The following is a 258026-nucleotide window of genomic DNA, read 5'->3' on the forward strand; positions in this document are numbered from 1 at the left end:
AGTGGTAACTCTTTGTGACCAAAATACTCATTTCCTTTTGAAAAATGATGTTGAGCATCTTTCTTTTCATATGCTTATTTGCCACCCATGTATCTTTGCTGAAGTGCCTATTCAGATCTGTTGTCCATATTTTAAAAATTGGGTTTTATTGCTGAGTTTTAAGAGTTACATATGTTATTCTCCTTTGTCAGATACATGTTTTGCAAATGTTTTCTCCCAGTCTGACTTGTCTTTTCATTCTAATAGTGTCTCTTAAAGAACAAAAAATGTTTAATTTTGACGGAATATACTTTATTTTTTTTAATGGGTTGTACTTTTAATGCTATTACCTGAAGAACTCATCACAAACCCAAGGTCATGTAGATTTTTTCCTGTTTTCTTCTGAAAGTTTTATAGTTTTATGTGTAGGTCTTGGACACATGTTGAGCTAATTTTAATATATGGGGTGAGATGTTTTTCAAGGCTTGTTCTTGCATATAGACATCCAGTTGATAGAGCACATTTCTTGAGAAGAGTCTCCTTTCCTCATTGAATTGTCATTGCACCTTTATCAAAAATCAGTTGATAAATATGTAGAGAGAAGGTAGATTGGTGGTTACATGAAGTGGAAATGAGGAGTGAGTGCAAATGGACATACATCTTTTTGGAGTACTAGAAATGTTACCAAAAGATAATTGCATTGTACACTTAAAACAAGTGAATTTTATGTGTAAGTTATAGTTCAATAAAGCTGTTTTTAAAAAAATCAGTTAACATTTGTGCGCGTGTATTTCTGGGCTCCCTCTTCTGTTCACTTGATCAATGTGTCTGTCCTTTGAATACCACACTGAAAGTGAATAGTAAGAGTCCTCCTGACTTTTTTTTTTTTTTTAATCGATGGATTGATTTTGGCTCTTTCAGTTCCTTTGTCTTTCTTTTTTTTTTTCCTCTTTCTATATAAATTTTAGAATCAGTATGTCAGTATCTACACACAAGCTTTGCAGGAATTTTAATCAGTTATTTTGAATCAGTAAATCAAACTGAGGAGAATTCACACTCTAACCAATATCTCTCCCATTTATTTATATATAACTTGGGGGGGAGGGTGAGTGCTGTATTGTAGGTTTCAGCATACATAAACTACAAATTTTGTTAGATCTTTTGATAAACACTTCACTTTTTAAGCTTTCAAGTTGAAATTATTCATTGCATATATATAGGAATATGACTCACTTTTGGATATTTTGGTTTTACTAAGTTCCCTTAGTGAAATTTTTAGTAGATTCTTGGAGATTTTTAACATAGATGATTATGTTGTCTCTGAATAAAGATACTTTATTTTTAATCCTATGCCTTTTACTTCTTTTACTTGCATTATTTCACTGGCTAAAACTACCAGTATAACATTGAAGAAGAGTTATGAGAACAGACATCTTTGCCTTGTTCCCCCATTTTAGGGGGAAAGTATTCAGTATCTAGCTATTAAGAATGATATTCACTATAGATTTTTAAATGAATGACAATTAGGTTAAAGAAATTCCCTTCGAGTTCTACTTACTGAGAAAGTTTTTTTGTTGTTGTTTTGTTCTTGTTTTTATCATGAATGGCTGTTGGATTTTGTCTTTGTATTCAATGAAATGATCATATGGTTTATTTTCATTTAGGCTCTTAATATGGTGAATTACAGATTACTTTTTGAATCTTTAATCAGCTTTGTATTCTTGTTATGATTTCAACTTGATCACAATGGCTTATCCTATCGCTGGATTTGATTAGCTAATATTGAGTATTTTTATGTCCATATTCCTGAAAGATATTGATTTGTGGTTTTGTCATATCTTGGTCTGATTTTGGTAGAATGTGCTAGTAAAACTTTCTAGGCCTAAAGTTTTCTTTTTTGGACCATTTTGAACTACAAGTTAACTTTCTTTAATCTATTTAGGTTAGCTATTTTTTTCTTGAGTGAGTTTTGGAAGTTTGCATCTTCTGGTAATTCAGTATTTCAAACTTTTCCAATTATTACTATATTTGTGATGGTGATCTTTGATCAGTGGTTACAACTCACAGCTCACTTGATGGTTAGCATTTTTTAGCAACAAAGCATTTTTAAATTAAGGTATGTACCTTATTTTAGACAGTGCTATTGGACACTTACTTATGTCCAGTGTAATTTAAACATAACTTATATATAGGAAACCTAAACTTTAATTGACATTACTGCATTCACTTTATTGCAATGGTCTGTCACTGAACCCACAGTGTCTCTAAGGTGTGCCTGTTCCCTTATTGTCCTTTCAGTCAGTGGGTTCAGAATAAGAAAAAAAGATGAAGTGAGGTAAATTCCAAAGAGAAAATGTTTGAGAATTGCCCAGAACAGATGAAATGTAGGAATCCAGAGGTACAGGAATCCAGTGCATATCAATAATGAATTTAGGAAATAATCACATCACAAAAGTACTTAGAGAAAATATTAGCTTACATTGTGAATCCAGCAAAACTGTCTTTCAGCCACAAAGGTGAAAAAGATATTTTCAAATACAAGTTACTAAGTTTATCATTAGACTCACCTAAAAAAAAAAAAAAAAATCAAATAAAAGTGAATTACTCCAGAAGAAATCTCTGCAAGATGAGGAATGCTGCACAAAGATGTTGATTAAAGTGTTGATTAATTTTTTTCTGAATAAAAATAAAAATGTTTAATTTGGGAGAGTAAATAACCAGGACTAAAATCCTAAAAGATAATGGCATGTGAGTCAGGAGGTGTTTTACACACAGTTAAAGCACTCTGTTTTTTAGAGAGTAAGTAATATTCTTTGATTTGCACCCCTAACACTTACTGTACATTTACTACATGGCAAATGTGGTACTAGTTTTTAGGGATGGATCAGTGAATTAAAAATTCTGGACGTCATAGAGTTTACATTCTAGTTGGTGGGGACAGTAAACAAAATAGTAAAACACTAGAGGGTGGTGATTCTATAGAAAAAAGGTCATGGTGAGAAGGGTGGGAAACACTAAGGTTTGGGATTGCAATTCAGTAACTGGTCAGAGAAGACCTCAGTGAGAGGGAGACATTTTTTTTTTTTGAGAGGGAGACTTTTAAACAAAGACCTAATGAGAATGTGAGCCATGTAGACATCTAGGGAAGAGTGTTGAAGGAGAGGAAACCACCATTCAAAGGCTCTCAGAAGCATCCATGGCACGTCCAAGGAACTTCAAGAAATGAGATGAGACTGGTTAAAAGGAGCTAGGGGGATTGCTGGGTAGATTTGGTAGCAGGGGAAGACAGAATGTTTGGTATCTTATTGGCCATTGTAAGCACTTGGACTCAGGTGTGAAATCACTAGGTTTTGAGCAGAAAACCATCCAGTGTGACATTTGGTCGCTGAGTAGGACGTTGAGAATAAATGAGGGACAAGCATGGAATTTGAGTATGTGCAACAATCTATGTGTCAAGTATTAATTGCTTTGGTAGAGATGGTTCATGGAAGTATTCCATAGAAGATGGTTCATGGAAGTAGCTAGAAATGATTTGGATTATGCATATAAAGTATGAGTAACACTAAAGGAATAGAGTTTATAACTTTGAAACCAGAAGAAGGGAAAAATGGAATTGAGAAGAAAAAAGGAGGGGGGAGAGAAGAAAAAGCAGGCCAAATAAAAAGCAAAAATATGGTGAAACAGCCCAAATTCATAGAATCATGGTACACATAAATTGACTAAATTTACAAACTTAAAAAAAAAAAAAAAAGGAACAACCAAATTGTTAGGTTGACATCTATCCTGTTTCCCTCAACCCTGTCAACTTGATGTTTACGGGAGCCACCCTAAAAACCTAGAGATGTGAAAGGGTTAAAAATGCAATAATGGAAAAGAGATACGGAAACAGGTGCCAAAGAAATCTGATATTTACATAAGACAAAGTACACCTTAAGACAAAAAGGACTACTGATACCGAAGTGTGTCAGGGTTCCAAATGGAAGCAGATAGCACATTAAAATTAGGACCATTTAAGGAGCATTCTTTTACAAAATATAAACTGATATTAATGAGTTAGAAAACAAAAATACAAACAGAAGGTCCATTGCCAAAAAACAAGTGAGATTAATCCTAAAAAATGAAAACAGCATTAGGAATTAAGGGGTCATCAACATAGATCCAGTAGAGTTTTAAAAGATAGAAGAATATATGATGGGGCACCTGGGGGGGCTCGGTTGGTTGAATGTTGGACTCTTGATTTTGGATCGGATAATGGCCTCAGGTGTGTGTTGAGGGTGAGGGTCTGCACTCAGCTGGGGAGTTAGCTTGAGGATTCTTTTCCTCTGCCCCTCCCCCCAACTCACATGCATGCACGTGCTTTCTCTATCTAAAATAAATATATCTTTAAAAAATATATACGACAATTTATGCTGGTGTAGATTTGAAAGCATCGACAAAATTTTTAAAAGTATAACTTAGGGCAGCCCCAGTGGCCCAGTGGTTTAGCGCCGCCTTCAGCCTGGGGTGTGGTCCTGAAGACCCGGGATCGAGTCCCTTGTTGGGCTCCCTGCATGGAGCCTGCTTCTCCCTCTGCCTGTGTCTCTGCCTCTCTCTGTGTGTCTGTCATGAATATAAAATAAAATATTTTTAAAAAAGTATAACTTAGTAAAATTGTGATTTAGGAAGAACCCAAAAGCCTGAATAGTCCTATAATTGTTAAATCAGTGATTTAAAATCTTAGGAAGAAAACATCTACTCTAGATAATTTTATAGGTACGTTCTACCAAACTTTTAAAGAACAGATCATTTCAACTTAATGCAAGTTTTTCTAGTAAATAAGGAGGGAATACTCTCAACTCTCAAGGCTAGTATAACCTTGAACACAAAGCCACAGAAGAATGGACCAAGAATGGCCACCTGCAATCTCATCTCACCCATAAATATAGTTGTGAAAGTGGAAAATATTCAAAAGATCGCAAGTTGAGTTTATTCCAGGAAAGCAAGGCTATTAATCTATTAATACAATACATCTCACCAAAATTTAAATATTGTATATGATCATTTCAATAGATGCAGAAACTGATTTTGATAAAATGCAACACCCAATTAAAGACAAAAAGGGACACCTGAGTGGCTCAGTTGGTTGAGTCTGGCTTTGGCTCAGGTCATGATTTCAGGGGTCTTGGGTTGGAGCCTGGGCATTGGACTCCCTGCTATGTGGGGGGTCTGCTTCTCCCTCTACTCTGCTTGTGCTTGCTCACCCTTGATCAAATGAACAAAATCTTAAAAAAGAAAAAAGGGCAATGATGTTTTTAGTGAGTTGAGAGTAGAAAGGAATTTTCTCAACCTGATAAGATCTACCTACCAAAAACCTACAACAAACATCATTTTAGCGGTAAAGTGTTAGAAGCATTCCCTTTGAATTCAGCAACTAGATTAGGATACTCATAATTCCTACTTTCATTAAGTCATGTGGGAGGTTCTAACAGTGCAGTAAAAAAGAAAAAAGATTTGGAAAGAATGAAAGAAATAGCCATTATCCACAGGTGAAATAACTTTATATAGAAAAACGAATTAACCTAGTAGATAATTAGAAATAAGCGCAACGTGGATAGATGTATTATCACAGCTAAAAATCAGATGCCTCCCTATTCCCTGGGAATAAACAAAAATATTTTTAAAGGTATTCAATGGCAAAACATAGTTCCTAGCGATGAGGCTGTAAGAATTCATGCAGCACTGTGATGAAAACCTTCTTTTGTCTATCAGGGTTTATGTAGAAAACAAACCACATTAGTTATTTTAACAGAGGTAAGTAAAATGGAGTCACTAAAACAGTTTTTTGGGGAAAAAGGGAAACTGAGAAGATAGCAGAGGTAGTAACTGCAGGAACTCTACACCCCCAGGTCTGGAGTAAGCCTGGAATGAGCTTGGCGTTGCCAGAACCTAGAAGCACGAAGGAGGAGCCCTCCAGAGTCGAGAAGCTGACCGCTAAGGAGCCCGTACCACCGAGCTGTGGCCAGTGCCCCAGGAGCCGGGAGGAGGGCCTGTGTGTTGCTGGGACTCGGATTCCGAGGTTGGAGCACTGCCTGGCTGAGGGATGCTGCCCATGGTGTGGTAGCAATTCAGTTTCCCCTCAGCAACCAGGGTTACCTGACCAGTTCAGTGACCCCCCGATTATTCTTTCAGTGACCTGAGAAGTCCAAGGGGGCCAGGTGGGCATCTCAACTGCTGGTCCAAAAGAAGCTTTGCTGTGCTCCCTGGAGGAAGCATTCATTCCTCCCTGGGAGCCTAAAATCTCCAGATGGAAAGCAAAAATGCTGTAAATGCTTTATTCATGTAGTAGTAAAGGGAGCCATGCCCATTCCCCCTTCTTGACTCCCAGGCCTTCATATTCTGAATATGGGAGAGATGATGTGCTCTTGGAGAAGAGCTTTTTGGTGGGAGCTCTTGTGTACTGCTGGTGGGGTAAAAACTGGCACAAGCTTTTTTGGAAAATAATTTGATACAATCTTGCAAAGTTGCGTATTTACGTATCCCGAAATCCAGCAATTTTAGCTCTAAAAAAATCTTAGAAGACAAGTAGCATTGTTTATATTATTTTTAATAGAAAAAAAAGGGGAGGAGGTTAAACAGTCCAAAAGTCAATGGAAGAATCAACCAATGATGTATTACATTCCCATGTTGACCTATTATATAGAAGTGGAAATGATGGAGCTGGAACTATTAGTGCCCCTTTTAAATGATAACATCCATTTTATAGATGGATACAATATGTTCTAGTATCCTCAAGAGGATGTTACTTCTAGTTTTGATATTTTCTTCTGCCCTCTACGTTGTCTCTTTTTCTCTGAGTTCCTTTTTTTCTGTTTCTGCTTCTGGAGGTTTTCCTGTAAAGACTGCGATCATGTATGCAAGGGTGGCCATCGCCCAGAAGGTTACTGGGACAGTGCATGCACAGGTGGGGCTTGTTGGCTGGTGGGACTCACTGAAGGAGGGAGCCACTTGTCACTAGGTCGCTTCCAGCTGTCTGGATCTGGAGGTGTCTGCTCTGGGTCTGAACTGTGCGGTCAGTGAGAACGGTGTGGTAGGGATACTTGTGCTGTCTCTGGTTTAAGGAGAGGTTCCAGAGGAGACTTCAAGCTCCTGCCCAGATGTTAACAAACACGGCTACCAAGCTCTGGGAGCTGGGAAGGGAGGTGGAGTCAAGGTTTAAAAAAAATTTTTTTAAAGATTTTATTTATTCATAAGAGACACAGAGAGAGGCAGAGACACAGGCAGAGGGAAAAGCAGGCTCCCTGTGGGGAGCCTGATGCGAGACTTGATCCCAGGACCCCGGGATTCCACCCTGAGCCAAAGGCAGATGCCCAACCGCTGGACCACCCAGGCATCCCAGGGTCAAGGTTTTATTAACCATTTTCTTCCATCTTGTGCCGTTCTCTTCCTGAGCCCTTCTGATTCAATTTCTCCTTCCATCCTAGCTAGATGAAGATGTGTGATTTGGGGGAGTCAGTGCTGTTTCAAATGAACTCTGTTTTCCCCTGGATTCCCCTTCGTCTGCTCTGAAACGTCGTCTGCCCATCCCAACTCTGCTCTTGTGCTGTGTGGTTTGGTTACAGACCTCTCTTCTTTTTATCGGCGATCATCTCTGTTTCTCATCCTCCTGTGGTTTTAGTGGGTGGTTGCCCAAAGAAGGGCAGAATGTTCTTTAACTTCTTAAAATCAGAAAGTCTCCTGGCCTGATTGATTGTATTTTGTTTATTCCCTTAAGGGACAAGGAACTCCACCCTCAGAGGAAGCCTGTGGTGGTGCGGGTAGTGGATGGAGGTTCTGTCGATTGAAAGGGACATGTGGGCATGTCCCTGTCCCTCCATTTGGCTAGAGTGGCCATCTCGCTCTTTCTCTCTCTGTTGGATGTTCTTTTTTCTTGCCCAGTCACTGGCTGTGGGCTGCCCTGAGAAAACTGTGGCCCAGGCTGGAAAGCTGAGGCTGACCCTGAAGGAATCAACAGCCTGGGGGCTACCACATAACCACCCTGTTTGCAGCCCCACAGCTTGAAGGGTGGGGGTCAGAGGGCTGCATCTCCTTGCCTGCTACCTTTACAATACAAAAACCCCTTCTGAGAAGAAAAGGCAAGCTAGGGTAGAACAATGGGCAAAACGTATGAATAGGCAGTTTGTAGAAAAATATAATAGCTAACAAAAATGAAAACAAATTAATTCATAATTAAACACAAATTAAAACTACTATGTGGTAGCATTTCCCACCCAACACACTGGCAAAAATGAAAAAAGTGGTAATCCAGAGTGTCTGTGAAAGTCTAGGGCAGGGTGGGTAGTATTAGTGGGAAGGTAAATTCTTGTTAACTTTCTTTGGAGGGAAACTTGAAAATATGTGTTAGGATTTAAAATACACTATACTTTTTGATACATTATGACCCTAGGAATGTTATTTTTAAACCTACTTGGACATATGCATAGGAGGAAATTCATTGTAGCTTTGTTTATAATAGCAAAAAAAAAAAAAAAGCTAAAAAATGTTAATTTGTTCACTAGAATATTGGGTAGAACAAAGGTATTTTCTACCCATTTCCAAGAAATAAGTAAAGGCAGGAAAAGATTTTAATAATATATTGTTAAGTGAAACAAGAGGTTCCAGGACAGCATTTGAGCCCATTTGAGGAGAACAAACAGGGTTATAAACTTGTTATAGGTGCGGATCCAGTAGGCAGGAGAAGATTCCAAAGAAACTAGAAGAGTTCTCTCTGGAGACAGTGTTTGATTTATCTGGGAGGGCTCTAATTTTTATCGTGTCCCCTTCTACTCCATTTGGAATTTTCTTTTTTACAGTAATAAAATGTAATTTTTAGAAGCTCATTGGAAATGCAGCTGTTGCAGTTGTCAGATCTGGTCAGCAATGATTCCCAGTGGCTGCCCTTGCTGGCTCAGTGGGATAACAGGGGGCCATCCTTGTGTGGTTGGATGGAGCCATTTGACTTGTCTGGCCAGTGAGTAGAGGTGAATGGATTGTGTTAGTTCTGGGCAGAAGATGTCATTGTCAAGACAAGATCCTCTGGAATTCTCCTTTCCTCATGGTGAGGTGACTGGTAACATTTAAGATGGTGAGAGCTTGCTCAGCCTGGATCCCCTGTGACTACAATGAATAGAACATTTGTTTTTTTCTCTACCCATCCCTGTGTGACCAACCTGCAATGTGCAGTGAACCCACAGCAGTGTAGTAAAAAAGGCAATATCCACCATTATCTGAAAAGGCTATTAAATTACTTCCTCTCTGGGCAACTGGGTGGCTCAGTTGGTTAAGCATCCAACTCTTGATTTTGGCTCAAGTCATGTCTCAGGATCCTGAGGTGGATCCCTGGTGTCAGGCTCTGCGCTCAGTGGGGAGTCTGCTTGAGATTCTTTCCCTCTGCCCTTACCCCCACACTTGCTCATTTTCGCTCTATAAATAATAAATCTATCTATCTATCTATCTATCTATCTATCTATCTATCTTTAAATTACTTCCTCTCTTTTCCAAACATATATTTGTTGTGAGGCCAAATATTCTTCATGTACTTCAATCAGAGTAACAGATGGAATGCCGAAGCATATGAGAATCCAGCTGCCTTTAGTAAGCCGGACATTAAAAGGATTTGCAAGGACATACAACAATGCTCTTTTTCTCATCGGAGTACTTTTTCTTTGGAAAATATATGGAGCACCTGGGTGGCTCAGCTGGTTAAGCATCTACCTTCAGCTCAAGTCATGATCCCAGGGTCCTGGGATCAAGCCCCATGTCAAACTCCCCGCTCAGCAGGGAATCTGCTTCTCTCTCTCCCTCTGCCCCTCCCCTGGCTTGTGTTCTCTCTCTCAAATAAATAAGTAAAATCTTACAAAAAGAAAAGATATTTTTCTTTTTTTTAAAGATTTTATTCATTCATTCATTCATTCATTCATTCATTCATTCATGAGAGACACAGAGAGAGAGAGGCAGAGTCACAGGTAGAGGGAGAAGCAGGCTCCATGTCGGGATCCCAACGTGGGACTCGATCCCGGGACTCCAGGATCGTGCCCTGGGCCAAAGGCAGGCGCTAATCCGCTGAGCCACCCAGGGATCCCCAGGTAGTTATTTTTCATTAAATACGTTGTTTATGCTAACATGTCATGGGTTTATTATTGTACTTTGAAATAATGAATGCTCAACACTTTTTACAGTTTTAATTTCTACTAAATGTCAACAGATATACTAAATTTCTAATTTCTACTAAATGTCAACTGAATCCACAAAAGCTCTTTGGAGGCCTCAATAATTTTTAATATTTTAAAGGAGCCCTGAGACCAAAATGTCTGAGAGCTGCTGACCTAGACTATTCCAACTGTGACAGCAATTAGGGATTGGCACGCATTTTAAAATCACCAACAGCCATGGCCCATATAATTGTTTACAAATCTTACATTATTTTTAGAAAGCTTTAGTTTTTTAAAGATTTTATTTATTTGTAAGAGACACAGAGGGAGAGACAGAGACATAGGCAGAGGGAGAAGCAGGGTCCCTGCAGGGAGCCCGATTCAGGACTCGATCCCAGGACCCCAGGATCACGACCTGAGCCAAAGGCTGACGCTCAACCACTGAGTCACCCAGGTCTCCCTTAGCTTTTTAAGTCACAGTTTTTTTCTGATAAGGACACAATTCACTTTCGCTATGACAGATTGGAAAATGCAGACAAAAATGAGGATGACAATGTCAAACCATAATTTCACTACCCAGAGATAAACACTGGGAAGTTTTTGGTATGATTCTTAGCAGCACATTCTTCTCACTTACTCAACAACATAGAAACACATACACAGCCATAGGTAAATGCCTGGAACAATCCAGAGCCACCCTCTACAGGAAGCTTAGTCTCTTGCCTTTTGCATTTCACATTACTTAGTTAGAATTTTTTTCATCTATCAAATGTTCTCTGAAAATGTATACTTTCCATGCCAGAACTTCCTCATCAATACGCAGCATCGTTAGTTAAGTAAATTGTCTTTAAAAATCGTGAGGATCAAAAACTCAGGTGGTTCCTTATGGCCAACTGAATAAAATGAAAGTTACACTTATTTCAAATAAAGTCCACGAACAGCTAGCCCATTTTTTTCAATCCAAAAATCTCCCGATGAAAGCACAGTGAACATCAGTCCTGAGTATATCCTAAGAGGCCACTTCTTAGGCCCAAATTATGCAGAGTGTGATTTTCCTCTCCATGCACGAGGGGAAGGACAGAGCTTTGGAAAATGCTGAGTCTGCTCTAAATTGTCTTGTTGCTTTTGTCTGTTTCTCCCGTGAGAGAAAACACTGAGCACTTGCCACTCTTCCAAGCAGACACCCACCCAATGCCAGGCAGGATTGTCCACTAGAAATTTGTCTTATTTAGACCATTCCCGCTGTCATTTGAACAACACCGTTGTAACTCCAGAGTGCTCCAAGGGCACCATTGCCCGACTAAACTTTTCTTTGAACCTGATCTCTCGATGATGTTCTTGCTGCTGTTTGGAAAGTCACTGTCCACGCCCCTGGAGTGCTGGCCTTCCTGCTCCGGCAAAGCAGTGACAGTCCTGTTTATTTTTATTTTTTAATATTTTATTTAAATTCAACTTGCCAACATATAGTGTGACACCCAGTGCCCATCTCATCACCTGCCCTCCTTAATGCCCGTCACCCAGTTAGGCCATCCTCCCACCCACCTCCCCTTCTGCAACCCTCTGTTGGCCTCCCAGGGTTAGGATGGTCCTGTTCAAAGCCCAGTCTGGCGGCTGGAGTCACCTCTGCAGGCTTTTCCCCTCCAGAGGGTGGCAGTGTTTCACTTTGCAATCCTCCTTGCTCGGCTCAAATTCTCCACTAGCCGGAGGACAGCACAGATTTTCCTTTCCGCAGAATAAGCAGGATCTGGTGGTAGTCCATCCTCACCCACCTCCCCAGTCCTGCTGACTGTCGTTGGCTTGGAGAACTACTCTGAGAACATCAGGACTGACTCCTATAGGGTGATACGAATAGAATTCCGAGGGAAGGCATCTCGTGCTGGGACTGAGTGTGGGATGACACGGAAACATTGTTGAAAAGCCACCTGAATGTATTTGGGTGGCAATGGTTGAGGTGGGTGCCCACGACCCCTTCTTCCTGACTTTGTTCTAGCGATCACTTCTCCCCACCACGGCCAAGCAGGAGCATCTGGTCCTGCCCAGGATCACAGAGGGGCACAGAAGGGGACTTGGGGGTTCAGAGACAATAATGTAATAGTCAACCTGGTGGCCATGGCAGGGGTATGTTACTGAGTCTGAAAAGCTGACACTTGGGTCAATTTTTGCGTTGAATAAAACGTTCCATGTGTGTTGGGTTTCTATTGCTGCATAATAAATTACTACACATTTAGTGGCGTAAAATGACATCCAGTTTCTGTGGGTCTGAAGTCCGTGCACGGCATAGCTGGGTTCTCTTCTCAGAGTCCCATAAGGCTAGAATCAAGGTTTCTAGAAGGCTGCTTCTCCTCCAGAGCTCATGGGGTTGTGGCAGAAATCAGAATTCAAAATTGAGAGCCTTGCAGTCCTGGTTTCCTTGTTGACTGTCTTGCTGGGAGCTCTTTTCGCTCCTAAAGGCTGCTGCATTCCCTGACACATGTCCCCCTCTATCTCCAAAGCCATGGGGAACCTTCCTCGTGTTGCGTCCTCACACTGTGACTCTCCCTGACTTCTCTGTATCTGATCTCTAGACTCAGATTTAAGGTCTCATGTGTTTAGGTCAGGCCCACCCGCATATTCTCCTTACTTTACCTTAAGTACATCTACAAAACCCTTTCACAGCAGCACCTAAATAAGGGTTTGATCAAAGAATTAAGAGAATATATGTGACACCAGGGACAGGGGGTCTTTCTTGGAGACCATGAATTCCGTCACCAAGCCAGATAATAAAACACGCAAGCTCCCTTCTCTGACGCTGTTTCCATTCTTAACCAGGAGGTTGGGCTGGGGACATACAATAAAAGAAGAAAGGAAACAACAGGACACCTTGGCTGGTTGAGTGCTCATGAAGAATGTTAACGGGGCGGTATTAGAGTGGCAGGTGGCTGGAACACCTCACATGGGCTCTTTAGCCAAGACCTCTCTGGAGAGTTGACATGGAGCTGAGATACGAAAGGATGGATTGGACCAACGATGCAAAAGGCTAGAGGAAAAGCCTTCCAGGTGGACAGAATGGTAAGTGCAAAGATGGGATCTTGAGGAATAGAAAGGGAGACCGAGGTGGCGTGTGTGTCACATTTTCTCAGTCGCTCTGTACGCTGGGCAATGCAGCCTCCTCAGGCTGACCCAGGTGGGCCTGGTCTGCACACAATCAATGGCTGGTTCCGTACATGAGGCCAGTTGGTTTTGTGGAGGAGGAAGCAGAGGGTTTCTCGAAGGCCCTCAAGGCTAGTAAGATCCTCTGTTCCACTGGACCAGAGATCCTCTGCTGGGGGGGGGGGCTGAGAGCCATGACAGTGTGCTTGCCCAGAAAGCAATAAATGGTGCACATTATGCTCGCTGCTTGGACAGTTCCTAGTACTGCTTTCCCCCCAAAGAGAGCCTTAGAGGAGTTTAAAGGGATTTGAGCAGGTCATGAACAATGTTTGAAAATGCTGGAGAAAAGAGACTTGAACCTGCACTCCACACCCCTGTAACCCCAGGTTCACTCCCACAGGCTCTCCCAGTGGTGCCCAGTGGCCCCGGGGCTCAGCATTGAGGGCTGCCCTTCCTTTTGTATTTGAACTTGTATATTTGTGTGAAGTGAAGTAGTAGAGACATCTCTGATGTCTTGTTTTTTTGGGGGGGGGGCACAAATTAAAGGTATGTTTTGAGAGTTACATCAGAATGAGACAGATTTTGGTGCAAATAGCTTATATGAGAGCTATTTCATACCCTGGAATCACATTGAGGGTGGGGGCAAGGAAGGGATCAAAGCCATTAAGGGGTTGGCCAATGAGAGGGTTAAGGCTGTGGACCATCAGGGCTCCATTCTGAAGGGGACCCTTTGGGAGACTGAGTAACATCCCCTGTGGGTGAGGGACACTGGGGATTGCTTCTCTGACCCCGTCCCTCACTGGCTGGGGGTTGCTTCCATGGCTGTTAACTCCCTGGCACCTTTGACCTGCCCTACCGGGGGCCTGAGCATACTCCCCAGGTTAGAGAGACACTTTGAGGCAGAGAGACACCTATACATGGGGCAGGAAGGCAGCAACATGCACAGGAGCTGAAGCCAGGAGCTGAGGCCACAGATGACCCTCCCTGTGGGCTGAGGGGATATCGGTGGGACTCACGACACCAGGTCCGTTGCTGGGGACAGTGAGCTGTGATTTTTGTTTGGCCCTTGCATGGAGACCCCTTGGCCGAGAGCCGCCTGAGAGGAGCGTGTACGAGGCTGTGTTGCAAGCTGGCTCTCGTCTTGGCAGCCCCTGTGCTCTCTCTGTGATACCCGGTCAACCGTTCCCCTACACCGTGGCCTCAGACAAACTCTGCCCCTTGTCTGAACCCGGGCTTCCTTATCCTCTTCCTCACCATGATGCATTCATTAAAGATTTAAAGAGTGTGAATGGAAAGGTCCACATGAAGATGCCTTGGAGAGAGAGAGAGAGAGAGAGAGAGAGAGGCAGAGACACAGGCAGAGGGAGAAGCAGGCTCCATGCAGGGAGCCCGATGTGGGACTCGACCCCAGGACTCCAGGATCACGCCCTGGGCCAAAGGTAGGTGCTAAGCCACTGAGCCACCCAGGGATCCCCAAAGCCATACTTTCTAAAAACAAAGCAGGACATTGGCTTCAAGAATACTGGCCAAGTGACCTTGGACAGGCTGCACAATCATTCTGAACTCCACTTTCCTTATCACGACAATGAGGACGGCTAAGACTTACCTCACAGACTGACACAAGCATTAAATGAGGTGAAGTGAGAGCTCCTGATGCATGGGGGGTAAGCAGACTGTCACCGCCCGTGAGTCCTGCCAAAGAGGCTCGGCTCAGCATCCTGTTCGTATCACCCTGCAGCGGCAGTCACCTGCCAAAATATTCCCTTTTAGGAACAAAAAAGATCCAAGAAGTTTCAGCCTTTCTGTCATGCATCATTTCTCTCCAGTGACTGAGGAGTCATCAGATTTGCAGACCTCGTGTCCCTGCAGGGCCATGAATCACTCACAGCGCCATCAGAGCCCCCAGCAGGCTGCCAGCATGATTCTCTGGTTTGAATACAAGCAGGATAACCCGTGGGACTCTCGGAAGAGACTGGGGTCTGCGGAACTGGGGAGCCTGGGCAGGTAGCTACACTTGTGCCACTTAGTCCCTCTCAAAGGTTGAGTAAATTGGTGAAATTAATTAAGTTTCTCTTGGGATCAAAATAAAAAGTGTTTCTCATGAGAAGTTACAGGGAAGACAGACTAGAAGGATCCAGGCTGGTCACTCAGTCTCTGTTGTCCGCCCTTACATCTCTGTTCCTGCGGGGCTGTGTTTATGGAACTGCCTCTCAAGCCTTCCCTCTATCTGACCTTGTCATGAAATTGGAGGACTCAGATGCAGTGTGTGTGTGTGTGTGTGTGTGTGTGTGTGTGTGCGCGCACATGCACTTACAGATACCTGAAAGGAACATTTCCAGCACCCCAGGAAACTCTCTTGTGCTCCTTCCTAACTCATGCCCCTCCAGATGTTAACTACTACGCTGACCTCTATCACCTTACTTTTGAACTTCATAGATATGGAAGCATACAGTTGGCACTGTTTTGCGTCTCGGCTTCTTTTGCTCATTGATGTATCTGTTAGACTGATTTATATATTGTTGCTTGGGACAGGAAGCAAAAGTTTTGCTAGTGGCCAATCATGAGGGGTGCCACTCTCATTTCTGTCCCTTGGTGCCTGTACCCATGGATCTTCGCTAAGGCGGAAACAGCAGCATATGTTGGATGCTGATTCAGACCATACACGGCCCCTGCAGAACTTCCCTCCAGGTCTGCAAGGGGTTGACAACTAGCTAACACGGTGACTTAATCTTCCCCTGTCCTGTAGAGCCAGGAGCTTGAGGATGGTGATAAGAGCAGTGAATCCCATGACTGTGGTCCCACTGCCTGCACTTCATTTGCTGTGTTAGTGAGGGCAGTGCTAGCTGCTGTGACACAGCTGATCCACCCTGGGATCTCAGTGGCAAACACGCCAGGTGCTTCTTTCTTGCTGACTTACAGTTCAGTCACCAGTGGAGTGAGGTTGGGTCCCAGCGTGATGGGCACTGAGCCACCTTCAACCTGCTGCCAGATGAGGGAAGAGAAAGCAGAGGAACAAGAGTGAATGGTGCAAGCACAGGTGCTGGCGTCGATCACTTCTCTTCGTGTACTTCGCCTACGATTCAGTTACATGCTCACAAGCAACTGCAAGGGAGGATGGGAAATACAACCAAACCAGTGCACCTCCAGGGAATGAGGGAGATAGGCCGAGAAACAGCTGACCCATCTCTGCCACGGGAGATTTCCACAATAGACCTTCAGAGCTCGCAGGAGAATGCTAGCTCTGGAAGGGATCATAGAGGTCATGTAGCCTTGTTTTCAACCAGGGCTGTGCCACCCTTTTAAGGGACCACCCAACTGGAAATGTGTGGTGCTGTCTTAATGGTGACAATCAGTGGCAGTCACTACTGGTGGTGACTAGGGGCTGGGAATGTGGTCCTGGGCAGAAAACAACTAGCTCAACCTGTTCATTTTACAGGGGAGGTAAAGCCTAAGGTGGAAAGATGCCTGTCTGTGGTCACAGTGTGACCTGCGACAGCAATTCAGGTCCTCACTCTGGATCCAGCATCTGCACTCCTCCGACACAAGATGTGATGGTTAAAACTGCACGCTCTGGAGCTGGACGTCCTGAGTTCAGACCCCGACTCCCGTATGTTCTATCTGGGTGACGCTGGGCAGATGACTTACTAAGCTTCATTTTCTTCATCTGCAAAATGGGGACAACCTTAGTACTTGCCTCATAGACTAGTTTTTTGGGGAATAAAAATGAGTTAATTTTTAACTGAGCAAAGAGCTCAGGGGACTGCTTCTGAATGTTGGGTGTTAATATTTCCCACAATATCTGCATGTAGTGGTTCTCATGAAGATTAATGGTATTTCCCTTCTGAAAAATTGTTTTAATGAGGTATAATGTATTCTTAGAAAACTTGACATATTGTAAGTGTGCGGGTGAATGAAATTATACCAACTGGACCGACCCTCATAATCCGCATCCAGATCAGTATCTGAAACATCAACAGAACCCCCCAAACCCCCTCTTGTTCCTACCAGTCACATTCCCCCCTAAAAGGGTAAATACTCTAAATTCTAACAGCATAGATTCTTTAATGCCAACTTTTGTGCTCTCTATATATGGAAACATACAGGATGCACTTTTTGTGTGTCTGGCTTGTTTCCCTCAACATATTTGTGAGTTCTGTATGTACCTCCTCTTTCCTCCCCTCTCCCTCTCTCCTTGTTTATTGGGAGGGAATAAAGTGCTGGTACAAAGGGAAAATATATGGATGGTGACTTAATAAGAATTCTTAAAAGGAAAACATACTATTTGGATTGATTAAGAGGATTTGGTGAGCTTTCCTGCCTTATTTAAAATCCTGACACTTAAGAATCCCAAGTATGGTAAGAAGTTTTGATTTAGTGATTTGAGTTTTGTGGAAGGAATCAAAGAATGAGAGTAATGAAAATGAAAAAAAAATTCTTAGCATCTTTTCTAGGCTGTTGATATATGAGATGCTGGTTCAATAGAGCTATTTCATCTCCCTCTACCATTTTTTCCTGATAATTTTATTTGTCATCACCAAAGTTTCATTTCTTTATATAATAAAATATACTCTAGGTACAGAATATTTTTCACTCCCAGAAAAATGATCTCTGCTGCCTGTACATTTTGTGAGGTGACCTTAAGTGACCCCATTGCTTCTTTCCCCTAGCATACCTCCCTGTAGGCCTGTTGGTGTGTTTGTATGAACAATAAATAAAAGTCTGGTGACTTGAATTTGACATTCATCTTTATATTCCAGGAGGAGTCAATGTCTGCTTAATTTCAGGACATTGGTGACATAATTTCTCTTTCACCCTAGCTGCAAAACCAATTCTGAGCAAATGCTTCAACAAGGCAGGAAGTCACCAAGAGTTGCCAGACATTTCAAGAGAAGCATAATATAAAGAGTAGAGCTCCACAGAGAGATTCATAAAAAGTTCAAATTCAGCCATGGAGGGAGAGTGGTGAGTTGTAACTTGCAGCTACAACTGCATCCAGTTTGTGACTAAATTTGGGATTGCTGACAGATGAGATGGAATGATTGTTTAAGGTGATTAAGATAGAGCGCCGGGGTAGGTGGGGGCACCTCGGTGGCTCAGCGGTTGAGCATCTGCCCTTGGCTCAGGTCGTGATCCCAGGGCCCAGGGATCAAACCCCACATCAGGCTCCTCACAGGGAGCCTGCCTCCCCCTCTGCCTATGTCTCTGCCTCCCTCATGAATAAATAAATAAAATCTAAAAAAAAAAAAAAACTCATGGGCAGGAACATTTTCCCCAAAGAAATATTGAAGGAAGTTGCTGTTGGATAAGGAAATGAAGTGGATACAGTCTGAGGGTAGAAAAGACAAAGAAAAAAAAAAAAAAAAAAAAGAAAAGACAAAGAATTGGACTAATTTCTTTTCATCTTTGCAAGAATTAACTTTTTACTTTCACATGTCATTATATAGTTGGACATTTTGAGAATTCTTAATAACTGCCCATATATGATCTCCCTGTCTCCTTATACACCCCCATGGTTTCCACCATTATCTTGCACAGGTGACTTCCAAATCTGTATCTTGAACACATCCCATCTCCTGTGCTCTGAATCTATAGATCCAAATGCTGGCTGGCCATCTCCATCTGGATATCCTGTCATCATCTCCACAGGTAACATGCCCGAAGGTAGGGTCAGCATTTGTACCCCTTTCCTGTCAGATCCATTTCATACTGTGTTAATGTGATTTGGTAAATGGCACTACCCATTTGCTCAAGCTCGAGATTCAGATCTGGAAGTCAACTTACTCTCCTCTCTCTATTTCTTCTCACATATCCCATATATTACCAAATCTTGCCAATTCTACCTTCTAAATACCACTTAAGTCCAGCTCTTCATTCTTTCAATTCTCATACCATTAGGGAATTTGATTTCTTTCTATTTCTTAACCAAATTATTCCAGTAGTTTTCCAAGTAATCATCTGGTCTCTAGCCTGACCAGATGGATCTTGTCAGTCTGTCTTGAACACTGATGCCATGATGATCATTATCCATATCGATCATATCTGCTTCTAACAATGTATACAAAAAACTAAATAACAACCACCAAACAGCATTTAGTCCACATATGCAAAACTGGCTCACGAATCCAACATCAATGTAACCTACCACATCAAGAGGCTAAAAGAAGAAAAATCATATGATCATATCAAACTGATGCAGAAAACTTGATGAATTTGACAAAATTCAACATCTGCTCATGACAAGAACTAAGAGAACATCTACAAAACCCTACGCCTAAAATCATAGTGATGAGACTAGATGTTCCCTCGAAGATTGGCAGTGATGCAAGGAATGTCCTCTCTCCCCATTCTTATTCAACATCCTAGTGGAACTCATAGCTAGTGGAATACAAGGAAAAGAAATAAACATATACAGTTTGGATAACTTTACTTCATGTAATATGCAAAACTTCTAGAAGAAAATATAGAAGAAAATCTATATGACTTTGCCTTTGGTGGTAAGCTTTTGGGCACAACAAAAGTGTGATCTGTGAAAGAAAAATTGATAGGTTGAACTTGAGTAAAGTTAAAAACTTCTGGGAGGGATCCCTGGGTGGCGCAGCGGTTTGGCGCCTGCCTTTGGCCCAGGGCGCGATCCTGGAGACCCGGGATCGAATCCCACGTCAGGCTCCTGGTGCATGGAGCCTGCTTCTCCCTCTGCCTGTGTCTCTGCCTCTCTCTCTCTCTCTATGTGACTATCATAAATAAATAAAAATTAAAAAAAATAAAAAATAAAAAAATAAAAACTTCTAGGAAAAACATTGTTAAGAGAATAAAAATACAAGCCATGGACTGCGAAAAATATTTGTGGAACACATACCCGATAAAAGCCTTGCATTCAAATTATACAAAGAACTTTTAAAACTCTAGGCAGCCCGGGTAGCCCAGCGGTTTAGTGCTGCCTTCGGCCCAGAGCGTGATCCTGGGGACCCAGGATCAGGTCCCGCATGGGGCTCCCTGCATGGAGCCTGTTTCTCCCTCTGCCTGTGTCTCTGCCTCTCTCTGTGTGTCTCTCGTGAGTAAATAAATAAAATCTTAAAAAAAAAAAACCTCAACAATTAGAAAACAAACAACCCAATTTAAAAAATAGGCAAAACGTCTGCACAGACCCTCACTGAAGGAGATACATAGATGGCAGGCAAGCAAAAGAAAAGATGCTCAAAGTCATTTTTCATTAGTGAAATGCAAAGTAAAACAAAAATGAGATTCCAGTAGGTACCTATTAGAACGGCTAAAATCTGAAAAACTGACAAAACCAATTGCTGAGAAAGATGTGGAGCAGTAGGAACTCTCATTCATTACTGGTGGGAATGCAAGATGGTACGGTCATTTTGGGAGACAGTTTGGCAATTTCTCACAAAACTAAATATCATCGACATAGGTCATCTAGCAATCATGCTTCTAGGTATTTACTCAACAGATTTGAAAACGGATGTGCACACAAAGACCAGCACCTGAATGTTTATAGAAGTTTTACTAAGTTATCAAAAACTTTAAGTATTCAACGTGTCCTTAAATAGGTGAATGGATAAAGTGTACTACATCCAAATAATATTATTCAGCAATAGCAAAAGATGAGCTATTAAGCCATGCAAAGACATGGATACACCTCAAATAACATTTTTCTAAGTAAAATAATAATAATAATAATAATAATAATAATACACACTATTATTCCATTGATGTGACAATCTGGACAAAGCAAAACCTTAGAGGTAATAAACCATTCAGGGCTGCAAGGGCTTTGAGTGGGGTAGCATTAACTAGATGAGACAGGGATCCCTGGGTGGCGCAGCGGTTTGGCGCCTGCCTTTGGCCCAGGGCGCGATCCTGGAGATCCGGGATCGAATCCCACGTCGGGCTCTCGGTGCATGGAGCCTGCTTCTCCCTCTGCCTATGTCTCTGCCTCTCTCTCTCTCTCTCTCTGTGTGTGACTATCATAAATAAAAAAATTAAAAAAAAAACTAGATGAGACATAGGAATTATTTTAGAGTGGTGAAACTATTGTGTATAGTACTTCAACGATGAATACATGATAGTGCATATTTGTCAAAACCCATAAAAATTCATAGCAGAAAGAGTGGACCTTAATATATGCAAGTATTAAACAATTATTTAAGAGTTGGAGGATCCCAGGATGGAATGCGGAACTTGACAAAATAATCCAACTGTAGTAAAATGTATGGCTCCACCTCACTGAAGGGGTCGGGGTAAAGGGGCTGGCCTAAGCGACTTTGGAAATGAGTAGAGTCTGTAAGACTGAAGGCAAAAGCAGCTACATGCGCAGTGTACTTTCATGGATAATGTCGTTCCTCACAGGGTATGCATTGGTGGTTTTAAAACCACTATACATGCATATGAGAATTAAGCAATTAAGGATGTCAAATGTCAAACTAGATGAAGTGTAGAGCCATAGGAGATGAGAGTCCCAGGGAGGAAGAAAGATATGGGTGTCTCGGTTTGCCAGAAGTGGCCAATAGAGCCAGGGAGATGGACACAACAGATCTTGACCATCTTCAAGACAGTTAATAGTTCTAAGGTTATATGTGTTAAAGGAGGAAAAGGGGAGGGATTTTTTTCTCAGGATTACACAAAGCCCTCAAGTCATGTCTTCATTGCCCCTGAAAATGGCATGAGAGCTAGGCAATAGGAGCTCTTCTCAGGATGTTGTGGATCTTTGCTAGACAAACGGGGAAATGAGTTCTATGCAAAGAGAACATTGTGTCCAACAACGTGCAAGTGTGAACAGGTACAGCCCACATGGGGAGCCCCATGAAGGTAGATATGGCTGGTGCATGGGATTTACATGGGGACTACTGAGAGACAAGAGATGTTGAGGTACATACAGAGCAATCTTATCGGAAGGCACCTTTTACACCATGTAAGGAATTCATCCTACCCAGCAGGTATGGAGAGGCACCGAAGGATACCAAGCAGGGAAATGACCCTATCATTTATGCTTTGTGAAATGGAATATTTTTTTTAGTTTTTAAACTTTTAAATTGTAGAATAGTTTTAGATTTAAAGAAAACTTGCAAAGATAGTACAGAGTTCCTATAATTCCCATATCCAAAATCTCTAATTAGCATCTTACTATAGTATGTTACACTTGTCACAATCAGTGAACTAATATTGATAATCATTCTCCAGAGAAGTCCATACTTTATTCAGATTTCCTTAGGTTTTTGCTAGTGTCTTTCTTCCTTCTCAGGATCCCATCCAGGATACCACATTACATTTAGTTGTCATGGCTCCTTAATCTCCTCTTGGCTGTGCTAGTTGCTCATGTGGTAATGGATTAGAGCTGGAATCAGAATGAACTCAGGTTTAGCTTAATGTAGACACAGATGGATCCATACAGAAATATTTTAAAATATGTGTATGCATGGGTTGGTATCCATAATATATTCTGTCAGCAAGAAGGATTTGTTAGAAACAATAACACCCCAATAGGAACAAGCACATCTCTTCCAAAAAGGGGAGCCGGGGATCTTTGGGCAGATGGCAGATACCAGGACTGGTGCAGAAAGGGTATAAGATTAATCTGGAACGCTCTGTAGTGCCAGGAAGTTAGGAGGTGCTCCGAAAGAAAAACATACTCACAATATTGAATGGTATGTCAATAGGAAAAAGGGTCTAAGTGGGACAGTTTCCAACGACCAAAGTTTACTCCAAAAGTGAGAAAATAGCTCCTACCACCAACCATCCATTTCCTTAATTGCTAACTTCTCATATGCATGTATAGTGGTTTTATTTTTTTATTCATTTATTTAAGATTTTATTTATTTATTCATGAGAGACACAGAGACAGAGAGAGAGGCAGAGACACAGGCAGAGGGAGAAGCAGGCTGCATGCAGGGAGCCCGATGTGGGACTCGATTCCGGGACCCCAGGATCATGCCCTGGGCCCAAGGCCAACGCTCAACCACTGAGCCCCCCAGGGATCCCCTGTATAGTGGTTTTAAAACCACCAATGCAGGGGGGGAGGAGCAAGATGGCGGAAGAGTAGGGTCCCCAAATCACCTGTCTCCACCAAACTACCTAGAAAACCTTCAAATTATCCTGAAAATCTATGAATTCGGCCTGAGAATTAAAGAGAGACCAGCTGGAACGCTACAGTGAGAAGAGTTCGCGCTTCTATCAAGGTAGGAAGACGGGGAAAAAGAAATAAAGGAACAAAGGCCTCCAAGGGGGAGGGGCCCGCGAGGAGCCAGGCTGAGGCCGGGGCGAGTGTCCCCAGGACAGGAGAGCCCCGTCCCGGAGGAGCAGGAGCTGCACCGACCTTCCCGGGCGGAAAGAGGCTCCAGGGAGGTGGAGCAGGACCCGGGAGGGCGAGGATGCCCTCGGGCTCCCAGGGACAGTAACAGCAACTGCGCGCCCAGGAGAGTGTGCCGAGCTCCTTAAGGGCTGCAGCGCGCACGGCGGGACCCGGCGGGACTGGCGGGACCCGGAGCAGCTCGGGGGGCTCGGGCGGCGGCTCCGCGGAGGGGGCTGCGCGGCCCCGGGAGCAGCTCGGAGGGGCTCGGGCAGAGGAAGAGGCTCCGTGCGGAGGGGGCTGCGCGGTTCCAGGAGCAGCTCGGAGGGGCTCGGGGGCGGCTCCGCGGAGGGGGCTGCGGGGCGGGAGCGCGAATCCACCAGCGCAGGCTCCGGAGCACAGGGCGCCGGGACACAGCCCAGGATCCCGCCTCCCCCGGGACAGGCAGAGGCCGGGAGGGCCCAGGACAGCGAGGACGCTCCTGCCCCAGCTGAGCACATCAGCAGCCCCGCCCCGGAGCCTCCAGGCCCTGCAGACGGAGTTCTTGCCGGAGCTGAATCCAGGTTTCCAGAGCTGCCCCGCCACTGGGGCTGTTCCTCCTGCGGCCTCAGGGGGTAAACAACCCCCACTGAGCCCTGCACCAGGCAGGGGCACAGCAGCTCCCCAACTGCTAACACCTGAGAATCAGCACAACAGGCCCCTCCCCCAGAACACCAGCTAGACGGACAAGTTCCAGGGGAAGCCAAGGGACTTAAAGTACACAGAATCAGAAGATACTCCCCGGTGGTTCTTTTTTTGTTTGTTTTTGTTTTTGTTTTGGTTTGCTTTTTGATTTGTTTCCTTCCCCCACCCCCTTTTTTTCTTTCTTTTTCTTCTTTTTTTTTTTTTTTCTTTTTCGTTTTTTTTTTCTTTTTCTTCCCTTTTTTTTTTTCTCTTTCTCTTTTCTTTCCTTCTTTCTCTCCTCTCTTTTTCTCTTTTTCCCAATACAACTTGCTTTTGGCCACTCTGCACTGAGCAAAATGACTAGAAGGAAAACCTCACCTCAAAAGAAAGAATCAGAAACAGTCCTCTCTCCCACAGAGTTACAAAATCTGGATTACAATTCAATGTCAGAAAGCCAATTCAGAAGCACTATTATACAGCTACTGGTGGCTCTAGAAAAAAGTATAAAGGACTCAAGAGACTTCATGACTGCAGAATTTAGAGCTAATCAGGCAGAAATTAAAAATCAATTGAATGAGATGCAATCCAAACTAGAAGTCCTAACGACGAGGGTTAACGAGGTGGAAGAACGAGTGAGTGACCTAGAAGACAAGTTGATAGCAAAGAGGGAAACTGAGGAAAAAAGAGACAAACAATTAAAAGACCATGAAGATAGATTAAGGGAAATAAACGACAGCCTGAGGAAGAAAAACCTACGTTTAATTGGGGTTCCCGAGGGCGCCGAAAGGGCCAGAGGGCCAGAATATGTATTTGAACAAATTCTAGCTGAAAACTTTCCTAATCTGGGAAGGGAAACAGGCATTCAGATCCAGGAAATAGAGAGATCCCCCCCTAAAATCAATAAAAACCGTTCAACACCTCGACATTTAATTGTGAAGCTTGCAAATTCCAAAGATAAAGAGAAGATCCTTAAAGCAGCAAGAGACAAGAAATCCCTGACTTTTATGGGGAGGAGTATTAGGGTAACAGCAGACCTCTCCACAGAGACCTGGCAGGCCAGAAAGGGCTGGCAGGATATATTCAGGGTCCTAAATGAGAAGAACATGCAACCAAGAATCCTTTATCCAGCAAGGCTCTCATTCAAAATGGAAGGAGAGATAAAGAGCTTCCAAGACAGGCAGCAACTAAAAGAATATGTGACCTCCAAACCAGCTCTGCAAGAAATTTTAAGGGGGCCTCTTAAAATTCCCCTTTAAGAAGAAGTTCAGTGGAACAGTCCACAAAAACAAGGACTGAATAGATATCATGATGACACTAAACTCATATCTCTCAATAGTAACTCTGAATGTGAACGGGCTTAATGACCCCATCAAAAGGCGCAGGGTTTCAGACTGGATAAAAAAGCAGGACCCATCTATTTGCTGTCTACAAGAGACTCATTTTAGACAGAAGGACACCTACAGCCTGAAAATAAAAGGTTGGAGAACCATTTACCATTCGAATGGTCCTCAAAAGAAAGCAGGGGTAGCCATCCTTATATCAGATAAACTAAAATTTACCCCAAAGACTGTAGTGAGAGATGAAGAGGGACACTATATCATACTTAAAGGATCTATTCAACAAGAGGACTTAACAATCCTCAATATATATGCTCCGAATGTGGGAGCTGCCAAATATATAAATCAATTATTAACCAAAGTGAAGAAATACTTAGATAATAATACACTTATACTTGGTGACTTCAATCTAGCTCTTTCTATACTCGATAGGTCTTCTAAGCAAAACATCTCCAAAGAAACGAGAGCTTTAAATGATACACTGGACCAGATGGATTTCACAGATATCTACAGAACTTTACATCCAAACTCAACTGAATACACATTCTTCTCAAGCGCACATGGAACTTTCTCCAGAATAGACCACATATTGGGTCACAAATCGGGTCTGAACCGATACCAAAAGATTGGGATTGTCCCCTGCATATTCTCGGACCATAATGCCTTGAAATTAGAACTAAATCACAACAAGAAGTTTGGAAGGACCTCAAACACATGGAGGTTAAGGACCATCCTGCTAAAAGATAAAAGGGTCAACCAGGAAATTAAGGAAGAATTAAAAAGATTCATGGAAACTAATGAGAATGAAGATACAACCGTTCAAAATCTTTGGGATGCAGCAAAAGCAGTCCTAAGGGGGAAATACATCGCAATACAAGCATCCATTCAAAAACTGGAAAGAACTCAAATACAAAAGCTAACCTTACACATAAAGGAGCTAGAGAAAAAACAGCAAATAGATCCTACACCCAAGAGAAGAAGGGAGTTAATAAAGATTCGAGCAGAACTCAACGAAATCGAGACCAGAAGAACTGTGGAACAGATCAACAGAACCAGGAGTTGGTTCTTTGAAAGAATTAATAAGATAGATAAACCATTAGCCAGCCTTATTAAAAAGAAGAGAGAGAAGACTCAAATTAATAAAATCATGAATGAGAAAGGAGAGATCACTACCAACACCAAGGAAATACAAATGATTTTAAAAACATATTATGAACAGCTATACGCCAATAAATTAGGCAATCTAGAAGAAATGGACGCATTCCTGGAAAGCCACAAACTACCAAAACTGGAACAGGAAGAAATAGAAAACCTGAACAGGCCAATAACCAGGGAGGAAATTGAAGCAGTCATCAAAAACCTCCCAAGACACAAGAGTCCAGGGCCAGATGGCTTCCCAGGAGAATTTTATCAAACGTTTAAAGAAGAAATCATACCTATTCTCCTAAAGCTGTTTGGAAAGATAGAAAGAGATGGAGTACTTCCAAATTCGTTCTATGAAGCCAGCATCACCTTAATTCCAAAGCCAGACAAAGACCCCGCCAAAAAGGAGAATTACAGACCAATATCCCTGATGAACATGGATGCAAAAATTCTCAACAAGATACTGGCCAATAGGATCCAACAGCACATTAAGAAAATTATTCACCATGACCAAGTAGGATTTATCCCTGGGACACAAGGCTGGTTCAACACCCGTAAAACAATCAATGTGATTCATCATATCAGCAAGAGAAAAACCAAGAACCATATGATCCTCTCATTGGATGCAGAGAAAGCATTTGACAAAATACAGCATCCATTCCTGATCAAAACTCTTCAGAGTGTAGGGATAGAGGGAACATTCCTCGACATCTTAAAAGCCATCTATGAAAAGCCCACAGCAAATATCATTCTCAATGGGGAAGCACTGGGAGCCTTTCCCCTAAGATCAGGAACAAGACAGGGATGTCCACTCTCACCACTGCTAGTTCAACATAGTACTGGAAGTCCTAGCCTCAGCAATCAGACAACAAAAAGACATTAAAGGCATTCAAATTGGCAAAGAAGAAGTCAAACTCTCCCTCTTCGCCGATGACATGATACTCTACATAGAAAACCCAAAAGTCTCCACCCCAAGATTGCTAGAACTCATACAGCAATTCGGTAGCGTGGACAGGATACAAAATCAATGCCCAGAAGTCAGTGGCATTTCTATACACTAACAATGAGACTGAAGAAAGAGAAATTAAGGAGTCAATCCCATTTACAATTGCACCCAAAAGCATAAGATACCTAGGAATAAACCTCACCAAAGATGTAAAGGATCTATACCCTCAAAACTATAGAACACTTCTGAAAGAAATTGAGGAAGACACAAAGAGATGGAAAAAGATTCCATGCTCATGGATTGGCAGAATTAATATTGTGAAAATGTCAATGTTACCCAGGGCAATATACACGTTTAATGCAATCCCTATCAAAATACCATGGACTTTCTTCAGAGAGTTAGAACAAATTATTTTAAGATTTGTGTGGAATCAGAAAAGACCCCGAATAGCCAGGGGAATTTTAAAAAAGAAAACCATATCTGGGGGCATCACAATGCCAGATTTCAGGTTGTACTACAAAGCTGTGGTCATCAAGACAGTGTGGTACTGGCACAAAAACAGACACATAGATCAGTGGAACAGAATAGAGAATCCAGAAGTGGACCCTGAACTTTATGGTCAACTAATATTCGATAAAGGAGGAAAGACTATCCATTGGAAGAAAGACAGTCTCTTCAATAAATGGTGCTGGGAAAATTGGACATCCACATGCAGAAGAATGAAACTAGACCACTCTCTTTCACCATACACAAAGATAAACTCAAAATGGATGAAAGATCTAAATGTGAGACAAGATTCCATCAAAATCCTAGAGAAGAACACAGGCAACACCCTTTTTGAACTCGGCCATAGTAACTTCTTGCAAGATACATCCACGAAGGCAAAAGAAACAAAAGCAAAAATGAACTATTGGGACTTCATCAAGATAAGAAGCTTTTGCACAGCAAAGGATACAGTCAACAAAACTCAAAGACAACCTACAGAATGGGAGAAGATATTTGCAAATGACATATCAGATAAAGGGCTAGTTTCCAAGATCTATAAAGAACTTATTAAACTCAACACCAAAGAAACAAACAATCCAATCATGAAATGGGCAAAAGACATGAAGAGAAATCTCACAGAGGAAGACATAGACATGGCCAACATGCATATGAGAAAATGTTCTGCATCACTTGCCATCAGGGAAATACAAATCAAAACTACAATGAGATACCACCTCACACCAGTGAGAATGGGGAAAATTAACAAGGCAGGAAACAACAAATGTTGGAGAGGATGCGGAGAAAAGGGAACCCTCTTACACTGTTGGTGGGAATGTGAACTGGTGCAGCCACTCTGGAAAACTGTGTGGAGGCTCCTCAAACAGTTAAAAATAGACCTGCCCTACGACCCAGCAATTGCACTGTTGGGGATTTACCCCAAAGATACAAATGCAATGAAACGCCGGGACACCTGCACCCCGATGTTTCTAGCAGCAATGGCCACGATAGCCAAACTGTGGAAGGAGCCTCGGTGTCCAACGAAAGATGAATGGATAAAGAAGATGTGGTTTATGTATACAATGGAATATTACTCAGCTATTAGAAATGACAAATACCCACCATTTGCTTCAACGTGGATGGAACTGGAGGGTATTATGCTGAGTGAAGTAAGTCAGTCGGAGAAGGACAAACATTATATGTTCTCATTCATTTGGGGAATATAAATAATAGTGAAAGGGAAAATAAGGGAAGGTAGAAGAAATGTGTGGGAAATATCAGAAAGGGAGACAGAACGTAAAGACTGCTAACTCTGGGAAACGAACTAGGGGTGGTAGAAGGGGAGGAGGGCGGGGGGTGGGAGTGAATGGGTGACGGGCACTGGGTGTTATTCTGTATGTTAGTAAATTGAACACCAATTAAAAAAAAATAAAAATAAAAAAAAAAAAAGAAAAAAAAAAAAAAAAGAAAAAAAGGAAAAAAAAAAAAATAAAAAAAAAAAAGAGTGGGAGGCTTATCCAACTGAGACACCCAGGTGCCCCATAAGGCAGTAATATAATTAACTGAAAGAACAAAACAAAATTGAAAAGAAAAATAGTGAAAGATGTTACTAAATATCTAGAGAAAATTAAATTTGCATTATATCTAGGTTCTGTGATTAATTCTTAAATGTTAACCTTTTAAAAGTACATTTTTAAAAAACTGTTCAAATATAGTGAAATTATAAACTAAAATACTCTTTGTTCAAAACCAAAGTTCCAGTTAATATATCATATGTAACATTAGCACAATAAATAGCTAAAATAATACAAGTACAAAATCACATTTAAAAAAAAAAAAAAAAAAAAAAAACCACCAATGCATACCCTGTGAGGAACGACATCATCCATGAAAGTACACTGTGCATGTAGCTGCTTTTGCCTTCAGTCTTACAGACTCTATTCATTTCCAAAGTCACTTAGGCCAGCACCTTTACCCCGACCCCTTCAGTGAGGTGGAGCCATACATTTTACTACAGTTGGATTATTTTGTCATGTTCTGCATTCCATCCTGGGATCCTCCAACTCAAATGATTATTTAATACTTGCATATATTAAGGTCCACTCTCTCTGCTATGAATGACAGCGACAAATTTTTATTACTCTTAGTATCTTCCATAGCACTGGGCTTTGAAATGCGATATTCTCCTTCCTTCTCACCAATGTTCTATACCACTGTTTCTCTCTCCTTCCTGAAATCTTCCAGCTTGAACCTTATGTCATCAGATTTGAAGTACCTGCTAGCAATCTTTGTTGATATAATTTGCAATCCACCCCCTTAACTCCGGGACATCGGTCTTCATTCTTGAAGAGTTAGATCCTGGCTCACCACCATTCTCTCCAACCCCGCTCCTCCTAATTCCTGCTGATTCCCATGTCTGCATGGACGGCTCTGCAGCATCCTGAGCTCTCAGCCTCTCACCTTTATCTCATCCAGTGACCTTGCCCTCTGCTCTATGTCAGCTTCCCATTCCCAAGGCCATACCTTGAACTCATCAACATCTGTACTTGCGTCCCCTGTGTCTCATTCCATTCGGACCACCATCTCTGATCTTTATACTTTTGTCCTCAAATGCCCTGAATTATTCAAGCCACTGGGACCTACAATGCCTTGGCCTGATTGTCTTTTTCACTCTTCCTCTTGCCCCTCATATTATCACTTTCCTTTCTATCAGTTTCAGTTCTGTAGAGACCATCTTATAATTGCTACCTTGCACACACCCTTGGTTCTTTTACTCTTACTTCCTTTCATTGCATTTACCTGGCCAAGTTCCAGCCATGGTTACTGGTGACTTTCCATCTTTCTTGCATATCATATCCAATCTATGAGCATACCCTGCAGGCTCTTCCTTCCAGATATATCCGGAAGCTAACCATCCATGTTCACCACCTCTGTCATTACCATACTGGCCTAAGCCACCCTTGTCTTTTGTCTATATTAATGGATTTCATGGCTGTCCTTATGCTTTCTCCTCTACAGTCTATTCTCCATTCAGAATCTAGAGTGATCTCTGAAAAATGTAGGTCAAATCACATCACTCTGCTCAAAGCCCTCTGGTGGCTCTATTTCACTCAGAGTAAAGACCAAAATCTGTTCAGTGGTCTACAAGGCCCTCCTCAGTCTAGGCCTCATCAGCTTTCTGGCTCCGTGTCATGCTACCCTTACCACCCTCTCAACATTTTAGCTACATTCCCCCCTTGCTGTTTATTGAACATACCAAGTAAGTGCCTACCTACCTCAGGGCCTTTGCGCTTGCTGATTCCTCTGCCTGGAATATCTTTGTCCCTATTTCCTAGATAGCTATATGGCTTGTTTCTTTCCTTCCTCAAGTTTATTCAAATGTCATTCTTTCAGAGAGCCTTTCCTTAAGGACCTTATAGAAAATAACGACCGCTTCTACACTGTCACTCCATCACTCTCTAGTCCCTTTACTCTGCTTATCAGCATCTGGCATATGATATAGGTATGTGTTTTTGATATCTTTCCCCAAACTAGAATATAAGCTCCATGAGGGCAGGGATTTTATTTTATTTTTTTCACTAATATAGCTTTAGGATCTAGAAGAGTCTCTGTTAATATTTGCATAGACAAAATTTGTGGGTATCCTTCAAGTCTCAGATTATATGTCACTTCCTAAGGAAAGTCTTACCAGACTCCATGTCCTTTAGGCCTCCAAGATGAACTGGCTGTTCCCTCCTCTGTGTTCCCCAGCTCCCCACACATAAAGCTTTATAGTTGCTTGTGGGTCTCTCTGTCCCAGCCCTCACCCCACGCTGGTCTGTAAGACTTTCTTAGATGTGGACCAGGTCTTCCTTCTCCTCCTCAGAGCCCTGGTGCCAACCACAACACTTGGCATATAGAAATGGTTACTGATAGTCTGGCTCAGTCGGTGGAACATGTGACTCTCGATCTCAGGGTTGCAAGTTTGAGCCCCATGTTGGGTGGTTACTGATAGGACAAAATTATATAATTTAAAAGCACTTGACAACATCCACCTGAGTCATTCTTTTATTTTTTAATCACTTATTTTTTAATATTTTATTGGACTTGTCTAGAACTGCTAGCCTTCTTTTTGTTCAGAGCCATGGTTTTATCCAACCCTTGTCTATTTAGCATATTTTTTTCACATCCCATTTCCTGTCTGTTCCCAAAATAGCAGTACAATTTTCTCTGATTGATGCTGTTTCTCTGCACAAAATAGCAGAGGTTCTGGGCTCACACACCTGAGTTCTCTGGGCTCAGGTGGAGTTCAGAAGGACACTTGGGAGCTCAGCTACCAGCAGATGAATGTGCTTGGCATCAAATGAAGTGTGGGGAAATGGCAAAGCACTTTAGAATGGCAGGCATGATGAGGGCCGTTGCCATTCTGCTGCTCTGATAGGCAGTTTCTGGACCTGTTCTGTGAGTAGCCTCACTGGCAGCCTCATTTTGTTTGAACTTAGCATCTCTCAGGATTTGAATTAGCATTTTCATAAGATTTCTCCAATGACAGGAAACTCCTTCACATATTATGCAAATAATCCCCTAGAATACACATGTGAAATAAGCTTCCTTTGATTTGTTTTCTCTACTTGCCCCTGCAAAGAAAATGAAATTATTATCTCCAATGAGACTGATTCTTTCTTAACAAAGCTTTTACATTATGAAAAAGGATTACCAGATATAGTAGAAGTTGACAAATTATTTTGGTTCTTTGCTTAAGCAGATTCATCTAGGCAGAGACATTGTTTTTCCTCTTTTTTTTTTTTTTTTTTGGTTGTGTCTTATATTCTAGTTGGGGTCGGGGAGTCCAATAGAAGACAAGAGAAAGTAAGAGAGAGAGAGCTCTACAGAAATCTTTTTGTATCATGAAGAATTTAAAGCTCGAGTTGTTTTATGTATTTTATTGTTATCATTTTTAATAAAATGGAGGGAGTCCTTTAAGAAATCAGGCTTAAAATTGTTGAGCCATCTTGTTCACTCTCCCAGGGAGAGCAAGTCCTGGAGAGAATTAAAAACAGCTGGGGGCGTGGGGGCACAGCCACATGGTCTGTTCCAGCACAGGAAAGGGAAGAGGCAGCAAGAGCACTGAGAATTACATTAGGGAACTTAGGGGACTCACTGGAAGCATTTTGTCCCCAAATGTGCCTTTTAACCCTTTAATGGCCCTGCAGAAGCTAGAATTCATAACATCAAAGTCATATGGAGAGGCCTGGATCTGTTTTCAGATGTGAGAAAGTTAAATGGAGGGCAGTGATGGAGATCTGGATCTCATCACGATAACCCAAGCCTTGACCCAGCACCTCACAGCACCTCAGACAGCCACTGTCCCACCCCACCCCCAACTCCCCGCTCTGGGAGTGCTGGCCACAGGCCCTCCAGCCACTAGCTCTGGGACCTTGTGTAAGGTTCATCATCCATCAGGCTCATCCCTAGGATAGATGAGTTAATGTTTGTGAAGAATTCAGAATAGTACTTGGCACATGGTGAGAACTATGTGTACATTAAATAATATGCCTATTTTTTGCCTTGTCCAAGAACCATTTTTTTCTATTCATTTCGTATAAACTTTTTCATTTCACTTTATGTATCTTAGAAGGAAGCTTTATGCCATTCTTGAAAATGAAGAACCACGTTATAAAAAGAAGGTACCTAAAAATAAAAACAAAAAATATTATTAAATTGTAGCTATATTCTGTGCCCTGAGTCAAGCTCTGAGCCTGAAGCCTCCTTTTCTTTGTTAGAAAACGAGATTAGCTAATGCTTGGACATTAAAGATACAGTAGCATCAAAACGAAACTTTCCCTTTGGTGTAATCACAAGGATCATGGGAGACAGAGTTATGATAATTTTATTATAAATTTTAATAACATTTAATCCCACCTAAAATAATCTCAGGACCATCAATATCTTGTGGGCATATGTCCCCTGCTATGGGAAACACTCAAACACACACACACACACACACACACACACACACACACACACCCCTCTTGGTGCTCAGAAAGAGAAAATGGAACACACACAGAACTCTGTTTCTTTGCACTGATCTGTTTAAAGATTTATTTACTTTAGAGAGAGAGCATGTAAGTGTGAGTGGGAGCAGGGGGTGGGAGAGTGGGGAAGCAGGTAGGGGGAGGGAGATAAAGTCTCAAGCAGACTCCAAGCTGAGCCCCAAGCCTGACTCAAGGCTCCATCTCATGCCCCTGAGATCATGACTTGAGCTGAAACCAAGAGATTCTTAATCAACTGTGCCAGGTGCCCTACACTGATTTGTTTAAAAGCAGGTGATGGTTTTGCCCTTGCCATTGAAATAGGAACCCCAGATTTCCTGCCTGACAAATCTGATGATTAATTATGAAACAGTTCTGGGCTTTGTCCACACATAAGAGGACCAATCAATGGGTTAAAATTCCCCTTCAGCTCCTCCTCCATGCATGGAAGCTGGGCTTCATTGCCTGTCATCTGCAGTTTGATCACAAAACCCTTCCCATAGGTCAACTTCCAACACCGAGGCAAGAGCTTGTGTAAGTGATCACATCTATGAAGCAGTTAGCAAGGCTTGAGATGGGGGAGTGTTCACCTTGGGAGTCATTTTAGAGAATTACCTTTTGCTTATTTTATTAGACTCTAATTCTAAGAAATACAAATAATATCTTTCTTCCCCATTAGAATATTCATGTTTTCTCACAAAATACATTAAAACTAAAAAGAAAGATGTGAATAAGAGAAAGAAGACAATAAAAGACCCTACCACCTGCAGAGTTTTTCTCTCTGCCACTGTCTCCCTGCTGAATCTGTGACAATGGGGAGAAGATGGGGAAGGAGGTTGAGGGTAGCTGGGAAGGGGGAGGTTGATGGGAAGATGGGAGAAGGCCAGGGAGTCAGGGATAAAAGGTAGGAATGCAGAATTAGCCTGATTCACTTAGGGCCCAAACTGGGAACGTGTTCTCTGTATTTTGATGTTACAAATCAGCTACTTTGTTTTTCTTTAAGGATTCTTTTTTTTTTTTTTTACTTTTTTTTTTTTTTTTTAATTTTTTTTCTTTTTAAATTTATTTATTCATGATAGTCACACAGAGAGAAAGAGAGAGGCAGAGACACAGGCAGAGGGAGAAGCAGGCTCCAAGCACCGGGAGCCCGATGTGGGATTCGATCCCAGGTCTCCAGGATCGCGCCCTGGGCCAAAGGCAGGCGCCAAACCGCTGCGCCACCCAGGGATCCCTCTTTAAGGATTCTGAGTATAGATTTACATGATGTCATCTGTGTAAAGAGTAAGTTCCTATTTTCAAAGATGGAAATGAGAGAAGATTCTCTCTAAAGATTGGGTCTTTTCTCCCAAAAAAAGGCTTGACAGGGATGCCTAAAAGGAAAGTGAGCTTTATTGACACCTCCCAGCCACCCCCCAGCCACGAGGGTCACGAGTAAAGGGCTATAGCTCTCAACATCCCGGACACATTGTGACTCTCCTTGATGGTGGGCCTTGACCCAGCAGTGTGAGGGTCCCTGAGGAGCTGGCTCAGCCTCATTCTGGGGAAAAGGTACAATTCATCCTACAGGATTCAGGCTGACTTGCCAGCAATGACGTGGACTGTGTCACTACCTCAACTGTATCAGAAAAAGAGTCATCGTGGGTCCTCTACTTTGTGGGGGCCTGTTGAACATATTGATGGGTCTTATCTGCAGCTGCCAGGCACTTAGGGGCTGGCCGCTCCAGTGTCACTAACCCACTATTCCCTTCACATCATGTGCTAAAAGCCAATCATGTTTCATATCTTTTCAATCATTGCTTTTCTACCAAAATTCAAACGACTACATTATAACCCAATGACATCATCCTTCTTTTAATTTAAGGCCTATAGATTTCAACCAATTTAGGCAATCATTTGGGGATCAAATTAAGAAAATCTCATGTGAACATGATATTTACTTAAAAGTTCCTAATGGGATTGTCTTAAGACGGGCCTAATATAACCACACACTGCATTATTTTTTTCAAAGCCTCCAATGACCAAGAGTCACTAAGGTGTGTTTTTTTTTTTTTTTAACTTTATTTTTGACAGCAGTTTCAGGTTTACAGAAACATTGAGCAGAATGTACAGAGAGTTCCCATATAACTCCAGCCCACGCACATGCACAGCTCTCCCATTATCAGTATCCCCCACACTAGAGGTACATTTATTATGATCGATGAACCTACAGAGACACATCATTATGACCCAAAGTGCATAGCTTCCATTAGGGTTCACCTTTGGTGTTATACATTCAATTGGTTTAGACAAATAAGTAATGACATGAATCTTGCATTATAGTGTCATATAGTGTCATACAGAATAATTTCACTGCCCTAAAAATCCTCTCTGCTTTGCCAAGAGTGTTTTGGAATAGATTCTAGTAGATTTTTTTATTCCAGTTTTGAGCAAGGAATGAGGCAAGAGACCCCATCTTCATGAGACCCCTCAGCTGCCTGCCTCCCCAGTAGCTGCCTTGGAAGCCCTTGAGAGGACACATGCGGATGGTTAGTGAAGAAAATAGTTAGAGCGGGGACCAAGTGAAGACGTGCTTACGTGCCTGGGTGTAGAGGTTCTGATCTCTCCTTGAGAACAGGGTCCATGTCCAGTTGATTCATCCATTCATTCATTCACACCACAAATGTTTATGGGGCACTGACTATATGCTAGGTGAACATAGTCATTAAACAAGATAGACAAAGTGTCTTCCCAGAGCCTATGACGTTGGAGTTGTGAGGGAACCAAACAATAAATACATATATAAGAAAATTTCTGACGATGCTAGGTGCTACAAAGATGACAAAAATGACAGGGAGGAAGAAGAGGGCTATTATAGTTAAGGTGATCAAAGAAAGCCTCTCTGAAAAGATATTTAACCTGAGATGGGAACAAAGAGGGGTGAGCCTGGGTCAGAAGACGGGGAAAGTGCTTCCCTGGCAAAGGATTTGCAAGCCCAAGAGCAAGGCGGTGGGTGCCACCAGTGACAGTTGCATTCCTGGGGTCCAGCTCAGGACTGACTCTCAGGAGGTGCTCTGTGAATGTTGAACTACAGACGCTCCCTCTGAGGAAGGAAACAGGGTAAACGAGCATTGTCATGCAGGTGTGACAGGACTTCAGGTGTTCTAGCATCAGTTGGTGACCAAGGAATCGGCTGCAGCAAGGGTGACTTTTTTTTTTTTTTAAGATTTTATTTATTTATTCATGAGAGACACAGAGAGAGAGAGGGAGACAGAGATACAGGCAGAGGGAAAAGCAGTCTCCATGCAGGGAGCCTGATGTGGGACTCGATCCTGGGTCTCCAGAATCATGTCCTGGACTGAAGGCGGTGCTAAACCGCTGAGCCACCGGGGCTGCCCCAAGGGTGACTTTTAAGTGGTTTCTGAGGCATGTAGGCGTGAGACATATAAATACTCGATGGTATTTGTTGAATAAAGGAAAGCCAGATGGACATTTAGGACCCTTGGTGGCACAAAATGATGGTGATTCAGATTCAAGTTGATGTCTTTTTTGGGCCCTTTTACCCATTAAGTCATGTTTTGAGCACATTTATTGAGTTCCTATGGGATACCTGCCATGGGCAAGCCCAGTGCATGCCCTTGGAGCACACGGAGAAGCCCCAGTAAGAGCTGTGTGACTTATCTGAGCAAATCAGGACAGTGCTTTCTCGGTGCTACAATGCCCCACCTGGGTGCTCTGGGTGTCCTTCACAAAGAACATGTGTGGCTGCTGGAGGTAAGCAGTGCTGTGTCCCTGGGGGAGTGTCTCAGGGGAGGCAAGACATATTATCCCTTTAAAGGGTCCTCCAGTCTTGGGATGAAAGTATGATTATCCACACTGCAGATTAGGAAGTTGAGGTGGTGAAAAACTCGCTCCTGACCATGAAGGCAGGCAGGGACACATCAGGACCCACACGCAGGCCCCAAGGCCAGAGCTCTTCCCTGGGCCACACTGCTGGGCTGCGGTGGCGGCCGGGGGAGGCCAAAGACGATCTGCTGTGATCCACAGCCAGCTGTTCCGGCTCTCCTGGGGGTTCCAGAATTCCTCTGCAGCAGTTTGCTGCAGTTTTTCTTGACCAGAGGATCCCTGATGTTGTAACTACTCATGTGTGTGTCAGTCAGGGCTCCAGGAGGAATAGATGGCATGCTCAGAATGAAGAGAAATTTAGTAGAGGGACTATTTATAAAGATGCAGGCAGGCTGTAGGGAAACCCCAAGAGTTAGCTCACACCCTCTAGCATGACTGAGGGCTCTGGAAGGTTCCGAGGAGGGAGCCATAACCACTTAGAGACAGAGAGGAGCTCCTGACAGGAGCTGTGGCCCTTGGGACGAGGACAGGACAGCCTCTGCTGACCTCACAGGGAGACAGATGGGGACACACATGCCCTGGCCTGGCCTTTCCGTCCTCCCCTGCGCCTTCTGCTCTTCTGTCCAAACTGCTGGGCCCACTTTCCCAGAATCTGAAGTTTGGACAGTGCAGTGGATTGAATAGCATCCTCCAAAAAGTCGTGTCCTCCTGGAAGCTCAGGATATGATCTTATTTGCAACTAGAGTCTTTGCAGATGTAATGAGGGAGGGTCAGGGCAGACCCTAGGCCCTCTGAGAATCCCCTTCTAGGAGACAGAAAAGAACAGAGAGAGCCAGAGGAGAAGGCCAGATGCAGATGGAGCAGAGACTAGAGCGATGCATCTCGAAGCCAAGGACGCTAAGGACTGTCAGAACCACCAGAAGCTCAGAAGAGGCCAGGAAGGATTCTGTCCAGGAGCCCTCTGGAGAGGGCAGGCCCTGCGGACACCTTGATTTTAGGCATCTGACCTCCAGAGCCACGAGAACATATTTCTGTTGTTTCAAGCCATACAGTTTGCTATCAGCTGATACGGCAGCTCCAGGAAATAAACACAGGCAGTGCCGTTTTTTTCCTTTTTGCTCTCTTGCTCCTCTCTTTCTTCCCTAATAATAGGCAACACTGGGGCTCTGGGTGGCTCTGTTGGTTAAGCATCTGCCTTCAGCTCAGGTCATGATCCAAGGGTCCTGGGGTTGAGCCCCACGTCGGGCTCCCTGCTCAGCGGGGTGTCTGCTTTTCCCTCTCCCTCTGTCTGCTGCTTCCCCTGCTTGTGCTCTCTCTCTCTGTCAAATAATAAAATCCTTTAAAAAAAAGTAGGCAACATTTTTATAGTCTGGATCTAGTGATAGACACTGTTACAAGTACTCCATATGTGGATTAACTCATTGTTATTCCCCCAACCACGCTATGAGGTCAATCCTACTATTATAGCCATTTACTGGCCAAGGGACTAAGGCACAGAGTGGTTAAGGAACTTGTCCAAGGTCACACAGCAAGTAGGAGGCAATAATGGGACAAATCAAAATTGTAGGCAACCTGATAAGATAAAATGAGATGACAATGTCACTTCTATGATATTTTGGCCAAAGACGTGTGACCCAAATTGAATCAGAGGAAAGGTCAGACAAACCAAAACTGAGGAACATTCTACAGCACAAGTGACCTATAATCTTTTTTGAAAATGTGTTAAAACCCTGACATTCAATGACAGACCAAGGAACTGTCCTGATTGAAGGAGAACTGAGAGACTTGACAAGAAAATGCTGAATGTGACTCTGGCCCGCATCCTCTGGCTGCCAAGGACAGCAGTGGTACTGTTGGTGAGACTTGAATGAGGTCTAAGGATTAAGTGATGGGGATTCCCTTTCTGTACGTCTTATACATATTAACTCATTTACTCTTCACACCCATCCCGTGAAGTATTGACTTACAGATGAGACATCTGAGGCCCAGAGAGGTTAAGTAACTTGCCCAAGATCACACAGCTAGGGGTAGTAGAGCTGGGATTGCCCAGACAGAGTGTGGATCTAGTCACTGCACTAAACTGCCTCTCAATACAGGAACAAACAATAAGCACACAAGTAAGCTAAATATATTGTGAAGCAGAGGGTGACTGTTGCTAATGGAGAAGACTAAAGCAGGGAGTGCTGGGCCCTGGCTTTCAATTGAAACAAAGGGTCAGGGACGACCTCACTGAGAGAGGGAGGGTTAAAACAGAGACCTGAAGGGGCTGAAATACCATTTATCTGCTCATCAATTCAATCTTAGAAAAATTACAGGATGCATTAGCTCTGATGGATGAGCCCATTGCTGAGCTCAATGTAATAAGATACACAGAGTCAAGTTACAAAGAACATATTGATGCTTGGTGCTGGGAAATAGAAATGAGAAGATCAGGACAAACAGGATAAAGAATAAGGGAAGCTTCCTAGCCTTTTTTTCCCCCCCAACTAACATCTTTATTTAAATTCAATTAACAGGGATCCCTGGGTGGCGCAGAGGTTTGGCGCCTGCCTTTGGCCCAGGGCGCGATCCTGGAGACCCGGGATTGAATCCTACGTCAGGCTCCCGGTGCATGGAGCCTGCTTCTCCCTCTGCCTGTGTCTCTGCCTCTCTCTCTCTCTCTCTCTCTCTGTGACTATCATAAATAAATTAAAAAATTAAAAAAAAAATAAATTCAATTAACAAAAAAAAATAAAAAATAAAAAAAATAAATTCAATTAGCAATAAAATCTTAAAAAAAAAAGGGGGGGGGGATACCTGGGTGGCTCAGTGGTTGAGCATCTGCCTTTGGCTCAGGACATGATCCCCAGGTCACCAGATCAAGTCCATATCAGGCTCCCCATGGGAAGCCTGTTTCTCCCTCTGCCTATGTCTCTGCCTCTCTCTCTGCATGTCTCATGAATAAAATATATAAATAAAATCTTAAAAAATAAAAAAGAAGGCTCAATCTAGAGGCAGTAGCTCTAGGAAGAACAAGTGCTGTCCTGGGAGGAGGAGGCAAGGGAGGCCCAAGGGCGGTGGCAGCCAGTGAAGCCAAGCAGAGGTATGACAAAGAGCCTTGGGGGCTTTCACATTCCAGGGCTAACAAACACGCTCATCTTTAAGAGCTATTCATTCAGAGTAGAGCTGTAAATCCTTCCTCGATGAAGGACACTTATGTGTCATATTTGCAACTCGCTTATACATCTAAGAAAGCCCGGCTTCTTCCTTGCTTCTGATGGGCAGCAGAGTAAAATCAGGCCAAACACGTGGCATTTGTTTTCATGGTGGTGTTTCATTATGTGGTGTTAGGAGAAACCTGAAACTGTCCCGATTTGGCTGTTTTGCAAGGACTCTGCCTTTCTGCTTTGAATGTGGAAAGATTTTTGGAAGGATGTGTCTTGGCAGTGATTTGTTTCTTTTTTTCTTTTCTTTTTGCCTGAAAAGTCATTAGTCTCTCATTTTTTTTTCTTTCATCTTGATGTTCCCTCCACTGCTCCAATTTTGCTTTTGAGTATTTGTTGGTTCTTCCTTCTTAAAGACTCACAAATGATGTTCGTGCTTCTCACTGTGTAAAAAGTGTCCGTACTAGGTAGAAAACAATGGTTTTAAACACGTGCTGTATGCTGAGGACCCAACTGCAGCCTCTCCCTGAACTCCGTGTTCACATATCCATGTGGCTGGTTGACCAAGGGCTTCTCCATCTTGGAGACTGGCATCTCCATTCAGTCCATTACTCAGATGCAAAATCCACCTCAGCATCGACTGGACTGTCTCACACATCTCACAGGCGATCCATTAACAAACTCCCACCCCTCCCACCACTTCACTGCTGCTACTTGGTCCAGGTGCCTTTCTTCTCTTACTTGGGACAGCACAATCCCTCCTAGTCCTTTGTTCTCCCCTTATCCTCTTCAAATACCAACTAGAACATTCCTTTCAAAATGAGAGTTCAATCACACTCCCAATATTTCTTCTCTGTTCAGACTGTTGGAGTTTCCCCATCTGTAAAATGGGGCCAATCTCGTTTGTCTCATGAGTCTGTTCATGAAATGAGGCACTATAGAAAGTGCCAGACCTGCCAGTAGCATATGTGGGGGCTGGGATCAGTTGGCAAGTAGACACCTGCATCCCACATGTCTCAAGATTTAAAAGTTATAAATCAAGCCATCAACTGTTTAGTGAAACATTAAATCTTTATATCTTGACATATTTACCTTCATCATGATCATGGCAAAATATATGGATGAAGTGATTGTTTTTATAGGACTACAATTGGCTCAATATCAAGGATGGCTGAATTTAGTGATGATTTTACATGTCCAGGTGTACTGTGGACAGGCCAGCCATGTTAGAGGGAGTAATCTATGTAAGAATGTATAACTCATAGCAAGCTATTTATTTATTCAATAACAGCTGGTTTTCTTGACTGTGTCAGCAAACTCCCTAGCTTTATTGTTATTATCAAGATTTTCACATAATTTGTGTTCTATTGGCAGGAAAGCAGGAATTGGTAAACTTTCTATAAAGGATCAGACAATAAATATTTTAGGTTATATGGGTCATTTGTTTCTGTCTCAACTACTCAACTCTGCTGTTGGAGCAAGAAAGGACCATGAACAAAATATAAATGAATAATTGGATTCTGTTCTAGTGAAACTTTATTTATACAAATAGGCAAGGGGCTGGATTTGACCTGCAGGTTGTAAGGTGTGGATCCCTGACCTAAAAGATTAAAAAAATAAAGTGCAGTAGTATTCAAAATACACAAATTTCAATATATGTTTTAATCAAAATGTGGTTTAGAGCACTGGATGTTATACTATATGTTGGCAAATTGAATTTAAATAAAAATAAATAAATAAATAAAACAAAACCCAAAAAATGTGGTTTAAAGTAAGTGTTAGAATTTAAAAGCCTATGTTTTCTGTTTTAATAGTAATTCTCTTATAAAATATCCATTACTATCAAAATTACAAAGAAGAATACAAGTATAATTAATGGCGATCCAAATTTTAAGTCAAAACTATTTAAAGCTGAAAATTTTAGATTTTTTTTTCAGACTATAATTATGTCTTATTATTAAATGTTTGTATAAAAAGGGAACTGTTGGCAATTTTAACATTCAGTGCCCATTTGGTTGCCAATGTAAAGAATTAGCATAATACATCAGGTATATTGAGTCTACACTTAGATATATACACATTTAAGGGCATTTGGGTTGTTTCATGTTGTGTTCTCATTAGCAACAGGAGCCACGTGCTGCTTTTGGTAATATTGTGCTAATCAGCAAGTACTTCTGGGCTGGCGAATTATAGCACAGAGAGAAACAAGACAAGGGATGCTGGGCACCGCTGGGAAAAGATACTTATTGATGCAAGAATCTCATGTTCTCTGGGAGCAGGGATTTGACAACTTAATTAACTCACCTTTTCTCTTACTTAAGCACTTCTGCCACTCAAATGCTCTCCTCACTCCAAAGTAGTGGATACAGTCACCTTTGGTTTCAAGAATGTAGGGAGTAGATGTGTAGAAGTGTTGCCCTGAGGCCTGAAATGATATGAGTGACACAAGAAAAGATATGGCACTTGAGGACATGAGTCTTGCTGCGCCAGCACTGGGTGCTGGTCTTGAATGACAGAGGCGTTCATATAATCTTTAATAAACCCTGTGGGTGTGTGTTTGGGCCATGTGGAGCTAAGCACACATCCTTTTTTGCTTGAGTCTGTAAGTGAGGTTGGAAAACAGCACCTGTGAAATGTGATCAGCTCCCAGTAGATCCAGCCTACATAGCATGCCCAACTCCCACCCCTGAAGCCCCTTCCACTGTGGTACAGGAGAGTGGATCTGGGGCAAGCGGACAAGAGCCATATTCAGCAGGAGGTGTGAATCAAGCACTCCTAGGTTGAGAGAGAAAGCCTACCTCTAAAATGTGGAGTGCAGCAGCTGCTGCACAAAACTAAGGCTATTACTGCTGGAGCAATTGTGTTTGTTTCAACATACAACCAGGAACCTTGGAAGGTGGTGAGTTCCCAGACACTACAGTGTTGAGCAGAAGATGGATACAAAGGTAGGGATGGCCTGGAGGGGTCTTTTGTGGGTGTGTGGTGAGTCTAAACATCCTCTGAGAAGCCAGAAGTGGACCCTCAACTTTATGGTCAACTAATATTCGACAAAGCAGGAAAGACTATACACTGGAAAAAAGACAGTCTCTTCAATAAATGTGCTGGGAAAATTGGACATCCACATGCAGAAGAATGAAACTAGACCATTCTCTTGCACCATACACAAAGATAAACTCAAAATGGATGAAAGATCTAAATGTGAGACAAGATTCCATCAAAATCCTAGAGGAGAACACAGGCTACACCCTTTTTGAACTCGGCCATAGTAACTTCTTGCAAGATACATCCATGAAGGCAAGAGAAACAAAAGCAAAAATGAACTAGTGGGACTTCATCAAGATAAAAAGCTCCTGCACAGCAAAAGAAATATTCAACAAAACTAGAAAACAACCTACAGAATGGGAGAAGATATTTGCAAATGACCTATCAGCTAAAGGGCTAGTATCCAAGATCTATAAAGAACTTATTAAATTCAACAGCATAGAGACAAACAATCCAATCATGAAATGGGCAAAAGACATGAACAGAAATCTCACAGAGGAAGACATAGACATGGCCAACATGCACATGAGAAAATGCTCCGCATCACTGGCCATCAGGGAAATACAAATCAAAACCACAGTGTGATACCACCTCACGCCAGTGAGAATGGGGAAAATTAACAAGGCAGGAAACAACAAATGTTGGAGAGGATGCGGAGAAAAGGGAACCCTCTTGCACTGTTGGTGGGAATGTGAACTGGTGCAGCCACTCTGGAAAACTGTGTGGAGGCTCCTCAGAGTTAAAAATAGACCTGCCCTACGACCCAGCAATTGCACTGCTGGGGATTTACCCCAAAGATACAGATGCAATGAAACGCTGGGACACCTGCACCCCAATGTTTATAGCAGCAATGTCCACAAAAGCCAAACTGTGGGAGGAGCCTCGGTGTCCATTGAAAGATGAATGGATAAAGAAGATGTGGTCTATGTATACGATGGAATATTCCTCAGCCATTAGAAACGACAAATACCCACCATTTGCTTCAACGTGGATGGAACTGGAGGGTATTATGCTGAGTGAAATAAGTCAATCGGAGAAGGACAAACATTATATGGTCTCATTCATTTGGGGACTATAAAAAATAGTGAAAGGGAATAAAGGGGAAAGGAGAAAAAATGAGTGGGAAATATTAGAAAGGGAGACAGAACATGAGAGACTCCTAACTCTGGGAAACGAACAAGGAGTGGTGGAAAGGGAGGTTGGCGGGGGGTGGAGGTGACTGGGTGATGGGCACTGAGGGAGGCACTTGATGGGATGAGCACTGGGTGTTATGCTATATGTTGGCAAATTGAACTCCAATAAAAAAATATATATAAATATTTTTTAAAAAACATCCTCTGAGATCTCATCCCACTGTGAGATTCCAAGAGTATAAGATAAAGTATTTGGGGTAGCAAACAACAAACAGAAAGAAACACAGGACATAGGTATACTGGTGTGCTGGAGCCAGCTCCTCCTGGCTTGCAAGTGTCAACAGTTAAATATTCTAGAAATTTGAGAAGAGATGGTTAAACCATTGGTAGCTTGCAATCAGCCATGGTGGGAGTATGTACACCATGGAAATGGGCAGACACTATAAATCAGGGCTTTCTTTTTCTCTGGAGAGCTAGTTAACTGGCACACCCCTGGTCTGGCCATTAAATTTCATTTTAGCTAAACTAAGTCAACATCACTTCTTCTAGCAGAATACAGGAGCCTAGAAGAACATTCGAGTGGCTAGGCCCCCTGACTTTGTGCACAAACAAACCTAGTATTAACCAGCTGCATGGCTTTGGACAAATTACTTGGCCTCTCTAAGCGTTGGTTTCTTCATCTATAAAATGGGGATAATAATAGTATTTACTAGGATTGTTGTGACAATTACATGTGATAATTCACGAACAATGCTTAACCTGGTTCCTATCACATGATAATCTCAACAAATTAGTAAGTAGCAGTTATGATCATTTTTCTAAGGTATACATTGTATGTTTTAAAAGCTGCAGAGTTGGGTTTAAACAGCAGAAAGGATTCCTAAAACTATTCCTGTTTATATGAAGGAATAGGGTTGATTGAGAGGATATTGCATGGCATGGCTGGTGGAAATACAAAAGAATCAGGGTCAGATAATAAGCAGGAACCAAGAGAAGTAAGGAGGTTGGAAATTCTTCCTGCTTCTCCCAAGCCCAACTGTTGGAAAGTATTATCTGTCCCTGTTTCTTTGTAGTCTAAGTATTGGATTCACAGCCATGGGCAGATATGACCAATTGGCCAATCCCTGTCAGGTAACTGCATCTTAATTTCCAGAGGTGTTGAGTAAAAGCAAACATCTGATGTTTTCAGGATCTGTTCTAGAGGATGGGCTGGACCTCCCACCAAAACCCACGTTGTGGATTATTTCCAAACATAGGAAAAATCTGGGCAAATGACCCATGTCCAGTATGGTGTATTCACTTAGGTGTCCTACATTCTCTCCTCCCATATTTAGTGTTCAAAAATAACAATAAACCAAAAACAAATATAAAACATGTTTCCATTTAATGTAATAAGACAATTCCTGGCACATCTGAGAACACTTTAACTCCCGCTTCAAAGAGAGACCAATCAGTCTTCTGAGTTAATATCTGACTCCAAGTTTTAGAGCTCTGATTCAGGCTATTTCTTCCTTTAGCTTTTGGGGATCCCAACCAATACCCTATAGTCTGTGCACTAGACCAGGAGTTAGCAAACTCTTCTGAAAAGGATCATATAATACATATTTTTGGCTTTGCAATTGTGATACTGTGATTTTTAAGAAATATGTATTTCATCTTTAGTCCCTGTTCTGGGCACAGAGCCTCTAAAATTTCTGGAATTTCCTAAGTGATGAGGGAGATGAAGCTATTTTTCATAAAATAGGATTGGGGGGGGTTGTCAGGGAGGATGAGGGGTGGAGGGATGGGGGAGGTGGGGTTGCTGGTTGCCAGGGGAACCAACAGTATGATTTCAATCACCTATAGCCTATGACTTAATCAATCATGCCTGTGTAATGAAACCTCCATAAAAGCCCCAAAGGAGTGGATTCAGAGAGCCTCCAGATTGGTGAACAAATGGAGATTCAGGGAGAGTGGCATGCCTGGAGAAGGCATGGCAGCTCTGTGCCCCTTTCCCATACCTTACCCTGTGGATGTCTTCTACCTGGATATTCATCTGTATCCTTTATCATATCCTTGTAAAATAACCTGGTAAACAGTAACTAAACTTTTTCTGAGTTCTGTGAGAAATGCTCTAATAAATTAATTGAATCCAAGGAGAGGGTCATGGGAACCTCTGATTTATATCCAGTCTGTCAGAAGCACAGAGAAAAACTTGGACTTGCAACTGGCATCTGAAGTAGGGGGCAGGGTTCAGTCTTAGAGGACTAAGCCCTTAACCTGTGGGATATAATGCCATTTCCAAGCAGATAGTGTCAGAATTGAGTTGAATTATGGGACATCTAGCTGGTGTTGGAAATTTGCTTGGTGGTGTAGAAAAAACAGACACGTGGGAACTGGTGTCAAAATTGTCAAAAACAGGGCACCTGGGTGGCTCAGTTGGTTTAGCGTGTGCCTTCAGCTCAGGTCATGATCCTAAGGCTCTGGTATGGAGCCTCGAGTCAGGCTCCCTGCTCGAGGGGAGTGTGCTTCTCCCTCTGCCCTTCCCCCAACTTGTTCTCTCTCTCCCCCCTCCTTCTCTCAAATAAATAAATAAATAAATAAATAAATAAATAAATAAATAAATCTTTTAAAAAATGTCAAAAGCACACAATCCACAGTGTCTAGGTTATTCTTCTCTGCCACTATAGCAAGAAGCAATCATTGTGGATATGTAAATGAGTGGGTGTGGCTGTGTTCCAATAAAACTTTATTCATAAAAACCTGCAGTGAGCTGGATTTGGCCTGCAGCTGCAGTTTACCAGCCCCTGGATTAGACTATAAAGTTTGCTATTGCCAGTACATTCTATATATAATAATCAGGCAACATAAAAGGGCAGGGGGCTGTTATGTATACACATACACACACATAATGCATAACGCAGGAAAGAAGGAAGTTGAGGCACAGGGAAGGGCTATGGGCCTCACTTTATCAAGAGACCACAAGGTCAAAGCTGGTATCTTTTCCCTCTTTTACGGCCCATGCCGTAAGTCAGCAGCTCAACTGGTTGTGGCTCATTATCTTACGGGGTGGCCCAAGTCTGTGTTGGGTATGAACTTTTGGTAATTTTATCTGTGTGGGGTTGGAGTGGCCATACAATGACTTTCTCACAGGGCATGATTGTGTGAGAGGCAGCCAGAGGAGGTCCGAGTCTCAGCCATGCTCTTCCTACTGTGTCTGGGAAGTGGCAGCCCCTATTTCTCCTTGATACTCAAAAGCTTAGGAGAAGTTCAGGTTGTTGCCAGGTGAACTGGGGAGACCTTGGGCCCTGGGACCTCCGCCCAGCCAGACCCAGAGGAATCACCAAAGGTTCTTGGTATTGTCACAAGAATGAATTCAAGGACAGACACGCAGCACAGCAGATGAGTGACACAAGTGGGAAACTTTATTAAAGTGGAAAGTATACTCTCAAGGAATGGGGTGGGGGGAAGCAGGAGGGTGTGAGCTCCACATCCTGGGGGGTTGGATTTCTATCTTCTATTGACAGTTGTTAACTAGAGGGTAGAATATTTATTACTTTTTTTTTAAAAGAGAGATTATATTTATGTATTTGAGACAGACAGAAAGTGAGAGTGGGGGAAGAGGAGAGGGAGAGGGAGAGAGAGAACCCAAGTGGACTCCTTGCTGAACGCAGAGCCCATCAGGCGGCTCCATCTCACTGTGAGATCACAACCTGAGCTGAAATCAAGAGTAGGAAGCTCAGTCTACTTTGCCACGCAGGGACCCCCATTGGAATATTTGTTACTAAGGTGGGAATCAGGTTTCCTGTTTTTTCTTCCTAATTGGGTCAGGGGTTTCCTGTCAAAGCATCCGCCATCTTGGGCCTGTCTGGTTAGACCTGGTTTCTTGTGGAGGGCTGCCAGGACAGGCCTCTGACCTTCCTGATAGCTGGCCATGAGCTCCTCATTACCTGCTGACCTCCAGGTATCCTGTTAGAACCTAACTGCCTCCTCTAACAATATCGTGGGCTGAGAAGTAGGTTATAAATGCTCACTACATAAGCTGGGTGTCACAGTGGCGGTACACACACAAAGACTGCACCACACACATGTCATACACAACAAATGTGGTGGTGAGGATCTGCTCTATTTATGTGTGGTGTTTGACAAAATGTCCCTGAATGGTTTGTTTGTTTCCCCCATTGGACTGTAAGCCTCCCAGGAGCTGAGAACAAAACATCCTTGTTTCTAGAACAGGGTGTATCTGTCTTACCCAGAACCAAGCACAGTGCCTGATAAACTGTTATATGCTTAGAAAATGAATGTTGAGTGAAAGGATAATGTTATTTCAAAAGTCAACATCTGAAAATATGAGGAAGTAGCTCATAAAAACGTAAGTTGCATGAAATAAGAGGACAATAGGTTGTCACGGGCAAATGTATGTAAGAAATGTATAGACTATTTGAGGAAACTGAAGTTTGTGGGTTTTTTGTTTTGTTTTTTAAGATTTGTTTTTAAGTAATCTCTACACCCCATGTGGGGCTCGAACTCACAACCCTGAGATCAAGTGTCACATGCTCACCTGGGGCGGAGATTGGGTATTTCTCTCTTTCGTCTTTTGTGAAGACTTTACAAAATACTCTGCGGTGGGGAGTAGTACTGGATCAGGGCCAAAGCAAATATCCTGCTCTTGCTTTTCCTTGGAAGGTAACTTATTTAAGAGCTTAAACTTTTAAATCAATAGAACTTTGAAAAATAGTTTGTTTCCTCAGTAGATAAGACCTGAGGAAAGAAGTAGGTGCTATTGGCACTAATAAAAGCTTAAGTCTAGATGAGTGATGGGAAAATATGATCACAGAAGTGCTGATTTCTACTGGAAAATTTAAATGCCAATTGAACGAAATTAAAGTTCAAGTCAACAGATATATTTTGAACATCTATAAAGAGTAAGATATAGTATTATGCAGTGTGCGGGTATATGATAAATAAGAAATAGTTTTCGTCCTCAAATCCGTCATAATCTACTGAAGTTCTTTAGGTGCTAGAGACATCAATTAACATGTTTAAGGAGGAAGGGATTAATTCCCATTCAGGGAATCAATATAAACTTCATGGAAGAATTATTTGAGAGATGACTCATATTTTGATAGAAGTGTATGGGGAAGAACATTTCTGTAGTGAGCACAGAAAGCAGAGGTTGCAAACTCAAATACCTAAGGGATCAAGCACATCACAATCACGTGAGTGTGAAACAACAAGGATTGTGGCCAATTGCAGAGGGTGTGCCCCCATTTGAAGGGATTAACCACTTCTTAGGTTCAGTTGACTGTTACCTCGATCCATTACTTTTACAAGAGAAGCTGGAAATTTTCGTAATGTTGCTAATGGATAGATAAAACAACCACCACTATAACATCATGTGATCCAAATCCATCTAAATCCAGTGGATATACAGTGATTTATGTAAAAGATGCAGAGGGAGAAATTTGCAAGCCATGCTTGGGAGCTAGCATGGCTGCATGTGTGTGAATATGAGTGGTCATGAGCAGGGGTTGTAAGATAAAGAGGTGGAAAAGCTGGACCTCCCAAGACACTGAATTTGCTTTGAAGGAATTCAGATTTTATTCTGTGGGCAGCAGGGAGCCTGTTATCTCGGAGGTGGTGTGTTGAAAACTCTGATTTAGAAGGGCTTCTCTGGCTGCCTTTGGAGGAATGAATTGAAAGGGTTGTTGATGAGGGCAGGGAGATGGGTTAAGAGGATGCTGCAAGAATCTAGCATGAGAATGGAGGAGTGTCTGAATCTAGGCCAAAGGAGACCGGTAAGAGACAGTAACTGTCAAAAACTATTCATGACTAGCTAAAAATAAAGGTTGCTTTCTATCTCTTTAGAGGTTAATTTAGGAAACAGGTCTAAATCCCAGACAAACCACTAACTAGTTTTGTGGCCTAAGGTCAATAATTTCTCTTAAACTTTAGGTTTTCTTCCATTAAATGGTGACAATAATAACTGTCCTGTCAACTCAGGATGCTATAGCAACCAAGAGAAGCAGAGTGTGTGAAAGAGAAGCCACCACTATAAAAGACGGTATCCATGGAAGTGATTTTTATTGGTGTTATTATAGTCAGCTCTGGGATTCCGCATCAGTAAGGAATTTGTAAACATATGGAGGCATGAAAAGTTATCCAAAAGTGACAATTTGTTTTAAGATTTATATAAGACGAGAGCATCTAGAGAGGAAAAATTTTACTCTGTTGATATTAGCAGTGAAAATCATGGTACATGCTGTGGCTTACATCCCCTTCTAAGTAAAAAGGATTCACCCACTACCTTAGCTGAGGGCCCAACCCCAGGCAGCCAGGTTTGATACCCCAAGCTATGCCTAACTCAGGGGCAGTAGATTCATCTGCTGAAATGCGCCCTTGTGTCAAAAAGACTTCCAAATGGGAATAATGGTAATTAGTTGAGCCAAGAATGTAATTACTGTAGGGAATTTCAGTGCAGAACTAAAGAGTAAGGCATCCAGTCCATGGTGTGAGTACAATGGGACAGACGAATAATAGGACAGATCCCTCCATGGTAAGATGGCCAATGATCGATGGAAGATGGTAAGATGGAAGACCACTAGAGAGAAGAACCAGTGCCCTTTACATACAACACTGTTCAGGTTTTCTTAGGTCAAGAACTACCCTTTAGTCCCAGCCTCCATGAAGCCATGCCAGCTTTTATTATTTTGTTCAATAAAATTCTATTCAATGGGGATCCTTAAAATAATCTTCACCTTTCACTTGAGTTAGTTCTTTACTGCAACCAAAAGACTCCTTTAAAACACTGTTACTATTCACCAAAAATAAGAATAACCTTTTCTGAGGTATTTGAATTTAAGAACAGAAGTCATCTAAAATTTGTTTTGTGTCGTCCAGGGGGAAAAAAGTGGTTAAATTAGATGCCACATGACTGCGTAGATTCAGGAGTTAGTGTCAAACACTTAAGAATGCTGTACTTCAAATTCTACATTATACAGAAGGACAGATACTTCTGTATAAAAGGAAGACATTCTATAACAAGGCAATGACTGGGGAAAAAAGTTGAATTAATTCATAAAGTCAGTGGAGTGGAATAATCATTGGCTTCAGAGTTAGAAACCATATCCGGAAGTCCAAGCTTTGTGACTTCCTGGTTGGGTGTGCATTGAGATCTCAGGTAAGTTGCTCAGCCCTATAGGATCCCAGTTGTTGATGGATGGAGATGTCATGGTCATGGTGGTGGTGGTGATGATGATGGTGGGGCAGGAATCCATGAGACAATGCATATGAAATTCCTCCTGAACTAAGCTGTATGGTTTGTTATTATTAAGGAACTAACATTAATGGGTTGGAAATGAAAAGGGTTAAGGTAACAACCTTGAAAAGCAAGAGCAGTTATACATCAGAGAGGAACTGACTAATTTCAGACAAATTACTAGTGAAGAGCTGATATTCCTACAGACTCCTTAAGATTGTTGTGCAGTAAGATGTTTTTGGGCCTTTGCCTTTTAAAAGAAAGGTAATATTAATAATGATGATTACTGGGATAATGATGCTAATTATAATCACAGCAGCCACTACTTCCTGAACATTTCCAGTGGCTCAGTACTTGACTTTCACTATCTTTAACGCTCCAACAGCCAGGATATTATCCTCATTCTATCCATTAGAAAACCAGGGCCCAGAGAGATTAACTAGCTTGATCAGAGTCAACCAACTAGGGATTTGAACCTGGTCTTTCTGGCTCTGCATTTTGTGCCCATCTTGCTGTTGGCCTAATTAGCTCATCTTAGAACTACACTGTAGTTCCCCTCACTGTAGAGGGGGCTACAGTGATCCTTGGAGAATGCCTAGTGTAGGCTCTTCTTTTGAAAGAACAGGAAAGAGGTCCAGAGCAGCAAAATGGCCTGGCAAGGGACACATGGTTAGTTATTGGTGATATCAAATTCTCAAACTCAGGGCTTCTGACTCTCAGGTCAGTAGCCTGATGTCTACACTAGGCTGCCCCTCTCGTGTGCAGCTAGTTTGAATATCTGTGCACTCTTGCAAACAGGTTGTTGGTTTTATACCAAAGAATTACAGGTCAAATGCTCCCTTCCTGAAGGAACAGCTGGCATGTGTACTGTGGTGTCTGTTATTGCAACACACCCTAGATTTATGGTAGGCTTGCTTCTAGCTTCTATTGGCAGTGGGGAAGCTCTGTCATGGAGTGAGCAAATAAGGGAGTTCACTGAAAAATCTATCCCTAGGTTCTTGTTTATTAGCCACCTCTAGCATATATGTTACATGGTGCCTTACTTAAGTGGTAGCGGGGATGACACATTAATATACTGAAAAGAGCCAGCCTTTATGAGTGTTCATTACCTCCCAAGGTCCTTTAATTCTTGCAATTAAGCTACAAGTTAATGGATCAAACTCCTTTAACAGATGAGAAAATTGAAACCCAGAAATATCAAGAAACTTGTCAATGTTAAAAAACAACAACAACAACAACAACACAAAAGACAAGTAAGTCCTGGAGCCAGGTTAGAGCCCTCATCCCCAGGTATGTTTGGTGCCAAAGCTAACATTCGTGACCAACACACACACCTGCACTGCACCTATGGGGCTTTGCATCTATGGAGGTGGGGGTGGCTGGGAAACATAGGTGAAGTCTTTGCCTTCACAAAGTTTATAGTCTAACATGGGACACAGCATTATTAATTATAATATTTTGTCTCAGAGACAGCATTGACTTTTTTCCCACCAGGCATCTTCTACGAGATTTATAAAAATCATCTTTAATTTCTCAGCTTAGCTATGCAATGAATTTTAAGTCCCATTTTACAGATAAGAAAACTTAGACTAGGAAAGACACCACAAATTGCTAAGCATTCTGTAGTTAATAAGTATTAGAGCCTTGATTCAGTCCAGGGTCATAGTCATTGTTGTCAAGTTCAAAATACATAAGTAAATAAAATGCTAATGGGACTCCAAAGGGAGAAGCCTGTAAAGTGGAAAGCTAATTACACTAAATCCTTAGAACTGACTTCAGTAGATTTTCCTGCCAGCCCCAATGATGTAGAACAGTCAGTGTGTGAAATTGGAGGCAGCATGGTGCAATTAAAATAGAGAATGAGAGTCAGAGAGCCGGGGTAACATATTTCTCTTCTTTGCTGTGAACTTGGTGGTCACTGTAACTGAAGAGAACACCTTGGTTCTTTCTTCTGCGTCGTGCCTGCTGTTACTGAAAGGGGCTCTCAAATGTGATTTATTTTTAAGAGGTCATTTTTGTTTTATTGCTTGTCTCAGAAAGGATGTCCATAGATGCGAACGAAGACTGAGGAAGCTATAAAATATTCTGAAAAATCTCAAAGCTCTTGAATTTCACTGAAATAACAAGAACTAAAACAAACAAACAAACAAACAAAAAACAAAGAACTAAAAAAAAAAAAAGAAATAACAAGAGCTAGTTCATTTCCCTCACATCTTCTTCATAGGAATATTTATGTAATTATTCATCAGTGAATTTATTTTTAATATTGCAAAAGTCTGCTCCTTCTAGTTCAAAGTTCCCAAGAGAAAGAAAAGCCGAGAGGTATTTTCAGTTTAGCCAGCTCTGTCTCCCTTGTGAGTCTCCAGCTCAGCTTTTTTTCTTTGAGCTTGTGGCCAAGTGAAAAAGAGCATTGATCTGGCTGTCAGGCTGACTGTTTCTTAGCTATGTGATTTGGACAGATCTTCTCCTTTCTTGGGCTCTGTTTCTCTCTCTCTCTCTCTCTCTCTCTCTCTCTCTTAAACCAGGGAGTTGAACTAAGGCTTTGGTTTACACATCAAGCTGTGCACTCCAGGGAAAGGCAGCCAGGGGCTGTGAGTTATGGGAGAGGATCTAAGGACCACATGTTGGACAAGTCTGAGGGCTGGATAAAATCATACCTCACATATATCTGTTACATGTGTATATGAGGATGCTGTTGTAAGTAATAAAGAGGAATTTAAAGTGTTGTTGAATTTTTACTAATTTTGGTCATTATGCTTTTCTTAATTAAAATGCAATTAAAACGGTTATTGAATCACTAAGTTTGATCATCAAGATTTCCTTAATTAAAATGTAATTTAAAATGTTAGTGAAATTTTGCTAATTTTGTCCATTATGATGTTCCTAATCAACAGATACTAAATGTTAATATGGGGAAGGTCTGAATATATCATTGATATTAAGAATGGGTCTTACAGTTGTAAAGGTTGAGAATTACAGGTCCAGTTGATTTCTTGGGTTCTTTCTAGGTCTGACATTTTGGAATTCTAAACTAAAGTGTCCAAGACAATAGCCATTAGTCACTTGTGGTTAAAAAAAATCCATTCAGGTAAGCTAGCCACATTTCAAATGTTCAGGAGTAGTCAGATGGGTTAGGCTACCATATTGATCAGTAGAGATGATGGAACATTTCATCATCACAGAAAGTTCTATTAGACAGCCAGATGAACAAAATGATTTTATTAATGTGTTTTCCTTGAGATGAGATAGTCTTACCATATAATTCTCGGAAAAAATATAAGTTTGAAGCTGAAGGCATTTAGCCTTTAGTCCTGTCACTGAAGAGAGTGGGAGGGTGATTGGCTAAGAAGCCTAACATACTGATCCACTCTTCTTGCGACAGTTTGCCTTTGCACCTTTGATTATAGTAGGTAACATGATGCTCAGAACAGCCATGCACACCAATGAGTGTTGATTCAGCCACACCCCCAAATAGTTTCACCCACTAGATTACTGTGAAACTCAGAAACTTGTGTCCAGGATCTGGATACAGCCAGACACCAGGATTTTGCTGGTTCCTAGGCCAGAGGAGCCGCTAAGAAGAGGAAGAATGGAGAAGCCGTCCAAAGCCAAGTAACATATTTCCTTCTCCTAACAGGAAGGCTTCTCTGGGTGTGGCTGGAGCCAAAGGGCTGGGAGCTGGGGGTAAGGGTCTCCCTTCAAAAATCCCCAAGGGTTGTTAACTGAGACTTAAGGTTTAAGTAGGCAAAGGTCATGAGCCAGGAAGAAGGATATGCTTAAGAGATGCACTTTTCCCTCCTGATGAGAAAATATGTACTACTCAATGTTGAAATTTTAGACAATACAGGAGCTATGGAGATTTAAAGAATCCCTCATAATACAACTGGAAATAACCCTTATTAACATTTAAGACAATTTCCTTAATTCCTTGAGCTGGACTATAAACAGTTAATGTTAAATGCTTTTATTTTCTGAAGCCAGAGCCTGTCCTTACTTAATTACACTGGCCATTAAGCCAACTGAAGTCTGGTTTCATTTCTCTCTCTGGCCATCTCCTTCTGCTCCAGACTCTCTTCTCTCTGTTTGTAAATAACAGGCGAGGTCTTTTTAGTCATTTTGCAAGAATGATGTCCACTGGCCTCATTTGTAGACTTGCTGAGGGAGCGCCTCTGGGATTCAAACTGTATCCTGGTGACCATGGTGGCCTTGGGGGTTAGTTGTGTGGTTCAGAGCAGGCCTTGGCCCTTCATTTTGTTTGGGGTTAGATAAAAAGGGTCTGGGCACATTTGTATTTTTCATCTGCAAAGTGATTTGGTATAATGACATGAGCTCATTGGCTCAGACTGGGGACAGGTTTGGGGTTCTGGTATAGGACTGCTGCTGAATCATTTTAAAAATTCAATCATTTGATAAATATATCTGTTTTGAGAATAGTGCTTTCCTAGGCATAGGCTCACAAAAATGCATCTAAACAGATCATTCTCTCAGAGTGCTTACAGATAAGTATATTGAACAATAACAACGTAGGTGATTGTGACTGAGGTGTTATAGGTATTAGGGTAGGGGTCTGCTCAGGGTCCTGTGGGGGCCCAGGTAGGGAAAAATATATCATCCATTTGAGGAGATAAAGGAAGGCATCTTAGAAAAAGTACATCTAAGCTGAAAAATGAAGGATGAATAGGAAAGAACATGCCTGAATGTGGAAGTAGAAGTGAAGGTGAAGGAGAATCTTCCAGATAGAAGGAACAGCTCGAGTAAAGGTTGGGACATGAGAAAGCATGACGCATTTGGAAATGACACCGGTCAGTAAAGTGTCTACAATGTCCATGTTGTATATTTTGCTGGCAAATGTCTTGGACAATAGTGTTTCCTTCAAGACTGGTCTGTGTTGATCTCTAATGGCACATTTCCCTTCCTCCCCAAGTGCAAATGCCACTGGTATTCTGAAGACCAAGGTCAAGGCCACTTTCCTCAGGAAAACTTCTTGGATTTCCTCTGTTGTTAAAAAACTCTCACTCCTCTGAGGGAGAAATTCCACAGAATTCTTATCCTCTCTGAACTTCACACTTTATACCTTACTGATGCTTCTCCTTCTGCCTTGACTATGAACAGATTGAGATCAGGGACAGTCTTCTTGCCTTCCAGAACCTTACCTGGTGCGGAGAGCAAAAATGTACTTAAACAACATGTGTGTCTTCTGAGAATTCTGGGTTCCTGACTAGAATTGGTCTTTTGTGTTGTGTCTCATGCATTGTTTTTGAGATTTTAGCGCATTTTCTCCCTCATTGCAATTATTTTATTTTGCTCCAAGCACCTACCCTGATACCCTACCGTGGTTAGGCTCAGGATAATTTTCAAAAGAAAATAGTGGCATTTGATTTTGTTTATTCATGCAGATTGGATTCATTAGGATGAAGGTTTTAAGTGGCATTACAAATAGTGCCTGGAGGGCTCTCCTATGAGTGGACAGAGAAGAGAATTTCTCACGTGAGTAGCAAGACTTCTAGTGTTGTAGAGGGGTTGTAGCAAGGCTTATAACCAACCATTATGCCCTTGTAAGGCTGCATTTGTTGTCAAATAATGAAATGGTTCCATATCAGTAGTTGAGTAGCTCTTACCTTGAGTCCACTGAGTGCCCTTCTGCCACCCAGGACCCACTCACATCCAGCAATTAATGGGTTACTGCTTGGCATAGTGGGTGGTCTCCAGGATCCTGTACTAAGTGCCATGATTGGTGATGTTTTGATAGGTCAATTCCCAAGCAGCTGATATTTTGACTATAACTCCCGATGATCATCGAGTATATGTCTCAGTGATTTTGAAGTATTTCCTCCTGAAGAAAACAGATTTTGGGGGGTATTTTGGACAAAAGAGAGCTGATTAGGAAACCATATAGGGTAATGATTCCAAACACTGACTTCATCATTTATTCACTATATCACATTGGCACGTTACTTCACCTCTGCTTCTCTATTTTCTTGTCTATAAAAAAGGAAAAGAGGGGATCCCTGGGTAGCGCAGCGGTTTAGCGCCTGCCTTTGGCCCAGGGCGCGATCCTGGAGACCCGAGATCGAATCCCACGTTGGGCTCCCGGTGCATGGAGCCTGCTTCTCCCTCTGCCTATGTCTCTGCCTCTCTCTCTCTCTCATAATAAATAAATAATAAATAATAATAATAATAATAATAATAATAAATAAATAAAAATTAAAAAAAAAGATTTAAAAAAAAAAAGGAAAAGAATACATTTTATTGGGATGCCTGGGTGCTCAGTGGTTTAGAGCTTGCCTTTGGCCCAGGGCATGATCCTGGAGTCCTGGGATCGGGTCCCACATCGGGCTCCCTGCATGGAGCCTGCTTCTCCCTCTGCCTGTGTCTCTGCCTCTCTCTGTGTGTGTCTGTCATGAATAAATAAATAAAAAATCTTAAAAAATAATACATTTTATCCATCCACCCATCCATCCAACCATCCACTCATTTATTCATCCAACAAACAACTGTGCCAACCCTAACCTGGAAATGTTGCCTAATGGTGACCAGAGAGACACTTAGGGACTTCTGTCTGGGGGACTAGTCACACAACTAGTTTTGAAGGTCAGATGAGACATTGAAAGAGAAAGCCTTTTAAACTGTACAGGAAAAAAAACTGTACAGAACTTCATTAATGTGTGTTGTCACGTCAATAGCAGTATCAGTTCCTTGGTGCATACTCAGAGAATGGGCTAGGGCATGTGTGTGCAATATAACATTTGTAAGGCCCTTTGGTTCTTCACTTTATTCATGGCATTTGTAAAAATCCTGCAAAGTTCTAAAAGGACTGTGCACCAATTTCCATTTACTGGTATTTGATGAGAGACCCCTTGTTCCACATGCTAGTTTTCTCCAAAACAAAAAGAGCTTTGCAGTTTTGGCTGAATGAAAAATAATATACAACCTTTATATAAAGGAAAGACAATATAGGAAAGGCTATAACAAAAGTAAAATGAATGCTAAATCCTACCTGACAATCTTTTTGATGAAAAATCCCTTCAGGGATCTTTCTATGCATTTTTTTACATAAACTGTATCATATTATACATCCTGTTCTGTAGCCTACTTCACTCTGAACATCATCAGTATACACTGAGAGCTGTCTTATCAGGTGGGTGACTGAAAAGTGTTTAGCATTAAAAAGTGCTGTGACCCCTGTGGTTCGTTCCATCACAGAATTCTAGAATCCTGTGGGTTGAATCCTTTTCTTGCATTTTTCTCCCTGAACTACTAGAGCTTATGTTTAGGTCTCATCTGGTGGTATTTTCTCAGTTCAACAAATAAATACTTGTGCTGTCATTGTTGATGAGCACAAGAGATCTCATAGTATGTACAAAGTTTGTTTAGTCCACAGTTGATGGGTTTTTGAATTATTTCCCATTTTTGACTAAAGTAGTAATTTCGTAATAAATATCCTTCTATACTCAACTGTGCCCATTTGCAAATTTTTGCAATCCCACCTTCAGGATAAATTCCTATAAATGAGAAGGCTGGGGTCAAATCTAAGTTCTAATTCATATTTGTATTGGGGTCTATTAAGGAACAAGAGGAGTGTACGTTGTGGACGCTGGAGGTTCAGCTGGGGTGGTGTGAACGCTCACGACATAACCTGAGGACAGACTATAAAAAGTGTTTAGCAGAGAGTTGAAGAGTGAATGCTGTTGAGTGAAGGGGTCACTGACCATTGAAAGCAGTTTCTGAGAAAGTGAAGGGACCTTGCTTTGGAGTCCCTGAAAATACACAATGAGTGTATCCCTAAGAGAGAGCCCTGCCTAAAAGCAGAGAGGGGGACTAGCTTCTTTTCAGCTCAACAAATATTTCAAGAGCGCCCCTTCAGTGCCGGGCATGGGATAAGGCCTGGGCATCAAGGGGCTCTCATTCAGGGCAGGACACATGGTGAGTAACAGGAGTGGCAGTTCAGAGTGGATGTGTTCCAGTGGGATCCTGCTCAAGAGTCAGTGCGATGACCCTGGGTGGACAGAGGGGGCATACAGATGGAAAGAACACTTCTCATTAGAGCTGGGGGTTGAAGGATGAGCAGGGACTCCTCAGGCAACCAGGGAGGGCCCCCAAAACTCTCAGCTGTGTAGATGCTGGAGACTGGGAGAGTGTGTGGGGCACTGTGGTACACTCCGGCAGGAGCACAAAGCACAGAAAGGAAGGTTGGTCCTTAGAGGCTATTTTCCACACCTGGAACCACCTATCTTATCTTATCCTCTGGACTCACTTCCTTCCTTTATCCCGCCAGGCTGGGCTTCCTTGTGGGGAGGATTTCTTTTGCATCTATTCTTTATGTAAAGTAATAGTGTCCAAGCAGCATATGGTAACTGTCAATTGTAGAACCTGGCTCTGTTTCAAGAGCAGTCAAGCACTTGCCATTTGAATAGGTCAAATACAATTGAATACAAACAACTTCATATTCTTCAGCTTAATACCAAGGTTCCCCAAGGTCTGGGAAAAGAGTGCAGAAAAGATGAATTATGATTATGAGAAGCCTAATCCACTATTTTATATTCTTTTTAAAATCAGATATCTCAGCATAATAATGATGATGGTGGTGAGGATGATGGTGGTGATAATGATGGTGATAGTGGTGGTGGTGAGGGTATTGATGATCATGGTGACAATGAGAGCTGCTAACTCTTGTGGAACACTTAACACATGCTAGGTACTATGCTAAGCACTGCCCATGCATTGCTGCATTTAATCCTCCCAACTATAAGGTATGAAGTAGTATCATCCCCATTTTACAGATGAGGAAACTTAAATTTGAGATTAAGAAAGTGAAAGCATTCAGTTAATCAGAATGTTCAATTGATCAAGACATGCAACCAGACAACCATGAGAGAATGAAGTCCTGGTGCTCAGAGGCAGCCATCATGTATAAAGCATTTTTTCTGCTATGCATCTACCATGGTACTAGTTATATATCATCCCCGTGAGAATTGAAAACATCACACATCACACAAATAATTTTTTGTATCTCATGGATTTGGTGATGAACACTGAACAAGAAAGACAGCTAGATAGTGCAGGTACCTACCTGTTCTTTCCTCAGTTCTCTGTCCCATTCTAACTGTTCTCTCACTATGAAGAACTGTCAAAATTGGATGAATTGTGTGATATGGTGCTTTTTAGGTTGTTTCTTTCTTTCTTTCTTTCTTTCTTTTCTTTCTTTTCTTTCTTCTTTTTCTTCTTCTTCTTCTTCTTCTTCTTCTTCTTCTTCTTCTTTCTTCTTCTTCTTCTTTCTTCTTCATGCCTATTTGTATAAGATAAACTTTTGACTCCGATTTAAAATTCAGTGAGATGTCTAAAATTCAGTTCTCTCAAAGTAAAATCCTTAGGTCCATTACTGTTACTTGTTATTAATAAATTCTATTCCTGTTTTAAGGTATTAATATATTATTTAGGATATTGGTTTGGCTGTGTGTAATAGACACTAAGAATGGTGGCTAATATAGATAGAAATGGACTTCTCTTACATGGAATAGTCAGGGGGGAGGCAGTCCAGGACTAAGATGGCAGCTCTGCTCCATGAGGGTTCCCAGGGACCCTGTTTTTGTCTCCCTTGTAGTTCTGACATCCTGACAGTGTTTCACTCATCTGCAGGGTCTGCTGAATAATTCATGTTCTAAGTAGCAGAATGCAGGAAAAGACAGGGCATAGCGTGACCCCTGTCTTTAAGGATGGGGCCGGGTTACAACATCACATTCATGACCCTCCTATTGGCTAAAGTTATTACATAGCCGTATTCAGCTTTAAGGCAACAGGTTGCAAGGGATGCTGGGAAATATAATTTTGTAACTTCTATGGCTATAACCCTACCTAAAAATCAATTCTATTACTATGAAATAGAAGAAAAGAATAGCAGGAGACAGTATTCAAAAATAGAGCTGAACAATGATGAGAAAAAATATATATAAATAGAAGTTTTATTATTTTTTTTTCTGCACTGCAATGGATGGTTTTGCCCAAACCCTGGAGTGTATTTCCTCTTCCTTGGAAACCATTGTCCTATGGGATTGTCTGATTTTCCAACACATTGGAATGCCCTCTCTGAAGATAATAGAATGCTGTTCTTAGGATCACAAACTCCAGGACCAGGTACATTATTTGTGGGGTATAATGCAAAAGAAAATATAGGATCTCTTGTTCAAAAATGATTAAGAATTTCAAGATGGCAAAACCGGAGCAATAAAGTTAGCATGGGGATCGTCTGAGAGTATGGCACTTAGTACAATTACACAGGTCACATATTCATGATAAAGCTGGCCCTGCCCAGCTCTAATGGGGGAGGTGGTGGCAGAAAAGGTGTTAAAGTTCCAACTGACTTCTTGCCATTGCCACATAAGTTCTGGCCGTCAGGAGTTACAACACAACATGGTGTAAATCAACACTCAGAGTAGGACTTCAACAGCTAAGTGTTAGAGTTTGCTAGACTGGTGGGGTGACCACTGGTGGAAGCTTTGGGAATGTTGTCAGGTTTGGGATGCCAGTCATACATTTCTGTAATTTAGAGAGAATGTCTTGTGACTTCATTAAATGTTCTTTGCGTGACTTCCACCTGAAGGTGGGTTAGTACTATGTTTAGTAATCTAGATGACCTACTTTCCTCCGGGTTCTGGGACAAAGACTCTGTCCATATGCCTTGGGAATTGTTGGCCCATTCATTTTACCTGCTTCTGGGCCTGGTGACCAGAATGTACACTGCAGGAGTGTTGAATTGGGGCCAGCTCTGGGAAGTCATCACAAGGAGGGCTAGACTGGTGGGATGTAAGTTCAGGTTATGGCCAGGGAGGGAAGTCTTGCCAACTATTAGGTCAAGGCTGTAAAAGGCAATACAGGGATAGATCAGAAACCCAAGAGATCTGGAAGACTTTAGGCAGTGGAACAGATATGGAATAAGGCAAACGGTACAGAATAGAAAGTGTAAATAGTTACAACCTGGCTCACAGTACTGTATTCACATCCCTAAATCCATACAGTTCTGAAATCTGACAGTTTTATCTAGGTTTGGCTCAGAGTCTTTTGTTGTAGAACTTGACATGAGGCTATTGCTTATTGTCTTTATCCCAGTTAATATGAATGGCCACATATTTTACTATAGAAATTTTAATAAATTTGATTATGGAATGCTGGCCCAGACTCTAATGGGAAATTATTTAATACTCTCTTTCTTTCTAAAATCAGAAACATTTTGAATTTATGAGGGATAAAGACCCCCCCACACACACTGCGATCTCAAGATTTGGGGCTTATAATATATAACATTTGTTGAACATATGTTATGATATATAACATTTGTTGAATATATATTGTGCCAGACACTGTTCTGAGCACTTTATATGTCTTAATTTCTTTAATACTCATGGTGCTCTATGAGATAGATAACCAATATTTTCTCCATTTGACTGGAAAGAAATCTGGAGCCCAAATAAGTTTTGTAATCTGCCTATAGTCATTGATAATTGGTAAATGGTAAGCAGTGAGAAAGGTGAGTGTCTGGGGGCCCTAGTTTTATATCATGGAGGTGAGTCAACCATCTCATCTGGGGGCAAGATGGCTTGGCTGAATGATTGGGCAAATCAGTCCCAATAGTGAATCTATTTGTTGGGTGACTTATGAAGCTTAATGAAAAAGTGTTCTTTCTATTATTTCAGCAGCAGTCAGACCTGTACTAGTCCTTTGGGAAAATCAAGTGACCTTTGAATGGGTAAGACTTCATTGATAGAAGTCATACTTCTTTATTTAAATATCCAAAGGGCAACCCAAGTTTTATTTGTTAAACTGGATTTTTGGCTTTGATTGTAATAGATATACTGTGTTTAAAAAATCTTTGCATTGGCTTTTGTGAAAGCACTATTTGTGTTAGTAGAAATCTTACTTTAATCCTTTTCTCAAAAATTGTACTTCTGGTTAAGAGCTGGGTGGGCTGACTGATAGCATCTTACTTTACTGAGGCCCACATTATTCAAGGCAGAATCCCAAACCCTGACAAAATAAAAATAGATGACATTTATTGTTTCTTCTAGATGTTTCACATTTGTCTTAGTAAGAGAGCTGAATTAGATTAGTTTGACAGGATTTGTTCTTTAGGAACCTTTACGGACTGCTCTTTTATACCTCTATACATCATCATGTTTCTACCCAAAGTTTTTGTCTGATAATTTCTTTTCACTTTTTTTTCTTTCTAGAAATGGATGCAATGTGTGTATCATAAATAGTGATAGTGGATGGCTTTATTATATAATTGTTACAAATGATGATAGAAGTTAGACAGGAGTATTAATTCTTCCATCAGTACTTGAATATGAATCAAGGATTTTGTTGATAAGTAAATTACCTTTTTTTAAAAAAAAGATTTTATTTATTTATTCATGAGAGACACAGAGAGAGGCAGAGACACAGGTAGAGGGAGAAGCAGGCTCCATTCAGGGAGCCCGACGTGGGACTCGATCCCAGGTCTTCAGGATCATGCCCTGGGCTAAAGGTGGCGCGAAACCACTGAGCCACCAGGGCTGCCCAAGTAAATTACCTTTTAATGAAATCTGAAGAAAATTTCTTATCATAGTTTCTCGACAGATTCTTAACAAATCCTTACTTTTGCTTACAAAAGCACTAATATTCCAAGATGTTTAATGTTTTGGAACAAAAACGACTCTTGGATTAACTGATATCACAGTAGCCTGGTAATGATTAATCGGAATTACTTTTTAATGCTGATAGAATGGGACTTTTACTTTTTTGATTGCATCTGCATCTTTAAACTTCCTTTCTCGTTTGTAAATTCTTCCCAAGTAAAAACCATAAATTTGCCTTCCCAGTTTCTCTTGGCAGCTAGGATGCAAGCATGTGACCAGGCTGCACCAGTCAGGTGCTTGCATTTGAGGTTTTGAACTGAACGTTAGTGATATGAATAAACAGGTGTGGCATAGAACCATTTTGGTGTGGAAAAGGGCAAATGGGTCTGTTTACTCAGAGAGGGCAATACTGGCAGTGCCCTCTTGTTTCCAGTGTGACAGATGAGTTGAAGTATCTGGGTCCAGACGTGGGGTCTCCTAGGGGCCGTCTGTGGTGTGAGATGGGCATAGTTCCTTGCTTTTTTGTCTTCAAATCTTGTTCCCTGAAAATCTGGAAAGTGTCATTCCATTCCTATTTAATCTAGTGGGTGAAGGGGGTTCTATAATTTGCAACTAAGAAATGTAATTGATATAGCTGTGATATGAGGATAATGACAAGGAAATGGGATTCTTTTATGTGTATCTCCTTTCAGCTGTTAAACAAGACAATTTGGCAGGCCATTCTTACTGCAGTCATCATTCATTTGAACTCATTCACTGTTAAGAACAGCAAGCTGGAGAGAGTGATGCATATGCAGGCAAATTGTTTCTGAGGAAAATGGAGGATGACTTAATGCCAGTGCAATGATTGTCTATGAATCTGGAATTTACCTTTGGCCTTGGGAAAAAGAGTTAAAAGATGAGCCATGAAGAGGTCCTGGATAGAGATCTTCTGGAATGTTCCAGGGTCTTGGCTTCAGATGCATTAAGAGCTGGTTAGAACAAAGAATACATTTCACTAGAGGCCCATGATTTGATTTTTCCATTTGCTTATTCAACACGAATTTAATAAGCACTCTGCACATACAAAGTATTGGGAAGACAGTGGTGAATTAGGCAGAGCCAGACACATCTTTGTTTGGTAGGTACTCTGGGAGTTTCAAGTGCCCTCATACAGACATGAGGAAGGATAACAGGCTTTATTACTATTTGTAACCCAAGACACTGGACACTGGAGAGCTTAAGTGATTTATCCACAACCACACACAGTAAGTAGTGGAACTAAGAACTGAGTTTGAGATCCTGTATTTTTTCTAGGATGCCAGCTACTTCTCACCTACCAGAGTTCATATCAACTCTGTGAGATAGGTATCAAAATATGACTACTTCTTTCCACTTCTAGGAAGGAAGCCAGAGTCAAAGAGGGCTTAAACTGGCTAATAAAAAGGTGGATCTCCACTTTCTAGGGCTTGTAGTCCCTTTACCATCCCTCATTTTTACTAACTCAGGCTGTCCTGTCATTTATATGTGGATTGGGAACATGTATCGAGAACTGTTCTTGTTGGATGATATGCAGGAAAGGGAAAATATCAATAGTACATCAGACATCTTGAGATGAGGGTCGAGTACCATAGAATATAATCAAATGTGGGAAGTGGGGAGTGGGTGGTAGAAGAAAGGAAACTCTACATACTTGGCCATTTTTTCCCTGATGGCTGTGGTATTATAAAAGACACAGTCCCCACCCCTACTTGATACCACAATCTAGTGGGCAAGATAAGTATGTACACAGCTGAGTCATCCCTATCATTAGACCTGTGCCTCTTGTATTACATTTATCCTACTAGATGGCATGAGTTTCTTTCTTGTTTAACTGAATATTTTATTGAGATGATTCTAGGTGATAGAGAAATGTAGAGAACACACAGGTGTAAAAAATAATACAGAGATCTCCTGTACCTTTTACCCAGTTTCTTCAATGGTAACATTTTGCAGAACAATAGTACAATATCACAACCAGGGTATGGACATTGATAACATCCACTGATCTTATTCAGATTTCCCAAATTTTACTTGTCCTCATTGCACTTGTGTGTATGTGCATATGCATGTGTGTATATTTAGTTCTACAAAGTCTTATCACCAGTGTTGGTTTGCAAACCCAATACCATAGCCAAGGTACATACAGAACACAAGGATCCCATGTATTGCCCTTTAAAAAAAAAAGGTTTTATTTATTTATTTATTCATGAGAGACACACAAAGAGAGAGAGAGAGAGAGAGAGAGGCTGAGACACAGGCAGAGGAAGAAGCAGGCTCCATGCAGGGAGCCCGATGTGGGACTCGGTCCCGGGTCTCCATGATCACGCCCTGGGCTGAAGGCAGGCGCCAAACCACTGAGACACCCAGGGATCCCCTACCCTTTTATATTTTTATGACCACACTTCCATCCCTCCCTAGTTTTATTTATTTTGTCTCATGTGTCCTTGGTATCTATAAAGTTACTTAATTTGTATCATATGAATAAAGCAACTAACAGTACCATAAGAGATTAACATACATAAATAACATCCACTGGAGGGGAGGGGAAAGAGCTATTCATTTGACCTGGACCTTATAGACAGAGAAGGAGGAGAAGCAGAGTGTAACAGTGAGTGTGCTGGCAGCACTGTGGTTAATTTTGAGAGGGAGTACCTGGGTTGGAATTTCCCTTCTACCACATAATGTCCCACCTAGACCTCTTCAGTTTTCTTACCTTTTTTTTTTTTTTAAAGAGGGAGGTGGGGGAGGGGCAGAGGGAGAGAGAGAGAATCTTACGGAATCTTACGCAGGCTCTACACCCAGTGCGGAGCCCAACTCGGAACTTGATCTCCCACCTGAGATCATGACATGAGCTGAAATCAAGAGTTGGACACTTAACTGACTGAGCTACCCAGGGATCCGAATTTTCTTATCTTTAAAATAGGGATGACACTAGTGGCCACCTCAAGGGTTGCTTTGGGATGAAGGCAATAGCAGGTGTACCATCTTTGCCAGGGCCTGGCATATAGTGAGACTTACCTCAATAAACAGATGCTGCTCTGGATAGTCTTGGTTCTAGTTGTTTGAGAGGAGTCTTCACTGACCTTGAGTGGAGGTCTTATCTCATTCTGCCGTGAGGACACATGGACTGAAATCTTCTCCTCGAGGCTGCTATGGGAGAAGGGTCACTCAGCTAGTGGCCAAGCATAGCTGATACCCAGCCACGACCCCACTGTGGTTCTGTCATCCTTGCCCCTGTGGTCATTCCTACTGAGGCTCCAGAGACACTACTTGCACTTTTCACATATTTTATTATGTTTTATGGGTGAAATAATATATCAACCAGCAGTTGTGAATCTGTGGATTAGTGAAGGTTCTGGGAAGGACAGTGTTCTCCTGAATAATCAAAATCTGGAGTACCAAAAGCCCTACCAAAACTTTGCACAATCAGTGGATGAGCTTTATCCCAGTCTGAGCTGTTCCTAAGAGATGTATAGGAAATCATTTATAAGAATCAGCTTCCCTTTCCTTCAACTTCCTCTTTGTGAGATTGAGGGAGGGTATTTACTGTGGGTCAGATCTGCAGGTGTTTGGACCTCTCTTGGGTCCACTGTAACTCCCTCACTGTTCACACACCTGTTATGAAAAAATAAATCCCTGTAGGTTACAAGGATGAAGGCAGTTAGAGCAAGATCCAAGTTAAGAAACCTTCACAAATCCCCCTGACAACTATCAAACCCCCTGCAACAGGCCACTGCAGCAAAGGCCTGTCCGGAGGGCTGCAGAGACTATATGGTTTTTTCTTTTTCAAGACTGAGGTTGAACAGAGCCTGACAAAGTTCCTTCCATCCACAAATTTCTTTTCAAGTGGTGCCATCATCAAAATGTATTGTGTGGTATCAAATATTACTATCTCCATCTTTATTTGGAGATTTTAAAAAGATTTTTATTTATTTATTCATGAGAGACACAGAGAGAGAGAAGCACAGACAGAGGCAGAGGGAGAAGCAGGCTCCATGCAGGGAGCCTGACGTGGGATTCGATCCTGGGTCTCCAGGATCATGTCCTAGGCTGAAGGTGGCAGTAAACTGCTGAGCCACTCGGGCTGCCCTATTTGGAGCTTTTTATAATCTCAACAGGCCAGGGATTTAACACGTTACATATGAGCAGTGCAGGGTGGGGTGTATAGTGAACTCTTTCCTAATTAACAAACGTAGGCCTTACACTGCTGTTCCCATAGGCAATGGTTTTACAGGGCAGGGGACACGACACTAAATAATATTGGGTCATGAAGAAAGCTATTCTCTTTAAAATTATCTTCCATTTCCACTTTTGTCAAAGAAAATGTCCTTAACAGCTCCCTGAAAATTGCCAATTCTTTTTTAAAATGAGAACAAGTCTTATACTCAGAATTAGTTACAACTATGATTTAGCAATAGTGTTTCTCTCACAAAATTTATTTTATTTATTTTTTAAATGAACATATACTGTATTATTAATTTCAGAGATAGAATTTAGTGATTCATCAGTTGCATATAGCTCTCAGTGCTCATTATATCAAGTGCCCTCCTTATTGCCTGTTTCCCAGTAACCCCATCTCCTACCCATCTTCCCTCTAGCAACCCTCAGTTTGTTGCCTATAGTTGAGTCTCTTATGGTTTGCCTTCCTCTCTGTTTTTGTCTTATTTTATTGTTCCTTCCCTTTCCCTATGTTCATCTGTAAAACTTATCACACTCAACACCCAAAAAACCCCCAAAAAATCCAGTGAAGAAATGGGCAGAAGATATGAACAGACGTTTCCAAAGAAGACATACAAATGGCCAACAGATACATGAAGAAATGCTCAGCGTCACTTAGCATCAGGGAAATACAGATCAAAACCACAATGAGATACCACCTCACACTGGTCAGAGAGGCTAAAATTAACAAGATAGGAAACAACAGATGCTGGTGAGGATGCAGAGAAAAGTGAACCCTCTTACACTGTTGGTGGGAATGCAAACTTCTGCAGCCACTTGGGAAAATAGTATGAAGATTCCTCAAAAAGTTAAAAATAGAGCTACCCTGTGACCCAACAATTACACTACTAGGTATTTATCCAAAGGATACAAACATAGTGATTCGAAGGGACACATGCACCCCAGTGTTTATATCAGCAATGTCCACAATAGCCAAACTATGGAAAGAGCCCATCCAGTTTATTTTTGAAGTTACTTTGTGTGAAGGCATCTGTTACTAGCTTACCACTTAAAATAAAACATAGAGTTTTATTTTATTATAAATTTATTTGACTAACAAATGGCAAGTTAATTTTAAAAACTCAGTTAATGATAAAGGAGAGATGTGGTTTTGGCATTTTCTGAATGTGGTGTTCCAATAGCTGAAAGTGGGAAAACATTAGTGGTAGGACTCCTGAGAGGAGAACTGATTTTAGAATTAGGTCCTTCAGGGTATAATAGGACCTTGGGCAACTGACAGTTTTGCTAGGCTTCCATTCCTTTATCTTTATCAGTTAGATAAAATGGGTTAGAGTCTCTGAAACATATTATCAAACACTTGTTGTCTGCAAAATGTTGTGCTTATGAGTGTGAAGCTACTATGATGAAAATAGGATGAATCTTGCCCTGGAGGAGTTTACAGACCAAAAGAAAACACAGCATAAGTTAATGTATTAGTGGAGGAGGCAAATAGCCAACTATCAAGGAAAGTGGGATATGGCTGAGTTCTGGCCCTGGATCTGTCACTTATGACCTGATTTCCACCCATCATTCAACTTCTCTGAGCCCCAGGTTCTTTGTGATTAAACCAAAGGCCGTCCTACACCTGCTCTGGCAGAGGTTTACTTTTTTGTAAGGAAGAGGAGCATCTCCCAGCAAAGGGTGTAGGTCTGGCTGCCCCAGCCTGTTGACTTGGAGGTCTCTGGACAACTCTGAAGCCCATCACCAAAGGTTGTCCCCAGAGCCAATAATGGATCCTGTAAACACAGTATCCCAAACCAGAGCACAAAGTACTTTCTCCTCTTGTCAAAGTCTTTCAGTCCTTCAAAACAACATGAATTTCCATGGCTTTGGAGAAGCCTACTTTCTCCTCTGTGTTCTATTCTGATTGCTTGATCACTCTATCATGACATGTCATGTTGTATTATATCACATCATATCATATCTGTGTGTGTGAGCTTCGCACTGGCCTATGAACTGCCAGTGCGAGGGACCAGATTTTCACTCCTTCTGTCTCTGTAGCACATAACTCAGTGTCTGGCACATAGTAGGCAATACTCAGCTCTTATGTGAATATGTGCACCTGTGCATGTGTGTGTGTGTGTGTGTGTGTATGAATGTACTGGTGGTAAAAAGAGAGTCATAAAGTTTGGAAGATAGTTGAATAAAGATGTTTTTTTAAAATCAACTTCTTATAGAACAACATGAGGAAGAGTACACAAAGCAAAAATAACAACTCAATAAATGATCACTCAGTCTGTAAATAACACTCAGATCTAGAGCTAGAACATTGTGTGCTCTGCCCGCCTCCTTTCCTCTCAATCTTATCCAAATGCAATTGCTTTCTTCACTTCTTTTTTCAGTTTTTTTCCTGTAAATTTTTATTTCAAAAAATTTCAAGCCTACAGAAGAGTTTTAAGAACAATGTAATAAACACAGACACTTTACTTTGATAGGGTACTTAACATTTTGCCACCTGTTTTCTTTTTTCAGTTGTAGTTTCTGCCTTTTTTCCTCTTGGAACTATTTGGGAGTTAGTCGTAGACATCATGACGCATAACCATGAAATAATTTATCATTCAACATTTCCTAAGGGAAAAGGTACTCTTTTACTCAACCACAATACAACCACTACACTCAGGAAATTGATACAGCACTACTGACACTATTGATATAATACTATTGTCCAATATGCTACAAGTTCAGATTTCTGCAGTTGTCCCAACAATGCCCTTTATATCTATTAGAGGCCTTTTGGTGGTGGTGGGGTGGGAGTAGAATGTAGACAAGGAGTCTCACACATTGCACTTAGTCATGAAGTGTCAGTCTAAGTTTAGCATAGGGTGGTTTCCTGACCTTTTTTATTTTGTCTTTATGAAACTGACATTCATAAAGACCAATTATTCTGCATATTTTTCTCAATTTATACTTGTCTGATTACTTCTTCATGATTAGATGCAGGCTGAACTTTCTTTTCTCAGAGGAGTACACAGATGATGTGTTCTCAGTGTATCACTGGGGAAGGCACGTTGTGATATCCATTGGCTCATTATTTTTGGTAAGTGCAGTCGGTTTAGTGATGTCCACCAGATTCCTCCTAAAAAGCCTTTCATCCAATGGTTTTATCCTCCATGGATGATTCTCAGCTAATTAAGGATCACTATAGGGATTGCAAAATGGTGATTAATGATCTTTTTTTTCTAATATTACCTCTGTATAAAGAGAGATTTCCCTCTTCCTCTCTTCTCTTCTAAACCCCTCCCCCTCTTTAGCATCAGTATGGGTTTATGGATTACTTATTTAATGTGCTATGATACATCCTTGGGTTATTTATTTTGATACTCAAATTTTCCCATATTTTGCCAGAGGGAGTTCCTTCTGGTCAGCTCCTGTGTCTTTTTGACATGTTCCCATCAGCTTTTGAGCACTTTCTTCCTTTCTGGCATAGTAAGATTGTCCAGGTTCACTATAAGAGAGGAATTGGACTGCCTATCTAACTTCTTATAATTAAGATGTTAGAAAAAACAGAAAGGTGAAAATCAATGTTCAACTTCAACACTTGCAAATATAGCCTTGAACTTTGACAAAAACCAATAGGTTCTAGACTGGTCTTACTGATCACTGAAGTTCCAGAAATGGGTTATGGGAAAGGCAGTTGTCTGTGAGAAGCTACGGGGTATAGACCCTGTTGGTGATGGGTAGGCCCATGGGCTCATCCAAGTACAGTTTCATGAACGCCTAGTCAGCACAGTTCCTTGAGTGTATCCATGGTAATTGGAGATAGGAACCATATGGTGATTAAAATGACAAGTAATTTTAACTCTTGCTTCATGAACAATATGAGAGCAGCAAACCAATTATGAAATTATCTATTTGCTTTGCATCAATTTTAAGTTCACTTGCCCTCTCATCTATAGAGATGAGGATGCTCAGCAAAAGGGGCCAATACAAGAAAAATGGAGGTGATGAGGTTAAAGATCCTCCAAACTGGCTGATGCAAAAAACAAACAAACAAACAAACAAACAAACAAACAAACAAAACACCAGATGTGAAAATGATCCACCAAAACAGAGACACTTAGGGTCAGGGACTTCTAGATGGCTTGCATTTCACTTGGCAGGTATCCCTTAAACAACTGTGCAATGCCAGATGAGTATGTGAAAAGAATTAAATATACCTATGTATTAGAAGGGGAAAAAAAATAACCTCTTGGTTAGAGGTGGTCATTGGCCACATCGCCAGGATCCTGATATCACAATAGGATAAATACCACTAGGGATGTCCCCAGTGAACTATCCACATGCTTTAAGGTTGTTCTGCATCCACCCAGTTATTTTAAGTACAGAACTCCAGAAGAGAGCCTACACTCCTTATGGGGCAAGTTCAATGAGAAGACCACATCCTGGAGATGATTTGAGGAGCAGCTGATTTCTATCCCACAGTGTGTTGCCCTACTTTTTCACCATAGATTTTCCAGGTCCTTCAGTATTATTTACTGAGTTAATTAAGATGTTGCCCTCTGAGTTTGGAAAGTGCATTGATATTTTTAGATAAAAGATGGTTGCAGGCTGACCTTTTAAATAAACAGCGCTGAATTTTCTAAGGCAAAATAAGAGTACTGTGATATCTCATCCACTTGCACCCAACCACCCAGCATTTTCTGGTCTTCTGCTTGTTAAGAGAAGAGGGTGGTTATTAAAACAGAGGTGTAGTAGTCAAACTTTAAAAAGTGAACTTCCAGGGAATATTCAGGCACTGAGTCAGTGAATGCACATACCACTGTTCTCTACCCATTGCAGACGTAGATAATGTACTCCAGCTTCAAAAACTTCTGAATCACTTGTCTAGGGAGCCACTGGCAATTGATGAGAGCTTAAATTTAATGTAACCAGACCAGAGATGAGCTCCAAAGTATTCCCTTACCCTTTCTTATACCTGCTCATTGTTGGTTGAAATGATGGCCCTGGTACAAGATTCGTATCTGTCATAGGACATTTGTTAATGTTCACTCTATCCTAATTGACTGAACCAAGAAATAGTCTAATCCAAATAACAATTTTTAAAAAACACTCTTCCATTCAAGAAAAAAGACCATATGATCAAGTAGAAGCAGTGCTAGATTGACAGGCAAGGGTCTTGGGGTCCACTCCAAGTCTGATCCAAGTTTGATCTGTGTGACTGGGGCTGACCTGGCCCTCAGCTTTTCCTGCAGAGGGAAGGCGTTGGACTGAATTGCTAAGCTTTCTCCAGTGTACATTCTGCATTTTAAAAAATTTTCAGTGCATGCTGTATATTATTAATTGGATACTTACACTGGATGGGATGATGGGGGCAAGAAAAATTAACTGTATCTTGTCTGTCTCCAGGAACTTTCTGGGTGCTTGGGAAGACATTGAGGGTGATGGTGATGGTAATCCTTTCAGATGTGCCCTCAGTCTATCAGAATATTATAGGCACTTGGGATTGAAATCATCTACTTTTTGCTGTGCAGCAATAGTTGCATGAGGGTGTCCTGTTTCTCTGGATCTTTCACAAAATGACAGTACTTTCCAAAAAGAAACTTGTCCTGCAGCCAGTTTTTGTGATGATTCTCCTGTGTGGTTCAGTGTTAGTGTGATTTGGGTTCTTTGAGATTGCACAGACCAAAATAACATGCAGGTTAGCCCCCCCAGTAAGGGAATTTTATTCTATGGATACACTAAATATGGGAGAATGAAACAAGGAAGTGTGGAAGTTAAGAGCAAAGGTATGGGGGGCACATCTTGGCTCCATCACCTGTAGGGTGGTTGATTCCAGATAAATCACTTAACTTCTCTGTATCTGTTTCCTTGTCTGTAAAACAGGGATAATAGTAGCTACCTTACAGAGTTGTTTTGAGGATGAAATAAAATAAGAATATAAAAATGTCACGGTTCCTGGCATCTCATTAATGTTCAAATTAATAATTACCATTCTGATTATGATTATTGTTACATGTGGAATGGATTCCAGCAGGTAGCCTTGTAGGTGAGCAGAAACCTTAGTATAGCTCCACTCTTGGGATGGGAACATTGTTTAGGAACTGGTATACTGTTCTGAATTCAACTGGTATACTACTCAAGAGGTCCGATTATCCCAGAATCCCCCTGAGTACCAGGCATCCTTTCATTCTTTCTTGCTTGGTCATATGTAGACTCAGCCCCTTTGTCTCTTCTTTGACTACTGCTACCACTACCAATTAATTTCTTTCTACTCCTTTACTAAATTGTGACTTCTATTGATTCATAGCTTTTGAAGCCCTATTGCTATTCCCTCCTTGTGGCCTCAGCAGGCTGTCTTTCCCTGTGTGAGTTTGGCCTTCTGCCCCTGCTACGAGCATCTCAACTCTGACTTGAATTTAAATCCTTTCATCCATCACTTTTATGACAAGTCACCTTCCAGATTGCTGAGCGACTAAGGGTTGAGGTCACATGGTTCTGGAATGTCCTGACCCCTGAGAGAAGGCCTATGAGGGTCACAGGCAAGCTCAGCCCAGGCTTTCCAACTCTGTGGGCACAAAGATGAGCAGATACTACCAAAGCTATAGCGCCCTTGCCACCCAAGTTGGGAAATAGATAGGAAGCAGTGTTATATGTGTTAATACATGTATTCATATAAATGTTAATAGATGTTAATGATGTTTTAATCATTAACATTTATAATACTGTAATTGTATATATATAATATAGCTTTATTAATGCTTTTCATTTTTCCTTCTAGAATATTAGCAACTTTAGGAAAGGCATTTAATTCTTTCTGGTTCTTTTGTGTCTGCTTATGGCCCAATCTGGATAACTGATCAGTAATACAAGACTAATATAACTGCCCTTTCAACAAATATTTAGTAATAATGAATTTGCCTTACTTTTCCTGTTTTAGAAAATTTTTTCTACTATCAAATTATTTTAAAGGTCTTGTTGAAAAGTTACAGAGGGGAACTTTTGGAAACTTCTTATGGGAAAGAAGAAAAGAACTAAGAGATGACAGAAACATAATTCTAAGAGATGTTAAGAAATGTCACTTGCAATGCCTATGATCTTGAGCTTACCTTCCCTGGGCCTCTGTTTCTTCATCTAAAAAGAAATTGGTAATAGTCCTACTTACCTCCAAGATTAGGAGGGTTAAATGACACATTCATAAGGTGCCTGCTATGGTATTTGTCTATTACCTAGTGGGTGACAAAAAAAAGCAATTGGTTCCCCCCACTGCATCTTACCAAGAACATGTTTTCATTACTGTACATCTCAAAGAGGGAGAAGAAGGAAAACCTGTGAAGTTAAAGATTGAATCTCATATAGACTCATTTTTAGGTCTCTTGCCCCTGAAGTGACCTCAGTTTACTCTTTCAAGTGACTCTCATCTAGCTGTTTACACAAGGAACACCTCCTTGGTACACAGAAATGCATTTTTCCACTAAGCTTCAAACATGCTGAGCTTTCCCAGTACCAGGAATTTTATAGAAAAGCTGTAGAAAAATTTGTATCATTGGATTGTTCCCTTTTCATACAAGTATTGAATCACAAAAGTCCAACCACTGATTTTTGACATTGAGTGGAATCCTTTTCATGTGAATTCACTAAGAAATGCCTGCAGTAATAATAGGTCCAATATTAAAACCTGTAGACAATTAGTATCCATTGCTTATGTTTCAAAGCTTTTCATTTTACCCATCTCTTGAAGTTAAACCTATTTTCAATCATTAAAATCAGGATGCCTGGGTGGCTCAGTGGTTGAGCTTCTTTCTGCCTTTGGCTCAGATAGTGATCCTGGGGACCTAGGATCGAGTCCCACAATAGGCTCCTTGTGGAGAGCCTGTTTCTCTCTCTGCTTGTGTCTCATGAATAAATAAAATAAAAAATATAAAATTATATAATTAATTAAAATCAGACCATTTCTAAAAACAGGAATAGAGCTTTAATGTAGAGGATAATTAATTTCCTATTCTTCCAAGGAAGATTACATCATTTGAGGGTTGCCTGGGTGGCTTTTTCGGCCTATTTTTTACAGTATTATTGCACATATATTTGAGAGTAGCAAAAGAAAAGAGATCAAACCACCATTTTGAGGCTTTTTAGCAATGCCAAGGAAAGAAGGTATTTATTTGTTGGAGAATGGGGCTTAACAGCATTTCCCAAATTGTGGTCTGTGGAAAACCAACATTCTAGTCTCTAATTTGGGAGAACTGGATAAAAATTCTTGTCAAATCAATTTGAGAGTCACTAGATTCTGTGGTACTTTGTACTTTTGAGGAGTCAAATACACACTAGTATTTTGTTGAATCTAGGAAGTTGGGTAAAACTGGGTTTACTCCCGTACTTTCCAAATGTATTTTATTCTTTTTTTTTTAAAGATTTTATTTATTTATTCATTAGAGATAGAGAGAGAGAGAGAGAGAGAGAGAGAGAGAAAGAGGCAGAGACACAGGCAGAGGGAGAAGCAGGCTCCATGAAGCCTGACATGGGACTCAATCCCGGGTCTCCAGGATCACACCCTGGGCTGAAGGCGGTGCTAAACTGCTGAGCCACCCGAGCTGCCCTCCAAATGTATTTTAAAATGAAATCTTTATCGGTGGAGGTCCATTTGTGAATAACAAGGTCTGGATTCAAGTTCTGGTAGGCTGGGTCCTCCAGAAAGCAGATTCCAAGATAGCATTGGCCTGCTCAAGATTTATTTGAAGAAATACACGGGAAGGATCAAGAGGTAGGAGTAGGAGGAAGCAAGGTCTTTGGACCACGATACAGGTGTGACATCTGTGACAGCAGAAAGGAAGGGAAATTGGAGGGAGAATCTTCTTGTGGCCCAAGTCATCCACTGGAAGAGTTCTGAGTCCTGCAGAAAGGGCCTGAATTAGTTTTCTCATTGTGATTAGTCATTAGCTGGGAGTAGTCCATAGGCAGTGTGGCCTCAGTGTGGCACAACTGGTGCTGTCAGTTAACATCACCTCCTACTGCTGGAGCTCTGAGTGGCACTTTTTCACGACTGCCACGATTTCTAGTTGTGCTCCTTGTTAGCCAAGCAACCTTGAGTGAATCAGTCAAGGCCTCTGGAACCTAATGGGTTAATCTACTAAATGAGGCGGGGGATGACAGATCTGTCCTTCTGCCTCAAAGAGCTGCTGTCACACATAGCCACATATGAAAGCTGTTTCCATTCTATGAAGTATTCTAGAAATAGAGAAGATATTTATTATTATTATTTATTATGGCTAATAAATATTAATATATTTATTAGCTGTAAGCTTTTCAAGTATATTAGTTGCTAGATTGTCATTGTCTTGCCATCACTGATCTGAAATTCCCACAAGCCTACTACCATGCTGGGCATCCTCAATAGATACTGAGTAAATGTTTGTTGAATCACGATAACGAGTGTTGTGAGTTCTCCAAGGAAACAGTCCATGACTCTGACTGTACGTGGGATAATGATTGCAGACACGGCAATGTATTTCCTCTGGCAACAGACCACATGGCAGAAGGCAGAGCATGCGGGAGGGTGGGGGATGATTCCTGTTGATCTGATCTGTGCTTATATCTGGAACCAATAATAGCAGCTTCATGATCAGGGTTCTATTCTTCCCAGAGTGGAGAGGGCTGGAAGAGAGTTGCTCAACCTTCTTGCTTGGCAACATATTCTCTCTTTTGCATTTCTAAAATAACTCTGAAGCTAATTGAATTGTGAAGATAATTCCCCGACTTCATTCTAGATAATTGTACAGCATCACTCCCCTGAAGTTCATTTCCCAGGACTGTTTACCAGTGACATTAGTGACTGCTTTGAGTTTGGCCAACTCATCCTGTGGCAAAGTACTGGTCAGGCCTAAATGGTTAAGAAGCAAGCACAGGAAAGAGGGTAAGTGAGGTAGCAAAGGTGATTTCTTACTGGGTAATTTCTTAGAGTCGACCGTAGCTCATCTGTTTGACTCCCCTCTCCTAGGGCTGCTGGTGGTTTTCTCTATTCCTTCTTTGCACATTTCCTTTCACTGGCTCAGCATTTTGCTCATTAAATGTTTATGGAGTGAAGCAATGAACGAATTACATGTGTGTACTGTATGCAAGGTGCTGGGGAGAACATGGTGAAGCAGCTAGACAGAGTTCCAACCCTAATGGGACCTTTTATCTAATGACAGTGATAAACACTAATGAAAACGAATCACATAAAAGTAAAATTAGAAACAAGGATACGTTATGAAAAGAAAAAGCACTAAGAACCCGGGGATCTGCTGAACCTGGGGAAAGGCCTCTGACAAAGTGACATTGTGACCCTGGAGGAGGGGACAATGTGAAACCAACAGAGGTGAGTGAAGGCATGTGGATGACAGATATGAGAGGAGCAGGTGCAAAGATCCAGAGGGAGAGGCGTGGTCCCATCAAGTCACTGAGGGAAGATGGTGTGGCTGGGGCAGACAGCAAGCAGCCGGAGATGCAGCGGAGAAATGAGGCTGCGAGCATGGGTGTTGACTTGGCATCTCCCTGCAATGAGCAACCAGCCTACCTTTGCTGCGGAGAGTCTCCTGTGCAGCCAGATGGTGTCTGCTGTCACGATGTGCTCTGCTATCCGAGTGAGACACAAGCGCCTCAGGGGGAGGGTATCACTCTGTAAACAAGGAGAGATAAGTGTAAATTTTAGGAGAAGGGATGTGAACTTCAGCTGGAGCATGCTTTGGGCTCAGGGCTGCTTAGCTCTGCTGAGAGCTGCCGCAGGATCTTTGTGAGAGGGGATCAGATGAGAGGAGGAGGTTTGGTCCCTTTGGAAGGATTAGGGGTCTAGAGACAGGTTCCAGTTCTTTTTTAAAGATTTATTTATTTATTTATTTATTTATTTATTTATTTATTTATGATAGACATAGAGAGAGAGAGAGAGAGAGAGAGAGAGAGGCAGAGACACAGGCAGAGGGAGAAGCAGGCTCCATGCCAGGAACCCGATGTGGGACTCGATCCCAGGACTCCAGGATTGCACCCTGGGCCAAAGACAGGCGCTAAATCGCTGAGCCACCCAGGGATCTCCCAGGTCCAGTTCTGACAGGGCCATGACTAGCGGTGCCACCTCAGACGACTTCAGCTTTGTGGCCTTGGCTTTCCCCATCTGTGGCGTGTGAGGCTGGGACTCACTGCCTTCTGATGACCGACCTTTGCTTCTGATTGGGATCAGATCTCCCATGATCCAAAATGGATGGGAGAGCTGCTCTCTGTGAGTCCCCAAGCCAAGGCTCATTTCTTTGGGGACAATGAGCCCTCAGTTGCACATTTTGAATGATGCTGCCTTGTGAGCTCCTATTTAACCTGCTTAACCCTCACCCCCTGCCCCATATTAGGGATGGCCTTCTTCCCTCGGTGTCCACACCTTAAAGGCTCTTACACCACTGGATCGCCCACAGGCCCTAACGTCCCAGCCCTCGCCATTACGTGCTCGGTGGAGTGAGCCAACATCCCTTCCTTTCCCCTGGTGCTGATATGCAAAAGAGGAAGTGACAAAGAGTAGGGTGCCGGTTTCCTAGGGCTGCCATAACAAATGGCCACACACTTGGAGGCTGAAAACTATAGAAATCTATCTTCTCACAGGTCTGGAGGCCAGAGGTCTAAAATCAAGGTGTTGATGGGACCGTGCTCCCTCTGAAGGCTCCAGGGAAGGATCCTTCCTTGCCTCTCTCTACTTCCTGTGGCGCCAAGTTCCTTGTCTTTTGTCCACATCATTCCCATCTCTGTCTCTGTTTCCACATGGCCTTCTCCGTGTGTCTTTTCTGCTTCTTGTGAGGAAAGTTTTCTTACTGAATTTAGGCACCACTCAGATAACCCAAAATGGCCTCCTCTCAAGATCTTTAACTTAATTTACATCTGCAAAGATTCTTTTTTGCAAATAAGGGCATATTCACATTTTCTACAATGTGGGTATGTCTTTTGGGGCGCCAACATTCAACCCACTAAAGGCAAAGGTTCCAAGGCATTTGACACCAAAATTTCTTCTTTTTTAATTTTATTCATTTTTCTCCTTTATAAACTTGACCTCTCTGAAATAGCATCGGGACACAAGTCCCAGTGAAATGCCACAGAGGCAGCAAGCCAGTAGGCCTGAGAGCACAGGCTCTGAGTCAGGGTGGCTTCAGTTCAAATCCTGGGAACTACTGACCACTCCGTGGCTCAGTTTTGCCATCCACACATTGGACACAATAACAGTTTCTACCTGAGGGCTGTTGTGGGTCTTAAATAGGTTAATATTTGTAAAGGCATCTAGAACTAGCCCTAAGTAAAGTATTTAATAAATGTTAACTATTATTCTTATATTAAGTGAACAACGGATGTATTATAAGTGAGCAGGGGGTAGTGTGAAAGATTAAAAGGCCAGGCTGGTTGGCTGGATGGTGGCTGGAAGGGACTCAGGGCTTTGGCACCGTCTGGAGCTGGAGTTCTTCTGAGTCCTGTTCCATCTGGGCTACCTGACTTGGAACAAAACACGTCAATGGCCCCTCCTCTCAGGACCTGCTTTGAGCTGCTGTGTTTGCTGATCAGAGTCTTGGGCTCTGGCAGCCAAGCCTTAAGGAGGGCCTGAAGTTCAAACAGAGATAGGGAGCTGCTGGTGGACACACGTGGAAAGACATTTCCCAGGAGGCACCTGCCCCTCACAATGGGGCAGCCTTGTGCCTACTTGCCTTGGTCGCTGCATTCTAGAGAGAAGCTTCCGTCTTCCCAAGACTAGTGCTGGACACTGTGCCTCGTGCCCCACTGAACTGCCTCGGTTCCAAGAAGTTAGTGAGTACGAGTGCTTCTGGGCACTATTAGGAGCCCTCGCTGGTCAAGGTGAGGCTTGGGTTCTTATTGCTGAGCTTCACTACACCCTCTGCTGGATTCGAGCCTCTGGAAGCCCACAGGGATGCCACTGTTGTTGCTCCTCTGCTTGTTCTTAGAGAGTTGAGCCGCCAGAGGGGAGGCCCCAAACTGAGAGGGGAGAGCTCAGAGCATGAGCTTTGGTGACAAGACTGCTATGTGGCTGTAGGCAAGTTACCAAACCTCTCTGAGCTGTGATGTTCGGCATCTGGGAGGTGAGGATTGCACAATATTTACCTCTTATTCAGTGCTTGAAAAACTGTGGCTCTGACTGATATTTGGGAGGTAGCATAGAGTGGAGGTCGGCCAGGCCAGAATTCAATTGCAGCTTATGGCTGTGGGATCTAAGGGATACTTAACCTTTAGATTGCTTAACCTTTTAGACTTCAATTTCTGCATCCCAAAGGGAGATTGAATCCTTCTATCAGATGGTTGTTGGGAAGACTAAATTTAAAAAACTGTATATAGAACCTTAACCCAATGCCTGGCTTATTCTACATACCTAAGGGACAATAGCTATTCTGACTGTTCCAGAACACTTGGAATAATGATAATAAAATGGATGAGTACACTGAATAAATTATACCTTATACAATGGGTAACCAAATATTGGCTCAATCTCGTTGTGGTCTAGAAAGAAAAGCATTCAGCTAGCCATGAAGAGATAGTCTTAGAATAGCCTTAGCTCCTTTCTGTCCAATATGATACATCTTTGAAGACAGCCTAAGAACCTCCAGTGAATTTTTAGGGAGCTTTCTGTATCTATGCTCTGTCTGTCCGTCTGTCCATCCATGTGTCCAAGGGTCATCAAGCCCTACTCTGTACCAGGCATTATGCTGATCACTGAAGGTACAGACATAAACTAGACATGGTTACTGGCTTCGGAATCTCAGCACGTAATGAGAGAGAATGATCTTTTTCAAGTAACTATTATGACCCATGTGATAAAGGCAATAATAAGGATAAAAACAAAGTGCTGGAAATCCAGAGGACTGAGTGACTTGTTCCTCCTTGCGAAACTGGAGAACCCATTATATAAAAGTAGGTCGCTAAGCTGGGCCTGAAAGATATGGTGTTGGTAGGTAGGTAGGTGAGAGAAGTCATCTGCAATGGGTGGCCTGAATGTAAGAAAGTTTCATGGGCAAGAGTGTGATGAATTCAGAAAGTCATTTGGGCTAATGGACAGAGTTTGGGGGTGTCAAGTGCTGAATTGGCGGGCTGAGCCTGTATTGTGGAGAGCTATGGGATATTCATAGAATGTAGATCTTGTTTTTTAATTTAATTAGCATGTGCAAGTCATAGCACCTCAGGCAGAATGTTGCATTTTTTATATTATTTGATCATGACAGCCCTGTAAGAAGAGTGTAACTTATTTTATTTACAAGAGGCATCTTACAGATGAAGAAACTGAGGTGCAGAACAATTAAGGATTTGCTCGAGGTCACATGTAATTAGTAAGTGGCTGAGTTGATTCCCAAAGCGAGGATTTTGGGTCCTTCCTTGAATCAATGCTTTTTAAAAGTTAAACATTTTGTTGGAACATGACATATACACAAAAACACAAGTGAATCATAAATGTCTAACTCAAAAAATTTCACAAAGTGGAAATAATAAATAAACATCTCCAAATCAAGTTGGGGAAGTTTGACATCTTTCCAGTATTGCATTTTCTAGTCCATGAGTATGGAATATCCTTCAATTTATCTTTTTTTTTTTTTTTTTTTTTTTTGTAATTTCCAGTGTAGGGGTCAATTTTTAATGTTTATTTAATTAAAAAAATGTTTTAATTTTACTTAAAATTTTTTTAACAAACACTCTTTTATTAGTTTCAGGTGTACAATATAGTGATTCAACAATTCCACACAGAGGTCAATTTTTTAAAAAAGATTTTATTTATTTGTGAGAGAGAACAGAAGAGAGAAAGAGAGCACAAGTGGTGGGGAGTGGGAGAGGGAGAAGGAGAAGTAGACTCCCCACTGAGTAGGATCCCAGGATTCCCTAGATCATGACCTGAGCTGAAGGCAGATGGCTTAACTGACTGAACCACCCAGGTTCCCCCACAGGTCAATTTTTTTTGTTTTGTTTTTTGTTTTCTGTTTTTTTTTTTTTTTAAATTTTGTCTTTAATCATATATTTCAAACACTATCAAGGGAAAGGGATTTGGAGTCTTTTAGGTGGTGAACCCCCAGAGGTCAATTTTTTTAGAATGATTCCTAAGTTTTAAATTTTTGATACTGTTATAATACTTTTTATTTACAGTTTTAGTTTATAATTCTTTGTTTTTGGTGCAGAGAGGTACACTTGACTTTTTTTTTTTTATTTACCTTGTTTCTAGATACTCTGCTAAATTCGCTTAGTAATTCAGAGTCAAACTTTATTGACCTAGTAAAGGCCTCCAGCACAACATTGAATAGAAAGGGTGTTAGTGAACATCCTTGTCTCATTTTTTTCTTTAAATCTTAGGGAGAAGTCTGTCAATATTTGCTATTGATAGGACATGAACTCTAGGGGGTTTTGGAGGTTTTCTTTATCATGTTAAGAAAGCTCTCTGCTCTTCTGTTTTGCAAAGGTGGCTATAGAATGGAGACTAGTTTGCAGGAAGGAGAGAGAATAGAAACAGGAAGACTGGTTAGCTGCTGCTCTACAACAGGAAACATATGAATGGATGCAGAGAAGGGATGTGCTGGGCTCTCCTGTTTCCTCAGTGGTTCTTACTTAACCACTGCTCACCTCATAAGAGTTTCAAAAGAGAAGAGAGCACCAAAGATTGCCAAGGCTCTCTTTCTTTAGGTGTTGCACAGAGTATTCTTTAAGATGTTATTAGGTGTTTTGTGATAAGGGTGTGGTCAAGTCAATTTAGGAAAATCTTAATGCTGTGCCATCTCCTTGGAGAGTCACAATGAACATCAGTATTATTAAAGGCTCCGAGACCCTACAGCAAAGGCAGCTATTTAATATAGCACCCATCCTTCTGTCTTCAATGTCTGTGACACCAAAAAATGAGGTTCAGAAGGAATTTCTTAGGTCGTTTCTTTACCCATCATGGAATTAATGACTCTCATTTGTGACAATATCGTTAAACGTTACTGTATTGGCATCCCTGAGGTTATAACCAAGCCCTTCTCTTTCCCTGTTATATTCAAAACCCATTGAGACATAGGCTTACACATCAAATAGGGATCAGAATATTACACCTATTGCTGGTAAAGCTAGATTGAAGGAAGCTGTATGGACTGGAGTCCAGATAGGTTTCCAGATCTTTGACTGAAAATCAAATGAAGTCACTGTCTAGCTGCAGGGAGGAGAAGCCCTGCATCAGTGACTTCTTCCACTTGACATTAGGGGCAGAAAGTAGAATAAAATATTCTGTGACAAGGTAAACCCAAGACCACATGGGAATAGGAATTCTGGACCTTAACCCAACCCAAGAGAGGAAACTCAAAGAATAGATGCCATACTCTGACCATTCTGCCCAAAGGTAATCAAGTAATATATGGAAAGAGGAAGGTTCTGGAAATAAAGATAAAGAGAAAGCCTGGGAAGAGTAAGCGTTCGAAGACTCCTTAATGCTGAGACACAGGGAAAGAGAGAGAGAGCTGCTTGTTCCAAATGTTGGGAAGCTGCAAGTAGTCTATTTTTGGATTAGAAGTTGATTCTTTTATCTTTAGGAGAACTGAGATCAGGGCTCTAATTAGCCTGGATATAAAGAGGATGGAATAAGACAAATGAACATTTTCATTTTCATAGGGGCCCAGGCAAGAGAAAGTTTGGGGCTGGGAAGAATTCTGCAGCTCTAACTGTACCACCTGCCAATATTTATTTCTGTGCTTCCCTGGCACTCTAACCAGGCTGGTCATGCTGATCTCAGCTATAGAGGAGGAGGAGGAGAGGTTGGAGGCCAGTGGCCACAGATTGAAAAAGGTGTCAGTATTGGGCCCTGTTGGCATGTTGCAATCGAGATGCATTTGAGGGAAAAGTCCCCTTTTCCTGGGGGCAGTCCTACCATCTTTCTACCACCTTGCCCTTAAACATTTGGCAAAGCTGTCTGAAGGGCTGTCAGAGGCTGGCTGAACCAGTTCAGCTCTACAGGATGTGGCTCCTAATTATCCCTGAGTCATCCTTGGTCCAGAGAAACCACAGGAGGAGGGATTCATTAGCATCTTTGGAGGTGCATTTCCTAGACTCAGCTGATTCTTGCAGGTGCAATATTGAGGTTCTCAGGGACTGACTGTGGAGTCAGTAATATTTGAATCTCCTTATGATGGCCACTGAGGCTGGAATGTACAAAGCAGGGCTTAACAGAGAAACATTCATTTACTGCTGCAACGAGGTGAAAGATTGCAAATCGCAGTAGGCCAGAGCAAACTGGTTCCTGTGAGATTGAGAGCTAGGCTCAATCTATTGAGGCCATTGTCTGGGACACTTTGGACCCCAATAGAGAACTGATCCTATGCATAATAGAGAAGGCTACCAATTTGGTGGGCTAATTGCCAGGTTGAATGGAAGAGGAGCTGGGGTAGGATGATAAAGTCCAACCTACCAAATATATTCACCAAGTGCTCTGGTGAATTTCCTAAGCTTCACCACTCTCCTTTGGGTAAAAACTTGTCTTTGAACTTCCTTTGAAAACCATACACCTTCTCTTTGGGAGGAGAGCTCTTTGGCACTAATTACTTAAGCAGAGGGATTTGCAACACTGCTGCACACTAGAATGACCTTGAGAGTCTGAAAATTACCAAGCACTGGCCTCACTGCTGACCAGGGAAATCAGACTCTCTGGGTGTAGGATCTAGACCACAGTGTGGGAGACAGTTTTAGAAAGTGCCCCATGTGAGTCTGATGTACGAGCCAAAGTTGAGCATCATTGCCTAAAGAAATAGGGGGTAAGTACATCCTAAAGATATAGGGCAGGTAAATTGTGATTGAAAGTTAATGGGGAGAGAGGAAGAACCATTTCAGTCTTGGCAAGTCAGGAGGCCACATGGGTTTATATTTTAACAATCTTTAGTCAAAACCCACATTAAGGCTATTTTTATATTTGATTGTTTGCCTTTACTGAGTATACCTGAGTCTTAAAAGTAAGATGAGAACAAAGATCAGATAGTCCTTAGTGGGCAGCTGGAATTTATCCAAGGCTCTCTGATGAATAACCTCAGAATGATGGTAAAGCTTGTTTTTACTTTATCTTTGAGGTAGTCCCGATTATATACAAATCCATACTTTTAAGAAGAAATTTTCAAGTTTTAAGAGTTTACCATCTAAATAAATTCACAAATTGAATTTTTTTTTGTTTTTTGTTTTTTGTTTTTCCCCACACTGGATGTCATGATTCTAGGTTTAGAGGTTCAAGTGTACGGATGACCTGCATTCCGTGTCCTTTTAGGTGGGAGGAGAATTGCAGAGGCTAGTCCTGGTCACACCCATCAACTCAGTTAACTTAGTGTTTAGCTGCTTGGCCTGAGCTGCTTCTATTCCACACTGAAGGTAGAAAAAGTGATTCTAGAAGGGGAATTTTGTGAGGCGACTGGAAAACCATGTGGAGACCCTAATTGTGAGTCATTTCTTAATCCTAGCTCCAGTGAGCCATGGGCATGAGATGAAATTAGTTATTTGTAGAACTCCTAACAGTTCGGCATGAGCACTCAGTGAGGTCATATATATAACATCCCATGAGAAAAGCAGAGTTAACTTTATTGCCACTTTCTGCAGAAGAGGAGCCCAAAGCTCCGAGAAGTCCCATGGCCAGCCCCACTGGCATAGTTAGAGATGGCAGAGATGACACCCAAACTCTAGTTGTCGAGCCCTTCTTTCTATGTGCCCGGCTGGCTGCCTCCTGTGGGGCTTCCTGGAGTGACGTCACCTGGAACAGATGTGCTAAAGCGAGCCTAACACATGCACTGTTTAACACTCTCATTGTTTGGATACAGATATCGGAGTCATGGTAGCTTTCACCCTGAGGAAACCAGGTTGGTATGGGGGTTTCTGTGTGTCTTGACTTATCTTGGGGTGGCCCTGGGAGGATATTCAAGTGATCTGAAACCAGAGAGCCCCATTCTTTTTATGAAGTGAGAGGGGTTCCCATGCTGGAATCCTCAGAGCACTGAGTAGGGGAAAGGGGTTTGATGGCCTCTGCCCTGGAAACTTCCTTCCTAATTTATTGGCTGATCCCAATATACTGGCTAGAAACCCCTTGACAACCTCTCATTTGTAAAAATGGGAAATAACAGCGTCTGCATGATGGTATGTTATGAGAATCCTGGGAGGTAGCATGTGTCAAGTGGTGCTCCTGGCACATAGAGAGTTAATACAGTTTTAAAAAATATTAAACTAAAAAAAGTATTAAACTTAGGGGAATATTGTAGCACATTTCCTTATCATCAATGTTGTAATACAGCAGCTTGTAGCATGTTTTATACTTCCCAAGCCTTGTTTCCTGCTTTGATGCTTCCCTCTGAATTGGGTAAGAAATGCCCTCGTATCACATGGTAATGAAACATGCTCATCTGGGTTAAGTATCCGGTCCTAAATTCGAGACCTAGCAAGTGGTACAAGCAGGCCTGTGAGCTATCTTCTCTCGTCAGCTCACTCTCTGCTGCCCAATCTGCCAGTGGCACGGTTATTCTGGGCTAGTGAGCCATGCCTTCTCTCTACTGCAGATGTCACGGGGCTGAGGAGGAAAAATCAATTTTCATCAAGAGGCTTTTCATGCTGGGAATCATGCTGGGAGTGCCCTTGATGACTGACTCAGGGTTTCAGGCAAACAACCTTGTGTGTTTGTGGAACAAATATCAACCCATCCAGGAGAGCTGAGCTGGTGGTAAATCCATTGGGCATTACTGGAAGGCTCTCTGGCTTCCTTGATAGCTGAGTCTGAGCTGTGCCTACGGCAGGGATTCTCAGCACTGGTTCTTCTCCAAAGCAATTACAAATCTCTGAAAATGGTTCCAGACACCGGCATCTTTTAAACTCCCTGAGTGCCCCTAATGGTCAGCAGGACAGAGGTCCCGGTTCCAGAGAGGCAAGGGTACCCAGTTTTCTCTCTGCCTCTGCCCTCACCAGTAACCTGTTACTGGCTGTTCAATGGGAGACTCAGAATGCTGAGGCCATCCCACAAAATGATCATGGCATGGAGCCTTTGGACACTACAATGGCAAGTCAGGGTTTGGAAGGTTCTGGACTTGGCCTTCTGTTTGGTAACGGTCTTTTCAAAAAAGGAAAGTTACTGGAAGCTGCCTTTAAGAAATTTCAGAAGAGGGAAATCCTCCTTGTGTATGTTCTCCTGAGATTCTTGGGAAACTTAGAATGATTTGCATCACAGATGATGGCAAATCAGAGGGGGAAATGGTACCTCCAGAAAGGACACATTCCAGCACTTTCTATATATTAGGAACTGCCTTCAGGGCTTTGCTTACTTCACCTCATTTTATCCTCATAATTCTGTAAACTAGGTACCTTATTATTTATTTCCATAGATTTATACCCATGGGGAAACTAAGGCTCAAGGAGTACTGTGCTTTGCCTAATCCATCCATGTCTGGGGGCTTCCAGAGCCCATTATTTCCATTCTACAGTATCTTGGAGTTTTAAAAGATTTCCAAGATCTCATAAGCCAGTCCCCATCTTCTGATGTTTGTTTTCTCTACAACATCCTTTTCCCAGTGGTCCCCAAGCCTTGCTTGTACACCTCCAGGAACAGAGAGCTCACTCCCACTCAATGCAATCCATTTCACTGTTCAGACAATACCAATGTGGAGGGCTCCTTAATTCCTCAGTTGAATTAAGGCAGGACATAAAAAGAATAAGTCAACAGATAAGGAAAGAAAGAAATGGAGTGAACTTCTGTCACCTAGTAGCTTCCACTCATTGGTCCTAATCTTACCCTTTACAATACTAACAAGAATAACTAACATTTATTGAGCAACCAGTGTGTTCCAGCTACTGTGCTAAATGCTTTACATTTCTTATCTCATCTTATGTGTGAAGACCCTAACATGCAGAAGGTTAAGTCTGCATAGTTAGTACTGGGACCAGAGCCCAGATAGACTGCTATGGAGTCCCCTGGTCTTAGCCCTTCATGAGTCGTATATCTGTAGACACCCTGGATAAGTTCGATGGCCTTCCACACTTCCCTCACATTGTTCCGGGACTGCAGAAAGTTCCTGCGGAGGGTTTGCTGCCCTCCCCTCTGCTCTGTCCTTGTTCTTCCTTCTCCATTCTCCAAGGGCCAGCTCACCAGCTGCCTGACTCAAGGCCAGGACTTTCTTCTGTACTGGGTCCATCCATCCTTCCATCCAATGTTCAGTCCCTCAACTCCAGAAAAGGATTCTCTCAGGAGGAGTGTCCAGAATGCTTCTGTTGTCTGTCAAGACAGAGGAGCAAGGCCCTTTCCTGGGGTAGAAGGAGGCCCCAAGTAGCTTTAATGACAATAATAGTAGTAGTTGATATTCTGGGCACATACCATGTGTCAGCTGAGCAGTGCACTGGTGGGTCCTCAGTAAGTCCCAGGGTCTCTTGACCTTAGGAAGTGGTCTGAGAGCCTGGCTCTAGAGAGGGTGTTCACTCCGCTCACAGGAACCTACTCAGGGCGTCCAGTGATTAGAGCCTAGGTTCCTGTGGTAGTTAGTTCTGATATTCAGAGCTGTGGGACCTCAGAAACACTACCTACCCTCTCTGGGTCTTGCCTTTTTATCTATATGATGGGTAAAAGAGGGTTGTTGTGCTAATTAAGTGATGTCATTAATTTTGAGTACCTGGTACAGGTAAGTGAGAAGAAAGAGCAAAATTCTAGCTGGAGCTATTTGTATTCATATTCTGGCCCATTTAAGTTCTAGGTGGGCCCCATGATTTCTGGTGGGGCTTTATGGTTTCTGCCAATGCAGAGCTATCTAAAGAGTTTGTTGGGTCATCCTGACTCTTGTCTTTTGATCCCCATCCAGGGTGGAAGAGGAGGCTGGTCAGCTTCCAGGAGAACTCAGAGAGAGAGAGAGAGAGAGAGAGATGTGATGTGTGTGTGTGTGTGTGTGTGTGTGTTTATTTTCTCCTTCTATCTCTGAATGACTCAAAGTTACTATTACAGTGTTGTTTAGTTTTCTTCTTCTTTTCAGAAAAGGGATGTTTGGGCTCAAGCTGAAGAAGAGGAAGAAGAAAGCAGAGAAGGGGTTAATCCTAGCCAATAAGGCTGCCCAAGGTGAGGCTTTGGGGGTGGGGATAATCACTACCCTGGGGCCTACAGGTCTCACAGAGCTAACCCCTCTTTGGCTGAGAATGGAGCTGTCCCTCTGTGGGAGTGAAGTGGGAAGTGTGCTGCCTGCTGGGTCTTCAGGGCCTGATGGTCACAGGTACAGCACCCGCCCCAGTGCAGCTGGTCACCTGGTCACTGGACCCAATAGGAGTGGGGTGGATACCTGGTGGGCCATGGAAGAGGACCTCAAGGGAAGGCAGTGGCAAGGTTCAAGCTCCCGTTTCTGTCCTAATTTGCTTGGGGTCCAGGATAGTCACAACACAGTTGTGATTCTCAGCTTCTCCCTCTGTCAAGTGGGCATGATGGGAGTTTCTGGGCTAACCTCAACCTGCCACAGAGAGGATCCAGTGAGATTTTAAAAGATAAGAGTGAGGACAGCAGCTGCTACAGGAGAGGCTTTACATTTATTGTCTCATTTGATCCCACCATCATCCTACCAGTGGGTGTTTTTGCAAGTGAGTTTGCTGAGATACAGAAAGAGTAAGTAAAGGGTGGGAAGGACAGCTGCCAAATTAGCAGGGCACAGTGAAAAATGAAAATGCAAAGCCATTGTTATGAAATTATTAAATTTCTGGATGGCAATAGCAGAGTATTGAGCCAAGTGCAGTGAAGTCCTTTAGATCGCAGGACCCTGTATGGCTACATGGACCCAGAATCCCCCCCCAACACTGGGAGCACAGAGCCAGAGGCAGTGGCATTGGGATGTGAGCCCTGGATGTCTGACTTTTTGCCCTCAGAATGGGCTACTTGCTTCTTCAAAAGAGCAAATGAATCCCCAAGTTACAGTGTGAACTGTGTCAGTGGGGCTAGGCCTGGCATCAGGTAGACACACCTGTTTGTTGAGTCAAATAAGATTAACCACTCCCGATGGGCAGTTTTGTAGTGGTCTTCTAGAGGCTTCTGCTGAGTGGCTCTGACAACAACCAGTTCAAGGCCAGCTTTCTGAACCACTTCTAAACCAAAATGGTACAGTGGGTTTGCTTTATCTTCACCCTTCTTGTCTTCTTGCCTCCTCCACTTTTCACTGCTGTCACTATGGGTGTCTTGTAGTTACATGTCTATCTCCCCCAACTCCACTTCCTGCCCTCACAAATAACCTAGTATTACAACAAAAACCTGTGGAAACTTAGTCATACTAAAGTGTTGGTAATAACGATGAAGACATCCTTGGATGGGCTGAGAGAGGCATTTTAAGTGAGGACAAGGCTTAAAGCTTAATAGAAGTACTTGTCTGTTCAGTCAGATTGAAGGTATCAGGGAGTAATTGGGAAAGGCTTTTTAGGTCTTTTCTGGCATCCTTGAAATTAGGGGGATCCCTGGGTGGCGCAGTTGTTTGGCGCCTGCCTTTGGCCCAGGGCGCGATCCTGGAGACCCGGGATCGAATCCCACATCGGGCTCCTGGTGCATGGAGCCTGCTTCTCCCTCTGACTGTGTCTCTGCCTCTCTCTCTCTCTCTCTCTGTGACTATCATAAATAAATAAAAATTAAAAAAAAAAAAGAAATTAGGCCACTGGAGTAGATCCTGGGCACAAGTTTGAATAAGATAGTCCTTTACTTTCAGGATGTCATGAAAAATGATGTTTATGACACACTTAATAAGTCCCTGCTACTTTTTAGTTGACATGCATCACTCATGACTCTGAAATGTAGGATCCTTTGCCCCTGTTTTACAGTAGAGGTGCAGAGAGGTTGAGTGCTTGCCCAAAGTCACGTAGCTAGTAAGTGGAGAAAGTGGCTCCTGAGCAGAAGTCAATCTTACACAAGAGCCTGAGTTTTCCTACTCCATGGGTCAGCCTCCAGTTAGGAGCCTCTAGTGACCACACAGAGGAGGAGAGTACAAGCTGGTGGAAATTTAGATCAGTCAACCTGAGGCATTTCAGAAAAGCTGGTTCCCATGGCTCATTCTGATTAGTCTTTAGCCCACAAGGCAAACAGGGCAGAGGGGAATCAGGCCCCTCCTAGAAAGTAAATAGCATTCATCCTGCTGGCCAGGGATTTCCACTGTAAGAGACTGACAAAACAAAGTCAATAGAACTGAGTACACTTTGGTCTCTCCTTTTTGGCCTGGCTTGGGAAGTTAAGGCTTTGCTGGACGAAGCATTTGGAGACTCTCAAAGTGGCTCTCATATCCACGTATCTGAGGCATAGTGGCTATGTCTTAATTTCATAAAATCCCAATGGTCCTAACCCATCCATTAATTAGTTACCTAACAAAGTTATTGGGTATCTCCCAAGATCAGCCATTCATTCATTTACTCAACAAATGCTGATGGACTGTCCACTGAGTACTGGGTCCTGTGCTAGATTCTGGTATATAATGAACTCAGGTAGTTTAGAGGGAGGATAGCCCTGTGTAGAACTCTTCCGTTTGCCTTTCCAAATCAATTCTCCACTCTTTTCCACCTGTTCTTGGTCCCAGGAGGCTGACCTGTATTGACACAAAACCCAAGTCCTTTCCCCAGGGAGGACCCCCCAGCAGGAAGTATGAGGGAGGGAGGAGTGTGAGGTCAGGTCCAGTGGTTGGATATGTCCTTCCACTGAAGGGTGGTTGCTGCTCTTCGTAAGGAAACCAAATGAACCTGACTTCCTCTCTTCCCAGGTTCTGGTAACTGCTTTCTCACCTCATTTTGGAGGCCTCCAAACAGAAACAGCTTGGCTGCTGTGAGCCCTGGAAAGCTAGCTACACAACCCTTTGTGATTTTCTGGCATCCACACCTTTTTAAAAAGTCCTCAGGGGCACTTGGGTGGTGTAGTCGGTTAAGCCTCTGACTCTTGATTTTTGTTCAGGTCATGATCTCAGGGTCAGGGGGTTGAGTCCTGCATCAGGCTCTGTACTCAGCAGGGAGCCTGCTTGAGAGATTCTCTCTCCCTCTCTCTTTGCCTCTCCCCACTTTCTTTTAATCAAAAAAAAAAAAAAAAAAAAAAGGCTTCAAATCATCCTGTTCTGGCAGGAGCATCTTTTATCTCTGCATTACAGGTTGAGAAAAGTGCCATAAAGAAAATAGGCAATAGAAAGATAACACCTCTGTGAGGTAGGTGACATTGGCTTTGCCTGGCTTTATTGATGAGGACAACAAGGCTGAGAAGTTAAGTAACTTGCCCCAAGCCATAAAGTGGCAGAACTGGGATTCCCCCCTAACTTTTGGAGTCAGAGTTTTGAGCTGTACCATGCAGTCTCTTAGGTCATAAGAGTATTCCACTCCCTCTTTGGTTTTTGGCAAAAACCTGACCGAGAAATGCTTCTTAGGCCTTGCTACACATTAGAATCACCTGGGGAATTTAAAAAAAAACTGACATCCAGGTGAAATCCCAGATCAATTAAATCAGGATCCCTCAGTAGAGGAAGAGGAGGTCTAAAGAATATGTTTACTATCCATTCATTTAAATTTTCTAGACACTAGTGCATTCATTTCCTGTGGCTGCCATAATAAATGGCTACAAAATAACCCACATTAATTTTCTCAGTAATGGAGACCGGAAATTCATAATCAGTATCACCGGGCCAAAATCAAAATATCAGCAGGGCTCCAGCCTTCAAGAGTATCTGATTCCTGCCTCTTCCATCTTCTGATGGCTGTGGTGGCATCTGTCCCATCTCCGTCTTGTGATCACATTGCATTCTTCTGTTCTCTGCCTCCCTCTTCTAATGATACATATGATTGCAACTAGGACCCACCTATATAATCCAGGATAATCTCCTCATTGTAAATCCTTAATTTAATTACATCTGCAAAGACCCTTTTCCAAAGTAACATTTACAGGTTCTAGGGACTAGGACCCAAGGTCTTTGGCGAATATAATTCAACCTAGGTGTCCTAGGTTTTACTCAAAATTGGCCCTCAAACAATCAGGAACAGACCTACATGGGACATTGCTATTAGAAATGCAGATTCTTTGAGCTTCACCCCAGACCTACTGAATCAGAATCTGCATTTCAACAACTTCCCAGGTGATTCTTTTTTTCTTAATATTTTATTTATTTATTCATGAGAGACAGAGAGAGAGAGAGAGAGAGAGAGAGGCAAAGACACAAGCAGAGGGAGAAGGCAGGCTCCATGCAGGGAGCCCGATGTGGGACTCGATCCTGAGTCTCCAGGATCACGCCCTGAGCTGAAGGTCAATGCTCAACCACTGAGCCACCCAGGTGTCCCTTCCCAGGTGATTCTTATGCCCATTAAATTTTACCGATGAGGTTCAGAGGTAATAAATGACTTATCTCAAGGTCCACTGTGGCAAGGTCATAACTTGAAAGCCTGTCTTTAAACTCCTAATCCAGTTTTCTTTCCACTATACTATGCATATAAGTCTACTTTTCTTTGGAAGCAGAAGATGATTTTTTTTAAAGAAAAATTAAAGTATGTGCCTGTCTTTTCTGCCAGTGAGATATTAAGTTTCATGCTGGCAGGATCATGGCATAGTGCTGGACAGTTGAGGCCCAGATCATCACTGTATATCATAATTGACAGAGTTTTCTTCCTGTGTTTGCTTCTCTAGATGGCGAAGGTGAAGCAGAGACACCACAGGAGGGGCCTTCTCACCAGGAAGGAGGAGATTTTATTTGTGATCATGAATCTGCCACTTCTATCCCTTCAGCTCCTCCAAAGAGAAGGTACAGTGTTGCTGCATGCAGCCAGCACACATTACTGAGCACCTCCCTTGTGAAGATACCCTGTGGGATCTGAGGAATAGAGAGTAAAACCTGGTCATTGTCTGCAAGGAGCCAAAGATGGGAAGACAGAAGTCTGTGTTTACTCAGTTTCCTCTATGGCAGTGCTGGCCCCTAGATACTGGTCAGCCTCCAGCAGGCCAGGGGCCCAGCTCTACCAGCTTCTGGTCTTAAATATCCTGAGTTAAGGTCCTCTTGTGCCTCATAATTCAAGAATGACAGCAACACCAGGAGACAGACTCAACACCTGTCCCTCACCTGCTCTTTCATTCATCAAGGTGCCGGATATCTCAGCTTTGTGTTTGTCCAAAATGTTGATACTACCCAACAAAAAGTTGGAATAGACTGGCCTTATGCATGTGATTTGCTGTTATTTACCAGTGCTTGATGTGTAACAAGCCCAAAATCAGAGGCTTAATACAAGAATGTATTATTACTTATGAATCTATGAGTTAGTTGGTTAGTTTTATTGGTTCCAGGCAGTTATAGACCCATCACTCATGTGTGTGTCTGGTCATTTGGTAACTATACTGATTTTAGTTTGAGGGTTGGCTGGTGGTAGGCTGGTCTAGGATTGCTCCAGTTGGAACCACTGCACTCTCCTCCATATGACATCAGATCCTCTAGCAGGCTAGTCCAAGCTTATTCCAATGGCAGTGATGGCAGAGTTCCAAGAGAAGGAAGAAGGAGTGGAAGTATACAAAGTCTCTTGAGCCTATGCTTGGAACTAGCAAAAGTCATTTCTGCTGCATTCTATTGGCCATTGCAAGTCACAAGTCCAGCCCATGCCAGAATGAGAGACTACAAGTTACAAGGCAAAGAGCATGGATCCAAGGAAGCTAATAGTTGTGGCTAGCAATGCCTCCAGTCTACCATATTTGTTTATGTCAATTTCTTACTCACGGTAATTCCTCATTCACTCCCTTCTATTTCCACTCAGAAATCTTACTATCAATAAAGCAAATTAGTGCTTCCCTGTGTGGCAGACCCTGAATTGTTATAACTGGGCTGCGACAGGATGGTACATAGTAGATATGTGTAAGGGGCAGAGGGCTTGAGAAAGACCTGGAAATCAGAGATCATGATAGCTGAGAGGTTGCCTCTTAAAAGGAGACATGAATTTGTATGCATATACTCACTGCAGTATCCCTTCCCCCTATACTGCACCATGACAATCATGGCCCCCGAAGTCCCCTGAATCAGGATTTCAATTATTTTTAAATATCCTTAAAAGGATCCCTTGTGATTATCTCACCAGAATAACAGCACTGAATGGAGGAAGGCAGGAGAAAAAAGAGTAGACTTTTTATTTTTCATTCTGCATCAGTTGAAATTCTACCCACCAACTAATGCTCATGACATCCGATCATTCATAACATCCAATCTCTGCAGTAAAGTCTGTTGCTTACCTGGATCTCAGGAATGTTTCTCTTCTTTGAACCTGTATCACATTTTTTTCTACAACACATTTTACATTTTCTAGTTCTTTCTTGATATGCTTTGGTCCTCTCTCTTTGGGTTGGGTCCTCTCTCTTTGGGTTGCTAGGTTTATAAGGGCCAGGTTCCTGGCCATTCATCTGTACTTCCTCTGAGAACACAGGGCTTTCTCTGTGTAAAATGGTCAGTATGAATTTGCCATTTTATTAATGGATATATATACCTTTTGAAATCTACACTTCCCTAGAAGCATTATCTCCTTTAATCCTTAGAGCAACCCTATATGGTAGGAATTGTTATTTCCACTTTCAGATGAAGAAATTAAGGGTAATATCATGAAATTGGGAAAAAATATTTTAATTTTTAATATTAAAATATTTTAATTTTATTTTAATTCAGTCTGACTCCAAAGCTTTGAGATTTTTTTACTAGCTTACTCTGTTCTCCACTAGACTCAATTATAATCAGAAATGGAATGAAGTCAAATTGCAAGATGGTATTGTCAGAAGGCAAGAGAATAAAATTCAATAGGAATGCAAGCTCATTTATTTCCCACCCATTGCTGCCTTGATGATGACAGAAATTCTTTACCTCTTTTTACTACTACCCAGTTTTTAAATACCCAGGTGTTGCACATCTGTTTCCAATTACTTATGATAGTTCAGATAAATGAAATCCCCTGGAATGTGAAATCTCACCGAGATGGTATCTTGGTCATTCTTTCCAATTTTCTCTTTTACTAATTTTTTTCATAAGCAATCACAAAACTCAGGGTTATTATATCTACTAGAAATGGCAAAGGAGGGCAGCCCGGGTGGCTCAGCGGTTTAGCGCCGCCTTCAGCCCAGGGCATGATCCTGGAGTCCCGGGATCGAGTCCCATGTCGGGCTCCCTGCATGGATCCCGCTTCTCCCTCTGCCTGTGTCTCTGCCTCTTTCTCTCTCTCTATGTCTCTCATGAATAAATAAACAAAATCTTTAAAAAAAAAAAAAAAAGAAATGGCAAAGGAGTCTTGCGAATAGGATGAGACAAGACATAAGGGAGATCTTTATATAGACCTAGCTCTGCCACTGACTTTCTGAGGCATCTCAGTTTCTCATTCTGTAAAATAAAAAATAAATGATACTGATAATCATACTCACCATACGACTTGACGTTTATTCTTGCTAAGCAGTGGGTTAAAACTTTACATGCATTATATCATTCAATTGTACCAATTACCTCATGTGGTAAATGCTATTATTAGCTCCATTTTGAGGATTGAAAAACTGAGTCATAGAGAGGTTAAGTCACTTGCTCATTTACATTTATTTCCTCTAGAGATGGAGAGAGAATATATGATACAGTATAAATAAAAGCACTTAGATGTGGGATGCCTGGGATGTGGTTCAGTGGTTGAGCGTCTGCCTTTGGCTCAGGGCATGATCCCAGGTCCGGGGATGGAGTCCCACATCTGGCTCCCTGTGAGGAGCCTGGTTCTCTCTCTGCCTATGTCTCTGCCTCTGTCTCTCTGTCATGAATAAATAAATAAATAACTCTTAAAAAAAAAAAAAAGCACTTAGATATACCCGGGAAAATATTATCATGGCTTATTGGATCTAAAACATGTTCTTACTTAATGAAACAAATATGTTAAATTTTCTTTTAATAGATCAAAACTGTTGACTAAGATCCATGATGGGGAAGTCAGATCCCAAAACTATCAAGTAAGTGAATGATTCCTCCTGCCCAACCTCCCCAGTTCTTGTGTGAATGAGCAGCAAAGTCCATAGTGCACACATGCTGCTTTGTGTTGCAGATTGCCATTACCATCACTGAGGCTCGACAGCTGGTGGGTGAGAACATTGATCCAGTTGTGATCATTGAGGTCGGGGATGAAAAGAAGCAAAGCACAGTGAAAGAAGGAACCAACAGCCCATTTTACAATGAAGTAAGTTGTAGAGGCCACTAAAATCCTCTGAACCAACACTCTCTCCTGTGGTATTCTTCAGCCAAATAGAAAAGCTGTGGGGCTCCTCACTGCTTCCCAACTCTCATCTAAGCCTGGGCAAACTCTCTGAGCCTCCTTACAAACAACTCCACAGAGTTTCACAAAAAGATAAAGAAAAGTAGAGGTGATGAATTCCTACTGATTTTGAATTCATTGCTGTGTTTTCAATATACTCATTTTCCTAATTCTCGTATGCTCATCTTCATCCATTATAAGCTCTGTTTTTATATTCAATAAATGTATTCAGTGTTGGTTATGAAGAAGATAAACATCTTTTTCATGAAAGAGACACTAGAAATTTCATCATTAATTTTAAAATAGGCATGTTGCATTGGAAAGTAAAGCCGGTGTATTTTTTTAAGCAGTAAAGAAGTTGTGAACATCAAAGAGAGGAAAACATCAGACAGGAAGCTTTTAAATGTTATACACACGAAGTTCTCTTTTTAAATAAAAAATTACAGAGTAAAAAATAGTAAAAGATACAAAGAATATAAAATGATATATGATGAAAATTATGTGTCCCTCTGATCTTTGATCCCTAAGCCCTCACCGCCCCCTAACCAGTTCTCACTAGGCATTTGTATATCCTTCCAGAGATATCCTAGGTATGTACAAGAGTACAAATAAATATTATAACCAAATAGTAGCATTCTGTCCATACTGTCTTAGATCTTGATCTTTTCACAAAACAATGTATCTTAGAGATTAGTCTGTGTCAAGATATATAGTTCAATCTCATTTCCCCCTCATTGGTGTAGTTTCCCATTGCATTAATACACCATAATTTACTAAACCAGTCAATATCTCATTGATGGATATTAATTTTTCATCTTTTGGCTACTGTTTATAGTAATATGGAATAACTGGGGCAAAGAGTATGTGGACTAAAAATTTTGATATCACAAAATTGTCCTCTAAAGAGGTAACAATTTGTACTCCAAATAGTAGTGTATAAGAATGCTTGTTTCCCCACAGGCACTTTGACACCATGAATTATCAAGAAATGCAGCAAACTCTTAATTATTTTTCTAATGGGAGTAGTAATTGAAAAGGGAGACCACATAATGAAATCAACAGAAAATAACAAAATCCCATTTGAACTGTAAACTCCTTTCCTCATTATCCATCACTTCTGCCTCTGAACCTTTTACCATGAGTTTTTTCCTTCCTGTCCTACCCTTACCTCCATAACAACTTTTAGCATGGATGCAATATGAAATATTGTGATGAAATGCTTTAAAACTGCAAAGATCTACAGATTTGTTAAGTGCTGTAATTAGTATTTTCTTTATGCAAACAAGTCCTGGATCTAAATGACATGACACTGGGCCCATGTGTCATCAGTAGGCACTCAAGAAAAAAAAAAAAACATAGAAGTTGAACTGAAAACCTTTATTACAGCTTTTGATTTTAATTTTCAAGCTCTGGGACAGTCAGGTGTTGAAGGAACCAGTTAATAGGGGCTGGGGAATATTTTCCAGCTACAAAAATGTTTTGGGCTCAAAGGTCTAGGGAGTGTGAGGCAATTGAGTTTGAAATCTGAAACTCAGCAGAAAGCAGTAGACCTTGCAACTAATTTATTGGTCCAAGGAACCCACAGCATCTCATGTATCAGGATAAGGAATTTTATGTGAGTTTTCCACATAAAAGAAATTCTGAACAACAAAACTCTTTAAAAGTTTGAACATATACATGAAAAACTTCCTGAAATGTCATGCCAATTTTCTCATTTTCTTAAACAGAAGACAATGAATGTAAAGTGGCTTCTCATTGATACCTAGGGATTGACATTTTGAAGGTTTCTTTATTATGATGTATAATGGCATCTTTTAATTTCCACATTTTGGTTTTTCAGTTTTGCCCTCTAAAAGCAGGATGTGAGCAGTCAGTTCTCCCTTTCCTACTGCTGTCCTGTCATCTCTAAGGTCCCTTTGTTGTTCCTCCACCTGAAGCTCAAAAACAAATCCAGGAAGCAACTTCCTGATCCTGCCTCCCCCATCCCCACCAGTCCTCCCCAAGACACAACCCACAACAAAACACCACTCCAGTGTTTTACATCTTAGGAAAATATAACTTCACATTTGTAGAATATAGAGACTGGTCTAGAGAATATCTTCAAGTCTAAAATTCAATTCAATTTTGATTTTCTCAAAAATCCTGAGAAAACTAGATTTTAATCGAGTTCACCCTGAATTAAAACGCTGAGATATGATTTTCACCCATCAATATTAATAGCGAAAAAAATTAAAGAAATTGACAATATCAAGGGTTGGCAGGGATATAGAGAAATGTCTTTCTAGTGTGCTGCCAGTGAGGATGTAAAATGGCTTAGCCTCTTTGGAAAGAAATTTTGCTGTACCTACTAGAAATTTACATGCACATAAGCCATAACCCAATAATTCCACGTTTTATATTCATTTTAGAGGAAAATTCACATATATCTTGTGCAAAGATGGAGATAACAGCATTTTTTTTTTTTGCATTTGAAAAAATTGGAAAGAACTTAGGTGACCCTAAATAGGGGATGGCCAATTGATTGATGGTATATCAATGCCACCGAGGACCATGCAGCATTTGGTTAAAATGATAGAAATCTACAACTAGTCCAGTAATAAGGTTCTTAGATGGAAGCCTGTAATTTACGGTCAGAATGAATTTTATGTTTTTTAGTACTTTGTCTTTGACTTCATTGGACCCCAACTACATCTTTTTGACAAGATCATCAAAATCTCAGTAAGTATATCATTGATGATGGGAGTGGGAAGTGATGGGAGAGATTCTAGGTATTGGGAACTCCCTAAAACAACTCAGCCTGCTGAGGGGTGAATAGGTTGGGAGGGTGAGTGTCAGATGGTGAGTTTAAAACCAACAGGTTGGAACATGAAATAACTAGTGCAGAGGAATTTGGGAAAGGAAACCTCCTCAAAGAAATCTGTGCTTCCTGGAAACAAATCATAAGCTACTCTCAAGCCATCATGAATTGAATCATGGAGTTTACTAATGTGGGAATGTGCAACATGTGCTTCAAATGCCATCTTGACAGATTGCCATTTTGAGTTGATTTATTTATTTTTATGAGATGAAATGTGTTTCTCTTTTGGGATGATATCCACACTAATGATAATTAATTACATGGCTCACTCCTTCTAGTTGGTAATAAATAGAGAAGTAGAAAAAGGCACCAGGAGGAACCAAATATATCAGTAATGCTGTATCAGAGAATGTGATTCGGAGCAAGTGGTTGCCATTTGGTCTCTTTATCGCTGCCTCTGAGTGCAGCCTTTGGACCTGCTCATGGGGGGTTGTGTCTGCTGCATAAACCCTTCCTCAGTCCTGCAGGTGAATTCTTGTCTCTACAGATCATGTCTGAATAGTAGAGACAGAGAAGCTTCTTGGTCTAGACAGGTTGTCTTATCTGGGTTGCCCACCATGTAGAGGATAGGAACAAGGAGGGGAAATGCCCATACTGAAGCTGTACTAGCCCAAAGAGAGAGGATGGGGGCCAGACAGGAGTGATATCAAACTTACATCACTCAGTAAAAGCACAGAGAGACCAGTGAGTGACAGACTGCGTTTATTTCACCAATCTGGGAACTCACTCTTTCTCCCATGAAGAGGGTAGCGTGGCTATGCATGCCTGAGAGAGGTGGAGTGGGTGGTGGAGGGTAAGTGTTCTTCTCTTAATTGTTCTAAAAAGACAGACTCCGTACTTCATGTGCCAATATAAGACATGTGGAGAATGAGAAAATGTTTTCCTCAGCAGTGACACTAACTCTAATTAGAATTTTGAATATGGAAAAATTTGTCTTGGAGACTTCCTTACCTGCTCTTATCACCCACCCATTTCTGTTATATTAATTATATATCTTATATTACATATGTACATAGTAATATATATTATATATAATATATAGATCCTGCATTAAGTCCTAGGCAATAGTGTAATTTTTATATTCTCTTTCTCAAGGTCATTTGAAGAATGTGACTCTTGAAGAATGAGAAGTTATCAAGAGTCAAACATTCTTTAAAAAAAAAAGAGCCATTCTTCCTTTCTTTTCTTTTCTTTTCTTTTCTTTTCTTTTCTTTTCTTTTCTTTTCTTTCTTTTTTTTTTCTTTCTTCCTTCCTTCCTTCCTTCCTTCCTTCCTTCCTTCCTTCTTCCTTCCTTCCTTCCTTCCTTCCTTCTTCCTTCCTTCCTTCCTTCCTTCCTTCCTTCCTTCCTTCCTTCCTTCCTTTCAAAAGAGAATCTTAAGCAGACTCCATACTCAGCATGGAGCCCATTGCAGGGCTTAATCTCACAACCTGAGATCATGACCTGAGATCAAGAGTCGGATGCTTAACTGACTGAGCCACCCAGGCGCCCTGAGCCAAACATTCTTAATTTGAATTTCAGGCATGATGACAAGTGGTACAGAAGGTATTTTGGGACCTGGGGCATCGTCTAGGACTTTGTTACATTGCATAGCTCTGGCAACCATCTGTTTATGAGATGGGCAGTGTAGTTGAGTCCTAAGGAACTGTCTAGATTTCAGACAAACAGTTAATAGCTAGATTTTTACACTGTAGCATAGACAAATGTCATGATTCTCTGGACAGTGGATTTTTAAACTGAGGACCAGAGCTGGTATTGCCTATCTTTCTTCCTCTAACTTGTAAAAAGAGAACAGTTTGGGCTTTCCAAATGACCCTTAGGGGCAGAGACCAAAGATTTTAAAGGGAAAATTCCCTTTGGAGGGAAATGTTTATTTATTTTTTTAAGATTTTATTTATTTATTTATGAGCGACAGAGAGAGAGAAAGAGAGGGGCAGAGACACAGGCAGAGGGAGAAGCAGGCTCCATGCAGGGAGCCTGATGCGGGACTCAATCCTGGGTCTCTAGGATCATGCCCTGGGCTGCAGGTGGCGCTAAACTGCTGCACCACTGGGGCTGCACTGGAGAGAAGTGTTTAATACAAGTTTTCTGATGGTCCATGAACTAAAAGTCAATGTGCCCCAAATAAATTCAACATGGGATAAGAAGGGGGGAATACAGCAAGCAGATGCTATTAGGATAGCAAGGCTGTAGCAGAGTTTGGTGGTGCCAATGATGGTGGTACTATCTCCCCTTGACAGTGGCCACAGGCATGCAGGGCCCCTAGCTCTCTGAGTGTCATCTCCCTGAAGTTCCTATGATCAAATGCTTGCCCACACCAGAGTTACCTGGCTCTCAGACTGTGTGGATGGATGATTTGAGGAGGCCTCTTGTTTTATTTAAAGCTCAAATGGGCTCTTACCCCATCATGCCCACAGGGATCCAGATGCCTTTGACCTGAGAAGAGAGCCTGAGTCAGGCTTGTGTTCTTGCTGGGGCCTTTGGGAAGCCACCTTAGCAGCCACAAGCATGAGGAGGTTTGGAGTGAGCTTTGTATGCATGGCCTTAAATAACTCCTCACCTCAAGGCAAGCTGTCCTTACTTGCCCTCAGTTCTCTTAACTCCCTTGCAAAATTTGGGCAAGGGAGTAAGGGTAGATAGGGAAATGCAAAGGGCTGTCATTTCTTCATTTCCTAAAGTCAATTGAATTTATTTTTACTGATTGCCCCCGCCAAAAAAAGCTATTTATAAACCACAAAAGCCTCCCCTTCATCCATCATTCAATCAACCAATCATTCATTAATTCACTGAATGTCTATTGAATACCTATTCTGAACAAGGCCATGCATGTGGTGGGTAGAAGAAAGTAGGAAACTGTCTTTGATTCAAGGAACTCATATAACGTCATAGAAGGAAGCCCAGAGACCCTCTAGTCTAACTTCCAGCTGGTGCTGGAATCCCTGTCACCACCTTCATGACATGGAGTTTTGGTGCACTGCTTGGTTATATCCAGTGATGGAAGGTTACTATCTCTAGAAAAGTCTATTCTTTGCTGGGAAGTTCTGTTATAAAACCTGTCCTTATAGTAAGTCTCTCTTCCTGTGACTTGGATCCATACAGGGAACTTACTCCTTCTTGTACATGGCAGTGTTTCCAAGATTGGAAAACACTTAAGTTACCATTATCCCTCCTCCACACACCTAGTGTTCTCCTTTCTGAGTTAAGGGTTAAATCACTCCTGCTCCTTCAGCAATCTCATACAGTGCACCTTCTGGACCCAGTGCCAGCTCTGATGCTTTCCTTTAGAACTTCCTCGATAGCATTGCATTAAAGTGTGTTGCTATCACCAGCCAGGCACTTTGCTGAAGACTTCTAATCACACAAAATATTGGGGATGACCACCTCCCTTGTTGTGACTATTGTACATTCCCGAACTGCTCAAAGCCATATGTGATGAGTCCTCTGGGTAACTTGTGAGCAGAGTGTTGTGGAAGTTTAGGAAAGAAAGGGGACTTTCAGCTGCAGGGGGCTCAGGAAAGGCTGCTTGGAGGAAGTAACATTTGCTTTAGACATTGACGGATAGGTAGAGTTTCAATAAGTAAAGATGAGTGTTGAAGGGTGGTCTGTCCTAGAGCTCACTTTGGCTTAAAAAGGTAGTTTTTCAGACAGTGAAATATGTTAGATGTCCTTCAATAGCTGAAAACCTGCTAGGAGGAAGAGACACAGGTGAGATACTTCTGGTTGCCCTTTCACTTGATGACTAAATGTCATTGTGCTCTAGACAAGAGTGAAGGGCAGACAAGCATCAAGGTTTAGAATCCTTGCTGAGGTGTCATGAACCCATTTCACAGATTTATCCTCAAAGAGAAATCTAGTGCAGCCAGATTCACTGTTCCATCTCTCCTCAGGTTTTTCACCACAAGCTGATAGGCAGCATACTGATTGGCTCCTTCAAAGTAGACCTGGGGACTGTATATAACCAGCCTGGTAAGAAATCATCACTTCCCAATCTCCCTTACTGATCCCTAGTTTGCCACACCTGGAGGTCACCTCATTCATTTACCCATCCACTTACCCACTCATTCAATAATATGAGCATCAACTACACAATTGGAGCAACACCTGGCTCGTTTCCTCAAAATTTACAATCTAATGACAAAGTTATCTTCTATGTCCATAATTCTGAGCAGTTTTTTTTCTCCCAACAAATTCTGTCTATAATTTAGTGCTGTGACGCTGTGAGACACAGGCAAGAAAGGTTGCCTAGCAGTTGCACATATGGATTCCAGAGCCAGCTTGCCTGGCTTCAAATTCCACCCTGCTCTTTCCTGTTATACAATCTTGGGCAAATCATTTGACTTCTCTGCGCCTCAGTTTCTTCATCCGAAAAAAATGAGATAAAATAGTATCTCCTTTCCATGGTTGTTGGAAGATTAAGTTGATAATTATATATATAAAGTGCTTCATATAGAACCTAGCACAGAGTAATGACTGTGGCATGCCATCTTAGGGTTTGCTGTGATAATTCTTATTATCCCTGATATATAGGAAAGTGAAACTCAGAGAAGGCAGGTAATTTGTCCAAGGTCAGGAGCTGATAAGGAAGAGGGCCATCAACAAATATAGGTCTCCTCAGGAAAAGCTCCTTCTCTTCTAAGCAATTCTAACTTGCATGAGTCCAGGGGACCAGGCCATGGGCATAACTGAGCACTGTGGGTGGGGTTGATACACTGAGTGGTGCTGCAGGCTGTGGGGAACAGAAGAGCTCATAACCCACATGAAAGGAGCAGTGGCTACTCAGCTCCTTTGCTACTTGCTGATGGGTGGAAATGTGCATCCTGTATTGGCAGATCTAATAATTTTTTGGGGGGGTAAGCCAGAGGTCTAGATTTTCTAAGACCTTTTAAAGTTTGGACTGATTCACTTGACGGGTTGAGCACTGGGTGTTATGCTATAAGTTGGCAAATTGAACTCCAATTAAAAAAGGAAATAAAGTTTGGACTGACAGAAAGATCCATGAGCCCCACTTGACAGCCTGTGAAATAGTATGTGACATCTCTACTCCATTAATGTCCTTCCAAGCTGCCAAAGCTAAGAACCTGTCTAGGTGATTAGAACTGGGTTGAAGGCTTTCCAAACACCTGTGGCAGTTTGGAGAAGACTGAGAAGAGGGTGGAAATGAAAGCAGAGGAGGGAAAGAGGGGAGGAGCTGCCGCCTCCTAGGGAGCAGAGCACAGGAAGCCTGGGGTGTGGGACAGAACTGGGTGCACCTGCTAGATCCAGCTGTGCAGGGGATCTGAGCTGTCAGGACACTTTTACAGGTCATCAGTTCTGTGACAAGTGGGCCCTGCTCACAGACCCTGGCGACATCAGGACTGGCGCGAAGGGGTATCTGAAATGTGACATCAGCGTGATTGGGAAAGGCGACGTCTTGAAGTCCAGCCCCAAAACTCCTGATGCTGAGGAGCAAATAGAAAAGTGAGACAGGCCCATCCAGGGTCATGCAAGAGAAATGATATCTCCCAGGTTCTATGTCTCTTTCCTCTCTCTCCTCTTTCTTCCTCCCTTTCCTGTGGGTACATGAGAACTGCCAAATTCATGACTTGTCTACCTGGGACTCTGCTCTATCAGAGGCACCAAGATGTGTCTTATCCAAGGTGTCACGAGCCTTTGGGAGGTCAGCTCCTAGGACAAGGACAGCCTGTCTCCCTATAACAACACAAAATAGATAAGCTGTTCTTGAGCTTATCCTATTTATCTGAACTTGGCTGATTTTTCTTTGAAGGAATTATAATTTCAACCACTGGTTTGTGAAATGAGAAGACTTAATGCACTTCTTTTAAGGTGCAGAGTGGGAGACAGTGTTTATTCTATAATTCAAGGACTTGAATGAATTTGCATTCAGTGTTATTCATACCCCTCACTGCCATTTACACCACAAAGAAAACTCATTTTAGCAATGAATCCTAATCTTTTCAGCCTTTTCCTCCTATATTAGGATCCTCTTTCTGTCTCCAAACTGCTTCTACCTTTTCTTTCTTCTTTCAAATGAGAGAGCTTTTTTATTTTTTATTTCTTGTTCCCTCTCAAGGAACCTTTTGATCCCTCAAGGGTTTCCATCAGAGAGACCCTGGGCCAGATTCTATGTGAGACTCTACAAAGCAGAGGGGTTGCCCAAAATGAACTCCAGCATCATGGCAAATGTCACGAAAGCATTTGTGGGTGACAGTAAGGACCTCGTGGACCCCTTCGTGGAGGTGTCTTTTGCTGGGCAGATGGTAAGGAATGTCATCACTACCAATAATGGGCCAGAATGCTGCTCTTTACCAGGGACATTTCTAATCAAATGATATCAAGCTAAAATAAAAATTAGGAAGTACCTGAGAGAGAAAGCTTTTCAGAAAAGCTGTTGAGTCACAAGCAGGAAAGTGGGGGTGATGGTGTCCCACTCACTCTCCTTTTGAGATCATGGAGAAGAGCTATGGGGTATTGGGATTTAGGACTCAGGCAGACGGCCTCCTTCCTCACCTCTGGCTACTTCTCTGAGCTGTTACCTAGTTCTTAGGCTCTGTAGCATTGCCACCTGCCTCCTGACCTGCTCCCCAGGCTCCCCACTTGACCCTTGTCCTGTGTACCTTGGACATCTCTGTTCCCTGGTCAAGAGCCATTGGAAGTACCAGGGCCTGGGCACATGGTCACAGCTTAATCCTGATTGGATGGACTTGGAAGCTTCAGCTAACGCATATTGTCTCTGCCCTTACAATGTATATGCTACTCTAACTCCTCCTCTTGGCAGAGGGAACACTGGAGTATTTTTTACTTGGACTCCTTGAGTCAGATAGAACATCAACTCCATTTTATCCTATTTATCTGAACTTGGCTGATTTTACTTTGAAGGAATTATAATTTCAACCACTGGTTTGTGAAATGAGAAGAACTTAATGCACTTCTTTTAAGGTGCAGAGTGGGAGACCGTGTTTATTCTATAATTCAAGGACTTGAATGAATTTGCATTTGGTGTTATTCATACCCCTCACTTCCATTTACACCACAAAGAAAACTCATTTTAGCAATGAATTCTGATCTTTTCAGTTTTTTCCTCCTATAGTAGAATCCTCTTTCTGTCTCCAAATTGCTTCTACCTTCTGCTTCTACCCCATGAAGCTGGGGTCCAGACGACGGAAGTGATTTGCCTAAGGCCCTACTTTTATAAGACACAAACTCAAGGTCTAACTATATCTGCTGTATTCCTGGAGATGCATGAAACAACTCATGTCCACAACATGCATGTTGTGTGATTATGAGAACTTCCTGAGGGCAGGACTCATCAGTTACTCACCTTGTCCCTGTTGCCTGGCATGGTGTCTGGTGCAGAGCAGGATGTTAGTATAGTATTCCTCCCTTATTTGTTGTTTTGCTATGGTTTCAGTTATTCATGATCTACTATGGCCTGAAATTATTAAATGGGAAATTCTAGAAATAAACAATCAATGACTTTTAAATTACACATTGTTCCAACTAGCAGGATGAAATCTCACACTATCTTGCTTCATTCTACCTACATGTGAATCATCCCTTTGTCCAGCATATGGGTACGGCCAGTGGTTAGTCACTTAGTAGTTGCCTGGGTTATCAGGTGCGCTGTGGTGCTATGGCAGTCCTTGTGTTCAAGTGACCCTTAATTTACTTGATAATGTCCTCTAGATGCAGGAGCAGTGGTCCTGGCAATTTGGGTACACCAAAGAGAAGCTATAAAATGCTTCCTTTAAGTAAAAAGGTGAAAGTTCTCAATGAGAAAGGGAAAAAAAAAATATACACTGAGGTTGCTAAGATCCATGGTACTTTTATTACAGTATATTGTTTTAATTATTCTATTTTATCATTAGTTATTGTTGGTAATCTCTTACTGTGCCTTATTTATAAATCAAACTTTATCATAGGTAAGTATGTGTAGGAAAAAACAGAGTATATGTAAGGTTATTACTATCTGTGGGCTCAGGCATCCACTGGTATCTTGGGATACATTCCCTGCAAATAAAGGGGGGCGGTTACTGTAATGTTCTTGGGTGCAACAGATTTCTATTTGTATTGGGTGGAAATAGGTTCATTACTTCTGGCAATTTACTTTCTATTTCCAGCTGGTTTGAAGAATTATCTTTAGTCAGGTCAAGGCACCTCTTCTTTCTTTCAACAGCTCACGTCTTGCTGGCTTTGTTTTTAGGGGCGAACCGCAGTGCAGAAAAACTGTGCTGATCCTGTATGGAATGAACAGGTGGTCTTCAAGGAAATGTTCCCTCCTTTGTGTCGGAGAGTGAAAATCCAGGTGTGGGACGAAGGCAGCGTGAATGATGTAGCACTGGCCACCCACTTCATCGACCTAAAGAAAATCTCCAATGAACAGGATGGAGATAAAGGTAAAGCTTCATGTGTCTGACTTGGAGATGGGGTCACAAAATGACTGATTTGAAGCCCTCATTTTTTAGAATGAGAAGATGGAGCAATGTGTTGCTCCACACATTTCCATGCTCTGTGTGGTTTGTGGTTTGGGTTGGTTCAGGGCAGTGGGTGGAGCCGGCCCCTGAGAGCTGGGAGGCTTTGTTCTGGTCCCAGGTCTTCCATGAACATTGCTGGGTTCTTGAGGTAGTCACTATCCCTTTCTGGGCCTTAGGTTTTTAAATGAAAAACAAAGAGTTTAGATTATATCAGACATTGATAGGCTATGGTCCATGGGCCACATCCAGCTGGCCAAATATGTTTGTATGGCTCATAAGCCAAGAATGGTTTTTACATGTTTAAATGGTCCAGAAAATATTGTGCCCCAACTCATTGTGAGGAGCACGTGGTCCTGAGTATTGCACGATGTGCTGCTGACTGTGCATTCAGAGAGCCAGGGAGGGAATGAGGAGTCCCAGCTAATCCACCAGTCAGGGGAAAGAGCTTTTATTCTTTCTTTATTTGAAAAACCTAAATTACCAGGTGATAACTTTCTAAATATTCCAACAAACCCTCCTTCTTTAAAAATCCCAACACAATTTTTCTCTGCACTACAAATTGGTGTTAATTGATAAATATATTTATGAATGTATGTGTGTGTATGTACATATACTGAAGGCTTAGCTTAAGCAGAAGACAAGATTTACATATTTTTATGCCTCTCACAGTCTGACACCACAGAAAGATCTCAATAAACACTTATTGTTTAAGTCTTTATATAAATTGTGGAAGGGTTTGCCACAGGATTGCCTTATACAGAACACACACTCCATTCACCCTCAGAATTTCTCAACTTGATGTAAGCATGTTTTACCCCAACTTTTCAGGAACATTTTGATGGTGTTCAAAGAAATGTAGAAACGAGTTTTAAAAGTTAGATGTCATGGGGCATAAAATCTTTTTATCTCCTTTAACATAATATCCCTGCTTCTTAAAATTGATGCTCCTTTGGGACAAACTCTCTCTCTGCCTGACTCCTCTCCATGCCTCCTCAACTTGTTTTTTTTTTTTTTTTTTTTTCTGCAGCATAAGGCAAATCTCCTGCGTAGCACTTAAAATGTAAATATTTACTTGTTTAATGTTTGCTTCTGCTTCATTCGCCACTGGGCTCCATGTTTAATGTCTAGAGCAATACTAGAAGCATTAGATGTCAATAAACATTAGACGAACAGACAAGGATGCACGTCGGCATTCATAGTATCATCACAGCTGTGAACAAGTGTAAATGTGTGCATGCAAGAAGGACTGGAAGGAAACACAGCAAATATAGCAAAATGGCAATTCTGGCTCTTTTGGGGATGGACTATTTTGTAAATATTTTTTCTTGTCTTTTCTGTATATTTTACATTTTAAATGAATGTGAGCAATTTTCATAAAGCTAGAAATAATCAACTTGGAAATGTTACTGGGCAACTAAAACTTGGGGCTTTTGCAGGCTTTCTACCAACCTTTGGACCTGCCTGGATTAACCTGTATGGCTCACCCAGGAACCACAGTCTGATGGATGACTACCAGGAACTGAATGAAGGCTTTGGAGAAGGTGTGTCATTCAGGGGAAGAATCTTGGTGGAAATTGCTGTGGAGATCCTTTCAGGAGGGGCACAGGAATCTAAATTTTCCAAGGCACTCAAGGAACTCAAGTTGTCTTCGAAAGACAAAGACTCCAAATCTTCCAAAGCCTCCAGTAAAGACAAGGGTGACAAAACTGATGATGGAAGATCCCAGCAGGCTTCAGACAAGACCAACTCAACGGAGGTTGAAGTGGAACGCTTCGATGTGCCCCCTGAGGTAGGTCTGAGCACTGTTCCACAGCCCCTGCCAGGCAAGCCCAGAGTGGAGGCAGCACCTGCCAGCCCAGCTCCCACAGGCTCCCACAGGTATGCAAAGGTCTTATTCCCCCTGCAAAATGTGTGTTGGCCCAGCCCTGTATTCTGGGCTGACCTGCTGCCTCTTCCTGACATCACAGCCATCTGTTCATGATAAATCCCTCCAGTGTCACCCCAAAACACAAAGTCCCATGAGAACCAAAGTAAAAGGAAAATAAAAGTGTTCCAGGGGAGCTAGTGGAAGTGAGTGGTGGGGGATAGACTGAGCTCTGTGTCCTAATTTTGTTTAGCTTTATTAGCTTAGTGTATGTTCTGGATGTAAGGTAATGTGGGATGAGGAATAAAGAGGGGCAAGAGAAGGTGACACACTGAGATGAAAGAATGTGAGAAACATTCCCCTGTCCAAGCCTGAGGGGAAATCACAATTCAAAGGAATGCCTATCACTCAACATAAAACATGTTAGCATTTTTCTAGCCCAGTTCTTCTGTGTGATGGAAAAGAAATCCAGGTCTCCGAGATGGATACAAGCTGTGAATATCCCCTCAACTGTTTGTTTGAGAGAGAGAGAGAGAGAGAGAGAGAACATGAACGTGACTGGGGGAGGGGCAGAGAGCAAGTGAGAGAATCCTAAGCAGGTTCCACACTCAGTGCCCAATGCGGGACTCAATCTCAGACCCTGAGATCATGACCTGAGCCAAAATCAAGAGTCAGAACTCAACTAACTAAGCCACCCAAGCGCCCCCCACATCCCAACTGTTTAGATTAGCAAGACTGCTTTGTAGTTAAGCAAATGAAGGAACCTGTGTTTTGTTAGTAACAGAAGTGAGTGGATTCTGGCTCTTAACTTAGATGATTCTGCCTCTGGGAGTGTGTTTCCTCAGGTCAACCAGACAATCATTTGGGGTGGGAGGTGATGGCTGGTCTGGGTCACCTTATAGTCTTGGTAGAGCCACTTATTTTTACTGATTAAGAAACAGTGTGGGGGAGAGGTGGGAGCTCTGTTTCCAAGGGCTGGAAATCTTGAGGGTTGATTCTATTCATGGCTCTGATACTAATACCTCTCCATGTTTTAGTTTACTCATCAACAGAATGGGGGTAGTAATAGTCTCTTTGTCATAGGCATCTCCTGGGGGAAAATGAGGGAATGCCTATTAAATAGGCATTCTTTGCACATTCATGGTAGTTAGGCAGTACATTTGCTGTTGCTATGACTGGCTGTTGCTATAATTTATTCGGAATTTTCCACTCTATGTTTTGGACCTACTTTGGATATTTTGTGGACCTCCTCAGCTCTCCTCTATGAACTTGTATATTGGGAAATATTCTCTGGAAATGTGTACTGCCAATTTGTTATGGTTAGAATTGACATTGCTTTGATGTGATTGTATTTATGTGTATTTTTTCAGAATATATGCTAACTTTGGAAACATTTTTTGGACTTTGCCAGGTACCTTAAGTAGCCACCTATGCTAATAGCTGACTGTATCTGATTCTATAGCAATCTTTCCTACTGTCAAAACAATCCAATCTTTTCTAGACAGGAATTAGCCAAGTAGAAAGGGCCTAATAGAAGATTTTATTAACTCATGTTAATATCTTCAAGATATTTTGCTGAGGCCCCTTGAAAAAAAAATTCTAGCAGAAAGCAAGGGTAGTTGGGAATATATGTAGAGTGTACATTTCTTTTTCTTTCTTTCTTTCTTTTTTTTTTTTTTTTTTTTAGAGTGTACATTTCTTACAAGACCAAGGGCCCATCTTGGCTCTTGGATAGAAGGTGGTAGGAGAGGAAAAATGCATGTCTCATTCAAACCTTTATTTCTCCTTCTTTGTCTCTTCGTCTTGGATTCTTGTTTGTGGTCAGTTTCTTGCTGAGCTTATTAGTTATCTATTGCTCTATAACAATTACCCCCAAATTTAGCAACTTAAAATTACAACTGATTATTTTTTCTGTGGTTGAGGAATTTGGGAATACCTAGCTTGGTGGTTCTGGCTCAGAATTTTCCATGGTATTTTTTTTTTAAGATTTTATTTATTTATTCATGAGAGAGACACACACAGAGAGAGAGAGAGAGAGAGAGAGAGAGGCAGAGACACAGGCAGAGGGAGAAGCAGGCTGCATGCAGGGAGCCCGATGTGGGACTCTATCCCGGGACTCCAGGATCACACCCTGGACTGAAGGCAGGCACTAAACTGCTGAGCCACCCAGGCATCCCATCCATACGGTTTAATTAAGATGTTGGTAGAGGCTGTAGTCATCTGACAACTTGACTGGAACTCTGGGATCTACTTCCAAGATGGTGCACTGTTATGGCTATTGCCAGGAGGACTTGGTTCCTCACCACACGGACCTTTGCTTAGTATCTTCATGGCAGTTGGCTTCTCCCTGAATGGAGTGGGTGATCCAAGAGAGAATAAGGCAGAAACTTCAATGTCTTTTACGACCAAACCCTTAGTAGTCACATACTGATATTTATGCCACATTCTAATTGTTAGAAGTGAGTGACTAAGCCCAGTCCACATTGAAAGGGAGGAGTATTAGGCTTCATCTTTTGAGGGAGGTTTTTCCAAGGATTTGTGGACATATTTTAAAACCACCACCCTGGACTTCTACCTTCTTCAGTGCCTCAACAGCTCAGACCTCACCCTTACCAATATGGTAATGGTAATATCTATCCTTGCAGCATCTTCTTTTTTAGCTCTTCGGGGTCCTGAGCTCCTATCTCCCTTGCTGCAGCCATGTTTAATTGCATCCCTAGACAAGTGAGATCCCATGACATTGGCTTTTCCAACTCACACCATCACCACTGTCAAAGCTTATCTTGCTATGCCGAGCTTTCACAGAGCATAGCCAATCTAGTAGATGTGTTCATTTTCAGATTCTGTGAACATGTACTGACCAGCTTCTTTTTTAAACATCATCCTCAATATTGGTAGGAATACAAATAGAGTCTGACTCCATGGAAATTATGATATAGAAAGGGAGGTAAGTCATACAAAATAAATGTGCAGGAAGTAAAAAGTGGTATGTACAATAAGGAGCTACAGATAAAGACTAATATTTCCTGGAGTGGGTGAAATATTATGATTAAAATGTTCTCAAGTAAGACAGCTGGATTTTAGATGTGGCAGTGGTTACTGCCCAGCCTATAGAGAGACATTGCCTCTGGGTCTTAGGGCAAGTGACATAAGCTCCTTACACTTATTTCCAATAATAATCTCTGCTTCATAGGCTCACAGTGAGAATTTAATTAATTAACATACACAAAGTGCTAAGAACGGAGCCTGGCACATATTAGGCTTATTTAGTAACTTTGGACAGATGTTTTAAATTTTCACAATTTGCATTGTCCTCATCTTTTAAAAGGTAGAATAAAAGCATCTCCCTTCTAGGGTAGTTTTGAGAATTACATGAGATAAAGTAGGTAAAGGTCTTAATACCACATCTGACGCATAATAAGGGCTCAGGAGACATTATCATCATAATTTCTCCAACTCAGGAAGTCAAAGTATGCTTCCAAAAGAAAAGGCCATTTGAGTTAGACTGCAAAGGATGGGTAGAATTAAGAGATTAATTTTATCCATTGAAATACTTGCCACAACTACCATTCTTGTGACATTTGTATGTGTAGGCTTTATATGAGGTGCTCCACGTGGATGGTCTCATTATTCCCCCCTGTAGGCCCTGCAACAATGTTTATTTCACAGACAGGGAAAGTGACACCCAGAGAGTGGACATGATTTTCCTTAAATCAACCAGCTTGGAAGTAGCAGCACTAGGGGTTTGAAGAAAGGTTTATCTGGCTAGGAAATCTGACATCTCTCTTCCTATTTACATTGACCATATTCCCACCAGGTCTCCAAATACTTTTTGACCTCCTCCCAGAGAGTAAACTTGGCCCCAAGAAGGCAAGATAAGTGGCTTTACAGCCAGTGGATACCGTGGCAGCAGGTGGGAAGGGTGTGTGCTCTGTGACTAAGAGCTAGCCCTGGGGCCCCACCCTGTCGAATATCTTCTGATCAATAGAAACATTTCCTGCTGCTGTCAAAGGCAAGGAGGCTACTGTGTGAAGGAAACGTCACCTTTTTGAGATCTGTTGGCTCTCTGAGGGATAGGATTCAGAGCTCTTGATTGAATGGGGCCCTTAGCTCTAAAGCCACAACTACTTATTTTCCTTAAACCAACCTTATTGCTTCTCCATGGAATTTAATAAATCCAACTGGGAAACCAGGAAGCATAGACTATATGTAGCTCATTAAGCCTCTTTGCTCAGAAATGTGATGCTGTGTCAGTGTGTCAGCTACATTTCAGCTATATCTGCTCCCTGGACTATCATCAACCTGTTTCACGTCAATAGGAGTCACCTACAAATAGTAGTCCTGTCTTCCACAATGTAAGCTACTTGAGAGGGCAGCCAAGCCTCAAATCTTGGCTGATTTCAACATGCTTTGTGACCTGGGGAAGCCCCTTAGTCTCCCTGAGCTTTAGTTTATTCAGATAGAAGGAAGTTGAAGCAGAGGAACTCCAAGACCCTTTTCAGTGTAAAAACAGATGTGATCCTGAGACCCTACATACTTATAGCTCATCCTGGATGCACTGGATTGGCTGATGTTCATGCAAGTGCCTAGCCCTCCTGTCTCTTTTATCCAGGCTTGCATTGTTTCAGGAAGCAAGATCTGTCTTTGAGCAGCAGCAAGGTGTTGGGTTATGACATAGGAGCCCAAAGAGCACCGGCGTGTAGTCAGAATATTTAGGAAAGTTACTAAACTCAACCTTAAGTTTAGTTTCCTTAGCTCCCTTCCCTGTAAAATGGGAATGGTCCAGATTTGACCTCTTAAGGTTTTTGAGGAACAGATATAATGGATGTGACCATCCTGTATAATCCATAAAATAATGCTCCAATATAAGGATTTGATCCTGTGACTGTGTTTTCTAAATGCCTGCTCACCTGAAGGCCATTCCAGACCTGTGTTTTGCTGGTAGTACCATAGAAGCATACACATGCCAACCTTTGTCTTTAAAATAAATTAAAAAAAAAAAAAAGATTTTAATTGCAAGGTAGAAACTCGGAAGATTGAGATTACATCATTCTAGATAAATGGCTGAATCTAGATTTGTAATTTGTAGGTCCTGGTTCCTGCCTGCCTGATTGATTAATGGGGAAATGATGTGCCATTCTAGGCTGACACCAAAACTCCAGTGCCCATAAATCATCCTGCACCAGTTAACATCACTAATTCAGCTTCCTGGTAATAAATTAAAAAAAAAAATAGAGCCAGGCTTGTCTAATATTTTCTTTCTTCTATAGATTATACCAGAAAAATATGAGGAATTTTTACTCTTTGGAACATTTTTTGAAGCTACCATGATTGACCGGAAGATTGGAGATAAACCCTATTAGCTTTGAAGTTTCTATTGGTAAGTGCAAACAAGCACAGTACTTGGCATATGGCATTGGCTTTACACCTGTTTCTTGAATGAATAAGTTAGTGTCTTCCATAGAAGTGATAGCATTCTGGCAGAGAGTTGCACCTCAGAAAGAAATGAACAATTCTTTGTTCACTTTAGTGTTAATATATGAAGGATAGATTTATTTTCATACTTCATGAAAATAGTGGTAACTCCTCATAGAGTTATTGCAAGAATGTAATGAGTTAATGCATGTGAGGTCTTGTGCATATTATAAATGCTGTTATTATAACTCCCAAAAATCTTCCTGAGCTGTTGTATGACTGGGAAAACCTTTCCAAGAAATAGCATTCCATTAGAGAAGATCTTGATTCACATCAGGAGAGTGCCTAAGGAGCAAAGGAAGTAGAGATGGAATCCAGTTAATTTGTGACTTAAATAGTTTTTACATAAGAGAACATAAGAGGTATGTAGATGATGGCTCACCATCATTGTCAATCTTATTACTTTGGTTTGATGATCACATTTCCCATCTTCATACTGAGGTCTTACTTTCTCTGCCCTGGGAGGATATGACCTTGGATCCCTACTGCCAAATAGCCAGATTCTGCTTGTTGACACCTACCTGGCCTCTCTCCCCTTGCTGTGATCTCTATAGGTAATTTTGGGAACCTGCTTGATGGAGGTTCCCATCATGGAAGTAAGAAGAAGTCAGCTGAATCAGCTGAAGAAGACAATCTCCCACTCCTGCAGGAAGGAGAAGGGGATACAGCCCACAGTGTTGCCATCCCTATGCTCTCCACCACTCACCCAAAGAAACCACTCGTGACAGAAGGGAACAGGTAGGAGACACAGGAGGGGAGAACAGCCAGGGTTTTGACAGTGAGAGTCTGATCTGTTTCTGGGACTGTTTGATTCAGATCTTCCCTAAAACAAAAAACATCATTTTTTAATCTCAGTTATGGGAGCAAGGCATGAACAGGGGCAACATGGTCAGTGACACTCTACTGAATCCTAAGTGACAAGTTGACAACTCTCCAAATGTCACATCCGGTTATTCATCTAAGGGCAGACCAATGATGATGGCTATTATTACCATATCTATAACTTTGAACATAACAAGGTAGGAAGGTCAGAATTTAACATTTCAATCCAAGCCCTATTAACAGTTGCTATATTCATCTGAGCTCTGTGCTGTTATGTAAATGGGATTATTGGATACATCATTTCTTATCTTGTTTTTGCTGCAAACTAAAGAACTCAAAAAACAACTGTCAGCCAGCGGAAAAGACCATTTTGGGAAAAATCTGGGGTACCTCCATGCACACTCACTTATCCTTAACCTACATGAACTTTCAACATCCAAAGAAAAGTAAAATTCTAGACCTCTGTTGTAAGAAATTGATATTGAGCATCAACCACGTGATTTACAAGAAGAAGGCAAAGCCACACACAGGGAGAGTTTTCTGTAATCTGAGCTTTGTGCTATGAGAAAAACCTTTATCTTCTCATTAGGTTCTCATAAGAGAACATAGTTCTCCCCCTTTGTATGTGAGGAGATTGGAACTACACTGCTGGTGCTCTTCACTCTCTCCACTCTTCCTGACCTAGACACTCTCTCTGGGCACAGGCCCATAGCTTACTGAGCACTGTCAGGATAATAAGGACTCCCAAACACGTTTCCCCAGAAAGCCCTCTTCTCTGAGCAGCAGATGCAAACACCCCTATTGGATGTCCCAAGGTTGTAGCAGGTTCATCGTCTCCATAGACAACTTTGCTCCTCTTTCTATCTTTCCCATCTCATGGACTGGCCCTACCATTCTCTGTGTCCTCTGAACCACATACCAGAAAGCTGGCAGCTGCCCTCTTTTCCCTTCCTTCCCACATCCAGTCAACAATGAAGTCTGGTCAATTTTGGTTCTCAACTATTTCTCATATTGATTGCCATTTCTTTATTTCTGGCCATTGGCATCTTTGAACTGGATTATTCTAAAAACTTCCTATCTGACTCAGATCTTCTTCAAGAAATTCACCAAACTATCTATCAGAGCCAGTTACTCTGAAATCATTCATTGGCTGCCTGTGGCTTTCAGGATTATTTTTAAAGGCCACACCTTGTTGTCTCCATCCCCATTTACTTCTCTACCGTCGTCTCCAGTCACTCCCCACACTCCGCCATCCCTTCAGACACTCAATGTCTCTAGTGGTTCTCCAAATGTGTCCTGCTATTTGCTGCTTCTGGGCCTTTGACTATGCTCTTCCCTCTGCCAGTCAACAAGCCTCCTTGTCAGAACTTCTGGTTCCCATCACCCTTCAAGGTTAAGCTTACATTCTTTTCCTTGAATCCCAAGTCTGATTGGACTTCTGGACTCCCCTCCACCAAGTACCAATCACACTGCATTAGGATGTTTTTATTTGTCTGTCTCCTATGAGACTCTGAGCACTCTGAGTACAGGGACTGTGTCTTATTAACCTGTGTATCTGTTCTTCTCTAAGCCTGGAATGTAATAGGTCCTCATAGATGTTTTTGAATGAGTTAAGGAATTACCATAACTGGATTTGGAACAGGGTACTATAGGGACGGAGAGAGGAGGCGAGTAACTTACTTTCCCTGGGGAGGAGGTGAGGAATTGAGAAAGGTTACGGAAAAAGTAATATCCTAAAGGATGGGAAGGGGTTTAAGCAGTGGAAAGAGAGTGTTTGGGACAAAGTATGAAGGAGTGAGTAAAAATAATCTTAGCTGTTTATTAGCTCATTTTTGAGTGTGTCCTATATTTTCTAAATCCTGTCCCTCCCATAGACCACCTTCCTTGAGATGTTTTTTTGCTCCCTGGAAGGCATATTGTTGTCCATTCTTGTTTCCACACCCAACAAGGAAACCAAACTTCCAAGTCTTTTGATGGTTTCTTTGTCTATTCTCAAAACTGAGTTGATCAATGAGTCAACTTATTACAGATCAATAAGTTGATCTTATCACTGGATGTGAAAACTCAGGGATACTTTTCTGAGACAACTCAGAGATACTGTTCATCCTTTTATTGGGACCAGGCAGGGAAAACCTCCCCTCCCTTGTTGGACTAGCCCATTTTTGATGATGGTTGAAAATGTCAGATCTAGTGTGGGAATGTTTTGGGGAGGAAATCAGAAATATCAAAGCACTCCTGGATGGACCTCATATTAGTGTTGGCCAGCTGGCTCAAGGAGACCAAGATTAATCATGCTGTTTCTTGGACTTTCTGTCTCTCAGGAATATTTCTCAGTCACTATATTGAGGTTCTGTTGACATAGTGGCAAACCAGAGTGGCAGGAGCTGCATTGGAAGATCCTATGTCTATGATAGACACATGTGTGCATGGATACATGGACACACAGAAGCATGCACATTCATGCACACACACATTCACGCATATAATTGAGTTGTGTGTTGCCTTCATTAAAATGCTTCCTTGAGTTTGTTCTAGGCTTTACAGTTTTACAAAGCACATGCATTCACATATGATTTATGTGTTGGGCTGGAGTTCAGAATGAGATGAAGCACAGAACACTCATAGCAGTTCATCATTTCATTCTCAGGACTCTAGGGCTACCCTTGCCCAAAGTCACAAGGCTGGTCTTGTGTCAGGGCAGCCATTCAAACTGGCAGCCTTCTTTTCCCACTGGCAGCACAGTGCCCTCATGGTGTACTCCCATCTGCTGTGCTCCATCTGTAGTGAGTTTGCCTGAGACCCACAGCATCCCAGTCCCAGATCCAGTATGACTAGGAGAACTCTGGGAATCCAAAAGACAGAGTCCCTGAACATCATTAGCACAAAATAATCTGAACCATAGAAACCTTAGAACAAAAGACAATTTTGGGCCAAAATGTATCTTGTTGGGTTCTCAGTACAATAATTTTAAAAGAAATGGAAGCACAGTTTGATTTCTAACTTACTTATTTATTTATTTATTTATTTATTTATTTATTTATTTATTTATTTATTGTTTCCTGCTATAATAACAACCTCAGGTTCTGCCAAGAATTTATTTGGCTTCTCTTCTAAATGGATGCTTCCTGATTTATTTTTTGCAGAATAGACTATAGGACACCTTTGCTAACTTTATGGTCCCCAGAAGAAATTTGGGTTGGAGAGCTAAAAAGAACAACCACCCATTCTTTCAGGCTGAACTTCTCCTTAGTTTTCTGGAATGAAAACAAAGCTTTCTCTCCCTCTGCCTCTCCTTTCTCTGCCTCTACATATATGTGACTCCAAACACCATCCACATTAATAGAGCCACACATCTCACAGTGCCCATTCAAAGAACTTTGCCTTGGCTTTCCTTCCCTGTTTCTCTTCTCAGTCCCAGCTGTTTGTAGGAAAATTACAGGAGGCTTGAGGAAAACCTAGTCAAGGATATAGCTGTCATTTGACAGAGAACTTCAACTTTTTGCCACACTTCTCCCACTTTACTGTCTCACCCCATTCCCTTTTTCCTGGGGGAGCAAAACTGATGAATTAATTCCTTCTTTTGTGTCTTTAATCTCACCATGTTGACTATCTTTTTCTCATCAGCTTTTAAGCATATCCAACCGTCATCCTCAAATGTTTCTTTTGGCTCCAAATCTCCCCTTTAGCTATGTTGCCATCCCTTTTGTCTCTTCTTAGCCAAGTGTGTCACCTGCATTATCAGCCCCAAAGCCTGGCAGCGGTAAATTTTGGATACATGCATGAATGGATGGATGGATAGATGGATGAATGGATGGACGGATAGATGCATGGATGGACAGAGGACAAATAGATGAGTGATGGATGGAGGGATGCATGGATGCATGGATGCATGCATGCCTAGATGGCAGCATGGTTGCTCCAGTTTAGATTGCGGAACATGCTTCATCATCATTAATAATATGTGACGCTCTTAAAGTTCATTCACATGTTATCTCAATTGATTTTCACACAGTGTGTATCTTGTAGACATTAAAGGGAAAATGTTAGTTTTTCTCCTTCTCTTCTCTTTTCAACCGGAAAGAAAAGTTCCTCCTTGCAGAAGGTTTGCCTGATAAACCCTGCCCCCTGGTGCTCAGCTCTAGGCTTTGCCTTGGGTCTGATGACTGTAGCTGTTAGTATCTCACCATTATCACTACATATCTATTCATTGTTTATTGTTCGTAGGTCCCCAGTTAGAAAGGAGTTAATAGTTTGATTGTTTTGCCACCGCCTCCTTCATCCCATTCAGAATGTAAAAAACATGAACATGTGGCTGGAATTGCCTGAAAAATACCAGTTGCCAACTAATGTCCAGACCAAACTTGTTTTCACAGGAATTACAACTATTTGCCTTTTGAAGCCAAGAAGCCCTGTGTCTATTTCATCAGTTCTTGGGGAGACCAGACCTTTAGGCTGCACTGGTCCAACATGCTGGAGAAAATGGCAGACCTACTGGTAGGTGACTCTCAAAGGTGATGGATTTGAACACTGGGTGGATGGAGGCAAGGAGAGGGTGCCTCCTTTTCACTTAGGAGAGGGCTTTGACCTCAATTTAAATACAAATAAATTGCAGCTGCTGCATTGGAAGGCACAGAGTTCCTACCCTGTGGATGTAGGGGAATGAGAATACATTTTTACTTTAAATAGAAATATCTGGATTAGAATCCCTGCTCTACTTCTTAACGTTATAGGACCTAGGGATAGGCTGTTTTCCTTATCTTCAAAAGGCAGGAGATTGACAACTTTCTCACAAAATTGTTAGATCAAGGCTTCAACTCATAAAAAATTCTAAGTCCTTAACATGGAGAATCGCCTACACGGTGAAGTCCCGCCACCTCTCCAGTCCTGCCTCTCACATACTCTCTCTTTTGTCCCAAGCACGTTGGACTTTTAGTTTCTTGAAGAACGAAGTTTCTGCATGCCTGATTTCCACCTCCATGCTGTTCCCTCATCTTGAGCTACTTTTCCCCTCCACGCTTCTCCCATATCACCCATCCACCTCCACAGCTCAGTTTCAACTACTTCCTCAGAAAAGACTTCTGGCTTCTCCCCCTTTTCCTCTCTTGCAATACTCTGCGCTTTACCTTCAGAGCTCTCTGTACTTTACAATTGATTTGTGTGTTTATTTGTTCAATAACCATTTCCCACTCTTCTTTGGCAACTGGCATAAGACCTGACACCTGAAAAGGGCCGAGAGTTATTTGAGGGATTGAATGTTTGGGAGTATTTATGACAGAGCCAATATGCAGTGACTGCTGGCTTGTTCTACTCAACCCTGGGGAGGAAGGCACTCCTGGGAACTCTGCTTCTTTGGGCTCTTGAGCCTGCCTTTTGCGGCTCTGCCTCTCTCACATTTCTCTTAGTGCATACACAGCTCCAAGGAGCGCCCTCTACTTTCTGTCCCGCCATGCCTCACCAGGTGACCCTCTCATTCCATGACAACCTATTCTAAGGAAAGAACAAATTTCTCTCTCTCATTTGCTTTGTCATTCTGTCTTTAGTTGTGTGAAACAGAGAATCGCTGCTGGCCTTGGGGAATCCAGGCATCATGGAGGTAGAGCCTAAAGGGGGTAGAGGACCTCCACATTATGTGGAGGTGTAGACTCGCTTTGTAAGGCTGATTTTGCTTCTCCTTCAGGCAAAAGAGAGAGTTTATTTCTAAAAGTCCTGACAAAACAAAGCAGAATATTTCCCTAGAGACCACAACTGCCTTTTCATTCATTTCTAATTCCTTTCTCAGTGCCAGGATCCCTGCCACACTTGGCATATCGTGGCTAACGTGATTGAATGTTTACTAAGCACTAAGTAGTGTTTGAAGAAGTCCACACCTCTCTATGGTGCTATAGGTAGCCGCTATTATTATCTGATTTTATGGGAAACTGGGCATAAGGGGGTTAGTTCACTTGTAAGAATAGAGCCTGGATTTGAACAGAGGTAGTTTGACCTACACATAAATTTTTAACCACTCTGCATTTTGCCTTGGGGAAAAAGGGAAATGTGTGTCTCCAGACATCAAACTTTGATGTGTAGTAGATAATGTGGTTTTTGTAAATTTTAGAAAAGCATTGATAACATACATATTTCCTTTTAAGTGTCCTATCCCTCCAAGCCACTAAATGGAATACAGCCTTTAGGCCTAAAAAAGAAAAGTATGATTATTAAATACACAAGCATATAGCAATTATCATATGCAACCTGTCCTCCTCCTCTATAACACTTCACCCCCTGCTCAAACCCCTATAATCAGAAGAATTGATAACCCTTGAAATTCAGGATTATTCAGTATTACTATATTCCTATATAACCAATCAACTTAAACACTGCTTTTGAAGTTTTTTTTTTTTTAAATAATTGTATCTAATTTACTCTATTTTGTTAGGTATTTCCTGACATGAGGTTTCCCCACAGGATAGACTAAGTAAATGGTTCCCCATTAGGAAATGATCTGGATAGACATTATGAATTTGAACAACACAGGAGATGACTTGTATTTGGAACGATTCCAGTTAAGAAAAACAAGGTTCAAAGTTAGAATGCAGTAGCATTTCCCAGATAGGGCATAAGAAAATGAGGAAACTCTTCATTCATTTCTAAAACACAAAATCAGCAGAATAGTATGTCTGAGATAGTACAATCAGTGTCTCTGCTAGAGTGTCTCCTTCTGCCTCTCATCCCTCCACCTCTATGATTTGTTTTCAGGAAGAGAGTATAGAAGAAGCAAGAGAATTGATCAAGATTTCAGAGACAGCATCAGAAGAGAAAATGAAGACAGTGCTTAGTGACTTCATCAGTCAAAGCAGGTACTGGGAGAAACAGCTGGCATATGAGTTGCTGAGCTTATATGGAATCAGCTTTTAATTACCTTAGAAAAGAGTTGATTTTCTATGCATTCAGATGGCCATTTTATAGAGCTCTATCCATCTTTACTTTGTTCAGTAATTTAGTGGCACTTCTGGCTTCACTGTTGCTTCCTGACATTTAACTAAAGCATAAAGCAAAGGGGGAAAAAAAAAGAGAGAGAAGAAAAGAAAGACTCACTGCAGAGACTTTTAAATGAAACAAGAAAAATGCTAGGAGTGTTATGCCCAGCATGCTTCCTAACATTTGGTAGCTACTCAGCAGCTATTTGACAATTAGATGGATAAGTTATATCAAATACCATTTTTTAAAAGATTTATTTATTTATTTATTTATTTATTTATTTATTTATTTATGAGATATACACAGAGAGAGGCAGAGACATAGGCAGAGGGAGAAGCAGGCTCCCTGCAGGGAGCCCTATGTGGGACTCCATCCCAGGACCCCGGGATCATGCCCTGAGCTGAAGGCAGACACTGAACCACTGAGCCACCCAGAAGTCCCTCAAATGCCATTTAATAGAATTTTTTATATAGCACAATAAGCACCACATAAGGACTCTGATTCCAGGTGGCAAACAATATAACAGAAGATTTAAAAATAGAGTATATTAAATGCTTTTTAGAAAGTAACAAATAATTCCCAATTTTAGTGGCTTAACATAGTATTGATCTGAGTTTGTGTGAGTCAGGAGTCCAGGTGTGGCTTAGCTGGGTCACTTGCTGAGACCCTCTCAGAAACTCCTACAGTCAAGGCATTGACTGAGGGAGGCTGCAGTTACCTTGAGGCTCCAGTGGGCAGGATTCACTGCCAAGACCACTCATATGGTTATTTGCAGAATTCAGTTCTTCACGGGCTGTTGGGTTGAGGACTTTCAGTTCCCTGCTGGCTATTGGTTGGAAGTTAGCCTCAATTCTTTACCATGTGGGCTACCTCTCATGACATGGCAGCTGACTTCATCAGAGTGAGCAAACTGAAAGAGTCAGAGAGAACATGTCAGCAAGATGGAAATCATGGTCTTGTATAACCTAATCTTGGAAGTGACATCTCATCACTCTTACATACTCTACTATGAGCAAGTCACTAGGTCCAGTGCACATTCAAAGAGAGGGAACTGCCCAATGGCATGAAGAGCAGAAGAAGGAGGTCACTGGGGGCCATTGTAGGAGCTGCCTATCACATAAAGAAATGACCTAGACTAACACTTGAAATTAATTAGCTCAAGACTTAAGCAAAAATGAGAATTTGTCATAATGGCAGCAATGAAGTGGCAGAGATTTATTTGATGGAAGGCAAAAACTAGTAGATAAGGGGTAGCTAAGTAGATAAATGCTAGTGTTCTGCTTTATAAGTTCTATCCTTCCTAATTTCTCAATTACCTGTCATTTTTTGCTTTAAAAAGGATAAAAACCAAATAAATATATATATTTTCTTTCTATCAATCTTACTTTTTCATTTCTCATTATAGAAGCAATGTGTATCGGTGCTATTCCTGCTGTGAGCTAAATGCCACCTGCAATTCTCTTTAAGCATCTTTGAAAAGCTTCATGATCTCATATTTTTAGAAACCATTTGTGGGCAAATTATAGCTCAATAATTTCTATATTAGGGGGTTATTTAGGATGATAATCATTGCCCCTTTTTTTTCAAGTTTACAAGCAACTGTCAACATATTTATGAGGGTCACACAGAGCTCAAAATGTTAGTTTTATATTTGGTAAACTTGGATTTGAGAAAGCATCTTGGATCTGAGGTCAAGGTGGTCTTCCTGTTCCCTCCCCACATTTGTGGTTAACCACATTTGTGGTTGAGCAGCTGGACTTCTGAGTCCCTCCACCCTCGCCACTGCCTCAGAGGAGACAGGCCACTTGCCACATGAAGGTGAAGAGGCTGTCCACAGGCCACAGCAGGCTGAAAGATGAAGAATGAACAGAAACAGGTGTCATGGTCATTTACTCTGATTCTGATGAGGAAATCAATGATTTCTCCCCCTGTGAGAAAGGGAGAGAAATCAGAAATCAGAAGTGCCTACCTTGTCTCCCTTGAGCTGGTCCATCCTGGGAGTGGAATGGGATTTCTTGCAGCTCTCAGAAAGGTAGACATGTGGCAACAAGATGCCTGCCTCAAAATAGAATCCATTTTATTCTTTTTAAAAATTAAGAGAAAATATAACTTGACCAGTATGTCCACAGAGGATTTCAGGTAAGGTTTCTAATTGCTCTGACATAGGACCCCTCACTGTGAGGTCTGGCATCTTAGACTTCCCCTTTTGTTTCCTTGTTTGCTTTCATTTCTCTTTGATTTTCCTCATCACAGTATTAAATGTTCATCTTACAAAAAAAAAAGTAAGAATATATAAAGAAAAAGTATTCTCAATTCTCTCTCTAATCCCACTCTCCAGAGACAAGTGATTTGTCATCCTGGATTTTTTTCCTGTGCATTTGCAAACCCACACATTCCTAAAAACACTACATTTTTTCACAAATATTACACACTTTGTTCAGCAAGTTGCTTTCCCACTATACAGCCTATCACTGGCATATTCCTACAGTAGTCATGATAGTGCTCAGTATTTAATTGTGTGATATGTATGACATATTTAACTGGTCCCTGATATATTAGTTACTTCTATTTATTTTCCTACTATAAACAATGCTACAATAAACATTACTATATGAACATCTTCTTGCAAAATTTTTCAATTGTTTTTGAAGGACAGAATTCTAGTTTAATTTATGGATCAAATTATTTTGATAATAATTCATCTTTAAGGGCTGCCCAGGTGGCTCAGCGGTTTAGCACCTGCCTTCAGCCCAGGGCATGATCCTGGAGTCTCGGGATCAAGTCCCACGTCAGGCTCCCTGCATAGAGCCTGCTTCTCCCTCTGCCTGTGTCTCTGCCTCTCTCTGTCTCTCTCTCTCAAGAATAAATAAATAAAATCTTAAAAAAAATAATAGTTCACTTTTAAGACATTTAAATTTTGGCAAGTACTATCAAATTGTCTCTTGAACATTGTAACAATGATTGGAGGAGAGTGACTATTTCCCCCACCAGCCTTGAATATTATCCCGTTTTTAATAAGTGAAAATGGTATTGATTTTAATTTGCATTTAAGTTATCACTAATGAAGGCAATATATTATTTTCCCAAGTTCTAAAGCCATTATATTTCTTCTTCAATTGCATTTATAACTTTTATCATTTTCTTATTGAGCACATTTTAAACATCATCCCTCAAAATGTTACTAATCAGTCTTTTGTAGGACTGTGAGGACATATCTCAGGATTGAGTAAAAATATTTTTTACATACTACTTTTCAGGAAACTCTTGCTGTGTGTTAAATGTGTAAAATGATGAAAAACTGTTTTATTTTGTGTTTGTTGTTATGATCTTGGATAGCAATCATAATATATATGTATATGAAAGAAAGTAGGAAAACAAGCATCTATTCCTCCAAACTAATATAAAGTCTGGGCATCATTTCCAATCCTCACTTTGTCTCTTAGAAAAGTTAGCACACCATTTCTTAATTCTAAATGAGAAATCTTGGTTCTGCAGCTTTATCAACTTTCCCATTGTATTGCAGAAAGTATATTTGCAAATCTCTGGAATTCCATAAATGGATTTTCACTAAGTAGATTTCAGAATTGTTATTCTTCTCTTATAGTGCCTTTATCTCTGAAGCAGAGAAGAAACCCAAGATGTTGAACCAAACCACTTTAGATAAGAAACGACTTACGCTCTGTTGGCAGGAGCTGGTATGTGAAAATCTATTTATACTTTGAACAGAATTAAAACATGTGCTTTAAAAATAAACCTCACAGATGAGGCATAGGTCATAGACCAGATGAGGATAAGGTTCTAAAAGTTATACATTTGCATGATGTAGAAGCATGAGTGAGAAGGGTAAGCTGGAAAGGAACAGCATTTATTGACCATTTATAAGAATGATCTAGAAGCCCACCAGTCCTACATCTTATTCTGATGGATTTCTCCCTTGCCCATTTTCTCGACATCTGTATTTTGTCAAAGACTATATACTCCTTGACTTGACCTTTGCCTGACAAATGGAGGGACCAGAAAAATAACTGTTCTCTTGCGTTTCCTTCCATTAAGGATTCTGTTTTTAAAAAATTAAGAGAAAATTTAACTTGACTAGTATGTCCACAGAGAATTTCTGGTGAGGTTTCTAATTATTCTGACATAGGACCCCTCATTGGGAGGTATGGCATCTTAGACTTCCCCTTTTGTTTCCTCTGTAATTGATTTTCTTCATCAGAGTATTAAATGCTTATCTTACAAAAACAGGGCAGGAGTGCTGTGTCCTGGAGAACCCACACAGCAATGCATGCCTCACAGATCCTCAGTCCCTGTTGAATGAGTGATGGCTGAGAAATACCAGACCAAGTCAGACTCTGGATTATCTTACCTCAAAGCTTTAGTTCCAGCTGTGGCACCAAGGGATGCTTTGTATGAGGCCATGATAATTCCACAAAGAAAAATTACTCAGTGTTTGACTGGTCAGGGACATTTAAAAGATGTGAATGGGTCCCAGAGAAATTAAATGATTTTTTTAAAGGTCACGGTTAATTAATCATAGTCTAGACACTAAAACCCAAGTCTCTAAAGTGGTTTACCTTTCTTTCCAGGATAATAAACAAAGGTTTGTGTATTCCTCCTCTGAACTCCAAGGGAGGCCAGATTTTCACTATATAGAAGATCTCCCTCCTATTTCATTTCTTCTTTAGCATCTCTGACTGCCCTTCCCTGCCTCTACAACATCCATATACTACATATTGCCCTCAGAATGCTAATGTCTTCTCAGAATCCAGCAGTCCTTGGCCCTGAACAAGTCCATGAATTTGATATCTTGTAGTGGCCCACCTTTCCCTCCTCATCTCTGGACCTCTACTTCCACCTTTCCAATGGACACGTCACTGCTTGTCTCACAGCACCTCCAACTCAACCCATCCTATTAAACCCATCAGCTTCCAATCTAACCTTATTCCACATCCTGGATTAGCACCACTAGCTATACTTGCTGCTCCAACCAGAAGCGGAACTCAACTTTGAATCTTCATTCTTAACCCTCAACAGTCAATTCAACCACTGGCTCTATTGATTCTTCCCCTTAAAGACTCTGGAACTTGCTCCACTTCTTCATCCCCAGAATTGTTGCCTATACTGAGTTCCATAGCACCCACTAGGCTTAGACTACTGCCGTAGGCTTCCTCCAACCCATCTTCCATACTATAACAAAATGGTCTTTCAAAAACACAAACCCGATTAGATCACTATTGCTTCAAAAGTCACTGGCATCTGTCAGCCCTACATACCCTCCATCCGTAACTGTTTCCTCTGTCTGGACTGTCTTATTTCTTCTTATTATCTGATGAATTCTGTTCATTGTTTAAGACTCAGCTCAAATGTCATGTCATCTATAAAACCTAGCTCTGCCTCTCTCTGGTCCCCTGGTATTTTGTACATATGTTGCTTTCAGCTCACCAAGCTATCGGAGTCTCAGGGGGAGGAAGCCTGTGTCTTACTCTGTCCTAGGCCTTGGCTCCTAGTACAGTGCCTGCTACATAACAGGTATTCAGTCCTCCCAGTCAACACATACATAGGGCATCCTATGTGCCAGGCCCTATGCTAGGTCCTGGGAACGCAGAACCATGAGGACTTGGCACTTGCCCTTGAGGAATTTATTAATTGACTGGCTTGTTCATTCCACAAACATTTATTCAACACCTGCTATGTGCCAGGAACTCTGCCAGACACTGAGAATATAAGAACAAAGTAAGACCAAGTCAGAGGAGGTCCCTCTCCAGTGAAGTTTATATATTTGTTACCTTTAGAAAGGTATGCAACAAATAAACAAAAAATGATTACAGATTATGATTGTGAAGGAAATTTTGTAAGGCTACAGTGATCAGGAGAATGTGGGGGACTTGGTGTGGTAGTGACATTTAAGCTGAGTGTTGAGAAGGAATGAGCCATGCAAAGTCCAAGAAAGAATGTTTGAGCAAGAGGAAAGCCCATGCACACCAGTCTTGAGGATGGACTGAGAGAGGCACGTTTTGGGTCCCCTTGAGGACCCATGTGTCAGGGACCCAGCCTAGGAAGCAATATGAGATGAGGCAGAGAATAGGCCAGGGGCACTCATGCCATTGTCTCAGAAATCACTGGAAAGAGTTTGGGGGCTTCCTAAGCACAAAAATGTGGCTGAATGAATGAATTCAAATAAACACTTTCAGATGTTCCAAACACTTGTATGGAGCTCACTGGCAACGTTTCTCAAATAATGACAGCTTGGTCTGGAAGCAACCCCCAAGCCTCTAGAAGAGGTAGTAAGAGCAGTGACGAAGGACATTGGTTCTGGACCCTGCTGGGGCTCCACTCCAGCTCAGCCTCTCAGTACTGCATTACTCTCCTTCCTCTGCTATGGTACCCACCTGTCAAACAAAGGTGAGAAGACTTTCACTGCCTCCAGATGCCTAAGAAATTTCTGTTAAATGGACAGCATGCACACTGGCAGATCCTGACTCAGGCTCATGAGTGGCTCAGGGTGGAATAAAATCTCCATTTTTCCCAAGTCTCTCAGTATTCCTAGTGTGTGTCTATATATCTGACTCTTCCCCCAAACTTTCAAATGTCTGAGAACAGACAGCAGAAACACCTAGTCCCCTCTTGATTCAAACTGTGATTTGGTAGATCATCTTGAGGCTGAATATTTTTCAGTTTTCCAATTACTATGTCAACAGACATATATAAAGGTTTTTTTTTTAACCTAGGGGGTGTACCTCAAGATTGCTTTAATTTTTATTTCTTTGATCACTAGTGTGTGTGGTGGATCCCTTCAGGATCCTCCAGCAACAAGATAGTCCTTGTCCAGATTTCTAGAAAGATCTACACTGACCCTTATCTTGTTTCAGGAAGCAATGGCCAAGGAGGCCAAGGGAATCATTCAGCAGCAGAAGAAAAAGTTATCTCTTGATGAAATCATCCACGAAGCAGAGAACTTTGTGGAAAAAATACGCTTCCTTGTTGATGAGGTAATCAACTCTAAAGGCAAACTTCCTTTGGGAGATTAAACCAAATGTATTCCTAGTGAGGTTTGAATGTTTGATAAGAGTGCCTGAGCTAAGCAGGCACTATTAGTTTAGGGGTGGAAAGGAGATTTTTAAATTAAGCCAAATATGTACAGCTTTGTTGATTTTTAAATGAAGTCTGCGTATTCAGCAGAAATAAAAAGCACATCCCTTAATGGAATCAAGAAAAGTCAAAATAAGTATGGGACCTTTGATAAGCTTTCAACTGTCAAAGGATTTAAACTCATATTCAGCAAAAGTCAAAACAGCTTCTCATTTTAAAGTTAGTTGTAAACAGTATCTTCTGTGACTTCTAGAATGATCTAAAAAGATCCTCCTATTTGCTTCTGTTAGATACCGGGTTTTGTGTCGGAAGGTTTCAAGGAGAGGTACATACCTACTGCTTCTGTCAGTCTCAAAAGTTGTATTTCTTGGTGCAAATCTATCACTCCCTGGGGACCAAATAAGCAGTGAGATAGGAAGTCATGTCAACAGAGGCAGGAATTTTATTAAGCACCTAGAAGGTTCAAACCAAGCATCAGGACTTTAGGTCTGTGCCTGACTGACCCTCTAGGAAACCTCCTCACTGATATTTCTGTTTCCATATCAAGAGAGAAGGCATGTCCTTTTTGGGAACAAAGGACACTAGAGGATTATAGGGTTAAAAGATAGAACACCTGCTTTGAGCCTAGGAAAGTCAAAGCATAGTTTATGACAATGTACCTCCCTTTTGCTTTGGGCCAGCTATGCTGGCTCAGAAATATGCATTTCAAACACTCACATCCTAATGGGCCTCTTGGCAGGGAATTCTGTAATTCCTATCTCTATTAGCTCAATTTTAAAGTAGAATTTTATGTGCAATTTTGTCAAGTTTCTCCTGAAGAACCACCTAAAATGGAGCTAAAATACTTAGCAGCCATATTTTAGGTCATAAGTCCCTTGTAGAATTGTTTTTTCCTTCCTTGACAGTAAACAGAAAGACATTCAAAGACATTCATGGATTTTTATTTCTGCTTTTTCATTTGAATATTCTGGAATGTTACCTGGCTCTATGGAGCACCCATGTTTGAGGATAAAACATTATTATATGATTACAAAAAAAAGCAAAAACAAAGGGGAAGATGTTTTATTTTATAGGCAGACATAAGTAGGCCACCAGGGGTGCCAAATCGTGGGTACGTCTTGCATATCAGTAAAGCACAATAGCACAATTGGGTATATGGGGTTTGCATGTACTTGTAAGTCATGATATAAGACTTTCTCAAAGAAGCTGCACTTCACTTGCTTACTTTCATAGATGGGTAAGTGTCTAGATGGTTTAAGTCACAGAATTTGTTTTACAGAGGGGGACTGTTTCAGGATAGGGGAAATCTGGAATGGTACCTGTTAAACACCAACTCATCAGATCCATTCCCCTTCATTCCCACAGCCACAGCACACCATTCCCGACGTCTTCATCTGGATGCTTAGCAACAACAAGAAAGTGGCATATGCCCGCATTGCCTCCAAAGACCTGCTCTATTCCCCCATCAGGGAGCAGATGGGCAAACACTGTGGGAAGATCAAAACTCATTTCCTCAAAGTAAGTCTGCACTATTTTTGACTCAAAGACAGGAAATCTCCATTTTTCCCAAGTCTCTCAGTATTCCTAGTGTGTGTCTATATATCTGACTCTTCCCCCAAACTTTCAAATGTCTGAGAACAGACAGCAGAAACACCTAGTCCCCTCTTGATTCAAACTGTGATTCGGTAGATCATCTTGAGGCTGAATATTTTTCAGTTTTCCAATTACTATGTCAACAGACATATATAAAGGTTTTTTTTTTTTAACCTAGGGGGTGTACCTCAAGATTGCTTTAATTTTTATTTCTTTGATCACTAGGAGAAACAAACATTTTTTCTGTTAGTTTTTTATCTTTTCTCTTGTGCAATTTGTCTGTGTCACGGTTTCATGTGAGTTCATCTATATTTTAAAAATAAATTACAAGAGAAAAGATTCGTATTTCACAGAACTGGTAGCTTAGGATTCCTGTGGCCTTCAGTTGTTAAATTCATCTTGGGTCCATGCACCCTTCATGAAGACAGGTCACTTAATGCCTCATGAGTGGACAATAGATACAATCTCTGGATGGATGCTGCTGCTGACTCTAAATCAAAATTTGAGCTTTCTTAGAGACCCTGCGTAATTTATCTCTACTACAAATTTATATCCCAGAAGTAGACTTGAGCAAATCTGGAGAAAGAGTGGTCCAGAGGCTTACCACTCACCACTGATTGACAAGAATGTGTAATTTGGCTGATTAGCTCTTCCTAACTCATCATAGACTTTCCTAGCAATTCCAGTTCTGATTTCTTGCTAGAGGGAGGGTGAGAAGGCCTCATGAACCATGCCATATGAAGAATGGGTGAAGAGAAGACTGCTTGACTGAGAAGAGTCTTGATGGCATGAGAGAGTTTTGAAGTGATTGTAGGGCTACCACATGCTGATGAGTTGAGTGTGTGTGTGTGTGTGTGTGTGTGTGTGTGTGTGTGTGTTTCCATAGGATAGAAGCTGGCACCATGATAGCTGTTGTAGGGAAATAGCTCCCTATACAGAGGTCCATATTTGTTCTTTGTCCCCTTGATATAAATACAGCAATGGGCAGCTAGGTTAGATAGCCTCTAAGCACCATCCAAACGTTAGAGTCTACCTTAGATGTGATTGTTAAATGTTGCAGACAGAAGAGGCAATAGGGATAATGGTTTAATGCTTGGGCTTTAAAACAAGGTGAATCTGGGTTGAAACTTGAATTAGTTGGTCAGGGCTGCTATAACAAAGGACCACTGAGTGGTTTAAACAACAGAAACATCTCTCAATTCTGAAGGTTGGAAATCTGAGATTAAGATATCGGCAGAGCCATAATCCCTCTGAAAGTGCTAAGGAAGCACCTGTTCTAGCTTCTGGTAGTCCCTTGGCTGGTGGAAGCATAACTCCAATCTCTGCATTATGTTCTCTCTTTGGTGTGTATCTCTTCATATGAAGTCCTTTTTGTAAGAATCATATTCCAGTTAGACTTCATGTCAACTATATCTGCCATGACCCTATTTCCAAATAAGATATCGGGGATTATGACTTTAATGTATGAATTTTAGGGAGATACAGTCTAAACTACTACAGAATTCTGGGGCTAATATTTATAAGGTGTGTGACCTTGAGCAAGTCACTTAACATCTTTGTCTTTCCTATTCTTCACCCATCGAATGGAGATGGTACTGAGGGTTAAGTGGGTAATTGCTCATAAAGAAGGCAGAGTGGAGTCATCCTGAATAATCACTCAATAAATGTTGGCATTCAAACAAATGGCATCTAACATCTAGAGAACGTTTCTGGAATCGTGTTCCCGTTCATATCTGGTGAAGTACCTGTGGCTCTGTATGTTATTTTCTATCATGTGTGTCTCATGATTCTGAAACTGATCCCTGTAAAATTGTAACGGAAAAAAAACATTCACGCTAGTTATTTACCACAAATGTCAGGGTTTCTCTTCAAATTTCTCCATCCAAGGAATTCTGGGGTCACAAGAAACATTTGTCTTAAAAATAGCAAATTGTTTCAGAAGGCTCTATGCTAAAAATACTAGAAAATCAGTGTAAAGTTCCTCCCTCCTAAATATTGTGATGTATGCTGTCTTTATTTAAAATTAGAACAAAGAACAGCTGTCACATGAAGCCCAAGGATGGACATAACAGAATTTAGAAGCTTCACCCTGTGGCCTTGGCTTACGTCTGTCTGTATTTTCCTTTTGCTGTTGGAATTACTTTGGGTGATAGCTTTTTAAATTTTGTTGAATTCAATTGCACTGACTTGATGAGACATCTTGATAAGATGACTCAGCAAAACTATTTTCATATCAGTTTTGATTGTCACCCTTTCTTTTCCTTTCCTCTCTCCACTTCTCTTTATGTCCCTTTCTCCTCACTGAAATGGTAAATCTGAGAAAAGCAAGAGTGGCACCAGGGAGGGCAAAGTGTTTACCCACCTACCAGTTGCTCTGGTTTCTTAGCTGGGAATTAAAAATGCAGGAAGACAGAGCAGAGAATGCAAAAATTTCCAAAATCTCCAGAACAGAGTTTCCTCAAAATTTATGCTGTGGAACAGTTAACCTTTGAGTGGCTCCATGAGCTTCCATGGTCAAATTCATCTAGGAGGTTGCAAGTGCCCACTAGCCAGTAGAGGGCTCCCAGAAGTTCTGCTGTCAGGAAACATCTCTAACTTTTAAGACCCACGCTTGCCAACATTATTCATCTAGAATAGTTATTTACAAATGTTAGGAAACTACTTTTACTAGGGGCCCAGTTTGGGGAATATTAATCTAGAGGAAACCAAAGTGCCTCATCTGAAGGCACATGGCCAAATAAATAGTAACAGTAAATCATGGTCCCTAGTTCCATGGTCTTTCTTGTTTTCTAATTTAAATATGTTCATAATGCTTTAGTGAACAGGATAAAACTGCTGGAACAAAATTTTCTGAGCTCAGCCCCGTCCATCCTCCAAAGGAGCAGAGCTTTCCTGTTTGGCTTAGGTCTTATCACCACTGTAACCACTGTAGCTGTAGGATAGAAAAAGACATTCATGACCAAAAGGAAACTACTTGTGGGAGGAGATAGATGCAATCAGAACCCAGATAGAGGGTGGCATTTCACCTTCCTTTTCTCTTCACCTGTGTGAAGTCACCACTCCGTGTGAGTCCACCCCAGCTGGACTCTAGGGAGCCCCTCCTCCATCTCGCCTCCATCTGAATCCCATCTCCTGAGTCCAGTCAACTTCTCAGGACCCCAGCCTTCAATCCAGCCTTCCCTAGGATGCAGCACCAAGTGGTGGCTGGGTCCTGCCACAGACTGAAATCTCTACAAGGCAAGCACACCCTCTCTTTCTAGTACCAGTTGCCAACTTCAGCACGGTTTGTGTGAATTACCATGTCTTGTCCACATAATGAGCAAGATTCCTCAGCCTTGTCTGTGTCATTCTCTTTCTCCTCGAAGGCTTTTAGCAAATCCCTTCTTGGCCCAGAGTAAGCACTCATTAAATGTTAGCCTGTATCACCACTGTTAGTTCCCAGCCTTGTATCAAGATACAAGGGTTCTCGCCTTCCCTCTTCCTGGGATGCCGTCTCTCTACTGGTCCAACTCCTGAAGTATCCATTAAAGCCCAGTGAAATATTTGACTCACAAAGAAAAGATGGAAATACCTGCTACTACTTCTCTGCTCTCTTAGCATTTTCTCCCTTACACCTGACCTTCCACTTGAATAAATGAATGAAAGTCGGCCTCCTTGTCTAGATGTGAGCTAATGACAGGGGGTCTGGAAGTGTGTCTTGGTCATTGTGTTGCCCTCCCCACCCCACTGCCTCGGGAAGGCCTAGTGGCACTTCAGGTAGTTACTAAATTCAGTTGCTGAAAATCCATTTAAGAAACCCACAGAGCAAGATAGAAAGGTAAACAACCATGCTCAATTTTGGATTCAGGTGCTCTCCACCGGTGCCCTGAAATCTGTCAGAGCAAACTGTAGCCTCTCATGTAGGATTTTGTGATTCTCTCTGGAAAAGAAGTGGTTTGGAAGGAAGGGGAAAATATGGACAGGAAATCTGAGGAAACACTAAGAGACACTTAGCTGAGTCAACAAGATCTGGAGAGATAGCTACTCTCAGAATGAAAGTCTTGCCATCAATCCTAAACACAGCTGAGTCTGGGGTTTGGGAGTCCTTAGTTGGGGGAAGGAGTCCCCTAACCCTGGTGACTAGGAAATAAAGAAGCCATACTGCATTGAGTTATATCCTCCACACCTTGAGAGCACATGCACCTGCATATGCACATCTGTATGTGCAGACACATACTATTTACACTAAGACACACAGATTCAAACAAACATAAATAGAAATCCAAATCAGAGTACATTCAAAGGAGAGCATGCAGGGTAAAAAGTGAACTTGAAACCACGCTGCATCAGGAAGAGATGAAGAGACTAGAGATGGTTAAGAAAGGACAACAGTAGACAGGTAGGTCTCTTCAAGCACAAGGAGGCCTGACTTTTGGAAGAAGCACATGAGTCCTTCTGAATGAAGCAAAGAGGTAGAGAAGCTGCGGTTGGAATTCCAGGTGCCCAGAAGTTCTGGGAAAGGAAGTTTCAATTCAGTGTTGGAAGAGGCAAGCAATGGGGGTACAGAAGCCAGCACCTTGCTCTGGAACTGTCTCTGGTCGAGAAGCCAGCACCTGGCTCTGGAATTATCTCCCCTGGATTTGGGTGCTGGCTTTGTCACTTGAAAGCTGAGCGATCTTAGGGAACTTCTTAAACCCCTCTGAGCCTGAGTTTCCTCAAATATAAAACAAGGGGCAATAATCATACCCTCATGTTAGATTTAAATGATCTAGGGCTTGGAAATACCTACTTGAACTTCAGGCCCCACTAAACCTGGATCCTCCTCTGGAATGGTACATGGTGGCAACTGGGGTCACTGGTCTCATTTTGATATAAGATTAGGTCCTGAAAACTGTTCTCTGAATACCTACCCTGGGTGTGTCCCCAGATCCACAGAACCTTTTTTTCTCAAAGAGAGGCTCCTACTAATGAAGGGGTCTTCCTTGTAACCTTTCCCCAGCTTCCTGGAAAAAGGCCAGCTGGTTGGTCAGTGCAAGCAAAAGTCGATGTGTACCTTTGGCTGGGCTCCACCAGACACTCCAGTGCCATGTTGGACAACTTGCCGGTAGGCTATGAAGCAGAAATGTCCTCCAAAGTGGCTGGCGCTAATCAACCCCCAGCCAACCTGCTCTACCAAGGTATGATGTCCACTGGGGGTCATTAGGTGTCTCTGGTGGACTTCTGAGAAAACGGTGAGGAGGGTGGCATGTGTGAGCTGTTTGTACATTATTTTTGGATCAATTTATTAATCTTTTCAAAACACAGTTTCTAAATTTTCTTCCTTACTTTCCAATGTCCCATCTCAAAAGAACAAAGTGAAGCCGTTAAATACATCTGAAGTAAAATTTGTTTTTCTGCTGATAGAACGCAATTTGGGTTTCTTCCTTGGCAGATTATATAGATTGAGCTTACATTTGAAGCAGAAGATGTCTTTTAAAAACACATTGTAAGTTCTTGCTCTGATATGACATGTGGAGTTCCTTTTCAATAGAACTAGGATTTTGACCTATAAACAGCATTTACATTTAACAGTAATGACCTAGTGGGAACTGGTATCACTGGGATCATTTGTGTTTCTTTAGCTTGGGTCTTGATTGGCTTTAGAAATTCAGCATCCTTTTGTAATCCTTTCTTCTATGTAGATATTTTCTACTAGTGCTGTTATTTACATTTTCACATAATTTTGGATTATAAATATAATAAACTGCCTTACAGTTGCAATTTGCATTGTTTCCAAATGGCTTCAATTTGCAGGATCTTCAGACATAGTAGACTGCAGTTTCACCTTCACTTCAACTGAAGATAAATTTTGAACTGAGCCGGTGCTGGAAGCATAGGAGAGCTTCCACAAATCCAGGTTTTCTGTGTTACACAAGGCTCCTCTGATGTTGGTTGACCTTGACTGCCAGTGGAATTTAAGTGGCTCACTAGTTGGAGAAGACAAGGTTCTAGGGATATTTATCCAGTGGTTCAGCTCATGACTTCCATGCCCAGTGTCAATGCATAAAAGCAAGGAAAGCTCACCCCTGTCCTTTTGGAAAGTGCATAACCCTTACCATGTGCCAACCGTTGTGTCCTCTGCTTTATACATTAGATTGAATTTATTTGTCACATCAACCCTGGGTAGTTTCTTCATTTTACAGAGAGAAAGAGGATGTATCAGAAATGCTTAGAAATTGCCCAAGATCACATAGTTAGTAAACGTTGAAGTGCACTTCTCCCAACCCTGCTTTATTTGCACTGCTTTCCATCCTTTCTTTAAAGAGTTTTCATCTTTGAATGAAAGATACCCACATCAAGTTATCTTGTTATTTCTGTAGATACTATCTCTAGAGATCTAAGCTACCTGGACATCTTTGCTGTCCCAGCTACTAACAACTTAAAGGAGAGGAAAGATTTTTTCCAAAGCTTTCTGACCCTCTGCAGTGTGTTATTTTCATGGAGTGACCTAATAAACTTTCTCGTCTGTGCACTGACTTTGATGGCTTTGGCGGCCTTCCAAGCCCACTGGAGAATTTTGCTTCTTCACTTATTTTTGTGCTTCAGAAAATATCCATCCAACCAATAATTAATTTGCACCTACATATGGCAGGCGCGGTGGGAAAACTAGCAGGGGATGCACAGATGAGACAGGGGTCGTTCTGCCGTCTAGTGGGGGCGATCAGACTTGTCTCTACTAACCACAAGTGTGAAAAGTGAACTATAACGGTGGGTCACCAAATCGTAAGAGTGAAGAGGAAACTGAATTTATTAGTCTAAGGGGCAGAGCTGATAAGGGGTTTTAGAAAAACAAAAACCTCAATTAAATAAATGGGTCCCCTTAGAGTTGTGCGTTGTACTGCCTATGTGGCTGCAGCTGGGGGCTCTGAGGGACACCCAGGTGGCCCCCAACTGTTATTATCACAGATAATGAGTAATAGTAACAGCCACACCACTAATAAAGTTCTTCCCATATGCCAGGCATCAAATTCTTAGTCCTTTGATCTATCAATTTGACTAGCTCTACTTAGTTAAATTAATAATAGTTCTTCATAGGGTTATTATCCCCATTTTGTAGGTGAGGAAATAAAGGCACAGAGAGGGGTAGTCACTTTGTATGAGTCCATGTATAGACCTGTGTGACATAAGTCTAGGGAGTGGCATGGTCGGGGGAGGGTATTTGCACCCTTAATTTAACTAAGTAGAGCTAGTCAAATTAGTATGTGAGGGTTCCTGTATCCCAGTCCCCACATCAACACAAAACACTCATATCCTGAGCACAGTATAATGTTGCCTTTGGGGAGATGGGGAACAGGAATAGGGAAGGGGATAAGAAGAAGCAAATGGACGTAAAAAACAAGAGGGGCCTTACAAAGTCCCATGAACCTAGGAATATAAGCCAACTCTCACTTGGGACTCCACCACCAAACTCTGGTCTGCCCTCACCTGCAGCCCTCTCTCTGCTCCTGTCCTGTCAACAGATGTGCTCACTTCTGCGTTTCACATCCATGTCCTCTGCCTGCATTTCTCACAGGATGTGAGTCCCTGGCCTCCTGTCACTGGAGTGTAGGTGCTTGTCTTATCTTCTCCCCCCTCCCTGGCACTCCCTGATGGCAGGGGCTGGCTTGGCCACTTCAGAATCCTGAGACCAGACTGTACCTGGTATACAGTAGGCACTCAAGATGACATTGGGTGGCTGAATGGAAGAATGGATCAGTGGCTGACCCAAGAGTTTATTGAAGCAAAAGCTATTAGCAGGACAGCCCCTTCCTTAAATATACACACATGAGTGAGCGCATGCGCCAATGGAAACAGCAAGATCACAAAAACATAAAATGTGGTATTTTGGAAAGAGAAGGTGAGTTTGGAATCTGATAGAAGTGAAATCCAGGTTCAGGCATTTGATAGTTCTGCAAACTTGGAAGACTTCTATCACCTTTTTGTGAGCCATTTTCCTCGTACATATATGGGGATGATTATATATGTAATCACAGGGATGTTATGAAGATTAAAACCCATGACATGGTAAAGGTGCCAATGACAATGCCTGGCTCTGAGGTACTCATAAATGCCCCCTCCTCCTTTCTTCACTGCTTCCACTCCAGTTTCAGAGGTCGATGATGCTCCTAGTCTTTGCCTCTGGACACACCCACAGATGCACATGGCACAGACACCTACTTCCCCCCCTCAATGTTGGGAAAAGCCCACTGATGCCTGTCCCTTTCCACTATTTGTCCCCAGACCGGCATGTCTTTCAGCTGAGAGCACACATGTACCAAGCCCGGGGCCTCATCGCAGCCGACAGCAGTGGACTCTCAGATCCTTTTGCCAAGGTCACGTTCCTTTCCCACTGCCAGACCACAAAGGTAACCAGGGAAGCTCACCTGTCTTCTTCCGGTAGCCCACAGCTGGTCCACAGCAGAGCCCAGCAAAGGAAAAAGCAAGGGCATGTTGCAAATATCTGCATCTCTGGGTATGCAGGTTTTCAGATTCCAAAGCACATGTGCAAGGAAGAGTTGGCATAGGGAAGGCCTCTTGTTCCAATGTGACCCATTGTCCTGCAGCTGAGAAAGCAAGTACCTGAGGTGAAGGAAGCGTGTGGGGAAAGAAGGATGAGGAGAAGAAGTGAGACCTGGCACATCTCAAGGCTTATGATCCAACCTTTGTGACAGGTCTTAACGGGGAGGAACATTTTCCAGCTTTGCATTTAGGAAGCTCTAGACTTTGTACTGTTGCTTTCTACTTACCAGCTGCGGAGCTTTGCACACTTTTAACTGTACAATGTGGTGTCTCACTCTGTAAAATACAACTTCCTAATGGGTGTTGTAAGGATTAAAGCAAATGGGTCTACACCAGTTTCCTCTGGGCTTTCCCCTCTTCCTATACACTGAGTGCTGAAAAGTAGAAGGGTCTCTGATCAGCAGGTGTCCAATTGGATATTTTTCCCATTAGATCATATTCTCCAAGGATTGACTCTGTTATCTGAGGATTCGGTGTTCTGAGAGGGAAGAGTTCACAAGGGATTCACCATCTCTGGTTGTTAAGACAAACACCGAGGACTCAAAGAGACCTGAGTAGCTCATCTATTCTCTGGCCACGCTTACTCGCTAAACCTCAATCTGTTGTCTAAAAATAGGGCTGTTGTAAAGAAGCACAAAATTAAGTGTATAAAGTGATTGATGAATGGTGGTCATTACATAGGCTGATGTTACAAAGGCTGACATGTCTCTCCAAAGAGAGGCCCATGCCCTGGGAAATTGCATTTGATTTGTGACACACCGACCTAGATCATAATATGAATCATCATCTCGTCCATTTCTCCAGCACCTGCAGGCTCCTTGCTCTATGATGGGTCCCATGCTGGGCTCAGGGGCTTCACCCTGGAAAACCCCATACTGCGGGGCTAGACAAAGTCTTCCAAGAGCCCTGGAGAGGAAGATTAGTTCTGTCTAAGGGGGGGAGATGTGAGAGACCTCAGAAGGAAAGTGACTGCATCTTCACTTAGTGAAGGAGCATGAAAACATATGAGGCATGTAGACTCCAGACTACTTTCTCTTCCCTGTGTTTTGAGAGTTAGTGCATAGCTCAGTGATTAAGAGTATAGACTCTGGAGCCACATTGTTTGAGTTCTGATCCAAACTCTTGAAGCAAAGCCCTCATGATGATGATATCGTATACACTTCCCAGAGAATAAACCACTCAGGACAGTGCCTTGCTTGTAACAGTTTCTATGTGACTCCTTGTTATTATTGTCATCAAGGCTTCCCATCAGAAGCGAGGAAGATTCTCAAAGAATCCCTTGAAACATTCCTCCACTTGCCACAAAACTGTGGGATGCTAAGCCCTGGTGATCCTGGAGCCCTGGATGGGGAAGGAGTTTGAATGAGCCCACTGGGCTATAATTATCTTCCTATTTTGCATCTCTATCCAGTACCTCCATTTGATTTGGACTACTATCTCAAAGGAATAAATGGTATTTATCAAATAATCATTTGAATGGGAAAACAGCTCCTGTTGAGCTCTGGACTTTGCCTCCATACTTTTGAACCAATTACTTAATTTTTGTTAGTTATAATAGCTGCCATTTATTAAGAGCTTCCCACGTGCCAGGCATAATGCTAAGCATTTTATACATGTTGTTTACTATATCTCACTAGAGCCTAAAGTGGATGTTATTAGTGTTGTATTCTGCAGATGAGAAGGTAAGGCTTAGGGGCTATATAGGTAGAAGGTGGTAGAGCCAAGATGGAAACCCACGTTGGTCCAGTTCCAAAGCCACTTTGCTTAGGTTCTGGTTTCCCTGCTGTTTCAGTGCTGTGCTGCCTCAGAGCATGTGTGGGATATGCCCCACCTTCACACTCTTCATGATGAGGAAAGCTGAGCCTGGGGTCCCTGCGATCATGTTTGAGCTCCACTGTTCACCTGGTAGCACCTGCCTGAACCAACGACATGGAGCAGAGAAAGAGTCTCAGCAGGGTTGGTCCTGCAGCCAGTCCTTTTTAAAGTGACATCATGATATGAAATATCTAAGAAGGGGAATCCAGTTATTCTGGTGACCAAAGGATCAAGGGAAAGGGAGACAGCTCCTCAAAGAGAAAGGCTTTGGAGACAAAAGGGCAAAGGGACCAAGTGGCTGAGAGGAGCTTTAGAGGACAGGAGAGGACATCACAGGGCTGGGGGTGGGGACAGTGCAGAAGCTGATATTTTAAGGAATCAGAGTCCTGAAGACACAGACTGTCTCCTATTAGACAAGAGTACCCAATACACAGACTGCATGTGGGAGATGTTCAGTATCTGCTTATTGATAAATAGTGTGGCGGGAGTGGAGTCAGGTGGACAACAAGCACTTACTGAGCACTGACTGTGTACTAGGCACTTAATACACTTTATCTCAGACAGTGATCATCACAACTCTACAACATTGGCACTAACCCCATTTACATGAGGGAAGCGATGGTTCACAGGGGTTAAATCACCTGCCCAAGTTGAGGCAGGCGATGGAACTAAAGTTCTATCCCAGGGATATATGATTCAAAAGCCATGCTCCATCCATAGTATCTCATTCCTTCTTCAAAGTGTCAGCTAAGTACTACCAGAATCTCCCAGATGGCAGCAAACACAGTCATAATGCATAACTCCTCAAGGAAGCCCTGAAGAAGAGAAGCTAGTCATGAACACTTTGGCAGAGAAGTGCGAGAATGTATTTTTGTTTGGGTGAGCCTTTTAGTACCTTCACCTTTAGTGAAGGTGGCCACAGGGCCCTTATACTCATGGGAACAACTCTGAGGACAGGCCAGTGTCATTCATTTATTCTTGCAAATAGTGATTGAGCATGCCATGTTGGTGCCTAATACTGTGCCTAGCACATTGTTTGTTGAATGTGCTAAGAAGTATATGTTGAGTAGATGAATGCCGGTATCTGGAATCTTATTAAGTGGTATTTATAGCCCAAGGTGTCAAGAAAGCCATCAGAATATTTCTATATGAAAGATGCTGTAAGGATCATAAATCACTTTGGTATCACGTGTTGCATGCATACTGTGAAAGACTTCACATTTCTATTTTTAAAACCAACGTAAAAACCCATGTTTCTTTGTGATGTCAGACACCCACTTAGGGTCAATTTTCCCTGCAACTATGTAACTTCTGTTTGTAAGTTGGTTGAAGCCATTTTTTTCCTGTCCAAAAAGTTCAAAAAATTTTTTTCTGAGATTCGTGTCAAAAACATCACTGTGTCTGAAGCATAAAGTACTCTAAAAGCAAAAAGCAAGAAAGGAAGTGAAATGAGTCAGTCGGAGAAGGACAAACATTATATGTTCTCATACATTTGGGGAATATAAATAATAGTGAAAGGGAATATAAAGGAAGGGAGAAGAAATGTGTGGGAAATATCAGAAAGGGAGACAGAACATAGACTCCTAACTCTGGGAAACGAACTAGGGGTGGTGGAAGGGGAGGAGGGCGGGGGGTGGGAGTGAATGGGTGATGGGCACTGAGGGTGGCACTTGACAGGATGAGCACTGGGTGTTATTCTGTATGTTGGCAAATTGAATACCAATAAAAAATAAATTTATTATTAAAAAAAGGAAGGAAATGGTGAAACGCATAGTATTTTTATGACTCACATGAAGAAAAACAATAAAAAATTCTCTCCTGACCACAGTGCGAACGGTTTAATGGTGTGACTAGAGATGCCTCCTGATGTAAAACTCCTAGATGCCATTTTGATTTGTTCTTTGAAGTCCAGGAAGTAGATCCAGGCTGGATCCCTCTCTGACCACCTCCCCCCATCCCACATGCAGAGTGAGAAGCAAGGGTCTAGTTCAGAGGGGGTGTGGAAATTCCCCATGTCCCAGCACCTCTGTGCTGTGACATCACCCATTTGTCTGCACAGCCTGGAAGAGAGGGAAATGTGACTCTGTGGCCTCTTTCCAGGACTAGCCTCACACATTGACAGGCCAGTTTCGTGCCAGGTACAGAATCCACCCATCCTGCAGACAACCCCAGTGTTCAGCTCTGTGAAACTGGCAGATGTCCAAACATCTAATTGACTAGAGTAGAGGAGGCAAGACTGATAACATGCCCCCTTCTGAGGGTAGCCGTTGAATGGCCTGACAGAGGGGCTGTGAACCACTTCCAGGTGAAACACTCATGGTTCTAAACCAATAATGCAGACTGTTGTCCTCGGTTCTTTGGTTTATCCATCTGTGTGATGGACACAGCCAATAACCAATGTTATTTTCTTTGCTATCGCAGAGAAAAAGATGTCATGCAAAATGGTGAAGGTTAGTTTGGAGACTCTGATTAGTTCAACGCAGTCAAATAAATATCCACAGAACATTGGAATTCCACAGAAGGAATATTAGAGTTAAATCCCACTTTTGAGTATTTAATGACAAAATTTTATTTGTTCATACATGAAGAACCACTAGATCTTCCTCATCCTCAGTGTGCCCTTCCATAAAATAATAGCATCTACTTGGTGAGAGTGGATGAAGTTAGCAGCCTAGGCTTTGGCGCCAGAAGATTCAAGTTGAGTCCCAGTTCAGCCACTTGCTGGCTCCAGATACGTGAGCCCTGGTTTCCTGATCTATAATATATGAGCAGGTAACTGTCTACCTCTCAGAGTGGTTGTGAAGTTTGAAGGAGACCGCAAAGTGGGACAGCTGGTATACAGTGCTCAACAAAGGGTAGCTTATGTTACCTGCAGAGCCCTTCTGGGAGGCTTGAGTTGAAATTAGGTATGCAAATACGATGTTAATCATTACAGAGGGCTCTACTCAGGAACCTATGTAAGCTCTTCAGGACAAGGAATCTGCAACCCCTAGCATCTAGCATGCTGTGGCTTGGATGTTAAATGACTGAAGGGGGATGACTGGAGTGGGTTCTCTTTGTCCTCCACCAGGAACTGTTGAGTGAATGCACCCCGCCCCCTCCAGCCCTCTCCAATGATCTTTTGCTTTTCTTTTGGCCTCACCGTCCAGGTCATTTCCCAGACCCTCTCCCCTACTTGGAACCAGATGCTGCTGTTCAATGACCTGGTGTTGCATGGAGACCAGAAAGAGCTAGCAGAGTCCCCGCCTTCGGTGGTGGTGGAGCTCTATGACAGTGACGCAGTGGTGAGTGTCCCAGGAGGTGCTGACTGGACTGCAGCCCATTGACCTCCTTTGTCTAGCCAGCCTGTGACTGCTCAGGACCTACAGGCGCCCACAAGCCATTCTGACCTGGGAAAACAATGAATTACAGAACCAGGAAAATGGGTGGTGGTCATTTGCTTTACTAAGGGCTTTTTCACTTAGATTTCCCATTCGATTGCACTTAGAATAGGATCCTGGCCACAAAACTTCAGTCCATACATGCTTCTTCAGGAATAAGATACTTGTATGAAGTCACCTGCAGCTGTACCCAATCTCCAGCTATGTCCCTATTGCTGCTCAGTAAAAATGCTCAATAAGTATGTCCAGGCCTCAGGGTGCCTGGGTGGGTCTGTATGTTGAGGGTCTGCCTTTGGCTCAGGTCATGATCCTAGGGTCCTGGGATCCAGTCCTGAATTGGGCTCCCTGCCCAGCAGGGAGTCTGCTTCTCCCTCTGTCCCTCCCCCTGCTTGTGCTCTCCTCTCTCTCTGTCTCTTTGTCTGTCTCTAAAGTAAATAAATAAAATATTCAAAAAAATGTCCAGGCCTCCTGAAAACTGCAGGTGTTTACTGACCTCACTTGCAGGGAGAGAACTGGGTGGGGACTGTCACCAGTTCAGCCCTTGTAGCTGGGTCTCTTTTTCCTCTTGGATTTGATTCCAAGCCCAGCAACAACACATTTGTCTCCATCCCATTTCTGTTATGATGTTAACCAAAACTTTTCCTCTCCAACGATGTTTGTGCTCCATACTAAGTAGATTCAAAAGCTTACTGGAAGATTTTTTTTTAATTACTAAGACAAACCTTCTTTTTTTATTTTATTTTTCTTCTCTTTTAAATTAAAAAAAAGTCTAAGATAAGAGGCAAAGGCTTATTTCTTTTCTTTGATGTCATGGCCCCCTTGGGAAGTTGACAAAGCACAGAAATATTAAGAACAACAGTTGTTCCAGGAAGCCTTCCTATGTCTCCTCAGCTCCTCAAGCATGCTGGCAGCTCTGATCTTGGTGCAAGGTCAGGAGGAAATTAGCATGGGAGAATTGTAGAGGATGAGCAGGGACCTTGAAGAGTATGAACCCCTCTTGCTTCCTGGATAAGGAACCAGAGACCCAGGAAAGTCAAATGCCTTGTTTAAGGTCACAGGTAGCAGGAGGCTGAGCCAGAACTTGAACCTAGCCTCTTGTGTCCATCCTTTCCTGCAAATGTGGGAGTAGCTGGTATGGCTATACCCCTTTAGACACACACATTCTGTTTTTCCATGTCACTCTCTCTGTACCTTATTCCTCCAGCTGTAAATTGTATATATTTATGGAACACGAGTTCTACTCTTACGAATATAGTATAGATTTTCTGTATAGACAGCCACAAAATCGATACCTTTTCAATTTTGTTGCTAACAACACGATTCCAGGGACGCCTGGGTGGCTCAGTGGTTGAGTGTTTGCCCTCAGCTCAGGGCGTGATCCCAGGGTCCTGGGATGGAGTTCTGCATCCAGGCTCCCCAGAGGAGCCTGCTTTTCCCTCTACCTATGTCTCTGCCTCTCTGTGTGTGTCTCTCATGAATAAATAAATAAAAATCTTTAAAAACAAAATGAAACAATGCGATTCCAGTCCTAAGTATTTTTTTAATTTGAAAATCAGTAACTATAATCAAGCATCTTTGCCAACTCCTAAACCAACCTACTGTACTACGTGGATTTTCCTTTGCTGTCCCTTTGCTTTTCGGACCCCTTCTTGATCTCCATTCTATGTTTGCCCTCCTGGGCCCCACCTGAACCAGACCCTTCACAGAAAAACAAAGCCTACATTTTTACCCCAAAACCAAAAGAAAACGTAGGAGAGAAAAAAAATATATGAGAAGTGTATTTTCTTCCTGGAGAGATACACGTAGACATGTAGAAGGTTCTGTTTACACCTGTGGGCTGCAGCTACACCCAGGCCCGCAGCCTTCTAGTGGTGATCAGATGATTACATTCCAACTCTGCCAGAATGTGCCTCCAGTCTAAAACTTTCTCTCATTACCCAGTGGCTTGTACCCTCATTAGGGCCCGCTGCTTCTCTAAGCAATGTGTTTTTATTTGGCAAATTAGCTCAGGTTTAAGTTTGCTCTTTTGTTCCAAGGCAATTTTACTTAATTATTCCCAGTTAGGGTCATGGATGAAATAGAGAGCAGACCACTTGCATCCAGTTGCCATAACTCCATCCTACGAGGGACAGTTCTGAACCCACCAGTGGATACAAGTAGGGAGCTTTGTTTGTTTTAAAGTCAAAATAATCATCTAAAATAATCATCAAATCATCAAATAATCATTAGTTTAAACTAAACCCCATTTCCCCCTCAACCAAGTTTCTTACTACAGCCAGGAATGCTAGTGCTGGTTTGAGTCCCAAGGGAATGAAACAGAGCAGCTGAAGCCCTGTGCTGAATGCGGGTGCTGTCCCTGTCCCTTCAAAGTCATTAATCCAACAGCTTTCACTCAATAAATGTAATGAGTGCCTGCCCTGTGCTGGGGGACACAGCAGTGAGTAAAACAGGCAATGCTGCTACATGGAGTTTACATTCCAGCCATTCCTGAGATAAATAGCAAGGCAGCCCCATGCTCTAGCCCCATGCTGCTCCTGGAGGAAGGACATGGTGCCCTCCCATAGTTCCTAAAGAATCTCGAGGCCCACATACATACATACAAAAATGCTTCAATGGCCTCTTATTACCAAGAAAAATGGGCAGAACTGCTCTATCACTTGAATATACTGATCTTCATCACCATCATCGTCATCATCATCATCTTACCATGTATTGAGCACTCACTGTATACCAGTCACTGTGCAAAGCCCATGTATTATTAAGTCAATCTTCACAGCCCCATTAACAGGTATTATTTTGAATCCCTTTTAAGGCGTGAGACTCAAAAAAGTTGAGTAAATGGCCCAAGGCCATAGAGTTAGAAAGTACCTCATGGACTCAGGGTTTGCCTGGACTCCAAAGCTCGTGTTCCTGACCTCAGTGGTATTCTGCCCTGGAGAGCTTTTGGAATGTTTGGTGCCACCTATTTCTTCTTTTCCCCTTCAAGTCTATCTAGATGATTATTTAACTTAATCCACTGAGCCCCCTTTGTTGAGAAGAGAGATAATCCCTAAAAGCCTTGTGCCCAGAAGTTTTCCCTGGGAGCCCAAATGGATTCCCCTGACCTCCTGGCCTTGGTAAGGGATAAAAGGTTCTTGGCGGAAGAAGAGAGTGACTTAGTAGCAAGAGGGAGACACTGAGGCTGACAGTTTTTTAAAAGTGCATTGATGCAGGTCAGAACTAGGTAGGTAACCATCAGGGACAAATTCCTTTCTTTTCTGCCTTAGGGGAAGCCAGAATATTTGGGTGCCACAGTGGCTGCTCCTGTTGTGAAACTAGCTGACCAGGACTATGAGCCACCCAGACTATGCTATCACCCCATCTTTTGTGGAAGCCTCTCTGGAGGGGACCTCCTTGCTGTATTTGAACTGCTACAGGTATGTGAACTGAAAGTGTCATCTGCACTGGAAATCTACTTTGTCTTCCTGGCCAGAGAAGCTGTGCTAGATCACTGGTCCTGGGTCTGAAAGTGTCTCCTTCTTGGGATCTGGGAACTGCCACTTAAGAGTTCAGGTAATACAGGCTACATCTAGAGCCCCTATAGGTCAGAGTCCCAGGATGAAACATCCTTATGGGTTTGGCCAGCACTGCTCGAGCAGCCCTATATGCAAGTCCTGGAGCTCATACAGACCATGAGAGAATAAGGGGGAAGAAGGGAGCAAACCTGTGGGCACTCACCACATGTGATGATTGCTGCCTCACATAACTTTCATCACATAGACTTCACTCAACCCTGTTGAGGTATTATGAGTCCCATTTTCCAGAATATAAGCCCAGGATTGTTGCAGTTGACTGGCCAAACTCATCATGCAGCTAAGAGCTGAACTGAGACCTTTAAAGCCTCTTGCTTCTACACTGCATCACATAGTTTCCTGAGGACAGGAAAATCTTAATCAGTCCCACTAAGACATAGGGGAATTTATGAACATGTGCCTCAGAAGACTTTTCCAGAAAGCAGAGGCAGGATACTGGGGAGGGAAGCTGAGATCTTAGGTCTGACTGCCCAATGGAAAACCAAATGGGACATGGAGAAGACCTGGAAAAGAAGTGACCAGGGTAGGGCCTCTATCAGAGACCATTGCATTCATTGAGGCAGGTGGCTCTTTACCCTTGGGTCTGACCAATTCCTCTAGAGGTAAGCCTGTTTTTCAGAAATCCCATTTTTAAAAATTCACTTGGTAGAAAAACTATAAAGCAAGTACTCCTCACACATAGAGACCAGGGAGAGGAAAGGTGATAGAGTCAGATCCCATGGGTATGGATCTCATTTCCACCACGGAGTAGTGTGTGACCTTGGGTAAGCTACTTAATCTCTTTGTTTCACCTGCAAAACGGGGACGATGATCAGTCTACCAAAAGTGACTGGCATGGAACTAATGCTCAACAAATACCACCTATTTTATTAGTAGTAGTAGTATGCCACAGAATATTAAAGCAAAATGTCTAGTTCCACCTATTTATTTCATGTGAAGAAATTGAGCTGGTAATAGAGGGGTAAAGACTTGCTTAACATGGCAGGTCAGGGCCTAGAATCTGGCTATACTGATGGACTCCTTGATTGCTGAGAGGCTGGAAAGTATAATGGGGCAGAGAACACCTGAAAGTGCCTTTTAAAAAGATGAATGTTACCGATAGGAACATTTCCCAAAGTGTGCTTCTTGGAACACCGGTCCAAATACAGTGAAAGGAAAGTTTAAGAAATGCTTCACGTTGTATATTACAATAACCTGTTTTGTTTTCATTGGTTTCCTTTTTAAAGTTGCTTTTCATTTGTGGTAAGTGGTTCTTTTTAACTTAGCAACACAAAGTTCCCTTTTTCAAAGCAGAATGATACCTCATGAAAATGTTCACTGGATAGTAACACATGTGGTAAAAGTGGCAGAGGATCAGCCGGCTTGGGAAAACTAGATCTGGTGCAAAGCCCCCATTTCACGTGTCAAGAAGCTGAGGCTCAGGTTAACTGGGATTCAGTCAGCTGCTTTTTAAGGACTGGAAGCTGCTTGTTCTGCTCTGAGCCTGAATCCCCTAATCCCTCCATGAGGGGCTGGGTGACTGGTACCTACAGGCTTCCTGAAGGATGCTCTCTGGGTTCCATGGTCTTCCCTCCCTCCATGCTGAGGGCCCCCTTTCCTCTCGCTCCCTCCCTCCATGGTGAGGGTACCCCTCCCCTCTTCCTCCCTCCTTCCCTTCATGCTGAGTGTCTCCCCTCCCTTCATTCAAGCTGAGAGGCCCCCCTTCCTCCCACTAAGCCTACAGTCCCCCCTCCAGTCTTCCCTCCCTCCACTGCTGAGCTGAGGGTCTGGGGGTGGAGGGGAGGGGGAGATCCTGCTGCTTCCTGACAGCTGCATTAATTGTCAGAGGTGAACAGCCTAGGAGATCCAATTCATTAGGGCTTCATTAGGACTTCTCATTTGATTGCTTGTTCAAAAAGTAATTTGATCATCAGCGTGACAATCTTAGTATGTGGATTTCGTACGTGCTGAGAAGACGAGCTGGAAAATGCCTTCATTTGTCACCAGCTGCTCTCAGTTTTCATCTGTGGGTGGTTTGCTTCAGCCTTTCCACTTTCATTACTGAAATGCTTCCCTGTCTCAGGAAAGATTTGGTAACTCGGCTTTTCCATGTCTGGCCTGAATGCACTGGCTCTACTTCCCTCCCCGACCCAAGCCAGCAGCCACCTATCTGCGCAGTCCTGGCACATGGCCCCACTATTCGCCACTGTTCTCTGCCTTGACAACTCAGACTCAGACTTAATTCTTCCTTCTGGGTCCGCACTCTTGGCCAGACCAAGCCTGTCCGTGAACGGTTACCATCTTCCCAGCTGCCATGTAACTCTTCTCTTCGTGTTTCCTGGTCTTCTAGCTTCTTATCCTTTTCTTGTTCACATCATCCTCAACATTCCTTCCAGAAGACAGGTTGGCCCATTCCATTCTCCTCTTCAGAAATCATCAATGGCTCCCCACTTCTTACCTCCAGAAACATGTCTCAAAGTCTGTTTTGTGGAACACCAAATACAGTCTCTCTAGATACAATGAAGAGAACGTTTGAGAAATGCCTCATATTATATCCCTCCTGAGGACTTGGAATGCCCACTACCTTGGTCAACACCCTGAGAAGATCTGAAATTTCCCAAATGTTGTGACTATGAAACTTTCTGTGTGTGTGATTTTCACATCTCATGAAAAGAAAGCCTAGCCCATAGGAGAATGTCAGATTTCTGCAGCTTAGCATCCAAGCTCTCCTAAAAACTCATCTTCAAACTGCTTCTTCAGCCTCATATTTCCTCATATTACTCTGCATACTCTCTGGCCTGTGTGTGCCAGCCTGCTCCAGGTTTCCTGACTTCACCACATAGATGTGCAACTCTGCTTTTAGTCCTGCATTAGCCCATTCTGAAATGTCTCCCCACTGCACCCATCCCAACCTCCATGCTGCACTTACCTGTCTAGGATAATGGCCATCATCAAAGTTCAGAACAAGAGATGCCTCTTCCAAGAAGCTCTCCCAACCCTCACTTTGGTTAAATGAAATGTTTTCTCTTCTTCTATCCTGTAGTACATTACCTCTTTTTCTTTTTAATTCTGGCTGCAGTAAGGTCAATTGTTTACAGGCTTATGTCCATTGATTTGTAAGCTTTTTGAAGGCAAGACTATTTCACTCATTCATTCATGCAATCAAACAAATATTAAAGAGTATCTGCTTTGTGTCAGGCATGTTCTTAATAATTCATCAGTGAATAAAACAGGCAAAACTACCTGCTCTCATTAAGACTTATATTCTAAGGGGAAGGGGAGATAATGTAGGGTACTACATAAATTATAATGTAACAGCAGCATGATGATAAATGCTAAGAAGAAAAGGTAATGCACCATGAGGTGTGGAGTGGACATGTGTGTGTTGGGGGAGGGGGAAGTTTGAAATTTTAGGCATCCACGGAGGTCTCACTGAGAAAGTGATATTCAAGTCAAGACCTGAAGAGGAGGAGCTAGTGGGCCATGCAGGTATCTGGGCAAAGAGCATTCAATGGAGAGGGAGCAGCAAATGCCAGCCCCTAAAGATTAAGTGTGCCTGGCATGTTCAAGGACCAGCAAGGACACCAGTGTGACTAGAATGGAATGTAGATGAAGTCAGAGGAAAAAGATTGTGTAGAGCACTGTAAGGAGTTTGTCTTTTATTCTATAAAAAATGAGAAGCCAAGAGAAGATTTTGAGCCTAATGTCTGATTTATGTTGAAAACTATGGATGCTAGATTGAGTATGTGCTGAAGGGGCGCAGGGGAAAACAAGGAGGCCAACTGAGAAGCTCTTCAGGGAATCCAGGTTGGAGAACTGGGGACTTGTATCAAGAGTGTAGCCACGAAAAAGGAAGATTCTGGTAGAGTCTACAGATTAGGAGATGGATTGGAAGTGGAGTGTGAGATTCATCTCCATGTCACACATGGAAGCCAATAATAAGCGTATAGTAGACTCTCAGTACAATATCTTCAAACATGCCTCACTCATTCACAAAGATATGTAGAGAAAATCTGAGTGTAGAGTGATAATACTTTCCTTGCAAGAGGATTTAAATTTGTTTCTGAGGTAGTCTGGGGCACTAGTAATCCTAGATCACCTGAATCCAAGATTAAGACGGTGTGAAGCCGAGTTTACACCTTTGTTGTTTCCAGTTGACCCATACTCCTAGGGAACTTACATGTGTTGGAAGGTGTGCCTGGTGCCTTGCATGCTGTCTCACCCATTCTTCACAGCAATCTATGAATTAGATATCATGATCTTCACTTTACTAATGACAGAACTGAGACTCAGAGACACTGGGCGACTTTTCCAAGTTCACACAGCCAACAAGCGATGGGGCTCTGGGCTGTGCTATCCATGGCACCAAAGAAGAGGGGGTTCCGCAAGTATAAATGATGGGCTAAGGCACATAGAGGATACAGAAAGTCTTCTGAGCAGCAGTGACTTTTCAGATGAGCAGGGTTGGGACCAAGGTCATACATGACCCTGAGAGTGGCACCTCCCTAAATTTTGCAGACTGTGTCCTCATCCTAGTCCTGCATCTGGACCTCTTTTGAGGTTCCAATATATTATCTCCACTGGGATATTAGAGCAATCAGCTTTTGGATCAGCCTATTCAACCCACCTCTGATGCTTACCATCCTGCCTTTGTAACCATTCTTTAACCTTCCTCTGGCCCCACGCACCTTGTAAACTACACACCATGCAGTACTTTTATAAAAGCCCAGGCAGGGGCACCATCCTCTGCCACCACCACAGCTGTTTTGTGGCTTTCCCTCCAGAGCTGAAGAAACACTTAGCTTTCCCAGGGAGGTGAGGTTTTGCAGGCTGAATCACTCAGGCTGGGCGGTACTGGGCGGGTGTCCTCATGGCTTCCAGCACCTTTATCTGGTCTGGTTCTGCAGCTTCATTGTCTCCAGCCTACTTGGTGCCCACAGTGTCTGCTGTCTTCTTTGTCTGAGCTTTCTTATAATTAGCTTAACCACATCTGCCGTTGCCAGCTAGAATATGCCTGTGAAGAAGAAATGGTGATATGTTTGTGCTTTGTCTGTTTTGATGAGCAATTAAGCTTTTTTGAGCATATGGAGCTAATGTTTCTGTCAGTCAATAAACATTTATCAAGGACCCACTGGATGTGGAGCACTGCTTCAGGGGCTTAGCGTATGGAATGAAGTAAACAGAGGCTTCCTCTTGGCCAAGTCAGATGAACATGCCCAGTGCATCTGGCTCTCAAGGGGCTTGGAGGGCCATCTGGCCCAATATCTGAGGCCCAGAGAGGGGAAAGGCCACAAAGCGGGGCCTGGCTTCCAGGCTCAGTTCACTAATTTCTGCACAAAGCTTCCACAGAAGACACACTGCATTCCAAGAACTGAAAGGTAGGAGAATCACCACAGTGACTGGATCCCTTCAAATCAGGGACAGCTTTTTGGAAGACATAGCCATGGAGCCAGGTTTGGAAGGCAATGTGGGGTGGCCTTCATAGACTTGGCAAGCCCTTTGTGTGAGATCACAGTGAAGCACAGGGATTATCCTCCTGCAGCTTCTGTATCTTCAGATGCACAGGAAAAGATGCCTTTTCTTCCTGAGGTTTGTCTTCAAAAGTCTTTATTCCTGTTTCACTGATGAAGATGTAGTCTCTTTTTGACTAAATAGGAATCTCTTCCATAGACTTGAGTAATGGAGGGGTGTGTGTGTGTGTGTGTGTGTGTGTGTGTGTGTGTAGCCAAGTCTCAGAGCTCAGAAGCGGACCAGAGCCCTTCTCCACCCCTGTGCTGTCTGTCATTCTAGTGTTATTCCATCAGCTCATGAGGACACACTTGTCTTTTCTTCTCCCCTCTGTATCATGAGCTTATCGAAAACTTATTAACCTATTAACTTCACGGCACATTGTAAGTGGTCACTAAATGTTGGCCACCCTTGTGAAGATGTCAATGAATAAATATTTGTCAATTAATAAATAATTAAGTGTGGTAAAAGATACTGTCTTGTCTACACTTTAAGCTGGAAATACTACTTTTGTTAAGTTAGGGTCACGTGGACGAGGTGGTTGTGTGGCAGTGCTGGTCTTCCTCGACTCTCTCCAACCTTCTAACCAGCAATTGTTCTGTGTCGTAGGTCCCTTCGTCTGGGCTGCAAGGGCTCCCTCCCGTTGATCCACCAGATGTCGCCCAGATCTACCCAGTTCCCACCAGCATCCGGCCAGTGCTGAGTAAATACCGAGTGGAGGTATGGTGCAGGAGAGGACTGAGTTGTTCTTTGGGGCTAAGGGCAGTGATGCACTGCTGTACCTGCCTGCCTTGTCTGAGGGGATTGTGGGGTGGATATGAGGCATAGCTGATAGGATGGGACCCTCTGGAAGCTGTAAGAACGTACTTTAGTTCCCAGGTAGCACATCTGGCTTCCCATGCTCAGGACAGGGCCTGCATGCCAGCTCTTCCCGGGGTCTCTAAGTGACAGCTCTGCTGGTCCTCTTGTCAGGTCCTCTTCTGGGGAGTCCGAGAAATGAAGAAGGTGCAGCTACTCTCTGTGGATCGCCCTCAGGTCCTCATAGAGTGTGGGGGACGAGGAGTCAAGTCCTGCGTGATCCAGAGCTACAAGAACAACCCAAACTTCAGCGTCCAGGCAGACGCTTTCGAAGTGGTACAGCCTCTCCTTCTCCTGCCCACTCATTCCCTTCATTTCCACGGATGGGACCCTCTCCTTCATTAACTTGGCCTTGATGAGATGCTTTGGAGTTTGGGTATCTACCGCCTACAAGGGAGAACAGTCTAATTTAGTGAAAAGCAAGAATCTCAGAATAGGATATAGACTTTTGTTATTGCTGTTGTGTCGTTTTGCTTTTAAAGGTTCAGTAAATCAAAGCAGGTTGACAGTGGTTCCCAAAGTGTGCATCCCCTGGGAACTTGTTAGAAATGCAGATTCTCAGGTCCTGCCCCAGTTCTGCCCAATCAGAAAGTGCTGGGGGTTGGGGCCCAGACCCTTCTGGCTTAACAAAGCTCTCTGGTGACTCTGATGCATGCTAAAGTTTGTGAACCACTGGCCTAGAAGATTCCTTAATGAAACGTATATTAGTAGTTAGATTTTTTTTTGAATTATTTGTATGTAGCATGTCAGTGGTTTGCATGCGAACTTATGCTTCTAAAGTAATGTATTTTGATGCCCGAGCTTCTGTTTATTTCAACACACATTTTATGCTTTTATCTTGAACTAACTGTGAAGAAAGTTTACTTTGCACAACACAATCAGCTCCAATGGACACATCTAAATTAGCAGAGAGTGGAATTAGAGAAAGTGCACGGTGGGTAATGATTCCCTGGCTAAGAAGGCAAAGCTCCAGACTTCTGGCCAGCTGCAGGGGTGACCTGGAGGGACAGAATGACAAGGCAGGGGCAGAGGGGGGATGGACGCCTGGCTTGCTTTGATCCTGCCGCTGAACAGGTCAGCAGGGCGCCAGAGCTGGGCTCAGCCCAGGTAGTGCTCCCTACTTCACCCTGGTCTCTCCTAGGAGCTGCCTGAGAATGAGCTTCTACACCCACCTCTGAGCATCTGTGTGGTGGACTGGAGAGCTTTTGGGAGGAGCACCCTGGTGGGCACCTACACCATCAACTGCTTGAAGCAGTTTTTGTGTAAATCCAAGGAGCCACTGGCCCTCAGCTCACAAGTAGATGGAACCCAAGTTGAGCAAGGTAGGAAGCATCTTCTAGATTCCGGAGCTTCAGACTACAAAGCTGTAGTGCCTGCAAGAGCCTGCTAAGGGACCCCACATGAAGAGGTGCCCCACAGTCAAGTGGAGCTTTCTGAAGAATTTGCTGCTACAGTGCCCTCAGCTTCTTTAGCTGCCAGACTATGACTCTAGGACTGACATCCAGGTCAGCTCCTCTAAGTTGGCTTCCACCAATGTGACTCCAGCTCCTTCTATCTCCACTCGCTGACATTTTTCTATGTTTGATGTTAACTTTGATTTGTTCCATTTTGGATCTCAGGTGCCGAGTTAACTTCTCTGTTCATGCTGTGCAGTCATCACTGGTCTGGTCAAGGCTTCTGGCTTATGCCCCCGCCCTTCTGTACCTCATTCCCCATTCCCGTGCCTGGCCCCCTCACCACTGTAGACCCCACACTGCCCTTCTTTGTAAAATCTCAATCCATTTCAGGGACATATATAATATGACACTGTAATCTTTATCTGGTTTCCAACTTTTTTGCTCAAAGCTATGCTCTTAGATCTAACCCTATTGCTGGGTGTACACTACCTACTGATCTATCCCACTTTGCTTTTCCTTTTCCTTTATATTAGACCCCTAGACTGCCTCCAACTCCTCACTTCCACAAATGATACTGTTAGGAATATCCTTGCGAGTGCTGCCAAAGGGAGAATCCTGCGAGGGATTTTCTTTGCCATATACTGGCTCACCGGGAATGTGCACATGTAATTCCACTGAGTATTGCTAAAGGGTGCTCTAGAGAGCTTTACTGGTTCATACCAGTCTACACCAGTCTATACCAGTCTATACCTGTTTACATTCTTACCATTACAGCATCTGGAGTACCCTCTTCTTCTTCCTCCATACCACATGCTATTATCCAACTTCCTGAATTTTTGTTTTGTTTTGGTTCTTGCCACTCTGCCACATATAAAGTAGTATCTCATTTTTGTTTTAGCTTGGTTGTCTCTGATTACTATTGAATTTACACATCTCTTCGCATGCTTGTGCCATCTAGATGTCCCTCCTGTGATTTGCCTGCTCGTATCACTTCTCCATGTTTTTATGTGTTTCTTTTTAAATTTTCTTTGTCTTTTCTTCTAGACATCCTGTAGATTGTATCTTCTCCTAGTCTGATAACTGCTAACCTGTCTGTGATCCCCATCTTTGAACAGAAATTCTTAATTTTAATGTAATCGTATCCATTTGAATTTTAAACTTAATGGTTTGTTCTTTCAGAATTTTGTTAGAAAACCCTTTCTCAATTCTTGGCCACAAAAATGTTGTTTTATATTTTTTTCTATAAGTGTTATGTTTTTAACTTTTACATTTAGATCTGCCATTTTTCTGTGTTTATATGTGATTTAAGATAGGGATCCTACTACATTTTTCTCCATAGAGTACATCATTTTCCCCTAAAGAGTCTATTTTCCCTATTGTTTTGTGCTATGAGAGTTTTCATAAATCAAGTAGCTTACATCCCTAGTCTACTTTTGAGCTTTCTATTCTGACCCCCGATCTTCTCATCTCTGTGCTAAGCACAGAAAATGCCTATTGAGTGTATATATGAAGCTGAATTTGCTGTTGAAAACAAACTCTGGAGGCCATGCACCCATGGAGGCTCCCAGCTGGGAAATGTTTCGAAGTACTGGATTCTACAGCACAAAATGGAGAGAAGAGGACCCTTGGCAAGAGAGGGCAGTGTTATGATGTTTTTACTGAATCAACAATCCAGTCAAATATATCACAAAGTCCAGGAACCTACCCCTGCTTCGTGACAAGCATATGTCATATGTACCCAGAGTCTAGCCTGGAGTTGGGAGCTCATAGACCTCTGGAGCCTCCAAAGTTTCCCTGAGTTAACTGGGACTGGGAAAAGACAATCCATGCAGTGGACCTGTGCTCTAAACCTTGATATGCATTTTCCTTATGACCAGTTTTAAAATGGCTCTCAAGGATCAATAATAAGTACAAAAATTTATTGATTCCTGATTATGGACCAGCTGCCTTATATCATGATCTCATTTATCTCCCAATGAGATGGGTTTTTTTTTTGCTGTCATTTTATAAATAAGGAAAATGAGGGTCAGAGATGTTAGGAACTTGCCATATTTGAATCCAGATCTGTCTGATTCCCAGTACTGGGTGTTTGAAATGACCTCCCTGTTTTGCAGCCCTGTTTCCTGACCTGATGTACTTCCATTTTAGCTCTTTCAGATTCACCAGTAGCCACTGAGCCCTCTGGATCCCTCAGCTCCTCCCAGGAGCCATCAACAGATCATATCTATGTGGATGTGGAGCCACCTCCCACAGTGGTACCTGACTCTGCTCAGATTCAACTAACCAGCATGGTTGATGTCCCTGACTCATCTCCTATGCTTGAGCCTGAACCCAAACCTGCAGGCCAGGAGCCACCAAAAGGTGGTAAAGCTAAGGTCAGAATTTAATCCTCCTTCATATTCACAAGGCTTTGCACTGAAAGCTGTAGATACTAATCCTGCCACCTACTAAGCTGTGTGACCATGAGCAAGCAACTTCATGTTTCTGAAACTTAGTTTCCTCATCTGTAGAATGAGTATACTGATACCCACTTCACTTCATCTGTAGAATGAGTATACTGATGCAGAGTTATAAAATTCTGCATTTCTGTAGAATCAGATAAGCCAATATACATGAAATTCAAGTGTTAGATAACTGTGGCAGTCATATTTAATTGAACAGAAACTCTTCTTAATTTATTAGCTTGGAAAGACAATTGTTTCTTTATTTAGATCTATCCCACAAATATTTCGAATCTACTTTGCACAAGGACAAGTAAGACAAAAAAAAAAAAAAAAGTATTCTCTAGAGCCTAAAGAGAAATGAGACTTCTCATCCTCAGCTGAGATTCTGGAAGACAAGATGGACAAGTACACAAAGATCCATAAAGCATAAATGTGATGAATCTAAGTCATAAATTCGAGTGCAAAATCCTGGTGTATCAACCCATTGAAGAACCAGCCAACTTTTTAAAAGTCCTGAGGGATTGCCTACCAGCACATGGTAAAGGCTGAAATAAAAAGTGGAGTAAGACAGAGTTTTATTTGTTTATTTAAGAGATAGAGAGAGCAGGAGTGATAGGGAGGGATAGAGGGAGAAGCAGACTCCTCACTGAGCAAGGAGCACAAGACATGGGGCTTGATCCCAGGACTCTGAGATCAGGACCTGAGCTAAAGGTAGACTGTTAACCAACTGGGCCACCCAGGTGCCCTATGAGTTAGACAGATTAATGGATATTTGCCCAGGCTGCTCCTATGTTATGTATGCTCAGTGTGACCCTCCATGGCTCAAGGGGTTCTCTGCATCCCGCCAGCAGTGAATTTGCCACTTCATGTTAGAATTACCAGTTAAAGTGTATTTACCACCATAAAATTGTGAGCCCCATCAGATCACAGATGATTTTTTAAAGATCTCTGTATCTCCTGTTCTTAATAGAGTGCCTGGCACATTGTAGGTACTCCAGAGATGTCTAAGAGCAGACAGATGATGAGTCTGTCATGGGACCACTGTCTTCTCCCAAAATGCCTCCTCTCTGTTGTCCATGTATCATTGCCACTCCTGTCTCTCCATCCCTTATGTTGTTGGTGTCATTGAGTTGTACCCATTCAAATCAGAAATGATGCTAAAAGGAAATTGTCTACATTACATCACTTAATCCTGCAACAGTGAAGTAGGCAGATATGATTGCCCCCACTTGAGGAAACTGAGAATTACAAAATTTATATTAATTGTTCGTCAACTAATGCCTTGTCTGCCAAAGCACACTGTATCATGCAGCCTGCCTATCTTCTCTACTGAACTAACCTTCCCAAATTCAGGGATTGTTTCTCATTCCCCTTACATCCCCAGTGTCAGGCACAATATCTCACATCTGTGTGTTTAAATAATAATGAATATTTTCTGAATAAATGAGTGAATGGGTGGATGGATGACTAACATGTCATTTATTGAAATGATACAGAGAGCTGCAGCCACAAAAGCTGCCCATACCCTCATTTGCTCCAAAGGGATCTATGTGTTCCCTTCCTCAGGATACCAGCCAGCCACCAGCAGGCAGATCCATGAGGCCTCATTAATAATGCATCTCTCATCCCTTGCCAGGATGCCAGGAAACCTACTCGAAGGTCAACCAAAAAGAAAAAGAGAACCATAGCAGATGAATCTGCTGAAAACGTCATTGACTGGTGGTCCAAATATTATGCCTCCCTCAAGAAAGCACAGAAGGTAGAGTCTTTCCTGGCTATGACAGCCAAGGGATTTGATAAGAAAACACAGCACTTTTCACAACACCACCTCCCATCTCACATTATCCCCTTCTAGATTCTACTATAGGTAGGCCCTTCTCAGGTGCTGTTCTGTTAACTGCAGAAAGATTCAAATCCTGGAAGGACCAGGGATCCAGAATTGCAAAATCCTCACCCTCTGGCTAAGGCTGACACTAGGACATGGCTCTGTTGTAAGTGTTGGAAGGATGTTCAGTTCAGCATAGCATCATAGAGATCTGCCCCCCAGTCAGACACAGAAAGGTCCATCCATGAGAAAAGGTGTCTCTGGATAGATGGGCATAACAATGAGGGCTTCAGGTGTACCTGGAGATATCTAGATTGAAGGGCCCCAGGTCTCCAGCAGGATTCTAAGTTTGTACGGGAAGCTATCAAAGTAAAGGCAGAGGAGTTGGCCTTAGCAAATGGGAGTTATCAACAGGTTGCCAGAGCAGGGCCTCATGCACATGAAACAAAAAAGGATTGAGTTATAAAACTTGAGACCCACTGGAAAGTGGGTCAAGAGATTCAGGAAAAAGCTCAGTGGTTGAAATTAGTAAAACTTCTGATCCTTGAGTAAAACAAAGAAAGGAAAATTAGTTGTATGTTATCATCACATTCAATTGAATAGAAACTCTTCTGATTATTTCATTTGGAAAGAACATAGTTTCTTCATCTAGGAATAGCCATGAATATTGACATATAGTTAAAGAAATAAACCTAACAGTGATATCTGCCTCCAAACTCCCTCCTGTTGCTGCAGTGGACACTTCCATTCCTAGTGATGGTTCAGCTCTTTCCCCTTGCTCTTCTAACCTCCCAGTCCCTGGGACCAAACCAAAGATCCAATGACCTTTCATGACAGCAGATAGAACTCATGGTGCCAACTAGGTGATGCTCCGGGGAGGTGGGAAATAGGGGAGAGAGGTAGTGGCCAAGAGGGGGCTGTGCACACAGGGCAGGGAAGTCTGCTGCTTGCTGACACTTTTCTTGGACACATGGGAGCCTCTTCTGTAGGGCCAGGCATTTTGCTGATAGTCCCTGGTCAATCAGCAAGGCTTCACTTGGGGGCTTTCTGGGCACAGTTTGCAGTCTTTTAAAATGGCATCTCCAAGAATGATGAAGCCTGAGATAATGGAATTGGGACTATTGGCTGTCAGGACTCATATATGAGGCATAGTAGGGCCAATAATCTTATCTCCCTCTTTTCTCCAAGGAAAAAGAGAGCAATTCCAAGGAGAAAAGAAGCAATGCAGGTAAGTTATTTGGGCATGGAAACAGACCATTTGGCAGAGAAAATACTAAAAGGAAGTGGTGGGAGGCACGCTAGGTCTCCCCTCCCTCATTTCCCATATGAGAAACAATATCACGAACATGACAACATTCTAAAAAGATCACATAGATGATTTAAGCTGGACTGGGACCAGATCCCAGGTCTCCTGAACCCAGTTCAATGCTGGAACTGCCCCTCTGGCTCATGGCCTAATGTAGAAAGAGCAGAGCAAAAGCAGGAGGAAGATGGCATGATGGCCCAGATCCAGGGTGGTGAACTTTAATTTAGGTGACCTGGATTTTAGGTTCCTGACTTGATTTATAAGATTAGGTAGATCTGGCTTGGCAGAAGTTCAAATGGAAGAGGCCAGGGATTTGAAGTGACCACAAACTCAATTCAGGCCAACGGTAGGTCTTGACCTAAAATCAACAGTGACCACTAGTGGCCGGTACTGTTTCAGGTGAGAAGTAGGAAAACCAGAACCAGGCACTCAGTTCCTTGGATCACTCCTAATTGGCAGGCTTAATCCCAAAACCAGCCCCATGACATTAGCAACAGTATCTTCCTTCACTTTGCAGATGGTGAAACAGAGGTACAAAGAGATTGAGTAGTTACCTCAAGTTTACATAGCTGGAAATGAACAGAGCTAGAGGTCTGTCTCAGATGGCATTTTCCTAGAAGCTGCTGGAAAACTCCTAAGCAATCTCTCTAACTGCATTTGTGAATTGGTGCAAGACCCTTAACATATCTGAGCCTCAGTTTCCTGAACTAGGTGAATCTCAAGTCCCTAAGCATATCCAAGAGGAAATGTAACTAAAAGCTTCAGAGTCTGTCCATCTTGGGTCTGTTCTTGGCTAGTTGGATGACAAGGCAACTTCCTTCCTTCCATCTCTGGGCCTAGTTTAATGAATTCTTACATATCCCAGGACAGGCTAGCACATTGCCTGGCCCTGGGGATCTGCTGTCATTGCATTGCTCTGTGAGCTGGATCTCTACCATCCTGCAGCACACAGACTATACAGGGCTGTATGTAGCAACCCTGTGGGGAAGTGTTACTATTTCTTTTTGAAAATAAAAGTCCTAACATGTGATGGAGCAGAGGGAAACAAGGAGCTTGACTTTGTTTCTTCTCATCTGAATGACACTGAGGAGTCTAACAGTTTCCACTATCCATCCACAGAGGGGAAACCAGATGAGGTGGTGGTAAATATAGAAGATGGGCCAAAGAAGAAGAAGGACAAGATGCTCAAGAAGAAACCCAAAGAAGATGAAATCCCCAACCTGGCTGTCTTACAGGTGTGTGGACAAGGCCATCTTGACCATGGATGGGGTGGGAAGTTCTGGAGGCAGATTCTATTAGTGCCTCAGTCAACCCTAGTAATGCCTCTGTCTGAACAAACTTACTTTGTCTTCATTATGATCATCGATGCAGAGAAATGAACCTTAACAAGCATGCAGGCCCAGACAATGAAGCTTGCTAATTTTCTATTTTCCATGTCCTCATACTGAGAAGGGGCAGAGCTTACATTGGTTAGCCTGGATCCAGCAAGGTAATTTGCAGTGGATGAGTTCCCCTTGGCTCACCTCTCAGAACTTGTCCTCAGCATCTCAAAATATGATCAAAATAGCAGGAGTTTTGCTTTTTTAAACAAGATATATTTATTTGTTTTTAAGAGAGAGCGTGAGTGCAGGGAGGGGCAGAGGGAAAGAGAATCCTCAGGCAGACTTCCAGCTGAATGTGGAGCCCAACACTGGGTTTCATCCCAGGACCTGAGATCATGACCTGAGCCAAAATCAAGAGCTGGCTACTTAACTGACAAAGCCACCCAGGTGTCCCCAAAATAGTTGGAGTTTGAACTCTCACTGAAGTCAGCTCCATCACACAATCTTAACATTAGTCAGAGGCTATTAGCTAGAGGCATATTTATGGGTATGAAAATTGAGATTATGAAACTTACATATAAGAAATTTAGATAAGTAATTTTGATAGGAAATTTGCATAAGTGATTTAATTATATTACCAAACCTGAAACTCAATTCGATTTTGCATTTCTCAAGTATACATACATATATAACTATGCACTTGGAAAATTCATGTCTATATGCATGATAATAAAAATAAATTATCCATCATTTCATATGTGTTAAGAATTAGATGCTTAATGGACATTTATTGATTTGAATGTTCTCAGAATATTATAGATTGGACCCAACAACCAAATGATATCAATTGCTATAAAAAGTTTCCTCATAGTTATAATCATATATATATATTTTAATTTTGGTTTAACTATACTTCTTGGAACTTCAAAGTTTATCCAAAAGACTTTATAAATTTCCAAGTGGTAGCTAGTTCTAGAGGTACTGAGTCAATCATATTCCTTATTTTGCTAAAAATAAATGAACCATGCCTCTTAGATTTTTCCGACGGGCATATATCAAGGCTGGTTTTGAGAATCTTGGCATTCTTCTTGGTCCTTCCTTCCTTTGAGCACTGTCTTCTCTTTTTTCCCTAAAGATATACGATGGTGATCTCGAGAGTGAATTCAACAATTTTGAAGACTGGGTGAAAACCTTTGAGCTCTTCAGAGGCAAGTCTACAGAGGATGACCATGGCCTCGATGGGGACCGAGTCATAGGGAAGTTTAAGGCAAGTTCCAAAGTTAACCCTTTTATTTGGCTCTCTGGTCTTTAAATGCCAGATATGACTCAATTCCATTAATGATATTGTAGTGTAGGATGTATATAAGAAAATTCCCTAGTCTTTACACAAGAGCCTCTCTAGAACCCCACAAGGCATAGCCCTGGTCTTTTGAGATATATGGTTTGTGGCCAGTGAAGTGGGTTGGAACTCAGTCTGATGGGATATAAGGAGACAGAGTTGTTACCTAAAAGGATCACTGAATTTTAATTTGCGTCTCCCATCTCTGACCTACGAAATATATGATCTTATCTGTACAGACCTACCAATTGGATGATTAAACTAATCAAACAACAGTAACCCTTCATCCCGGCAGAGTCGTGGTGTCAGCATCACAAAGCAGTAGTTGGCACTTGACTCTGAACTGTGCACTGGGCCATTTGGTGCAGGGCAGTGTGTTGGAAATAGCACAAGGACTGAAACTCACCACTCAATGATATTGTAATACTAACTAGCTTCCTAATCTTGTACTTGACCTCCCTGAGACTCACAGGCAGCATCTGAAAATAGGAATACTGCAGTCAGGCTAGAAGGAGATACTGGGGAAAAAGCACCAGCTCAGCTTCCTGTGTATTAAAGGTACTCAGTATCCCATCTGATGCTCCTATCTACATCCTCCCCTAACAGCCCTGTGAGGAGGCTGTTACTCTACCAACACAGATTCATGGACACATCGTAAAGAAGCTCAGATGCAAGCAAGTTATGTGAACTGCCTGAGGACACCCAGACACAAGGGTAGTGCCACAAGGGTAGTGCCAAGTCCTGCTGGGTCCCAGGCTATGATCAGTTTCCTAGCACTATGCCCTCCCTGGCTTTTGGTAGAGCATATGACTGTATTGTTTCACTGGGTTGTGCTTTGTGGTTCCAGGGCTCCTTCTGCATCTACAAAAGCCCCCAGGATTCTGGCATTGAGGACAGTGGGCAGCTGAGAATCCAGCAAGGGGTTCCACCCAACCACCCGGTCAAAGTCCTGATTAGGGTGTACATTGTTGCGGTAAGCCATCCTTGTTTTCTCTGAGGAATTGTCTTGGTCTGCTCAGGTTGTTTAATCTGGGTGACAAACAACAGACTTGTATTTCCTCACTGTTCTGGAGGCTGGAAGTCCATGATCCAGGTGCCAGCAGAGTTGGTTTCTGGTGAGGCCCCTCTTCCTGTCTTGTCAGTGACCACCTTCTTACCATGTACTCACATGGCCTTTTCTCTGTGAGCACACATGCACTTGTACACACACACACACCAAGAGTGTGTGAATGAACAGAAGAGAAAGAGAGAGAGAGAGAGACAGGGAGGGGGAAAGCTTGTGTATCTTCCTCTTATTTTTTTTAAGATTTTATTTATTTATTCATGAGAGACAGAGAGAGAGAGTCAGAGACACAGACAGAGGGAGAAGCAGGCTCCATGCAGAAAGCCTGATGTGGGACTTGATCCCAGGACCCCAAGATCACGCCCTGGGCTGAAGGCAGGCGCTAAACCCCTGAGCCACCTGGGGATCCCCTCTTCCTCTTCTTATAAGGACACCAGTCCTTTTGGATTAAGGCATCACCCTTATGACCTCATTTAACCTTAATCTAGCACCCTAAAAGCCTTGTCTCCAAATACAGTCAATTAGGGTTAAGGGCTTAGACATAGAATTCTGAAAATGCACACTGCAGTCCATAGCAGGAGGTATGAAGTTTGGTTGATAACATGCATATTTGCTGGCTTTTCACTTAAGAAAAATACTTCCCAGGCATATTAGACTGCTCTGGGTAGCTTCATTTGCTGTCTTGTGGTTGCCTGATAGCTGGAAAGAAAACCAAATAGGACTAGAGCAGGAAGCTCACTGGCAAAAGAGAAAAACCAGGGCAGAACAGGGCAGGGATCACTGTGAAATCCCCCCCCCGTGGCTCTGCCTCTGCATTGTCACAGTCAGAAATTTCATTTCAAATGTATTTCCAAGAAAAATCTTGCTTTTGTTCTAAGCTTCCTACTTTCTGATGAGAGCACTACACTTTTTTCTTTTTTTTTAAGTTTTTGTTTCAATTCCAGTTAGTTTTGTTTTAATTCCAGTTAGTTATACAATGTGATATTGTTTCAAGTGCACAACATAGTGATCTAACACTTCCATACATCACCAGGTGCTCATCACAACAGGTGCATCCTTTTTAAAAAAAAATTTTATTTATTCATGAAAGACAGAGAGAGAGAGAGGAAGAGACATAAGCAGAGGGAGAGGCAGGCTCCCTGTGGGGAGCCTGATGTGGGACTCAAGGCCAGGACCCCAGGATCATGACCTGAACCAAAGGCAGATGCTCAACCACTGAGCCACCCAGGTGCCCCACAATAAGTGCATCCTTAATCCCAATCACCTATTTCCCCCATCCCTCCACCCACCTGCACTCTTATAGTTAAGAGTCTGATACTTGGTTGAGAGCACTACACTTTAATGTTGAAACTTTTTGGCCTGATTGCTTGGAAGCTTGTGTCCAAATCTGATGTTCAGTCAAAGCAAATCTCTGCCAAACCTTTATGGTTCATGTATTTGTTCTCAGTATACTGCCCTTGGAGTTGATTTTCATATCCTATTTGATTGCAGTAATCTTATTTTATACAAAGTTCCTTGTTTAAATTGCCTATATCTGTATCTTTGGGGTAAATCCCCAGCAGTGCAATTTCTGGGTCGTAGGGCAGGTCTATTTTTCACTCTTTGAGGAACCTCCACACAGTTTTCCAGAGTGGCTGCACCAGTTCCCATTCCCACCAACAGTGTAAGAGGGTTCCCTTTTCTCCGCATCCTCTCCAACATTTGTTGGCAAATTGAACAGCAATAAAAAATAAATTTATTATAAAAAATAAAAAAATAAATAAATTGCCTATATCATTTTTTAGAAACATAATGAAGCATAAAGCAAAGATGAATTATTCTTTAATACTCAGGGAAAATTAAAATGTTCCCATTCCATGATGCAATTTCCATGTGTCCTGAGCAGCAGCATCGCCCCTACCACCATGGTCCTGGCATGTTATAATCGCCAGGGATGTGATGATGAAAAAAAGTAGTTTCTGCCCTCAAGAAAGTGGCCATCTAGTTGGAATTACAAGTGCTTATAAAGAATCACTGGCAGTTCCAGGTAACCTATATTAAACACCCACTCAGGGCACTTGGGTGGTACAGTCCGTTAAGCATCCCACTGTTAGTTTTTGGCTCAGGTCATGATCTCAGGATTGTGATCTCAGGGTTATGGGATCGAGCCCTGCATCAGGCTCCACACTCTGCATGGAGTCTGTTTAAGATTCTCTCTCCTTCTCCTTCTGTCCCTCCCCATTGTGTGCTCTCTCCATTTTCTCTCTCTCAACTAAAAAAATAAACCTTTAAAAAATCCTACCCAACCACAGGATAGTTTAGACTACTTTTTTCAAAATTTTGTCCAAGAGGTCATTCATGTCATGGGAGAGACCATTAATAGGCATTCCTCAGGAAGTGGACCATGTGTTCAAATACATTTGAGAAATAGTGCATATAATATATTTTTTTCTCTTTACTAGCCTCTGGGATTCACAAAGCTCTTTAGCACATCATGGTGTGAGAATTCCAGAAGCAAAGAAACCTATTTAACTGTGGAATCTTTAACAGCATTTTCTAAACTTCTTGCCCATACCTTTCTCCCCACCATCTACAGAAAACCTTGCACAACTATGGCTCTTTGGGACATACTTTAAAGGAACCCAGAAATAGAGGGTATGAACAGCAGGAAGGAGGTTGGAGACAATTACTATTTATTTGCTCATTCAGCAAATATCTACAACACACCTTTGATGTGTCTGGGATCCTTTCCACAAAGGCCAGGAATACAAATTGCGCTCCTGCTCAGAAAGTGGGGGAGGTGGGAGGACTGCTCCAACAAATGAAGATTCAGTGGGTGGCAGCCCTGGTTGTGGAGAGGATAGGCTCCCTGTCATTCGGGACAGGTGGCACCTTGCATCGACATTTCCAGTAATAGTGATTGTAATGCTCTCTCATGCTAAGATGTAACCAATTGACTAAATAATGAGTTATTTTTAAAAATCTTTTAATTTAATAGAACATCCAAAAATGTAAAAAAAAAAAAAATACTACTACTTAAAAGTTGTTCCAAGAAAGAAATAAAATCTCCCTGCCTCTACAATTCTATCCCCAGAAATGACTCATTTTTCTTAAGAATATATACATACATCCATATCTATAGTTGACTATTGAACAATGATGTGGGGGTGAGCGGTGTCAACCCCCCTCAGTTGAAAGTCCATGTCTAACGTTTGACTCCCCCCAAACTTAACTATTACTAGCTTACTGTTGATTTGAAGCCTTACTGATATCATACCCAGTTGATTAACACATATTTGCTGTATTATATGTATTATACACTGTGTTCTTAGTAAAACAAGCTAGAGAACAGAAAATGTCATTAAGAAAATCCTAAGGAAAATACATTTATAGTACAGTATCATATTTATTGAAAAAAAAACATATAGAAGGGGACCTGCAGAGTTGAAATCCATGTTTTCAAAAGTCAGCTGTATTTACACTTGTCTACAACTACATCTAAGTAGTTATTTAATGCATCTTGCTTCATGCATTACATATTGATCTCTTTTTTTCTTACTTAGTATAACTTGGACATTTTCCAGGTCAATACACGTGGGTGTTCCCTTCTTTGTAGTAGACACCTAGTGTTTTATTTAATTAATGTAGTACCCATTTATTCATTTGTTCAACAAATATCAAGAAGACCCTGTTCTAGGTCTGGAGATAATGTAATGAATAATATAGACAGCACTCTTGCTCTGATGGGGATCCCATACTAGCCAGGGGTGATGTGGAGATCAAGAAAGGACAAAAATAAGCAGAGGAACAGATCAATGAGATGAATGTCAGAGATAACTGCTATGTCAGGGATTAAAATTGAGGGATGAAGGATGCCTGGGGGGCTCAGTGGTTGAGCATCTGCCTTTGGCTCAGGTCATGATCCTGGGGTCCTGGGATTGAGTCCCACATCAGGCTCCTCAAAGGGAGCCTACTTCTCCCTCTGCCTATGTCTCTGCCTCTCTCTGTGTCTCTCATGAATAAATGCACAAAATTTTTAAAAAAACTAAGTGATGAGATGAGAACCAATGGGGAAAGGATCTTTTGGATTCAGTTTCTAAGTAACTGACAGGTTATTTACAAATTTGCTATTAAACAATGATCTGATGAGCATCCTTAAAAACAGAGCCTTGTGTGCTTATGAATTCCATTTGGAGGACAGAATATTAAAAATAGCATAGTTTCTTACCCAGCTGTCATTTCTGCAGTTTCTCTGTCTTATCATTCCTCACCAGCCCCCTACCTGGGACATCACCTAGAAAGCCTGTCTTTGGGGTGGGTTAAGCCAGGTTCTCTGGAAGCAGACCTCACGCTGAGACACAGACCATTACTCAGGTGGCCAGTGCTAAATGCCAGCCTTATGGAGTCATGGATTCAGAGCCCATCAGGTGTGGGATAGGCTTTCAGGTCCCCCACCCCGTGATTTTACAGATAGATCTCAGAGAGGAGACACAGCATGCCCCAGATCACATAAGACATAGGACTAGAATCCAAAGTCATGCCTTCTGGCTCATGTCCAGCTCAGTGCTCACTGCTCTGTGCCAAGTGCTGCTTTCCCCTGAGGACATGACTTCAGAGAAAGTTCAACCTAAGATGATAACTTTTCTTTCAGCATCAAAATGGACAGGCTGAAGGGGTGGTTCTTAACCTTGGCTGCACCATGGAATCATCTAGGGAGCTTCTAAAAGTCCCAAAGCTCGGAGCCAATTTAAATTAGAATCTGGGGATGGAACTCAGGCATCCATATATTTTTTTAAATCCCAGGTGATCTGAGTGTGCAGCCAATGTTGGGAACCACTGGACCAAAAGGATTTTCTTTCTCCTCTCCAGGCATTTAATCTCAGCCCTGCTGATCCGGATGGCAAAGCGGATCCCTACATTGTGGTCAAGCTTGGCCAAACGGAAATCAAAGACCGGGACAAATACATCCCCAAACAACTGAACCCAGTATTTGGAAGGTCAGTGGCCATGTGGGTCATGAGATGCTGTCCTGTGTGTGTTTGCTCCTGCTGTGTTTCCATGGAGGGGCTGGTGTATGTGCGTGTGTGTCCGAGTGAATGTGGCAGAAAGTTAAGAGCTGGACTCTGCCTGTGGTAATAGCCAATCAAACCTTCATGGAGAGCACCTGGGTGGCTCAGCTGGCCACAGGCCTGCCTTCACCTTGGGTCATGATCTCAGAATCTGGGATCAAGCCCTGTGTCAGCAGGGAGACTGCTTCTGGCTTTGCCACTCCCCCCACTCGCTCACTCTCTCTCAAATAAATAAATAACATCTTAAAAAACCAAAAACTAAGCAAAATTAACCTTCATGGAGAAGCGCTAAGTTCTTTCCTTGGTCCCTTCAGGAATTTGGTGGTACATGGTGATTTTCATGCCCATAGTTTTCCAAGAATGATTTTCTTTGGTCTTAAATTTAAAATAGTCATCTTCAGCCTCCTGCCTTGAACAGAGAGATTTCCTTCTTATAAACAAGGCAAGTGCCACCCAGAGAGGTTGAGAAACTTATTTAAGTTCACATAGCTCATGATTGGGGGAGAAGGGGCCATACCTTTGGTCTTTTGTCTCCCATCAAAGGGGTTTTTCCATCAGATCATTTTGCAGCTCATTTGAGGTGACCCCTGAAGTAAACAAATTGAATTGTGTCCTCTGCTTGTGTTTTGCAGAGTGTTTCAACACACATTGCATTTGTGCATGTTTAGGTGCATGAGGTGTTCTCCAGCTCACAGCAACCTTGTGGGCCCCCCTGGTCCTCTAACACATTTGTGTTCCCTGCTTGGGGTTGTGTACGTGGTAGCTGTTGACTTTGGAGTCTGTTAAACATGGGTTACGTTCTGCTACAAGTATGCTGTGTAGCTTTAAGAAGGTGGCTTAATGGCTCTGATCCCAGTTTTTCTACCAAACAATAATAACCCTTGACTCTCAGTGGCCTTTAAAAGAGTAAACACACAGCACTTGGCACATGGTCTACGCAAGCATGTAGTTGACACTCAGAACACATTCGCTTCCTCCCTCTCCCCCATGATAACCATTTTAGCAATGGAGATGTCCTAAATGTATTTAATTTCTTTTTTTTTTTTTTTTCTGGAGTAACAAGAAGCATATGGAGGAACTCTCCATCGGCCTCATTTAAATTCATTTACACTTTCATGATCACTGTGGACCCTCTGACATTTGATCAGAATGAACCTCTTAACACTTTATAGCTCCGAGGGAAATGAAGCAATAAGTGATCTTGCCTGTTCAGATTAATGAGAATGATTAAAACAATGGTGCCAGGGAGACTTACCCTTGCTTCCCTGATCCAGAGATGACCTTTATTATTGCTTGCCATTTATGTAACCGGCACTTCATTTTGCCAAGTGCTTTGTAGTCACTTTTTATTAGGTACTTCCACCGCAGTGCCATGAGTTAGACTGGTTTTATTACCTCCTGTATGGCTATGGTAAACAAAAGAAGAGGATGATGGAATATTCCCTCCAGCTTCTAGCATCGTAGAGCTTCTGCTAGAAGCCTTCCGTATGTAGATGCTTTCTTCAGGGTGTTTTTAATTGTTACTCAGGGACAGAATTTGCTGGCTCAATCCTTCATGTTCTAGTAGGCAAAGTAGAGGGCTCCAGTCCCCAAGCAGGGGTCTGGGGAATCCCTCTCTGAGACATCATTGTATGAGGATGTCCCTGATGTCCCTGTCCTTGCCTGCTATTAGTCTTCCTTGCTTCTGACATAAATTGATACATTTCTTTGTTTATTGGCTGTCTCTCATCTCCCCACAAGAAGCTAAGCTCCCTTTGAGCAGGAACTTGGTCTAGTATGTCCAATGCTGCATCCTCAGAACCTACAACAAGGCCTGGCACAGAGCAGAAAGATGCTCAGCAAGTATTTGTAGAGTGAATGAATGAAAAAATGGATAAACAAACCTGTCAATTTCCAGGCAGATTTAATGGGGCCCTGTCACTCTGCATCATCCTGAGGTGGTATATGTCCATAGACTTTGGCATTTCCTCATTTTCTTAATTCACAGCACCTGGCACACAGAAAATGTATAATAAATGTCATATAAACAAATGAATACATAAAAGAATGAATGAATGAACAAAGAAACAATAAGACATCTTGGCTCTGAATCTTAGAGGTACTGAGTGTGTCAACAAGGCTCAATTTTAACCATTTCATGATGCTTTCTTTCTCTTTTTAAAAGTAATCTCTACATTCAACATGGGGCTCAAACTCACAATCCCAAGATCAAGAGTCGTATGCTCTACTGACCTAGCTCGCCAAACTCCCCAATGCTTTCTTTTTCTCAACCATCATTGTATTTAGAGGTAGTATCCCACTGACTCCCAAGTTGGTATAAGCCTACTGTCTCCCTAAGTGACTGGAAGTCCAACAATGGTGAACTGTTTCTGGTAGTTCTTTTATGATGGCTCCAGTGAAAATCAGGAGAGGTTCATTTGTGAACACTCCTCTTGGGAAGATGGACCAAAGCAACTGAGTCTTCTCTCACAGTTGCCAGAGTAGTTAAGCACTTAATAAATCCTTCTTCGGTGACAGCAGCCTTGTGATGGCCAACCTCAGAGATAGTGGATGGAGGCTTCCTTGTGAAACACCTCCAGAATATTAAGCCTGGTTTGGAATCTACATCTTGGAGCTCTAAGCAATACTATGCCGTCTGATGGAAGACACACAGATTTATTCCCCACACAGCCATATCTCCAGCCTGTTAGAGGTGCTTCAGTCCATTCGTTACAGGCAGTGGAGCTGTGGTGTCTCTCTGCCTCTCCCTCGGGGAGGTTTAATTGACTGGGGGGCTGTGCTGGGATGTCAGAGGCTGCCACACTGGATAGTGAAAACCAAGGCTAGTGAATCTGACCACAAGGGCAGCAAACCAGACAGGCCTGTGGACACAGAGGGAAATAATGGGCATTCCATTCTCCCTTTCTTCCCACCTCCTTTTGGTCTCTCCATCACCAACTGCACCTGTCCCAGGGCAGCCAGAGTTGGGAACAGCTGGAGAACCCTGGTGTGTTTTTTATTTTGTTTTCAAGACACTTCCCTAAATTCACTCCAAATTTACTTCTTTTTTCTTTTCCACCAACTTTTAATTTAAATTCTGGCAAGCTAACATACAGTGCAATATTAGCTTCAGGTATAGAATACAGTGATTCGTCCCTTATATACAACACTCAGTACTCATCAGTGCAAGTACCCTCCTTAAATATCTTTTGTAATGCTCATCAGCATGGATAATGCATCATTCCCAGGAAATCCCACGGCACTGCTTTTCCTTTGAACACATCTCATTGGTGTGGTATCATGGAAAGAGCTCAGAACTAGTCATCAAGGAACTGGTCCTGACCCTACTGTGACCTGACTTATGGTCTAGGAAAGTCACTTCCGTTCTCTGGATTTCAATTTCCTTATCTGTAAAATGAAGGGATTGGATATGGTGATTCCTGAGATCCCTTCCTGTTCCAGAAGACATTTATTGCTTACTCTCTGCAGTTGAAGCCAGGCCTCTCAGCAATGCAGAGATGGAGGAAGGTCCTGTGTCTCAGAATTTTGCAGAGATGGCATTGCAGTCCTGCGATTCTGTTTTCAGAATTTTCCATCTTCAAAAGCCTTTTTGTTTAAAACAAACTCAGCTGGAATTGCTTCATGAAGCAATAATGGAGGGGAAAAGAAATGGCAATTCATTGGGTACCAGTTGAATACCTGCAAGCTAAATGTGCACTTTGTATAAACAGTATCACATTTAATGACCATGGTATATTATAAAGAAGATATATTGATCCCCATTTACACATAGCGAGGCCAAGAGGGATGAAATAATTTTCCCAACATTTTACACCTGGGAGGTTGCAGATTCAAATCTAAAAATGGAAATCAGTTCTGTTTGAGACTAAACCCCCAGGTTTTTCATGCCCATCTTGCTGTCACCCAAAACAAAGACTGTAGGACATGACCCATGGAAAGGAAGATTACTGGCTGCTGGAAATTCATGGTGGAATTGGAAACTGATTAAGTCTCAATGAAACATTAAACCAAATAAATACCTACTGAGTATTCGCTGAGTTGCTGAGTGTTTAGTGAGTTCCTATGAACCACAGGCTAGCTAGGAGCAAAGCGGGGAGACGTCCCCTATATAGCCAGATGTTGTTGGACTCCTAATGCCTTTCCTTGGACCACAGGTCATTTGAGATCCAGGCCACATTCCCAAAGGACTCCCTGCTCTCCATCCTGATCTACGACCATGACATGATAGGGACAGATGACCTAATTGGGGAGACCAAGATTGACCTGGAAAACCGTTTCTACAGCAGACACCGAGCCATTTGTGGCTTGCAGAGCCAGTATGAGATGTAAGTTCTTCCTGCAAGGGGCAGGGGAGGGGGACACAGCTGGGTCCGGCCAAAGCTCAGCTTGAATGTCTCAGAGGGGTTCCACCTCAGCAGAGCTGGTTTGGGAAACCATGTGCTGCCCTTGAGGGTGGTTGGGGCTGGGGAGGCAGCACTGATTTAGAACCCAGGGGAGGTTCTTCAAGAGTCAAGAGCTGAATCAACATGTTCACTCAATCAGCTGGGCCTGGTGGGCAGAGTTGCAGGTGAAGAATGATATTAGAGGAAGAATAATAGAACACAAATGCCAATATCCCAGTTAAGTGTAACGAACATTCATGAGTGCTTATGATATACCAGACACTGTATCTCATTCAGTTCTCTCAAAGCCCATTGAGGTGTTATCCCTACCTTACCATTAGGGAGGAATGGACCAGCTCTCACTCTTTACAATGATTTTAGACTCTACTTCATTAAAAATTTTTTTTTCAAAAAATTTTATTCACATATTTGAGAGAGAGAGAGAGAGATTGAAAGAGAGAGCATGCACATGAGCAAAAGGAAAGGCAGAGGGAAAGGGAGAAGCAGACTCACCACTGAGCAGGGAGCCCAATGAAGGACCCTCAGATCAGGACCTGAGCCAGACACTTAACCGACTGAGCCATCCAGGTGCCTCTCTGCTTTATTTTATTTTATTTTATTTTATTTTATTTTATTTTATTTTATATATTTTTAAGATAGATTTATTTATTTATTTATTTATTTATTTATTTATTTATTTATTTATGAGAGACAGAGAGAGAGAGAGAGGCAGAGATATAGACAGAGGGAGAAGCAGGCTCCATGCAGGGAGCCTGACGTGGGACTCAATCCCAGGTCTCCAGGATCACGCCCTGGGCTGAAGGCGGCACTAAACCACTGGGCCACCCGGGCTGTCCTGCTTTATTTTAAAATACAGACTACGAGCTTAATTTTTTAAGTGTGTTTTATCTTAAGAAAAATCTTAAGAATTTCAGCCAGAAAAATATAAGAACATTCATTAGATTTCCATGGTGTAATTTTAGAAATGTTTTTCTTGAATGTAAAATAATATATATTCATTGCAGAAAATTGAGAAAATACTGAAAGTACAAAATTATGCTCAAATTATTCCACCCAGACATAATTTATGTAAAAAATTAACTATTTCATTTTAGTATCTTTCCTATGTTGTTTTTCCCTGAAGTTGGCCTCACACTATCCATGTCATTTTATAAGCTGCTAGTGGCATCTACTCTTGTATCTTAAGCATTCTGTAGGGTCTTTAACTATTTTTTAAAATCATTATTTTTTTAATATTTAATGTATTTATTCATGAGAGACACAGAGAGAGAGAGAGGTAGAAACGCAGGCAGAGGGAGAAGCAGGCTCCATACAGGGAGCCTGACGTGGGACTCGATCCTGGGTCTTCAGGATCATGTCCTGGGCTGGAGGCAGGCACCAAACTGCTGAGCCACCCAGGGACCCCCGAAATCATTATTTTGATAGCCTAGAAATCCAGTTCAGTTTTGGGCCCTTGTAAACCCTGAGGTATTTACAATCCCAAGTACCTGAAAAGGTGCCATTCAGAGAATGATTAGTTGTTCTCCCTCTGAAATCAGGAAAGGAAGCCACAGGCCAAGATGGTGCCTCTTCTGTTCCTGACAGTGGAACCACCAAGAAGCAGAAGAGATGGCTCTTCTGTAAGGGACAGAACAAAAGTACACAAGAACCTCGTGCAAAGAAATCCAAACAGAATGCAGATGGCTGACTGCCAAAGCGTAGTTTGGGAGGGGAAGCAAGGAGCAACTACTTAATGAGGACAGGGTTTTCTTTTCGGGTGATGAAAAGTTTGGGGAACTAGGTAGGGGTAGTGGTAGTACAAGATTATGAATGTACTACATGCCACTGAATTGGTCCATTTTATATTTATGTGAATGCCACTTCAGTTTTTTTTAAGGTACATGTCTTAAAAAACACAACCAAACAAAAACTATCTGCAAAGGATTTTTATGTCAAGCTGCTCAGAAGTCCTGCCTTTCATACAAGTATGCAGATGCAGAGGTATGAACCAGAAAAGAGAGAAAACAAAACAACGAATATTACCCCAAGTGCATAGAATATGGCAAGAAATCTGAAGGAAACCACAGATCATACTTAGGTGGTCTTTTTACTAGATACTTTGAGTATGTCCTCCCAGGAGAAGGCAGGCCTCGCCCTACCCATCCTTCCCCTTCTTTTCAGAGAAGGATACAACGCCTGGAGAGACACATCCAAACCCACTGAAATCCTCACAAAGCTCTGCAAAGACAACCAACTGGATGGACCCTACTTTTGTCCTGGGAAGATACAGATAGGAAATCAGGTCTTTTCTGGAAAAACAGTCTTCATGGAGGAGGATACTGGTAACTCCCACAATGTATCCTGCTGACATGCTCTTCTTTCGAAATGCCTGTTTCTGGTGGTATTTGTGGCTGGGGATAGTGGCCATCTATTGTAAACTAATCACGCTCATGGGTAGGAACTTCGGAAAAGTAAGGAGGATAAAGAAAATCACTCAGAATCCCCAAATTCGGAGATAAGCATGCTGCATGCTGGTGTATTTCCACAGTCTGTGTGTGTGTGTCTGATATTTTCATAGACTTGGAAGTGTACCATATATAGTTCTGTATCCTGCCTTTTCTATTTCCAATAGATTGTGATGCTTTTCCTTTGTTCTTTGAGACTGTCATTGATAATACTCCTTTTTATGGTTGTGTCATTTAGTTGCATTCTGTCCATTGTTTTTTGTAGTGACACGATGCCACCTTGAACTTCCTTATACATATTTTTGCATATTTCTGAAATTTCTATAGCATATATCACACAAATGGGATTGTCGTGTTCAAAGGTAGGCAGTAACCTTAAAATGAGTATTATATAAAAATAAATAATTGGACACATACCAAATTACCCCAAGAAATAGTATACCGACAACTCTCTTATTTCAGCACCAGGAAGCAGATTTTCCATATAAGCATCAGGGGGATATACCAGGAAGATCCCAGAGAGGCTTTCATAAATTTAGGATGAGAAAAAAAGCCACCTTTACTTTACTTAATGATACAAAACAATTCTCGTAATAACATTCCCGTCCATTTGATGCAAATCAGTAAGTGCAGACCTATAAATATGCAAAACATAGGTTCAGAATTTCTGATGCAAAGCACCCAATTAAGGACATATCACTGGGTGTTTTCACAGTGTTATGGTGATCCCACCACTTTGATGCCTAAATTTCTTTCACCTTGTTATTTTGACCCTAAGAACCTCTTGAAGGTTTTTGCATGTAGAGTAATTGACATTTAGATAAGATATTAATGACCTATTAATGAATTTATCTTGAGAAAAATATTTTTTCACAATATACTTTCTTAGGCCAATTTAATTCCTTGGTCAGTATTCTACATTTCATGATGAAACCATATATATATATATATATATATATATATATATATATTTTTTTTTTTTTTTTTTTTTGCCCAACAAAAATCTGAAATGATGTTCCTTTCAGTTGGTCAAGAACCAATTAAACTTTATGTTCACAGATTATGTTTACAGATTTTAGTTCACAGATCATGTGTTTATCCCCATCAACTTTTACTGATTGTAATTATTGCTATTGGGAGATTGTGTGTGTGTGTGTGTGTGTGTGTGTGTGTCCTTTTAAAAAAACTGAATTCAACTTCCCTGTGTCAAATTTGGCCATTCTAAACTTTATCAAAAAGATTTGATTTTTTTCCAACATCTTTTGTGTTATTTTTGCAAGTACTTTTTCTATCAGTAGTTTTTATTATGTGTCACCTTCTTTGGTAAGATAACCAATTCGAGAATCTTCCCTATGAGTAGGTGTGTTGGTGGGAAGACCTCCACGAACAGATACTGTGTGAACTTCACTACCTTATTCAGGACCACCCTGGTCCACAATACCCTCTCCTACTATGGTGTTAGCAGTCTTATAACTCCAGGAAATATATCCTTTCTAGTACCTCAAAGCCAAGCTTGCAGTTCTTAGGCTCTTTAGGAATGAGATTCAAGGGGCAGATGGAGCCCTGAACTCAGACCTTGACTGCTCTCTGGTCTTCTTGTCTCACTTTCAGCTCTCTAAACCTCCTGTCTCCTTCTCATCCTCTCCCCCTACCTCTTTCCATTTTCTTTTTGCCCTTTTTGTCTTTTTTCAGTTTTAATCTCTCCCTGTGCCTCGGTTCATTTAAATTAAACCTTTAAGGGAGCATTTAAAAGTGTGCCTGACAGACCATCACTGTTCCATTACGGGAACCTATATCTGACAAATGTCTTTATTTTTTCTCTTCCCTGCAGAGCAGATGGTGGAGTCTTATGAGCACCTGGCCCTCAGGGTTTTACACTCATGGGAGGATATGCCAGAGGTTGGGTGTAGACTGGTTCCTGAGCACATAGAAAGTCGGCCGCTGTACCACAAGGATAAGCCAGGAATGGAGCAGGTAGTGGCCGAGATGGTTCTGGCTCCAGTAGGAGTGTTCATCCCCAAGGAACAGGACTTTATCCCTAAAAGTTAATCTCATGTGCCCTAGAATAGTGGTTCTCAACCAGAGACAATTTTGCCTCCCTGCCCCCGACTTTAGCAATGGCTGGAAATATTTTTGATTGTCTCAAGTGTGTGGGGGGTGCTACTGGCGTCTAGTGGGTAGAAGTCAGACATACAACCAAACATCCCTTACTGCACAGACAGCCTCCCACACCAAAGAATTATTTAGCCCAAAATGTCAGTAATGTTGAGATTGAGAAATTCTGCCCTAAAGCAAGAGTTGGGTTTAGTGCTTTTTGCCTTTTTAATGGATTTGAGTTATCACACTCTTTTGAAAGAATGCTGATATTTGAGAAACTTCAAAACCCATCTGACATGCCCCAGACCTCGTCCAAAATCTATCAGTAACCCCACAGCCCATTAGTTTCCCCAGAGAAGCAATAGATGGTGACTTATTTTGAAGAACTGGCAAGAGGAAGCTCTGTGGAAAAAAAACCAGAGATCCAGGGTTATGAGTTAGAAGGGAAGATCAACTTTATTAAGAGCCTTCCTGATACATACTTATTAATTATATTACATAATTAATAGTATGTAATATTATTCATCTTAATATAATTAATATGCAATATTAATAATATGTACTAGACTCTTTATGTAGGTTATCTCACCTAGTTAGGATCACTATAAATTTGTTTATCCAAATGATGGCCATTTTGAGAATGAAAGAGGTTGCTGTTAATAACTAAGCTGGTACAAAGGGCACCACCAGAATTTTCCTAGACAAAGAGGCGTGTATGGGTCACCTTACCTTTATTTCCTTATACAGCCTCATTGTGTACTTACTATGATCCTTCTAAGATGAAGAAATTGAGGTTCAAAGAATTAAAGTAACTTGCTCAAAGTTACTCAGCTATTAAGTAGTAGAGCAGGATTTCACCCAGGCTGTTTGAGTCTTAGTCCTATCCCAGCTCTGGACTCATTCACTGTGTTGCTTGGGCAAAACACATGAGCTTGACTTTGATGGAGCAGGAACACCCACACTGCCATCTCAGCAGTGGTGGGCTATAAAACTAGTGATAGCATGTGTGGGAGAGTGCCTTGAAAGAATAAGCTTTTATCAGATATAGAAGCCTGTGATTGGTTCCTGAAGTTTACTACCAGATGTTTAAAATCATTTGGTTACTGGTATCCATCATTTTGCCATGTGGCTCTTTGGTTACAAGTGAACGTTAAGGTCTCCTTAGAGACCCTAGAATTGTAACCTCCATTAATTGGTTCTTCTCTTCCCAAATACTAAACGTTTTGCTTACATTGTCCCTTCCCCAAGAAAGCCATTTTCTTTTCTAGCCAAAGCCACTCCTTTACCCAATCCTACAGATCCTCCCTTCTCTGTTGAAAATGCCACTTCCTTCATAGGAAATCTCCCCTTACCATCCCAGCCCTCTTGATCACTCACCTTTGTCCGAGCTGATAGAATACTGAGAATGTATATAACACAGCTGAGCATTAAATTCACTGGGCCTTCTCCCCACACGGGCACTCAGATCCCTTACAACAAGGTAAATTCTGATGTATGGAGTTCAAAGCAATGGATGGGAGGCCTCATTCTGCTACTAATTAGCCACAGGACTCATATCATTTCTTTGCCTGCTCTAAGCCTTGGATTTTTTTTTTAATGTTTAATACAGAAATGTAGCTGGGGTAAGCACGTATGGAGATAATGATGTTAAAGCACAATGGAAACAATGACGCACGATACCTCTGACAGACAGCATTATCTTTTAATCCTTAGGAGTTTATAGAAAAAGCAGAGTCTCTGGAGTCAACAGACAAGGGTTCAATCCAGACTCTGCTACATATTGCCTCTGTAAGCACGGGCAGGATGTTTCCTCATCTGTCAAGTAGAAATAATAACATCTACCCATTGGGGATATTGGAAGAATTCATGTAATGTTTTGTCGAGTGCATTGCACTGTGTCTACCCATAGTAGGTGCTCAATAAGGATTTGCCTGCCCTTCACCTGCTCTTAACATATGCTCTAATTCTTAATAAAAATGTAAGTTTTATTTTTGTCAACAAATATCCTAAGCATGTATAATAAGAGTAATATACATATGATAAGATATGATATATAATTAACATTTATTTCTAGTAAAGGGATCTGTTAAAACCATGAATGAGAAGTTGCCCATATGACACCCCACCAAAGTTAAAGGATATCTTCTTTTTTTAACAAGGGCCGCCTGCAGATGTGGGTGGACATGTTTCCCAAAGATATGCCTCAACCTGGACCACCTGTTGACATTTCACCAAGGCAACCAAGAGGGTACGTCAGCTGCAACCCAGAAGAGACTATGGTAGCCTACCAAAAGATCTTGACATTTGATAAATTATATTGATTGTTGTGTTGTAACAGCAGTTACATTGATCAGTCAACACTTGATAATCACATTTCACTTTCCATCTGGCTATTTACCACAGGGATGAGTGGTAATAATGGTAGCAGTGGTGATGGTTGAAATGCTGGCCTCTGCTTTACATAGGGGCCACTGTGCCTCAGCATTTTCCAACATTCTGAAAACTTTCAGCTAATGGAAGCAATTTCTGCTCAGAAAACTTCATGTCCTTGGTGATTCCAGCTGGGACACTTGGTTTTGATGGAACCAAGATCCTGAGTGTTGATATTTTTGAACTTGGTCAAGTTGAGGAGGCCTATTGACTCACAGTAATACCAGAATCCCATAGACACCAGCTGACTCGGCTTTCAAGGTCGTCAACCTAATGCTGCCTTCTCTTATCCCAGGTACGAACTGAGAGTAACCATCTGGAACACTGAAGATGTCATTTTAGAGGATGAGAATATCCTCACAGGACAAAAATCAAGTGATATTTATGTTAAAGGGTAAGGTCTTCAACATCTCCCCTCCTCCCCTCTTTGACCCCTAGCCAAACGTATGCCTCATGGAAGATACTCCACCCACTTCCCACAGAAAGAGTCCATCTAGTCACCTTATTAGATAAAGTCACTTCCTTTTTTTTTTTTTTTTTTATTTATGATAGGCACACAGTGAGAGAGAGAGAGGCAGAGACACCGGCAGAGGGAGAAGCAGGCTCCATGCACCGGGAGCCTGACGTGGGATTCGATCCCGGGTCTCCAGGATCGCGCCCTGGGCCAAAGGCAGGCGCTAAACCTCTGCGCCACCCAGGGATCCCGATAAAGTCACTTCCTTTGTCAAATACTATTCAGTCATTTTGCTAAGAATTATTATCTTATGAAAATATTTTTGTGAGAAAATCGTACTTTTTAAAAGATTTTATTTATTTATTCATAAGAGACAAAGAGAGCAAGAAGCAGAGACATAGGCAAAGGGAGAAGCAGGCTCCCTGCAAGGAACCCGATGAGGGACTGATCCCAGACTCCAGGATCACGCCCTGAGCCTAAGGCAGATGCTCAACTGCTGAGCCACCCAGGCATCCCTGTGAGGAAATCTTATTATGTAAACATCTCTTTCAGTTAAATGTATACCTAAGCTTCTTGAGTGACATTCAAAATACCTTTACACCTGAAGCATGTAGAGACATAGTGCAACTGATGAGAGATTCATTAAGAAGATTATAAGGCTAATACAAAGCTAAAAGTTGCACCTTCCCCTTTGCTAGTTTTACTGATAGGAAAGATGCCAACCTAGGACTCAGGAAACTACACGTGCTTGTGCTCTCTCTCTCTCTCTCTTTCTCCCTCTCTCAGCTGTGACACAAATGCCTTGGTAAGCTTCCCTCAAGCCCCTAGGCATGGAGGCAGATGAGGTGGTAGAGAATCAGAAGCGAAAGTGATTCAAAGATGTCCCGGGGTAAAACCCATTTCAGAAGTAGTGAGCTCATCTCAGCCTCATTTTAGTATCTCTTTGCCTTCCCCAAACAAGGAACCTTCTTCACTGGCTCCATTTCTAATATGCCATTGATTCTTGTCCATTTTGCTTCCCAAATAGCTGTCATCACTGTCCCTTTCCATCCTCACCATTCCGCCACCATAGTCTTTCTCTCCATCATTTCTTGCTGAGGCCACTGAAGTACCAATACCATGTGGATCGGCCTCTTTGTATTCACTCTTGCCTCCTACAACTTGTTCTTTATGCTGAAACATGGGTTATCCTTTCAAAATACAATCTGATCAAGTAAACCTGTACTTTAAACCCTTTAATGACATCCTATTTTCTCTGGACACAGATTCAGATCCCTAATATGTTCTAAAATATCCCATCTGACTGTCCCCTCCTAGCTCTCCAGCTCCATTTCACTCCTTGTTTTGTGCTCTCTAGTCATGCTAAGCTTCTTTCTCTCATTATAATATGCCACCACAGGGCCTTTGCACATGTCTTCTGGTGACTTCTACCACCTCCTCATCTCTCCATCCCCTGTCTTCTGTGGTAGTATCTCTATGAAGGCAAGGACCATCTCTGTGTGCTTCCATTACTCCTCTAGCAACTAGCTCACTCCTTGCCTCATAACAGATACCACATATATATTGGTTGAGCGAGCACCATCTTTACCTAAATAATTGCATCTGTACGCTAAGTGGTACCACTCCTCTGGGATGAAGAAGGTCTTTATCCTTCCGTGACCTGTGGGGAAGGGATATCTGCTTTCAGAAAACAAGTGGTTTGGAATTACCAGTTAGTTTGAATTAAAAGCACCTATCTTCTCAATAATTCACCAGGGATAAAGTGCTAGGGGAAGATGTATTAATGGTAGCTTACTTTATACTGGAGATGGAGGAGGATAACTAGGTAATACTAAAAGGAAATAACATTATATGTAACTTGGAGTACACAAAGCCCTTTGTAGCTATTACCTCTTGTAATTCTTCAGAGCAACCCTATCAACTAGGTCCTGTCATGGCCTCCATTTGCCAGATGAAATAAAGTCATAGGGCTTCTCCAGGGCTTTCTAGTTAGTAATGACAGAGCTAGGATTACAATCCAGGTGGGTGCAGACAGGCTTATACCCTCCATGCCACTTCGATGCAGGCCTGCTGGGTTTTGAGATACACTCTCAGAACCAGAGAGGAGGGAGCCAACCATAGACTTGAGACTGAGAGTCTAAACCAGGCCAATTGTAGAGGCCCCAGGCTAGTGGGTATCGAGGTAGCCCCAGGGAGAGAGGAAACTGATTACTTTCTCTTCACATTTCCTGAGTCTTCCCTCTTTACTACATGGGGGTTCAGGTCTACCCCAGAACAACTGGAGACATCTCTCGAACCTGGCTTAGAATTAGTCTTGTTTCTGTTTCAGACCCTTTGATTCCTGTTTCTCTCTTTCAGATTCAATGGAAAGAAAGTTCCATCTGAATCTAACTGTATCATAATTTAAAAACTACAATCTGTGACCACACTGAAATGAGTCAAATCACTCTTGATTATAGTGATGCTTGAATAATGTACTCAGGGACTCGGGATGTCTAATTCTTTTTTTGTTTTTTAAGATTTTATTTATTTATTCATGAGAGAGGCACAGAGAGAGGCAGGACATAGGCAGAGGGAGAAGCAGGCTCCCCATAGGGAACCTGATGTAGGACTTGATCCCAGGACCAGGATCATGCCCTGAGGCAGACACTCAACCCCTGAGCCACCCAGGCGCCCTCTAATTCTTTCTCCATCTTTATTCAGGTGGATAAAGGGTCTGGAGGATGACAAGCAGGAAACAGACGTGCATTACAACAGCCTGACTGGTGAGGGGAACTTCAACTGGCGCTTCCTGTTTCCGTTTCAGTATCTCCCAGCTGAGAAGCAAATGGTCATTACCAAGAGGGAGAACATCTTTTCCTTAGAGAAGATGGAGTGTAAGACACCAGCTGTCCTAGTGCTCCAGGTTTGGGATTTTGAAAGGCTGTCCTCGGATGACTTCCTGGGTAAGCCAGTGGCTTCATAAAGTTCATATTAATGTTAGGATTTTGTCCCAGTTTTTGGAGAGCTTGGTCTGATTTAGTTACAAAGATAATAATTTCAGTGCTATTTATGAATAGCAAAAAATTAGAAACACTTCAAACAGCCATTAGTAGGGGATTGGCTGAATAAGTTACGGCGTATCCTTATAGTGGAAGACACATTTTCAAATAGACTTAAATTCATCTTTGCTCTACTGCTAAAAAGCTGTTAAATTGTGAGCTAGTTACTAGTCCCCTCTATGCCTCATTTTTCTTCAGTTATAAAACAGAGATAGTAATATTACATACCTCAGAGAGTGTTTGGAGCTGTACATTTAAAGTACAGCTTCAAATCTAATATAATTTTAAAATTTAACTTAATATAATTAAATATAAAATTAATATAACTTAATATAAAATATAATTTGATTTAATAATTTAAAAATATAAAGTAAAAACACACATAACACTCAATAATGATAGTCCTGTAGCCATTAAAAATATTTGAATATTTAATAAGTTGGATAGTTGTACAGGATGCAATTAAGTGAAAAAAAGAGTATAGAAAAAAAATCCCCTTTCTGCAAAATACATGTTTATATGTATCAGAGTCAGAGATAGAGACAGGTAAAAAAAACAATAACTGACAGGATAAGAACTAATGTGTCGAGCAGTGGACAACTTTTGGGGGATGGCATTATGGAAAACTTTTCCATTAATTTCTGGTTTCTGTACATGTTCTAAATGCTCACCACTAACAAATATTCTGTAATAGGAAAAGGTTATTAAAGAGAGAGAGATAAAATAAATACTCTCATAGTGTTCTCTTATTCTCCATAATAGTCACTCATTGGAAATACTTTGTTGAGAGCCCACTAAGGTCTTGGAGAGTAACTATGAAGACAGTAAGACTTAGTCCTCCAACTGGAAATGCTTAGGGGACTCAAAGAGAGAGGTGAGTTGGGGGAGAAGCAGGTCCATGATAAGGCACAGGAAAGCTCAGAGAATAGGCACAGAATCCCCGTGCACTCAGGGAGTTCACAAGATGCCCAATAGTGACAACACCTGAAACTGAGGCTTGGAGGTTATATCTTGTAGCCCTGCCCTGTCTTCTACCTGCTACCACACTGGGTACCTTGAGGGCACCAAACATATCTTGGTCATATTGTATCCCTCAAATCCTAGTACATACTAATGATCCAATGTGGTGCTGGTTGAAGGACTAATGAATGAATGAATGAATGAACAGGTGGGTGAATGATTGGTGGTGATGGATACTGAAGCTCTTCCATAACTGTCAAGGGTATCTCTTCACAGGCTCCTTGGAAATGAACCTCAATAGTTTCCCCCGAGCAGCCAAGTCTGCCAAAGATTGCCAACTCACCAAGTTTGAAAATGCAAGTGAGGAGAGCAAGATCTCCATATTCCAGCAAAAGCGTGTGCGGGGCTGGTGGCCTTTTGCTAAAAGCAAGGAACTCACGGTAAGTGGCTGCTGTAGGAGACAGGGCTTGGGGTGGGGGGTGGGGGGGAAGGTTAGGCAGGCAGGGGACATCATGCTCTTTAAATGAGTCACTTTGTAAACGTCAAATCAAGTGCCTTGAAGTGACACAGAGCACTTTAGGGCAAAAGTTCTGTTGAGAAGCAAGAATTTCGAAAATGTTATAAATGCATTAAGCTTCTGTGTTTCAGCGTGCTTGATTTAATAGCCATGTCAGGGTGGTTTTCTAACCTCTGGCTTGAATTTGTGCCCCTGGCATTATTTTTTTCCCACATTTCTTGAAATTATGCATTAGGTCTTCACTAATGTACAATCTTAATGGAGCCACTTCATCCCTTCACTCTCAAATGCGGGACTCAATTTTGAAAGTGATCCAGACTTTAAAACTTGGAGAGAGCCATTTCCCCTTCCCCTGCATCGCCAGCCTGGTCTGTACTTTGTGGCACCTGCTGTGGGCGCTCAGTCCTTTTGCAAACATTAGGAAGGAAATTATGCAGCCTTCTGAATATCCCTCCATAAAGGAGGGTAGATGACCCACGTGATGGGCAGGGTTGAGGAAAGGGAGTGCATTGGTGGCACCTTTCCATGCTGTGTCCTCCTCTTGGTAGAGAGCATATTGTCCCCTCTGCTCCTGCATCCAGTGGCAAAAGCACACCTGGATTGGAACCTTCTGGCCACACCTGGTTCTCTCTCACTGCTGTAGGGGCCTAATGTATGTGAAAGCCAGGGATTCCTTTTGCACCTGATTGGCCTGACTCCATGGCATCTAGTTTTATTATGTTTTCTGGAAGATTTTCCCTTCTCGTCATTCTCACTTGCACCCCCTCTGATGGACAAGGTTTGGTCGAGAATGAGGCTGCAGGCCTCACAGGCTTAGTACATAACAGAAGCTCAGTCAGTGAATTGATTGATGAATGAATGAACTCAGAAATGAAGTAAGCATGGCCTCTCCCCTCAACCAGCTCAGAGTCCAGTGAGAGGGACAGATGTGTCAACAACCCTGTTGCATGCATCCAATAGTCAACGTATAAGTGACACAGGGAGGAAACAAGAGGAGGGAGAAACCTAATTCTCTCTGAGGGTGTTGAGGAGTCAAGTAGAGCAGAGCAGCATTTTTTCAAGAGCAAAGGATGACAAAAAAAGCATTTTCTAGATGAAGAAGAGGGTGGCTATCTACTTCAAGTAGAAAGAACCCTGAGAGCACAGCATGGAGGCATGATGCATCCCTAAGAGAAGGGCTGATGGCCCGCTGGTCAGAGTTGCCAGAGTTCAGCATGAGGTCAAGAAATGGGGACTGCCAAGTCCTAAAATCCAAATTCATGTCTTTTGACATAATTCCTGTTTCTATAAATTTGACAGTAATTATGTATGCATGATGACATACTGGCAGCCATCATTTATTACATTTTTATAGCCCTTTAGAGTCTGCCAACTATGTTCAGACTTCTGTTTTTTCATTTGATCTTAGTTGACCCTTTATTTCTGTCACATTTCTTTCTTCATTTCATACAACAAATATTTATTGAGCATCCATTAAGTGATAGGCCCTGGGAATAAAATTTGAGTTGTAACAGACATACGTCTCTGCCAGCATGGAACTTACAGTCCAGCTTCAAAGACCGACAAGTGCAAATGCAGAATCACACATGCACACCAAGAACCCAAATACTTAAAACAAGGGCTGGGGAGGAAACAACGTGCTGAATTAAAGCATATCCAGTGCAGATATTCTCACTCCATAGGGTGGTGGGAGGCCTTTCTGTGACTGTGGAACTTTTGAGTCCTGAAGAATGAGAAGTAGGGAGCCATCAGAGAGAGACAAGAGGAAGTGTGTCACCAAGCAAACACTACAGGCAAAGGCCCTTGGGTAGGGGAGGAATGAAAATACAACGCCCCCTACAACAAGCACATGATGAATGAGGGTGATGCCAATGAAGTGGAAAGGAAACTAGAGCCAAATCACACAGCCCACAGACTCCATGTTGAAGAGTTTGGATTTTATCCTCAAAGCAAGGAAGCCACTGAATGGTCTCCAGCAGGGAGGTGAGGGGATCTGACTCACATAGGAAACACAATCCCTCATTGCTTATGTGGACAATGAGTGGGAGAGGGTCACAATAGAAGAAGGGGAAGAACTAGGTAGAAATGTGGGAAGAAAATGATTAAAATGTGTCTGAAACATAAACCTAGAGAAGAGTATCTTTGGAGAAGGACCGTTGGGTCACTGTGTCAGATGCCCCTGAGTGGTCATAAAAGAAGCAGAGAAGTGTCCTTTGGATTTAGCAATATGGAGGTGACCTTTTGAAAAGTAGTATTGCAAAGGCTCATAGCAGCACTATTCATTAGTGCTGCTATTCACTATTCACTATTCATTCATTCAATAGCAGCACTATCTCCCAAAGTGGAAAATCCAAATATCCATCAACTGATAAATGGATAAATAAAAGATGATATATCCATACGACGGAATATAATTCAGCCATAAAAAGGAATAAAGTGCTGATACAGGCTCCATCATGGATGGACCTTGAAAACATTCAAGTGAAAGAAGCCAGTCACAAAAGACCACATACTATATGATTCCATTTATAGGAAATGTCCAAAATAGGCAACCCCCCAGAAAGTAGATTGGTGGTTGCCAGGTGCTAGAGGGAAGGGAGATGGGGAGTGACTCCTAACAAGTACAGGATGCCTTTTTGGAGTGATAAAAGTCTTCTGGAATTAGACAGTGCTGATGACTGTACAACTTTGTGGATATACTGAAATCTATTGTGCACTGTAAAAGGAGGGACTTTTTTAAAAGATTTTATTTATTTATTCATGATAGACACACACACACACACACACACAGAGAGACAGAGACAGAGACACAGGCAGAGGGAGAAACAGGCTCCACACAGGGAGCCCAACATGGGACCCAATCCCGGGACCCCACGATCATGCCCTGGGCCAAAGGCAGGTGCCAAACTGCTGAGCCCCCAGGGATCCCTAAAAGGAGGGACTTTATGTATGGGAATTGTATCTCAATATTTAAAAAGCAGTTCAAAGGGATGGTGAAGACAGGCATAGGCTAGCATACACTGCAAAGTGAGTGGGGAATAAGCTAGTAGAGACATGTGTAGACGCTAAAAGCCTTCATGGTTCCGCCTTTCATTCCTCCTCTCAAACCACACTAGCCATCCTTAGCTATTCTTATCCCCAGCCACTCCCTGTTCCATCCCACACCCCTGCTTTTCCATGGACTGGTACTTCTGCCTGGAATGCCTTGACTCCCATCTTCTCTGGGAAAACTCCTCCCCCTTAAGTATTTTGAGATTCTTTTCAGCAGTCACCTGAATCCTCCCTGATACCCTAGTCTGGATAGGCTGGCTTGCCTTCACGCTTCCATAGCTCTAGTCATACTGATTTATAATTGTCTGTATATGTCATGGTTCTGCTGTGAGTGACCTGAGTCCAGAGAGTGCACTTTCTCTTTCAGTTCCTTTTCTGAATTTTTAGTATCTAACATGGTGTCTGGCACATAGAACATGCTCAATAAATTTTTACTGAATGGCTCATTAAATTCAGGGACAATTAAGACATTGACCCTACCATCAAAGAGATTATATGATTTCCTTCTCTTTTTATTCGGTGTACTGAGCACATAGGAAGCATCCAACAAATATTCTTTAAGAACAAACACATCAGCACACATTTATTTATAAGACTGTGTCACGGTAGAAACCAGAGAACAACATGCCAAAGAAATAAGAGAGGGGACAAATAGATTTTAATGGTGGGAGATTCATAGGATACACAGGTTGTTTGGGGACATTTTAAAAAAGATTTTATTTATTTATTCATGAGAGAACAGAAAGAGAGGCCGGGGGCAGCCCCAGTGGCACAGCAGTTTAGCACTGCCTGCAGCCCGGGATGTGATCCTGGAGACCCGGGATCGAGTCCTGCGTCGGGCTCCCTTTGTGAAGCCTGCTTCTCCCTCTGCCTGTATCTCTGCCTCTGTGTGTGTGTGTGTGTGTGTGTGTCTATGAATAAATAAAAATAAAAAATAAAAAATAAACTTTATTAAGAAAAAGGAGAGAAAGAGGCAGGGGCATAGGCAGAGGGAGAAGCAGACTCCCTGTGGGGAACCTGATGCGGGACTCGATCCTAGAACCCCAGGATCACAACCTGAGCCAAAGACAGATGCTCAACCACTCAGCCACCCGGGTGCCCCATTTTTTTAATCAAAAAGAGTATTTTAATAAATCACATGAGCAAGGGTTGTACTTGTTCAACAGAATATTAAATTGATACAACCATGTTAACACATCTTCATACATAATTATCTCTTATACCAAGTCACTATAACCATGTGAGCAAAGTAGTAGACAGCCAATCAAAATACAAAAGCTGTAAAACCACAGATGCCTGAACATTAACGTGAATTCACTTTATAATTAGCTCACGGTAAGTATATTTAGCATAGCACATAGTGTGCTTTCCTAGACTGCATTAAGTATTAGGCAGTGGTTAAAACCAAAGGATGTAGACGTAGACAGCTTGGGTTTGAACCCTGTCCTCTCCCGATGAACGGTGTGACATGAGGCAAGTTTCTTAGCCTCTCTGTGCCTCAGTTTCCATATCTATAAAACGGGGATTGATAATAGATACGTATCTTACCAAGTTTTAGCACATAGATGAGTTAATATATGTTAAGTGTTTAGGATCATGAAAGGAAATGAAGACCACCTAGATGCCAACAGGCTGTTTATTTAGAGCTTGCTATGACAAGAGGGTCAGCTGCCATCACTCGGTAGAGATTCAAAGACAGGGGAGTAGGGAAGCTTTATAAAGAAAAAACAAAGAGAAGACTTCAGGTTTGTTCTGATTGGAGGTTGTTGGCAGGCAGAGTAACTAGAGGGGGGCATCCGAAGTGACTGGTTAAGGGAGAGTACTGGAATACTGGGGCGAGGGGCACACAAAATTAGGGACTCAGCCTCAGATAGGCAGCTTGGAGTCCGGCACCCACAGAAACTGGGAGAGAGGGGTGGTCTCTCTCTGGTTGCTTACGTTGCAAAGAGATGGCTCCTGGGTCTTTGGGAAAGGTGGGTCCTGGGTATTGAGACAAAGGACCTATCTAGTATTCAAAGGGATTTAAATGCTCTTCAAAGAGAAACCAAAGGGTTTACGATTACATTTTCTAAAGTGTCCACTCTTACAGAAAGGAGATGGAAATCTCTTCCTTTATTTGCCACCAGAAAAGTTAAGCCTCTTGTTTTTAATCTGGTTTTGTCCTTACACATCCTAAAGGGAAAATGAGAATTTACTTCATCCCCAACTACCTGGCAACCCCCGAATCCCTGGTTTGGCCTGCAGCAGCAGGGGTATAACCCAGCTGACCCTCGTCCATCCTCCTTCTCCTGCCCAAAGGAAGCAGTAACTGCACCAGGGAAGCCAAACCAGTAGCCTTCTCTGGGCTGGCAGCGAGAGGATGAGTTGGATGAGCCAGGAGTAAAGTAGTGTAACGTGAAACCTCAGTCAGGGTCCACCACCTCCCAGTCCTGCCATCTCCAAGTCTCAGTTTCCATGTCTGTATAAGGAATGGGTTGGACTGGGTGCCCCCAAGGTGCCTTTCCAGCACGGACACCCTCTGCTTCCGAGCTCCCACACCGTCCTTCCTGAAGCCAGTAGTCAAGAGGTCACCATCCTGTTCCAGGCACCAGCTGGCCAGCAGGGATTTGCTTACAGCCACTGCTATGTGCCAGGCTTCTATTTAAAGCTGCTTATCTGTACACCCAGGCAGTGCAGTTTAGACATCTGGATCACAGAGCTCCTAGTGTGGAATGTGGCTGGGCTTACAGTCAGTGGAAAATAGCTCCAGGTGAGATTTGCAAAGAACGGGTACCCTCGGGGACAAAGGGAATGTGTATTAAGCAGGTGCTTCATGGGACACATTGCACTTTGCATTTTATATGTATTACCCTATGAAAAGCAACCCTTTAAAGATCACTGCTTTAGAAGATGAAGAACCAGAGGTTTCCTTCACAGGTGAATCCCATAAATTGACTGTTATATAGTCCAGCTAAGTCTCCAGAACATCAGCAACTAAAATTAAAAGGGAAGTTTCTTTTTAACATTTTTTAAATTAAAAAAAAATTTTATTGGAGTTCAATTTGCCAACACTTAGCATAACACCCAGTGCACATCCCGCAAAGTGCCCCCTTCAGTGCCCATCACCAGGTCACCCCAACCCCCCACCCACCTCCCTTTCCACTACCCCTTGTTCATTTCCCAGAGTTAGGTGTCTCTCATGTTTTGTCACCCTCACTGATATTTTCACTCATTTTCTCTCCTTTCCCTTTATTCCTTTCACTAATTTTTATAATCCCCAAATGAATGAGACCATATAATGTTTGTCCTTCTCCGATTGACTTATTTCACTCAGCATAATACCCTCCAGTTCCATCCACGTTGAAGCAAATGGTGGGTATTTGTCGTTTCTAATGGCTGAGTAATATTCCATTGTATACATAAACCACAGCTTCTTTATCCATTCATCTTTCGATGGACACCGAAGCTCCTTCCACAGTTTGGCTATTGTGGACATTGCCGCTATAAACATCGGGGTGCAGGTGTCCCGGCGTTTCGCTGCATCTGTATCTTTGGGGTAAATCCCCAAAAGTGCAATTGCTGGGTCATAGGGCAGGTCTATTTTTAACTCTTTGAGGAACCTCCACACACTTTTCCAGAGTGGCTGCACCAGTTCCCATTCCCACCAACAGTGCAAGAGGGTTCCCCTTTCTCCATATCCTCTGCAACATTTATTGTTTCCTGCCTTGTTAATTTTCCCCATTCTCACTGGTGTGAGGTGATATCTCATTGTGGTTTTGATTTGTATTTCCCTGATGGCCAGTGATGCGGAGCATTTTCTCATGTGCTTGTTGGCCATGTCTATGTCTTCCTCTGTGAAATTTCTGTTCATGTCTTTTGCCCATTTCATGATTGGATTGTTTGTTTCTTTGGTGTTGAGTTTATTTTTTTTTTTGAGAAGAAAGTGATTTTATTTTATTTATTTATTTTTTTTAATTTATTTTTTTTATTGATGTTCAATTTACTAACATACAGAATAACCCCCAGTGCCCGTCACCCATTCACTCCCACCCCCCACCCTCCTCCCCTTCTACCACCCCTAGTTCGTTTCCCAGAGTTAGCAGTCTTTACGTTCTGTCTCCCTTTCTGATATTTTTATGCTGAGTGAAGTAAGTCAGTCGGAGAAGGACAAACATTATATGTTCTCATTCATTTGGGGAATATAAATAATAGTCAAAGGGAATATAAGAGAAGGGAGAAGAAATGTGTGGTGTTGAGTTTAATAAGTTCTTTATAGATCTTGGAAACTAGCCCTTTATCTGATAGATCATTTGCAAATATCTTCTCCCATTCTGTAGGTTGTCTTTTAGTTTTGTTGACTGTTTCTTTTGCCGTGCAGAAGCTTCTTATCTTGATGAAGTTCCAATAATTCATTTTTGCTTTTGTTTCTCTTGCCTTCGTGGATGTATCTTGCAAGAAATTACTGTGGCCAAGTTCAGAAAGGGTGTTGCCTGTGTTCTCCTCTAGGATTTTGAAGGAATCTTGTCTGACATTTAGATCTTTCATCCATTTTGAGTTTATCTTTGTGTATGGTGAAAGAGAATAGTCTAGTTTCATTCTTCTGCATGCGGATGTCCAATTTTCCCAGCACATTTATTGAAGAGACTGTCTTTTTTCCAGTGGATAGTCTTTCCTGCTTTGTCGAATATTAGTTGACCATAAAATTGAAGGTCCACTTCTGGATTCTCTATTCTGTTCCATTGATCTATGTGTCTGTTTTGCGTCAGTACCACACGGTCTTGATGACCACAGCTTTGTAGTACAACCTGAAATCTGGCATTATGATGCCCCCAGCTATGCTTTTCTTTTTCAATATTCCCCTGGCTATTCGGGGTCTTTTCTGATTCCACACAAATCCTAAGATGATTTGTTCCATCTCTCTGAAGAAAGCCCATTGTATTTTGATAAGGATTGCATTAATTGTGTAAATTGCCCTGGGTAACATTGACATTTTCTCAATATTAATTAAAAGGGAGGTTTCTGTGCTTCCAGTTTAATGTGAAAAACAGTCATCAGTAGCTACTGTGGCTACACACTCATACACCAGGCAGTAAAGTTTTAACAGTGAATAAGACAAATTTCTGGCATGAAGAAGTTCACAGCTTAGCTGAGGACATAGATGGTCTAAATAGTAAGTACGTGGCAAATTCAGATTCTCTAGGAGCAGAGTGGGTAAGTATTTTCACGTGAAGATTATTTAAAGAAAGTGTAGGTAATATACATTTACAGGAAATTAAAAAGACACAAGATTATAGAAGGAAAGAAATAGCACCCACATGCGTACCACCCAAAGCAAACCATTGCTAATGTTTTGGTTATGCCCAATTTGCATAAATTTTGGTTAATTTTGCATAGTAGTGATCATTCCATATTAAACATAGTGCTTCTGTGTGTGGGGGGGTGTTCTAAAGAGCATTTCCCTGTGTTATGTTATCAATGTTATTATCAATCTTTGTATTCTCAAAACAGAAATGCCAGTTTAATCATCGTTTTGTTCCTTAAACATTTATTCACTTAAAAAAGTTAAGATGGAAAAGTTGAAAGAATAGGACAATGGTCAACCATTTTCCACCGTCTAGATTCAACACTTGTTAATATTTTGCTATACTGATTTTGTCTATATATGTGAGTATATGGTCTCACCTCCCCCTGCACACATACTCATTGGCTGAACTGTTTAAGAGTAAACTGTACACAGTCTAAATACTATACCTTGCTAAAAAATAAAAAAGTAATTTTGAGTAAATTTGAGGATCTAATTGGCTTTATTAAACAATTCATGAATAGGGTAGCATCCCATCTAGCAAGTAAAGGGGAACTCCCCCAAGGTAAACAAAAGGAAAGCTTTTAAAGGCAAAAAGAGGGCATAAAGAAAAGAATTTATTAGCAAGGAATGCATTATTTGGGCAAGGTGCTCTCCTAAGAGGAATGAAAGGGTGCCTATATGTAAATTTCCAGGTTGAAATTCCATGTTCGCTGCCTAAAGGTTAAATTAGGGTAGTAGGTATTAAATCTTGGTTTGTTGACATGAGGCCTTAACCTGAGTAACTCCATCATGAGCCTGTGGTCTTCTTTTTAACAATTTCTGAATACTTTAGCACGCATCTCCTAAGAATATGGACACTCTTGTACATAACAACAGAGCCATCATCACATATAAGAATTTAATAATGATTACCTAATCTGATATCCCTACCATATTCATTTCTCATCTATAAGAACGGTACCCTATTACCCTCATATAAAAATATTTTTTTAATTTATTTTTTATTGGTGTTCAATTTACTAACACACAGAATAACCCCCAGTGCCCGTCACCCATTCACTCCCACCCCCCGCCCTCCTCCCCTTCTACCACCCCTAGTTCGTTTCCCAGAGTTAGCAGTCTTTACGTTCTGTCTCCCTTTCTGATATTGCCCACACATTTCTTCTCCCTTCCCTTATATTCCCTTTCACTATTATTTATACTCCCCAAATGAATGAGAACATATAATGTCTGTCCTTCTCCGACTGACTTACTTCACTCAGCATAATACCCTCCAGTTCCATCCACGTTGAAGCAAATGGTGGGTATTTGTCATTTCTAATGGCTGAGTAATATTCCATTGTATACATAAACCACATCTTCTTTATCCATTCATCTTTCGTTGGACACCGAGGCTCCTTCCACAGTTTGGCTATCGTGGCCATTGCTGCTATAAACATCGGGGTGCAGGTGTCCCGGCATTTCACTGCATCTGTATCTTTGGGGTAAATCCCCAGCAGTGCAATTGCTGGGTCGTAGGGCAGGTCTATTTTTAACTCTTTGAGGAACCTCCACACACTTTTCCAGTGTGACTGCACCAGTTCACATTCCCACCAACAGTGTATGAGGGTTCCCTTTTCTCCGCATCCTCTCCAACATTTGTGGTTTCCTGCCTTGTTAATTTGCCCCATTCTCACTGGTGTGAGGTGGTATCTCATTGTGGTTTTGATTTGTATTTCCCTGATGGCAAGTGATGCAGAGCATTTTCTCATATGCATGTTGGCCATGTCTATGTCTTCCTCTGTGAGATTTCTCTTCATGTCTTTTGCCCATTTCATGATTGGATGGTTTGTTTCTTTGGTGTTGAGTTTAATAAGTTCTTTATAGATCTTGGAAACTAGCCCTTTATCTGATATGTCATTTGCAAATATCTTCTCCCATTCTGTAGGTTGTCTTTTAGTTTTGTTGACTGTATCCTTTGCTGTGCAAAAGCTTCTTATCTTGATGAAGTCCCAATAGTTCATTTTTGCTTTTGTTTCTTTTGCCTTCGTGGATGTATCTTGCAAGAAGTTACTGTGGCCGAGTTCAAAAAGGGTGTTGCCTGTGTTCTTCTCTAGGATTTTGATGGAATCTTGTCTCACATTTAGATCTTTCATCCATTTTGAGTTTATCTTTGTGTATGGTGAAAGAGAGTGGTCTAGTTTCATTCCTCTGCATGTGGATGTCCAATTTTCCCAGCACCATTTATTGAAGAGACTGTCTTTCTTCCAATAGATAGTCTTTCCTCCTTTATCGAATATTAGTTGACCATAAAGTTCAGGGTCCACTTCTGGATTCTCTATTCTGTTCCACTGATCTATGTGTCTGTTTTTGTGCCAGTACCACACTGTCTTGATGACCACAGCTTTGTAGTACAACCTGAAATCTGGCATTGTGATGCCCCCAGATATGGTTTTCTTTTTTAAAATTCCCCTGGCTATTCGGGGTCTTTTCTGATTCCACACAAATCTTAAAATAATTTGTTCTAACTCTCTGAAGAAAGTCCATGGTATTTTGATAGGGATTGCATTAAACGTGTATATTGCCCTGGGTAACATTGACATTTTCACAATATTAATTCTGCCAATCCATGAGCATGGAATATTTTTCCATCTCTTTGTGTCTTCCTCAATTTCTTTCAGAAGTGTTCTATAGTTTTGAGGGTATAGATCCTTTACATCTTTGGTTAGGTTTATTCCTAGGTATCTTATGCTTTTGAGTGCAATTGTAAATGGGATTGACTCCTTAATTTCTCTTTCTTCAGTCTCATTGTTAGTGTATAGAAATGCCACTGATTTCTGGGCATTGATTTTGTATCCTGCCACGCTACCGAATTGCTGTAGGGATAGAGGGAACATTCCTCGACATCTTAAAAGCCATCTATGAAAAGCCCACAGCAAATATCATTCTCAATGGGGAAGCACTTGGGAGCCTTTCCCCTAAGATCAGGAACAAGACAGGGATGTCCACTCTCACCACTGCTATTCAACATAGTACTGGAAGTCCTAGCCTCAGCAATCAGACAACAAAAAGACATTAAAGGCATTCAAATTGGCAAAGAAGAAGTCAAACTCTCCCTCTTCGCCGATGACATGATACTCTACATAGAAAACCCAAAAGTCTCCACCCCAAGATTGCTAGAACTAATACAGCAATTCGGTAGCATGGCAGGATACAAAAATGTATTTTATAGCTGTTTCTTTTTTTCAAAACAAGATTCCGTCATATAGTTCATGAGTTACCTTTGGTTATTTTGTCTCTTTGGTCTATTTTGTTTTAGAATGGTCTTCCACCATTTTTCCCCCTATGATAATACCTATCTGATGAAACTAGCCTGAATTGTCCAGTTGTTTTCTCATGATGTAGCTTATCTATTCTCTGGACCCTGTATTTCTTGTGAACTAGAAGTTAGGTATAACAACATTATCAGGATCAGTTAAGCAGTTTTGGTAAGAATACTTAAGACCTGATCCTGTTTCTTTCATATTGAATTATGGCAGGAGGCACATGCCCTCAGACAGCCTCACTAGGGTGATGCTGTATTTACTCACTTGATCATGTCGGTGACCATGAGGTCTCTTCATTGTAGAGGCACATTTTCCTCTTTGTAATTAACAAGTAACCAGTGGGTGACACTTTGGCACTCTGGGAAATTCCTATCCTGCGACCACTTTTTACCTAATGGTGATCATTAATTATTTCATTGGTGTTGCAAAATGATTTTTCTAATCATTTCTTCCTTCTTTACCTATTCCTCTGTCCTTCTTTCCTGCCATCCATCTATCTCTATCCATTTATCTGCCTGTCATCTAGCTAGCAAGCTATCCATCCATCCATTCATCTATCTATATATCCCCATCATCTATGTCTATCATTCTTTCTCCATCTATTAATAAGAATTTATCGGTTAAAAAGAGCTTCCTCTCAACAAATGGAAATAAATTATGGTCACCATCTCCTCAAAAAAAAAAAAAAAGACAAGATAAATGTCTAATTCTCTCTATCAATTACTGCACTGTAGAATCAAGAATTGGTATGAGAGATACCTCCAATGGTGGTAAATGAGATTTTTTTTCTCTTGCATTTTTTCCACAGTATCACTATGGACTTATGGATTTAAAAAATATTTTTTCTAGCTCTGTTCACTGAAAGGACCTAGAAGTAAAAATCACCAAGTAGCAAGAAGACTCCTAGCATCTGGATCCTTATATCTAAATACCGATCTCTCCTGAAAGAACCAAGTGTCTTTGGCTGACTCCAGGTCTAGGACAGATAGAACCCAAGATAAACCTGGGACCTATCATTGTGACAAATAAGACAATTTGAACATCTGACAGAATGACTGATTTGCATATTAAGCTTTCTATGAATTTTGAATTATTTCCTTAATTTATCTGCTCAGAAATGGCATGTCTAGGTCATGCCTAGGTCTAGAGTATAAAAGGTAATACACATACACTTACATGGACATTATGTGTATGCATGCATAATATGTGCGCATATACCTATGTGTGTCCCTCCTCCTAAAAGACTTTGCCAGGGATCCCTGGGTGGCGCAGCGGTTTAGCGCCTGCCTTTGGCCCAGGGCGCGATCCTGGAGACCCGGCATCGAATCCCACTTCGGGCTCCCGGTGCATGGAGCCTGCTTCTCCCTCTGCCTGTGTCTCTGCCTCTCTCTCTCTCTCTCTCTCTCTCTCTCTGTGACTATCATAAATAAATTAAAAAAAAATTTTTAAAGACTTTGCCAGCACATATCCCTACCATTGATGTATGAGAATACCTTATACCAGTGAGAGTTGTGTTTTAATAAGCAATAATTATCTCTGAAGGAGGCATATCTGACCTAAAGGACCTATACCCCTCCCCAGAACATCCACTCTCTGAGCATAGTGATGTTCGAAGCCCATTAATAACACACTTAGTGGGGATCCCTGGGTGGCGCAGCAGTTTGGCGCCTGCCTTTGGCCCAGGGCGTGATCCTGGAGACCCGGGATCGAATCCCACATCGGGCTCCCGGTGCATGGAGCCTGCTTCTCTCTCTGCCTCTCTCTCTCTCTCTGTGTGTGTGTGACTATCATAAAAAAAAAAATAAAAAAAAAAATAACACACTTAGTGCAACAAATCTAGTTCTTTCAGGACCTTCCCTGGTCATTTTCTTCCATCCACAGATGTCATCAGGTTAATAGATAGTCTCTCAAACTGTCCGGGTTTTTTTCTTCTAGCTCTGATTTAATATTACATTTGGAGGATACTCTGGTCCTAACTTTTAGTACCTCACCTTGGTGCTTGGTTGAATATCAATAATTAAAATAAAGCTAGAAACCCTCTGTGTGGAGAGAGATGGAGAGAGGAGTGGTATTTATCAGAATATGTCAGTAAACATTTCCTTGCTGCTGCCTGAGTGCTATCAGAAAAACTGCTTTGCAACCACTCAAGCAAGGCAGTGAGGTAGGGGCAAGGCTCTTCATGGTAATAATCAATGACTCCTGTGCCTAGGGTGGAATTAATTTCATATTCTCTGCTTCCCTTTACTTTGTTTTTTTTTTTTTTTTTCCTGTGGGAAGTGGGTTTTCCCTGGGTATTTTCTATATGGGCAGATTTTTCCTATCAAATTATGTGTTTCCATCCATGAAATAGTGTGGAAGGTAGCAACTATAAACTCTTAAGACTTTACTATTTACCAGGCACCAGGCTGAGCACTGTATATATGTTATTTTATTTATTTGTCAAAGCAAATCTGTGGGGTGCATGCTATTAACATCTCCAGGACAGAAAGACTGAGGTAACTCACCCAAGGCCACACAGTTAGTAAGAAGTAAAGCCCAGTTTCAAATGCAGATCTTTCTGCACCAAATCCTATTCACCTGACTCTTACCCTATGCTATGCTACATGATAGCAATCCATAAGCTACCCTTGGATGAAAGCCAAAAACATATTATACTGCCAGGGCCATGGCAAGGATTTTGGAGCTTCTCTTGAACATTTCAAAAAAGGTGCATTTCCTCACTGTTAAATGTATAGCTTGCTTCTTTTCTTCCACAAAGAAGGGCACCCTGAGTACAGTGAATAGCAGACGATGTGGTTTGGTGTCATAGTATCTCAATACAAATCCTGGTTTTGTAATACAAGTTGGCTAACATCATCAAGCCTTGTTTTCCTCAGCTATAAAATGGGAATAAAAGTATTGTCCATTTTGCTGGTTGTCAGAAGGTTTAAATGGAATGATGTATGTGTGAAGCACATGCAAGTTGTACAGAACTGTGGCTGAGCTTATTGTCAAGGAGTGGACAACAAAGAAGCAGCTGTGATCCTCTTACTCTGGTCCTAACTTTTGTCCTCTAACATTCTCGAGCTCAGCAATTGGTTAGCAGCCCTTCAGATGGCTTTTTTAAATACAAAGGATTTGGATGAGACTGCTAGCTTATAAATATACTACTCAGTAGAGATTAGGTTATCTCTGGAAGACCTCTGGGAATAAGCCCTTTTTGCATATTGGAAGCCCCTCTGCCATGAGTTGTAGGCTGCCTCTTGGGTTTCTTCCATCCCTCAAGCTTTGCAGGATCTCCTGCCTTTCATGAAACCTAGAAGTTATAGCCATAAGTTGCCTTAAAGCACATCTGACCATTTAACAGGTATGGAATCTGAAGCGCAAGAAGACAAATGCCTTCAAGTGTTAATTATGATGACAATAAGCCAATCATCTCATGTTAGAGTTAGGAAGGTCCTTGCAAATCTTCTAATCTGACTATCTGGCAAATGCATGAATGAGTTGGGAGGCAGCCCGCTATCATGGAAAGAGCATGAGCTTTGGCATCATACAGACCTCAGTTCAAGTTCCAGTTGGATGGCTTACTCCCTGTGTGACCCTGGGGAAGTTATTTAACTTCCCCTCCTTCATTTTTCCATCAAAAAGAGGTGACCTAACTTGCTTGTCGCTATAATTTATTGATAGGTCAATTGAAGGAATGTAGGCAAAGCAGGCATTCAATAAATATTGCAGTTACAGTTAGAGTTATAGTACTGTGACTCCACTGTTGGTAGAGGTGGAGTGGAGTGGACAACAGCTTTATATTCCTTCTTTCCTGATTTCCAAATATTTACTGAGTACTTATATATGTAAGTCATTACCCATAGGGCCAAGATTTGTCAATAGGAATAAGAGAATATATATGTATATATATATATATATATATATACATATATATATAAACATTTCTTTAAAAATATGTGTGTAGGGGATCCCTGGGTGGCTCAGCGGTTTGGCGCCTGCCTTTGGCCCAGGGTGCGATCCTGGAGTCCCGGGATCGAGTCCCGCGTCGGGCTCCTGGCATGGAGCCTGCTTCTCCCTCCTCCTGTGTTTCTGCCTCTCTCTCTCTCTCTGTGTCTATCATAAATAAATAAATAAATCTTAAAAAAATAACAAATAAAAATATGTGTGTATATTTGTGTATGGATAAAATAGAAATAAGAGACTATATATATATATTTTTTAAAAGAATGTTTCTAGACCATAGGACATGTAATGCATTCTTAATTGGGCCAGAATTGTAGTCTAAAGAATGGATGGGACTCCCTAGATTTGAACTCATGACTTCACTGCATTGTAGTAATAAGCCCACTGTATTTCTTTACTAATTCAGACAACCATGCCACTGCGTCTACTCTCTGGCTTCAACCACACCCCAGATACACTGCTCTTTTTCACTTTCTCCCATAATTACATTTTCATGGTTGCCAGCAACCATCCTCTTGTTAAGAAGTCCTAGCTTTTGGGGCATGAATGGATAAGTTAACACAGGCCCATTGGTTCATCAGAACCTTTCATCTTTTCACCAGGATAGGAAATCAGATTATACCCCATCCACATGTAATTTTAAAAGACAAGCTTTAATGACAATCATCAGTCTAAAATACTTCCGTGATGCTCTAGTCCTCCACCGGTTCTATCCCTCTCCTATTACCTTGAATCTCAATCCATAAAACCAAAGAAGCAGAGAGAGGGCCTTCTTCACCAAGAACTGGAGCTCCAGGAGATCAAGGATCCCATTTTTCTTAATCATTAAGTCCCCAGGATCTAGAATAGTACCCAGCATACAGGGGTCTCCAAAAGTAGTGAATGAGTGAATGAACAAGAAACAGCAACCCTTACCTTTTGCAGTGGTCCTGTCTCCCCCTTTGAAACCCCAAGGCTTACATCAGTGCTAATAACTGGCACAGCACTCTGAAGAAGCACATGACACCATTTTCAAACCAGAGGGGCTGCTGCTTATTGAAGGAGAAGGAAAGAGGAAGTGCAAGAATAGAAGAATAATTTTGAAGCAATTTGTGGAGACAACAGAAACAAAGAAGGGTGACAGAAAAGCCATTTGGCAAATGTAGGGCCCCACCTACCAATTTCCTCTGGAGAATCACTGGCAGAGAAAAAAGACTGTAGCAGATTCAAAAGGGTTCTATCACTCAGGTAATTAGTACCTTTTCTAATTGCTATTGAGTTTCTATATAATCAGGTTTTGATTGAACGAGTACAGACAAAATAGCACAGGCAACCAAGGACATGTGTGTCTACATATGAGACCTCTTCCTTCATAAAACTCAACAGCAACATCATTTCAGAGCTTTTACAATTGGTCATAAAAAATGGCTTCTCCCAGAACCAAAAAGGTAACAGTTTTTCTCAAAATAAAGCAGCAGGATAGCCAAAATACTCCCTGGCATTCCCCCACACTGTACACTTCTAGAAGGTTAGCATTGCTCCCAGCAGGTCTTCATGACTTAGAAACGGAAACTTTTGTCTTTGTACAGGGCAAGGTTGAAGCCGAGTTCCACTTAGTGACAGCAGAAGAAGCGGAGAAAAATCCTGTTGGAAAAGCCCGGAAAGAGCCAGAGCCCCTGGCCAAGCCCAAGTGAGTGGGGTTGTGGGTAAAAGCATGGGAAAGGCCCTTTGTAGTCGCCGTAGCAGAGGACAGGTTATTTGTCTAGAGGGCCCCTCTGGGAGAACTGAGTCACAAGGAGGCAGCTAGCAGGTACATTCCAATCCAGGTAGCTTTTTGTTGCTAGAATTGAGAAATATTCTCAAAACAATATAGACTGTTTGGAAAATGGAGGGAGGGATCCCTGGGTGGCGCAGCGGTTTGGCGCCTGCCTTAGGCCAAGGGCGCGATCCTGGAGGCCCAGGATCGAATCCCACATCAGGCTCCCGGTGCATGGAGCCTGCTTCTCCCTCTGCCTGTGTCTCTGCCTCTCTCTCTCTCTGTGACTATCATAAATAAATAAAAATTAAAAAAAAGAAAGAAAATGGAGGGAGTACTTTTCTGCAACTGCCACATGAGCATTTCTAGAATAATTTTGTATATTTTCTCTACTTTTTTTTATGTGAATATGAATTCCACGGGAATTTTTCCTACTTGTTTTTGTATCATGCATACAGGATTGTCTTAATGTTTCATTTATCCTGTGCTGCCAAGTTTTGCTTTGTTGCCACAGTGGTCATAATTAGGATTTTTTTAATACCTGTGGAATATTCCATAGACTTGGTGCCCAGAATTGACTTGCTCACCACACTAGAACTGGATATTTAATTTACCTCTACCTTTTTCCATTATTGCAATATGATGAAAATATTTCTCTTTTCTAAGTTATTTATTTATTTATTTATTTATTTATTTATTTATTTAAGATTTTATTTATTTATTCATGAAAGACAAAGAGAGAGAGAGAGAGAGAGACATAGGCAGAGGGAGAAGCAGGCTCCATGCAGAGAGCTCGATGTGGGACTCCATCCCGGGTCTCCAGGATCACTCCCTGAGCCAAAGGCAGACACTTAACCTCTGAGCCACCCAGGTGTCCCTAGAAGTTATTACTTTAAAATAAATTCCCAGAAGTAGAATTACTAGAAGAAAGGGTTGCCCAAATCAGCTTAATCTATGGTTATATAAAAATTAAAAAGTAAATATATGTGGATATGAAGTATGTATACAAAATACTCCTTCAAATTGTGTTGGTCTTATCCTTCCTGAGATCCCAAATGTCTCAAGATGAGTGGTCCCTTCTCTACCTACTTTTCATCTAGTGTTAGAAACATAATGGAGGGACACCTGGGTGGCTCAGTGGTTAAGTGTCTGCCTTCAGCACAGACTATGATCCCGGTGTCCTAGAATCCAGTCCCACATCGGGCTCCCCACAGGGGGCCTGCTTCTCCCTCTGCCTTTGTCTCTGCCTCTCTCTCTGTGTCTCTCATGAATAAATAAATAAAGAACCTTAAAAAAAAAAAAAAAGGAACATAATGGATACTGACTTATTCATTATTTCAAAATTACTCGTTAAGCTCCTACAATGTGAACCTACTTAAAAAACAACTACAACACTTTGAAGAACACTGAAGAACTTGTAAGATACAAGTTCTATCTTCTAAGAGCTTCCAATCTGTTTAGGGAAAACACAGACTCATAAAACAGTTAACAGAATATGGAAGACCAGCATGTTAGGTTCAAAAGGGAGCTAACGTCAAGTGATAGATGAGATAGGAACTTGGAAGGAGGGGGATCTTTATGGGCAAGGTGGTCAAGAACGAATTCATGGAAGGAGTGAGGCTTGAGGTGGTCAGGGTTGGACTAACATAGAGCAGTCAGACTCTTGCCCTCCTCCAGACCAAGCTTTAAAATGGTGTAGGAGTCATCACCCAAAATGTTGGATCGCTTCTGCTTCAAGGCAACATGGACTTCTCCCATTCCCAGGCATCCCCTTGTGGGCCTCTAGAAAGAGGGAATAGAAATATTTCCTGAGGTCTGAAGAATCCCATAGGTTGGAATCATGGTCCCTTTCCTGATTTTCTCTCGCTTCCCTTGTAGCCGCCCAGATACCTCCTTCTCCTGGTTCGTGAGCCCCTTCAAGTGCCTGTACCACCTTATCTGGAAGAATTACAAAAAATACATCATCATTGGTTTCATTCTGATCATCCTCATCATCTTCCTGGTCCTCTTCATCTATACCTTGCCCGGAGCCATCAGCCGAAAGATCGTCGTGGGCTCCTAAAGAATCATGGAGGACCCAGGCCCCCTGTTCCACTTATTCTCTCTTCTTCCTCATCTCTAAATATTTAAGAGCATGTGCTGTGTGCAGGCACTGTGCTGGGTCCTAAGGAGATGAGCCCAAAAGGTTGAAGAACCAGCCCCTCTAAGGACAGAGCAATCCTTCTTGGAGGAAATGGGAAAGGAGCCTCACCAACCTGCCCCAAACCCTGCCACCACCTTTCAAACTCAAAAGCCTTAAGCCATGTTTTCACCCATGGACAGCATGAAATGATGACTCCTTTGCCTCAGAGTAATCAATGGTGACCTCAAATTGACTTAGGTGAATGTTTTCTTTATGTAATCGGTTTTATTCTGAGAGGTCTAATTCTTGGTCTGAGATTTATTGGAAGCACTTTCTTTTAAATAAAATTTGTACAGCAAATAAACTGAAAACATTTTAGCAAATTGCTAGACATTCAACCTGCCCCATATATCTTAACCTTGTTTAAGCCTTACAGTTTAGAGAACACACTCACTTATTCAGGCTGTGAAACTGGTTTGAAGGAAATTTTTATCACCTAAAATACATCTTTTTGTTGGTTTTCCATTAAAGTCACCACTTATAGAGCATGTTCAATAATAGTAATGAGTTCTGGAGAAATCCATTTGGATTTATGCTCATTAATATAATTCCCAAGTGGGAATTTTATAAATATGAAATATAATTTGTGTATGTGTGTATTAGGGGGGACCCCCATGATACCAGTAGGAACTCTCTTTACCCAGATATGTAAGCCCCACTAAATATGGTGTTCCCATAGATCATGCTATGAATGACCACCATCCTTAGCACAATTCAGCACTTAGCCTTACCACCGTATGTAGTAGGTACTATCATAACTCTTAAGCACAAATTAATGTAAAAAGCAGTCCCAGAAATAATAACCTATGTACTTGTCAGATGGGGTCAAGTTTTTTTTTTTTTTTTTTTTTTTTTTTTTTTTTTTTTTTTTTGTGAAAACCTTTGATCTCAAAGTACACTATCTAGATCCTCCTCCCCATCTAAAGCAGAGAGTGGAAGTGAGGGCTGGTGTTCTCAGTCAAAATAAGAAAACAAAAGAATTAGAGTGTGTGGTCTCATACACAAATAAATATGGCAACCATTTGTTCTTTCAAACATGAGGGGTCATTGGGCAGTATTGAGGATACTGGGTTGGGGTTCCCTTCTCAACACCAGAAGCACCTGGGCAACGGCTTTCTTTAGATCATCTTGCACATATATAACTCCTCTAAAATGAAGGATATTTACTTTCACATGGAAAGTCATTCTAGAATGTTCCTCGCTGATCAAAATAAGATTGAAGCATGTTCTGTGTGATTTTAGACTCAGTGTTGTTCATTGAATTCTGGTCCTAGGTACTCACTGCCTCGTAACTATAATGCCCTATTTTCCTGAAGTGATGAAAAATAGAGCATTTTTTGGCATTGGCCACGTTCCTAGCAGGATTAGTTACATAAACTGTGCTTATTCTTGCTGTAGAATAACACAGGCACCAGTAATGGTGGAGTCAAAATCACTTGATGGCATGAAATGTATACATTGAGTTCACTGTAAGTAAAAAAATACATGCTAGAAAACTGTATGTACAGCATGATATAAAAAGAAAATATGTATACATGCATAGGTAAAGCCTGGGGGGATATGCCAAAATGTTAATAGTGATTATCTCCAGATAGCAGTATCTTTTTTTTTCTTGTTTTTCCTAAAACTTCTAAAATAAATATGTTATTTTTAATGTAAGAATTTAATAAACATAGATTTAAATGTGTTCATTTAAAAATTTTTATCGAGTGTCTCTTATGTATTGGGCAGTGGGGATGCAGCAGAGATAAGACAAACCTAGCCCCTTCTCCATGGATTTTACATGCTCCTCAAGGTATGGTTTTTACGTTTATTTATGGGGCATCCAAGAAGGGCACTGAGTAAGAAATGTGTTTCATGCATGAGGTTTAAGAAAAAGGACAACATACATCTGTGGTGTCATTTAAGAGGAGATGAACACCATTATTTTAGGATAGAATTAGAAATAAGGTATTATACTTTCTGCTGGATTCTGAATAGTAAAATGATAAATTTTGACAAAATAATGCATTTTGTTCAAATCCACACACACACAAAAAAGCTAAAAATTGAAAATCCTTCAAAGTTAAATAGAATTCATCGACTTTGCTTTGGTTCCAAAAGATGTCCGAATGCTGAAAAGCCTTTAGCAGAAGTATTTGAAACACTTTCAGATCAGATGGCATCATACGAAATGTGTGAGAAGAAGTGGCAAGCAAGGATAATTTTGGAATCAGCTATGTCTGGTGTTCTATACATAGGTTATCACTTATGGTCCGTCCTGCATGTAAAAAAATAAATAAAATAATGTTCTGGGCCTAATTTTGCAGTCTTGTCCCTAAAGATAATACAGATTAAAAACTTTTTTAAATTAAAAAGCAAAAACCCATTTCCCAAGAAGTTGCTGTGAGTCCCTACTCATGTTCTTGAAAAATATTAAATTTGTTCATTGACAGGTTAGAGTTTTTCTTCCAGCTTAAATCTGTTTCAGAGCAGTTTTATTGTTATTATTATTATTTTACAATATTTGAATCCTTTCCTCCAAACTAAGCAAAAAAAGTCAATACCAGCAACACCACCATCACCAAATGAACAACCCAGAGGATGATATCCAATTCCATGTCTCCAGTAGTTAAAACATTTGGTAACTTCCTTGCTCTTTCCCTTAAAACACATAACTGGAAATTAAGGGATTGACTTCACAGCTGGGGTCATTGGTATTTATTCATCCAAAGGATAATTATTGAGCTCCAAAGGATATCCAAAGGATAATTATTGATAATTATGAGGAATTATCCTCATTCCTGGTGCTGTGATCAACACTGGCTACACAAAAGTACACAATCATATAAAGTAAATCCCTGCTGTAGTAGAGCGTAGAGTTTCATGAAGAGAAGACATTGATCAAATAATCACATACATAGATAATTACTGACTGAGGAAAGTGTTGGGAATAGAAAGAGCATCTCATGGAGGGCCCACACTCAGTTTGGCAGTCAGGGGGACTTCCTGGGGAAGGAATGGCTGGAGGGAGAAGAAGGATAAGGAAAATGGAAAAGAAGAGCAGTCCTGACAGAGAAGATAGCACATGCAAAGGCCCCGAGGTGTCAGAGAGTGAGGCACAGGAAGGAGTCTGAAAGAGGGTGGGTCTTATAGTAAGAGACAGAGGGTGCAGTGGTGGGGCTGTAAAGTCATGTAAGGTCACATCCTTAAGAGTCTGGGTCTTTGTTTTAAAAGCAATGGGTGGCAAAGGATTTTTAAGCAGTGGAGAGACGTGATTGGATTTTTTTTTTCATATGAAGTGCAAATTGGAGGTACTCTAGTCCTTCCTACAAGACAGGATAGCTGTTTTCACTCAGTAATGAACTCAGAGGAGGGAAGTGGAGGGATCAAAGATTAGCTCTTTAAAGCTCTAGGGTGGTCTACTAGGGAATTTGAAGTCTAGTATTGACTCAGCTTCATACAAGCTGTGTGACCTGAGGCAGATAACTTCACATCCTTTTCTGTCATGATGGCATTTGTATATACAGTGATGAAAAGGCCATGGCATATTCTGGTGCAAAATTAACATGTTGGTGGATCTGTTCTGTAGAGAGCTTGAAGGGATGGGTTGACCTCAGAGCCAGATTGTGAGGGACTTTGAATGCCGTGCTAAGAAGCTGAACTTTATGTAGCACAAAGTGGGGTCCTCAAGGAGGGTTTGGGCAGAGAAGTCTCAAGAACAGGTCTGCATATTAGAGAAGTTATTCCGTATATGGTGCATTGGATGGATTCATGAGGATGAGATCCAGGGGTGAGGGGGATGTCTTAGGAAGCAGTGGCCAAAACCCTGGAGGAAGGCAAGAACCCGTGCCAGAGATAAGTCCAAGGAGTTGGAGAGGAAAAGCCAAATTATCTAGTATGTTGGTGAGAATCTGTCTACCACCCAGGTGCCTGCCAGAGAGGACAAGGAATTTTGAATACTAGATGCACCATTTCTATCTGGGCAGTTCACTCTGAGTCCTAATTTCTCACCTAATACAAAGGAATCACCACTATTTGACAAGAACCATGAAGTTTGCAGGAAAGGTATGTGAAGACTGTCTCACATGTGCCTGGCATGAAGCCAGTTCTCAAAAGGATTGCCCCTAGGGGAACAGGCATCATTTCTATGGGTAGAATCAACAGAATGTGGAGTCTAATTGGATATGGGAAGTGAGGGAAGAGGATCAGACCTATGCTTTAGGAATGTTCTTGCACATAGGCTAAGACACTTCTCAGCCAGGAATACTCCTGAGTGTCTTTGTTTCCTATTGCTGCTGTAACCAATTATAACAAACTCCATGGATTGAATGTATCAGACAGTTCTATCAGTCAGAAGTTCAGAACGGATCACTGAACAAAAAAATCAGAGCTGCCTTCCCTCCTGGAGGCTTTGTGGGGGCGGGGGGGGGGGGGTCCATCTTTCTCCTCGCCTCCTCCCGCTTCTAGAGGCTGTCTGCACTCCTTGGCTCGTGGCTCCTTCTTCCACCTTCAATGTTACATCTCTGTTACATCAGTCTTTCTCCTGTAGTCACAGGCCCCTCTGACTATAGCTGGGCAGGTTCTTGCTTTTGTTTTGTTTGGGTTTTTTTTAGATTTTATTTATTTATTCATGAGAGACACAGAAAGAGAGAGGCAGAGGCACAGGCAGAGGGAGAAGCAGGCTCCCTACAGGGAGCCGGATATGGGACCCGATCCCAGCACTCCAGGATCACGTCCTGAGCGAAAGGCACATGTGCTCAACCACTGCACCATCCAGGCGGCCCAAGGTTCTAGCTTTGAAAGATGCATGAGATTACACTGGACTCACCCAGGCAATCCAGGAAAATCTCCCCCCATCTCAAGGTCCTTAACCACATCTGCAAAGACCCTTTCGCCTTGTAAAGTAACATATTCCCAGGCTCTGGGGATGAGGACGTGAACTTTGTTTTGGGAGTGGGAGGCCTTATTTTGGCTACCACATGAGCATCAGCCAGGCATTGTGATTCGGCCCAATTTGGAAGCCATTTCAGCAGAGCTTTGAAAGCTGGGATGATTACTAATTATGGTACATGAAAGAAGGAGGCTCCGCAGACACTATTCTCTCTGGAACAAGATGTTTCCATTTGTTGTTTAGCCTCTCAAGTGACAAGTGTCTCAGGGAAAAGGAAGGACTGTGCTCCATCCTTCCCTGACTCATTAAAATCCTCTCAAGCATGGTGGATGGATGAAGGGCATTCAGAGCTGGTAGGGGAAAGACTCCCAGTTCCTCCTCCACGATTGCCCTAGGAGTTTCTAGACCGGCCTCTGAAGTTCAGCTTTCCTTGAAGGCAGCACTAGCTCCTCCCAAATTGAGAGATAACACGTGTCTCTGCTCTTCCTCATTTATGAAGGGCCATTTGAGAAAAAAGCATCCTATTTTTCTCTGAATCTCACCAGGAGAAAGAAAATGGGCTTTGGAGGCTGAGATAGTGGCATAGAAGCCAGAGCACAGACATTAGCTGTGTGACCTTGGCCGAGTTGCTCAACAACTCTGAATCTCCTATGTATAAGATGAAGATGATGTCCATCTTGTAGGATTGTGGGAGTTTGGGCGTGCAGAGTGGTGGCTGGTGGGCCTCTAATGGGGATGAAACGAGCAGAACATTTTTTTAAGTCCAGTATTTTCTTCTATATCATAGTATCCAAATGAATCATCACTTACTACATGAGTAACAAACACCGAATGTTCCCTGAGTGCTCTTACAGATTACAAAGTAATACATCTGCTTACCCACTCACTCTCCCAAAGGTCCCATTGGGCAGACAAGAAAACAGCTCCAGGGGCTTCGGAGATGACCAAGCTCCTTTGTAGGAGGTCTAAACTCCAAAGCCTCCCCACCTCCCTCCTGTCCCTGTGCACTGTGCTCTCCTAGAGAGGCTGCCTAATGATTGACTCAAGGCGAGTGAGACTGACCCTAGTCAGAAAATTTTTTGATGATTTTTTTAAGGTTCAAACATGCCCCGGGGGTTCAGCCACAACCCCTGAAATATTTCTAGTGTATTTTGCATAACATCATGGATGCAGGTTGGAGTCTCTTTTTCTGCTTACTTAAAGCACTGAGTTTGATGGTGAGAGAATATAAAGGCAGCTCTCCTTCATGCTACCCCAGATCTTTCCCATGTTCTTGTCTCATCTTGCTGCTTCTTGTGGTGAGAATCCCCACACCCCCAATGCAGAAAACGATGCAGACATTTAACTGAGCTCTTTCTAAGTCAGGCATAGAACTTATTTGGAGGTTAGGGATGTGAAGAAACAAGCAGGGTAGAAACTGCTAGCTGCATACCAAATATCCATTTTCTGCTTCCTTTTTGGTAACCGAAGGCCAGCTGTATGAGGGCAGCAATGTGCTAAGCTCAAGCAGCATGTCATGCCTTGCTCTTAGCAGTAGCCTCGGCTATGTGAGCATAGCTCAGTGGGAAGGGCATACAGGAAATCTCACTAAAGGGAGTTGACTCAGCTGACAAACCCATTGTGCCTTTTCTTCCTCCTTCATCCCACCTGAACTGTAGATGTGATGGCTGGGGCTCCACCAGTTATCTAGGATCTTGAGGCAACCTTGACAGTGGAAGCTGCCATAGGTAGTAGGGCAGAAAGATAGAAGGGGTACAGATCCCTGCTGATTGTGGAGTCACCAAACCATTCCCACAGGGACTATCTCTAGACTTTTCTACATGAAAGCAAAACTAACCTCTATCTTTCTAAAGCCACAGTTATTTGGGGGTGGTAGTTGTTGCTTTCACCGTTCTATGCCGCTGAACCGAATCCTGATCGAGACAGAGATGCTTTTCTGGACCTTACAGAATTGGCAATGTTTTTTTTTTTTTTTTTCCAGTCCCTTATCTGAATCTCTCCACCTCTGGCCAGTGAAGGACCAGGCATCACAAGTCCCTTTGTGAGGATGTATCTTCCTTCAGGTTGGACCTGAAACCCAGGGAGAATTTCATGCCTTGACAAGGCCTCTGCATTTGAGAACCAAATCAAGCAGTGAGCATCTCCAGATGCAAGTTCTCTATTTTCCTTCCCGAGGTCTCTTAAATCTCTCTTTTAAAAAACTTTTTCTTATTTTTAATATCAGTGAAACACACATAACCTAAAATTTACCATTTTAACCATTTTTAAGTGGACAGTTTTGTGGCATTAAGTACATTCACCTTGTTCTACAATAATCACCATCCTCTATCTTCAGAACATTTTTCATCTTGCAAAACTAAAACTCTGTCCCCTTTACCGGATAACTTCCCATGCCCTTCTGCTACCTCCAGCAACCACCATTCTACTTTCTATGAATCTGACAACTCTAAGTACCTCATATGGGTGGAATCATACAGTATGTGCCTTTTGTTTCACTTAGAGTAATGTCTGCAAGGCTCATCCATGTTGTAGCATGTGCCAGGATTCCCTTCCTCTATGAGGCCGAATAACACCCCATTGGATGTGTGCACCACTTTTTGTTTATCCATTCATGGACACTCAGGTTGATTTCACCTGTTGGCTATTGCGAACAATCGCTGCTATAAATGAGTATACAAATATCTCTTCGAGACCTCTTTGAGACCCTACTTTCAATTTTTTTTTTGAAGAGATAGACACAGTGATGGAATTGTTGGATCATATAGTAATGCAATGTTTAATTTTTTTGAGGAATTACCATACCACTTTCCATAAGGACTGCACCATTTTATCTTCCCACCAGCTGTGGGCAAAGGCTCTACTTTCTCCATATCCTCAGCAGTACTTGTTACTTTTCTGTTTCTTTTTTTCTTCCTAAAAGCCAACCTAGTGGGTGTGAAGTGGTATCTCACAGTTTTGATTTGCATTTCCTTAATGATTAGTGATGTTGAGTATCTTTTTGATGCAGGGAGGCCAGTGTGAGGACCCAGAGTGGGGTCCTGCGGGACCGCCAACAGGGTCCGTGGCTTTGCGTGAGGTAGAAAGCAAACACAAGCCAGAGAAAGTGAAAGCAGAGTTTATAGAGTAGCATGCATAACAGCAAATAGTAGACAGAATGTCTGGGAGACTCAGAAAGGAAAAGAGAACAAGTCTCGTCATTGCTTGGGTTTAGGAGTTTATGTTGGAAAGGGGTCCAGGGAACGTGTTCTTTCCGGAAGCCAGGATAGGGCCCAATCAAAGAGGAGAGATGGGTGAGTAATAGGTGTTATTTTATAAATCACTGAAGTAGTGGGTATTGATGCCAGTGTCAACCGAGGTTTGTTCAAAGCTAAATGTCCCAGAACATGTTTGGGATCCGGTTCTTAGACGTTATCAGGTATTCGGGGATCTAGGAGAAACTCAAAGAATGATTAACTCTCTTGCCTCCCCCTTAGATTTTACTCTGATGTAAAATACAGGACATGAGTAAATGAGGGCTAGCAGAGAAACAGCAGAGATGGAATCTTTCTAAACTGGAGTCCCTCTGGCTTTTCTACCTCATTTCACGTGCTTATTGGTCCTTCGTGTATTTTCTTTGGAGAAATGCCTGTTCACATTCTGTGCTCGTTTTTAAGCTGGGTTGTTTGGTTTTTGTTGTTGTTGGGTTTTAGACATCCTCTATACATTCTCGGTATGAATCCTTTATCCGATAGTGACTTGCAATAGTTTCTCTCATTCTGTGGCTTGCCTTTTCACTCTGTTGATGGGATCCTTTGCTAAACAATTTTTAACATTTGATGAAGTCTAACTTGCCTTGCTTTTCTTTTGTTGCCCATGCCTTTGGTGTCATATCCAAGAAATCACAATCATATCCAGTGCCGTGAAGATTTCCACTGAATTTTCTCCTGGGAGTTTTATAGTTGCAGCTCTTATATTTAGGGCTCTGCTACATGTGCAGTTAACTTTTGTATATGGTGTTAGGTAAGGGATTACCATCATTCTTTTGCATGTGGATATCCAGTTTCCCAGCACCATGTGTAGTAATTCTTTCTACATGTGGCTATGATTATTCCCAATTCACAGATCAGAAATTGAGGTGTCATAGAAATTCTATCTGGCTTTAAAACCATCTTCTCTTTCTGTTCCCAGTACAGCCAGGAGTCTGCTGGCTGGCCTTTTCGAAATGCTGTGCTTTACATGACAAAAGCTGTGGCACAGCTTTTTCCCTTTATCCTATTCCCTGATTCCTTCTTGGAATATAGATGTGATGCTTGGAGGTACTGGCACTCATCTCTAGACATAAGGACTGAAGCCAAGGCCAATGCAATGATAGTGCATCAAGAAGCCTTAGTGCCTCACTGCTCCCCTTCAGACTTCCTGCTACACGGGAGAAAACAACCCCCAACCTGTTAGGTTTTCTGTTGCTTGGCAATCAGTAGCAATCCTAACTAGTAGAGATTGGCAAGGTACATGTCTCCAAAACTACAGGGGAAAACACACCCATCTGATTCAAAATGGTGGAGGAAGGGCAGGGCAAGAGGCAGGGACAGGTCAGATTCAGGTGCAGAGTCAGCACAGAAGTCCACAAAAACATAGACTGTGGTGGCCCACGTTCATGAACAACCCCTCTCCCCGTCCCCACCACCAGTACCACTCACATATAAGCAGAGGCCAGGGCCGGGGCAGGAATAAGAGAGAAACTAAAACTTCATGAAAACTCAGGAATTCAGTGACTTGGTCATTTGGCGAATTGGCTTTTAGTAAATTAGCTTTCAGAAAATGGATTTTCATCAAAGTGACTTACAACCTGTGTTTTCAGCTAGAACCACTGTCATTCCCAGGGCTGCCATGCCTTTCACGATAGCCAGAGCTGAGAGGCACAGTGCCCTCCCCCACTGACTGATGCTCAGGAAGGGTCTGGCTGAGGGCTGCTCTGTCCCAGAGCCCTCCGGGCGTCCCAGCCCTGCAGCAACTTTACCTCCCCAGGGTGGGGCACAGTGCAACCCATGTGGGTTTTGCTCATACCCAGCCTCTCCTCGGAGGACTGGAGTTTTGATGCTGGCCAAGCTCAGGGTGCCTGTTCCTCCTCATCCAGTATTAATTCTCTCCCAGAAGGCTCCGCTCCAAAGTCCTCTTAGGAAGAACCCTGTGTAGGTATGAGCCACAATTTTCCAGACAGGCCTCATATGACTGACGCCTAGCTGAGGCTCGAGCTGAGTTCCCAGGTTTCCAGGGCTTGTCTTGCATGTGACAGGAGGTCAGTAGACACTTGTCCAATAAATGATTATAATAATTATTGCCCTCTATGGAGAGCCTACTCTGTGCCTTGGCACTGAGCCAGATTCTTCATTTATATATACCTCAGTTCCCTGAAACTACAGGGAGCCCTCCTTCTAGAAAAAGCAGGAATAAGGGGAATAAAACTGACCTTCAAGAACTATACTATGAGATCATCCTCTGGAGGAAACGGGCCAGTGTGAGAAGCAGGTCAGCTTCAGCTAAAGCTTAGAAATAGGGGGGGAATCCCTGGGATGAAACAAAATAATGTCAATCTTTACCCAAGGCATGGTGTAACGTGGTCATAGTCACCTATTGCTGTTTTTATCCACTCAGGATCACTTGCTTTAGGGGACTATGTCTTTCCCACTTTCAGTCCAGGTGTTCTTAGGTGGGTATAACTACCTCCCTTCCTCAGATATGTATCCCAGATTCAGCCCGTAAGTGTTCAAGCCCAAGGGTGCAGAGATTCAGTGAGTCATTCAGGGTTGCTCATGGAACCCATGCCAAGTGAAGAAGAGTCTTTCCTAGGAATATCACAGCCCCTCACTATATTTGTGTAACAGGGAGGAAAATTTATTGGTAAGTGCCTGCCTGAGGATAAAATCAGCCCTAGAAGAAAGCATCTCAGAGAAGAGAGAGAAAGAGGGAGAAAAAAAAGCAAGCTGGATCCAGCCATGCCTGAAGCACACACCTAACTCTGAGCTTCCTAGTTATTTTAGCCAATATATTTTATATTAAGCTAGTTTGAACTGGATATGAGGACCCAGAGAATTCTTTAGGGAGAAGACATGTTCATGGACTTCACAGACTCTGATCCCACTAGCACAGTCACTTCTGTGCTTAACAGCTATCACACAGAATCTCTGATTTCCTGGTTCTCCAACCTCAGATCTATCCATCTCCCAGTTTCCTCAACTAGATAAATCCATGTACACATTTGCTAAAATCCTGAGAGCTGTCACTGATTATACTCTTTCCCATATCCACCTAGTTCCATTTATCAGTGATTGTCAATATGGGATAGACACCAAAATGCTCCACACCCTTCTACTCTTCTCTGATTCTTCTACCACCATCATGGCTGGCCTGACTACTGTAAAACCCTCTCAACTGGTGTCCATGTGGCAGCTCTGCACCCTCTGGCCCTGCAGCCTGGGAGACCTTCCCCTGGCCCCTCATACCCCTGCTCATCTGCTTGGGCTTCCCGGCTTCCTTCCTGTTCCTTGACCTTGCCCAGGGTCCCGCAGCCTTTGCCCTTGCAGCTCTGTCTTCCTAGAATATTTGTCTCCTGGCTTCCCCCATGCTTGGTTCATTCTCATTTCTCTGGTCTCAGCTCCTCAGTCATGTCTCTCCTCAGAGGGACTCTTTGGCTTACTTGCTTTGGGCTTGTTTCCGTCGTGGGAATGGCAGCTCCAGGAGGGTAAATGCTACCCCACCCCCACAGTCTCTACAGCAGTGTCTGGCATTGCATGAGTCAGCTCCAGCTCTACCACAAATACCACGGACGGGGGGCTGAACAACAGGAATTAGTTTTCTCACAGTTCTAGAGGCTGGACTTCTGAGAGCAAGATGTCAGCAGGCTGGCAGGGCTGTTTTCGTCTGAGGCCTCTCCCCTTGGCTTGCAGATGGCCATCTTCTCCCTGTGTCCTCATGTGGTCTTCCCTCTATGTCCATCTGTGTCTAAATCTCCTTATAAGGACACAAGTCACACTGGATGAGGGCCACCCAAATGGCCTCATGTTAGCTTAATTACTTACCTCTTTAAAGGCTCTGTCTCCAAATAGAGTCCCACTCTCAGTTCCTGGGGGTTAGGACTTCAACATACGAATTTTGGGGGAAACGATTCAGCCCATAGCAGGCATACAGTATTTATTTATGATGTATTTATTACATTAGTGCAAAGTCGGTTTTCTCTGCTTCGCATTCCCTCCAGTAATCTCTTGTTGGAGATTTGGCTTCCTGAGTGACTTGTTGATCCTATCAAATGTGAGCCTTCCAGTCCATGTGACAAATCTATTTTTCATTGTAAACTAATACATCAGAATTCTGGTGTTTGGCTCTGTCTACTGTGCACTTTAATCAGTGTCAGGCAGTCTCCAAGGCCTCTTTACCCTGGCACCAATGACTCCATCCTCAGCCTTCAAAACCAACACTCAAGTCCTGGGATGCAGTGGATGATGGTGGTACCACTGGTGCGGTCTTCCCTGGCTTCATCCCCACCCCTCTTCCCTCATTACTTCTATTTTACAGATGGTCAGAGAGGTTAGGTAAACTATACAGAGTGGCCCAGCTAGACAGTGGTGATAGAATCAGAGTTCCCATCTGGTCTTCTCTGGCCCCAAAGCCTGTGCCTTGTCAAGGTTCTTCCTTCTGCAAATGAATATGCAAACACAAGTGGCTATTGATCACCCAGTTCCCCGGGGTCGCTGATGTCATTCCTCGGTGGGGAAACACTTGCTTCCTTGAAAACAAGAGAGGGAGGATGGCAACAGTGAAACCTGAACAGCCCGACAGAAGCAAGGAGCAGATGGCACCATGGAGCAGTGTCTGGTGGGGCTTCAACTCCAGCCACCCTCCTCACATCTGGGGCCTGAGCCACAGGACCCCAATCTTGACAGCCATACTTTGGCACTCTCCCCAGACCTGGATCTTGCCAGCCAGAGATTCCAGAAAAGAATGAATAAAGAACAGAGAACAGGAGACCATAGGGTCAAATCCTTCTGAAGCAGCTCTTGCCACTTCCCCTGGCCTTCGGCTCCACCGTTGGACCAGGTTTCTATCTCCTCCCATGTTTAGTCTCATTTTGTTGCTTTGCCTCATAAGCCCTGCCAGGACCAGACCCTGGGCCCATGAGGGGGGGATCATACAGCCCCATGATTAAGAAGAAGCCTGGGCATTGACATCACAGAAATCTGACCGAAATCCAGATTCAAGCACTTGCCTTCCTGGTGAGATGTAAGATGGGGTCAGTTGTGTAGGCCAGCTGTGAAGACAAATGTGATCAGAAAGTCAAATTCTTGGGCACCTGGGTAGCTCAGTGGTTGAGAATCTACCTTTGGCTCAGGGCATGACCAGGGTCCCAGGATTGAGTCCTGTATCAGGCTCCTGCAGGGAGCCTGCTTCTCCTTCACCTGTGTCTCTACCTCTTTCACGGTGTCTCTCATGAATAAATAAATAAAAATCTTTTTCAAAAATAAAGTCAAATTCTTGGTACACGGTGATTGCTCAATAAAGAATATTAAAACCTAGACTTGTGGCTTGGGTCTTGTATAATGATCTCTTGGATATTGATAGCTACTTTCAGGAGTTTAATACTCACATGTCTTCCTTCCTTCCTTCCTTCCTTCCTTCCTTCCTTCCTTCCTTCCTTCCTTCCCTCCCTCCCTCCCTTCCTCCCTCCCTTCTTTCTTTTTTTAAGAATATAAGACATTTGTAGACAAGGGTTTGAATTCCAGCTTAACTGCCAACTGCCTTATGTGACCTTGGACAGTGACTTTACCTCTTAAAGATTCAATTTCTTTTTCTGAAAAATAGAAGTAAGAGCTATTATTTAATGAGCCACACACTCTGCTGGAGGGGGCAGGCATTGTATGTAATTTGATTTTCTTAACCCAATTGAGATGAAGATGTTTTTTCCTGATTTAGAGATGAGAGGCTCAGAGCCGGAGGTTACTCCACTAGTGTAGAAGAGCTCAGTCAGGATTTGAATCCTGAACTTCCAGGCTTCAAAAGTGCTGCTCTTTTGCCTGTCTCCCCCTCTTCCCCAGGAGGCTGACCATGCTGTCCCTCCCACATGGCTCTGGTGTGAACACAGAGACAGGGGAGGTAATACTGCTTTCTGCATCGTAGAAAGGCAAAGAAAATGCCAGTTGTTATTCCATCTCAGAGGCTGGCTTCACATCCCTTTGGGACCTGTCTCTGAACCCACAACATCTTCAGTGGGAGGAAATTGCCTGTAAAGCCTACTGCACTGTCCCTCAACAGCTTCCTCCTCTGAACCCAGGGATGGTTGCCTTGGGAACCAAGCAATTTTCTTGCTGTCTGCTCTGAAGACAGACTCACTGAGAAAGCTGCCAGAGATGGGCTTCTGTCGGATTATCTGGTGCAGGGGCTATTGACTTTGCTGGTCTAAGACACCTGCTGCTTGGGCAAAAGCCAGGAGGTGTGGGGTGGAAAAAAAGACTTGTAGAAACTCGGGTAGGGACCAAAACTGAAGTCAGGAAGACCATCCAACTGAATCCTGAATCTGAAGGTTACCCAGGGAGAAAAGGAGATGAGAATATGGAATATAGGGAGACCAGAAAGAGGAAGGAGGGTCGAAGAAGTTTAGAGTGGGAGTCGAAATCCAGGGAAATCACTACTATTCTTCAAGGAGGGTAGGAACCATGGGTAGAAGCAGAAGGAGCTGTCAGGATCCTGAGCCTCCCCAGATGGGCAGGTTCAATCTGTCCTTGCCTTTTGTCTCACAACTCTGAGGGAAGGAACTGCAGGATAGGTCAGTTTTCCTTGTTTTTTATAGACTTTATGTTTTTAAAGAGCAATTTTGTGTTCATAGTAGAATCAAGTGGGTAATACGGAATTCTCATGTACCCCTGACTTCACACAGGAAGAGCCGCCCCTCCTATCAACACCCCCACCACATTTATTACAACCAATGAACCTTTGCTGACATATCGTTATCACTCAGAATCCATAGTTTATATTAGGGATTGTTCTTGGTGTTGTACGTTCTACAGGTTTAGACAAATATATAGTGACATGTCTCCATCATTATAGTATCATATGGAATAGCTTCACTGCCCTAAAAACCCTCTGTGCTCCACTAGTCATCCCATAGAACCACTGCTTTTTTTTTTTTTTACTGTCTTCATGGTTTTGCCTCTTCCAGAATATCATATGGCTGCAATTATAAAGTATATAGCCTTTTCAGCCTTTCCATTCATATAGTAACATGTTTTTAAGGTTCTTCCTTGTCTTTTCATGGCTTAATAGCTCATTTCCTTTTAGCACCAAATAATATTCCATTATCTGGATGTACCACAATTTATTTATCTGTTCACTAACTGAAGGACATCTTTGTTGTCTCCAAGCTTTGGCCATTACAAATAAAGATGCTATAAACCTCCGTGTGTAGGTTTTTGTGCAGATAGGAGCAAATACCAAAGGACACAATAGCTGAATCATATGGTAAGGATATGTTTAGTTTTGTAAGAAACTGCCAGAAATGAGTCAATTTTGATGGTAGGAGTAGACATGAGGGAGCTCCTCAAAAGATGGTGCCTGGTGTCTAGATAAATGGTAGGGTAAAGGAAGGATGGTGGAATCAGAGATGCAAAAGAAGGGCAAGTAGAACATGAAGACAGTAAAGATTGATAAACCTGCTTCACAATTGCCAAGGCTGGGTGTAGTTAGAGACACCTCTTCTTTGCCTGACCTTGATTCAGCCTTCACTGAGCCAGAGCTGCCAACTTGAGTCACACCTGCCCTTAGGAAATTCACCAACTGGTTGTAAGAATCACAAATCATTATTCTAATTCACTGCTTTTCCATTTGGCCTCCTCAACAAAGAAAAATGTTTCTTGTATTTCCTATTTCACAGTGACCAACACACCCTGTTCATACTCAGGAATACCAGCTGTGGGTAATAATACAATGAACCAAATTATGCTAAAGGCCATCCTCGCATTCACACCCAAAACTCTGGACTTTTCCTTACTTTAAAGGGATCCATCTGCCAAAGCACTGGTATGCTGGAGATTGGGACTATAAATTACTCATTTGTGGGGGCACCTGGGTGGCTCAGTCAGTTAAGGGTCCTGAGATCAAGCCCCATGGCAAGCTCCCTGCTGAGTGAGGAGTCTGCTTCTCCCTCTCCCTCTGCTCCTCCCCACAACTCATTCTCTCTCTCTCTCTCTCTCTCTAATAACAAATAAAATCTTTAAAAAAATTACTCATTTGCCTCCCTTCCAGGCTATAACCAGTTGACGGTAGATGCAAGGATTCATAGACCAGAGAATCAGCTTTATCAATGGCAACAATGTCCCTTTAATTCAGTCTTCTAGTATACCATCCCCTGCCCTTGTCCTGCATGGAAGGTCTATGGACCAGCAGAACAGGACTAACTTATTAACCAATCCACCACTTTGCTTTTTCGCTTTGGGTTCTGCTAAGGAAGACAGAGAATGATGAGCTCATGAGGCTTACTGCGTCTGGGCACAAATCCAACAAGACACAAGAGCCCTGCCATGAATGAGCAGTGACTTGAACACATTTGCTTTGCCCAAAAGAGCAATGGCTGAGTGTCAGCCTCTCACCAGCCCTCCAATGGATGAGTCAGTAATCTTCCTTTCTGCTACTGGGACTGAAGCATTGCCATCATGTGGGATTTTTAATGCTAAAACCAGGAAGTCCCTGGCAAATCAGTTGGTCATGTTATATCCTCCTCAAGCCTTAGCATATGTGTTCTCTCTTAACGAGGAACAACAATGGAACAACCATGCGGAGAGAGGAAGAGGAGGGTTTTTCCCTACAGTGGCTCTAGCAGAACCCCCAGGCTGATAAGAACTGGTGTCGTTAGTGCACTACTATGGAGTAGGGGTGAAATTTGGGATGTAAATACAACACCCCCTTACCAGCACTGCTCTCTTGTGTGGTGAGACTACAGGTGATTTTTATGTTCTTTATGGTTTTCTATTTGTTCCAAACTTTCTGCAATAACCATCAGTAGCATGGGAATCAGAAAAAAAAAGAATTAAATTATAATAAAGCAATAGGAATAAAAAGAGAAAACCAGTAATGTAAATAATAAAACCATTTTTAAAGTGTGACCTTTTGATCATTTTCTCCTGCACCCAGATGGGGTATGTTCTGAGAAGCAAAGATACACTGATCAACTGGAGCAGAACAATGAGGAAAATGAGAAATGTGTTCCAAGTTTACTCAGGATGACCTTAGATTATCCAGTGGTCATATTGCAATTTTTAGGAAGTTTCTGTTCCCCTATTCTTCCCTTCTCAATCATAATCAACTGTAAGTACTGGATTCTCCCAAAACACAAACTATATTACCCTATTCCTCCCCAGATACCTTCTCTAAACTGAAATTGCGATTTAACCCTATGCTCTGTTTAAATAACATTTCGCCTTTTAAGCAAGTATGGCTGAAGATACAAATTTGCTCTATTAGAGATGGATAAGTAGATGGATTTTTGGTCTCAATTCAATTACTTCCTGAATGTATAGCCTTATGTGTCCCCAAGACTCGGGTTTTTCATCCAAAGAGCGTAGCTGGAAGGCACTTTTCTCCCAAGCTTGCATGCCTCTGGGGATCTCCATCAAAATCTATGAGCACAGAATTGCTCTATATACTGCAGAATAGTGTCCAAAGATTTGCAACTACATATCAAGGGATTGACCTTTTTGCCTTAGGGGCCAGGAAACATAGAAACCAATTCAAATGGAAAAGAAAACCATTCATTCATTCATTCATCCATCCATCCATCCATCCATCCATCCAAAAAGCAGTTCCTAATCACCTCTGTGCTTTAGAGACCTAAAGATGAATAGGTCATCTCTAGCCAGGGACCAAGTCTGAGAGGTATACTATTCAGTGGTGCTGTAGGATTCCACACCACCTTCTACCCACTTATCTTCAGCCCTGGAGCCATAATGAGGCCATAATGGGACCATAAGGAGACAAATCTCATTGAAAAGCAAAGCTTCCAACCACATCTCCACTGATGACTGATAGAAACTCGTGTTTTTCTTTCCTTTTACCCAAAGGGAAAAATAAACACTTTAAAAATGATGAAAGCCAAAAAAAAAGAAAATGATGAAAGCCCTTTAATCAGGAGCCTGGACTCAGACCTAGAAAAACCAGACAATTAACACTTGAATTAGCAGAGAGAAAAGATCTTTCCTAAAAAGCTTCCATGGGGCATGCACTGGAGAAGTTGAAAATAAACCCTTTGAAAAACAGAACAGGTGGGTCTCAGCCCCTTCATAACAGTTTATTGCAAACTCTATTTCAAGCTCTATCTTGGAGCAAAGAAGTAATTAAACACACAAAAGTAGATTCACTCAGACGGAGGAACGCCCACTCCCAGAGTACTAGGCCGAGGGCAGACAAGGATGGCTTGCTTTCCCTGGACCAGATCTGCTTCACCATTAGGCAACACTCCATGTAATAAGGTGGCTATTGGAAGCCACCCAGCTCCCCAAATACCACATCCCACTCCAACTTCCTTACGGGTATCTAAAACTCCACCCCACTGTAATTGCATCCTTTTAGGTTAAAATAGTGTCCAATAGTGTCCCTGTTATACAACCAACACCAGGTGTTGGTAAAAGTGGGCAAAATCAGGCAAGTCCAGTTCTAGATATTTGTAGGAAGAAAGGAGGTAGCTGTAAGTTGTTCGAAATGGAGAAGGTTTCTCCAGGATGCCTATAAAGAAAATGCTCAAGCTTGTAGGTTCTCAAACTTTAGTGTGCCTCAGAACCACCTGAAAGGCTTGTAAAACAGACTGTTACCCCATTTACCCCATGCCCCACATATACTTGGCTAGATAAAGAATTCCAGATTCAGGGTGCCTGGGTGGCTCAGTCGGTTAAGCATCTGCCTTCGGCTCGGTTCATGATCTAAGGTCCTGGGATCCAGCACCTCATGGGGCTCCCTGCTCAGTGGGGAGTCTGCTTTTCCCTTTGCCCACTCTTGAGCATGCTTTTCCCTTTGCCCACTCTTGAGCATGCACGCACGTGCGCGCGCGCACACACACACACCCTCTTTTTCTCTCTCTCTCTCAAATAAATAAAATCTAAAATCTTAAAAAAAAAAAAGAACTCCAGGTTCAAAGGCACATATCCTTGACACTTTGAGGCTGACCCTCTATTATCTGCTGGTATCTGATGTGGCTGAGATTTCTTTTATTCTAGTATGCTGTTACATAATTTTCTTTTTGATTTTTATTAATTCTATGTGATTGTGACTGTTTTTAAAGTATTTTTTAGGGGATCCCTGGGTGGCTCAGTGGTATAGCACCTGCCTTCGGCCCAGGGCGGGATCCTGGAGTCCCTGGATCGAATCCCACATCGGGCTCCTTGCACAGAGCCTGCCTCTCCCTCTACCTCTGTCTCTCTCTCTCTCTCTCAATCTGTGTCTCTCATGAATAAATGAATAAAATCTTTTAAAAAATAATAAAGTATTTTTTTATTATTTCTATGTCTTTTGAAATGAGGGTCATTTTTTTTCCATGCTCAATCTATCATCTTGAGTGAGAAGTCTGAGCACGTGTTTTCAATCCTTTTCAATTCCAGGAAACCAGCCCCAGCACATCTCCAAAAGCCCAGAGATCAATTTGTAAAACTCACATTGTTCAATCTTAGAGAAATAGTTACCATTTCTGGTATCTCTCTGTATTCAGGAAGCATCATATATATGTGGTTTGTCTAGATGCTTCCTGATTCACTTGGCTCAACTTAATATTTAAAGAAGAAAAGAAGGGGAAACAAAGCCACCTGCTTAGGTTCTGATCTGAGGGGAATAATGTATACATTTCCCACTTATCAACCGTACTGTAGCATATGTGTCCCAGGAAAATCAAATCCGTAGCTTACCACCTAGTCTGTTGTTTCATAGGAGCAGGTTGTCATGTCATTTGTAGCTGTATCCTTTGTACCTAGCACAGTGCCTGATATAGAGGGCCATATGCGATCTGTTTATTAACTGAATGAATAACCATAAGGAGTAAGTAGGATGTATGTGATTAAAACTATATCTCACTTGGAAAACTGGGAGTCAGAGTCACAGCCAGGCACCAGAGTTAGGACAAGAACCTTGAATTTCTGACATTAACCCAATTCAGCACATCCCAGGAGAAACAACACAACTTTGCTGATGATTTACTGACTAAACATTTCTCCAAAATGTGTGTTGTTCATATGCGCTCATATGAACACATAAAAGATACTCAATAAGATGCTTGTTAGATTATTATGATGAAATGAATTAGTATAATTAAGTATTCATTTGTTTATTAATAGTTTTGCACTCATGGAACATCCTAGAATTGAATAACAGCATTACAAAACCTCTCTCTGGAAAAATGCACACCTGTACACAAGCACACAAACACGTGAAATTTTGCACCAATTTCAAAAGATTCCCAGAGCTCCTAAGGCTGAGTTAAACCTTAAAAGTCCCTTTCAAAATCTTGAAATATTAGGGCTTAGAAGGGGCTTACAGATGATTGATTTCAATGCCCTCACTTTACAAACACAGAACTGAAGACTAGAGACAGGGAATTTTTGGTAGATTGACTTCAGAGTGCCTTAAGGAAAGGCATTGGGTGTCTCCTGTGCAGAAGTCTCCCTAGGAGCTAGCTGGGGAAAGACAAATACCACCTCCCTTACCTCCCTGAGCTTCCTGGAGGCAGAAGTAACTTACTTTAAGCTTCATAGCCAGTTAGGAAAAGCCCTGAGACCAGAATTTCCCTCCCATTGCCCTTTCTATGACTAGTGCTGCCCCCACAAAGTCTCTTGCTGTGTTTTCCTCTTCATTTTCATTTTCTAAAAAAAAAAAAAAAAAAAAAAAAAAAGTATTTATTTATTTATTTATTTATTTATTTATTTATTTATTTATTTATTTTAGAGGGAGAGAGAGATTGAGCAGGGTTGGTTGGGGGGGCAGATGGCAGAGGGAGAAGGGGAGAGAGAGAGAATCTCAAGTAGACTCCCTGCTGAGTGCAGGGCTCAATCCCAGGGCTCTGAGATCATGACCTGAGCTGAAACCAAGAAGGACGCTCAAAGGACTGAGCTACCCAAGTGCCCCTCCTCTTCTTTTTCTTTTAATTGAAGTCTAGTTGACATACCACATTATATTCGTTTCAGGGGTATAATAGAATGATTCACTATTTGTACATATTGCAAAGTGATCACCATGAAGTCTAGTTAACATCTGTCACCATATCTAGTTACAGAGATTTTTCTTTCGTTGAGATGAGAACTTTTAAGATGTGTTCTCTTAGCAACAGCAGAGTCCCGTCCAACCTTTTCCTCTACCCTCCCAGCCACCTGTTCTCCTCCCATCCTTCCCTCTGGGCTCTGTTCTCATTGACTGCTTTCTTGTATTACATTCTTCTTCTTCTTCTTCTTCTTCTTCTTCTTCTTCTTCTTCTTCTTCTTCTTCTTCTTCTTTCTTCTCCTCCTCCTCCTTCTTCTTTTTCTTCCTCTTCTTCTTCTTCTTTTTTTTAAATTTTTATTTATTTATGATAGTCACAGAGAGAGAGAGAGAGAGGCGGAGACATAGGCAGAGAGAGAAGCAGGCTCCATGCACCAGGAGCCCGATATGGGATTTGATCCCGGGTCTCCAGGATCGCGCCCTGGGCCAAAGGCAGGCGCTAAACCGCTGTGCCACCCAGGGATCCCTCCTCCTCTTCTTCTTCTTCTTCTTCTTCTTCTTCTTCTTCTTCTTCTTCTTCTTCTTCTTCTTCTTCTTCTTCTCTTCTTCTTTTCTTCTTCTTCTTCTTCTTCTTCTTCTTCTTCTTCTTCTTCTTTTCTTCTTCTTCTTCTTCTCTTCTTCTTCTTCTTTTCTTCTTCTTCTTCTTCTTCTTCTTCTTCTTCTTCTTCAAGATTTTATTTATTTATTCATGAGAGATACAGAGAGAGAGAAGCAGAGACATAGGAAGAGGGAGAAGCAGGCTCTCTATGGGAGACCAAGGCTGGACTGTATCTCAGGACCCCAGGATCATGACCTGAGCCAAAGGCAGCTGCTCAACCACTGAGCCACCCAGGCACCCCACATCCTTCTTTTTTTAACTAAAAATTTCAGCCTATAAAGTGATAGTTACATTAGGATGATCGAAACCAAAAATTACTTGTGTATGTACAGTGTGAGGTTCTCCAACCAAACTCTTTAAATATCAACCAATTAATCAATCGTGAATCTCACTCCTTCCAACCCTGGGGAAACAGCATCATAAATATAACAAGTGGATAGGGCAAGATAAAAGGTGACATAAAATTGTGTACCGAAATGTCATGAGAAGCTTGAGTAAAACTTTATTATACTAAAAAAAATAAATAAAAAAATAAAAAAATAAATGAGATCTGTGGAGAGAGATGGGACCTGAGCAGAACTGAGTTTTGTTGTTGATACCACACTGTGATTAAACCAAATGAATTGACCCTTCTAGATAATAAAAATTGTTAACTGCTTCAGAAATTTAATTACATAATGACTGATGAAACAGATTCATTGCACAGAATTGAAAAAAATCAAATGACAAAAACAAACTCTTATCAGGGTTAACCCCTGCAAGACCCTCCAGAACATACAAAAAACAGATATTTCTGAGTGTTTGGCCATCAGTGGAACCTAGATCTCAGGGCAGGGCAGTAAATTACCAAATTATACCAGCAGTAAGTCATACAGGCTAGATTTCCAGATAATGTATGATGTCTATGAACTGGGTTTTTTAAAATAAATATTAATGGTAAGTTTTGTTTTCAGCAAAACTGACTAGGTTGTGTTGGACCAACCATCCTGCTGAGGACCATAAGAAAACCCAGACAAAATATAAAGAATGCCTATTTGACGGCATCAGGAAGCTACCACGTCAGAGAATTTAGGGCCAAAGTCTGGCCAAGTCAAGGGAAGTGAAGTGAGGAAATAGAGCTCCTTTACTACTCAGTTCAATTGTTCCAAAAATAAAAGCTGCACTTAAGAGCCTGAGCAGAGCTTTTGAGATTCTCATAAGACTAGAGGGAAACAAAATGGCATTCTCAGTGCTTCAAAAAGGAGGGGTTTTAAAAAATATGCAAGGTTTTTCAATGGACAGTAGGAAGGGTACCTCCTAGGAGTAATAAATAAAAGTGAAAGGGAATAGAGGGGAAGGGAGAAGAAATGGGTAGGAAATATCAGAAAGGGAGACAGAACATGGAAGACTCCTAACTCTGGGAAACGAACTAGAGGTGGTGGAAGGGGAGGAGGATGGGGGGTGGGAGTGACTGGGTGGCAGGCACTGAGGGGAGCACTTGACGGGATGAGCACTGGGTGTTATTCTGTATGTTGGCAAATTGAACACCAATAAAAAAGAAATTTATTATTAAAAAAATAAGTGAGAAATAGAATGTCCCTTCCAAGGTTGGAGGCTTCTAATAATCTCAATCCCTGATTTGATAAGGGGATCTGCCCTTAGTTTATTTAGGTCAGTTTAGGAAAGTTCTGAGGAACAACAAAAATATGACAAAGAGAAAACAAATAGCAAAATGTCAGACTTTAACACAGTCATATAAATAATTATATTAAATAAAAATGGATTGAACACTGCAATTAAAAAGCAGGTATAGTCAAACTGGATTACAAAGCAAGATCCACAGGGTGCCTGAGTGGCTCAGATGGTTAAGCCTCCAACTCTTGATCTCAGTTCAGGTCTTGATCTCAGAGTCAGGGTTCAAGCCCTGTGGTGGGCTCCACACTGGGTGTAGAGCTTACTTTAAAAGAATGTCTTAAAAGCAATATCCTATGTGCTGTCTATAGAGATGTATTTTAATACAAAGGCACAGATAAATAAGCAAAAGATAGAAGAAATACACTATGAAAAAACTAAGCTACATTTTTGAAAAGTGTGAATGTGTGATAGAATCACAAGCTTGCAAATACCTCTACAAGTTAGTAATTATTGACACTTCAATTGACCAGTTTATATCTTTCTCAAAAGTGAAGTTAACATTAATTTTTTCAAAGTGTAACAATAGGCAGACTTCTCAGAGAAGAGGAATCATAACATCCCAGAACTAGGAGCTCTGGCATTTACATTTTAGCTTTGGATTTTATATATAGCATATTATATTTATATTATAGATTAGATAGATAGATGATATATAGATACTATATGATATCTATGATTAGATAGATTATATTAGGATCTTTTTTAAGATTTATTTATTTTATTTGAGAGAGAGAGCACGCATGCACAAGTTCGAGCAGGGGGAGGGGCAGAGGGAGATTGAGATTGAGAGTTGACTCTGCACTGAGTACCCAGGAGCCCCAGGATCTTTTTTACTCTTAAAACATATATGTCAGGACACTGGGGTGGCTCAGTGGTTGAACATCTGCCTTTGGCTCAAGTCATGATCTAGGGTCCTGGGATTGAGTCCTGCATTGGGCTCCCAGTAGGGAGCCTGCTTCTCCCTCTACCTATGTCTCTGCCTCTCTCTCTGCATCTTTCATGAATGAATAAATAAAATTTTTTTAAAAAGTATATGTCAAAGTTGAAATTTTATATATATAAATTATATGTCTAATGTATATTTATATATAAATAAATTATATATGTATGTGTATACATAAAATTTCAACTGACATGCAAATTTTTCTATTTTATTTTTTAAATTCAAGTATAATTAACGTACAGTGTTATATTTCAAACCTATATTATAATGATTCAACAATCATATGTTATTCAGTACAAAACGAACAATGATAAAAAACACCACATATCAAAATGTGTGAGATGCAGCTAAAACAGTGTGTAGGGAAAAATATATACAGCTTTAAATACTTGTATTAAGAAAAAGGAGAAGGAAATTAACTCAAAGGGGATTAGAGATGTAAGCCTAAGACCTGATACATAAAAATCCTAGAATAAAACACAGAGAAGAAGCTCCTTGACATTAGTCTTGGCAATGCTATTTTGGATATGACACCAAAAGTAGAAACAATAGAAGCAAAAATCAACAAGTGGGACATCAAACTAAAAAGCCTCTGCACAGCAAAAGAAAAGATGTACAAAATAAAAAGGCAATCTACATAAACTGGATATGTGGTTAATACCTAAAGACCTCATCCACCTCAATAAACAAAAACAACAACACACAACTCTAAGTAAATCTACTAGTATCTAAGATAAATTTTAATTTGGGGCACCTGGGTGGCTCAGTGGGTTAAGTGTCTGACTTCAGCTCAGGTCATCTCAGGATCCTGAGATCCAGCCCTGCATAGGCTCTGCACTCATCAGGGAGTCTCTCTCTCTCTCTCTCTCTCTCTCTCTCTCTCTCTGTCCCTCTGCCCCTCCCCCCAGGTCCCCACTCACACACTCTCAAATAAATAAACAAATCTTTAAAAAAAATAATAAAATAAAATACTTTAATTAAAAAAAATAAAAAGATTCTGATTAAACAATGGGCAAAGGAACTAAACACCTTTTTCCAAAAAAGACATCCAAATGGCCAGCAGGTTCATAGAAAGATGCTCACCATCACTAATCATCAGGAAAATGCAAGTCTAACCTGCAATGAGGTATCAGCTCACACCTGTTAGAATGACTACCATGAAAAAGCCAAGAGCCAAGAGACAAGTGTTGGCTAGGATGTGGAGAAGAGAGAACCCCAATACGCTGTTCGTGGGAATGCAAACTGGTGCAGCCACCATGGGAAGTGGTATGAAATTATGTCAAAAAATAAAAAATAAGGGCAGCCCGGGTGGCTCAGTGGTTTAGCACCTGCCTTCAGCCCAGGCCGTGATCCTGGAGACCCAGGATCGAGTCCCACGTTGGGCTCCCTGCATGGAGCCTGCTTCTCCCTCTGCCTGTGTCTCTGCCTCTCTCTCTCTGTGTGTCTCATGAATAAATAAATAAAATCTTTAAAAAAATTAAATTAAAAAATAAAAAATAGAGCTACCATGTGATCTAGCAATCTCACTTCTAGGTACAGATCCAGAGGATATATATAGGATAAAAAACAAGGTATTAGGGATCCCTAGGTGGCGCAGCGGTTTGGCGCCTGCCTTCGGCCTAGGGCGCGATCCTGGAGACCCGGGATCGAATCCCACATCGGGCTCCCAGTGCATGGAGCCTGCTTCTCCCTCTGCCTGTGTCTCTGCCTCTCTCTCTCTCTGTGACTATCATAAATAAATAAAAAAAAAAAAATTAAAAAAAAAAAAAAAAAAAAAAAAAAAACAAGGTATTAAAAAGATATTGCATTTTCATGTTTACTGCAGCATTATTGGTAATAATCAAGATATTGACATGACTTCAGTGTTCATCAATGATGAATAGAGATATGTACATATATCAGAAGGTATTATTTAACTATGAGAATAAAGGAAATCCTGCACTTGGCAACAACATGGATGGCCCTTGAGTGCTTTATACTAGGTGAGCTAAGTCAGACAGAGAAAGACAAATACTGTATGATACCACTTTTGGTGGAATATAAAAAAGTCAAATTTGTAAAAAACCCCATGATGGTGGTTACTGGGGCTGGAGGGATGAGAGAATTTGGAGATGTTGTTTAAGGGTAGTATAAACTGGCAACTAGTAGATAAGTAAGCCTTGGGAGACCTAATCCACAATAACAATAATCATATTATAATAACTATAAAGTTGCTAAGAGACTAGAACTTAATTGTTCACATAAAAAAAGAAATAACAATTATGTAATGTGAAAGAAGTGTTAGCTAATGCTATGGTCTCAATTATATTGCAACATATAAATGTATCAAAATGTTGTACTCTTTAAATTTACATAATGTTACATATCAATTATATTTCAATTTAAAAAAAGGAGACGGTTTAAAATAAATCATCCCAATTCCACCTTAAAAAGTAAAAAGATGTAAAAGCAATTAAACTCAATGTACAAGGAAGGGAAATAAAAGGCCAGAAATCAATGAAATATTTAACAACAAGGAAAATAAATGACAGAAAAATTAACAAAACCAAAAATAGTAAAGAAAAAGCCAGGAAAACAAAGTTGCTAATATTAGGAATAAAAGAGCACCATAACTACATATCCTACAGATATTAGGAGGATAATAAGTCAATAACATAAACAACTTGGGCAGTAATTTTGGCACCTAGACAAATTCTTTGGGCAACACGACTGCCAGAAATGAACAAGAGAAGAATGACTCAAATACTGCTACATCTATTTTTAAAATTGAATTCATAATCAAAAGAAATGTCTTCACAAAGTCAGATAGGGTCACTGGTAAATTCCATCAAGCACTTAAGTAAGAAACAACAGCAGAGTATGTCAACAGATGAAGGGTCAGCATCTCAGCAGCAGGTCACCGACCTTGGTTGCTGGTGCTACCATGCACATGAGTCCCAATCTCTGTCCTTTTCTTCTGAATTTCAAATTCCAGGGAAGAAATTTAATTAGTTTGGCATGGGCAGGTAGACACGACTAGAAAAACCAAATTGTTGATGGCCAGTACGGGTGGGGATCATGGGTACTTATATAGTACTGACCAGGGCACAGGGACTGACTCAGTTCTGATCATGCTCTTCGAAAAGAGGGGATCTTCCCCAGTCAATCACCCCAGAGCACCTACTGCCCGACTGCAGCCCAGGGTGAGAGATACCCAACTCCTGCAACTGGACAAACATAGTATTGGAAAAAACAACTAGTATCCAAACTCCATACATTCATTGTGTTGTCATCTGAAAAACCAGTCCCAGTCACCGTGAGGCTTCAGGCACAGATAGTATTGATCTAGTAACACATGAGAAGATCAAGTAGTGAAATAAGCCCAAGGAGTACAACCCATAAGGTTGTACCAGGTTTTCTTAACCAGTCCCTAAGCTTATACAATCCTAAAACAAGCAAACAACGTCCTCCCAACCCCTACTGCAACCAAAAAAAATTAACAACAAAACCACTCCCCCCCAAAAAAACCCAATGATCCTTTGGGATCACTACAGAAGTATCTATATTATAATCCCCACTTTCCAGATGGGAAAGGTCACAGTTAGAAAGGGGCAGAGGCCTGACCTCTCTTGCTATAACATCCTGCTATATTGTACCGTATGACTTCTGCCTGCATAGTTTTACTCCTTAAAAGATAATTTTGAGCCCCCTGTGATTTATGTTGGTCTAATCTGGGTGCCATCTGGATGAGAAAGCAATGGGGTGTAGCCAAAGACCAAGAGGTTCCTGCTTTTCCTGTGTTCTTTCATTCCTGGATCCCCCAGATTTTCCTGCTTTGCCTGCCTCCCCATTTTGTTGAGATTTGTTGCATTTACTAATGTTGAAACAAGAACAAAGATCATAAAGCAGAATCGCTGTTCAGTTTGCAAAAGGTGACAGAAAAGGGCAAAAATACATATTTAAAGAGGCTCCTTTTTTAAAAAGTTGAGTGATTATTTCCTCTCAGAATAAAATTATGTAAAATCATTCTCTGCAAGGAGGGGGAAAGACGGCCTTTGGAGAATTAAGCTAAACTAATTTTAGCTCAATTTGCATTTCTAGTACATTAACAACTTCAATTTGGAGTGTGGAGGGGAGGAGAGAGGCTGACCCAATTATGCATCTTAAGAGGGGCCAGACAGAGCTATGCCTGCAGATGCTTACTCAGGCCAGCTGACCTGGGCACAGGGCACAGCATACCTGCATATCTGAATCCAGGTATGCTTCCGGTGCACAGCTTGCAGACGGGTGACATTCCTCCCTCCTCTTCACCCCTCAACTCTGGAGCCAGCTAACCTTCAACTTGAATGCCATGAAGACTCACTTGAGCAGCATGATTCGGTGGACAGAGTGAGGGACTATTCCTTGCCTTGGGCAAGTCACAGCCTCTTTGCTTCCTATTCTTTTCTGTGAAATGGAAACAACTGGTGGTTCTTGTGGAGATTCTGGGTAATCATGTATGCAAAGCACCTGGCACAAGTAGACTTTCAAGAAAGGTAGTATGAGATCATAGAAGATACATACTGATCTCTGCATTCACAGAGCTCTGGAAACCCTTGTCATTTCCTAAGTGATAGAAGCACAAGAAAAATCTTTTGTCCTAATATTTGATCTTTGACTCAGCTTCCTGACACAGGGCTCTTAAAACCCTCACCATATTCTGGGTAATAGGAGTGTCTTTTGTTCTATGAAGTGACTCTAGGTGGACTCTTGGATGGGGCTGATCAGCAGGAAGACAAAGCCATAATTATAGGTTTGGAATTTTCAGCCCTGTCTCTCATTCTCTTAGTAGGGAGAAGGGCTGAAAATGGAAATAATGATCTATCATACCTACGTGATGAAGCCTCCCTTAAAATCCTGAAAGTGGGGTGCCTGGGTGGTTCTGTGGTTGAGCATCTGCCTTTGGCTCAGGGCATGATCCTGGGGCCCTGATGGAGTCCCACATCTAGCTCCCTGCAGAGAGCCTGCATCTCCCTCTGCCTATGTCTCTGCCTCTCTCTGTGTCTCTCATGAATAAATAAATAAAATCTTTAAAAAATAAAATAAAATCCTAAAAGTATGGTGTACCGAGAGCCTCCAGGTTGGTGAACACATTCGCATACTGGGAGGTGATGCACCCCCACTGCATGGGGACAAGGCACCTATGCTCAGGACCCTCCCAGGCCTCACCCTGTATATCTTTTTATCTGGCTGTTCACACAGAAGCTGTCAGTAACTGTGACACCCGGGTGGCTCAGCGGTTGAATGCCTGCCTTTGGCTCAGGTGGTAATCCCGGTGTTCAGGATCGAGTCCCATGTCGGGCTCCCTGCAAGGAGCCTGTTTCTTCCTCTGCCTATGTCTCTGCCTCCCTCGCTCTCTCTGTGTCTCTCATGAATAAATAAAATAAAATAAAATAAAATAAAATAAAATAAAATAAAATAAAATAAAATAAAAAGAAGCTGTAGGTAGCCTAGGGACCCACTACTTGCAATTGACATCTGAGGTGGGGTGGGAGCAGTCTTTTGGAACTGAACCCTTAACCTGTAGGATTTGATGCTATTTCCAGGTAAATAGTATCTGAATTGAGTTAAATTATAGGACACCAAGTTGGCAGCATGAAGGATTGCTTGGTGCGGGAAAAATTCCTCATACTTGGTGAGCAGAAATGTCAGATGTTAAGTGTTTTCTGTGAGTAGTAAAGAAAAACTCACAGGAGGAAACTGTAGGTATTCCCCTATACAGGTAGTTCTGACTATAGCTGAGCCCTACTCATCATCCCATTATCCATCCATCCATCCATCCATCCATCCATCCATCCATCCAGAGATATTGTCAATGGGAAGTGGTTTGAAACAGATGACAGGTATAACCTGAAGTTCTAGAAGTTGATGGGTTCCTGGAAAGTCTTTCTTACTCCCAAGTTGTGTAAATCAAGGGAAATGCAAGATGCACCTGGTACTCTTGCTATTTGTAAAAAGATACATAAAGAAAACCATAAAGCAAAGACTTGGCTCTTCAAATCTCTGATTTATAAGCAGGCTTTCACACAGAATAAAAGGCCCTCAAGATGGAAAGGAACTCAGTGCTCTGTTCTCCTGAGAGGCTGTGGATGCAGAGGAAAAAATATACCCGTTATGTGGTTTCACATAGACTGAAATGAAACAAATAAATACCCCTCATTTTTTTACCCCTAGTTTTTATGAATCCCTTCTACCTTTTTAATAGTGAACTTTGTCAAAGTGATTTAAAACTATGCACAACACCAAAAATCAATTATTAGGGGAAAGTTTTCCTCCTTCAAAATTTATTTCTTCCTTATTTCTAATCTTTAGCATAACATTTTTCCTCTCTGGGTCTAATAACCAAACGTATGATATAACGCAAACTCAAAAGATGGGAAAATCTGAATCGGATTCCCAGCTCCACTATTTAACTTCTCTGGCCTTTATTTTCCTATCTACAGAACGGGGGACCTAATCCCACATAGTTGGTGGTGCTGTTGGTGTAACTGGTGTGCCAAGCAAGCATGATGGTGCACTGTGATCAAAAGGCACTTGGTTATTCTTACACCCTTTAAACTTGATTCCCAGGGCTAGGGGTGGGGTGAGGGGGAGAGACGGTGCTGTCCCCCACATGTGACTGACAAATCCCACAGGCCCAGGCCTACTTTGCTCACACTTAGTTGACAGTCTAAAGGCTATGAATAGAGCTGCAATTCAGCAATGACACAGTGCAGTTCTTTTTAATGATCCAGAACTCTGAATGTGACTTAGCTTTGCATCTTCCCTTTCCAAGCTCAGGCCTACTTCCATGAACAGTGGGGAGGGAAAGGCTGTCTTTCTGCTCTTTCTTCTCTCCCAGTTCACCTACTCAGGAGCTGCTCTTTGGGATCTGCTGGGCAGGTTCAGAGAAGGGCAAGTGGAACCTAGGTAAGAGAAGAGGACAGTTCTCACTTAGCACGTGACTTTGCACTCCAGCCCTGGAGGTGGGTAAGACATCAGGAAAAATATCCTGAAGGTCTAAGAGTCCCTCTACACCCTCCTCATTAGGCTTGAGGCTAGAAGGTGACATCCCACTCTCTTTATGAATCTTCTATCAATTTTTCATAATTTCAAACCAGATAAGGGGGCTGGTAGACATAGAATAGGTTCTCCTTCATTCCTTTTTACATCCTGGATGTCCAGAAATCTCTCTCACACTGGCTCATAACCAGCATATGGATACCTTTGAAAACTGCACCAAAAGAGTCTCCTTTTAACATCTTGTCAAGTAAAGATAAAAATAATATGTCTCACATGTATGGTTTATAGTAGGTGCTCAATAAATTATTGACAATGTAGAATCCTTATTAATAAATTATTTCTCACATCTGGCAGATGAGAAGGGACTTTCTGGGAAAATCTCAACAGGTGCCTATTTTCGGTGTATCAGAATGCTTCTCTAAAAATGCTCTGTATCAACCAATTTACATTTCCCAAGGCCAAATTCTTGTTAATTATTCAACGTTTTAATATATGCCACAAGTAAAACCACACGCTTTAGAATTAAAAACTCTGTTCAAAAACATCCTGGGGTTGGCACATCCAATGGTTGTTGGTAATGTTCCAGAACCAGAATTAAAACAAAACACTCCACTGTGGGTTTGAGGTTCCTTTAAAAAAAAAAAATGTCACTTTCTCAAGCTTGAAAATATTTATTCTGCAGATTTAAATAATGGTTCAGAAATCCCACTGAAAATCTACCTCCATCAGCTCTTTGGAAAAATATAGTATAGATATAATTCTGGTTTTATCACCTTTGAGCTTGGCAGAAAAACAAGCTGGACTATTTTTCCAGGCAACCAAATCAATCAAAAAACATGAACCTTCCAGGAAACCTGAGACTTCTAATTACCCAGACCCCGTGTTTGTGCATATACCATGTGTGCGTGGTTTGTTTGCATCCTGCCCTCTGTGAGCTGTGGGCATTGAGGTTCCCCTGCTGAGAAAGCTGGATGTTATGTTTTTCTCCTGGCAACTTCATGCAATCAAAGCCCATTGCAATCTGGCTGACTCCCACAGAAAACAGCACCTCTTCCAAAGCTGGAGGCCGCTTCAGTAGTCAAAGGGAACTGAGATGCAAATGCCTTTTTCTCAGCTGAGCAGGACCCTTTTGTTAACCCTCTGAGGACTTGGGTAATTCCCTTAGGTTATTTGGCTCTGAAACTCACTTTCCTATGTCAGGTCAACTGCAACCTCAGCCCCCTCCTCCGCCCCTGCCCCCTCTCCCTGCTTCCTTACCCCCATCTCCAGCGGTGCTCTTTGCTCCTTGTCTGACACACTTGGCAGGCTCCTTGGCCTCTGCCTGTTCTCACTGATCTTGCCAGCACCACCCCACTCCACCACCAATACTAGCTATTTTCTAAACTACTGAAGCCCTCATTCCCCTCCCTACCCCCACCAACTTCCCATCACTGCAGGATTCAAGCAGAGACTAGGTGACTACTTAAAGGGATTGTCACACAGAAAGGAGTTGCTTAAAGCGTCATGGAGAATCTGTGTATTGAGTGATGAATGCCTGCACCATGAGGCTCAAAGAGATGGATTAATTTGCCTCAATGAACATGGCTAGGACAAAGCCCTCTGACCCAGCTTTCCTGCCTTGGGCAAGTGCTCTTCATTCTGTGTATCACCAGCCTAGGAGTCAAGAGGGTCTCCTTCACATGGGTCATTTCTCCCCTAAGCAGCTTTTACATGCATCTATCACTACTGTTCTCAAGGGGACCTTCTAGACTAGACTGGGTGCCCTCACATCCTTCCATCAGAACTCACTCTGAAGTAGACCCTCACGGAAGAAACCTAGTAATGTTGGGTGAAGAAACATAAGGAGGGTGCCAAAAAATACACAGAGGCTGATCCTACTCCAGTGCATCCCAGAGAATGCACATCAGATTACTAGTAGCAGGTACTCTTCAGATATAGTGCTATGATATGTAGAGGAAGGCGTGTTTAACTCTTTACTTTTTGCAATTCCATTATTTAATTTTTTTTAATTTAGTGGTTACTCTAGACTTTACAATATGCATTTATAACCAATCTCAGTCCATCTTCAAATAACACAATATTGCTATCAATACCGTATAACAAAATATTGCCAATACCTTCCTCTGATCCCTTATAATACTGCTGTTATTCATTTCACTTATCCACATGCTATAATCATCCAATACATTGTTGCTACTATTACATTAAACAGTTATCTCTAGCTCAATTAAGGATAATAAAATATTTTATTTTAATCTTTATTGTTTCTCTGATGCTCTACTTTTCTTTATGCAGACCCAAACTTCTGACCTGAATAATTTTCTTTCTCCCTGAAGGATTTCTTTTAACATTTCTTACAAGGGCCGTTCCACTGGTGATTAATTCCCCAGTGTTTTTGTTTGTCTGTAAGCCTTTATTTCTCTTTCACTTTTGAAGGATAATCTTGCTGGGTATATAATTCCAGGTTGGTGGGATTTTTTTTCTCAAGACTAGATATTTCAATACATTCTCTTTTCTATTGCATGGTTGCATTGTTTCTGATGAGAAGTCTACTGTAATTTTTATTCTTGTCCCTTTATAAGTAAGAGGTGTCCCTCTCCTGGCTTGTTTCAAGAATTTCTTTCTGAAAAAAAAAATTCTTTTTGTCCTTGGTCATTTGAAGTTTGAACATGATAGCATTAATAATGTAGATTTTTAAGTATTATTCCACCTGGTATTCTCTCAGCTTCCTGTATCTGTGTTTCGGGTTTGTTATTAACATTGGAAAGTGTTGGTCATTGTTCAATTATTTCTTCTGCTATATTATTTATCTCTTCTCCAGGTATTCCAGTTATGTGTTATCTGGCATATCCAATTAGGTCATGTCTTTTGATATCCTGCAATTTTAAGGTGTTCTGTGAGGGTTATTTTTTCCCTCTTTCTGCTATTTTTCTCCTTGCATTTCAGTTTGGGAAATTTTTATTAACCTATCTTTGAGTTCACTGATTCTTTTCTCAACCATATCTAATTGGTTAAAGTTATTCAAAGCGTTCTTCATTACTATTACGGTTGTTTTTTTTCTTACATTTCATTTGATTATTTCTTAGGATTTCCATCTCTCTGCTTACCTTACCCATCTGTTCTTGTACGTTGTCTACTTTTTCCATTACAACCTCTAACATATTAATCATAGTTATTTTAAATTGGTGCTTTGATAATTCCAACATCTGTAACATATCTGAATCTGGTTCTGATGATTACTTTGGCTCTGCAGACTGTGTTTTTCTCTTGACTTTTGTCATGCCTGACTATTTTTTTTGTCAAAGGCTGGACATGATGTATTGAGTAATAGGAATGGAAGGAAAATAGGGTTTTAGTGTGATGTTTTACATTAATCTGTCTAGGAATTGGCCTCTGTTTAATATTTGTTGTAGCAATAAGTGCCAGAACCTTCAAACTCCTCTAGGGTCCCTGTGCTTGTCTTTAGGTTTCCCTAAAAACTCCTCCTTTAATTGAATCCATATGTTGCCATTCTTTCAGATGTATTTCACTGTCATTATACTGGGATCGTGTTAATGAGGCAGTAAGATGTGGTAAGGATGCGGTAAAGAAGGGAAGCATTCTAATCTTATAATTAAATTTCAGTCATTTAGCAAGCCCTTATCCCTGGACTGTGACCTTCACAGTGCTTCTTAGTCTCTTTCCATCCCCCCACCACCCTGAATAACATAGCAAGGCTACAGCAAGCTGGAGGCTAAAAATGACCTTCCCTCAGGTGGAATAAGGGCCTGGTAAAGTCTATTTCCTTTTTGTGTAGGCCTTTATGATGCAGGATACTCTGGCATATTTCTAAATGGTTACTTTTCTCCTCCCCCTGCCAGAGCTACAAGGAGATAATTCTTGGATTTTCACTGAGAGAAGCTGCTGGAGTTACTAGAGGTAAGACCCATGAAAATGTGACACTCCACCAAAACTCTGGACACCAGGAGTTTCTCTCTCTCTCTCTTTTAAGATTTTATTCATTTACTCATAAAAGACACAGATAGAGAGTGAGGCAGAGACAGAGGCAGAGGGAGAAGAAGCAGGCTCCTCTTCTTTTAAGATTTTATTCATTTACTCATAAGAGACACAGATAGAGAGTGAGGCAGAGACAGAGGCAGAGGGAGAAGAAGCAGGCTTCATGCAGGGAGCCCGATGTGGGACTCGATCCCAGGTCTCCAAGATCATGCCCTGGGCTGAAGGCAGGTGCTAAACTGCTGAGCCACCCAGGGATCCCAGAGTTTCTCACTCTCAAACTACCCCACATTCAGCTGTCAGAAATAAATCAAAATTACCATTTAATGTTCTCATTAGTTTTTAGCCACAGGGGGTTTCCTGCTTCAGGTAAATAGATCTTGGCTCTGACTCTGAATTTATCTGTCTCTCTACATTTTAGGGCGGCCATTTGCCTTGTGACCTCAATTTTCTAGTGGGGCCAGGAAAAATCATTGATTTCAGTTTGTGTAGCTTTTATCCTATCATAAAGATGGGAACAACAACCTCTCAGTTCTTTACATGTTGGAGCTGAAGCTGGAAGTCTATTATATAATTTTTAACAAAGAGTTTCACTGTTGTAATTAAAGAAAAACTTGAAAAAAAAAAAAAATAAAGAAAAACTTGAAAAATAAGACATCCTTTTTTAGGGTTCTATCTTTGGCCTTGAGTAATTTTCTTCTTAGTTTAGCAAGGAGTTATACCTGCAAACCTTTTTATTTTATTTTTTAAACCTTTTTAATCCTAATAGAAATTACCAATAAAATCATTGTCTCACATAGGAGTAAAGACTATCCTCCTTTCTAAGCCCTGGGGCAGCCAAATCTAGCCTTAGACAAGCTTCCTGCATACAGTTGGCAAGCCAACATGAAGGCAAGAGATTATAGAAATTCAAGAAATGTCTCCCAATCTTCCCTTCTCCCGGGAGATCCCAATCCCTATAATGGGGGACATGGTCCTTCCTAATAGGACAGCTATGATTTCATTTCCAAAGGCTCATGGATGAGAGAGCTCAGTGACAAGTCTACACTGAGGTATAAATGGTTGATAGTGGATATCTTCCTAAAAGCAGTCTCTTCTAAGATGGAAGAAGAGCTGTGCAAGCATGGAGGGCTTGCATAAAGAGGGGTGATGCAGTCACATGGAGGTCAGGAGAGGGAGAAAACCACAGCACCTTCCCCTACCCCTATCCTACTGCTAGCTCTGAGGACTCCACTCTTCCCTCTCTCTGAGCTAAACTTGGCCAAGGCCAGCAAAATAGTACAGATTACATGACAGTACACTGAGAATGGTCATATAGCACTAGGGTACTGTAATAGTTGTGACACTTGGGAAACTTCTTGGTGCTGCTGGGTATGGGCATCCTGGTGGGGGTACTGGGTGCCTCTATACAACTGGATGAGTGTGGAAGTCTAAGCATCTCACTTGACCTTGCTATTGGCAGTGGGTCTGCAGTTTTCTCTGTCATGTTTAGCTGGAATAGAGAAGCTGCTGTCTAAAAGTTTTCTGTCTTGCTAGGCTCCCACCCCTCTGGTGCCTAGGTCTTCCTTGGGGCTTTTGATGTCTATGTCCAGTGATGTTTCCAAATTGCTGATCTCATCAGCTCAAGTCTGGGATGTATGAGGCAAACAAAACAAAACTCTAGGGGACTCTCTACCCAGCCTATTCCTTGGGTCCTAAGGTTCCTAGTCAGTCTGCCTTCTTCTCTCCATTTTTTAGGAGTTTTTTAGAAGTCTTTCTAGGCTGGTTTTATGTACCATATCTAGGGGTTTTAATTGTATTTAATGGGAGAAATAAGCAAAGTGTATCTATTCCATCCTCTCAAAGGCAGAACTCTGCCCTCTTTGTTTTGTCACCTGCTTTCAATGCAACATCTTTTCATGCAAATAAATATATTTCATATTATCATTTTGATGGTGGTGTCTTATTCCATGGCACCGATATATATTGTTTTAATTAAGTCAACTATCTGTGGTTGGACTTGCAGAGTTTCTGCTCCCCTAACACATTTCTTCTATATGAATAGCACCAAGTAGCTAAACATTTGTCCTTATTCTTAACTATTCCCATTGGCTAAATTTCTGAGCACTGGCACTGTAGCCTAAAGTGTACATACATGTTAACACTTCTAAAAAGTGCAACTGATTCTCTCCAGAGAGCAGAAAGTTTACAGCAGATTATGCAACTGTTTGTACCTGGTTTGTATATGTAGCCCTCCATACCTTCAATATCACTGAGTATTATTTTTTTAATTGGCAATCCAGTAAGTTATAAATGGTGTATCACATTTCAAAAATTACCTTTATTTAGTTACTTGTGAGATTTGAGAGCAATAAAGGTGTCTATTGGTACATCTCTAGGCAGTATGAGGAAAGATTGAAAGCTTAAAAGGGTTCCTTAAAAGGGTAGAGTCAAGTCAGGGCAGCTTGTGAACACCACTGCAGTGTAGCAGCCAGTGGGCAGGACCAGTGACCAGGCCAAATTGAGAGAGGCAGAGGATAGGGAAGTAGGAGGACAGCTCTCATTTGATAGGACAACAGAACAGGTTTTCTCTGTAATTCAAGAGGTCATTTAATTTCTCAGGAATTCTTGGGCCTGTTTCCTAATGACCTGCCATCTATCAGAAATGGATAGTTGTTATCACAGTGAATGGATTGAAAGCCCGATGTAATTGTTGCTCTGTAACTACTGGCCTTATAATCTATAAATGAGTACAAGCACACACGCACACACACACAGCCCTGGCCTGTTTTAAACCTGGTCTTCCGATCCATGCCACATTTAGTCTCTATCAGACTATAATTAGCTTATGTTACAGTTGGGCTGTAATGACAGTCACATAGTATGAGTGCAAGATGATAGGGTTTGAGCCTGATAGAAAGAGGGAGAGCTTTCTTCTTAGCAGGTCTCAAAAACTGCTTAGATTTCACCACTGATCATTCTGCTGCTCAATAACTGAATGTGAACAATAGTGATTTGCATTTGTTTGCAAGGGATTTTTTTTTTTTTTTTTTTGAGAGAGAAAGAGAGAGAGAAAGAGCTGGGGGATGATCAGTTGACTGCCAGAGCCTTCTGTTTCAGTTCAGAGTTGATGAGGAGCCCAAACTGGCAGATTTAGCACTCTGATCCCTTGTATTTAATTATTCTTTTATTTCTGTAGGTAATTATGGCCTTTTCCCCCTGAGGAAAAGAAAAAAAAAATATGGCCTTTTCCCCTGAGGGAGAGAGAATCCCAAGCAGACTCCTTGTCCAGTGCAGAGCCTGACTTGGGGCTGGATCCAATGACTCCGAGATCACCACCTGAGCTGAAACCAAGAGTAGGCCACCCAACCAACTGTGCTGCCCAGGCACCCCTGTTTGCAAGGTATTTCTAACTGTAAGTCCTTAAAGGCAGGAACTCTGCAGATACCCTACTTGCCAAAATCTGAACTAATGACCACCTCATGTCACTGCTCCATTTCAATTTGCTGAATTGGTATACACTGAATTGTATTTCATTAAGTTGATTTGTCTAGAATCTGGCAGAAAGGAGACCCCCTGTGCTGGTGATGGAAGGCATCCCAGGATAACTAGTACCCAGTGCCTTAAAAGCACACTTGCTTCTTCAGGCTGTTTCATCTGGAGCCATAGGATTTCATCAAATGGATTAGGTCTGGCATGCTGAGGGGCAATCTGATACTTAGGAGTACAGAACATGAGACTTCACACAAAGATGCACTCACTCCTCAACTTACTGCCACAGAATTGGATCCCGCACACACAGACATTTTCATTAATTCCATTTTGTCCAATTCCCATCAATAAAAGGGAAAGGTGCATTTATAGTTGTATGCATTGCATCATATAGTTTATTCCTGACAGGAAATACTTCCATTTTGATGAGGCAATAATGAAAACGGAATATGACAGGTACAATCACACCGTTGATGACACCTTTGGAGTAATTGTACACAGAGTAGTTTCTGGTAGCTTCTGGCTTGGTTTCAAAGCTCCTTTACCACTCACACACTGCCAGTGCCAAGCACAGGAATGCATGTTCCTATAATGATACAACCCTCTAGCTCTGCCTCTCTGTGTCTCTGCAGCTGAGCTGGCACAGGGCCAGCTGAAGGATTCCTGAAGGCATTGTGACCTGCTTTTCAAAGCTGGCACCTAGGTGCAGTGGGAGCTCATGTTTCCTGATTCCTGCCCAAACAAGGCCAGCCATGGGACCCAGAATATCCATTCTGCAAGCAAAGTATGCAGGACACTGAGGTATGCAGCCCCACCCTATTCGTCATCCTAGAAGTTACCAGAGATTTGTACTTGGGGTTGCTGATCACTGCTCAGCTGTCATTTCTAAAGCTGGCACTGGAACCCCAGAACCCAGATGAGGGGGAAATAGATTCTTTATCCCATGACCTCCACCTTCACCAGGTATTGATCATTTTACAGCTATGGACACTAAGTTCAGCGGGATCTAGCTCACAGTGGCACAGCCAGTGAATGTCAGAGGAGGGAACTAGGTATAGGCATTTGCCACTGTGGTCCCCCCAACTCCCTTGTCTGCACCTTGACAATTTTTCACGTTACCAGCCCTGCCATTCCCAAACTTCTCACCTTACTACATTCCTTTCCAGCTAATGGCACACATGGGACTCAGATCCCACCACCTGGATGCACACAAGCCTAGATTCAGAAGTGCATGCACTAAGAAGTCCTCAAGCCAATGTGTGGGCACTGCAATGGTGAACATTCTGGGGTCTCGTCCTGAGTGAGGGTAGCGTGGTTGTGGTGCTTTCACTGTGGCAGCTCCTTGGTGCTGATCTGGACTGTGCAGCTTCAGAGCTTGCTGAGACTTTCCAGATTCTGGAACCCACCTAATACCTTTAAATAAATTCTTTTCTTGCTTAAAATAGCAAGAGTTTACTTCGTTATTTGCAACAAGAAACCCAAGATTTATGATTCCCAAAGTCAGAGCTTTTTTTCTTGATGCATAATCAAGTATTAACTTTAAAGTCACAGCTTATTAACCCTCTCCCTTTTTCCATACATAACCGAAAGTAAAGAACAGAGGGCACCTGGAAAGAGAAGCTTGGATCCTGGGACTGTCAGAATGGATAGCGGCAGGTGGGTGACAGAAAAGTCCAGGGGACTGCATCCCACAAAGGGGAAGCAGGAGAGGTGGAAAGCCAAACAGAATCGGGAGGGGCAACAGACAAGAATACACATTTACTGAGCAACAACTTTGTGCCAGGACACATTATCAACACAGCAAAATCAAAAACAAGTATCTAAGATAGGTATTCACACCATTTCTTATCTCCTGCTTTCTAAGGAGGGTTCTTTGAATTCTTCAGCTCCTAAATTCTTTTTGTGGGAACAGGTCTAATGAAAAAGCCAAAGAAATGCCTCAGAGTTACGTGTGGAAGAAAGAAGAGGTACAGAAAGGGAAAGGAGCAGATTACAGGCTGGTAGTAGGAGGGAGGGCAACAGAAGTGAGAAGTTAAAGAGAGAAGTACCATGATGAGGGAGACGCTGGGAGAAGGTGACATTTTAGGAAGGTTAGGGCAGATTTGCTCCCCTTGTCTGATATAAAACCCCTTCCCTTGCTCTTTCTTTCAAGAGCCTTCAGAAAGTCTCCCACTACTCTTCAAGAGTTTTAGTATGCACTTGCTACTCTTTTGGAAGCATTACTATTTTGGGACCAGTCTTAAGAAGTAACAGATGCATTTTCTCATGTGACCTTCATTAATAGCCTGTGAGAGGAACACTATTATTATTTTATTTCTCAGCTCCAGAACCTGAAGATCAGAGAGGTTGTATGGCTTACGCAGAGTCACACAGCTCTCTAAGTGGTAAGACTGGGATTTGAATCCAGACCAAAAGGATTCCAATACTCTTGCAGAGAGGAAGGTGGAAGTGACAATATGTTGACATCACAATCCGTCCATTTGCTTGCTGGGGCTGGTCACATGGATTTGGGAATTCCTGCACTAATATAGGGGTCTGCCAATTACTTAGATCCATAACGTTAAATAAACCCAAAAAACTATGAAATCCTACACAACAACTATTCCCACAGCCTAAGGACAAGCCTAAATTATTCAGAAAATAGAAATTAATTAAATAGCAAGGATATGGGGATCCCTGGGTGGCTCAGCAGTTTGGCGCCTGCCTTTGGCACAGGGCATGATCCTGAAGTCCCAGGATCGAGTCCCACGTCAGGCTCATGGCATGGAGCCTGCTTCTCCCTCCTCCTGTGTCTCTGCCTCTCTCTCTCTCTCTCTCTGTCTATCATATATAAATAAATAAATCTTTTAAATAAATAAATAAATAAATAAATAAATAAATAAATAATAAAAATAAACAGCAAGGATAAAACATGTATGCTATACCCCCTTGGTCTGGTAGGAATACAACTCATTTCTGAAGATAATTCAGTTAGTATGCACTTTTTAAAAGTTTAAATGCAATTACCACATGCTTGTTTATATCCATACAGACCACAAATTGATGACACGGCAGGAAAGTCACCATTGTGTCATAATTTTCATCTAATGTGCTAGTACCAGGCCTGGGAGAAACTAATTGCTTTGCACTGTGTAAGAGCATCACAGAGCCTTGCTTTTATGCTGGCCACACCCCTAAGAGGTGAATACCATTATTAACAGCTTATAAATGATTCACTGGGGCTGCAGATGTGTAAGTGATCGGCTCACTCACTCAACTTTTGGTTTTAGTGAGGAGACCATAGGTCCCAGCCCTAAAGATGGGCTCAGTTTATACTTGTTATTGCAGAGGAACTAATTAAAGTGCCTCCCTTCATTCTCATAATTCTCCCCTTTTATGTGACAATTTGTAAGGTCAGTAGTGGCAACACTGCAGTGAACCCAGGTCAGACTGACCATGGCTCGTGGTCACGGGGCTCTACAGGTCGACATAGGGCACATTTCCATGAAGCAGGGCCTGACCATATAGACCCTTACTCAGTGAGTCTCGAGTGGTCCCAAAAGTCCATTTTAACTGAGATCCCCCAGGTGATTCCATTGCTGATGGTTGGAGGGCTGTGTTTTGTGAGAGACTCTCCTTTTATCTTATAGATTACTTTGTGGGGGCTGCCATAACAAGATACTACAGACTGGTTGGCTTCAACAACAGAGGTTTATTTTCTCAGTTTCCGATGCTGGAAGTCCAAGACCAAGGTGTTGGCAGGGTTGAGTCTTCTGAGACCTCTCTTCTTAGCTTGCAGATGGCCTTCTCACCATGTCCTTACGTGGCCTTTCCTCTGTGCATCAGCATCCCTGGTGTCTCTCTGTGTCCAAATTTCCTTTTCTTATGAGGACACCAGACTGATTGGATTAGAGCCCACCCCAAAGGCCTATTTTTAACTTCATGACTTCTTAAAGTCCCCATCTCTAAATATACTCACATTCTGAGGTCCTGGGAGTTCGGACTTCAACATACAAGTTTAGGGGGAGACAATTCATCCCATAACACCTTACTAGGTACAGAAAATGGTAATGGAGGAAAACTGTAAAATCTTCTTTTCTGGGGGCCTTTAGAAGTAAAGCAAAATCACACCTGTGAGAAACAGGTATGAGCCAGGTACAAGGAGAGACCCTGTTAATTCCATCCACTGCCACTGGTTTGAAACAGCATCTGAAGCTGTGAACATACTTTGGCCAACTAGTGTGAGTTCTAGAGGCAGCTGGGAAGAGATTTTTTTTTTTTTTTTTTTTTGGCCCTGACCACCAGCACCCTGCCTTCCTCATCCCCAACTGGGTAAAACAGAGTAGGAAAATCGACTTCCAATGCTAGAAGGTGTGAATGGGTGGCAAGTCAGATGCAATTTGGATTAGCCTGCATGGCAGACAATGCTATTTTTGTACTCCAATGAGATTTCAACTCTTCCTTCCTGACGGAGGTTACCAGAACTACAAAGGCAAGAGACCTCTTGTGTAGTTGGGATCTGGGCAAACAGCTGAATTCTGGTCAACAGGAAACAAAGAGAAATGTGTTAGCTGGTTTCTGGAAAAGAATTCCTCTGGTTAACACAGAATATTAAATAGAAGCCCCATGCTGCCTGCCTAGGACATGATTATCTGTAGATGCAATGCATGGCACTATGGCTGCCATCTGTGACCTCAGGAAGAAGTGCCCTCAAGAGGCTGACCCGGAGCCCTCACCCGTGAACCAACACTGGAATCACCCACCTCCAGACTTACCAGGTGAAGCAGTGAATAGTCCAGTTGCTGAACATCTTTTAGTAGCGTTTCTGCTACTTGTAAGCAAACTCTCTTATCTGATACAAGGAAAAGGACTCCAGACTTTATGTTTTAAAGTGATAATAGTTATTTGAAAATTAGCATATATTGCGTTTATGACAAAAACCATAAGCAGAGATAAAACTGTATACAGAAATCAATCTTAGAAGATTGTACTCAATATAACTATTTTTAATAATCCCGGTTTATGTTCTAGTTTATATCCTTTTTCCAGGCATATATACATATATGTATTCTACAAAAATGGCATCATATTCTGCTCCTTGTTTCTTAATCTGTTTTGTGTCTGTGCCTAATAGTATATGATGATGTTCTTTTCACATTTTTGATGGTGGCAAAGCATTGCATGTATGTACCATAATTTAAGTGATCTTACAAGGACATCATTTATAGTTTTGTTTTTTTTTAGATTTATTTTTTATTGGTGTTCAATTTACTAACATACAGAATAACCCCCAGTGCCCGTCACCCATTCACTCCCACCCCCCGCCCTCCTCCCCTTCCAACACCCCTAGTTCGTTTCCCAGAGTTAGCAGTCTTTACGTTCTGTCTCCCTTTCTGATATTGCCCACACATTTCTTCCCCCTTCCCTTATATTCCCTTTCACTATTATTTATATTCCCCAAATGAATGAGAACATATAATGTTTGTCCTTCTCCGATTGACTCACTTCACTCAGCATAATACCCTCCAGTTCCATCCACGTTGAAGCAAATGGTGGGTATTTGTCATTTCTAATAGCTGAGTAATATTCCATTGTATACATAAACCACATCTTCTTTATCCATTCATCTTTCGTTGGACACCGAGGCTCCTTCCACAGTTTGGCTATCGTGGCCATTGCTGCTATATAACTGCTACTATAAATATTATGATAAATGTCTTAGGTATATAAATTTGCTCATTTGACTGAGTACTTTCATAGGATAAATTCAGAAAATGCTACCTGAATCAAAAGGTACCATATAATACCTTTAAGGATTTGGGTCTGAATTATAAAATTGTTCTCCAGGAAGGCTGTAGCACTGTCTTCTCTCACAAAATAAGACACCTTCTCCAATGTGGGATGCTATTCTTTGAAGTACTGCCAATCTGATAAACCGAAAAAGAAAATTTATCTGATTTTTTGGTAGGCTTTTGATTGCCAAATAAAGGTGGACATTTTGGCTTCTTGTTGAATGCTTGGCTATCTCACAGCAAAGGAAATTTCTTTCTATTTTAGTCAAACACAGGCTCAAGAGGCCCCTGAGCACCTGCCATGACAGCCAGCAGCCCTCACTCACTCTCCCCAGTTGATTACAGGACTCAGTATGTCTGGTGGAGGAAATTCTCCTAGTCTCCCTTGGTGACAGCCCATTATTCAAGCAATAGCGTGGCCCCACCCCGGCCTCTTTTTAAACATAGCAACTTGTCCTCCATTGGCTAATTTCAACCCTGGCTGCACATCAGAATTATCTAGGCAGGTGGTTTTTTTTTTTTTTTCTTTTTTTACTTTAATATACATTTTATTTTCCTTCATAAGTAGGTAACATATGACTCACAACAAAAAAATTCAAAGGGGTATTCAGTTAAGTCTTCCTCTGTAGCCCGAGACACTCTGTTATCTTACCCAGGTGCAACCCATGTCACGAGATTTTTGTGGATGCTTCCAGAGATATGAGTAGATTTTAAGAAGCACCCCTTCTGGGTCCCCATGCAAGGTATTCTTTATCAGAATTTCCAGGATGGAGACTCTGAAAACTTAAAATTCTCTCTTTAAACCCTGCAACATTGTTGGGTTATAGTCAGCATTTAAAACGACTACCTTGGGCAGCCCTGGTGGCGCAGCGTTTAGTGCCACCTGCAGCCTGGGGCGTGATCCTGGACCCGGGATTGAGTCCCACATCAGGCTCCCTGCATGGAGCCTGCTTCTCCCTCTGCCTGTGTCTCTGCCTTTCTCTTTCTGTGTCTCTATGAATAAATAAAATAAAAAATCTTTAAAAAATAAATAAATAAAACCACTACATTAATATGTCATTTGTTCATTCATTGAACACATTTATTGAGCATGCTTTTTTTTGTCACACTATGCTTGGTGCCCAGGGACAGCAGTGAACCAAAGTCATTACTCTTGTGGAGCTTAGATAATAATATGGGAGAAAGACAGAAATTATCAGAATTATCTGTAATTATCAGAAAATGAGACATTCCATGATGAAAACAAGTCTTCTAATGGCTTGTATCTCAACCTGAACCTCCTTTGTCCCCTTGGAGATTTTTCTTAGTCTCTCCACTGGAAAGCAGGGAGAAGATAGGAAGAAAAAGGAAGCAAAATGTGTCAGGCAACTCAATTACTCCCAGAGCCCAAATTCTGAATGAGCTTGAAGCTTCTGCCCAAAGTCCTTCCTGTGTATGTTCACTTCCCTTCATGAGCACAGGACATTGAATTCCTCATAAAGGCTTAGAAATAATTCTGAGAAATGTTAACTTGCCCATTACTCCAAAATAAAAAGTCTGATTCCTTCTTTTTTCTTGCAATCCACTAAGGCCTACACTAAAGCATTGCAGAGCCCCCACACAGCCAGCTGACTTCTGAGAACTGGGGATGTCTCTTTCAGAGCTAGAGTAATACCAAATGCCTCTCAAAGAGAAAGATGGTTAGAAGTCTCCTTGACCTTGACACTTAAAATATTCAGTTCAGTTCAAAAACAAAAAAATTCTGTTATTGACATGTTCCATGTCTTGTGGTAGGTACCATCATTATCCTGTTTAAAATACAAGGAAGAAGGGACACCAGGGTGGCTCAGCAGTTGGGCACCTGCCTTGGGCTCAGATCGTTGATCTTGGGATCTGGGATCGAGTCCTGCATTGGATGGGCCCCCAGCGAGGAGCCTGGCCTGCTTCTCCCTCTGCCTGTGTCTCTTTCTCTCTCTCTCAGTCTGTGTCTCTCATGAATAGATAAATAAATCTTTAAAAAATAAAATAAAATAAAATATAGGGGAGAAACCCAGGCTCAGAGAGGTTAGGTAACTTACCAAAGTCACCTTGAATTCAGATCTAGGTTTGCTGATGTCAGAACTTGGTATGTTCCCCAAAGGTTTACCTCAGAAGTTAAATGAGTTGATCCAGGAGCACCTGGCTGGCTCAGTTAGGAGACCATATGCCTCGATTTTCGGGTTGTGAGTTCAAGCCCCATGTTGGGGGTAGATTTATTTAAAAAAAATCACAAAGCCTCATTTCAAATCTCTGTATTCTGTACCACCCCACAGTACCTACACCTAAAAGGGAATAAATCTTTAAAAAAAATTGAATAAGATGATCCATATATTGTGTTTGACATAATATCTGATAAATGGTTAAGACCTATTTCATTCTGTGGAAGCTACTTCCTTCTTCTTTTTCTTTTTCTTCTTCTTCTCCCCACCCTCCTACCTCCCTCCATCTCCTCCTTGTTAATTGACTAGACTCTTCACGATGGCAGCTATGGGCTCAAGTCCACCATATTTTTTTTGAACCAAACTAATGAGAAGGAATGAGGCAGGGAAGAATGAAAACACATGGTTGGGGCTGGAATTCACCTGCCTGCTGCAAGCTGAGGATTCAAAGAACCTTTCTGGTACCCTGGAGCCATATCATGAGAAGTTCCTGATTCAGCCTGCATTATTGGTGCCTCAAAAACCTGCATTTTCTCCTCCAATTGACCATGAAGCACTGGAGGACTTACTCCTATTTGTATTCTGAGTACCTGGAATGATGTCTGGCTCATAGCAGGTACTATAAATTGAATAAAGAAACAACTGGATGAGCTGCTTGACTATCCAGCTTCCTCTTCTCCAAATCTGGACTCAATCCTTGTGTCTTCAGTCACTATTCATTTTGCATTTTTCCCTGCCAGATGCTGTATTGGATGTTTTTAGACTTATTTTTGTCCTTAATTCTCACACTAGTCATTGAGGTTGGAAATATTACCCTCACTTTACACCTGTGGAAAGTGAGGCTCGTGGTGTGTAAGTGGCGGTAACACTGTTCTGAAGCACTGAGGCAGCTCTGGTTTTGCTCCATCTTCTTAACCCCACATGTCCCTTTTTCTCTCAAATAGCATGAAATAAGCAAAGGCTGAGCACTGTGCCAGGCAAAGCTTAGCACATGGAGAAGTCATGAGGCCCTTGTCCTTATGGGGTTTATAGTCCTATGAATAACAGAGAACAGTGAGCAGTTAAATTGCAGGGTGCTGGGTCCTGAGTGTAAGAAGAAACATGCAGGGACTATAGGAGACAGAGGATGGGCACCCAACTCACTGGTGGATCATAAGGCCTCCCGGAGGAAGTGGCATCCAGGCAGAGTCCTGAAGGATGCTCATTACCAGGATGGAAAGGGGAAAGGGCATTCCTAACAGAGGGAACAATGTATTCAACAATATTCAAAAGGTCAGGCAGAAAGGTGTCAGGACTTGCATGGGGCTTTGGTGGGGCTCATAGTGTGCTAGGGTGGGTAGAAGGGAGTAAGCAACACAGCTACCA

At 42.0% G+C, this 258026-nt stretch overlaps 1 protein-coding gene across 1 annotated transcript; it reads left to right on the forward strand.

The window, feature by feature from the left end:
* The first annotated feature begins 56044 nt into the window (after nt 1-56044).
* Nucleotides 56045-211577, forward strand: FER1L6 (fer-1 like family member 6). The gene is given in 43 exon segments (XM_038555452.1): nt 56045-56137; nt 88116-88154; nt 91293-91375; nt 95924-96038; nt 99184-99238; nt 99331-99462; nt 102193-102255; nt 106280-106358; nt 107693-107849; nt 108463-108649; nt 110593-110785; nt 112300-112652; nt 117998-118081; nt 118083-118107; nt 118757-118940; nt 123398-123518; nt 125763-125863; nt 129589-129679; nt 132854-132973; nt 134439-134591; nt 139645-139822; nt 142905-143029; nt 148148-148282; nt 151645-151794; nt 158047-158157; nt 158410-158571; nt 159437-159617; nt 161841-162067; nt 163773-163895; nt 165150-165189; nt 166387-166502; nt 167725-167856; nt 168776-168901; nt 173840-173967; nt 178194-178364; nt 180603-180763; nt 182718-182860; nt 185143-185231; nt 185709-185807; nt 188571-188812; nt 190145-190308; nt 207542-207642; nt 209587-211577. Coding segments are annotated over 43 exon segments (5646 nt in total). The 5' UTR covers nt 56045-56114; the 3' UTR covers nt 209771-211577.
* The last annotated feature ends 46449 nt before the right edge of the window (nt 211578-258026 follow it).

The sequence above is a fragment of the Canis lupus genome, chromosome 13, assembly GCF_011100685.1.
Source record: "Canis lupus familiaris isolate Mischka breed German Shepherd chromosome 13, alternate assembly UU_Cfam_GSD_1.0, whole genome shotgun sequence".
In the NCBI taxonomy this organism is placed as follows: Eukaryota; Metazoa; Chordata; class Mammalia; order Carnivora; family Canidae; genus Canis; species Canis lupus.